This window comes from Dipodomys merriami, unplaced genomic scaffold (genome assembly GCF_024711535.1).
Source record: "Dipodomys merriami isolate MVZ:Mamm:240054 unplaced genomic scaffold, mDipMer1.0.p SCAF_158, whole genome shotgun sequence".
Taxonomy (NCBI): Eukaryota; Metazoa; Chordata; class Mammalia; order Rodentia; family Heteromyidae; genus Dipodomys; species Dipodomys merriami.
This window is the reverse complement of record NW_027202915.1, coordinates 219,583-492,183: the sequence shown is the minus strand read 5'-3', so window position 1 is coordinate 492,183 and position 272,601 is coordinate 219,583. Positions and strand designations below refer to the sequence as shown.

Sequence of the window (272,601 nt, the reverse complement as noted above, 5' to 3'; positions counted from 1 at the left end):
GGTAGAGTACTAGCCTTGAGCTGAAGAGCTGAGGGACAGCACCCAGGCCCAGAGTTCAAGCCCTACAACCGACCAAAAAAAAAAAAAAAAAAAGACAATTCTTTATTTTTATTTTTATGTTTAACATTTTTATTATTATTATCTTTAAATAGTTGTACAAAGAAGTTCCCATTCTACAAAACAGTATATTAATACAAGGTAAGAGAGAATTCTTAAAAAAAAAAAAAAAAAGGGAAGAATATCAGGTGACTTAAAGGCAATCTTGTTAAAATGACAGCAGACCTCCTTCTCAACAAACTTCAGGAGCTTAGGAGGCCAGGAGAGAATGGGACAATATGTTCAAAGTCCAGAAAGAAAAAGCCAACTGGGAATGTTTTACCCAGCAAAGCTAAGCTGTCCTTCAGAAATGAAAGGTGTGGGGGGAGGGGTGGGGAGGAGAAATAGTCAAATACATTGTTAGGCACTTTTCAGAAACTATATTCATAATGTGCTGGGCAAACCTGAGTCAACCATGGCCTCTTCTGATTAAATTAAATGATCTGCTGCTCTGGGAGCAACTACCAGACCTGACTCTGCTGAGCAACCAGCATGTGAGGAATACCGAGCTGTGCATAGAGCAGGTGATTGAGCCCTGCACAGCTGCTGGTAGAGATACCTGATTTGCTAACTTCCTTTTTACCTTCCCATAATTTTTATTGGTTAATGATTATCATTTGTCAGAAATGATCTTTTTTTAAGCAAGGGAGGGAAATCAGTCCTCAATATCTACATTAAATGCCTATTACCCTTGTAACTTTTAGAAAATGACAATGGCTAATATTAATAGCATGTAGCTAACACACAGAAAGAACCCAAATACTCACTCCCACTCCATGGAATTTATATGACAAGCATACACTTATTATAGTATTACATCCCATATTAGGAAGTCATATTAAGAACTCATGGACCAGCAGGGCACCAGAGGCTCAAACCTGTAATCCTAGCCACTCAAGAAGCTGGGATCAAGTCCAGTGCCGGTGGCTCACACCTGTAATCCTAGTTACTCAGGAGGCTGAGATCTGAGGATCACAGTTCAAAGCCAGCCCAGGCAAGGAAAGTCCGTGAGACTCTTATCTCCAATAAACCACTAGAAAACCAACAGTGGCACTGTGGCTCAAGTGGTAGAGTGCTCGCCTTGAGCTGAAGAGCTGAGGGATAGTGTCTAAGCCTAGAGTTCAAGCCCCATGACCGACCCCCCCCCCCAAAAAAAAAAAAAAACTGAGATCTGTGGATCACGGTTCAGAGCCAGTCTAGGCAGGAAAAGTCCGTGATAATCTTATCTCAAATTAACCACCAAAAAGCCAGAAGTAGCAGGGTGCAGGTGGCTCGCACCTGTAATCCTAGCTACTCAGGAGGCTGAGATCTGAAGATCACAGTTCAAAGCCAGCCCAGGCAGAAAAAGTGCTTATGAGACTCTTATCTCTAAGTAAGAAGTCAAAAACCAGAAGTGGAGCTATGGCTCAGAGTGTTAGAATATTAGCCTTGAGCAAAAGAGCTCAGGAACAGCACACAGGCTCTGAGTTCAAGCCCTTCAACAACAGCAACAACAACAAAAAGGCAGAAGTGGAGTTACGGCTTAAGTAGAAGAGAGTGCCAACCTTGAGCAAAAAAAGCTGAGCCAGATTTGGCTTTGTTATGGTACCAAACAAATTCACTTCTCAAATGGATCTGCTTTGGTATTTTTCTGCGCAGTTTTGTCTGATATGATGAGTCCACCATTACTTCAAGTCACAATGCATATGAATCTGTTCATTCAACAGCCATGGAAGATTATGTGATTTAAGGACACACATTTCATGGCTTTCTCCCTAAATACCAGTGCCCACAGCTGAAGCACCCTAGCAACAGAGAGAAAAATAATTGTGTGCTCCACACTACATTTTAAAAGGAGACAGAAGGGGAACCTGAGCTCCATCTCTGTTCCTGCAAGCGGCCCGCCTCACAGCAGTCTTTGGCCCAGTGATTAGAGCTCTTCTCTGGCCTCCCTGCTCCCCATGTTTCTAACGACAGGATGACAGTGTTCATTTTCTAAGTCAGCCACTGTGAATTTACTGCACACAGAGGTCATTATTACCTCTGCTTTTCTAGTAGTTTACCACCCTATCCCAATTTGGACTGGATTTGCTTTATGTAAAGATTTTAGGGAAGTGTATATTTCCACAGTGTAGTATCTACTATGCATTTATAAGCTCCAGGTGACTCATACCTGTAATCCTAGCTACTCAGGAGACTGAGATCTGAGGATGGTGGTTCAAAGCCAGCCCAGGCAGGAAAGTCTGTGAGACTCATCTCCAATTAACCACCAGAAAGCCAAAGTGGAGCTGTGGCTCAAGTGGTAGACACCAGCCATGAGTGAAAAAGCTCAGGGACAGTGTCCAGGCCCTGAGTTCAAGCCCCTATACCAGAAAAAAAAAAAAATCTCCAAGCCTCCAAATAGGTTTGTAAATGATGTCACTGCAGATAGGTAGGAATGAGTTATGTTCATCTTTATTTGCATAGATATACATATTCATACATGTGTGCCTACATGTACTTCCTTTCCTGCTGCAGAGGAAAGACAGAGACTGAAATGGAGATGGGTAATTTTATCCAAATGCTTAATTGGTTTTTGTGAGTCCTTCTTTTTCTGCTTCAAGCAACCTCTGTCACAGCTTCCCATGACTTGTTATCTAGATCCAGTTTCTACCCGTTCTATGTTTAGAATCTATTTTTAGCTTGGCCAACTGACTTACTATGGAGCCATGTGTCTATTTTTAAATAAATAATAGTTGTGCCTAGAACATACAGAAAAGTGCCATGTGTCGCGTGCCTGTCTCACTCATTTGCTCATGTTTCAGGGCATAAGATACTTATTTAAACAAATAGACATTTATTTGATTCCTGCTCTATATCAGGCAATAGGCTGTGTAACTTCCATAAGTTTCCTGTTGATGCTCAAAAATAATTCTCTTTTAGCCAGACACTGGTGACTCACACCTTTAATCCTAGCTACTCAGAGATCTGAGATCCAAGGATCATGGCTTGAATCCAGACCTGGAGGGAAAGTCTATGAGACTCTTATCTCTAACCAGCAAACCAGAAGTGGCACTGTGGCTCAAGTGGTAGAGTGGTTGCTTTGAGCTGAAGAGCTCAGGGACAATGCCCAGGCCCCCAGCTCAAGCCCCGTGACCAAAAAAACTACCACCACCACCAACAACAGCAACAAAAACCTGTCTTTTAGAGACTTCTTGTTTTACCAAGCATTTTGCAACTCTGGCTATAATTACGAAGCTGTGTGTGCTGAGCACCAAGACGCTAGGCATTTATGCCAAGCAGCTCTGAGTTCAAATCCCATCTTTGCTCCTTGTTGGCCATCTGCACTCATGCAATTTAGGTAAATTTTTTTTATCCTCGGCTTTGTCGTTGGTAAATGAAAGTAGGCCCAACTTGCAGACTGGCCTGGAGAATGTGAACTTAGTTGCGAAGTGTGTCAGGCACTTTCCTGGTATCTGCGCTAGCCACAGTACAGTGAAAAGCAGTGACACTTGTTTTTCTGAACTGCTTTATGTTCTAAGAAAAGGGGGTGGGGGTGGGGATGAAGGACCTTCAAAGAGTATGGAAGATGCGGACTCTTCCAGAAGGATGCCTGCTGCCTCCAGGAGCTGTTTGGCCTGAGCAGTTTCAGCTTGAGTGGCAGGCGGTGGCTGCGAGTGCAGACCCTTGAACACCTGCCAGGCCTTCTTTCTGGTGGTGTTCCCCCAAGAGTGCTCAGTGTGCTGCATGCTCAGGAGGGACCCCTGGAGTTCTTCAGCACACAGTAGCTAAGAGCAGGTGTTTCTCACCTGCTTCGTCTGCTCTGCATCCCTGCAGAGAAAGCCCTTGGCTTGTCTGGGTCGTTCGAGCCCAGGGCTGTCCTCCACCAGTCTGACCAGGTTTTTGGACCAAGGTGGCAGGGCGTTTCTGGGGGAAGCCGAGGCGAGGCCTGGTGGCTGTTTCCCGTGGGCGCCAACAGAGACAACAGATTCAGGTGAGCCCAGGCGCGGGCGGCCCCCATGGAGTCTCCTCTCAGGGCTGCGCTGGGAGACATTGGCACAGTTCCCTCAGGTCCAGGACAGGAGTTAAGAAATCCTGGCTGGAGCCGGGCGCTGGTGGCTCACGCCTGTAATCCTAGCTACTCAGGAGGCTGAGATCTGAGGATCGCGGTTCAAAGCCAGCCCGGGCAGGAGAGACCTTGAGACTCCTATCTCCAATAAACCACCAGAAAACCGGAAGTGGCGCTGTAGCTCAAGTGGTAGAGTGCTCGCCTTGAGCTGAAGAGCTGAGGGACAGCGCCCAGGCCCAGAGTTCAAGCCCCACGACCGACCAAAAAAAAAAAAAAAAGAAATTCTGGCTGGGGGTGGGGTGGTCGTGGTAGAGGATTGGGTGGAAGGGCGGGGGGGGGGGGGGGAGGATGGGAAGGGATGGGAAGGGGAAACAAAGCAGGAGGCTACAATGCTTGATAAGAAATGTACTCATTATCTTGTCCATGTAATTGTAACCCCTCTGTACAGCATTTTCACAATAAAAAAATAATAAAATTAACAAAAAGAAATCCTGGCTGCTAAGGCTGGAGCAGAAGGAGGCAGGAGGTCTCACACTTACTGAGTAGCAATCATGGTGTCAGAACCTGCACCATCGCACCGGCTCAAGTTCTAACGCTCTTTCTCTCTCTCTTCCCCCCCCCCCTTTTCTCTTTTCTCTCTCTCGCTCTCACTGTGTTAGTTCAACAGTATGTCTCACACACACTTTTAGTGCTGGTTTTACTGTGGCTTGAACTCAGGGCCTTAGGCTCTTGCTTAACTTTTTGGCTCGTGTCTGGTGCTCTACCACTTGAGCCGCAGCTCCGCTTCCAGCTTTTTGCTGGTTAATTGGACATATAAGTGTCATGGTTTTCCTGCGTAGGCTGGCTTTGATCTGCCATTCTCAGATCTCCTAAGATTACAGGCATGTGTCACCAGTGCCATTTTCACAGGTGCTTTCAAAGATGGCTTTTAGATAACCATTACAAGAAATAAATCCTCTTCTGGCGTTCTGAGCACTCTGGTGGGGGTCTCTCGAGGGTGGGGGTCCCCTGAGCACAGTGATCACCCAGGTCTTCTTCCATAGTGGGTACTTCATGAGAATAGTTGCAGAATGTAACTCACATTTCTGCTTTGGGTGTTTTGCAAATGTTTATGGACTTCCTTAAATATCTATTATTCCTCAAGTATTTGTTTTCCCTCCTCCAGGGGCAGATTGTGGCTCCCATTCTCCTCTTTTTGTTTTGCTGAGGCTGGTACCCAGCCACCCCTGCTCAGCACACCCTTCACTGCTGACAACCCCCTGGCTTCAGCTGCCCTTGCCCACATCACACGTGACCCCCATCATCCGGTCGGCTTCAGGGGGGCTGCGGGAGCAGTGGAAACACCAGGAGTTTGTGGCAGTTGTTTGTGCCAGTCCTGCAGCTTTTCAACTCAAGGCCTCATGGTCTGGCTTAGCTTTTTTGTTCAAGGCTGGTCTCTACCACTTGAGCCACAGCTTCATGTCCAGCTTTTGGCTGGTTCATTGGAGATCAGAGTCTCACGGACTTTCCTGCCTGGGCTGGCTTTGAACTGCAATCATCAGGTCTCAGTCTCCTGAGTAGCTAGAATTACAGGTGAGAGCACTATGCCTGGCTGCTCCCTATTTTAAAACCATATGGATGTGTGTAAATTCGTTGTTAGCACCTTGTTGCCTTCCTTTTAGAATAATCAGGAAAAATGGCACAAAATATAACTTTCAAAGTCTGATACAAAGTTCTTTAAATGAGAAGTGTGCAGAAAATAAAATCTATGAACTTGCGCTAGCTTTCAGCAGGTCTTCTCCTGCATGGCTCTGATGTAATTATTGTAAACTCTGCTACAGATGACCACTGTGGCCAGGTGGTATTTTTTAACTGAGGAGAAAACTCTTCCACTACAGCTAAAGATCATCAGCACAGTAATTATGTATTTGGGGGCTGGGAACGTGGCTTAGTGGTAGAGTGCTCACCTAGCATGCATAAAGCCCCAAGTTCGGTTCCTTAGTACCACACAAACAGAAAAGGCCAGAAGTGGCACTGTGGCTCAAGTGGTAGAGTGCTATCCTTGAGCAAAAGAAGCTCAGGGACAGTGCCCCAAGACTGGCAAAAAAAAAAAATTGGACAGGCATTACTGGGACTTGAACTCAGGACCTCATACTTGCTAGACAGGTGCCTTACCACAAGCCACGCCTCCACTCTGATCATCATTGTTATATACATGATTTCTGGGATTTGCAAATTTGTCATGAATTTTTGTTGGACTTGGGGGTGGCAGGGAGTGTAATTTCTCCCGATTGGAAATGCTCCTCTTTTTGTTCTCACATCTAAGTTTAAAGAGTAATGTGGGAGTCACAATTTGTACAATCAATATATGCTAATAAACAATTGAAAAGAGGGCTGGGAAGGTGGCTCAGTGTTAGAGCGCTTGCCTTGCATGCCTGAGGCCCTGGGTTCGATTCCTCAGCACCACATAAGCAAAAAGAAAAAAGCCGGAAGTGGCGCTGTGGCCCAAGTGGTAGAGCACTAGCCTTGAGCTGAAGAGCTGAGGGACAGTGCCCAGACCCAGAGTTCAGGCCCCACAACCGGACCCAAAAAAAAAAATTGAAAAGATCTGGGGGCTCAGCTGTAGCCTAACATGCACGAGACCCCAGGTTGACACAAGACCCCACGTCGACCCAGCTGGATCCACAGTGGCAGCAGTAGCACAAGCAGTGTGTGCTGACACGGTCAGCCACTTCTGTCTACTCCTCCTGAGGACCTTGCACGGTCAGGTTTGTGGTCTGTCTGGGGTGGGGAAACTGAGGCTCTGAGAATGGGAGGGATGCCACACACAGGGTCCCAGCAGTGCATATGAGTGCTGGGTGTACCCACAACATGGCTCCCAGTGATGCTGGAAACACAGAATCTTCTAGTCTAGAAAAAGGTGAGGTGCTGGACAAACCATGCTCACAGTTCAAGGTGGTAGCCTAGCAAGAAACCTGACACTCAGCCAGATGCGAAATGGAGTTGGGGAAGTCGGTTTGAAGAGAGGTGGATGAATTAATAATGGAGAAAGTCGCCATATTCTCCAAGGTGTTGATTAGCTGCCAGAGGAGGCCGGAGAGCAGCGTGGTGGGTGCTGTCTGTGGCTCTGTGTTCGCCAGCATTTTATTGGGACCAGAGCAGTGACTGTAACTCAGCAGGGCCCTGATACCTACACATGGATGAATAGATGAACTAATGAATGAATGGATGCAGATATATGTATTGGACTGGTTGTATCTTTCACTGTCACAAAGTTTTACGTGAAATAATTGCACCAAACAACAAATTTAAGGTATAAAAACTCCTAACATGGGCTGAAGGTATAGCTCAGGAGAGGAGTTCATGCTTACAACACATGTGACCAAACAAAGCAAAATGTCCTAACAGGCAAATGTGAGATCAACACCTGAAACCATGGAAGTGAACAAGAGTAAATATTAAACATAACTAAGGGGGAGGGCATGGAAGGAAGAAATAGAAACCTAGCTTTGTACTTTGTGCATAAGAACCTTGAAATATGGGCTGGGAAGGTGGCTCAGTGGTAGAGTGCTTGCCTTGCATGCCTGAGGCCCTGGGTTCAATTCCTCAGCACCACATACACAGAAAAAGCCGGGAGTGGAGCTGTGGCTCAAGTGGTAGAGCGCTAGCCTTGAGCTGAAGAGCTGAGGGACAGCGTCCAGGCCCAGAGTTCAGGCCCCACAACTGACAAAAAAAAAAAAAAAAAAGAACCTTGAAATAAAGCCAACAACATAGATACTGAATGAAAATAATAGACAATCAGGGAACAAAATAAACGAAGGCATTCCTTAGGTTTGCTACCATTGTCAGACTGGAATGGTTCACTTTGGGTCCCACATGCTAGCAGAAAAAAAAAAAAAAAACCAAAAAAACAGCCCTCTGTAGAGAAAGCACAGACCAGCAACAGGGTGGTAAGTACAACGAAATCTGTGACACACAAAGAACAGCTGGAACATGGGGTGTCAGCCTCCGAAGCCGAGGCTGAAAGCCTCCGAGAAGCCAACAGCACGTGGAGGGACGTGGGCTGCACCACGACTTCGGGGAACCCCAGAGCTGTCTCACCCCTGTTCACCTGCAGCTTGAATCCCAGTGTTCACACGTAGCTGGCTGCACACATGACCGTGGTTAGTCGGAAGTCTAGGTTAGTGGTCCTCAGAGGGTGAACCCAAAACCAGCCTCTCTGGGAATCAGCAGCAGAGAGAAAACTCCCCTGCAAGATCTACCCACACCTACACAATCAGCACCTGCTGGCTTCTGTGAGGCCAGCAGCGCCCCAAGCCCTCCAGCTGATTCTCAGGGCTGCTAAAAAAATCCCAGCACCCTGAGAGATCGCAGATAGCAGCAGGAGCCCTGAAATCTTGATTGTGTGATATCGGCAACACCTTCTCCTCCTCCAGTCCTAATTGCTTTTCAGCTGCTCCAACCAATAGTGAGACCAGCTCAGCACAGCTGATGCCTGTCCAGGTTTTTGGCTACCCGGCATTCAAGCTCCTTGAGGGGGGGTGTGCGCGCGTGCTATAGTTTGGGTGTTGGCCTGTGCAGCTCACGGTTGGTTCCCGTGGTGACGGTATTGGGAGGTAGCAGGACCTCTTCCTCTTTCTTTGGCTTCCTCCCATTGCCATCTAGCATGCCTGATTCTAAAACCAATGAGCCCACCTCGTCATGGAACTTCTAAGAATGTAAGCCGCCACGAAGGCTGCCCGGTGTCCTCCAGCTGACACGTGCCTGAGCCATGCACTTGTCCCTTAACTGCTAGACAGGTGTGTAATCTGTGTGTCAGACGCCAGCGGACAAGGAGGCAGCTCACACAGAGGCCATGCCATTCTGCTACTCCCAGCAAGACCTCTGCTTCCCAGGCCTCTAGAATCCAGATCTTCACCACCCCTCCCCCGCCCCTCTCCCCCATGCCTTCTTCCAAAAGACCACTGAGAAAAACAACCAGGTCAAATCTGGTGCTGTGCTTCATGCTTGTCATCACAGCTACTCAGAAGGCTGTCTGGTGAGGAAAGGTTAAGAATCAGAGCCAGACTCCCAGGTTTGACCACTTATTTGTTGCATAGCCTCAGACAATTCAACCTCTCCAAGTTCCTTATCTTTAAAATGGGGATAAAAATAGCTTCTTGTCTGGCAATTGTTTGGAGACCTACTACTTTTGGAATATTGCCAGTACAGCTGGGCACCAGTAGCTCATGCTTGTAATCCTAGGTGCTCAGGAGGCTGAGATCTGAGGATCGTGGTTCAGAGCCAGCTGGGACAGGAAAGTCCATGAGACTCATCTCCAATGAACCACCTGAAAACTGGAAGTGGTGCTGTGGCTCAAGTGGAGCGCTGGCCTTGAGCCGAAGAGCTGAGGGACAGCGCCCAGACCTAGAAAAGAAAATTGCCCGTACATGGGACTGGGAAGGTGGCTCAGTGGTAGAGTGCTTGCCAAGCATGCATGAAACCCTGGGTTCCATTCCTCAGCACCACGTACACAGAAAAAGCTGAAAGTGGTGCTATGTCTCAAGTGGTAGAGTGCTAACTTAATACTCAGGGACAATGCCCAGACCCTGAGTTCAAGCCCCAGGACTGGCAAGAAGAAGAAGAAGAAGAAGAAGAGGAGGAGGAGGAGGAGGAGGAGGAGGAGGAGGAGGAGGAGGAGGAGGAGGAGGAGGAGGAGGAGGAGAAGAAGAGGAGGAGGAAGAAGAGGAGGAGGAGGAGGAGGAGGAGGGGGAGGAGGAGGAGGGGGAGGAAGAGGAGGAAGAGGAGGAGGAGAAGGGGGAGGAGGAGGGGGAGGAAGAGGAGGAGAAGAAAAAGAAGAAGGAGAAGGAAGAGGAGGAGGGGGAGGAAGAGGGGGAGGGGGGGGAGGAGGCAGCCACCAGTATCTCATCTCAGAGACTGCTTTTTTTTTTGTCAGTCGTGGGGCCTGAACTCTGGGCCTGGGCGCTGTCCCTCAGCTCTTCAGCTCAAGGCTAGCACTCTGCCACTTGAGCTACAGCTACTTCCGGTTTTCTGGTGGTTTATTGGAGATAAGAGTCTCACCACCTTTCCTGCCAGGGCTGGTTTTGAACCGTGATCTGCAGATCTCAGCTTCCTGAGTAGCTAGGATTATAGGCATGGGCCACCGGCACCCAGCGACCGCTGTCTTTTGTCCTCAGAAGATGCCAACACTCGGCATAGACCTAAGCGTCTACAGCGGTGACAGATCTGACAACTCCCATCTGAGATTCCACTAGAACACTTTGTTTTTCTACCCAGAGAAAACCGTACTCTGCACTCAAAACCCTTCCTCTCCTGACATGCCTATAATTCTAGCTACTAAGGAATCTGAGATCTGAGAATCACATTTCAAAAAAGGCTGAAAACAGAGTTATGGCTCAAGGGTAGAGCACCAGATTTAAGAGGAAGAACTAAGCAAGAGTGCAAGGTCATGTCCAAATTCCAGCACTGGCATAGATCAGATAGATAGGTAGGTAAGTAGGTAGATAGATAGATAGATAGATAGGACATTACCATGACAGCAGCAATTTCATAAAGTTACTGTAAGATCGAATGTATTAACTATGCACAGGGCATTTACCCCAGGCCCAGGAGTGTGTGGGTAATGTACAATCATACAATTGTCATACGTACACCCTCTGCTTAGTCACAGACCCTTCCTCTAACTTTCCTGCAGTTGGCAGGTGGCTGCACATTTCTCAATTAGGAAAGACTTTATTTATGGACCTGGTGGAGCTCAACCACAATCAGTTCCTCTCCAGCTTCCTCCTAGGGCACTCTGCATTTTCAAATAAATTTTAAACATTTTTTGGCAATTTCTAACCGTACATAGAATCAGAGAGATGAGCAAGGCACCACGGCCAGCGGACCGCTCATCCTCAGTATTACCAGCACACAGGCAATGTCATCCCACCATCTCTCCCCCCACTCTAGATTATTCTGGAAAAAAAAACAACAACCAGCAGTAGGTATGTGTGTGTTTGTGTGTGTGTGTGAGTGTGAGAGAGAGATACAGACAGACAGACAGACAGACAGACAGACAGGCAGACTGGGGTCTAGCTCAGGAACTCATACTGTACCACTGAATTACATGCCTGGCTCTACAAGAAGCTCTTTATTGGATTTTGGGGGGTAGTTAACCAGAGATGAGTCTCACTGAGCGCTGTTGGCTCATGTCTGTAATCCTAGCTACTCAGGAGGCTGAGATTTGAGGATCATAGTTCAAAGCCAGCCCGGACAAGAAAATCCATGAAACTCTTATCTCTAATTAATCAACTGAAAACCAGAAGTGGAGCTGTGGCTCAAGTGGTAGAACACTCGCCTTGAGTTGAAGAGCTCAGGGACAGCACCCAGGCCCAGAGTTCAAGTCCCACAACAGACAAAAAAAAAAAAAAAACCACAAAAAATACAAGAGAGACCCCAAGATTTTCCTTCCCAGGCAGCTTTGAATTGTGATCCTCAGATCTGAAGCTCATGAGTTGCTAGGATTACAGGTGTGAGCCACCAACATCCAGATTAAAAAAATTTAATATAAGCACAATCCTATTGCCACATCTCAAAACTTTTAAGATAATTCATTAAAAAGACAACCAGTGTCAAATTTCTTTGATTTTTATTCTCATAAGTTACTATTTTCTCATTTATCATTTTTTATTATGTCAAAATAAATGTAACAAAATTGATCATCATAAGCAATTTTAGCATATGATTCAGGAGTTCTAAAGACTATCACTACCTTCCATCTCATTTTGTGCATATGCCTGTCTGGTGCCTGAACTCAGTCCCTGGGCACTGTCCCTTAGCTGTTTTGCTCAAGGCTAGTGTTCTACCTCTTGAACCACAGCTCCACTTTTGGACTTTTGGTGATTAATTGGAGCTAAGAGTCTCACAGACTTTCCTGCCTGGGCTGGCTTTGAGCCAGATGTTCAGATCTCAGCCTCCTGAGTAGCGAGGATTATAGACAAAGGCCATTGACACCCAGCTCTATTTAGTTTTTTTTTTTTCCAACAACTCTAAAACTTAGGATTCAAGCAGCTGGGAGGCACAGCTCAGAGGTAGAGAGCTCTTGCCTAATATATGTTACATCCAGGTGTCCAGTGAACAAATGAACAAATACACCAGGATCCAGCCAGGTGCCAAGGACTCATGCCTGCCCCTGGGAAGCCTAGCTAGAGGTCAGGACTGAGATTGAAGCCAGCCTGGACAAAGTCTTATCTCCAACTAACCAGCAAAAAGCCAGCAATCACTCTGTGGCTCAAGTGGTAGTGCACCAGCTTTGAGTGAAAAAGGGAAGCAAGATCCCAAGGCCATGAGTTCAAAAGAAGATCAGGAGCCGGGTGCTGCTGCTCACACGTCATCTCAGCTACTCAGGAGGTGAGATCTGAGGATCGCAGTTCAAAGCCAGCCCTGGCAGGAAAACCCGTGAGACTCTTATCTCCAATAAACCGGTCAGAAAACTGGAAGTGGCGCTGTGGCTCAAGCGGTAGAGCGCTAGCCTTGAGCTGAAGAGCTGAGGGACAGCGCCCAGGCCCACAGTTCAAGCCCCACCACCTACCAATCAAAAGAAAAAGGAAAGATCAGGATCCAAACAAGGTCCAGATGTTGCAATTGTCTGTGGGGTTTCTTCTAATCTATCAGCTAGGCGCCACTTCTCATTTCCTCCTGGCAACTGACCTGTTCAGATGATTGGATACTTTGTTCTGTGGAGTTTCTAGCATTCTAAGTTTTGCTAGTTGCTTCTGGGCAGTGTGTTCTCCTCCTCTTCCCCCAACATTACATTTTGGCCAAGATTTTCCGGGCGCAGTCACCAGGACACAGGAGCACTGAGGAAAGCAGGGAATTCCGAGCCTTATATAAATGAGTAGAGAGCTGCCTTCAGTGATAGCTGTGGCTTGTCAGAAGGCTCCAAAAATAGCCTGACTGGTCACCTTTAGAAGATGCCTGGGAAAAACTCTTCATTCTAAAAATAAAGAACCCGGCGTCCATTTGTCCTTCCCATATGTGCTGTATCTTGGGGTAACCAAGTAATTGACAAGATCCTGCTCACAACTGGAGATGGAACGTGGCATTCCAATGCTGCCCTTAGGAAGCCCCTAGTGTAGCTGAGCAACGACTACCAAGGGCGGGTGACCCCTCAGGACAAAAGCCATGGACAGCTTCCTACTCCACAGGCCTGGCCGAGCCCTCCAGACAGCATACCAAAGGAGTCATTATGTGTACATCATATGCATAACTTACAGCCCAGCAGCAGTGGAGATAAAACCTGCTTCTGAAGGTCAGGGCTTCTACAGGCAAGCACCACCTCAGAGACTGGTTGCACTTTGCCACAGGATTAGCAAATAACCAATTAAAGATCACTCCACAGTAACTGTGGGAGGTGTGCTAAAAGCAGACCTAAAAAAATAATGGTTATGGGCTGGGAAGGTGGCTCAGTGGTAGAGCGCTTGCTTTGTATACATGAGGCCCTGGGTTCGATTCCCTAGCACCACATAAGCAAAAAGAAAAAAAAGCCAGAAGTGGTACTGTGGCTCAAGTGGTAGAGTGCTAGCTTTGAGCTGAAGAGCTGAAGGACAGTGCCCAGGCCCAGAGTTCAGGCCCAATGACTGGACCCCCCCCCCAAAAAAAAAATGGTTATGGAACATCACAGGCCTTGGAGCTCACACTTGTGAGCTCACGAGGCTGAGATCTGAGGATCATGGTTCAAAGCCAGCCCAGACAGGAAAGTCTATGAGACTCTTATCTCCAATTAACCACCAAAAAGTCAGAAAGTAGAGCTGTGGCTCAAGTGGTAGAGTGCAAACCTTGAGGAAAAAACCAAGATAAAGAAACAGCTCAGGACTGTGATAGACAATTTGCTCCAGGAAAGTTAGAATGAACTTGTGACTTTAAATGAGCATCATTATTCCACAATACTGTGAATTTCCGGAAATTAAGTAATCACTTAATCACAATAAAAAAAAAAAAAAAAAAAGAACCTTGGGGAAGGGAGGGAGGGAGGGGATGGTAGGGGGAAAACCATGGAGGGGGTAACAATGTTCAAGAGGAAGTGGAAGTGTACTCATTGCCTCACTCATGTAACTGTAACCCTCTGTATAGTATCTTTACAATAAAAAAAATTAAAAAAAAAAAAAAAAAAAAAAGAAACAGCTCAGGGACAGTACCTAGGCCGAGTTCAAGCCCAGGACCAGCACAAAAAAAAAAAATAAATAAATTACAGGATCCCACAATTATAAATAATCACATTCCAGAGTGAGACCAACTCTGACTGTAGCAAGCACCAGTGTAGGATGTGTGTGGGGGGGGGCGGGAACAGAGGGGGAAGGACTTAGGGTGTAAACAAGTGCCCCAGCCGACCCCCACAGCTCGCCTCTGTCCCCACTGTGGTCTCACCCACCCAGTCCCCACCCGCACAACCCCAAGCCTGTGTTTACTCTTGGTTGGCCCCACTCACAGATCCTGACAATTTCATTTCCTTGTTTCTTTGTTAATTTTGAGATGCTGGGGGGTCAGGCTTCTCTAAGGAGAGCCTGGCTGACCCCCCAAGACCTCCAGGTGTTCAGGAAGTCCTGGTGGGTCCAGGGTGCATATACAGGCAAGGAGCCTCACTGTTCCCCTGAGCACCCCCTGGGGCCCGCGGGCTGGCCTGGTGTCCCGGGATGTGCCTGCCTCTGCCTGTCCCCTGAGCTCACCAGCCTGAGGCAGGCGTGTGTTTATAACCCGATCTCTGAACACCGGGCCTCCCAGGCTTCTCCCTGTCCCCAGATGGCCACCGCAGGCTCACCGCGGAGCAGGCCTTACACCTGTTTGAAAAATGACCAGCAGGCCTCCGGCCGGGCATACTGCGCAGTCTGAAGTCCTTTAGTATTGCTGAACTTTCTACTTACAAAGACTTTTTTTTCTCATTTCAGAAATCACATAAAAAGAACATGAATTATGACGAAGTTAAGACCCTAGTAACCTTTAACATACAGAAGATTTTGAAGTCCACTAGATTCTTTCATTTTTTTTCACTTTTCAATGCATGAATAAATTCATAATTTTTCAATAATTTTGAAAAAATAGTATTTGATCCCAAAAAATATAATTGGTGCCTTTTTTTTTTCTGCTCTTCCAAGTCTATCCAAAACTTGGAAAAGATCTAAATTACTCAGGCCTTTTTCTTGGTTGGCTGGTATTCGGTGGAAGTATGGGGGGGGGAGGAAGCAAAGGATTTAGTTTTGGCCCAGTGGATTCTGCCCTCCCTCCATTCTCAGGAGGTAGAGTAGAGTAAGCAGAGAAGATGAAAGTGATACTTCCTTCCTGTGTGTGTGTGTGTGTGTGTGTGTGTGTGTGTGTGTGTGTGTGTGTGTGTGTGTGTGTGTGTGTGTGTGTGTGTGTGTGTGTGTGTGTGTGTGTTGGTGCTAGAACTTGAATGTGAGGTCTTGTACTCTCTTCCTTAGCTTTTTCACTCAAGACTTGTGCTCTACCACTTGAACTATACCTCCACTTTCAGGGGCTGGGAAGGTGGCTCAGTGGTAGAATGCTTGCCTTGCATGCATGAGGCCCTGGGTTCAATTCCTCAGCACCACATAAGAAAAAAGCCAGAAGTGGCGCTGTGGCTCAAGTGATAGAGCTCTATCCTTGAGCGGAAGAGCTGAGGGACAGCGCCCAGGCCCAGAGTTCAGGCCCCATGACTGGACTCAAAAAAACAAACAAACAAAACCTCCACCATCAGGTTTTTGGTGATTAATTGGAGATGAGAGTCTCACAGACTTTTCTGCCTGAGCTGGCTTCAAACTGTGATCCTCAGATCTCAGCCTCCTGAGGTAGGATCATAGGTGTGGGCAACAGGCTTTGACCCACGTACCCTCATGTTGGATGAATAGAAGCACATTAGTCCCCCAGTTTTCTAATCAGCTTGGAGCAGAACAATCATCCCAGGTATACCTGTCATCTAAGACACCTCTGATCACAGACATTGCCACTGAACGCTTTCCCAATGAAGCAGAAGCCAACCTACGTGGTGGTTCCCACCTATAATCCTATCCTAGCCACTCAGAAGGCTGAGATGTGAGGATCAAGGTTCCAAGCCAACTGGGGCAGGAAAGTCCATGAGACTCTTACTTTCAACTAATCACCAAAGAGCCAGAAGTGGCACTGTGGTTGAAGTGGTAGAATGCTAGCCCTGAGCAAAAAGCTGAAAGACAATATCCAGGTGTTGAGTTCAAGCCCAAGGACTGGTACAAAAGCAAAAACAAAACCTACATCAGTGCCTATATTTTAATTCACAAAAGTGAAGAAAGAAGCATGAGAGGAGGCTAAGGAAGCAAAGATCTCTTTTTTTTTTTTTTTTTTGTCAGTCATGGGCTTGGCCTGGGCGCTGTCCCTCAGCTCTTCAGCTCAAGGTGAGCGCTCTACCGCTTGAGCTACAGCACCACTTCCGGTTTTCTGGTGGTTTATTGGAGACAAGAGTCTCACGGTCTTTTCTGCCTGGGCTGGCTTTGAACCATGATCCTCAGATCTCAGCCTCCTGAGTAGCTAGGATTACAAGCGTGAGCCACCTGTGCCCGGCTCAAAGATCTCTTGAACAGGAGGGAAAGAAGAGCAGAGCCAAGCAAATGGAGCATTTGCAGAGTGTGAGCTAACAGGGTGCACAGAGCACTCAAAGGCAATAGAAGAGTCTAGATGCCAAGGATGGTTTCAAGCTGTTACTGTACCCAGCCCTGCGGGAGAGCACTTGTCTCCTGGGAATTGCGTCTATGCTGCCATCTCCACGGAGGAAACAGAGTGGGATGGGAGGAAAAATAAGACTACATTCCTTTTGTATTTGTATTTTAAGAGAGCAGAGAAAACATTACAGCTGTATATGACATCTGTAATGTTTTCTCTGCTCTCTGTAGCTCTCTCTTATATGAAGAGGACCTGGAGGAAGAAGGGAGGGCAATCAGACTTCGTAGGTATAGCAACTATTACTGCAAGCACTTGTCCTTACTGCATTTTTTGTTTTGTCTGTGTGTGTGTGTGTGTGTGTGTGTGTGTGTGTGTGTGTGTGTGTGTGTGTATGCGCACGCGCCAATCCTGGGGCTTGAAATCAGGGCGTAGGCACTGGCCCTGAGTTTTTTCATTCAACGTTAAGTTCTTTCTACCACTTGAGCCACAGCTCCACTTCCTACTTTTTGGTGACTAATTGAAGACAAGAGTCTCATGGAACACAAATCCTTAGATCTCAGTCTCCTGAGAGGTGTGAGCCATTGGCACTGGGTTTGTTGGTATTCTTACATCAAAATACTAATTACTTGGACACACTGGTTATCTTGTTTTGAGGGCTCAGTTTAACCAATGGAGTGATTCTGAAACTTTCAAGTGTACAGTTACTAAGGAATTCTGTTTAAAACGGAAGCCTAGTTGGTTAGCTATTGGCGGGATCGTGACCGTGGACATCACTGTGTTTAATATCCTTTCCGCTCCCTGCAGGCCAGCTGAAGGCTCCAGCTGGCTCAAGGCCACCGGCGCCCTCTGCACCCCATGTCCTGGTGACACAGCTCGAAGAACACCCAAGTGCTCGCCTTATTTGCTGAGTAGATGAAAAGCTCAAGCTAGAAATTATGGAGCAGAACTGAAAGGAAAGCATGTAAAATTTCAGCTCTGCTACAGAGTCTGGGAGGTAAAGTATCTCACCTAGGAAAAAAAGCTTGTTAAAATCATCCCTAAGGAGATCTAAAGCCCAAGGTAGAGAAATGAGGTAGTGGCCTTGTAAAGTGAAATGGATTGTCGTTATCCACTGTCAACCAACTGGGAATAGATTCCTTCCTTTCTTCCTTCCTTCCTTCTTTCTCCCAGTCCTAGTACCCCTTACTGGAGATTGAGTATTTCCTTTCTTTTTTCCCCCTATGGTATTAAGACTTGGAACTCAGAGCCTCATACATCACGTTAACTTATCATGTGATATTTTAAAAACGAAGAAGCCAGCACCACCACTGGCTCATGCCTTGCAATCCTAACTACTCAAAAGACTGAGATCTGAGGATTGAAGTTCAAAGCCAGCTTGGGCAGATTGAGACTCTTATCTCCAATTAACTACTAAAAAGCCAGAAGTGGAGCTATGGCTCAAGTGGTAAAATGCCAGCCATCTCTCTCTCTCTCTCTCTCTCTCTCTGTCACACACACACACACACACACACACACACACACACACACTAAAAAAAAAAAAGGGCTGGGAAGGTGGCTCAGTGGTAGAGTACCCGCCTCACATGCATGAGGCCTGGGTTCGATTCCTCAGCACTGCATAAACAGAAAAAGCCAGAAGTGGCACTGTTGTAAAGTGCTTGCTTTGAGCTAAAGAGCTGAGGGACAGCTCCCAAGCCCAGAGTTCAAGCTCCACGGCCAAAAAAGAAAAAAGAAAAATGAGACATTTACACAATCTTCAACAAGGACAAAACAACCAAACAAGGACTCTTTTTATATTAAAACATGGTTAGTTCTCCTCACACTAACTGACACTGAAACTCAAATTTCAACAAAGTCTAAAAGACTTTCCTTAAAGGGCTGGGAATGTGGCTCAGTGGTAGAGTGCTGGCCTAGCATGCATGAAGCCCTGGATTCCATTCCTCAGTACCACATACACAGAAAAAGCCAGAAGTGGTGCTGTGGTTCAAGTGGTAGAGTGCTATCCTTGAGCAAAAGGAGCTCAGGTACAGTGCCCCAGGACTGGCCAAAAAGAAAGAAAGAGGGAGGGAGGGAAGAAGGAAGGAAAGAATTCCTTAGAAATTAGAGACTCCAAAGTTAATTTGGAAGCATAGACAAATGATAGAATCCAAGTATGGTAATAAAATTAGCATAGGCATGTGCAGTGGATTATGCCTGAACTCCTAGCTCCTCAGGAACCTGAGATCTGAGGATCATAGCTGGAAGTCATCCCAAGCAGAAAAATTTGTGAAACTCTTATATACAAATAACCAGCAAAATGTTGGAAATGCAAGTGTGGTTCAAGTGGTGAAGTGCTAGCTTTGAGAGAAAAGCTAAGAGACAGAGCCCAAACCCTGCCTGAGTTCAAGCACCAGAACAAGTACCAAAAGAAAAAAAGCCTACCTGGCCAGGCTGTAGAGGTGCATGCCTGTAATCCTAGTTACTCAGGAGGCTGAGATCTGAGGATTGTGGTTCAAAGCCAGCCTGGGCAGGAAAGTCCGTGAGATAATTATCTCTAATTCACCACCAGAAAACTGGAAGTGACCCTGCAGCTCAAAGTGGTAAAATGCTACCCTTGAGCGAAAGCGCTCAGGGACAGTGCCCAGGCCCTGAGTTCAAGCCCCACAACTGAACAATAAAAAAGTCTACTTGGTCCTCTTTGGGATGTCTTTTGCTGTACTGGGGTTCGGAAGCAGGGCCTCATGCTTGCAAGGAAGATGCTCTTAGAGCTAAACTACCCTTACCCCAGATTCTGCTGGTTTTTTTTTTTTTTGCCAGTTTTGGGGCTTGAACTCTGGGCCTGGGCACTGTCCCTGAGCTTCTTTTGCTTAAGGCTAGCACTCTACCACTTGAGCCACAGCACCACTTCTGGCTTTTTCTGTGTATGTGGTAGTGAGCTTCATGCATACTAGGCAAGCGCTCCACCACTGAGCGACATTCCCAGCCCTCTGTGGTATTTTTGAGATAGGGTCTCCTTTCCTGCCGGGTACAAAACACCTATGTTAAGTTTCTTGTCTAGGCATCCTGGTTGGGATTATCAGGCTAAGCCACCAGCCCGGCTCTCAGTTTAGAAGGGGTCTCTTGAAACATCCTGCCATGGCTGGTTTCCAGCAACACTTCCAATTCCAGCCTCCTAAGAATTTAGGATTATAAGCACCAGTTTCCTTGGGGATGTTTTCTGTAGCTTTTCTGTTTTGTTTCTTTTTTTTGGTTGGGGGGGGGTGGTCAGTACTGGGGCTTGAACTCAGTATCTAGCATTCTTGCTTGGCTATTTTTGCTTAAGGCTGGCACTCTATGACTTGAGCCACAACTCCACTTCTGGCTTTTTTGGAAGTTCATCGGAGATAAGAGGCTTTCCTTCCCTGGGCTGGCTTTAAACCATGATCCTCAGATCACAGGCTCCTGAGTAGTGAAGATTACAGGTATGAGCTACCAGTGCCTAGCTGACCAAATGCTGCTCAGTAACAAATGGCTATAGAGTTGGGACATGGCTGAAATGGTAGAGCACCTGGTAGAGCAAGCATGAGACCCTGAGTTCAAACCCCAGTACCACAAAAGGTCAAAAAGAAGGAACTGATTCCATGGAAACACGTCTGATTTCCTGGTGAAGTGTGATGTTTACTTAAGATAGATGCCTGTCTCAGTGAGGAGGAGTTTGTTTCTAGGGAAAAACTGGTAATTCTGAGATCTTTTCTTTTGGTCACATATTTTTTTGGGTGGACTTCCTTAGATAGTGGCCAGCATACCAAGCACCCTATGATACATAGCACACAGAAAGAGCTGGTCCAAAAGGTGAAAGTAGAGCTGGGAAGGTGGCTCAGTGCTGGAGCGCTTGCCTTACACGCATGAGGCCCTGGGTTTGATTCCCAGCACCACATAAGCAGAAAAAGCTGGAAGTGGCGCTGTGGCTCAAGTGGTAGAGTGCTCATCTTTAGCTGAAGAGCTGAGGGACAGAACCCAGGCCCAGAGTTCAGGCCCCACGATGGCGGGGGGGGGGGGGGAGGGAGAAAGGTTAATGTAGTGGGATAGTGCAGTTGGGAAACTCTATAAGGTAAAGAATGAGCCAAAGATCTGACATCTATGGAAGTAGAAGTGAAAGATTCCCCCCCTCCCTCTCTCTCTTTCTCTCCCCCTCCCTTTATTAAGGAATACTTAAGAAACTTGGGCACTGATGGGTGAGGCCTGTAATCCTAGCTACTCAGGCTGAAATCTGAGGACCCCAGTTCTATGCCAGCCTGGGCAGAAAAATCTCCAAGACTTTTATCTCCAATTAACCAAGAGGAAAAAACAACACCAACAACAAAAACAAACCAGAAGTGGAGCTGTTGCTCAAGTACCAGCCTTGGGCAAAAAGGCTAAGGGACAGTGCCAAAGCCCCGAGTTCAAGTCCTAGTGCTGGCACAAAAAATTAAAGAGCCTTTAGAACACCAGTGGCCATTTTCTGGAACACTGGCTGTATGGATGTTAGTAGGCTTGGCCTGAAGCAAAGTGTTTGGGAAATGCAGAGGCAGTTATTTATTTGGGTTTGTCTTTTCTTCTGTGGCTCCTCGGGGACTCCCAGAGTCAGGTGCGCAGGGGAATCCTCCAGGGGTCACCTGCACACATCACTTCCCAAGCCTCAGTGCTGGTGATGTCAAAGGTACAGGAGAGTCATTCGGATTGGTCCTCATGGCCCAGACTTCCCCTCCATCCACTTCCTCCTGGTCTCCCTACTTGTAGTCCTCTGCCTGCTTTTGCCTTTGCCCTCGGCAGAGTTTGCCCCATTCATCTGCCGCTGGTGCTAACTGGAGAGCCTCCCTCCGTCCTTGGATGTGTTGTTGGTCCCATTCCAGTCTCTTGCCAGTGTGTTTGGGGTGCAAGCTCTGACTGCTGGGTGCTCTCAAAGGGTGAACTGTCCAAGTCAGCTTCCCTCCTTGCCTACAGTACAGGGGAGCTCCTGTGTTTGTGCAAGTGGGTGAGCCTGTGCTATTCTGGGCTCCTTCCTGGCTGCCAACAGAGCAGGTGTTTTTCATGGAACACCAGAGCTGCCAGGGTCCACGCTGCCTCCTCTTTGTGCTCAACACTTGCGTCTGGGTTGTCTGGTACTGCCAGAGCTGGAGCTTTCCTCTCTCTGTCCTCTTATTGCACGAGAAGAAGCAGCAATCTATCACACACGTATGATTATCTCCTTGAGCTTCCTAGGAAAAAGAGTGTGAAATCTTTGCATACTTATAAGTGGAGAGCCTAATACACTGGTGCCTACTTGTAGTCCCAGATCATCAGGAAACTGAGGCAGGAGAATCACGTGAGAAGCTGGAGCCAATCTGGGCAACTCTGTCTCTAAATAAATAGAAGTGGAATATCAGTATACTATGTGGAAAATGAACTATGCAACTTGTGAGCAGGGATGGGAGAGGGAACCTGGGGGGAAGAGAAGGAAGGGGTAACTGTCCAAAAAGAATTGTACTCATTACCTGACTTTTGAATGGTACCCCTCTTTACAACAATAAAATTACATATATATGTATAGCTATTTAAAAGTGGAATACCAGATCAGCCTCTTTGGAAATATTTCTTCCCAAAGACTAAATAATATTTGAATGTGGTTCTTTGTGGTGTTGACTGCAAACATTGAGGAACTATTACGGTAGGTACACCAGGCCCCATGCTAGGAGTTGACAATAAAGAGATGATTAAGAAAGTCTGCATCCAGAAGAGACAGCAAATAGGAAACGAGCGGGACTGTGGAACTCCAGTCTAGGGAGCGCGGGCAGGAAGGCTCGATTAGAATTAGGTGAAAGTGGCTGAGGCATTCCCACTGTTCCCAGAGGGCTGTCATCCGGGAGTGGGAGGGAACGTTCCTTGGACACTCTGCTGGATGGAACCGAATGGCTGGCCAGGGCCAGGTGGCCCTGTCACCCTTGAGTGAAGTCAACTGTGCCAGATGTCACTGTTTCTTCTCAGCTCTGTCATGAGTCACAGCTTGGGGGAAATGTGAGGAGGGGTGGCTGGACATTTGGATCGAGGCCTTCCTTTTGAAAGACAGGAGCAAATAACTATGGGGGAAAATGGATGGCAACTTTCAAAAATAAATAGAATTGCTATCTTCAGAGATTAGAGAGAATGAGAGCATTTTTTCCTTGCATAAAGAGATATCCCATCATATAGAAAAACGAGCCAAAGAAATAAAGGGTTGAAGAACTAAAAGATTAATCCAAACAGTCTAATAGTCAATGAGCAGATATTCAAGAAATAGAACCAAGGGATGAGAAAATGATCAAAGAAGTAACAGAAAAAAAATTCCCAAGGGGCCAGACTGCTAGATTCAGAGGGGCTGCCCAGAAGATAAATGGGAAGATCTAAGTTATATCCTCAGAATATTTCAGAACACTATAGGTAAAGGGAAATACAATAAATGGTTGTGTGGGGGGGAGGTGCTGGCATCTTTTGGGGTTGGGTGGGTAGGTTTCAGATCCTTGGAGAGCACCCCACTCATGAATGCACAAGTTCCTATTATAGAAAATAGTGAGGGGCTGGGAAGGTGGCTCAGTGGTAGAGCACTTGCCTTATATGCATGAGGCCCTGGGTTTGATTCCTCAGCACCACATAAGCAAAAAGAAAAAAGCCAGGGGGCTGGAAAGATGGCTCAGTGGTAGAGCGCTTGCCTTGCATGCTCAAGGCCCTGGGTTCGATTCCCCAGCACCACATAAGCAAAAAGAAAAAAAGCCGGAAGTGGTGCTGTGGCTCAAGTGGTAGAACACTAGCCTTGAGCTGAAGAGCTGAGGGACAGCACCCAGGCCCAGAGTTCAGGCCCCACGACCGGACCCCCCCCCAAAAAAAAAAAAAAAAAAGAAAAAAGAAAAAAGCCGGAAGCGGCGCTGTGGCTCAAGTGGTAGAGTGCTAGCCTTGAGCTGAAGAGCTGAGGGACAGTGCCCAGGCCCAGAGTTCAGGCCCCACGACTGGACCCCCCCACCAAAAATAAATAAATAAAAGGAAATGGTGTGTTGTGGTATACATCTCCCATTTACTCTAAACCCTATCTAGCTCGCTTAGAATATTGAACACAATGTATATGCTAAGAAAATAATTACTGTACTGTATTAATCAGGAAATAATGATGAGAAAAACTTTGTGTTTAGTTGGGGATATGAGTCTCACAGACTTTTCTGCCTGGTCTGGCTTTTTTTTTTTTTTTGCCAGTCATGGGGCCTGAACTCTGGGCCTGGGCGCTGTCCCTCAGCTCTTCAGCTCAAGGCTAGCGCTCTACCACTTGAGCCACAGCACCACTTCCAGCTTTTTCTGCTTATGTGGTGCTGAGGAATCGAACCCAGGGCCTCATGCATGCAAGGCAAGCATTGTGCCACTGAGCCACCTTCCCAGCCCTGGTCTGGCTTTGAACTGAACCATAATCCTGAGATCGTGGCCTCCTAGGTAGCTGGGATTACAGACGTGAACTACCACTGACTGCCCAGCAACAGCAACAACACTGCCACAGTATTTTTATATGATAGCTCTGGAGGTCAGAAATTTGATATAGGTCACAGACTTGTTTTTTTTGTTGTTGTTATTTTTATAGTATTGGGGATTAAACTTAAGGCTTCATGTCCTAGACAAGTATTCTACTACTGAGCGACACACCTAGCCTGAAGAATATGTCTTTTTCTGGAGGATCTAAGTAAGAATCTGTTCGCTTGCTTGTTCCAGCTTCTACAGGATGCCCACACGCTTTCGCTCATGGCCGTCTTCCTCTATGCTCAAAGCCAGCTATGGTGAATTAGCGTTTCTTACTTTGCATCTTTCTTTTCTTAGACTTCTCCCTCTGATCACATCCAGGAAAGGTTTTTTGCTAGATGTTTTTGTTTCTTTGTTGTGTACTTTTCTGGCTTTTTTTTTGGTCTGTCCTGGCACTTGAACTCTGGGCCTGGGCACTGTCCCTCAGCTCTTCAGTTCAAGGCTAGTGCCATTTCTCCCACAGTGCCACTTCTGGTTTTCTAGTGGTTAGTTGGAGATGAGTCTCATGGACTTTCCTGCCTGGGCTGGCTTTGATCTGTGATCCTCAGATCTCAGCCTCCTGAGTAGCTAGGAATACAGACGTGAGCCACCGGCACCTGGCTGGCTCTCCATTTTTAAAGACTGACCTGATGAGAGTAGACCCACCTGCACAATCCTCTAGAATTGTCACATGTCAAGGTCAATAACTGTATTGCAACCACAACGTTCACATGAGATTCACAGGTCCTGGGGCATCAGAGCAGAATGTTAGGGAGACATAATATTAAATATTGGGGCTGGGCACTGGTGACAGCTAAATCCTAGCTACTCAGGAGGCTGAGATCTGAGGATCATGGTTGGAAGCCAGCCTGGACAGGACAGACCATGAGACTCTTATCTCCAATTAGACTTATTCCAATTAACCATCAAAAGGGGAGGACTGGGGGGAGGCTGGGAAGGGATGTGAAGGGTAAACAAAGGAGGAGGCTGCAATGCTTGGTAAGAAATGTATGCATTACCCTGCCCATGTAATTGTAACCCCTCTGTACAATATGTTCACAAATAAAATAAAATATATTAAAAAAAAAACATCAAAAGGCTGGAAGTGAGGCTGTGACTCAAGGGCTAGAGCATTAGCCTTGAGCAAAAAGTTCCAAGACAGCACCAAGTCCTGAGTTCAAGCCTCAAGACTTATATATCCATAACAACAATGTGTCAGAACACAGAAAGCTCAGAGATGCCTGATACCAGACCCAGCTGGGACAGACAGTGCTCTGCCACTGGCTAAGGGTTACAACCAAAGCTTGAAGATCAATGAGCCAGGTGCAGGTGGCTCACGCCTATAATCCTAGCTACTCAAGAGGCTGAGATCTGAGAATCATGGCTCAAAGCCAGCCTAGGCAGGATATTAACCACCAGAAAACCCAAAATCACACTATGGCTCAAAGTAGTAGAGGGCTAACCTTTAATGTAAAAAGCTCAGGGACAGTACTCAGACCCTGAGTTCAATCAAGCTCCATGACTGACAAGAAAAAAAGTATCATTGATTCCTGGTGCCTGATTCCTTGCTCCATCATGCCTTGGTTATCCTGTGGCCAAGACCCTCCCCAATAGAAAGAGCACTGGCATTGACGTTGTCAAATCTTCCTCTACTTGTACTTGAAAACCAGACCAAAGATCTGAGGGAGGGAAACGTCTGAAAACCCATCCCACTCTGCAGCCAATCAGATCTCCCTTGAAGGATGCCACCATCCCAGCTCAGAGAAAGTCAAGGCCAAAAGACACCCTGGAAGAGGGGCAGGCTCCAACCTCCCTCCCCCTCCACACTTCACCTCAGGCTCTGTTTACAAAGTTGATTAGCTTACTGTATTATCCCTCATGATTTTTTTTTTTTTTTGGTCGGTTGTGGGGCTTGAACTCTGGGCTTGGGCACTGTCCCTCAGCTCTTCAGCTCAAGTTGAGCACTCTACTGCTTAAGCTACAATGCCACTTCCAGTTTTCTAGTGGTTTATTGGACATAAGAGTTTCACGGACTTTCCAGCCCCGGCTGGCTTTGAACTGCAATACTCAGATCTTAGCCTCCTGAGTAGCTAGGATTACAGGCGTGAGCCACCATTGCTCAACTCGTGATTTCTTTTGTGTAAACTGATCCTGGGGCTTGACCTCAAGGACTAGGCTCTGCCCCTTAACTTTTTCACTCTAGGCTGGTGTTCTATCACTTGAGTTAGAGCTTTGCTTCTGGCATTTTTGCTGGTTATTTGGAGAGTCTCAGGGGATTTTTTCTTTTTTCTTTTGGCCAGAGTTGGCTTTTAACTGTGATCATCAGAACCCAGCCTCCTGAGTAACCAGGATTATAGGTGTGAGCCACTGGAGCCTGGCTTTTATTCCACCTTAAAGTATACCGCAGAAGCCCCTCACTTCTTTGTGAGTAGGTATAGTTCTGCCTTCCGCCTGCCTCTTTTTTTTTGCCAGTCTGGGGGCTTGAACTCACGGCCTGGGCACTGTCCATCTCTTTTGCTCAAGGCTAGCTAGCATTCTACTACTGGAGCCACAGCACCACTTCCTGCTTTTTCTGTGTATGTGGTACTGAGGAATGGAACCCAGGGCTTCATGCACGCTGGGCAAGCACTCTACCACTAAGCCACATCCCCAGCCCTACCTCTCTTTTAAAAGAGAGTTCTCCACCCTTCCTCCCCCACCCCATTCACACTCACAAAGCCTGTCTGTGTGCTCACAGGTGCTCCTCCTGTTGTCTAAAATGCCGTTCCCCTTCTGCCGCTCACTCTCAGGCCTTAGCTGCAGAATGTACGCCTCCAGAAATCCCCTTGCTTATTTCCTTTCTACAACATACCTATCCCCTAGGACACTGACTCTTGTAGAACCCTGCAAGCCGCTGGTGGCTCATGCCTGCCATCCTAGCTACTAAGGGAGCTTTTTAAGGATCACAGTTCAAAGTCAGCCTGGCCAGGAGGCTCTTATCTCCAATTAATCAGCAAAAAGCCAGAAGTGGTGCTGTGGCTCAAGTGATAGAGCACTAGCCTTGAGCAACACACACACACACACACACACACACACACACACACACACACACACACACACACACACACACACACACACACACACACACACACACACACACACACACAAGGCAGCAGCCATTGAGCACCTGGGCAGTTGAACAGGGTGAAAGGAATCCTGGGTAATTTCCCAGGTGGCCCCAAGGATGGGGAAATCCCCAGAAATGCTCTCACCTCAGGAAGTCTTTGCTTTGTCATCTCCCCCCACCCCCTCAGACCTTGTGACCTGGGTGTGGCCAACTCCTCAGCCACCCTTTCCTGGTGTCCTGATGCAAATGACTCCTCCTCCTCCCACTAATTAAGTTGACCTTTTTCTGTAGGACTTTTTTTTTTTTTGGGGGGGGGGTCAGGTCGTGGGGCCTGAACTCTGGGCCTGGGCGCTGTCCCTCAGCTCTTCAGCTCAAGGCGAGCCCTCTACCACTTGAGCTACAGCGCCACTTTTGGTTCTCTATTGGTTTATCAGAGATAAGAGTTTCACGGACTTTCCTGCCTGAGCTGGCTTTGAACCGTGATCCTCAGATCTCAGCCTCCTGAGTAGCTAGGATGACAGGCGTGAGCCACCGACGCCCGGCTCTACCTGAGCACAATTTAAGATTCATTTGGTGTCATGTTTTCAGGGTGTTCAACCCAAACTGGGCTCATGTTTATGGACCTATGGCAGCCCAGGAGAGAGGTAGAGAGGGGAGGGGAAGGGAGAAAGTAGAGAGGGAGGGAGAAAGGGAAAGAAGGGAGAGAGGGAGGAACAGCGTGCTTGCTTTATCAGGCCTTTTCCCATTTATTTCATTCTGGCCCCCAGCCCTTTGGATGCTGCCTCCCACAGTCAGGGTGGGTCTCCGCCTTCTCAGTTCCTATCCCAGTCTCTACAGTTTCTGAAGACACCTGTTTAGACACACCCAGAGACATTCTTTAGTTCTAATCTCTTAGGTACTTCTCCATCCAACCAAACTGAGAAACAAGATTAACAATTATATCTTATAAAGCAAAGCTTTGCAATTTATGTTGTTGGTAACAATTCTAGAAGACTCTAGCTTGTACAAATTTTAAGTGCAGAAAATTGTTGTTTTTGTCAGTAGGGAGGCTTGAACTCTGAGCCTGGGCGTTGTCCCTCAGCCTTCAGCTCAAGGTGAGTGTTCTACCACTTGAGCCACAGCGCCACTTCTGGTTTTCTGAGTGATTTATTGGAGATGAGAGTCTCACAGACTTTCCTGTCTGGGCTGGCTTTGACCTGTGATCCCCAGATCTCAGCCTCCTGAGTAGCTCAGATTCCAGGCATGAGCCACAAATGCCTGGTGCAGAAAAGATTCTTTTTTTTGGGGGGGGGGAGTCCGGTCATGGGGCCTGAACTCTGGGCCTGGGTGCTGTCCCTCAGCTCTTCAGCTCAAGGCTAGCACTCTACCACTTGAGCCACAGCACCACTTCCGGCTTTTTTCTTTTTTGCTTATGTGGTGCTGAGGAATCGAACCCAGGGCCTCATGCATGCAAGGCAAGCGCTCTAACACTGAGCCACCTTCCCAGCCCCTAGAAAAGACTCTTGTTAACAGTCAGCACTTGGATTTCTAGCATTGTCTCTTATGCTCTAAAACCATCCTTTTACTCTTTTGTTCTGGTCTGTCATGGGGCTTGAACTCTGGGCTTGAGCACTGTCCCTGCGCTCTTCAGCTCAAGGCAAGCGGCTCTACTGCTTGAACCTCAGCACCACTTCCGGTTTTCTAGTGGTTTATTGGAGATAAAGAGTCACAAACTTTCCTGTCTGGGCTGGCTTTGAACCTCGATCCTCATACCTCAGTCTCCTGAGTAGCTAGGATTACAGGCTTGAGCCACTGGTACTGGGCTTTTTTACTCATTTTTATAACAAGGAAATGTTGACTGGCTTGGAGCCAGAGGCTAATCCTAGTTACTCAGGAGGCTGAGATCTAAGGATAGAGATTGGAAGCCAGCCTGGGCAGTAAAGAAAATGAGACTCTCATCTCCAATTAACCAGCAAAAAGCCAGAAATGGAAGTGTGTCTCAAAGCACCAGACTTGAGAAGAAAAGCTAGAGTGTGAGGCCTGAGTTCAAGCCCCAGTATCTGTACATATAAACAAGAAATGTTGCCTTATTTCTTAAGCTATGTATAACTGGGAAACCTCATACCATTCTTGTCTCTCTCACACTTGTTTTTCCTGTAGTGTTTGTTGTTATATGTAATTTCTTCCTTTTTTTTTTTTTTTGGTATACCAGTACTGGGGCTTGAACTCAAGGCCTAGGCACCATCACTGCATTTAAGTTCTAGGCTAATACTTGAGCCACAGCTTCACTCTCAGCTTTTTTGGTGGTTAACTGGAAATAAGAGTCTCAAGGAGCCGGGCGCCGGTGGCTCACGCCTGTAATCCTAGCTATTCAGGAGGCTGAGATCTGAGGATCGCGGTTCAAAGCCAGCCCAGGCAGGAAACTCTGTGAGACTCCTATCTCCAATAAACCACTAGAAAACTGGAAGTGGCACTGTAGCTCAAGTGGTAGAGCGCTCGCCTTGAGCTGAAGAGCTGAGGGACAAGCGCCCAGGCCCAGAGTTCAAGCCCCACGACCGACAAAAAAAAAAAAGAGTCTCAAGGACTTTCCTACCAAGGCTTGCTTTGAACCATGAACCTTCTGAATAGCTAGGATTATAGGTGTGAGACAAAGGCACCAGACTTGTGTTTTATTTACTAGGTAAGTCTCTCTAAGAGAGAGTACAGTTACTGCCCCAATCCTAGTAGACTCCTAGAGCTTGTGATAAAGATGGTGCTGAAAAAACACTCATGGAGGCCACTGCCTGACTTAGTTTGTTGCTTGGCTTCAACTTCAAATATCACACACACACACACAGAGCTATAGTCCTTTCTGAGCCTTTTTTTTTTGGTCATGGAGCATGAATTCAGAGCCTGGGCATTGTCCCTCAGCTCTTCAGCTCAAGGCTAGCACTCCACCACTTGAGCCACAGTGCCACTTCAGGTTTTTTTCTGCTTATATGGTATTAAGGAATTGAACCCAGGGCCTCATGAATACAAGGCAAGCACTCTACCGCTGAGCCACCTTCCCAGCCCCCTGAGCCTGCTAACTTTATATTTACCTCTTTTTATTGTTATATTTCTTTTAGAGATAAGTTCTCACTATGTAGCTCTAGCTGACCTTGAACTCACAATCCTGCCCAGCCTCCTGAGTCTAGGATTACAGGTGTGCTCACCATGCCTAGCTTGTAATGATCTCTCACAGACATATTATAGATGAGCAATTCATTTCTGGCAATTGAAATTCAGTCATTTATTTCATTCTGTATTCTTGGAAGACTAATTAAAAAAAAGGGGGGGGAATGTAAGTTTCTTATATGGTCCTAAGATTTAAAGACTGTGACCTACTCTTTTACTGGTTTCTGTAAAGTGAGGCTGTCACAGCAACACTAAAAATACAAGAAATGGTGGACTGGAGATATGCCTCAAGTGATGCAGCACCAGCAATGAGCAAGAAAGCCAACTGTAGAATTCAAGGCCGTTATGTTCAAGCCCTGGTACTGGAACACATTACATATATATATGTGTGTATGCTTTGGCTTGTGTGTGTGGTTGCTAGGGTTGAAACCCACAGACACACACATGTATATAAAGCAAAATAACTTCGATCATTAAGTCAACACTGAAGCTTCTAAGTGGTAAATAAAATGTGGAAGGACATTCTTGAAAAAAGGTCAGATAGTGAGATAGAATCTGAGCACTGAGAAAATCCTTTTCTTTTAAATGCAGTGTGGGCAGTCTAGTTGGGTCAGGAAGTGCACTGGTGCCCATGGAGCTTCTTGGCCGTCCCAGGGGCAGTTGGAGATGATTTCTGGTCCCACCAATCCCTAAGAACCTGCAAAGCTCTTGGACATAGAACCATGGAATCTTCCTGTGTGCATCACAAAATTGCATTTTGTATTACAACCGATTTAATATTCAAAGAATGTTTTTTTCCAGTGAAATGGAAATTTTTTCACTAAATATTTGAATTTGCAAACTCTATACGTTTGCAGATACTTAACATACACGAATTGAGCGAGCCATCATGATTACAATAACGGATTCACCGAGGGACTGCGCAGTCTGAGCACGCAAGCTACCAGGTTTCCTCATTTTTGAGCATGAAAAGTGAGTTGAGGCCCCAGTGTGTGACTTGTTTACAAGCTTCAGGGACACCTCTTCGTGGGCACCATTTTGGGAGCTGCCCTAAGCCAGCGGGCACCGAGCAGCACCTACTCGCACCGGCCGGCGCTCCCGTCCGCCCGGCCAGGCTCGCCTCCGCTGTGCCGAGGCGCCGCCGTCCACCTCAGCGCTCCCCGGCAGCTGCTTGAGGAACAAGCTGCAGTTTGTTCTCGGGGTCCACCTCGGCCTCCTTACCCCAGCGTGGGCCCCAGGCCCGGGGCGCCCGGGCCTAGCGCGGCCTGCGGGCGGCCCCGGGCCGCCGTCCTTCCCGAGCGCCTGGGATCCGGCCCCGCGGAGCCCCCGCGCCACGTGCTCGGGGCATCCCTAACCCGGCCGGAGGGCCGTGGTGTGCGGCCGGCTCAGGCCGGAGGCCCTGAGGAGTTCCGGAAGACACGGGAACCAGCGGGGGGCGCGCGGGCCGCCGCAGCCTCCGGGCCTGCTCCGGCGAGGCGGCCGGGGGTTCCCGCGGCCCCGTCCGCGGGGCGGAGCCTGCGCGCGAGGGCGGAGCCTGCGGGCGCGGCGGGGGCGGGGCCGGCGGGGGGAGGGAAGGGCGGGCGGGGCCGGCGCGCTCCGTTCCCTCTGGCGCGGCGCGGGGGGCGGGGCCTACATATTACGTGCGCGGCGCCGCCCTGCGAGAGGACGTTGCGTGCTCGCTCGCGCCGGGCGAGTCTTCGCGTCTCCCTCGCGAACTCGGTGAAAGGAATTGGCGCCGTTCGACACCAGGCGGGTCCGCTCTGCAGCACGCACCCATCTCCAGCCGCAGCCGCCGCCGCCGCCGCCGCCGCCAGGGGCCGAGGGAGCCGAGCCGAGGTCGAGCCAGCAGCCAGCGGCGAAGCCGGGCCTCACCATGAGTTCCTCGCCCGTTAATGTCAAGAAGCTGAAGGTGTCGGAGCTGAAGGAGGAGCTCAAGAAGCGGCGCCTCTCCGACAAGGGCCTCAAGGCCGACCTCATGGACCGGCTCCAGGCCGCGCTGGACGAGGAGGCCGGGGGCCGCCCCTCCACGGAGCCCGGGAACGGCAGCCTCGACCTGGGCGGAGACGCGGCCGGGCGCTCGGGCGCGGGCCTGGAGCAGGAGGCCGCGGCGGGCGGCGACGAGGACGAGGAGGAGGAGGAGGAGGGCATCGCGGCGCTCGACGGCGACCAGATGGAGCTCGGGGAGGAGAACGGGGCGGCGGGGGCGGCCGAGGCCGGCGCCGGGGAGGCGGAGGAGGCGGCCTCGGAGGACGAGAACGGCGACGACCAGGGCTTCCAGGAGGGCGAGGACGAGCTGGGCGACGACGACGACGGCGCGGGCGACGAGAACGGCCACGGGGAGCAGCAGCCCCAACCGCCGGCGGCGGCGGCGGCGCAGCAGCCGGCCCAGCAGCGCGGGGCCGCCAAGGAGGCCGCGGGGAAGAGCAGCGGCCCCACCTCGCTCTTCGCGGTGACGGTGGCGCCGCCCGGGGCGAGGCAGGGCCAGCAGCAGGCGGGAGGTAAGAAGAAGGCGGAAGGCGGCGGAGGCGGCGGTCGCCCCGGGGCTCCGGCGGCGGGTGAGTGCTGCGGCGGTCGTTGCGCGCGGCGGGACCCCGCGTGGGAGGGGACCGTGCCCCAGGCCTGCCGGAGCCCCCGGGGGAGGGCGCGGGGGGGCGCGGGATCCCGGATTAGCCGGGCGGCGGCGGCGCCTCCATTATGTGGCCGGGCCGCGCGGGGGGGGGGAGCGCAGCTGCCGCGGGCGGGGGAGGAGGCGCGGGGGGCGGGCGGGCCGGACGCGGGGGCGCCGCCGCGCGGCGTGCGCGCCCGGCGGACACGCGTCTCGGCGGGCCGGTGGGGGGAGGGGGCGGCCAGGGGCCCGGGGCGGGCGCGCTGGGGCGGCTCGGCGCCGCGGTATTGTGCAAGGCGCCCGGGGGCCCGGCGTGACGTCACTTCCGGCGGGAGGGGCGGGCGCGCGAGTGGGGCGGAAGCCCAGTACAATGCGGGGCGCGCGGGCCCGGTGGGGGAGGGGCGGCGGGCGGCCCGCGCGGCGGCCGCGCCCCTCCCCCACCGCGGGCGCCGGGCCGGCGCACGTGGGCCCCGCGCCGGGCCGCGCTTTCTCCGGGCTCCGCGGGGCGGCGGCGGCGGCGCCGCGATTAGCCGCGACCCGAGACTGCGTCACCGCCTGCGGCCGCGTTCCGAGCGGGTGGTTTGCGTTCTCGTCCCGGCCGTCGGGTGATCGGCACAGCCGGGTGGAAAAATACAGACTTTGGGCGTCTGTCTCCACGCGGAAGCGGCGCTCTCGTGTCGGTGGCTGGGTCTCTTCAAGGGGTGCTGTGTGTTGTAGGAGACGGCAAAACAGAGCAGAAAGGCGGAGATAAAAAGAGAGGTGTTAAGAGACCCCGAGAAGATCATGGCCGAGGATACTTTGAGTACATTGAAGAGAACAAGTACAGCAGGTAGAGGATGCTGCTCTAGTTACGCTTTGCTCCCATGTTCCCTGCCTCGGTGGGAGCGGCTGGATCAGGAGAAATTGTGTCTTTCAGAGCCAAGTCTCCTCAGCCACCTGTGGAAGAAGAAGATGAACACTTCGATGACACAGTGGTTTGTCTTGATACTTGTAAGTGAATTTGACTCCTTTCTCTTCCCCCAGTTGACAAAATCAGTACTTTGGTTCCAAAATTCTTAGCACAGCTTCATGTGTGTGGAGTGCGTTATATGAGCAGTAGGAACCTAGTGGTCTGTGTTCATCTTGAAGTAATATTTAGGTCACCTAACGTACCATTGAAAGATTTCCAGGTTCTAACACTTTGATAATGTTTTCAAGATTTGGAAGTTGTTAATTTGGGGACTGTGCAATTGACCTTATTTTGACAAGCTAACGGCACCTTGTAAAAACTATAATGCTATTGTCCTTACAGTAAGGTTATATTGACTTAGAGGTGTGTGTGTGTGGAATTTAAGTGAGCTATCTGGGCTAAGTATTAATGACTTTTCCCATTAGCACACAAGTATATTCCCTATCCTAAGAGACTGTAATATTACATTTCCAATAACTGCTCTTTTGTTCTCAATTCCAGTTCAGTAGCTGCTGCTTTAACCTAAGTTGATTTCTTCCAAAGACCTGGGGCAGCAGCAGTGGGCCATCACTGGGCCACTAGCTTCCTTCACCAGCGAATGGTATCATTGGCAGCGCAGTAAATACTGCTACTTTACCCAGTTGGGTTGCAATTGAGTATAAGGAAGTATTGCAAACCTCTAAATGGGCTTTAGCTTTCTCATCAGACATGTATTTTTCGTCAAAAATTATGTAGGTTTAGTATTTGACTAGAATATACAATTGCCAGTGGTGGACAGATGAAAAGATAGGAATTCTTGAAAAGTAATAGGCACTTTATCTATTTGTTAGATGTAAATGTTGAAGCTTAGCTTCTCCTGTTTTCCTGTATAAAGTTGTTAATTCAGACTTGTAAGTGTAAAACTTTCTTACAGTTAGTTGGTTGCTAAATCTTCAAAGAATGGAGGAGTAATTGGTTTCTAGCTTCAAGTTCAGTTGCTTGCATATACAGTAATATAATAGGATGTAAGGGTAACTTTGCCTACTGTTCAGTGGATTTGGAATGGAACAACGGAGAATTTGTTAAATTCTGTCAATGGACAGGAATTCTAGATTAACCCAATCAGTGAAAATTAAAGCCAGCTTCCTAACTTGGTTAGCTGTCAAGTTAGATCTCTTGAGATATATGTTAAAATACATATTAATGAACCTAGGTTAGCTAGGGTATAGATGGCTTGGATAATTCAGGAAGTGGTTAATCCCAATTGTAGTAACTGACAGGCTTGGAAAAGGGGGATCTAAAATGCTATAATATTCACAGCTTTAGGTGACTGGGTCCATAGACTTAAATGTCTTAGTAAACAGTTGAGGGCCTAGAATGTAGAACCCCCCCCCCTGGTGTTAGGTAACAAAAGTTCAGCATCAACAGTTCAGACTCCTGTTTTAAAAGTACAGTGGTCATGGCTTCCCTTCAGTTTTATTATGGCACTGGTAAATTCTACCTGGTTCTGGTATGCTCCACTTTGATATCCTGCTATCTACTGCTTGCCTCTAAATCAAGGTAAAGAGCAGAGCAGGTATGTATGAATATCACCTTTGTTGGTTATTTTTCACATTGCCGATTTAACACGTTAAGCCTTGCTACTTTAATAGGCAATTAACTCTTAGTACATAATTGATAAGTGTGATTTCTTGGTGGGAGTGGGGCTTAACTTGAATTGGGACAGCATGATATATATATATATATATATGTATGTATATATAAAGTTTTCTGTGCAGCTAAAATGCATTAAACTTGTTTGTATAGCAGAAATGTTTACATTGGGTGTCAAATGAATAATAACGGTATTTGATGTAATTACAGATAATTGTGACCTACATTTTAAAATTTCAAGAGATCGCCTCAGTGCTTCTTCCCTTACTATGGAAAGTTTTGCTTTTCTTTGGGCTGGAGGAAGGGCATCTTATGGTGTGTCAAAAGGAAAAGTCTGCTTTGAGATGAAGGTAATTAATTGCCTTTTTTGGTTTTTTAAAATTAAATTCATTTCCTCTCTAGGTTAAAGGCACTTACTGTGAGTTTCAAGAGGGCTTTTTTGTTTGGTTGGTTTTTTGTTTTTGGCCATTCCTGGGGCTTTGACTTTTGGGCCTGGGTACTGTCTCTGAGCTGCTTTTGCTGAAGGGCTAGCATTCTACCACTTGAGTCAGAGCACCACTTCTGGCCTTTCCTATGTATGTGGTACTGAGGAATCAAACCCAGGGCTTCATGCATGCAAAGCAAGCCCTCTACCACTAAGCCACATTCCCAGTTCAAGAGGGGTTTTTTAATGCCTGTTTCGGTCAAATAAATTTGTAATATCAATAGACCATGTCGGTATGGCATATATATATAAAACCTATTTTCTATTTAGGATGTGTGTTCTAGACACTAGAGAGGGCCACCAGAGAGTTCTATACTACTAGTGTTGCTGGAAAGAAAAGTTACAGTTCAGTTGGCTTGAATTGAGAACTATTCTAAGTCTGAATTAGCCAGAATTTAAAAAATCTTGGGTTCAACATCAAGTCCAAGCTGGTCACAAGTGACAGGAGCAAAGGAAAGGCCTGGTAGAGGTAGATGCCTTTACATTAATAGCTAGAGAAGAATTACCCTGTGACCCAAATGAAATAAAACAGAGTTCAAGTATTTGAAGTTAATTGTGTAATAATTTGACTTTCAGGTTACAGAGAAGATCCCAGTAAGGCATTTATACACAAAAGATATTGACATACATGAAGTGCGCATTGGCTGGTCACTAACCACAAGTGGAATGTTGCTGGGTAAAGTTTTGAGTACAAATGTTTTAGCGGCTGATTTCAGTATTTTGACTAGGTATTGTGAAATGAGTTAGAGTTTTACAAATGAATAATATTAGCATGTAACAGGCATGCACTGAAATTAGTTTTTTTATCCTTGAGTTGACGGGGTTAAAATAATTATCCAAGAGAAAAAGTCTTATGCAAGGCATGAAATGTGTCAATTAGTAATATAAGTCCCACTTAGCTCATTAATTCTACATTTGGCAGAGGTAGATGAGTTAAAGATTATTAGCTTATTCTCATTGGCACATGCTGCATCTTAAATAGGAAAATAATAGGTGTTCCCTTAAAACTGGCCTCATGAAAATTTTTCCTTAGGTGAAGAAGAGTTTTCTTACGGGTACTCTCTAAAAGGAATAAAGACATGCAACTGTGAGACAGAAGATTATGGGGAGAAGTTTGATGAAAATGATGTCATTACATGTTTTGCTGTGAGTTAACATTCTCTAAATGACAAGTCCTTTACATTCAGGAGTTCTCAGAAAGTTACATCTCTATTGTCAATATAAATAATAAAGACTGTTGCACTGAGAAAGTACAGTACATTTTTCTGAGAAGAATTCAGTAAGGCGTTTACTAAACAAGAAATTCGCCTGGGAACTCTAGTTCCTCATAATAAGAATTTAATATATACACATATATATGTATATATATATAGAGAGAAAGTGCATGCATGTCCATATGCCAGTCCTGGGCTTGAACTCAGGGCCTGGGCACTGTTCTGAGCTTGTTTTGCTCAGGGCTAGCATTCTACCACTTGACAAAGTGCCACTTTTGGCTTTTTCTGTGTATGTGGTACTGAGGAGTTGAACCCAGGGCTTCATGCCTGCTAGGCGAGCACTCTACCACTAAGCCACATTGCCCAGCCCCCCAAAATATTTCTTGATGTTTCCTTATTACTAGCAGCAGATTTTGAGCATTTAACCTAAGTATGTTTTTCACAAGATGCAATGATTTGTTAATTGGATTTTGAAATATTTTAGAAAGCTTTATAGGAAGTAAATTGAAGCTGCTAACCTTTTCTATTTGATAGAACTTTGAAAGTGATGAAGTAGAACTCTCTTACGCTAAGAATGGACAAGATCTTGGCATTGCCTTCAAAATCAGTAAGGAAGTTCTAGCTGGACGGCCACTCTTCCCACATGTTCTCTGCCACAACTGTGCAGTTGAATTTAATTTTGGTCAGAAGGAAAAGCCATATTTCCCAATACCTGAAGACTATACTTTCATCCAGAATGTCCCCTTAGAAGATCGAGTTAGAGGACCAAAGGGGCCCGAAGAGAAGAAAGACTGTGAAGTAAGTGTTACTTTCTCTTGTACTTTATGTGGCATTGGAAATCTGCAAACTTGGATGATTATTAATATTTTGTCTTCACTGTTAGCCTTTCAAACGATACTTTATGTGAAGTGTTACACACTTGTTAGAAACACAAATTCTCTCTTAGTATGAGCACTAAGGAAATTTATTTTTCGGTTCAGCCTAAAAACTGTTCAAAAGAGGTAACCTGAATTAACATTTTTTTCCACTGTAGGTTGTGATGATGATTGGCTTGCCAGGAGCTGGCAAAACTACTTGGGTTACTAAACATGCATCTGAAAATCCTGGCAAGTACAACATTCTTGGGACAAACACCATTATGGATAAGATGATGGTAAGAGAACTGGTCTCAACATTTAAATGGGAAGGGTCTCCAGATTAGAATGTGATCTTGGTAGCTTTCAGTTTCTTAGGTTTGCTAAAGTTAAGTGATATTTGAAGTACTAAGCTCTGTATATAAAATAGGAAGTACCAAGCCCTGTGTATAAAGTACACTGCTTCCCAGTGGCTAGTCTTAATTTACCATAGATTTTTTTTTTTTTTTTTTTTTTTGGAGAAGTGGATGGGTAGGTTTGTGGTGGGGATTGAACTCTGGGCCTTGGCACTGTTCCCTCAGCTCCTTCATCTCAAGGCTAGTGCTCTACCACTTGAACCACAGCGCCCCTTCCATTTTTCTGGGTACTTTATTGGAGAGAAGAGGCTCACACTTTCCTTCCCATGCTAGCTTTGAACTGGGATTCTCAGCCTCCTAAGTAGCTAGGATTATAGGTGTGAACCATTGGACCTGGTACCTGGTTTTAGATTTATTTTTTTTAAACACTCAATATCCAGTAGCCTGTAATCCTAGCTACTCACAAGCTGAAGTAGGTGGATTGTGTAGTTGTATAGTCCATGTCAACAAAAATAAAAACCTGGGCTGGGGAGCTAAGGTTTAAGTGATAGACCACCACCTAATTGTGAGACTTTGAGTTCCAAATGGCTCCCCTGCCCCCTTGTCCTGGGCCTTGAACTCTGGGCCTTGGCGCTGTCCCTAAGCTGCTTTTGCTGCTCAATGCTAGCACTCTTACCACGTGTGAGGCACAGTACCACTTCCAGCTTTTTCTGGGATTATTGGACATATGTCTGACAGACTTTTCCTCCTCAAGCTGAGGAGGAAAAACCGCAATCTCCAGATAGATCTCAACTTCCTGAGTTAACTAGATTACAGACAGTGAGCCACAGGGGGCTAGTGAGTGATGAAGCATAATTTGACTCCACTACTTTTTAAAACAGGTTGCAGGCTTTAAGAAGCAAATGGCGGATACTGGAAAGCTGAACACACTCTTACAGAGAGCCCCACAGTGTCTTGGAAAGTTTATTGAGATTGCTGCTCGCAAGAAGCGCAATTTCATTCTGGATCAGGTAAGCTCTGAATAGCTTTAAGAGTGAAGAATGTTAAATGTTAAGTAAAATTGTATACTTATAGTGAGACTTCAAACTATAAATTTGAATATTATTTTTCAAGAGTGAAGAATGTTAAATGTTAAGTAAAATTGTATAGTTATAGTGAGACTTCAAACTATAAATTTGAATATTATTTTTCCCAAGACAAATGTGTCTGCTGCTGCCCAGAGGAGAAAAATGTGCCTGTTTGCAGGCTTCCAACGGAAAGCTGTTGTAGTTTGCCCAAAAGATGAAGACTATAAGCAGAGAACACAGAAGAAAGCAGAAGTAGAGGGGAAGGACTTGCCAGAGCATGCAGTCCTCAAAATGAAAGGTAGGAGATGGTTTCTTTGCTGTGTTCTGTGATGCCCGGCTCTTTGCAGGAGATTGTTTCTTTGCTGTGTTCTGTGGTGCCCAGCTCTTTGCAGTGGTTTCTAACTTTGACTTTAATGACTGTAGGAAACTTTACCCTGCCGGAGGTGGCTGAGTGCTTTGATGAAATAACCTATGTTGAACTTCAGAAGGAAGAAGCCCAAAAACTTCTGGAACAGTATAAAGAGGAAAGCAAAAAAGCACTTCCACCAGAAAAGAAGCAAAACACTGGCTCAAAGAAGAGCAATAAGAATAAGAGCGGCAAGAACCAGTTCAACAGAGGCGGTGGTCATAGAGGACGTGGAGGATTCAATATGCGTGGGGGCAACTTCAGAGGGGGAGGCAAGTTCATTCAAGATTGAAATGAGTAATAGTGGCTAGAATCTATCTGTCCATTTAGCTAACTTACATAGAACTACGGTCCTCATTCATAAGATTTTATACCATAGTAACTAGTGAAAAGTCTTAAGTGAGCGATTTAAGTAAGCCTTCCCCCAACTAAAGGATTAACCCAAGTTGTATTTGTTTTAGCTCCTGGGAATCGTGGTGGTTACAACAGGAGGGGCAATATGCCACAGCGAGGTGGTGGCGGTGGTGGAAGTGGTGGCATTGGCTATCCCTACCCTCGTGGCCCTGTGTTTCCTGGCCGAGGTGGCTACTCAAACAGAGGGAACTACAATAGAGGTGGAATGCCCAACAGAGGAAACTACAACCAGGTAGAGATTGAAGATCCATATAAGCCATTGGTACTTGCATAATTTAACCTGGAAGCTTTTCTAACTTAGGCTTGTTGAGAGACTCGGGGAATAAAGAATATGGTTTTGGTATGCAGTAACAAAAATAAAACTCAGTAATGGAAAAGTTTTGTTTTGCAGGTAGCCAAGTCAGATTTCTAAAGAATAAAAAAAAAGAACCCACTCTAGTCTGTCTGGGGTTTCTGTAACCCAGGATTGTTTGCCAAGTCGATGACCCCACCCTTCTTAATTCTATAAACATGGTAATACTATTGAGCACTGAACAACAATTTTTCTTCTTACAGAATTTCAGAGGACGAGGAAACAATCGTGGTTACAAAAATCAATCTCAGGGCTACAACCAGTGGCAGCAGGGTGTAAGTAATTTCTTACGTGATCCTGTACATTATATTTTCAATTTACCAAAATCAGTTTCAAAAATATCCAGGAATTAAAAAGTTAAGGTGACATTGTGTTGTAGATGTAGCTTATAAACAGGTTGGAATTCACAGTAACTTAACTATTTTATTTTAATAAAATAATTACTTAATGGTTCTTTTTACTGATAGATTTAATTGTGTAAACTAACCCAAGTCATGATTTTTTTTTTTGGTAATGTGTATTTTGGTAAATAATGGGATATTAAAAGTAAATTTGGTTTGATAGAAATCAGGTATGACAAGTATAAATTTGTTTCCAGCAGTTACTCTGAATTAGATTGTCATTTCCTAAAAGCAATTTGAGTGGCTTATTGATGTTTTTTCTTTAAAAAAACAATTTTCTCTTACAGCAATTCTGGGGTCAGAAGCCATGGAGTCAGCATTATCACCAAGGATATTATTGAATACCCAAATAAAACGAACTGATACATATTTCTCCAAAACCTTCACAAGAAGTCGACTGTTTTCTTTAGTAGGCTAACTTTTTAAACATTCCACAAGAGGAAGTGCCTGCGGGTTCCTTTTTTAGAAGCTTTGTGGGTTGATTTTTTTTTTCTTTTCTTTTTTGTACATTTTTAATTGCAGTTTTAAAGTGAATCGTAAGAGAACCTCAGCATTGTGCACGATAAGAGAATGTGTCAGTATTTCAGGGTTCTACATTTTATCTGTAAAATGTGACTTTTTTTTATCACAACAAAAGTAAAATGTTGCTTTGTACCTGGTGTCTTTTATTAAGAATTTACTCCCCCCATTTCTCACAGAGAATAACAGTCGGGAGTCATTGTCACAATATAATAGAAATGTTAGCAACCAGATTCATGTAAGGACTAGCAGTCCTCATGAATTTCGTAAGACTCTGTAATGCTCATATTACACTCCATCCTCTCTAGTTTTCTGGGTAATAGTGCAAGGGGGTAAGCTAAATAGTAAATTGTGACAAAAACTGGGAAGGCCTTTTCTATTTAAATAACAATGGAATTGGTGTAATTGGGAATGAAGGTGAAAATTGGAACCAAGGTGGAGAAGATGGAGTGTATGTAGAAGGGCTGTTAAACAATGTAAAACTTGGTTGCATTATTTGTGGAGGCTCAAACTTGTGAAGGTTAAATACCATAATTTTTCCATTTGTTCTGCATTTTGATTCTGAAAGAAAGCTGGCTTTGCCCATTTCTTATTAAAAAACTTGTTGTAAATCCAGTTGTCTAATGGGATCTATATGAAGTTAGCTATGTCTGTATGCCCTTCTCCCACAAAATACTGTATAACTAGTGTGCTTGTAGTAGTTAACTCCACCATCTTTGTAAGCTAATGAAATTGTGAGTCACCCATTTATATCTTAATTTCTAATCATGTCAGTTATTGAATGGGTATCTCCTTAGCCTGCTGATTTCTTTTTCCTTCTAAAGAAAGTGGGTGGAGAAATTAATTTAGACGTTTGTTTGCAATAAAAAGAATTCATTTTACTCTCGTTTTGGGATTCTCGCCATCAAGGTTCAAAATCCCTTTATCAACTGCTCCCCAAGAGGAGAGATTCTAAGTGTGTGCTTTCTGGACAGCTTATTCTTTACTCTGTACTTGGAACATTTAGGTTTTAAAAACTTAAATGTACACTGATGATTAATATGAAGTTGAATTCTTCCCTTCCCCTTCCCCCAGACTGCTTTTATTTAACATTTATTGAGGGGAAATAGTACTGGCTGGGAGAAGTTAAAGTTCAATTTACCGTCTTTACAAAATGCTAACGGCTGTCCTGGAGTGATGACTTTATGCATCATACAAGCCAGTCATTGATCTCACTACTACACACCACTGCTAACTTGACTTTAGCTATGCAATAACATTAGATCCCCTAATTGTAATTTTATTGGGTTTGCAAAGAACACTTAAATCTCCTAAAGGACCCTCACTGTGATGTGAGGGATCAGGAGTCAAATTGTAGAACTAAACTTTTAACTACAGCTTAGTATTTAGTATTTTGATGATTTTTTAACTTGCTTCTGGTAAGTTCAGGTTTGCTATATTGCTTACAATATTGTTGTAGTTATAAGTCAGATGTTTAACCAGCTCATTCTCCTAGGGACTTTTTCTACCGGCTGGAGTTGATCAGTCTTAGATGATGGTATAGGAATAAAGACTACCATAAGATACCAACCAGTACAGGGTAGTGTGCTGAAGGTGTTTCTTTTTTTTTTTTTTTAACTAGTTAACTACTAGCCACAACTAGCATGTGTTAACTTTTCAGTATGCATCATTGGGGTTGTATATATACTTAGTGAAAATTCAAACTTGATGCTCATGGGTATTTTAAATGTTTTTATTTGTGCATGTTAAACACTTGGCAATAACTAGTTGAAAGTTGCTGAAAGGATTTGTAGTTGCTGTTGCAACCGTAAGTTATATTAGGTAGCATATCAATGTGCAGCCAAAATACAGGGAGCTGGAATAGATAAACAGTTCTTTAGAAATTTGAGCAATCTTAAGACTAATAGTTTTAATTTTATCAAGGAAAAATCTTAGGGTACATACCAAGTAGGCAAAAAATGAGGTTATTTTAAGAAATGTCAAGATCTGGCAGAATACAATCTTGACATTTTATCAGTTCTTACCCTGCCTGCCATGACCCACCCCCACAGCATGCAAAACAAGTAGAGAACTTAGTTCCGAACAAATCCTGGCTAGAGAAAACATAATTCAAGAAGTGCTTTCATGGGAACCTTGGTTCATAAGACATGCTGACTCAATGTAGATGAGTGGCTTGGGTGTAGCTCAGCGTTCACCCGGCATGTACAATTCCCTTGGTTAAAGCCCCCAGCACTGACAAGATAATTTTTGTGACCAGGAAAGTAAAGACTCCAAGATAGAAATGAATTAATAGTCCCACAGAGAGTTACTTTGTTTCTGGGTTATATAAAGTAGCCCTTAAAGGGGCCCTGTAAGAAGGCAGTGGCCTAACTCACAAGTAGGAAGGTACCCTGAAATTGTCATCAATTTGACATTAAATGACTAAGGGAAGCAGTCTGAAAAGCAATGTTCTATGAAAAGTGGAACCACTATTTTCAAGTGTTTTCACTTGGGGGTTTTATATTGATAGATTGTATTTTGTGAGTTAAAATTTTTTTATAAAGGTGCTCAGTATAGTTTTTTTGAATTCTAGGACCATGTTTTTACTGCGTTCTATTGCATAGAATATTTTAATAACTTTCTGAAAGTAAGCGTGAAAGGAATTTATAATTTCCTTCATATATCTTTAAAAAATTTTTAAGTGAGAATGAATTTTGTAGCAGAGAATGAGTAGCTCTCCACTCATTCCCTCTAGTAATTTCTAAAGCCATTTTTTTCTAAAAGGCCTATTTTGGATATGAACTTTGAACTCTGAGAGGTAGAGTGGAAAACTGGGTTTAACTTTGAACATGTTTACTATTAAAAGCAAGGGTATGTAATGTTAAGATCTGGCACTAGATTGTTATGCCTGTTTGTTGGGACTTATACCTAAGAGTAAATGACAAAGGAAATATTGAGTAGTTTTATTTGAGATAGAAGTCCCAGATCTCTTCATCCCATTAAAGGAGAGCCTTCTCCTTCAATGGTTAGGTTGGGTTTGAGAGGCATCCATTCTACAGCTTATCAAAAGAGGGAAGACAGTGCACTCAGTTAAAGTGCTTTGACAAATAAGCTTTAAAAAAGTACTTTGTCTACTAATTCATGTTGGAGTTTGTCTTATTACCCTGTATTCCTAACCTTAATACTATGGGATTCTTGCTGTATGCAAAGGATTGAAGTGGCACATTCCCCCGAGTGCACTGGGGTGGAAAACATAATTTTGATAAACATGCTAGCTCATTTTGGGTGTTAGCACTGTGGAGCACATCATCATGCAAAACACCAGGACTCTATGAAAGTGAACTCGAGAGAGAAATAGATGGAACTTGCTATTATACTTCACATTCTTGCCTATTAAATAAAAAATAAAGGTGATAAATTAGTTGCCCTAGAGACTTACTCATTTGTAAGGTGTAATAGGCTAAAACATGTAACATGTATTATTGGGGATTCATTGGTGATTGCAAACCCAGTTTGGTAGGAACTACTGATAAGTGATAGGTGATACCAGCTTTTAAAGAGTACATTATTAGGATGTGGAAATTAGGCATGTCTGGTAACTTAAATGTCAAATTTCCTTAAAGCTAGCAGATGGGTCTGAGAATACAAACTTGGTAATTTGTTTATATGCCAAGGTTTAGCCAATCCTTAAGTAACAAGGCTTTGCTTTAAAAACCGCTGAATCTGAGTGTGACAAACTACTTGAAACTGTATAGACTAGGCTAGTCTCTAGAAAAATAATAGACAGGCTTTAGGTTGTTACTCTGACCATGTTTAGCAATGACAAAATACTCATGAGTATATTCAGCCTAACATTTAGAGTGTTAGGAATTCTGGGTTGCAGGCTCGACAGCCAGGTCTGCATCTAATGCCGAACCTAGTATCTAGTTTTTTGTACTTTGACAGTCCCATTCCATGGCAGAAGAAGTGGTCAGTTTTGCCCAGTAAAATATGTGCAAACACTTGAAACATTGGTACAAAGTGATAGCCACCAAGAACAAGTGGGTAGAAATAGACATTTAGTCTGTAAATGTGATATGCTCTAAGAGCATTAAACTGTACAGACAGAAGGTATTTAGTTCATTTGGCAACTTGAGTACCTAGTTAAGGGAGATAGGAAAGTTATGGACAGGTAAAATAATAAAGGTTCCAACGTACTTTTTTTTTGTAAAAATAAAGCAAAAGAAGTGTGCTGATATAAGTTTCATCTCCTTTTCCTTAGTCTGTCCATGTGAATATGCTGTGTGGAAGAGTAAAAGAAAGGGCCCATCTAAATGTGTTCCAGAGATTCCAATAGGTATTCCAAATTCATTGCTGCTTGTGTACTTAACATTATGGTAGGTTCTAGGAGCATCTATAAAATTAAGATTGGCAACCAGATGGACAAATCTTAACAGGTTTTCTCATTTCTCCCTTGCATACATTAAGTGAAATAATGTATGCTAATAATGTAGAATCTAAATACTTAACAGGAGTGCAAAACAGGGAAAATAGGATACCTTTCTGCTTGGGTGATGAGATGTAGTGAGGAAGGAAACTTAGAAGGGGAGTTGGATTATATTAGTACGTACAGATACTTAATCTTTTGTCTGAAATCATGACTTGATCAGCTAAGCTTAGAGAAAATTTACCACCTACACCAGATCGTCTACCAAGTGAGAATTGGTAGCAGTTCTGATAGCATTGTTGCTTAATGGAGAAGAGCTCCAAACTTGTCTTCCAAAGTGGAAGCAACTCATGGTTTCAAAATGATTTCTGTGAACTTGAGAAATAAACTGTGGCAAGGAGTGATTCATTGTTCCTAGCTTGTCTTCATGGCGGTGGAAGAGGCATAGTCTAATTACAGTGTATGCAGATTAGTTGGTCATGAAAGGGTATACCATATAATAGGATTGTAATGTGCTGGACTTGTTTATTACCACTAGTAAAAGGAGATTCTCATTGTCCTGCATTCCTCTAGAGAAGGGAAGAGCATGATAACTGCAGTAAAGGAATCTCCAGCTAGGTGTGATGGCCTGTCCTGTTATCCCAGCAACTCAGGGCAGGAAGATGTCAGCTTGGCCTTACCTCAGTGATATTTACAGCTCACTTAATGTGTAATTTGCAACTAGTTTAGTGCTCACTGAAACCTTTAACTTACAGTGCTTTCAAAATTATGTTCATAATAAAAATTTTCTTGTCCCAACAGTTAACCTTTCCAGGAAAGAACTGTTTTTAAATGGAACTTCACGTACAGAATGAGCTGTGTGATACCAATATTGGGTGTTATAGATACTGGAATATTGACCCAATTTGATAAATATTGGACTTTAAGATGCTCTAAAACATGAGCAGAAAACCATTACAAGTCTGAATTTAAAAAAAATTGTGAACTCATTAAGGTTTGCTTACCCAAAGAATAGTGCCTATTTAACATGACTTTTAAAGGGGTATTTTGGCCCCTGTCACAGATGTTTATCTAGGAATAGAAGGATTCAAACCTTATTTGATCCCTAGCTCTGTGCTGAAAAGTTCATAAACAGGAATCCTGAATTTATTATATAGACCTCCTCGCATTATATAATCGAAGCAAAGGGAAGCCAGCGATGGAGTTAGAGGTACGTAGACTGAAGAGATGCTTGCAAATCAAATCCTGGTTTTAGCATAGTCATGGTTGTTGCCAGGCTCAGTTTATAAAATCACAAGTCCAGAAAACTAATTTTAAGTCCTCTGAGGCCCTTTTACTGAGAAAGAAAAGGAGTAAAAAGAAAACGGGAGGGGTAAGGGGAGGGGGTTGCCTAAAGCACTAGAGAGTTTTTGAAGTAGGAATGATAACACCAGCTACACAAAGGGTCTAAACTAATATTACAATTCTGTTTTGATCAGCTAGTTAGCTGGTGCCACTGCTCCTCTCACCTAGTGTGAACTGTGGAATTACTGGGACAATGAAGGAGGCAGTGCACTGGAGGCCCCTGAATGGGCATGGAAGGTAGGTACTGCAGGCTTACGTTTCCATTGGTGATGGTTTGATGTGGGAAACTCAGGCTTTGTTAGTGACACTCAGTAATGATCTAACATTAACTGGCCACATTATTGGTACTATTTTTTGGAGATGGCTTGCTCTCATTCCATTCTTTTTGCCTAAAGAGGAAAAGAGAAAGGAAAAAAAAAAAAGTGCCAGTCCCGGGGCTTGAACTTAGGACCTGGGTGCTGTCTCCCAGCGTTTTCTACTCAAAGCTGGTTCTCTACCACTTGGGCCACATCTGTACTTCCAGCTTTATTTAGTGTTTGGTTGATTGAAGATAGTCTCCTGGAGACACAAATCTCATAGACTTCTTGCTCAGGCTGACTTCAAATTGAGATCCTCAGCTCAGTCTTCTAAGTAGTTAAGATTACTTGTGTAAATCACCAGCACTCAGCTAAAGGAAAGTGAAAATACTTTAAATCAACCTGTGCCCAGTGTCTGACAGAACTCAATTTCAGATGCAGAGTTGAATGCCAGTAGCAACAGATTAAATGGTAGGGAAGAATCTACCTCAAGACCGTTCTGTAGCGCCTAGAAATAATAATATCTGTAATAACATTCTAAAACCAATGTTTTAAACCAAACTATTTTGCTTTTCATCTAGGTCTGCAGTTTGCTGGTCATTGTACTATGGAAATGAAGTAATCTTGGTGATGATAAAGGCATTGGAAATTTTACCAACCAAGAGGTAGGTTCTCTTAAAGGGTAAGACCAAGGTAAGCTGTTACTGCAGTGTTGATAGAGCTCAGGGCTTGAGTCAGCTGTCAGATTTTGTTTGATACCCCTGTAGCAAACAGAGCTGAGAGCATAGCTGGCCTTTGTACAGCTTGCTAAATGGCAGATTACCATGTAGGGCCTACTAATACTCTTCTCCATCCATGCAATGCTGCTTCTTGAAGCATGGGTGACTCACATAAACACACATGTATCTACGGCGATCCTGGGGCTGTCACTGAGTTTTTTGCTCAAAGCTAGCATTCTGCCACCTTGAGCCACAGCAGCACTTGGTAATAACTCTGATAGACTTTGCTAAGCAGGCTATCTGAATCATGATCCTCAGATCTCAGCCTCCAAGGGTAGCTAGGATTACAAGTGTGAGCCACTTGACACCCAGTTGCAGTGAAGTGGTCATGACCAGTTTGATTGTGTTCTTTGTTAATTGAGGGTGGGCAAACCTTTTAACGTCAGTAATCTCTTACCAGTATTTGACAGCAATCTAAAAGTAGTGTGAAGACATCTGCCTTACTCCGTTGGCTGAGCCTGACTTCACCTATCAAAACAATAGGACTGGCAACAGCCACAATCTCGTCCTAGTGTCTTTTCTCCCCCCACAGTGCACTCAACCAGTTCTAACTGGTGTAAAGCCAGCTAGCCAGCAAAGTTCATGAGACTGTCTAATTAACTACCCAAAATGCTAGAAGTGTACTAGCCTTGAAGCAAAAATCATCTCAGACCCTGATTTTTAAGTCCCAGGACTCCCACAAAAAGCAGTGATACTGTGCTGATAGTTGGTTATGTCATAAGAAAGGGTATGAGGTGCTCATACATTAAAGAGCTTTGCATTGTTAATGTGTAATTCCTGGGTTGTGACATGACTGAAGTAATAGCCTAGTTGCCTATGAGGTCTTAAGCCCTGATTAAAGCCCAGTTAGGGGTGGGGTGGCACTTTAAAATTTGCATACTTCAAAACACAACTTCAGAGCAAGAGCACTGGAAAATATAAGGTGATAAATCTGATTTTTATTTCTTGAAGTCAGTAACTCCTCATACTGCCAGTAACTTCTCTGGCATGACAGGTCCAATATACATAATGCAGGCATAGTATACTGTCAGTGGGAGGTGAAAGGCTACGTCAAACGCATGCTCAAGCAGCTCCTTGCTGTACATACACTGTTTGAAACCTGCTTTGTGCTCAGGGTTGCTTAGCTGTGCTGTTGCTACTGTTGGCTTGTTTCCTTTCAGGATCCAGGGGGGTGCTTTCATATAAAATCTTGTTCTTAATTCCTTCTCGAGCAATTCTCTCCTGGATCCTTTGCTTTGCATAATTATACCTACAATGGAACCTTGAAAGAAAAGAAAGGATAGGTCACACATTGGAATTATGTGAGAAAAAGAATGTTTCTGATATGTAAGGTTGCTAAAGGAATTATGGAGATTCAACAGTTATACTCTATAATCACAGGATTTTAAAGCGCTTACAGATGCTGATCCCAACAGTAGTGTGGTGAATGTTCTAATATGTTATATTTGGGGCAAAATATCGGCGAACACTTTTTCTTAAAGTAATTACACAGTAAGAAAAAGATTTTGCTGTTATAGAAAGAGCCAGAAAGTATGAATGTTTCAGTTTGGCGTATTTTGCTCAAAAATACAGATTTGAGAGTTGTCCATGAGCTGAAGGCATGTTCACCTGGTAAACAGCACTTGTGCAGCAAGGCCTTGGAACACCAACTTCACGGTACTGACTCATCAGCATTGAGTGGACATGAAATTCTAACTTCAGTGTGTTGAATAGGCAGAAATAACCCATGGGACAAGCAGTTGAGGCCTTAAGTACAGAGACTAAATGTGTTATCTGCTGCCATTACTTTGTTCAAGCATTGAATACCTGAACAGCTAAATATCAAGCTGTGGTAAAGACATTCTAGCAATATTCTTTGTAAGATAGATTTTCACTATAAAAAAATACAGAGTGGAACTCGCTGAAAGAGGTTTTGGTTTTCGGTTGAGGTAAACATATTAAATGTGCTTTGTGACAAACTTAAAAACATACCAGCATCCCAAAGTGACCAAGATAAATCCTCCTACTCCAACATCACATGATCTTCTAATTCTGCCTGTCAAAAATAAGTAGTCACTATGTGAATACCTATCTGCACCCATAGTCACTAAAAATGTCAGGAAAATTTTGGAAATTGTTGAATATATTGAAACATACTCACTGGTGAACAAAAAATGTCCAAGCCCAGCCACAACAGATCCTAATGATCCATACAGTATTGAATCCCGAGCACAGGGAATATTCTCAACATCTAAAATTCCTAGGAGCCTGAAGGTCTAGAATAAAACACAGAATTTAGGTTTCACTTCTAGTACTTTTATTTCCCTTGCATTTATAGGATTAAACTACAATGTGCCATTCAGCAACCTTGAAACCGGTTACATGGCCTCTAATCATAGTCTGTGCCTTTAAATGGAAAGATCTAAGTTTTTGCTATGATAATACTTATCAAGGGTTTTGGAAATCTGCTTATTCCATATGTAGGTATATGTAGAAGTGTGATTTGCTCAGATAGCTTGAGTAATTTTGGAAAAGTACTTGGGAAGGTTTGCAAAATAGCATTTGAATAGTGCCACTTACTCCCCCCCTACCCGCCCCCCCCCCCCCGATTTTGTAGGAGGTGACTAGGTTAAGAATGCACAACTCCTGTGTGAACATGGCAGGATAGTTATTCCTGGTTCTTGTGTGTACAGTTAGGTTGCTTGAACTTAGCTCTGCCAGCCAACCCTTTGAGGCCACAAAAAGGATCAGGGCAAGGATAGTTTTAAATGATTTTCTACTCCACTAGAACGGTGGACTTGCTTTCTCCTGCATGTTTACACAGATTGTCATGGAAGAGTTTTATGGCTTCAGGGGCAGGACAAGCCATGAACTCTGGTATTGTGATTGTATGTCTTACTGCACTGCCCAAAAGTCAGAGGAGGAGGGTGGGACATGCACACACGGCCTGGTAGACTATTTGCAGTATAACATGGCTTTTCAAAGGAAGCCAGCTGCTAGAGAGTACACTGTAGGGGAAAAAAAAACTGAATGAAGGACAATAAAAGACAAGGTTTGGGTGGGAAAATAAGGTGAATCACCCACATTTTTATTTGGCCCAGGCACCTCCTGAAGACTGACTTGCTTCATTTATATAAAAAAATAAAAATCAGCTTTTGGATGCTTACTTTGTCTGTTTCTTTGTCCCTACGAGCCAAGCTGGGAGGGGAAGATGATGGGAGCGCTAGACTGCACCAATGAATGAATGCCTTTAGTCAAACTAGCTTTCCCTGGCGGTTCCAGGTCTAGAGCCGGAGCCAGGTGGTGGTACTTAGCAGGTTAGTTCCAAACCATGATCCTAAGATCTCTACCTCCAGAGTAACAGCCAGGACGGCAGGCCTGACCCACCGCCCTGGTATTCTAATTATTAAATAGTCCCACAAGAGGCCCGACACTGGGTCTAGAACTTGCCAATGTGAGCAGGCTCACTCCGGGGGCTGGTGAGCATGAGTGAGGTGCCGTCCAGGACACATCCCCGCGAAGCCCGTGCCGCCGCCGGCGCTGCCCCGGGTGGGGAGCCGCCTGGACAGACGCGCCGCGCCCCGCATCCCCTCCGCGTGGCCCTGGCCGCGTGCAGTGTCGGGCCCCTCCGGACGCCTGGGGAGGAGGCTGGCTTCGAGCCTGCGCCTCTCGGGAAGCGGGGTTCCGCGCTCGAGCCCAGGGCTCTCAGGGAGGCTCCCGCCTCGGCGGCGGAGCTGGGGCCGCACCTGGCGTAGCGGGCCCCGTTCCCGCCCGCCCGCCCGCCGCGGTTACCTTGCCCCTCCCGGCTTCGCCGGGCTCCGGCGCGCCGGCCATGCGGACGAGTCGGCGCCTCCCGCGCTGGGCTGGGGCGGCCCGGGCCGCGGCCGCACAAAAGCGCGCCCGCCCCGCCCCGGCGCGCACGCGCCGCCCGCAGCCCAGCCCGCCCGGCCGCCATCTTAGGCAGCGCCGCCGCCGCTCCGCAGAGGCAGCGCCTCCGCCTTGGTCCGGGCCCCCGGCTGCCCGCCGCCCCCGGGGCGCCGGGAAGCGACCCCGGGACACGGGCCCGGACGCCGCGCGCCGGTCTGCCCGGCGCCTTCGTGCCCTCCCCACCTCCCTCGCCCAACCGCCATTTGTAACCGCCGCGCGCTCGCGCAGCCTCGGGCGCGCGCGCCCCGCAGCCGCAGCCCCGCCCGGCGCGCGCCCGCGCCGCTTTGTCCTCCGGCGGCCGGAAGTCGCTCTCCAGCACGGCCGGCCTCGGGCCTCGGGTCCTTTGTCCTTCCGGCCCGGGCCCGCCCTGCGCGGCCCCGCTACCGCCCTCGCCCTCTCGTTTCCCAGGGACTAGGACAGCATCGCCGTGTCACCCGAAGGAGACGGGGACAAAATGGAGGCGTTGGCGCGGGCGGACGTGCGCCGAGACGCGGAGGCGGGGGTGGGGGGGCGGGAGCGGCGTAGCTCGAGGCCGCCACTGCGCACGCGCACGGCTGTGCCGCGTTCTCCGCTCCCGACACCCCCCCTTCCCATCATGCACTGCGTAGCCCTGGCGCCGTTTTTCTCCCCACCACCCCCTGGGCAGGGAGACTCTTCTCCCCGCCCCCTCCCCGGCCTACTGCGCGTGCGCGCGGGTGCGCGCGGGCCTCCCGCGGCGGCCCCCCTCCCCCGCCCCCACGTTGCTAACAAGGTGACTCGTGTCGTACACGCGTGACAGGCGTTCTGAGCGGCACCCCTGCCGCAGACAGGCGGTTAGGCAGGGCGCGGCGTGCCAGCGTTCCCCAGGGAGTGGGCGAACGCGAGCGCCGTCCAGGTGCCTCTGACGCAGCCGCAGCCGCCACGTTCCGGACCGAGGCGGAGGGCGGGGCGGGGCGGGGCAATCCCGGGGCCGGGGCAATCCCGGGGCGGAGCCCCGCCGCCTCGCCCCGCCCCGCCCTCGGGTCTCCTTCGGCGCATGCGCTCTCACGTCTCGGCCGCGCGCTGGGCCGGGTGGGGCCCGTGGGCTTTTCCTTACCCGAAGCTCGGCCGACCGTCTTCGCTTCCTCCTGTGCGGGGTCACGCGGGGTCACCCCGCGCGCACGAGCCACAGGCCCTGCTTGTACCGTCCGCTGAAGATCCCTTCTATTGGAGATTCCGGCCTCCCAAGGCGGCACGCGTGGGGGCGTGCGTGCGTGGGGGCGTGCGTGCGTGCTCGGCCTTTTCAAGCGACTCCGTCCCGCGGGCGGGCGGGCCCTGGCCCACACGCGTCCCGCCGCCGCCTCCAGCCCACGGCGCAGGGGGCGCGCGGGCCCTGGCCAGGCCGGTGTCAGCTGACCAGCCTTGCAGGGTGTGAGCCATCCCGAACTGCCGGGGGGGGGGGGCGGGGGGGCGGGCTGCCTCGGGACTCCGGGGGGGGGCTGCCTCGGGACTCCCGGGGGGGGGGGCTGCCTCGGGACTCGGGGGGGGGGGCTGCCTCGGGACTCCCGGGGGGGGGCTGCCTCGGGACTCCCGGGGGGGGGGCTGCCTCGGGACTCGGGGGGGGCTGCCTCGGGACTCGGGGGGGGCTGCCTCAGGGAGGGACTGGGGGGGCTGCCTCGGGACTCCGGGGGCGGGCTGCCTCGGGACTCCGGGGGGGGGGCTGCCTCGGGACTCCCGGGGGGGGGCTGCCTCGGGACTCGGGGGGGGGGGCTGCCTCGGGACTCGGGGGGGGGGCTGCCTCAGGGACTCGGGGGGGGGGCTGCCTCGGGACTCCCGGGGGGGGGCTGCCTCGGGACTCGGGGGGGGGGCTGCCTCGGGACTCCGGGGGGGGGCGGGCTGCCTCAGGGAGGGACTGGGGGGGGGCTGCCTCGGGACTCGGGGGGGGGCTGCCTCGGGACTCGGGGGGGGGCTGCCTCGGGACTCGGGGGGGGCTGCCTCGGGACTCCCGGGGGGGGGGGCTGCCTCGGGACTCCCGGGGGGGGGGCTGCCTCGGGACTCGGGGGGGGGGGCTGCCTCGGGACTCGGGGCGGGCTGCCTCAGGGAGGGACTGGGGGGGGGCTGCCTCGGGACTCCCGGGGGGGGGGGCTGCCTCGGGACTCGGGGGGGGGGGCTGCCTCGGGACTCGGGGGGGGGGGCTGCCTCAGGGACTCGGGGGGGGGCTGCCTCGGGACTCCCGGGGGGGGGGGGCTGCCTCAGGGAGGGACTGGGGGCGGGCTGCCTCGGGACTCCCGGGGGGGGGCTGCCTCGGGACTCCCGGGGGGGGGGGGGCGGGCTGCCTCGGGACTCCCGGGGGGGGGGGCGGGCTGCCTCGGGGACCCGGAGTCCAGGCCCCGGCCTGCAATAAACCACCTAGTGCTGTGCTTGCATCGAATCGGCTCCTTGTGGTCTCCGGATCCACACTTTGGGCATGACAGTTGGGGGCTTGTCCGGGATCCCCCGGGCATGACAGTTGGGGGCTTGTCCGGGATTCCCCAGGCCCCACAGCCCAAGCTCAGCCACTGAGCTCATTGCCTGCTTTACCTGTCTGTTTGGCCTGTTTCTGGGGCCCAAAGTCTGTCAAGGTTGAGGTAAAGCTGTCGCCCTACTCTCAGCCCTCCGGGCGACAGGAGGGATTTTTCTGTCTTTCTGTGCAGTCAGTTCTGCTTCCGTGTCTGTCGACTGCTTTTTATTATTGTTTGATGGACGGTATGGGACAGACTCAAACCACTCCCCTCTCCCTCCTGAGAGGGCCATGTTAAGGATGTTAAAGGCAGAGCCTATAATCTGAGTGTTGAAATCAGGAAGGGAAAGCTAATCAGGTTCCATAGCTCAGAACGGCCCAGCTTCTAGGCAGGATGGCCAGCCCAAGGGGCCTTCACCTTCCAACCATCTACAAGGTTAAAAATATAATTTTTCAGGCTGGGAAGGTGGCTCAGTGGTAGAGCGCTTCCCTTGCATGCCTGAGGCCCTGGGTTCGATTTCCCAGCACCACATAAGCAAAAAGAAAAAAGCCGGAAGTGGCGCTGTGGCTCAAGAGGTAGAGTGCTAGCCTTGAGCTGAAGAGCTGAGGGACAGCGCCCAGCCCCACAGTTCAGGCCCCACGACTGGACCCCCCTCCCCCCCCAAAAAAATATATATAATTTTTCTGGATGACACGGTCATCCAGACCAGATACCATATATCCTGGTTTGGCTAGATCTGGTAGAAACCATTCCCCACTTCCTGGTTGAAACCCTCTTTGCCACCACAGAAACCGCTCTCAAAGATTCTTGCAGTACAAGAACAGGCTGCTAAGCAGAAAAATGCTGAGACTAAACCCTCAGTGCCTCCTTACCCAGTTTTGCAGGAAGGGACCGAGGAAGATTTAACTTTTCCTCCTCCCTATCAGCCGCCAGCATCACCAGGGAGCACTACGCCTGAGCTGTCGTCACCGCCAGAGGAAGGTGGAGCGGTGGCAGCCGGGGAGGGACACAGGGGAGGCACACAGGGCGGTTCCCCCTGCGACCCAGGGACCTGCGGATTCGACTGTCCTACTTCCCTTCTGAGCCGCTGGACCTCCCGATGCAACTGGTCACCAACCCCTTCACGACTGGTCTTTCACCACCAGTCACCTGTATAATTGGAGAACCAAATATGCCCGATTTTCTGACAACCCCAAAGATCTAATTAGCCTCTGAGATGCTGCTGCATCACTCACCAGCCTCCCGGGATGACTGCCTGCAGCTCCTCAAGGTCCTTTTCACCAAGGAACGGGAAAGGATTCAGAAAGAAGCCCAGAAACTGGTTCCAGGAGACAACGGACAACCCATTGTGAATCGCGCCACCATCGACACCTTCCCTCTAACTGGTCCTGACTGGGCCCCGGGTCGATCGCCAGACCCTAATGACAGGTCTCAAAGCGGCTGCACGAAGCCCACTCACTTGGCCAAGGTAGAAGACGGGCAGCAGGTCAAGATGAAAGCCCGGCTGCCTTTTTAGAGTGACGGAGGCACCCGGACAGTGCTCCCCACGGACCGAGGCACCCCAGAACACGGCAGCAGCTGTACCAGCATTTGTAGATCAGGCGGCACTGGACATTAGAAGAAAGTTGCAGAAAGTGGAAAGAATTGGAGAAGAGTTTGCAGGACTTGATGGCGGTGCAGAGAGAGTGGATAACAATAGAAGAAGAGGCCGGAGCCGGGGCTGGAGAGAGGAGGCCGAGCCGCGGAGCACCAGGCAGACGCGGACATGGTGAGAATTCTTTCAGGGCCCCCTCCAGATCCCAGAGGACATACAACGCCAAGTACAAGTTGTTCACCAACTGCGAAGGCTGGCAAGAGATGAAGGCAGAGAGGCCCACCCAGGGGACCGGCCCCACTGCAGAGGGACCAAGAGTCAGGGCATTGGGTTACGAACTGCCCTCGTGGGCGGCGGTGGCTCACGCCTGTCATCCTAGCTACTCAGGAGGCTGAGATCTGAGGATCACGGTTCAAAGTCAGCCCAGGCAGGAAAAGTCCATGAGACTCTTACCTCCAATAAACCACTAGAAAACTGGAAGTAGTGTTCTGTGGCTCAAGTGGTAGAGTGCTCGCCTTGAGCTGAAGAGCGCAGGGACAGCGCCCAGGCCCAGAGTTCAAGACCCACAACCGATAGAAAAAAGAAAAAAAAAAGAATTGCCCCAAGAAACTGGCATGGAGAGTCTGTGATTCGGGACAGGAGCCTCGTCATGTGTTGGTCACAGAAGCAGACGAGCTCAGTGGCCAGGTAACCCGAGCCCAGGGTAACCCTCAGAGTGGAGGGGACACTGGGGCTCAGCACTCGGTCCTGCTCATCTGGCAGAACTTCTTGGTGCAGGGAGCCCCGGAGATGAGCGATGCTCAGGGACTACCTGAAGAGCGCGGGCCTGGCCGTGGTCATCCCAGAGTGCCCCTCCCCCCTGCTGGGCAGGACCTGCTCACCAAAATAGGAGCTCAGATTTACTTCCAACCAGACGGAACTTTGGTTCTGGATCACCAAGGGTGCCCCGTCCAGGTTTTAACTCTTAATTTAGATGAAGAATATCGACTGCATCCACGGCTGCCGCCACCTGCGGCCAACCTAGACTATTGGTTACGAACATTTCCTGAGGCTGCGCAGAGACTGGGGAGATGGACCAGCCAGGCACAGACCTGCGGTCTGCGGTCTACACAGAAGGAAGGCCCGGAGTGGATCCGGTTAGGATTCCACAGTACCCTCTGCCACCGGAAGCCCGGGCGGGGCTCACATCCCACACCCAGCGCCTACTAGAGCGGGGGGGCTCTGGCCCGGCCAGCTGCTTGGAACACCCATTGCTGTCAGTTCTAAACCACAGTCTAATGACCACCGGCCAGTCCAAGATCTAGGAGTAAGCAAGTGGGCGATGGATGCATCCCACCATCCCGAGCCTGTAACTCCCCTCAGCTCCCTGCCTCCAGATAGCAGTGGCGTACTGCCTGAGAGTTCAAAGATGCCTTTGTTAGTCTGCCCCTGGCTCCAAAGAGTCAAGAGCTGTTTGCCTTCGAGTGGACTGACCTGAGAAGGGCCTCAATGGGCAGCTGGCCTGCGCTAGATTACCTCGGCGAAGCGCTTCATGAGACGTGTCTGGGTTCCGTTCTAATCATCCTGACCTGACACTCTTGCAGTATGGAGACGATCTCTTGATTGCAGCCGAGAGTCAGGAAACACGCCTGCAGGGGACCAAGGACCTACTCCAGACTCTGGGAGGCTTGGGCGTCGGCCAAGAAGGCCCAGATCTGTCAACCTGAGGCAAACGATTTGGGAGAGCCGCTGAAGGAGGGCCAGAGGCAGCTAACCAAGGCTGGCAAAGGCTGGCAAAGCGGCTGCGCTCCAACCCCCGACCGCAGCGTTTGTCAGGTGCAGGATGTCGTGGGGTCAGCTGGCTTCTGCAAACTGTGGATCCCTGGGTGTGCGGAGCGGGCCAAGCCCCTCTCTGAAGCCACTAAAGAGGGACAGCCGGGGCCGTGGGGCAGCTCTCTGGAGACATCTTTCAAGCAATAGACGGCCCTGCTGTCGGTGCCCACCCTTGTGCTGCCTGATGCGACAAAACCCTTCTATCTGTATGTGGATGAGCATAGGGCATAGCAAAAGGGGTGCTCACCCAATATCTGAGTCCCTGGCGGAGACCAGTAGCCTGCCTCTCCAAGAAGTTGAATCCTGTGGCCGCTGTGTGGCCAGGCTGTCTGCGAATGAGAGCCGCGCTGTCCTGCTAGTCGGGGATGCGGATAAACTCACTCTGGGGCAGGAGCTATACATCACCAGCCCTCACGCTATCGGGGGGGGGGTCCTTAAACAACCCCCTGACCGCTGGCTCAGCCAGGCCCGGCTCACCCATTGTCAAGGCCTATTCCCAAGTCCTCCCAGTTACATTTCAGGTGCCGGCCACATTAAACCTGCTACCCTGCTGCCTGACCCAGACTTAGCCGCTCCGCTCCACGACTGGCTGATATTCTGGCTCATGGACATGGGATCCGAGCTGGCTGAAGGATCAACCTTTGCTGGACGCAGAGCTTATCTGGTACAGGGCAGGCGGCAGTTCTGCCCGGGCTGGCCGGAGGTGTGCACGGCGGCAGCGGCGCCGGCGACGCAGGCAGAAGCCGTTTGGACTGAAGCCCTTCTGGCCGGGACCTCTGCAGAGGTGGAGCCAACCAAAGGGCTGCTCTGGGAGGTGCAAGCTGACTGTATTTACTGACAGCCGTTATGCTTTTGCCATGGCCCATGTTCATGGGTTTCACAGACTTCCCTGCCCTGGCTGGCTTTGAACCTCGATCCTTAGATCTCAGCCTCTGGAGTAGCTAGGATTACAGGCGTGAGTCACTGGTGCCAGGCTCAGTTTCCATTTCTTTCCAAGTATATGGGAAATCAGTGTGGGGTGTCAACCTGTAACCTTAGCACTCAGGAGGCTGAGGAAGAGGACGGAAAGCTCAAGGTTAGAAATTAAAAAAAAAAAAAGTTGGGTTTGTGTTGCTTAAAATCGCCCTGTGTCCACTTCCTGGGCATTTTGAAAGACTGTCAAGTCTCTGTTACAGCAATGAGTCAGGCTTATCAGTGATCATGCATATGATCATCATCTGCACACGCACACACACGAACCAGAACGGCCCTGAGCTGGGGGTGCAGCGGGCCCCGGATTCCATCTCCAGCAGCCAGTCTGGCCACCAACCCTTTGACACAACCTGGCCCTTCCTGATGCTTTTTCTACCCTGAAGCGAGTTGCTCTGGTACACGTTGCCACCAGGAGGAGACATCTTGCTACAGGCTGGAAAGCAGAGGACCAGGGGACTGTGGGAGGAAGATAAAAAGTAGCCTCCTTCAAAACGAAACAAGCCAGGAAGTAAGACAGAAATCTGAGCGGGACGCGGCCCTTACACCTCCTTGTAGATGCTTAATACCAGGGAGAATGGACAGGCCCAGACAGCCGCCTTCGTCTTTTAGACTCCAAAGAGCTGCAGATGAATCTGTACAGATGCAGCAGGGCGCCTGGAGGCCGACGTGCTGCCGTGTGTTTGGGTAGGCCTAGACTATCTATCCGTGGACAGAATGAACACCAAGTGTCTTGCCACGTTTTGGATAATAGGTCCACCAGAACCCATTGTAATGATTAAAGGCTGTGACCGTTTAAACAACCCAGAAAATAGGAAACTCAGGGAAAGCCACTGGTATTATTTATTTGCCTTGGACTCAGGGCCTGGGCACTGTCCCTGAGCTTCTTTTGCTCAAGGCTAGCACTCTACTTCTTGAGCCACAGCGCCATTTCTGGCTTTTTCTGTTTATATGTTACTAAGGAATTGAACCTAGGGCTTCATGCACGCTAGGCAAGCTCTGTACCACTGAACCACCTTCCCAGTCCAAAGCCACTGGGTTTGGAGGTTAACCAGCACCCATGCACAAAGCACAAAGTCTTTTCTCCCCTTCTTTTTAATTTTTCCCTGCTTAATCCTGTTTTACTAAAATCTTTACTCAAACTTCCACTGTGTGTGTGTGTGAGAGAGAGGCAGAGACAGAGACAGAGTGTGTCCTGGAGCTTGAACTCAGTGCCTAGGCACTGGCCTGAACTTCTTTTATTTAAGGCTCACTCTCTACTACTTGAGCCACAGCTCCACTTCCAGCCTTTTTGGTAGTTTAGTGCAGATAAGAGTCTCATGAGTGGCACTGTAGTTCAAGTGGTAGAGCCCTCGTCTTGAGCTGAAGAGCTGAGGGACAGTGCTCAGACCGAGTTCAGGCCCAATACCGACCAAAAAAAAAAAAAAAAAAGAGAAAGAAACTGATGGACTTTGCTGCCAGGCTGGCTTTGAATCCTGCTCCTTAGACCTCAGCCTCCCGAGTAACTCGGGTTACAGGAACTACTGGCACCCGGCAAGGCTGAAGACCTTTTAAAGATAAGGAACAATAGAGAGTGCAGGAAGGGCGACATTTCCAAAATAAATGTACTTTTTACCTGACTTATGTAACCGTAACTGTACATCACTTATGACAACAAAAAGAAAACAGCAGCGGCTGTATGGCCTCATGGTGGAGCCTTTGCCTGAAAGACTCCAGCCCCAGTACTGGAACCAGGAGGTGAGAAGCCGGCCAGCCCGGGGGGCTGGGGCGGTGAGCAGGACTAGCCTTCAAGGTGTTTGGCTTCACCGAGGTGTAACCAGAGCACAGAGCCTCCCGGCCGACCAGGCCTCCTGGCCAGGGTGTTAGTCAAGGAGCTGAGGCGGCAGCCTGGGGGGGGGGGGGGGGGGGATGACGGTGGGACAGCGCCCGGCCTGGGCCTGGGGAGATGACGGTGGGACAGTGCTCGGCCTGGGCCTGGGCCTGGGGAGGGGGACACGGCGTGAGACAGCGCCCGGCCTGGGCCTGGGCCTGGGGGGGACACGACGTGAGACAGTGTCCGGCCTGGGCCTGGGCCTGGGGAGGGGGACACGGCGTGAGACAGCGCCCGGCCTGGGCCTGGGCCTGGGGAGGGGGACACGGCTGTGGCCAGTGACAGCGTCCGGCCTGGGCCTGGGCCTGGGGAGGGGGACACGGCGTGAGACAGCGCCCGGCCTGGGCCTGGGCCTGGGGAGGGGGACACGGCGTGAGACAGCGCCCGGCCTGGGCCTGGGCCTGGGGGGGACACGGCCGTGGCCGGCGGCAGCGCCCGCCCAGGGCGCAGGAAGCTCAAGGGGCGGCACGCACTTTGGGCTGCAGAGCCGAGACAGCGCCCAGGCCCAGAGTTCAAGACCCGGGATCGACAGAATCAAAAGGAAAGATGCTGCCATTTGCAGACTAGGAAGAAAAAGAGCTACCGTGGCCACGAGGAAATCCTGGTAACAGCAGCCGCCCTCCGTGCGCCCCACAGGCCGGGAGGGGGGCCCCCGAGGGCCTTCCGCCCTCCCTCTCCCACCTTGGAGGTTAATCTCAGAAGCAGCTACACCACCGTTAGTGAGATAGCAGAGGGAGTGCTAGAGTGCACGCCTGCGGGCCAGACAGACAGACAGACAGACAGGTAGATTACCCGATGGAGGAAGGCGGCTCTGCTGGCGGGCCAGGCAGGAACAGTGCTGAACCCAGACCCCCAGATGGGGGCCTCTGTAAGCCTCCCCCGGGCCTTCCCTGGCCTCCCCCGGGTCTTCTCTAGCCTCCCCCAGGCCTCCCCTGTCTTCCTGAGCCTTCCCTGGCCTCCCCAGTCTTCCCCTGGCCTCCTCGATCTTCCCCGGACCTCCCCTGGTCTCCCCGGGCTTCTCCTGGCCTCCCCGGACCTCCCCGGGTATCCCTTGGCCTCCCCTGGTCTCCCCTGTCTGGGGAGCTGGGCACGCGGTAGAGCAGCAGCAGCAGCAGGACCCCTCGGTCCTGTGGCGGGTTCTCCATGACTCCCACTGTGATGTCCACTGGCGTGTCAGCAGGTTTCCTAAAAGGCGAGAAGACGGCAGAGGTGACAGACAGCAGTCTCAGGAAGGGAACTTCCTCTCCTGAAATCAGCCTGATTCCAGTGAACCTCACAACACCGGGGTGGCGCCGTGGCTCAAGTGGTAGAGCGCTCACCCCGAGCTGCAGGGCTGAGGGACCGAGTGCAGCTGTGGTTTGGATGTGGCCGCCCCCTGCTGGGCTCTGCGGGGGGGGGGGGTGTCGATGAGGATTTTAGTGTCCTTAGGGGTGTGCAGAGACCCGGTGCAGCGGAGGGTGTGGCCGGCTCTGCTCAACATCCACCTCTCCCCTGCACCTCAGCTTTTGTAGGCACACGCCACACCTTCGCGCCTGCCTGTGCCCCAGGCCCCTCTTCCCACTAGGGAACTAGTCGCACTGGGTGGGGACCCATGCTCATGACCCTGTTTTAGCCCAATTAGGCTTTTTGTGAAGAGCATTGCAGGGGACTTGAACCCGGGGGTCATGCTTTTTGGCAAGCATCTGAGCCACCCCTCTAGCCCCAAAGACACTGGTCCAAATCCAGTCACATCCGGAGGCTCTGGGGTTACTAATGTCAACGTGTGCATCTGGTGGGGGAGAGCACCATCCATCCTATTAAGAGCTGGAGAAGGTTCCAGAAACATGCGGTTTGTGTGCGGTGCTGTTGTGGAGAATCCGTCACTCTGGGAGTGGAAGGCACGAATGCTCGTGAGGGGCTGCGGCTTCCTTCCTCCCTCCCTCCCGTCCACCTGTCCACTCATTGCCTGGCCTTCTGCCTCGCCCGCCCTTCCTTCGGGCTCGCTGCAGATGACAGAAGGCTCCGAGTAGGGGTTTGCTGCTCAGCCCAGGCGTCGCGGAGTCACCTGGCACCATGGCTGTTGTCTGGCCATCTTCGGCTGCTCCTCTTAGACTATTAACAGGTTGATGCGATACACAGGCCGAGGATCCCTCATCTGAGATGCGTGAGCAGAAGGACTTGAGCCCGTAGGGGTCTTTTTAGAATAGTTCTCTAAGGCTTTACTAGTGGAGCAGCCCTGTCCTGAAAACCTGAAATGCACAATGCTCCACAATCAGATTCGCAATTTATATTGAGAATTGAAAGATAAAATGGATGCATTCCTATAAAAATATATTCGAGAAACAACTGGACATACAAATAGCATTGTAATTGCTAATGAAACTGAATCAATATTTAGAAATACTCCCATTAAGAAATCATTAGGTACAGCTGGGGCTGGGGCTCACGCCTGTCATCCTAGCTAGTCAGGAGGCTGAGATCTGAGGATCACGGTTCAAAGTCAGCCTGGTTAGGAAAGGCCGTGAGACTCTTATTTCCAGTTAACCACCAGAAAACTGGAAGTAGCACTGTGGCTCAAGTGGTAGAGCACTGGCCTTGAACTAAAGAGCTAAGGGACAGTGCCCAGGCCCAGAGTTCAAGCCCCATGACTGACTGACAAAAAAAAAAAATAATCATGAGGTCCAGTAAACTAACTTTGTAGCTCAGGATGGTGTGTGACCCTGAGTTGACCTCCCAAGTGCTGGGATTTACAGATGTGTCACTATCCTCATCACTAGAAACTCAATGTAAGGAACATGATTCCAATCATACTCTTCTAGAGTACAGAAGAAACTCACCTTCAGGAGTCAGTCAGCATCACGTAACCAGGTAACTGGGATGAGCATCTTCTGCTGCAGAACCGCTAGCGCCATGTTGGAAGTCATTGTGAATTCCCTTGGGTGGAGGACTCTCAGAGGGTGCTCTTCTGAGCTGTCAGAGAACTCTCCAACTCCATGTGACTTAGGAATCCCAAGATGGCATTCACAACAGCAAACTCTCAAGGAAGACAAGCTGTCAGAGAGGTTTCTTTTGGAGGTTACCTTCTAGTTATTTTCACAAAGATTTTTATTTCCTAAAGGTATAGAAGTCTAACCAGACCCTATTGCTAAATGTTCGTGTATTCATCTACATAGAACAAGCCGTGCGCTAGATTTGTTTGGAAATGACAGTTGATGTTGAGTTAGCTTTCCCAGGGGCAGTGCAGGAGGCTGGCATGCTTTCCATCCTTAATGCCTTCAGTAAATTCTGAAACATGTTTAAGGCCATGCTCTGGGAAATCCCCTTGTATGATATCATAAGGAAAGAACTAGACTGTGGAGTTCTATTTGATGAGCAGATGGAGAGAGGACCGACCAAACAGGCTTTTATTTAAGAAAAGTACAATAAGAAGAGTTTATCATTATTGCACACCAGTGAAGTTGAACACGCAGTCCCAGAACCTAGCAGTCCAAGAGAACTCCTGGAAGCTCCTAAGGTGGGCGTGGCTGTGTTCACAGGAATATTGCTCGTTATAGCCATAAAACTGGCTCCAGTCCAGATGGCCTTTAAAAGTATGATGTATAAACAAAATCATGGTGTTCCTACCACAGAACACGCCAAAAACAGCAGCAAAAATGAATTATGATACATTTAATCCACATGAATTGATAAAAATATAGTTTAGAAATCACAGTATACAATATGAATCTATTTATATAAAGTTTTAAAATAGGCAAAATCAAAATCACAGAGCAAGCATGCAAAAGTAGGTGATGAATGGTAAAGAAACGCACAGAATGACTCATACAATTTCCGGCTGGTGTTAGCCTATCGGTAGAGAGGAGGTGACCGGGAAAAGCCTACATAGGCTAGGATACCCTTTGTCTGGTGCTGGGATTGGAACCCAGGGCTCTGTGCATGCTAGGCAAGCACTCTGTTACCAAACTACTTCTAACGCACCAATTTGTACAAGTAATTCACAAGGTAGTTTTGTTTTTGTTGGTTGTGGGGCCTGAACTCTGGGCCTGGGCACTGTCCCTCAGCTCTTCTGCTCAAGGCTAGTGCTCTACCACTTGAACCACAGCGCCACTTCCAGCTTTTTCTGCTTATGTGGTGCTAAGGAATTGAACCCAGAGCCTCATGCATGCCAGGGAAACACTCTGCCACTGAGCCACCTTCCCAGCCCCTCACAAGGTGCTTTTAGGATTAGTGAGTGGTTCAGGAGGCAGTAAGGACTTTTGCTGTGGAGAGTAAAACATCACTTGCTTGCTGTAGAGGCGGCTGTCAAAGGAGAGTAGTTTCTGTGTGTGTGCAGATAGGTGGCAATCCTGGGGTTTGAATTTAGGGCCTGCTTGCTAGGTAGGTGCTTTACCACTTGAGTTATGCCTCCAGTGCTTTCTGTGTTAGTTATTTTTCAGGAAAGGTCTCAGATTCTTACCTTGGCCCAGTCTCATACCATGGTCATCTGATTAGCATGAAGCCCTGGGTTCGATTCTTCAGTACCACATAAACAGACAAAGCTGGAAGTGGCCCTGTGGCTCAAGTGGTAGAGTGCTAACCTTGGGCACAGAGAGGCTTAGGGACAGTGCCCAGGCCCAGAGTTCAAGCTCCAGGACTGGCCTCACCAAAAAAAAAAAAAGAAAAAGAAAAAGCTCCCGCGGAGAGAGTGGTAGTCTGATGTTTGAGCAGCTAGAGAAAGTAACCTGAAGCCTGGGCATGGGGAGTGGTGAATGTAGAGAAGGGAGGCGTGCCTGGCAGCAGGAGGAAATGTGTCCCCAGATAACACGGACAGTCACTCAGATTGGGAAACTAGAGGCCAGTTGTATTTTTGTCAAGACATTAAAAGGTGTGAGGAACTTGGAGCCGGAGCAGAGCAGATGGAGTTCCTTTAAGGGGGTGGGCAGGCAGGTTCCACGGGGATGGGGAAGCACCCATTTGGGGGTGGGCAGGCGTGCATGCGTGCACGTGCACACACACGCGTGCGCACACACACACACACACATGCGTGCGTGCACAGCAAGTGTGGCTATGACTTCTCTCCAAGGGCTGGATAACGGATGTGGGATCTTGCTAAGGCCAAAGGCTTGCTGCGGTGTGTGTGTGTGTAAAGTGAGCCAGAAGCGAGTGGTTAGCGCATTAAAACTAGGGTTTTACAAATGGTGGTGACGTCCCGTGAAGGTTCCCATGATGGTCAAGGTAAGGAGCTGGACAGACAGACACTGAGTATTTCTGCCCTGCTGGAGCCTCGGCTCCACACTCTGGGCTGGAGGACAAGATGGCCCCCTGCGTGGATGGGGCCACTGGATCGAGGGCAGGAAAAGGCCGGGAAGAGAGGACGAATAGAGGCAACGAGGAGAGGGGAGCGGGCCAACCTGGTGGCACAAGGCTCAGTGGGGCGGAGGGCCGGAGAGCTGAGGAGGAGGCAGCGGGTCGGAGAGCCGGCCGTCAAGAGGCAGCAGCGCTGCAGGTAAAGCAGCTGGACGTGGACTGGGGCCTCCGGGGGCCCTGCAGACAGCACGGACCGGGTGCAGGCGGATGGGGCCAGGCCCTGCGGGGAGGCGGGGGAAGCCTGGGCCTGGGCCTAGGTGAAGACCGAGGTAAGCTGGGCTGCCAGCACAGAGGATGGGCCTGACGGTCCCACGCGGAGGCGGCCACCACACCGAGCCCAGGCCTCAGTGCTGGAACAAGGGCTGCCAGGTGACCAACCCGGACAACTCCACAGGGCGCCAGCGCAAGCTACTTCAATAACCCAGGCAAACCCAGAAAATGGAGACAGCCCCACATCTACTACCTTTGGTCCAGGCTACACAACGGGGAGCTCATCTAGGAAGCTCTCATTTGTCAGCGCAGACAGCCCTGCACAGAATTTAAGTGTGGTCCTACTGGGGCCGGAGACACGGGGGCCTGGGAACATGCTAACTTCCATCTCACACCAGCAGGGTGCCTGAATGGAAAGCTTGAGCACTGGCCAGGCTTACGGGTGGGCTTTTCCTCTGGCGTCTGTGCTCTTGGACTGTCATTGGGTGAAGCAGGAGTTAGTCAAGCTGTGGAGACAATCGTGTGTGGTGCCCACTGCTGCCCGCACAGCGAGGGAGAAGAGGGCTTCCCTCTGGGCTTGCTCTTCCTACTCCACCTGAGGCCGTTACTCTACCCTCGAGGAGCGCTGGCCTCTCGTGGATGACCAACTGCCTGACGGAGGGCCATGCCGGGGAGAGTTCCATGGCCCTGCCGCACTCCCTGATGCTGGCGGAGGGGAAGCATTTCTTCGCTGAGGGCCAAGTGTGGCGCCCCTGCTCCTGGGCCTTTCTACCTCTGCACTCTGCACTCCAGTCTGAGTGGCTAAGTATGCCCGGGCTGCCGAGTGCTGTGGAAGGAATCACTTTTCCTGATTCGTGCTTCCTATCAAATGTGTCTTCAGTGCAGAGCAGAGCTTGCCTCGCTCATGCTACTCTGAAGGTTGAGCTTAGAGATGAGGTTGACTTTGCTCGTTTTCAGGCTCTATGGAGAGCTGAGCTATGTCTGGGCCTTTGGAACAATCTGAATGTTGCCCAAGGAGGAAGGCCCGTGGACCACGTGGGATGAGGGACAGTGGAAGGGCAGCAGCCCACCCAGCGGCCAAGAGGGAGCGCTGAACCAGGCAGCTGTTGGTGTGTGAGTGGGGGTGTGGTGTGAGGGTATCAGGATGGCCTCCGGGTGGTGGCGCTCGGCAGCACTGCAGTGGCCCAGCGTCACTTGGAACCACAGCCCTTCCTGGACTGGGCGGGACCATGAAGCCCTGGCATGATCACCTATGATCATCTGGTCTTTGGAAAATGAATGCCTTCCTGACCTGGGTGAGGAGGCTCTTGTTCCTTTACTGGTCCCTTGGGCCTTGACAGGAGGGAAGCAGATGGAAGGGACAGGTCTGAGAGGCGGAGCAGGCCTCAGGCTGTAAATCTAAAAGAAAACAGGTAGATGTTGACCACCAATTTATTTTTCAAAACTTTAGCAAGTACAGACCCATCTTTATAGTGTAGACCCATGTGCATGTGTGTGTGCATGTGCGTGTGCGCGCACGCACGCACGCACACACACACACACACACACACACACACACACACGCCAGTCCTGGGGCTTGAAGTTAGGGGCTGGGTCCTGTTCCTGAGCTTGCCCAAGGCTGGTACGCTACCTCTTGAGCCACAGTTCCATGTCTGGCTTTATTGGAGACAGGAGTTTCATGGATTTCCTGCCTAGGCTGGCTTCGAACTATGATCCTCAGATCTCAGGCTACTGAGTAGTAGGATTACAGGTATGAGCCACTAGCGTATGGCTCAGCAGACTTCAGTGAGTTAGAAAGAACGAGGCTGATACCTAGGGGACAGGAGAGTTTCAAGTCTGACTCTGGAGGAGCAACACACCTCCTGTGCCCCAGGGTCCTTGCTTGGCTGTTTTCTCAAGGTAAGAGCCTAGCGCAGCAGTAGCAGATCTGAGTCGGTAACCTCCTGCTCAGTCTACCAGGAATCCTGGCATCCTAAGGGATTGCTCCCCTTTGGTTCCTGTCCTGAGAAGAAGGTAAAGAGTGGACAAACATGGACAGCCCAGATACACGGCAGTGCATCTTTCATAGAACTTCATTCAAGAGAAGATTTTAAATTAGTGGAGGGGAGTATCAGCTAGATACAAAAGGGCCAATGGAAGGAAAGGGAGAAGGACTGGGCTGGAGACAACCAGCAGGCAGATAAGGAACCCAGGCGTCCAGTGCCTCCTACTCGACTGCTGCCTAGAGAAGGATGTGTGTGTATGCATGTGTGCGCATGTGTGGAAGGCTGGGGGCTTCTGCAGCCTCTCTCCCCATTCTCCAGGAAGGCCCTCCGCCGCCCACCCATGTGCTGTGGTCTGTGTTCTCTCACAGCGGTCATGCTGGCGCGTGGCCTTGAGCACAAGAGCAGCACACTGGACTACAGCACCAGCGAGTGCAGAGGACGACGGCCGGAGAGCAGGCCACGCTCTGCAGAGCAGAGGGGACTGACACAGATCCACGACAGTGTAGGCTCCTGGGGGTCAGAAAGCACTATAAAACATTTCTTATGAAAGTATTTTTTAATAAATTGATGTATTTCAATGTTATAACATGATAGCCCAATGCTATTATCAAGGTAGCAAAAGTGACGACGCCCGGCACTGTTCTAGACACTCTGAAGGACGGACAGCGGCGTCGCTGGAGAGTCTTGACAGCTGAGCACTTCCCACACGAAGACGTGCGCACTTCGGTGTAAGAACTGAGCGGACTGCCAAAGTCTAACAAATTAAGCTGCACCCTCAAACCACACTAAAGAGAAGGGAATACAAGACGGTATGGCTAATCTGCTATAGGAAACAAGCCTTTCAAACTTAAGTCACTTAAGGAAAAATAGTATGCGTTAAAATGACAGGGTATCTTACTGAAATGGAGCCATAAGACAGATTAGAACCCTGAAGCAGTGAGTGCTGCTTCTACTGTGTGATGGAAGCGGCCATGGAAGACAATGCAGCTGTCCGTGTGCTAAAACCAGCAGTCCCTGCTCTGCACCGGTGCTGGTGATGGTCATCGACACTATTGCTGTGGCTGGAGTTCAGGCATCAAGTGGAGGCTCTCTCAGACTGTACCACCACACTTCCCAAAGCTGATGTCCCTCGCTTAGGGTAAAACAAACAACCAAAAAACCCAAGGGTCTTGAAAACAAATAGGAGAAACCAGAAGCATCTGACTTGTAACACTATTCTTACTGTTCAAGCCACCAGGAGAAATCTGTTTCACTTGGTTGCAACTACAAAAAGTTCACCTGACCCCACTGATCACATGAACATTAATGACCAGATTTTTATTTATTTTTGTCAGTCGTGGGGCTTGAACTCTGGGCCTGAGCGCTGTCCCTCAGCTCTTCAGCTCAAAGCAAGCGCTCTATCACTAGAGCTACAGCGCCACTTCTGGTTTTCTGAGTGTTTGTTTATTGGAGAAAAGAGTCTCACGGAGTTTCCTGCCCGGGCTGGCTTTGAACCGTGATCCTTAGATCTCAGCCTCCTGAGTAGCTAGGATTACAGGCGTGAGCCACCAGCTATAACCAGATTTTTAACATGAATTTTTCTTAAGAATGAGTCCAGGTAGAAAGAACAAGATTCTTTCTGAAGCCTTCAGGGGCAACATAAAAGCAGGCTGGATGCTTTTAGTTCTTAATTTGAGCTGTAGAGAAGGACCAAACTTAAGAGATTTTATCTTCAGCTACAATTAGATTGTGAATAGTCACACGTCTAGAAGTTTATCTGCTGTAAGTAAGATAACTGGCCTTATGCCACTGATTTTTTCTTAGGGCCCTTCACATTATTTCTAAGCTGCAAAAGCTGCCGATGAAAACAGCTACAATGCAATAACCATACAGTCATCTGTGTGCTGAGGTGTTCTGTTCTAGATACGCAGGCACAAAATGAGATGTTCATGGCTCCATACACAGGAATGTCTAACCAAGGCAGGCTACTCCTCTGGGGCAGTAGCCCAGGTTTAAAACATGCGTATTTCAAAAGCTGTGATCCAGACTATTTTAAAATCCCAATCCAGTGGCATCAAACACTTCTTTTACTGACCTGGGTTTTGGTGCTAGCACTCTTTGCATAGTGAACAACTTACTGCTAGAGTCATGTTTATCCCCATTCTCCATCTAGAACTGAACCAAGTCAGTGTTTCACAAAGGTCATATGTTCCTCCTTTCTTAACACAGCTCTCTGTCTCTGTCTCTCTCGGCCAGTCCTTGGGTCTAAACTCAGGGACTGGGCGCTGTCCCTGAGCTTCTTTTGCTCAAGGCTAGCACTCTACCACAGCACTTCTACCTTTTTCTGCTTATGTGGTACTGAGGAATTAAACCCAGGGCCTCATGCATGCTAGGCAAGCACTCTACTATGTGAGCCACATTCCCAGCCTTTATCACATCTCTTAAAACAAGTGCTCAGCCTGTAATAGAACTGACACTGATCTGTAAAGGCTTTCCTTGCTGGATGCAGATATAAAACAGTCAGAAAGTATAAAGTGGCTTCATTTTCCTCAGGTTTATGCTTAGAACCCAAGGCTTATTTTCCCCATGAACAGGGTGTGCTTAAGTTGATAAAAAATCAGCTTATGGAAAAGTTAAAAATGTAGTTAACTAAAAGACATGTATGTTCACATAGAGATGGCACATAATCCAATCCAAAAGTTTAAATAAATGTAAAAAATTTCAAACCCAACAGCATATATAATGCTGAAGTCATTGCCTTGGATCATTTTTCTTCTTGCCAATATTTTGTATAGAACAGTCATCAATGAACATTCATTCATGGAACGGGACATGAAATGAGTTGGTTCTTACATGTAAGAGTTTCACTGGGAGCAGACACAAGCAGACAGATTCCTTGCTAATGAGGACTTTCCTGTGGTGACAACTTCCATCTCAAGAGTATGTTAGGTAAGAGACATACATTTGAGGGGATATAAAAAGATGAATTTAAAGACACATAAATATGACTTTTTTTTTCAACAAGAAGTCAGTAAGAATAAGCTTTCTATTACAAGGGGAGCCTACCCCCCATCACTAACAATTCTGACATATTGTTTCTGGCATGGAACCTAAAAAGTATGAAGTACCAAAGAATTACCTATCTGGTGGTGTTTCATTAGCTATAGTTTCTGAGGACTAGTATAAAAGGTAGTCTGAAGAGTTAAAAGCAGTTGATGTCAATTCATACTGCTACTCAGAAGGCTACTACTTAGGTCATTCCTACCCCATCAATGAAATCTTGTGTGAGGAAGAAATTATTTGCTATTAAGAATGGCGCTCCTTCCCTAGCACGTGTGCAAGAACGCTCGTCAGTTACAAGGGTGTCTCAATGGAGATCTTGATCTTTGAATCGAGTACCACCAGCCTAGGTGGACAGATATGTGGGATGAAAGCAACTGTCCCATGGGCACCTGGGAGATGTGCTACTCAGAAACGGAAGGGCCCAGCTGGAGTCCTAAGACCTTGGGGCCGTGTGTTCCTACCTATCAGGCCAGTTTGGTTCTCTGCATCTGATTGCCAACAATGCTAATACAAATCTAAAAGACAATTCTTAAGCAGATGATAGAACTCTGTGTAGAACTTTTTGTGTGCCTATTATTTATGCTGTTGCTCTGGCAATTGTCAGGAAGTGTATGAAATTACCTGCCTCATTTTTGAAGATGAGTATTTTCTTCTTTTACAATGGCAGAAGTCCATGCAAGATTTGTAAACAGCGATACAAAATACTGTAAACATAACTTAACAGAGCTTGTATAAAACAGAAGTAAATCCAAATTTACAAGTGGGTAAAAAACCAGAGGGTAGCTTGCTTCATAGAAAGTTCTCCCTCCTACACAAGGGATAGATAGATTATATATATATAATATATTATATATATATACTTTTTTTTTAAAGATTACAAATATAATCCTGAGCTGAAAAACTGGGATTGGGGGAGAGCCATCTTTGCATACAAAGTACCCAAAGGATGCTTACTCTGTTTTCTTTTCTCTAACGATGTTCAACTGCCAGAGACAGTTTTGAAGGTGACTTTGGAGACACTTATAGCTTAGTGTGGCGCCCGGGTCTGGAGCCTGCAGCAGCGCTCGCCACAGCGGCGGATGCAGCGGCATCCTCTGCTTCTTCCAGCTCATCCTGGAGCTCCTGGCTGACACTGGACTGCAGGGCTGCAGGAGTGAGCCACTCCTTTGGGAGGCAACTCTGGAGAAAGGGTATACAGGAGCTGAAGTAGGCAAGTCGATTGATCCAGCGAGGAATCTCTTTCCCACAAAGAATCTATGGGGAAGAGAGTTTTCTATTAGGAACGGGGTTAAGGTGGTCTGGCTGCTGCCACGCAGGAGGGAGAGGCAGTACAGAGGCCACTGCTCACCAGCCTTCCCTAACTCAGGACTTCGCTAGCTTGTCAAGCTGCTTGCTTAATCACTTCAGCAGAGTCTAGCCAACTCCACTCGGCTTCTGTCCACCTTGAAGGGCTTCAGGGCAAATGGAAGAGGAGGGCAGAGCACAGAAGATGCTGCCTCCCACAACGTTATCCTCAGCGTACTAGAAGCCCTAGCAGCTGAGTCCGTCTTGAGTATTTTTCAGTTCTCACTTTTCACAGGTCCTTTCCTAGTTTTCTCCAGGCTATTCAGTTTTTCCTAGTCCACACGCTACCCATTTGCCTTGACCCTAACCCACTTGTTTCAAGGGAAGCTCCAGAGAAAGGTACCCCCTGCCCCCACCCCCCCATGAAGACTTGGCTCTAGGATACCTCTGCAGAAGCAGAGCCACGGTCAGACAAGACCTGGAAGTTTGGCCAAACTTCAGCCCAGACTCTAGTAGGGGAGAGACGGGTGCTGGGCGGAAGCCTTTCTGGAGGGTGACTCACACTTCTGGCTCTCCTAGTGACCCAGGACTCCAGAGTCCTTTTCTCTCTCCATCTCCAATAGAAGAACTAATAGCAGTCATTGCTGACTGTGCAGCTTCTGTCACAGAACCTGAGAGTGCAGAGCTAGAAAAGTACTTCAAATGTTTCAGAATTGGGCGCTGATATCTCACGCCTATAATCCTAGCTACTCAACTCAGGAGGCTCAGATCTGAAGATCATAGAAAATCCTGAAACTCTTATCTCCAGTTAATCACCAAAAAGCCAGAAGTAGAGCTGTGGCACATGTGGTACAGCACAAGAATTAAGCACAAAAGCTGAAGGACAGAGCCCAGGCCCTGAGTTTAAACCCTAGGACTGGCAAAACAAAAATGAAATGTTTGAGGAATGTGGATATGGGAAGATCTAGGAGGAAGCTGAGCAATGACCTTATACAATACCATTCATACCTGCCCAGCCCTAAAAGCAGAGGCAAACAAATACTGCCTCTTACACCTGAGAAACAGAGCTCTCTGTGTATTTGGAAATTTATCACATAAGTGGTAGCTAATAGCTATGGCTATCACATTCAACCGCCACTTCTCTCATTCTCCTGTTTGAGTTCTTATTTGTTGTTGTTGTTTTTGTCAGTCCTGGGGCTTAAACTCTAGGGCCTGGGTGCTGTCCCTCAGATCTTCAGCTCAAGGCGAGCACTCTACTACTTGAGCCACAGCGCCACTTCTGGCTTTCTGAATCGTTTAATGGAGATAAGAGTCTCACGAACTTTCCTGCCTAGGCTGGCTTTGAACCGAGATCCTCAGATCTCAGCCTCCTGAGTAGTTAGGATTACAGGCCTGAGCCACTAGTACCCGGCTGAGTTCTTTTTTTATATTCTCCTCCATATTTCATTGTGATAAAAGTGAAACTGAGGTCTATGCTATCCTAATTGTAGCTTGTCTGTGATCAATAGCCAGCTTTTTTTTTTAGAGATAGTTTTATTGGAACACCTGTGTTTTACCTATTCATTTAGATATTGCCCTATGATGCTTTACTACAATGGGGAAAAGCAGAATTGAGATCATGAATACTTCACAAACCAAAAATATTCACCATCTGTCTCTTTCCAAAGTTTGCCAACTTTTGGGTCAATGTTTTATAAGTTTAAAATCAAGGCCATGGTCATTTAGCATTGCAATCTAAATTTTGATTTAAAATGTAGACTGCTGATACATGTTATGTGTATAAATTGGGCCATAATTTTAAATCTTCTTTCTGTGGTCAATAATCAAATAGTATTCTGTTCAGGCAGCAGAATCAGCTTTGCCTTTAAACTTTGGTCCAGTAATCCTTTTGCCAAGACTCTATCTCAATAGATACACTGAGATATAAAGAGGTATGTGGGGAATTCATTATATTATTTTCTATTTTTTGCAATAGCAGAAAGCCAATAATCCAAGTGTATTAACAAAAACTTGGTTAAGCTGAGTGCTGATGGCTCATGCCTGTAATCCTAGCTACTCAGGAGACTGAGATCTGAGGATCGCGGTTCAAAGCCAGCCTGGGCAGGACAGTCTGTGATCAAAGCTGAGGCCCAGACAGTGACTATGCAGAAAGAAGCTAAGTCTATAGCTGGGGAGGAAGACACAGGCAAAACCACATTTTCAAGGCAGGAAAGATAGGAATGGTGCCACAGGTCCCTAAAACAACCATCACTCGTGATCATTTGCTGAGAGGACTCAAGGACTCGGTATGCAGAGTACTCATAGCCACGAGTGATTGGTAAAGGAAGAGGTGAAGTCTGGAGGCACCTCTGGGCTATCTTACTGAACGCAATTTCAATGGTTTGTTCTGGATGCATGCTCAGTGAGCACTGACGGCTGTGAGCTTAGGGTCAGCAGTGGGTAGCACTGAAAGTACATGCAGCAGTTTAAAAAGGAGCATGGAGAGTGGAAGGGAGAAAAGGCAGTGTTGAAAAGCAGAGAATCTGGAGCTGGGGCTCAAGTGGTAGGTAGAGCGCCTGCTTAGTAAGGGTAAGGCCATGAAAACAACTTCCCCCTCCAAAAAAACAAGACCACCTCAGAAATTCAGTATGGAAAGAAAAAAAAGTCTTTCCTCTGAGCTTCCCTAGGTGCCAGGGGTTTATTTTTCTCACTGCAAAATCAGTACGTCTCATATTGTAATCATAACTTCACATTTTAAAAATGATCCACCACTCTCGGGAAGGTATGTATCAAAGAGGAAATCTGTCTATCTGTCTACCTACCTTCTCTCCTTCTCTCCTCTCCCCCTCTCTCTCACCAGTACTGAGTACTCAGGGCCTTATATTCTCGCTTAGCTTCTTTCATTCAAGGCTGGCACCACTTGAACCACACAGCCAGTTCCAGCTTTTTGCTTGTTAATGGGGTAAGAGTTCCCTGGATATGTCTCAGAACCCTGATATTCAATTTCAGCCTTCTGAGTAGCTAGGATTAGAGGCATGAGCCATTGGTACTCAGCAGGAACCAAAGTTTTATAGAGAAATATTTTTGTATAAGCAGAAAAAAAAAAGTTAGAAAACTCAAATCCTGAGTTTTCAGAAAAATTCAAAATGGGTTTATAGTCATTTGCCCCTTTCATCTTCACCGTCTCTCTTTTTCTGTGAGCTGCATTTGCTATGATGTGTACACCAGAATGGGCCATCAGTCCACTGCTGCAAACTTGGCTCCCATTCCTGGCGCTGTGGCTTCTGACAATAACCAAGAGTCAGGAATGTAATTATCTCCTGTATGGTAACACAAGACTTCATTTTAGATGGCCTAGCCAGAGAAGAGGCCTTTTCTTTTTTTCTGGTGCTACTGAGGTTTGGATTTGGGACTTGCACTTGCTTAGGTTGGCACCTATGGCTTCTCATATAGCTAGGTTGAACAATTAGCAATAAAGCCATCATACCTGATTTACTGAGATGGGTTCTTGCTAACATTTTGCCCAGGCTAGCCGTGAACAATGATCCTTCTGATCACTACCTTCCTGAGTAATGAGATTAGACTGAGCCTCTGTGCCCAGCCAGAAGCAGTTCCTTCTTGGGGCCACTTGCAAGTACCCCAGACAGTTCTGTCAACAGCCATGTTTTATAGCTTAGGCTTCATTGAAGGGTGTCCTGTGTGCCACAATTCCCAAGTGGAAATCTTGTCTTCCAAGTGACTGATTGAGCTGCACTGAGGTAAAAACCATGAGCAGCAGATGTCAGGTTTTAACTCATGTGTCAAGTTCAGACAATTAGAATCTCAACTTGGGACTCTAAAATGAGCCATAGACTTTCCTTTGGCAGCAGTAAAGTACTGGAGACCAGTTACCCATGTTTCAAAGCTCAAACAAGCAAACAAGGCTTGTCCTAAGCCCTTTCTAGGATCCACTCACAAATAAGCACAGCAGGGGCACTCACCAGCCTCGAAGGGTTAAACATCTGATTTGTGACAGTTCATTAGCCACTGAAAAGTACTTTAACAACATTAATAGTATAATAGCATATTTCTATCTAGAGATTGCTTCTTTTTATGTGGATGTCCTTTTTTCAGAGGTTCCAACAGACAAAAATCATCAGTCATGGGGACATTGTTTGCTTTTAATACACAAAGGGATTAAACTTCTATTCACCTAGAGCAGCAAAAAACAAAAAGTTGTATTCCACTGATACTTTTTTTTTTTTTTTTTGGGGGGGGTCAGTTGTGGGGCTTGAACTCTGGGCCTGGGCGCTCTCCCTCAGCTCTTCAGCTCAAGGCTAGTGCTCTACCACTTGAGCCACAGCGCCACTTCTGGCTTTTTTCTTTTTGCTTATGTGGTGCTGAGGAATCGAACCCAGGGCCTCAGGCATGCAAGGCAATCCCTCTACCCCTGAGCCACATTCCCAGCCCCACTTCCAGCTTTTTCTGTTTCTGTGATGTGAAAAATTGAACCCAGGGCCTCATGCAAGGCAAGCGCTCTACTCAATGAGCCACCCTCCCAGCCCCTCCACTGACACTTTTTTGCCTACTTTCCTTGATTGAGATGATCCCTTTAGCACTTGTGAAATTACAAGCTATATCTCCATTTCTATCATCTACCCATCCACAGATGCAATAAGTACAATATATAAAACCATTAAACCTCCTGTCCTCATGTTTCCCTCACTGTAGAGTTACTAAATGCCTAAATACTTAATATTATAGGTGCCTTTGGAGATCATAGATGGGGGGGTGTGATTGTGCATGTACACACACATGCATTATATATGTGTGGGAGGTATGTGACATGTACACATTTGATTGGTGATAAAGAGTCTCATGGACTTTTTCTGCTCAGGCAGGCTTAGAACCATGATCTTCAGACCTCAGCCTCTTAAGTAGCTAGGATTATAGGTAAGCCACCAACTCAAGACTAGCTTCTCACATCCTTCATTATCTAGAGTTCTAGTTTTGGTGCCACCACTAACAAGTTGGGTGGTCTTGGCTAAATCACTTTTATCAGTTTAAAACATAAAAACTGTATCCTAAAAAGGTGACTGACAGACATGTACAAATATTCTTTAGGTATCAACTAATATAGTTTCAGGGTTAAAGCAGTAGTACTGGTGCTAAGTTGTTAAGTTGGAGAGAGAAAATAAACTGGAATAAGAAAAAGTAATGATGAAGTAAGTGTAACTACTTTATTAAGAAGTCACAGTCTAATTTGAATTCTCATAACAAATGTTTCCTTGTTGAAATGGAGATAATAGACTAGATACTGTCTATTATCTCTGCCAAATTTCCTATCTTATGAACTTCTGAACACATCCTGTACAAATATCCTATCTGGGGTCAAGGATGCTCAGTTCCCACCCCTCCTTCCCTAAAACTGACTAGGGCATCTTATGGTACTGACGCATTCACTGAACTTTACTACTGTACAAATCACCTGGGCATCCTATTAAAAATGAAGTTTCTGATCTGGAACAGATGTAGTGGAGCAGAGATCAGATGTATTTCACAAATTTCTATGTGACACTGCTCGCTCATGAACTATAACCCGCTATCATGGTATTTGAAAGCTATCATGGTGAAGCCAAGGAGGCGAAGTGCAAAAGGCCATCTAGCTTAGCCTCTCTGCAGAGGAAGTCACTGTGCAGCAACTCATCCATACCTTTCAGTTCGTTGTACCTTGATATTGCAACCACAATGATGTGCTGAGAGTCAAAGCCATCTCCATTTAATTCTCCATACCTTATTTATATCATCATTCATTTCTTCTCTCCGTCTTCTTTTTTAGAGTCCTTTAAATCCTAATCTAGTTTTATTTATCTATTTATGTTTGTGGTGAAGTTTGAACTCAGGGCTTTGTATTTGCTGGGCAAGCACTATGCCACTTGAGCTATTATCCCAGGCCTTGCTCTAGTTTTAGTCTTCTGTTTGTGTTTCAAGAATTGGTAAGGCGGGCTGGGAAGGTGGCTCAGTGGTAGAGCGCTTGCCTTGCATGCCTGAGGCCCTGGGTTCGATTCCTCAGCACCACATAAGCAAAAAGAAAAAAGCCGGAAGTGGCGCTGTGGCTCAAGTGGTAGAGTGCTAGCCTTGAGCTGAAGAGCTTAGGGACAGCGCCCAGGCCCAGAGTTCAGGCCCCACAACTGGACTCCCCCCCCCAAAAAAAAAATAATTAGGGAAAAAATTAAGGTTGGCAACTAAAATTCCGCAAAAGAAAATCTCAATAGCTAAGAAGCACAAGTCCTTTTAGGCTTGTTTTCTTTTTAAGACAGTCTGACTAGGTGGCCCAGGCTGGCCTGGAACTTAAGAGGCCCTGCTGGCCTCTAATTTGCAATCTTGCTGCTTCTGCTTCACAAGTGCTAGGACCACTGGTATAAGCCACCACACCTAGCTTGGCATTTACTATGTGAAAGTGCAAGTTTTAAGTTTGTTTTTTGTGTTAAAAGGCTTGGTAAAGGCCAGCCTGTGGTGTGCTACTGAAAGGTGGGCCTAGTGGAACTAAGTTAGGATTTGGGGGACAGGCCCTTGAAGGGAACATTAGAATCTTAGGCCCTTCCTGTGTCTCTGCTTTTCAGCACCATGAGACGCACAGCTCTGGCTATCATACATTTCCTGCTATGATATACTGTGTTCCCAAATCAACAGCAGTCTACTATGAACAGATTTTCAGGGAGGTGAAATCCATTTAAGATGTCTTTCTCAAGGTATTTGTCATAACCACAGAACGTGACTAACATGATGAACAAAATTACTACTTAATACTATGCTAACTCTAAAATTATAAGCTCTGGAAAGGTAACAATGGAAGAAATATAATACTGTATCTTACACAACATGGCTAATTAGGAAAAAAAGAATCAAGATTGAATGTAGTGGGACAGCACTTATAACAACGTAAAAAGTTATCAGAAGAACTTTTAGGATAAAATGGAACTTACCTCTGATAAAGCTGAAGAAAAGTGATTGCAGTTTTTATGCATTAAATGATAGGCATTGCCTTTATATTCTTTTCCCAGTTCTTCTACTATTTTTTCTATATCATCTTCTAGGAAATCAGTGCTCCCTAAAACAACAGCTTCTCTTAAAAAAAAAAAAAAAGAAAAAAGAAAAAAGAAAAAGAACAAAGCTGTGTGAGTTTCAGATATATTTAAATACATGCTTATTTCCAGGAACATTATGATGGATGTAACAGATCAGAGTTAATGCAATTCGACTAAAGGTAAATGAGACTTAGAGAACATGATCCATATTCAAAATATTTCTGCCAGCAAAGGGCTTGCCATATTGTTACTGAGAAACAACTTTTAAAGTCATATCCTACTGTGCTATAGTAAGATGAACTACGGAACTTGACAATATTTAAAAGTATTAAAAAAAAAAAAGCAAACAAACACCACAAAACTACACCACTTAAAACTACAACCCAGAAAGTGCAAGACATTATTGAATAAAAAGCATATAGTTTCAGTCAGATACAATTTCCACATTCAAGACAGCTGAAAATAACAGAAAGACCGTGTTGTCAAGTAGCCGGGCACAGAGGGAAGCCTGAGGAATAGACTCAGGATAAGTCACTGCACTGGAATGTATACATGGCTCAATTCAAACTAAGATGTTTGAATGTGGTGTGAGCCCTAGGCCAAATTTCTGTATTATAATTTCATTTCATTAGCTAGCTTTCATTTGGCAAGTTTACTATTACAGAACTAGACATTGCTTCTTGAAACTAAGATTCTAAATATCACTTTAAATATAACACTTAACTATGGAATGGAAATTTGATTACTACTATTTACATTTTTCCACTTCTGTTTATAACGCCTCGGGCTTCAGAGAACACTCAGAGCCACATATTTTAGGTATATTATTGCATGTAATACCTTTATCTTAACAGTTTCAGGCTAAACAAGTGTAGTCATTTCAAATTTATGAAGTATTCTGAATTAAGTGGGAGAAACGAGAAGGTGAGTCACACCAAACTTTCTTTCCTTTCCTCCCAAATAGGAGAGTATTTGAAAAAACAGAATAACTATGTAGGTTCTGAATGAAAACAATATACTTAAGACACTTTATTTGACTGATCTGCTTTTTTATATACAAATAAATTTAATTTACAAATAAAGTGTCAGCAACTAAAAAAAGAACCATTTTAACTTTTAAAGATTTTGACCTACAGAATGAATTCTGTATGCCTGCAAACAAGCTTTGGCACCTAAGACAATGTAATAAAAATTATCCTCCCTACTTACTTAAATTTAAATGTTTCTCCTAGTTCAGAAGCATTTCCTGGGGAAATTTCAAATATTCCAGAAAAAGAGTAAGGATGGCCACCATAAGCAAATTCTGAAAAGAGAAAACTCATGATTTTTAGTATTTATCACATAAAATTTAACCAGAATATGCTGAATCAGCTTTAATAAATGATGAAGATAATGATAAATATTTTTTAGTTTATAAAGTCTTTCACAAACATCTCATTTAGCTCTAATAGTAGAGAACAGTTGTCAAAAAAGATCTGAAACTCTTAATAATGAAAGACACTTCACAGTAATGAGTGCTATGTGTACTCTGGGTATGCTGACAAGAAGCGAGTAACTAACTCAAAAGGGGAGGTTTTGCACAGCTGTTATGCCAATCTAGGTCGGCAGCCCAGGGGTTTGCACTTTACTGAAGAATCCAAATTGCCTAATGGTATTCAGTTTTCCTGTTTAAGGGTGAAGACTTTTCTCTTTGCAGCGCTGGGGATGGAATGTAGGGCTTTTTTTTTTTTTTTTTTTTTGCCAGTTGTGGGACCTGAACTCTGGGCCTGGGCGCTGTCCCTCAGCTCTTCAGCTCAAGGCTAGCGCTCTACCGCTTGAGCTACAGCTCCACTTCCAGCTTTTTCTGCTTATGTGGTACTGAGGAATCGAACCCAGGGCCTCATGCATGCAAGGCAAGCGCTCCACCACTGAGCCACCTTCCCAACCCAGAATGTAGGGCTTTTGACATGAAAGGTAAGCACTTAGCCACCAAGCTACATCCTTAGGACTAAAAACTCCTGATTTATGTTGGAATATGAATACAACACCTGGGGCTGGGAAGGTGGCTCAGTGGTAGAGTGCTTGCCTCACATGCATGAGGCCCACCATATAAACAAAAAAGCCAGAAGTGGTGCTGTGGCTCAAGTGGTACAGTGCTAGCCTTGAGCTGAAGAGCTCAGATAGCACCAGGCCCAGAGTTCAAGTCCCATGACTGACAAAAAAAAAAAAAAAAAAAGTGTAACATCATACTAAACATTATGTTCATGCCTGTAATCCTGGCACTTGGGAGTTGGAGGCAATAAGGACTGTGAGCTTGAGGCCAGCCTGGGCTACATAGTGGATGGAGCTCTGTCTGAAACAAAAACAAAAGATTAAACTGAAACATTGAATTCAGTTTCCCTCATGGGAGCAATAAGCTATCAAAATCAACATAAGCCAATCCCAACACTGCGTAGCAAATCCCTTAGCTAACAGAGTACGGCATGCAGTACAGTACATATATTCTAGCTCAGACACAAACTTGCATCTAGAACAAAATGGAAAATGGTTTCACATCAGGAAAGATGAACATGCCTGGCTACAATTCCTAGGTACTGCTTACTTATTAAAATGATTGTTGGGGGGGGGGGGTGTGTGTGTTGGGAGGGCAAGTGGGAGAAAAATGAGGGAGAGAGTAACAAGTTTGACAAGAAATACACTCACTACCTTATGTAACACCTTGACAATAAAAATTTTTAAACTCAATTTTTATCAAGTGGAACCTCAAAAGGTCTTAGAACACAGCATAGAAAAGAACACGGCTGGTATAAGGTTACTTTTGATTCAGACTTTCAAGATGCAAATGAGAATGTTTACTATCCCATTTAGAAACAGAAACCATAGGGGGTTTTCCCCCCATTTTTTTGAGACAGGCCTCGCTATGTAGCTCAGGTAGGGCTTGAACTCACAATCCTCTTGCCTTGCCTCCTGGGTGCTGGGATTACAGGTATGTATCACTGTACCAACCCTAATTTTTTTTGAGGGGGGGGGGATAGTTCTGGGGTCTGTTTGTTTTGTTTTTGTCGGTCATGGGGCTTGAACTCTGGGCTTGGGTGCTGTCCCTGCGCTCTTCAGCTCAAGGTCAGAACTCTACCGCTTGAGCCACAGCGCTACTTCCTGGGGTCTAAATTCAAGAGTCTCAACCACAGCTACACCTTCAGCCTCAACTCTTTCTGGTGGTATAGTTTGAATTCAGGGCCTTGAATTTGCTAGGTAAGTACTCTATCATTTGAGTCTTACCTCTATTTCTGCTGCCCCTTTAAATATTTTATTGACAGAATCTTATTAAAAAATATTGTAGATAATCAGATTGGACATTAGAAGCTGAGATCTGAGTATCACAGTTCAAAGCCAGCCAAGGCTTTGTCTAATCCTTGAGACTTATTTCTCATTAACCAGCAAGAAGCTGGAAGTAGAAGCATGGATCAAGTGATAAAGAATGCCAACTATGAGTGAAAAGGCTGAGCAAAGCATGAGCACCCTGATACCAGCACAACAAACAAACAAACAAACACAAAATGCACAAGTCATTTGTTTTCTGCTACGTTTAGATGGATATATATATGTATATTGGATGATGCTTCTAATTATTCCTAAATCATTTTAAGAAAGGGATCAGTGAGTAGGCAGGAAGACTGGTATTTAAGAGCATGTGCGTTCAAGCTCTGGTTCTATTAGACATTAGCAGTGTGTGGCTGTGGAGGAGAGCCCAGCTTACCATGCATGAGGCCTTGGATTCTGTCCCTAGCAACCCCTCTCCTAAGACAGCAATAATTACTATACTGACACACTTAAGTGATATATAGAGTACTTGGCCAGCAAACATGAGGCCCTGGGTTCAATCCCTAGTACCACAAAAAAACCAAGCCAAACCAAACAAAAACACAAAAAACAAAACACATGAGCTAGCCCTGAGTCAACTATAATAATAATACATTCTTAGCAATTATAACGACTTCCCAGTCATGCAAGCAATAAAGACATTTCTGAGCTCAGTGAAGTGTCTCAAGCCTATAATCAAGGAATTGGGGCTCAAGAACAGCTCAAGAAAAAAGAATTTTGCAAGACTCCATCTCAATTAACAGATAGGCATGGTGGTGGGTGTCCATCTGTTATCCCAGCCACAGGAAAAGCACAATACCTGGGCACAGGGGCATGTGCCTGTTATTCCCAGCAATACAGGAAGTACAAGTAGGAGGATCACAGCCTAGAACAGCCCAGCATAAAGCAGGACTCAAAGCAGGACCTCAAGTTAAACAAAAGGGAGGAGGCATGCCTCAAGTGTTTGAATGTCTGTCTAGCAAGCTCAAGGCCCTAAATTCAATCCCCAGTATTAAAAAAAAAAGACATTTCTGCTATGGGTAAGTTTTTTTATTCCAACTGATGTGTTAGTATAACCTCAGTGAACTCGGCAATGTGATCTGCAGAGGCAGACTGTTGCAACCTGATCAAGAGCAGATCACTTTGCACGGAGAGGGGGAACAGACAAAGGAAAAGCTAGTGAAAACACAGCTGCTCCTTTCACGGTTACCATAATAAAAGGTGACACAGAAGAAGAAGCTATCATTTTTGAGCAAAATGCTAGATGAAACCAAAGATGTGTTTAGTGATATTTTAAAGTATGTGTATATCTACACACAGGTCTAAAAGCCTAATTATTTCTGAAATTCCCTCAGGAAATTGGTGTTTCAAGTTTCACATTCTCTAGCATCAGCTCTTTTCCAACCAAGAATGATTGTTTTTGTCATGCCACTGCCATTTTTCAAAGTGGGAAGTTTCTTAGAAACTGTATTAGAACTAATGAATCATGGCATAACAATCTCAAAAGATGAAAATGTTGTATAAGACATAGTATTTAGGATAAAAGATAATGAAATGAATATATACTCTGTATTTGAGTACCTTCTCAAACTCATTCTATGTTGGTCATTTTTTCCAAACACAGTATAAACAAACAAGGACAGAGAGAGTTTATGTTCCTTTTTAAAATAATACATGGAAATAGTTACAAAAAATAAAAAAGACCTATAATTATGATCTACATTTCCTTAAAAAAAACCAAAATCTTCAGAATGAATATATTTAAGCTGTGTGTATGGAGACATACCTCTGCCATACACTTCGATTCCTGAATGAAAAACTCCAATCCCAATGGATGAGGTGTATTCGTTCATCCAGTACTAAAGAAAAAGAGAATAAGAGAAAGACTCAGAACAGTCATTAATTTACAAGTCAACTTCACCAAACACAAGAAGTCTCTATACCCATTCTTGCTATTTTCCCTTAAAACTCTGAAACTCCAATAACGATGACTCACCGATGAACTGTATGTTCACCTGTTAATGATACACACACATACACACACAAACACACAATAGCTTCTTTCTTACTATCTTAAGCTTTTTCTTTCTGGTATATGAAGGCAGGGATATTTTACTTTCCAACAAAGATTTATGGCATGTGTTAAGATAATCTCATCATTCAGCCTGTAGTTTGAAAATTATAATGTAAAGGAATAAATAACATGGAGAACAGGGACAGAGAGGAAGGAAGGAACTATGTTCCTACCATCTGCATGAGGAATAACTTTCCAGAAAACATTATTATCTAAACAGGGTCTTCAGGAACAAATGTCATTTTCCCAGTCAGAAGACTGGGTTGGGGGAGAGTTTTGTTAGGAAGGTACAAAGCAGGAACAGGACATGCATAGGTGAGAAGGAGTCAAAAGGGTGGAGTAGGGTTCACCTAGAAGTAAACAAGTTATAGAAGTTTATTAAATAAGAACTTAAGTCACAACATTTCTACAGTGCTACAAATCTGTTAGATTTCTTCTGTGTAAGAGGGTTACCTGTAATTAACCATCATTTTGTAGGCCTAAATTCAGTCAGGCAATGATCATGGATGAAAACCTCTTGTAAGGATGGGTGGAGAATGATATCCATCCTTGTAGTCACAAGGTAATTAAGCACCTTCTCCCATTTTCCCTAAAGGCTAAAAGATACACTTGCAATGGAAAAATTGGTGAATATCACCTTACCCAAATGAAACTATTACCAATCTTTGGAAAAGATGATGCTATGTGACTCTAGACTTTATCAAACATAAAGGGTATAACATTTCCTTTGTCAGTTTTCTTGTCAAATGTATTAAACAGAACATAATCACAAGGGAAAATCAGTGAAGTCTAGACATATTGGGACATTCACAAGAAAAGTAGCTTGATTCTTTAAGCTGGCATGGTGGCACACATCTGTCACCCCAGCTATAGTGAGAAGCGTAAGTAGGGGGAAGGCTTGAGAACAGAGAGATCCTATTTCAAAAATAATCAGAACAAAGAAAGGGGTTGGTGCAAGACTCAAGTGGTAGGGCACTTGCCTAGCAAGTGTGAAGCCTCGAGTACAAAACCCCAGAACCATCAATAAAAACAGCAGTAGGAACAACAAAACCAACAACCCAGTTGGGCGCTGGTGGCTCACGCCTGTAATCCTAACCTACCCAGGAGGCTGAGATCTGAGAATCTCTGTTCAAAGCCAGCCCTGAGAGTCCCTGAGACTCTTTTCTCCAATAAACCACTAGAAAACCGGAAGTGGTGCTGTGGCTCAAGGGGTAGAGCGCTCGCTTTGAGCCGAAGAGCACAAGGACAGTGCCCCAGCCCAGAGTTCAAGCCCCACGACTGACAAAAACAAAAACAAACAAAAAATATATATATCAACAATCCCTCCCAAACAAAAATGAAACTGAAGAACAAACAGAAAATCCAAATGAACCTCTAAAGATAAAAATTACACACAAAGAACTGCCCAGGACCAGGGAGAATTGCACCAAATTAAGACTCAAAACAGATTCTTCAAACTCTTCTATAATGTAGAAAAGCAAACAGAAAGGATTTTAATTGTTATTATAAAGATGATGTATAGAGGGGTTACAGTTATACATGTCACTCTGTCCCTTGCTCCCTCCCAGTTTCCCCTCCTGTCCCTGCGCACAAGTTGTATAGTTCATTATCAACACGGTCTCGTGATCCCAGAAAGGACTCACACCTTCTGAGAAACACATAAAACAATCGCTTATAAAATAACTTACAAAACCACAGCTCTGAAGGGAGCACTTGCTTCAACCAAGCAGTAATTTTAAATGGCAGATTGCTTCTCCTTGAGTAAGGAAAGCCAGAGCCAGAACCACTGAAGAAGCATCAGAGGGAATCCAGAGGCAAGAATGATGATGGTGTTTTGATGAGACGAAACATCACACTGAAGTCCTGTTCAAATCCAAAACCACTTCAAACCTTTTGAACAGGTTACCCTCCAATCATACACTCTAAGAAGAAAAGGCTGCCAGGTGTGGTGGCTCAAGCCTGTAATCCTTGCTACTCAGGAGGCTGAGGTATGAGGATCAAAGCCAGCCCAGGCAGGAAAGGCTGAGAAACTCTTATTTCCAATAAACCACTCAGAAAAACCTAAGTGGGGCTGTGGCTCAAGTGGTAGAGCACTCGCCTTGAGCTGAAGAGCTGAGGGACAGTGCCCAGGCCCCAGGGTTCAAGGCCCACGACCGACAAAAACAAAAACAAAACAAAAAAAGGAAAGGCTACCTAAGTCAAGATCCTGCTCAGGTGTTGCAGCCTGCAATTCCTATGACATTTGTCACCATCATAGCCAAACAGATGACCTTTGCCATTGCTCCAGTTTCTCAGCCTGAGTGGAGATAAACAGTCCTATCACTGCTAAGTCTTCATCCAAACCTTACGAAACTAGCTCAGCAGGTTGTTCCACCCAATTCCCAAAGTCTCTCCTGCCAAGGTCTCATTGTCTAAAGGGAAATGTACTTTCTGTAGGAGGTAGAGATGAGACACCTCAGCAACTTTCCACTTCAGATATTAAGTAGCAGAAATCCTAAACAGTCTGTACTCAGGTAGAATTGCAAGTGCTCATTCTTCAGCTGTGGCCTTCAGCTGTCTCTCATACCCCCAAAGGGTGACTGCTTCTGGTCAACCCAGGCTCAGAATGGCAATCATTTCCATAAACTTAAAAGGTACCTTTTGCCAAGCACCAGTGTATCAGGCCTGTAATCCTAGATACTCAGGAGGCTGAGATCTGAGGATCCTGGTTCAAAGCCAGCCTGGGCAGGAAAGTCCCAGAGACTCTTATCTCCAATAAACCACTCAGAAAATGAAGTGGCGCTGTGGCTCCAGTGGTAGAGCGCTAGCCTTGAGTTGAAGAGCTGAGGGAAAGCGCCCAGGCCCAGGATTCAAGTCCCATGACCGACCAAAAAAAAAAAAAAAAAAAAAGGTACCTTTTGCTCCTAAGAATTGAGACCCAGCAAACAGTTTTGAAGGGCTGGTAAAAACACATTTTTAAAGTTGGTAAGTCGAAATATGCCTTCTGGTCCTGAACTTATGGCTTTTACTATGGACAGAATAGAGGAGACAAGCACCCAGGGCACACAGAGTTTAACTGCGTCTGGTACTTGAAGTTCTTTTTTTGTTTTATTTAATTTTATTTATTTTTTATTGTGAAAATACTGTACAGAGGGGTTACAATTACATGGGCAAGATAATGAGTACATTTTTTCCCATCCCTTTTATTTTTTATTTTTTTTATTTTTTATTTTTTGGGTCCAGTCGTGGGGCCTGAACTCTGGGCCTGGGCACTGTCCTTCAGCTCTTCAGCTCAAGGCTAGCGCTCTTCCACTTGAGCCACAGTGCCACTTCCGGCTTTTTTTCTTTTTTGCTTATGTGGTGCTGAGGAATCGAACCCAGGGCCTCAGGCATGCAAGGCAAGCACTCTACTACTGAGCCACCTTCCCAGCCCCATGAGTACATTTTTATCAAGCATTGTAGCCTCCTCCTTTGTTTCCCCTTCCCATCCCTTTCCATCCTCCCCCCACCTCTCCCCCTTTCTATGAGACTCTGGGTTGTTTTGTTTGTTTTGTTTTGTTTTTTGTTGGTCGTGGGACTTGAACTCTTGGCCTGGGTACTGTCCCTCAGCTCTTCAGCTCAAGGCTAGCGCTCTACCACTTGAACCACAGTGCTACTTCGGGCTTTTTCTACTTATGTAGTGCTGAGGAATCGAACCCGGGGCCTCATGCATGCGAGGCAAGCACTCTACCACTGAGCCACCTTCCCAGCCCTTTTTTTTTTTTTTTGGTCAGTTGTGGGTCTTGAACCCTGGGCCTGGGCACTGTCCCTCAACTCTTCAGCTCAAGGCTGGCACTCTACCGTGAGCCACAACACCACTTCTGGCTTTTTCTGTCTATGTGGTGCAGAGGAATCGAACCCAGGGCCTCATGCATGTGAGGCAAGCATTGTACCACTGAGCCACCTTCAAGTTCTTTAAAAAATTTTACTCGTGAATTATGTGAAGCACCACGTGGAACTTGAGAAGCAGAGGAGTAACTAACAATCCCACCCGTCCACATTGACAGCGCTTACTGCCCGGGAGCCCTCTGTCTGTAAAACCTGTGATTTTATTTGAAACAGATCAGGCTCTCTCACAAACACGAGGGACAGTCATAAGCCTGGAAAAAGGCCTGTGTATGTCAAGGTTTGCAATGACAGATCATTGGCCTTTGCTGAAGTGGAAACATATCTTAGAATGTGCCATAAAAATACTAATCATTTGCTTTGTCTGGTTGGTCTCCAAATTTTCAAAACTGTAAGCGTATCCCTACATAACGGCACAAGGAGAATCTTTGCAGGTTCCAAGTTTTTTGTTTTTTGTTTTTCTGGTTCTAGGGCTCTCGCCCAGGGGACTGTCCCTGAGCTCTTTTTGCTCAAGGCTAGCACTCTAACACTTGAGCCACAACACACTTCAAGCTTTTACTGTGATTAATTAGAGATAAGAGTCTAATAGATTTCCTGAACAAGCTGGCTTAGAACCTCATCCTCAGATCTCAGCTTCCTGAGTACCTAGGATTACGTGAGTCACTGGCACCCAGCTTTTTTTTTGGGGGGGGGCAGGAATTATAAATACATACATACATACATACACATACATAGAGGGGTGGGGGGAGAGAGAGAGAAGAGGGGAGAGAGAGAGGGGGGAGAGAGAGAGAGAGAGAGAGAGAGAGAGAGAGAGAGAGAGAGAGAGAGAGAGAGAGAGAGAGAGAGAGAGAGTTTAAAGGAGGAAACAGAACAAAAAAAATCAAGAATCTTTTTTTTTGGGGGGTCTGGTCGTGGGGCCTGAACTCTAGGCCTGGGTGCTGTCCCTCAGCTCTTCAGCTCAAGGCTAGCACTCTACCACTTGAGTCACACTGCCACTTCCGACTTTTTTCTTTTTGCTTATGTGGTGCTGAGGAATCGAACCCAGGGCCTCAGGCATGCAAGGCAAGCGCTCTACCACTGAGCCACCTTCCCAGCCCCAAATCAAGAATCTTTAAGAATATAAAAAGCCAGAGCCATTGGATTCAGGATTGCTCCTGAATTAAAAGGTATGGCATGCACTACTGTGTGCAACACTGAACCTTGCCTGTTACCTGTGAAAACTGAAGAGAGGAAGAATGTGAAAATGAGGTATTGTGGATTCCCTTGATATCTAAAACTATGTTCTACCCACCTCCAGGAATTCTAACAAGGCCAGCGGCACATCCAGGCTAATACTATCGAGCACCATCAGGTGTTACAGTGACATCGCTAGCTCTCTATTGTCAAGAAGTAGCTCAGAAACATTTTTCATCACCTTTCTCACAGAAACTTCTTCATATATACAACAGCTATTATGATCTTAGCTAGCTTTATAGGTTAGTTTGTCTGATTTTCAAACCTGTTGTGGTGCTGGGATTAAATCTACGGCCTTATACAAGCAGGAAGGAAGGAAGGAAGGAAGGAAGGAAGGAAGGGAGGGAGGGAGGGAGGGAGGGAGGGAGGGAGGGAGGGAGGGAGGGAGGGAGGGAGGGAGGGAGGGAGGGAGGGAGGGAGGGAGGGAGGGAGGGAGGGAGGGAGGGAGGGAGGGAGGGAGGGAGGGAGGGAGGGTGGGGAAAGGAGGGTAGGTTGCTCATCTTATTCTATAAGGAACAAAGCTAAACCAAACAATGATAGTGTAAGAAAACACAGACCAACAAATCTTACAATTTTTTCTTTCCTTTTTTTTTTTTTTTTTGCCAGTCATGGTGTCTGAACTCTGGGCCTGGGCGCTGTCCCTCAGCTCTCCAGCTCAAGGCTAGTGCTCTACCACTTGAGCCACAGCACCACTTCCGGCTTTTTCTGCTTATGTGGTGCTGAGGAATTGAACCCAGGGCCTCATGCATGCATGGCAAGCACTCTACCACTGAGCCACCTTCCCAGCCCCCAAATCTTACAATTTTTTAAAAAAAGTTCAATAACTCTTATCAATAGATGTAGAGTAGCATTTAACAAAAATCTCTATCTTTCATGATAAAACTCAACGAAGCAGGAATATGAAATATCTACACCCTTTAAGTGGTAGAGCAGTAGCCTTGAGCAAAAACTTTGAACTGCGCCAGGCTGAGAGTTCAAGCCCCAGGAATGGCAAAACAAACAAAACCAATGAAGAAATACCCACAACCAGATAAAGAGCATCTATGAAAACCTCTACAGGCCAGGCACTGGTGGCTCACGTCTGTAATCCTAGTTACTCAGGAGGCTGATCACAGTTCAAAGTCAGCCTGGGGAGAAAGTCCATGAGACATTTTTTTTTTGACTGTGAAAATACCATATAGAGGGGTTACAATTACATGGGCAAGATAATGAGTACATTTCTTATCAAGCATTGTTGCCTCCTCCTTTGTTTCCCCTTCCCATCCCTTCCCATCTCCCTCCCCCCCCCCCCCCCCCCGCCAAAAAAAAAAGTTTTCTAGATTTTTTTTTTTGGTCGGTCGTGGGGCTTGAACTCTGGGCTTGGGCGCTGTCCCTCAGCTCAAGGCGAGCTTTTTACAGCTTGAGCCAGTGCTACTCCCCATTAGCCTCTTATCTCCAATTAAAAAACCAGAAAAACTGGAAGTGGCGCTGTGGCTCAAGTGATAGCCTTGAGCTGAAGAGCTGAGGGACAGCACCCAGGCCCAGAGTTCAGACCCCACGACCGGACCCAAAAAAAATAAATAAAAAGACTGAATGCTTTTCCTTTCAAATGGGAATAAGACATGATGTCTGCTCACATTACTTCTATTTAATATGTGCTGGAGGGCTGTGAATGTGGCTTAGTGTAGGGTGCTTGTTTTGCATGCATGAAGCCCTGAGTTCGAGTCCTCAGTACCCATAAACAGAAAAAGCTGGAAGTGGCACTGTGGCTCAGGACTAGCCAAAAAAAGAAAAGTATGTATATGTGCTGGAAGTTCTAACCAGGATACAGTAAAAAGCATCTAGGATGGGAAAAAAAAAAAGGAAACAAAATCATCTAGCTCTATTTGCAGACAATATGGTTTTACATAAAGAGAATCACAAGAAATATTCAAAAACAATGTACAAAAATCAAGTGCTTTATATACTAATCATAAACAAGATATTAACCAAATAATTCCATTTACAGCTACATCAAAAAATAAACAGGCATATATGACTTATACATGAAAAGAATTGCATAGAAAAACACTCCATGTTCATGAGCCACAAGGCTTAATATTAAGTTGGTAATACTCCCTTGTCCCTCAAATGAGGTAGAAATTCACTGCAATCCTCATCAACTATATTTTTGCAGAAATTAACAAATCCTAAAATTTGTGTGGGAATTCAAGAGTCAGAACATCCAAAGTAATCAAGAAGAAGTTGGAAACGTCACACTACCTTATTTCAAAACTTAGCACAGAATTCTGCAATTAATATAGCATGTTACCAGTACAACAATTTCGTTAGAGGAAAGAACAGTCTTTTCAACAAATGGAACTGGGACAACTGGACACCTGAAAACAAATGAATGCAGCAGGCTACCTCACAGAATACAAAATATTTATTCAAAATGGATAAAAAGAAAGACAGCCAACCAAGTGAAAAGATCTTTACCAGCAATACAGCAAATAAAGGCCTAATATCCAATACAGACAAGGAGCTCAAGAAACTAACCCCTCCCAAACTTAATACACCAATCACTAAATAGGCAAGGGAGCTAAGGAGAGACTTTTCAGGAGACAAGAATGGCAAAGAAACATGAAGAAATGCTCATCATCCCTAGCAGTAAAGGAAATGCAAATCAAAACAACCCTGAGATACCATCTTACCCCAGTTAGACTGGCCAACATCTTGAATTCTAACAATAAATGCTGGTGAGGATGCGGGGGAAAAGGAACACTACTGGCACTGCTGGTGTGAATGTCAACTAATACAAGCACTCTGGAAAGTAGTCTGGAGGTTCATAAAATTCCATACCACTCCTGGGCATCTACCCTGAGCACTACAAGCCAGGATAGGATAAGGAAACCTGCATATCCATGTTCATTGACACACCATTCACAATAGCCAAAATATGGAAACAACCTAGATGCCCCACAATAGATGAGTGGATCCAAAAAAATGTGGTACCTATATACAATGGAATTTTACACAGTTATTAGAAAGAATAAAATGTTATTTGCAGGGAAATGGACAGAACTAGAATAAATCATGTTGAGGTAAGCCAAGATCAGAGACAAACAGCAGATGTTCTCCCTGACATGCAGAAGTAAGATCTAAAACACACTGGGATAAGACATATTACACAGAATTCTTTTTTTTTTTTTTTTGGTCGGTCGTGGGGCTTGAACTCTGGGCCTGGGTGCTGTCCCTCAGCTCTTCAGCTCAAGGCGAGCGCTCTACCACTTGAGCTACAGCGCCACTTCCAGTTTTCTGGTGGTTTATTGGAGATAGGAGTCTCACGGTCTCTCCTGCCCGGGCTGGCTTTGAACTGTGATCCTCAGATCTCAGCCTCCTGAGTAGCTAGGATTACAGGCGTGAGCCACCAGCGCCCGGCTGATAAGACACATTACACAGAATTCTAGATACTCACATACAGTTGAGACCAAAAGAGGACAGTCTCTTCATATGTATATAAAGTAAGAAACATACTGAAACAAACTCCAAAGTCATGGAAACAAAGAACTTTTTTCTTAATTTTTTTCATTTTCTGATGACTTTGTATGCTTTACCTTATATGGTATTCACGTGCACATCTGTGGGAAGGTGGGGGAGGACACAGAATCAGAGAGAAAAGGGTGAAAAAGTACAATGGAGCACACTGGCTACACTGGACACAGATGAAAGTGAACTATGCAACTCGTGTGTGGAGATGGGAGGGAGGGAATAAGAATGAATGAGGGAACAGATGACATGATGCAAAAGGAAATATACTTAATACCTGATGTATGTAAAGGTAACCCCACTGTATATCACAACAATAAAGTAAAAAAAGAAAAAAACATCAAAGACCTAAATGTAAAAGTTTAAACTCTGTTTTTTTTTTTTTGGTTGGTTGTGGAGCTTGAACTCTAGGCCTGGGTGCTGTCCCTCAGCTCTTTAGGTCATGGCTAGTACTCTACCACTTGAACCACAGTATCACTTCCAGTTTTCTGGTGGTTTACTGGATGTAAGAGTCTAACAGACTTTCCTGTCCAGGCTGGCTTTCAACTACGATCCTCAGATCTCAGCCTCCTGAGTAGCTAGGATTATAGGTGTAAGCCATCAGCACCCGGCTCAAATACCTTTTAAATAAGTTACTTCATAAATTAAAAAATGCAGCCCTAATTCTAAACGTGAGTAATTTTAGTCACAAGGAAAACATTTATATCTTGTACTACACATCTCAACCATAGGAGGAAAAACAATTCTACATATGCTCTCTGATCAGCCACCTCTTCATACGAATAGCAGCACTTTTCTGAAAAAATGTTCAGCATTTACATTGTAAAGTATGATTTTTCCCCTCCTGAACTGATTCAGAAGAAAAGAGGGTAAGCCCTTCCAGGCAGAGTTGGCCAGATAAAGAGATGTCCTCCAAATGTTTCTGCTCCTCTTAGGGCTTATTTCCTCGATCTATTATTAGAGAACACGCCTGGGAGGCTCAATCTTTAAACACTGGGCAGGCTGCCTGCTGAAGACAGAAGTTTAATTCAAGGTCAGCAACACTTATCAGGTCCTTCTGCCTCAAAGTCCTGCCAGGGCTAGGCAGGCAATATGGATGATGCCTATTTTAAGTGGAGATCTAATGAGGTAACTGTAAATAAATGAAAGCCACAGGAGGGATGAACCTTTTACTGAATGATTCCAATTGTGCAATTCCTCTAAGGATAATGACTTTTTGCTGCTAGCTATTCATGCTACGTTTTAATAGTAAAATTCATAAAATTAGTAGTAGTGCTTTTCAGTGCTTCTCTAATTTGGTTTCATTCTTTGTCATTCCTTAAAAAAAATTATCTTACTACCATCCAAACTTATTTTATTTAGTACCTCTTGAGCAAAAACTCCCTTCAAGGGTCAATGAGCCTGTGTAGCACCCACTATGTAGAAACCCATGCTCTTAGACATCATGTGATACTGAGCTGTTTAACTCCATCTTACAAACTAGAAGCAATGTTTATAACCAAAAATATTATAAATATGCAAAATGAAATCCCAGCCAAGAATATGAATCCATGAAAAACAAACCAAACAAGCTGCTGAACAAGATATGACTGGATGTCAGTAAGATTTCCACTAATTTGTTTTGTATGTGTTTTTATTGATTTGTTGTCTCAATAGTAGCAGATGCCAGAAGTCTAGAAACACGTATTTGGGAAAAATGGATAATCTAGCATGTTTTATCTGAACAATCCTAGATAGAAGCTGGCTTATTTGAATTGGGGCAGGACTACTGTGTAAGGGCACTTACTAGCATAAGGGCACAATTAGTGCTGCTTAGCTATTGCTCTGAGGGCACTATGGAAGCTGAAGCGCTACATAAACTGACACTGTGGGCGACTCTTGTCAAGAAAACCTGCGCTCAAAGGCTATGCTGTTCTGATCCAGAGAGGGATCTGTTCTGATCCAAAGGGGTGGATGCACTGAAGGAGGTACCTATGAAGCTCTGCCAGTGTGGACATCTGTGTCGCCCCTAGTTTCATCTAAACCTTAGCTTGCGGCTTTCTTCCCAAATACTTCAATATACTAAAGAAAAAGTGAGCCAGCCAGAGGCTGGTACAAAATCATCTCCCTCAGACCACAGAGCAACAGAGCAGTCACTACAACATCCCCACCAACCACACAGCTCATGATTGGGTTGCAGTGGAAAGCTCTCCAAGCTCCTCAGCTCTGATTTATATCAAAGGACACTTTCTATTACATTCAAATTAATCACAGATAAAATTACAATGAATACAAATTAAAATCTCTGAGCTGCAGTAGAAAAGACATTGGACTGAGAGGACTTAGCTGTTTAGCCTTGGTTTCTTCATGTAAATTTGATTTTTTTTTTTTTTTTGCAGGGGGTCCGGTCATGGAGCCTGAACTCTGGGCCTGGGCGCTGTCCCCTCAGCTCTTCAGCTCAAGGCTAAGCTCTACCACTTGAGCCACCGTGCCACTTCTGGCTTTTTGCTTATGTGGTGCTGAGGAATCAAACCCAGGGCCTCATGCATGCAAGACAAGCGCTCTACCACTGAGTCACCTTCCCAGCCCCTGATTTTTTTATTTTTTATTTTTTTTTCAGTTCTGGGGCCTGAACTCTGGGCCTGAGAGCTATCCCTCAGCTCTTCAGCTCAAGGCTAGCACTCTACCACTTGAGCCACAGCACCACTTCTGGTTTTTTTGTTTTTGCTTATGTGGTACTGAGGAATCGAACCCAGGGCCTCAGGCATGCAAGGCAAGCGCTCTACCACTGAGCCAACTTCCCAGCCCCTAAGAGGGCTGTTGTAAGGGTTAAGAGAATGAATGTGTGCCAGGAGCCAGTGGCTTAAGCCTGTAACCTAGCTACTCAGAAGGCTGAGATCTGAGGATCCTGGTTCAAAGCCAGCCTGGGCAGGAAAGTCCGTGAGACTCTTATCTCTAATAAACCACCAGAAAACCGGAAGTGGCGCTGTGGCTCAAGCTAGCCTTCAGCTGAAGAGCACAGAGACAGAGCCCAGCTCCTGAGTTCAAGCCACACGACCAACAAAGAGAGGGAGAGGGAGAGGGAGAGGGAGAGGGATAGGGAAGGGGGAGGAAGAGAGAGAGAATATATGGAGAGTGCTTGACTCATAGTAAACATCAAGTGTTAGAATGAGCAAGTACATACAGGCCCAGAACAAACATTTAATCCCAGTACTGGGGAGGTAGAAGCAGGAAGCCCAAGAGTTCAGGGTTACCTTTAGCTACATGGCAAGACCCTGCCTCAAAAAACAAAAAGAAACAAAAATCCCAAATAAGCAACAACAACAAAAACCACCACACAATAAGGACAACAAAAGACGCTCAAGGCCAATGGTACTGGGCTTGCCTGGGATGCAAAGGCCCTGGGTTGACTTGGGAGTTGGGTAGGGGAGGTGAGTTGCAAATGCATGTATTTACTGATAAAATATTCTTTTTTTTTTGGGGGGGGGGGGTGTCTGGTCGTGGGGCCTGAACTCTGGGCCTGGGCGCTGTCCCTAAGCTCTTCAGCTCAAGGCTAGCGCTCTACCACTTGAGCCACAGCGTCACTTCTGGTTTTTTTCTTTTTGCTTATGTGGTGCTGAGAATTGAACCCAGGGCCTCAGGCATGCAAGGCAAGCGCTCTACCACTGAACCACCTTCCCAGCCCTGATAAAATATTCTTTCCTAATATTTTTGTTTTACATATTGGGGAAAGATTATATGCATGCTAAACACACACACTAGTTCTGATTATCTGCATTTTCCAAATTTTCAAAAGTCTTCGGGAGCTGGTTTCAGATTGCTTAAGTATAGTGGGGCTCACTGAACTAAACAAAAAAAAAAAAATGACAGAGTCTGCCACAATAATTACCTATATTCCTGAGGTGTATAATCACAAGGCCCCTCTCTGGAGGTCTGTCACCTTGGTGCTAAAGTCCTTGCAGCCCTCTACTTCCTAACTCAGGGAAAGGTAAGCATACTGAAAAGGAGAAAGGATAGGTCTACTCTGATAATGAGCCTGTCACTGGACCAAGTCTAAGGCTCTTAAAATAAGCATACTAGCCAGGAACTGGTGGCTTACGCCTGTAATCCTAGCTACTCAGGAGACTGAGATATGAGGATCGAGGTTCAAAGCCAGGTGGGGTAGGAAAGTCCATGAGACTCTTATCTCAAGTGGAAGAGCACTCACCTTAAGCTGAAGAACTGAGAGAGAGTGCCCAGCTGAGTTCAAGCCCCCATAACCAACAACAACAACAACAAAAGCATCCTAAAGTACTGACATGAAACAATGGAAAAAAATGTTTAAAGGCAATAAATAAAACAAAGAGGAATTACTTTGGGGCTCAGTTTTGCCTAAATGTAAAATTCTGTCTTAAATATTTCTGTGTGATATTTTCTACCACCAGGTACACAAGTGAGCTGATAGTGCTATTTTGCTGCTATGTTATTCTGACAGAGAACTCTTGTTAAGCTTCATTTTTGTCCATGATTTCCTTTATCAATTTAAGAAAATGGCCGGGTGCTGGTGGCTCACGCCTGTAATCCTAGCTACTCAGGAGGCTGAGATCTGAGGATCGCGGTTCAAAGCCAGCCCGGGCAGGAGAGACTGTGAGACTCCTATCTCCAATAAACCACCAGAAAACCGGAAGTGGCGCTATAGCTCAAGTGGTAGAGCGCTCGCCTTGAGCTGAAGAGATGAGGGACAGCGCCCAGGCCCAGAGTTCAAGCCCCACGACCGACAAAAAAAAAAAAAAAAAAAGAAAGAAAGAAAATGTTATGCTGACAGCTGGGAAAGCAACAATGACAAATGCTAGATCTCTAGTCTGCAACTTAAAACATTTAATATAACCACTTAAGTCTTGGGCCCAACTTCTTTAGTTAAAATACTCAGAGTAAGTATAAAAGTATGACTGTTCCCTTCCAAGGTCAAGAGTCAGTGTTTACATTAGACATGGAGTGGATTGAAATGCTTCCTCCTCCACTATACCCAAAAACAAAGTGCTTTTCAACAGTTCAATTAAAAAGCTTCAAACTGGGTGCTGGTGACTCATGCCTGTAATCCTAGCTACTTACTTCTGAGGCTCAAGGTTCAAAGCCAGCCCAAGCAGGAAAGTCTGTGAGACTCTTATCTGCAATAAACCACCAGAAAACCGGAAGTGGCCCAGTGGTTCAAGTAATACAGTGCTCGCCTTGAGCATAAGAGCTGAGGGAAAGCGGCCAGGCCCAGCCCCACGACTGCCCCCCCCCCCAAAAAAAGCTTCAAGTAAAATTGAAAATAATGGAGACGGCATTTAATTAATAGCATACTTCTGTCTCTTGCAAAACCATTCTTTATGCTCATACTGCTAAACTACATCATAAAGTCTTTCTGGTACCACTGGATTGAATTCAGATAATCTTATAAGCAAAAGCTATTTTATGATACTAGTACAAAAAAAAATCAAACACACAGACACACAGACACATAGGCACACAGACATACACACACACACACACACAGACCAATGGAATATAACAGAAGACTCAGAAATAAATCTCCACAGCTACAGCCATCTGATTTTTGACAAGGCATCAAAAATGGGTTACAGAAAAGACAGCCTCTCGAATAAATAAATGGTGTCAGAAAACCTGGTTATCTTTAAACTAGATCTTTATTTCTTACTCCCTCAAAAAAAAATCAACTCAAAATGGATCAAAGATCCTGATAATATAAGTCCAGAAACTCTGAAAGAACTACACTACAGTAGATGTAAGCACAGGCAACTATTTTCTAACTAAGACTCCCATGGCCCAGGAAATAACACTAAGAACTGACAAACAGGACTTCAAAAAATTAGAGGTTTGGGCTGGGATGTAGCTCAGTGGCAAAGCGCTTGCCTAGCAAGTGCAATGTCCTGGGTTCGATCCCCAGTACCAAAAAAGAAAAGATAAAAAAAAAATACAGTTAAAAAAACCCAAACAAAAAAAATTAGAGGTTTTTACAAATCAAAGGAAACAACTATTTATTTATTTATTTATTTTGTGCCAGTCCTGGGTGGGTCTTGAACTCAGGGCTTGGCTCAAGGCTAACTACCATTCTACCACTCTGGGCCACAGTGCCACTTCTAGTGAAACAACTAATTTGTGATTGTTTACATTCTTTCTCAGCTCATTATGGTCCAAGACTGAATCGTGCTTCTGTTTCTATCCCTGATACAGTAGAAGGTATGCCTATATTGAATAAAAGGTTACTTTGTTTATAACTTTGCTGATGACATTAAAACAAGGTTTAACCTGGACTGCAATTAGGGGATTCTAGAACTATATTTCTTAATTTTTTCCAGAATCAATGGAGCATACATTTACTACATACATGTAACTAAAACCACATGCTTAAGAAACACCTAATTAGGTGTCCTGTGCTAAATTCTGTTCTGTTGTTTCATTCATGTAAAATAATGATTTCAGATTCATTAATGAGCTGCAGCCTGCTGTTTGAAAGACATCTCTCAGAGGTGCCTGAGAACAGGGACTTTGCCATGTTCATGTCTATACTGCTAGGGCTCAGCAGTGTTGAACAAACATTTGTTGAATTAATGAAAGAATGAAGACTTTCTTTTCAATGAGAGGTCACATTTAAGAACAAGACTGAGTGTTTAGCTCAGCATTACAGCACATGCTTGGCAGGCAAGCAGCCCAATGTTGAATGCCCCATACCCTGAGTCCATGAGTAGAATCGTGAAAAGTGACAGTGTACTTATGTGGTAGACTAAAATTAAGGATTATGGTACTAAGTATTTTGGACAGAACTGAGGCCTCTTTATACATTAGGCAAACTAAATTTTGGAAATAATTGCACTTGTCATAGGATTTAATTTTTAGGACCCACAAAAAGCTCAACCCACAATCATTGAATTGTTAAGGTTGTTTAAAGGAGGTTTTAAAAAGTTTAATTAACAATGAGTCAAATATTCCTTGAATAGTTTTAGGACCAAAGCCAGAGCTGGGCACTGGTGGCTCACGCCTATAATCCTAGCTACTCAGGAGGCTGAGATCTGAGGATGGCAGTCTAAAGCCAGCCAGGGCAACAATGTCCGTGAGACTCTTATCTCCAATAAACCACTCAGAAAAGCGCAAGTGGCTCAAATGGCAGAGTGCTAGCCTTGAGCTGAAGAGCTGAGGGACTGCACTCAGGCCCAGAGTTCAAGCCCTACAACCGACAAAAAAAAAAAAAAAAGAAAAAAAAAGAGTAGAGGTTAAGATCTGAGGATTATAGTTCAAAGCTAACTCAGGCAGGAAAGTCCATGAGTCTTATCTTGAGCAAAAAAAGCTCAAGGATAACACCTTGGCCCTGAGTTCAAGCCCCAGGACCAGAGCAACAACAACAACAAAAACCAACCTCAAAACTCTGGACTGGAGGAGTAGCTCAACTTCTAAAGCATCAGCAGTGAATGAAAAAGTCTAGAAAGAGTGTAATGTCTTGAGTTGGACCACTAATTTAGTAATGTAGAAACTTGCATTTTAGGACTGAACCTAAACTCCAAATTGGAAGGAGAGGGGAAACCAAGAGGATAGTGTTCTTTTTGGAAACTAGAATTGTGGCTGTACTTAGCCACACAGCTCTTGCATTATTTGGTGAGCTAGGTGCACACAAGAGATTTTGCTGCTGGAGGCATTCTCATCTAGTGGGTTGTTGGACTTGCAGGTAGATAACAGGCCAGAAATTAGAATTATATTACAGTATATATGGGCTGATCTCAGGCAACTTCCACAAATGTTAAAGGAATTATAAAAACCAAATAACCCTTATACACACATGTATATACACACAAACACACACACATATGCACATACATACATACATACATACAGGATTTTGGAGCTAATATCAAATGGAACCCAACTCTAGCTTTACTGCTCCAATTTGGGTATCACTGTTTTCTACAGTGGAACACTTCTTTAAATAAAAAGTGAGGCAATTTAACCATCAGGAGCCATAAAGGAAGGACAGATCTTTGGTCAAGGATATACCAGTAGCTGCGCTCCAAACAAGAACCTCCAAATCAACTCTCAAGGAAACATACAAATGGCAGCTTGCTTAGCTAATATAGTTCTGCAAATAATAACAATAACAATAGCTTATGTATTCTCATGTATACTGTTATTCCATGCATTTTAATTTAAATTCACTCAACCAACAACTCCCAAGAATGCTATGAACAAGACACCATTATTAACCTCATCTTAGAGAGGAACTGAGGTACAGAAGTAACTTTCCCAAGGTCACAAAGCTAAAAAGGAGAAGATAAAATATATTTATATCTTGCCATGTATGTTGGTTACAAAATATGCCACGGAGAGTTGTATCCCATCATATCTTATGTCAGATCCAGAAAGCAGACCTGACCAAGAACTGCTGAGGATAGCATCTTGCTGGTTCCTCTCTACCCCCTTGCCCTGCTTACTCCGAAGCAGTACAGATGGTTTAGTGTTAGAAATGGCTTGGGATGCTGTGGTGTCACCTAAAGGAAATCATCTTGGAAGGAGCTTGGCAAGGCAAAGTTTACTTCTGCAGAAGGGTGCACCATTAGCCAAAACTGTCAACAAGCACACAGAGTCGGCAGGCTGCTGTTCTTTTATCCCTATCACAGCAGGCCCCACCCCTCTGCTAGGATTGGCCAAGCTCAGGTTCACAATCTGCTCCTAATTGGCTAGTTTGAAGAGGGTAAGATGTATTTCCATAAAGTGACCATTACGACTTTAGGATCTGAGGATGGAGGTTTGAAACCAGGTCTGGCAGGAAATTCCCCTGAGAGCTCCAATTATCTAACAAAAAGCTGGAAGAGGAGCTGTAGCTCAGGTGGTAGAGCGCTTGCCTTGCATGCCTGAGGCCCTGGGTTCAATTCCTCAGCACCACATAAGCAAAAAGAAAAAAGTCGGAAGTGGCGCTGTGCTCAAGTGGTAGAGCACTAGCCTTGAGCTGAAGAGCTGAGGGACAGCGCCCAGGCCCAGAGTTCAGGCTCCACGACCGGACCAAAAAAAAAAAAAAAAGAACAGTGCTCAGGGCCTGAGTTCAAGCCTTAGGACTGGCACCAAAACACAAAACAAACAAATAAAAAAAATCCACAAAAGACTTTGAGATATGATTAACAGCACACAAGCAATTTTAAAACACCCACAACCCAGCTATTTCTTGAACAATCTGAGGCAGGACAAAACCTTATATTTCAAAAATCCTTCCTTAGCCCAAAACAGTCAAACAGTTCCACTTTTCCATTTTTTATTTTCTGATATTACTTTAGCAGAATTATCAATAAGAGCCAAGCTGCCAGGCCAAAGCAGGAAGTTTTAAATAACCCACTTTGATAGAAAAGTCTGCTCTTCTTACACCAGTTACTTGCCAGGCTGGGAAAAATCTGCTAGAGAACAACAAAGGGGCCAGAAGAGATGTGGGCTTGGAGGCTGAGGAGTTTGAGACCAATCTGGGTGACACAGTAGTAATCCTTGCCTCTCAAAAACAAGGACAAAAAGCTTAACTGAGCAGCAGGCCTCTGGAAGCAAGCAGCAACCTGGAATAAAGACAAGCCATTTACTGGCCCCACCAGCAAGCTTCTACTACCCTCATGCAAGCAGCAACCATGAATAAGAGACACGGTAAGGAAGGGATTATTACAAGATGATGAGTCGTGGGTGAACTTAGGGCAAGCCCTGCTAGCCTTCTTGAAACAATTACTACACAACAACCTTGGGGAGAGAGCAAGGAGGAGAAATCATCTCTGCCCTGGAGGTCATAGCAGAGTGAAAAACTAGGCTGCTACAGTATGTATCCAGAGGTGAATCAGTTCAAAGGGAATGGGAATGAAAGATCTTTGCTATCTGTTAGTCTCATATGCAATACATTTCTGCAGGACACTGTGGCTCTGTAATCCCAACTATGTGCAAGAAGCGTTATTGAAGGCCAGACCAGGTAAGAAGCTAGTGAAACCCTGTCTCAAAAACAAGCCAAGCAGCTAGCTATCAGGAGGCTGGATGTGATGATGGAGGTTTAAAGCCAGCCTGGGTAAATAAAACTCTTTATCTTCAACTAGCCAAGAGCCAGAGTGGAGGTTTGGCTCAAGTAGTGATAGACTGCCTGCAGAGAAGCAAAAAGCCAAGCAAGCAAGACAGACGGGGGAGGTAGGTAGTGCACACGCTGGAGGTCCCAGTGTGAGCAAAAGGGGGGAGAAAGACCAGGGGCTTAGAGCATGACTCAAGTGGTAAACACGGCCCTGAATTCTAACCCTAGTACCTGAAAACAAGGGCAGCAAAAAACTCAAACAAAATGAAGCCAAGTATGGGGGTTCACACAGTAAATTCCAGGTCTAGGAGGTGGGTTATGGTATAAGGCTAGTCTAGACCTAAAGCACAAGATCTTATCTGAAAAATAAATAAAACAAAAAGTTAGGGGCTAAGTGGTAAAACACTTGTCTAGCAAGTGCAAACCCCCAGTAATACTAATAAGACCATAAAGCAACAACAAAAATACATTTCTGCTATGCATGGTGATATAAGTCTGTGATCCTAGCACTAGGGAGGCCGAGACAGGAGGATCTTGAGTTTGAGGCTACCCAGAAAAATCCTGTTTCAAAAACACATATACACACACAAAAAAATCTATTTCTGATTTCCAGAGCATGGTACAACTGTGGTGGATGGTAAATAAAAGTAGTGTTAAAAGTACATGAAGAACATGAGGGGACAGCAGAGGAACAAAATGGCGTTAAGTGTGAGGGAGAAGCAGGCAGACAGGCAAGGCTGCACAGCGGGTCAAGGACAATTCACTCCATGGAATGGGAAGGCAGATGCAATGGACCAGTGCTGGGGGAGAGATGAGAAAATTCTCTTCAACTGCCTTTCTCCCCTTTTTCAGTGAAGTCAGCTATAAGGTCAGTTATCTCTAAGTCTGAGTTGAGAACAGAGTAGTGGAGTGAGAATCAAGCATTATAGTTGGAGAGCGGGTAAGTCCACTGACCAGAGGAATCAGGTAACACTGCTGGATGGCATTTAGGGTGCTCTTGGGATTTGTGGTCACCTTTAAGTGAGATCAGTCCGTGTGCAGGTGTTTTCCCTAGCTGCACTCTCAGCTGCTAAGGTATAGACTGAGAAACTCTGAACAAGAGTAGCTAGCAAGTAGGACAGAGGGAATGAGTACAATGGCAGACTACAAAATCTAACCCAGGTAAAGAGGGTGGTTTGGGAGTGAGGAACTGGCCCACATGATGGGCAGTTGTAGAGCGGCCTGCAGGTCCAGACAAGCAATGACACAGGGACTTCTGCCTAGGGGACCCTCAGTCCTCTCCCTTGACGCTTTAACAGATTGAAGCCAGCTTGTATTATGGAGGAAAACAATACTTCACTCAAGGTCTAGTGATTTAAATGCTACTAACAAATATCTAAAAACGTACTTCTACAGCAACATTTGGACTTGTTTTTGGCTACAAACAAAGTACACTGGCCAAGCAGGCATTTAAAATTAGCCATTACAAAAATGGTTTGGAAGCAGTGTTTTTGCTGACATGCTGGTCTCTGCTCAGCCATGAGTTTCAAACAGTGCTCACTGTAGAAAGTACTTTAAAGAAAGGTTTGAGAATTAGACTAGGGAAACACAGTCCTTCTTCCCCCTGTGTTGGAAATGAAACCCAGGGCCGGTAATACGGTAGTAAGTGTTCTACCACTGAGTCACATGCTGCCCCACCTCCCAGCCCTCAAATATAATATGTGCTTAGGCATAGATTTTCATGTCAAGACCTCTAGGTTATGATTACTCTCTACCACTTGTGGCATGATTTTGAGCAGATCTTCCTTCGATGTGATGATTTTCTTTGCTCTTGCCACTCTAAATCTGATTTTCAGCCCAACAGTATGGCTGGCCTGCTTGCTCTGGTCTGAAGCATTTGCCCTCCATATTAAATGGGGGGGGGGGGGGGGGAAGGGAGCTCCATCTTTCAGGAATGCTTTTTTTTTCCATCCATGCTATTACAGCTACCCAGCTAATAATCTATTCTGTCCCTCTCTTCCTTGCTTTGTTTTCCTCTAGCACTCACTGTCATTGCATATACCATACACCTTATTTATTAAGTTTTATTCCATTCATGGATGGTTTAGATAGAAGAGCATGCTCTAAAGTAACTTATTTAACTATCTGTATGTATGTTCTGGGTAAAAATTTCAAGGAAGTGGCACTGTGGCTCAAGCGGTAGAGTGCTCGCCTTGAGCTGAAGAGCTCAGGGATAGCGCCCAGGCCCAGAGTTCAAGCCCCATGACTGACCAAAAAAAAAAAAAAAAATCAAGAGCAAAAAAAGAATTCCATTTTGACCAATGGGGATTGGAGAAGAGAAGAAAAAGAATGATAAAAGAGGTACTAGTTTTTCTCCATTTACAGGCTGAGTCCAAGTCCAGCTTTTGAAACATTGAAAAACAAAACCAAAAAAACCTCTGGATGCCGGGCACCAGTGGCTCACAACTGTAATCCTAGCTACTCAGGAGGCTGAGATCTGAGGATCATGGTTCAAGCCAGCCTGGGCAGGAAAGTCTGTGAGACTCTTATCTCCAATAAACCACCAGAAAACCACAAGTGGTGCTGTGGCTCAAGCCATAGAGTGCTAGCCTTGACCTGAAGAGCTGAGGGATAGCACCCAAGCCGAGTTCAAGCCCCACAACAGACAAACAACTTCTAGACTTCTGGGCATATATATATGCTGAAGAACTGAAAACAAAGCTGAGGGCCAGTGGCTCAGGCCTGTAATCTTAGCTACTCATGAGGCTGAGATCTGAGGATCTCAGTGCAAAGCCAGCCCAGGCAGGAAATCCCATGAGACTCTTATCTCCAATAAACCACCAGAAAACCAGAAGTGATGCTGTGGCTCAAGTGGTAGAGCGCCAGCCTTGAGCTGAAGAGCTAAAGGACAGTACCCAGGCCCAGAGTTCAAGCCCCACGGACCAACCGAAAAAGCTTCAAACAGGTATTTATCTCTCTGGATCACAGAAGAATTAACCATAGCCACAGGTGGAAGGCAGTAACTGCCCAAGAATGTTTGGATATGCAAAATGCATAGAGTGCAATACATTCAGCCTTAAAAGGAAAAAGTCTCTGCTACCACAGAGATGCACCTTGAAGACTACATGTCAGTGAAACCACGCAGTCACATAAGGGGAAAGCTGCGATCACTTAGATGGGCACCTCGTCAAATTTAAAGACAGAAAAATGGCAGGTGCCAGTGAAGAGGAATGAGAGTTTCAGAAAGAGATTAAACAAGCCAAGAAAACTCTGAAGTAATTAATGAAGAAAACTGGCCCAGTCAGATAATAAATATACAATATGAATTATTTTTATTATTAATTCATCAAAATAATGTGGTTATAAGGCTGAATCACTAATTTGGTATGGGCAAGAATACAGTGTTGTAAGGACAATGTCATAATATCAGGAAAGACCTTAAGTTTTATATTGTTAAATGTAGGAGCCACATGCCATAATACACAGTAAATACGTACCAAAAGACATAGTAGCTGAAGCAAAACAAAATTATTTTCATGGATTCCATTTCCTCACTGCCCTTTATGCTTTGGCATTTGTATAGTCTAAGATTATTTTGGAAGTCTTCCCTTTACAGTCTATTAACCAACTAGCCTACACTTGAATAGTAATGGTGCTTTGGGATTCAAATAGTCTTGTGGAGAATCTTGACTGTCAAATGGAAAGTGTAACTTAAGAAAAATCCATTAAGGAAAAGTCTTTATCTAAATAATAGACTGCCCTTGGTATTTTGTAAATTTTTAATTTACAAGTTTCAGAAGTTGAAACTTTTGGCCAGACACTTGTGGCTCATGACTGCAATCCTAGCTACTCAGGAGGCTGAGAATGAGGATCTTGGTTCAAAATTAGCCTAGGAAGGAAAGTCCATGACATTTTTACCTCCAATTAATTACCAAAAAACAGAAGTAGAGCTGTGACTCAAGCGGTAAAGTGGCTGGCCTTGAGCAAAAATGCTAAGGGAGAGTGTAGTTCAAGCCCCAGTATTAGCACAAAAGAAGAAAAGAAGTTTTATTTTGCTAACTTCATCCACCATAAATGTGGCCACCAGGATTCTGAGCTGACATACCACATCCCTGCAACTTTACTCACCTATGTGCCTGGACTCTTTAACTAATAAATGATTATTTCCTGACCAAGGAACTGTTCAAAGGGAACACTGAACTCTGAACTCTGGGTTTACAATGTACCTCTTATAGATGATATGGCATGTGGAATGACCTGAAGATATATCCACACCCCAACCTCTACAACCTGTGAGCTTGTTACATGGAAAAATGACTTTTAGATATAGTTTCTTTTTTTTTTTTTTTTGCCGGCCATGAGGCCTGAACTCTGGGCCTGGGCGCTGTCCCTCAGCTCTTCAGCTCAAGGCTAGCACTCTACCACTGGAGCCACAGCGCCACTTCCGGCTTTTTCTGTTTATGTGGTGCTGAGGAATCGAACCCAGGGCCTCATGCTTGCAAGGCATGCACTCTACCGCTGAGCTACCTTCCCAGCCCCATAGATATAGTTTCTTAGAATAATTTTTAATGGTTATGCTTCCTTTTGTATTTTACTAATTTTTTGTTTATGTGATATCAAGGAATTGAACCCAGGGCCTCATGCATGCTAGGAAAGCACCCTATCACTAAGTTACATTCCCTGCCCCTAGATATCTTTTTTTTTTTGGTTGTGGGACCTGAACTCTGGGCCTGGCTGCTGTCCCTCAGCTCTTCAGCTCAAGGCTAGCGCTCTACCGCTTGAGCTACAGCACCACTTCCAGCTTTTTCTACTTATGTGGTACTGAGGAATCAAACCCAGGGCCTCATGCATGCAAGGCAAGCACTCACTCTACCACTGAGCCACCTTCCCAGCCTCTAGATATCATGAAAAAAAAAAGTTTAAAATTGGAAAATGACACTAGAGTACTGGGTAGACCATTTAATTACACAAGTCCTTAGACATAGTTTGGGTTTCTTGGGCTGGAGACAGAATAACTGTAGCAGAAGACAGAAATTTCAAAAGTGTGGGGGTTCAACAGGCCACTGTTGGTTTGAAGATGCTTTAAGTAGCTGAGTTTCCCAGTTGATACCCAGCAAGGAACTGGACCTGAAGCCTAAATCCCTAAGCAACTGAATTCTGCCAACTACCTGAATGAGTTGGGATGTAGATCTGTCCTGGGAGCCTGGCACCAGGACTTACCCTTGTGGTGTGGAACCACACTTGATATACACTACTGAAACTACTGTTTCAAACAACAGTGCAGCAATAGAGAGCAAAAGCAGAGACTGAATTCTTTTATTTTCTTCATATATTAAACTGTTAGGAAAGAGGGGGAGAAGCAGAGAAGCAGAGAAGGGGGGGAGAGGGAGGGAGGGGAGAGAGGGAGGGAGAGGAGGGGGAGAAGAGAGAGAGGCATAATTAAGTAGTAGAGCACTTGCATAACACATGTAAGCCCCTGGGTTTGACCGTCAGCATAGGGAGGAGGGTTGAGAAAAGAAAATGCCATGGATAACATGAGGCAGAGCAGTTTTTGTGGTTCTTCTGTACGTTAGCTAGACTCATAGGTCACTGGTCAAGTGGTAAAAAGTGGCAGTGATCTCGGTGTAAGAAAAGTAAGGACTGGGGCTGGGAAGGTGGCTCAGTAGTAGAGTGCTGCCCAGCATGCGTGAAGCCCTGGGTTCAACTCTTCAGTACCACATATATAGAAAAAGCCGAAAGTAGCGCTGTGCCACTGGCAGAGTGCCAGTGCAAAAGCAGCTCAGGGACAGTGCCCAGGCCGAGTTCAAGCCCCCAGAACTGGGAGGGAAAAAAAGAGTAAGAGATTAGAGAAGGGTTTTCATCTTCTCATTTGAAATGGCAAAAAAAAAAAAGTTGGCAAGATTGGCATAAGGAAGTCCAGAAGGTTCCCAGTGTGGGTGGGTCCCATCTATCTTATCTAGGAGAGCTCTGGACCAGATATATTCATCTAGCTTGAAGTTTAACAATCACAGATAGATACAGAGGAATTACTTCTCATTTTCTATCTCTCACTACTTTAGCCATGTTATATTAACATAAACCTTTGCTAAAAGATTTTTTTTTTAATCCCATTGCTGGTCCCTGGTATCTCAAGCTTGTAATCCTAACCAATCAGGAGGCTGAGATCCTAGAACAGACATCTGTGAGACTCTTAGAATTAACCACCAAAAAAAAAAAAAAAAAAAAGCTAAAAGAGGAGTTATGGCTCAAGTGGTAAAGTATCAGCAAAAAAGCCAAGGGAGAAATTGAGGCCCTGACTTCAAGCTCCAGTACTAGCACACACACAAGGGCACACTCGGGCATGCACCCTGCATGTACATATGCACACACACTCAAGAAATCCCATTAATTTGGTGCGTTAGACTATTCTGCAGGTGAATTTGAAGCACAGAAACAGCACAATCACTGATGTTTCAGCAATATTAACTTTGGTAACAGAATGGGAAATGGATTAGATTTTTTGTTTTTTGTTTTCTGGTCGGTTGTGGGGCTTGGTCTTGAACTCTGAGCTTGGGAGCTTTCCCTACGCTCTTCAGCTCAAGGTGAGCGCTCTACCGCTTGAGCCACAGCGCCCAAGCGCCGCCACTTCTGGTTTTCAAGAGGTTTATTGGAGATATGAGTCTCATGGACTTTCCTGCCCGGGCTGGTTTTGAACCATGATCCTCAGATCTCAGCCTCCTGAGTAGCTAGGATTACAGGTATGAGCAACCAGCGCTCAGCTGGGAAGTGGATTAGGAAATAGTAATCCTACAGACTGAAACTAAGGAGGCCATTATATTATGCAAAAATAGATAACCAGCATATGAACTTGATAAGTAACAGTGAAAATGCAGAAGGTGGCTCAGTAGTAGAGTGCTTGCCTTGCATACATGAGGCCCTGGGTTTGATTCCTCAGAAAAAGCTGGAAATGGTACTGTGACTCAAGTGGTAGGAGGGCTAGCCTTGAGCTGAAGAGCTGAGGGACAGCGCCCAGGCCCAGAGTTCAGGACCCATGACTAACAAAAAACAAACAGAAAAACAAAAAACCAATTTAGAGAATATTCAGAAAGTACTTAACTCCTGCCATTTCCAACGATCTCTCTTGTTAGTGTAACCCACCTAAGAGGCTAGAAAAGACTGTCACTTGCTCAGCTTCAGCAGTGAGTGATGTGTGAACCAATTCTGAACAATCCCTGGAGGGAAGGGGAAGGAATTAGGCATCTGGCAAAGTTCTTCCTCTCTGTTGAAAGGAGAAACATCCCACCCCTGCTCCTGTGTTCCTGAACAGCCTGTTGAATGAGGATACCAACTTAGTGCTAGATTATTTTGTAATCAGGAAGGGATAAACCAAGACAAAAGCCAGCAAATAATCCTCAAACAGTAGGGTGGAAAATTTTGGTTCTTGAAGACTTGGATGACTGAACTGCTGTTTATCTTTGGCCCAAATAACAAGTATCAATTTAAGCTCTTGCAGGTCAAGTTTTGATACTTTCAGATAGATCAAATAAAATAAAGGAAACCAAGCTGGGTGACTGACTGTAGTTATAATAAAAAGGACTGCCGATGTAGCTCAGTTGTAGGGCACTTGACCAACACAAATGTGGTTCTGGGTTCCAACCTCAACACTGAAACTAGCAAATAAAAATTTAGGTTCAAGCCGGGTGCCTGTGGCTCACGCCTGTAATCCTAGCTACTCAGGAGGCTGAGATCTGAGGATCACTGTTCAAAGCCAGCCCGGGCAGGAAAGTCCATGAGACTCATCTCCAATAAGCCACTAGAAAACCAGAAGTGGTGCTGTGGCTCAAGCAGTAGAGCATTCGCCTTGAACTGAAGAGCGCAAGGACAGCGCTCAAGCCTAGGGTTCAAACCCCAAGACCGACAAAAATAAATAAATAAATAAATAAATAAAATTTAGGTTCACTCCCAAGTTTTGGTTTGGGATATCAATTTCAGAAAAAAGTACAAGCTCCCAAGATAAAATTACAACCAAGGTGGTAGTGTTTGAAGGGTGACATACGGTGAAGGGGAACAGTGTAAAGAACAGAAAGATGGATGGGACCATGTAAATAGAACTTGTCAAGAAGTCTGAAATGGTTATAGATGTATGAGAAGTCAGAGCTATCACACCAAATAACCTCACACCTTCCTGGAGTTGAATGGAAACAGGCAGCCATAAGAATGGCAGAAGATCAGACAAAAATGTTCCTATCAGACAAGTGCTTAAAGAGTTTCTTGTTTAAGACTTCAAAGATGTACAGATACTATTGTAAAATAGAAAGAAACTGCTTTATAGGCTGAATTTACAAATATTTTCAAATGCCTCAAATTTTTACTTTTAAGAAATTCACTGGCCGGGCGCTGGTGGCTCACGCCTGTAATCCTAGCTACTCAGGAGGCTGAGATCTGAGGATCGCGGTTCAAAGCCAGCCCGGGCAGGAGAGACCGTGAGACTCCTATCTCAAATAAACCACCAGAAAACCGGAAGTGGCGCTGTAGCTCAAGTGGTAGAGCGCTGGCCTTGAGCTGAAGAGCTGAGGGACAGCGCCCAGGCCCAGAGTTCACGCCCCACGACCGACAAAAAAAGAAAAAAAAAAAAAAAGAAATTCACTGGCTGGGCAGATGGCTCAGTGGAAGAGTACTTGCCTTGCATGCATGAGGCCCTGTGTTCGATTCCTCAGCACCACATAAGCAGAAAAAAGCCGGAAGTGGTGCTTTGGCTCAAGTGATAAGAGTGTTAGCCTTGAGCTGAAGAGCTGAGGGACAGCGCCCAGGCCCAGAGTTCAGGCCCCACCACAGGGCAGAGGGGAAGGGGGACAGTGGCTGATGGCGGCATGCTCTGATCCTACAACCATCTAGTCCCCTTTGCCTCTTCTGCTCTGGTCAAAACAATGCCATTGTCATGAACTGTCACTCCTCTTGCATCTTGCTTGTGATACTCTAAAATCCATGAAGAACAGGGAATAATTAGTTCATCCTGTGGCTTCTAAAGTACTCCAATGAAATAAGTAGTAGTTAACTGAGGTCCTGAATTAGAGATTTAAAACACTCATAGACCAAAACAACACATACAAAATCAAGTTTCTTATCTAATTCAACTACCTACTACTCTGATTCATATGCTTCTGCTGACAGGAAAAAGCAGTATGTAAGAAATAATAACAGAAAAATTTCAGTGGAAAATATAATAAATCAAGGTATGTTCTACAAATTGTAGATTACATTTTAGTTACCTGGGCAGCCTACTTACCCCTTTTTTTGCCTGCTTGCTCTGTTAACTACTAAAGTGGTATGAGGAATAGGGTCTCTATTAAATTAGTTTATATTTTAGAATCCTTCAGAACAATCTTCCCCTAAAAAATATTGGCTTATTGCCATTTCTAGTGGTTACCAGTTTGCCACAATTACTGATAATTTTCTTGATTCACAGAACAACTGCAACTCACTATATGCCAAGTAATGTATTTTCAGCTTAATTTTAAAAGCAAAACTGTACTCTCAGCAATTTCTTTTAGGCTCTGAAACTATGGCCTCTGGGCATTGCATAATCTTAATTTTATTATTTTTTAAAGGATAAATCTCAACATATGCTTTCAAGAAGAAATATCCTAAAGAATGGTTTGCAATAGTCCTCCTCAACAAAAACAAGAAATAAATTCAAGTGAGGGGGCAGAATCAACCCCTAAGAAAGAAAAGTATCTAAGGGAACACAAAAAGTTAATCTGTCCTTCTATACCAATATTGGTGCTTGAATTCTGGGCTCTGGGCCTGGGTGCTGTCCTTTACCTTTATTTTTTTTTTTTCTTTAATGGATCCCTTAGCTTTGCTTAAGGCTGGTAGCATTCTATCATAGGAGCCACAATTTTACTTCCAGCTTTTTAATGGTTAATTGGGAAAAAATCACATACCTTCCTACCCAGGATGGCTTCAAACTTAAATTCTTAGATCTTAGCCTCCTGAGATAGCTAGGATTACAGGCATTAGCTACTGATGGCCAGCTACATCTGCAGAATTATGTGACATGGGCCATGAAGTGCCGGACTCTTGTGGGATCTCTCGTTCAGATTAGTCTTTTCTAATTTTTGCTAACAGGCTCCGCGAGGCTTACATCAGACGCAGAAGGGAAGAGTTGCAGACAGATGCCGTGCCCCATGCCACCTTCCCAGACATGCAAGCCCAGCTCCTTTCTACTTACATTAGGCTCTCCACTTACAAACAATGCGAGGGAATAAGAAGTAAGTGACAATCAAGACTCAGACTTTAGCCTTTCTGCTCTTCAGCACAGTAAGCCAACAGAAACGAAGGGAAATTTTTCTTTGATCAGTCCGCTTACAATCATTTTTGATCATTTTTGGAAGAGGTCATTACAAAACAAGCTGGCCAAAGGCTAGCCAACAAACCCAAGCAAGCACCCACCTACAACTCTGGTGGGTGCTTTTATCGGGGAGGTCTTTCAATTACAAAGATCAGGGCAAGCCAGTCCTCGAACTCGCAGTTGTTCAAAGTTAAGACGACAGGACACACAAGTTCTCCCCGCTCCTCCGGGGTGGGCGCGCCGGCCACCTGTTGCACCGCCCGCAAAGCGGTCTTCAGTTCAGGACGGGCATCGTTTACAAACGCAGCGGGGCTCCGTTCCCCCCAATCCCGCCCTCGTCCACGTGCACGAGGTCGCTCGGGAGGCGAGGGGGTGCCGGCTCCGGTTCACCCTGGGAGGCCGTAGCCCCCACACCAACGGCCGCCGCCCGGGGCACTCGGGGACGCCTGGCAGAGACCGGGAAGCGCCGAGGGGGCGGCCGGGCCCGGGGCCGAAGGGCCCCACGACGCCAGCCTGGCGGGAAGGACACGCCGGCCCCGCCAGGGTCGGAGCCGGGGAGCCGGGGGGGGGGGGGGGGGGGGGGGGGGGGCGGGCCCGAGGGCACGGAGGCCGGGCCCCGGGCTGCACCGGCGGGCGCCGGCGAGAGCCTGCAAGGCCCGGCCCGCCTCCCCTGCCCTCCCCGCCGCCGAGGCTCCGGGCCGGGGCCGGGGGCCGGGCCGCGCCGCACTCACCATGTCGTACACGTTGAGCACCACTAACTGGTTGGCCCCCATTCTCCTCGCCGCCGCCGCCGCCGCCGCCGCCGCCTCGCCTCACGCCGCTCCGCGTCCGCAGGGCGGGGGCCGCTCCCACCCGGCGGGCGTCTCCGGGGCCTGAGGCGGGCACTAACCGTCCAGCCCGGCCCGCCGCAACCGAGGCGGGAGCATCGGGCAGCCGGGCCGCGCCGGGGCCGCCGACAGGCGCCTGAGGAAGGACGGGGCCGGGCCGGTGGCTGCCCGCTCCGGCTCAGGCGCCTCCCCTCGGCCGCAGACACGTGGGGAAAGGCGGAGCCTGAGCGAGGGCGGGCCCCGGGCCGGCCCCGCCTCGGTGCCGGGGCTCAGCCCGCCTGCGCTCTGGTTCTCGGACGCCGCACCTCGGGACCTAAAATGGCGGCAGCCTCGGCTTCCAGCCGCTCTTGGAGGTTCGAGGTCTTGGAAAGACTACAATTCCCAGCATGCAGAGCGGGATTCCCCGATTCCCCCACCCCCACCCCTGCTCGCTACTGGACATTCAGAGGCGGGTCTCGGCGCCTTGGACTACAATTCCCAGCATGTTCTGGGGCTCTGGGGCATGTGGGGGGAGAAAGACTACATTTCCCGGCATGCACAGTGCCGTGGGTCTGTCACGCATCTTTCGCTGTTTGTCCTTGGCAGGTGGAGAAGTCTTTGAGCCTCCAGCGCCGGTTCTGCTGCTTTTTATGTAAGTTGTGTTCAGCCTGATGGAGCCAACGAAATGTGACCAAAAACCAATGGTGACTCAGTTTCCCCAACCCCCCCCCCCCGCCACCCTCTAGCTCCTCGCCCCCTTTTTGGGGTTGTGATAAGGGGGAAGCAATAGAGGACGGCAGGTCCTCGGCGTGAGATGGGGAGAGCGCCCGACGCCCCCGGAGGAGCCCAGCTCGGGACGGGGGGGGGGGGGGGGTCCACTCAGCAGACCTGCCGGGCAGGTCCGTCATTGGTGCCTTGCAGAAAACCAAAGGTGAAGCCACCGAGAGTCACCTTCGCCCGGCCGGACGGGGAGGGACTTCGTGAATTTTAGGCTGAGATCTGAAGGACAGAGTCAGCCTTGCAAATACCAGAGGTTCCGGCCTTTCCAGTCGAAGGGCACAGAAGGGCCCGACCTGGGGTATGAACCACCTTTCTGCAGGAGCGGAGGCCTTGGTAGTAAAATGAGGCAGGCAGGTAGAAGCCACACCCTGGAAGGGATTTTACACTTGTGCTAAGGCTTACGTGCTGGGCGTTTTGTTTGTTTTTGTTTTATGTTCCGGGGGCTTGAAATTCTGCTGGCACTGTCCCTAATCTTTTTTTTTTTTTTTTCTTGATTCAAAGCTAGTGCTCTACTCCTTGAGCCACAGTCCCATTTCCAGCTTCTTTGGTGCTTAATTGGAGATAAGACTTTCCTGCCTAGGCTGGCTTCGAACCTCCATAGATCTCAGCCTCTTGAGTAGCTTGGATTACAAGTGTGAGCATCAGCACTGGGTCAGGGCTTAGGTTTTAAAGAAAATTTGAGTGAGGCAACCACATAAATATGTACTGTGTTATTTATTTTATTTTGGGGGATTGATCGAATCTTGGAGTCTTTATTACACAGCAGGCTGCAGGCCGCCCATTGTAACAAAGGCTGGCAACCTGCAAATACACATAACATAGCTAGGAAACAGACGGGAGAGGAAAGAAAGAACAAAAACAATACCAACAAACCAACTCAGCTTCAATAAAGAGGCGAATTGGGACCACAGGACGACTGGAGACAAGCCAGGACACAGGACACGATCACGGAAATACGTGGCATGGTGTTGTACTGTGTGTTTTAAAAAGATTACTTCTGAGCCAGATGCTGGTGGCTCATGCCTGTAATCCTAGCTACTCTGGAGGCTGAGATCTGAGGATCATGGTTCAAAGCCAGCCTGGGCAGGAAAGTCTATGAGACTTATCTCCAATAAACCACTAGAAACTGGAAGTGGCACTGTGGTTCAAGGGGTAGAGTGCTCACCTTGAGCTGAAGAGCTCAGGGACAGCGCCCAGACCCAGAGTTCAGGCCCCATGAGCAACCAAAAAAAAAAAAAAAAAGATTACTTCTGTGTAAAGAAAAATGGACTTCAGAGAAGCAAAGGAGGTGGGAACAGGAAGGTCAGTGTGGTCGTTTGCGAAAGTGGCCAGTGTCTCCAGTTACCCCTCACCACTGCGAAGCATCTGGACTGCGACTTCCTCTGGCTGTGGGAGATTAACAAATGTGGTGAGACAGAGCCCCACTCTGGAGTTGAGACCTGCTGGCCTTTGAAGCCTGGCGACCACCACTGTGTGAATGAGTTTGGGGTCACCTCATGTATGACAAGGGACACAGGTGACGTCATTACCCACATCCAGCTGACATCTGACCCTGATGCGCATGAAACTTTCCTAAACTATCTCCTCCAGTCCAGTCACCTTCCCCCTCACCAAATGCACCACCACCCAAAGAACAGGGAAAGTGGTTTTTTTCGTGGGGGGGGCCCAGTCGTGGGGTCTGAACTCTGGGCCTGGGCGCTGTCCCTCAGCTCTTCAGCTCAAGGCTAGTGCTCTACCTCTTACCATTTCCAGCTTTTTCTGAGGAATCAAACCCAGGGCCTCATGCATGCAAGGCAAGCGCTCTACCACTGAGCCACCTTCCCAGCCCCTGATATTTTAAGTTGCAAAGTTGGGTTTGTTGGTTTTTTGCCGGGGGAGCGGGGGGGGGGAAGGGGGGGAGGCCATGTGGAAGAATCTGTTTAAGAATGACATGCACAAAGGTGGCGTAGATATTGATACCGGGGAAGAATGAGAAAATCACAACTGAAATATTTTGGAGGTAGAATCTGTGAAACTGGATTAATTGGTTGAATTTTGAATTCATCAGGAAGAGAGGGTACAATAATAACTTAAGAGACTTTTGGGGTGGGGTCAATGGTGATACCATTTGTAAGATCTGAAGCAACCAGGAGAGGTGGCTCACGTCTGTACTGTGAACTATTTGAAAGGTGTGGATCAGGAGGTTTGCAGTTCAATCCAGCCCTGGCTTAAATGATTAGCAGCCCTTGGGCTGGGAAAGTGGCTTAGTGGTAGAGTGCTAGCCTTGAGCAAAAGAAGCTCAGAGGTAGTGCCCAGGCCCTGAGTTCAAGCCCCAGGTCTGGCAAAAATTAATAGCCCTGGCTTTCAAAAAAAATTTTGTTTTTTTTTGTTCCTGTTGTGTGGGGCCTGAACTCTGGGCCTGGGTGCTGTCTCTCAGCTCTTCAGCTCAAGGCTAGCCCTCTACCACTTGAGCCACAGCACCACTTCCGGCTTTTTTTTTTTTTTTTTTTGCTGCTTATGTGGTGCTGAGGAATGGAACCCAGGGCCTCATGCATACAAGGCAAGCGCTCTACCACTGAGCCACCTTCCCAGCCCCTCAAAAAATTTTTAAAAGTCACCTAACAGCTGGACATGCCTGTCATTCCAACTATGTTGGGATGTAGGAAGATTGTGGTCCAAGTTAGCCAAAACATAAATGCTAGACCCAATCCCCAAAATAATTCAAGCAAAAATGGTTGTCAGCATGGCTCAAGTGATAGAGTACCTGCATAGCAAGCACAATGCCTTGAGTTCAAATCTCAGCACCACAAAAAAAGCTGTGAAGCCAGGTTCTGGGGGCTCTCGCCTGTAATCCTAGCTACTCAAGAGGCGGAGATCTGAGGACCTTAGCACAGCTCAGAGCAAACATCCTATCACAGTGCAGGAAGCCTGGGACGGCCCAGTGTCATTCCTGAGCTATTTGCCTGAGGCTAGTACTCTACCACTTGAGCCACAGCTCCATTTCTGGCTTTTAGCTGGTTAGAGATAAGCAGCTCTCAGATTTATCTTCTGGTTGGCTTGAACCTGGACCTTCACATCTTACCTCTTTAGTAGCTATGATTACAAGCATAGCCACCAGCACCTGGTGAGTTCTGGATCTGAATACTTAATCTGTTTTGGGAACTTCGTAAGGGACTCTGACTTTTTTTTTTTTTTCCAGTCATGAAGCTTGAACTCAGGGCCTGGGCACTGTCCCTGAGCTTCTTTTGCTCAAGGCTAGCATTCTACCACTTGAGCCACAGCACTGCTTTTGGCTTTTTCTGTGTATGTGGTACTGAGGAATTGAACCCAGGGCCTCATGCATGCAAGGCAAGCACTCTGCCACTAAGCCACATTCCCAGCTCAGACCATGACTTTTTATTGAGACAATTGCTCCAAGGACCCTCCCCTCCATTGTGTGTGTGTGTGTGTGTGTGTGTGTGTGTGTGTGTGTGTGTGTGTGTGTGTGTGTGTGTGTGTGTGTGTGTGTGTGTGTGTGTGTGTGTGTGTGTGTGTGTGTGTGTGTGTGTGTGTGTGTGCCTCACAGACTCAGTTGTTGTAGATTGAGTACTGGCAGCCCCGGTCTGTCATGATGGCAGAGTCGGCTCTTTTTTTTTTTTTTGGTCGGTCGTGGGGCTTGAACTCTGGGCCTGGGCACTGTCCCTCAGCTCTTCAGCTCAAGGCGAGCGCTCTACCACATGAGCTACAGCGCCACTTCCGGTTTTCTGGTGGTTTATTTGAGATAGGAGTCTCACGGTCTCTCCTGCCCGGGCTGGCTTTGAACCGTGATCCTCAGATCTCAGCCTCCTGAGTAGCTAGGATTACAGGCGTGAGCCACCAGCGCCCGGCTAGCAGAGTCGGCTCTTGACTGCACAAGCCGTGGTCGCTGCTGTGCTCTGCAGCTCTGATTTACCTCATGGATTTTGGCTTTGTGTAATTCTATTAGTTAAGGAGAGAATTTTATCTTTTTCTCAAAGTGTACAGTAGTTATTGCTGGGATTTCCATGTATAAAATCGTAGGTATCCCCATCTGATTCTGTGCGTGTGTGTATGTGTGTGTGCATATGCTGCCAGCACTGGAGCTTGAACTCAGGACTTACATGTTGTCCTTTCAGGTTATTGCTCAAGGCTGCTGCTCTACCACTTAAACCACAGCCCCAACTCCAGCTTTTTAGTGCTCAATTGGAGATAAGAAACTTATTCTGAGGTTAAGAAACTTATTCTGAGCACCAGAGTGGAATGTGGAAAGTTAGGATTGGAGCCTAGCACCAGCTAGGCCTGAATCCACCGCTAGAAACCCTCTGAAATCTGTTTAAGACCTTCTTTAATTCTGCACACTTTTGATAGATATTAACTACAACCATATGAAAATTTTTTATGCAAAGTACCATTTGGCACATCTGTACAGTTTTTACAATGTACTTTCATTGTTGGGAAGGATTATAATAACCAAAAGTAGTTTGTCTTAAAAATTCAGTATGACAATATCGAATATCTTAAAATGAGAATAAATGCCTTAATAACACAATCTATAGAAAGTATTGGGGAGTAATTTAAGAACATTTCTCAGATCTTGAATTTGATTCAAGTATTTCTTAGTCAAACACACTCAATGTGACTACATATGTACATACGCACACACACATATATTATATCCATATTTCCAGAACAAACTTTCCCTACCCCTAATTTTTCTTTTGTTTATTCTGCGACTTGTGAAGTGGATCATAGATGAACTGTCTGTAAACTTGCAGGTAGTAAAAGTAGCTGAAGACCAGGATGGACAGGAACACGAGTACCAGGACAAAGAGTAAGGAAACCACCAGGTAGATGTTTGGCCTGGAATAAGAACAATGACAGAACTCACTGGAAGTCTTTCTTCACACTTGCCTGTTAGTTCACTTAGACATACTAGAGCCTTGCCAGAGAGTACAGACTGCTAAGGCTTACGGCTGTGCTCCAGGGCTTAGGCACAGTGCGAGAGGAGGAGGAGGAGGGGGTAGGGGGAGAGGAGCGGGTAGATCCAGTGGCATTCAGGACTCTGAGTGGCAGGAGGGAACCTCCGGTGTCAGGCAGGAAAGCCCATTCTGAGGTATTACAATAGCTAGGTGAGTGAGGATGTGGGCTTTTTACTAAGTGAGTGGCTGAGGAGATGGAAAGAGATGGCTGGGGAAATGCACAGGGAACAGTGTTTTGTTTTGTTTTTCCTTAAGGGATGGGGACATGAGGTATCTTTAAGTTGCCAGGTTGGCCTTCAAAACAAACAAGCAAAACAAACAAACAAAAATAAACTCCTGGGCCCAAGAGGTTCTAGGTGGTCTACTTTGGGGTGTGTTGGCTTTAAGGGTCAGTCAGGTGCGCATGTGTGTGCATGTGCGCGTGTGCGCATGTGTGTGTGTTATTCGGCGGCACAGCCGTTGGGTGCCAGGCCTCTGCTCTGTGCTCAGGACTGAGTGGAGCTCTCGTGAGAGTAGCTTCACTTCTTAGGTCAAACACTTCCGTGCTGTTTTCCATTTTCTGTCCTAGTACTGTGTTGGTTTTTGGTTTCCTTTTATGCCATGATTCTTTTTGTGGGTGCTATAGCTCTCTGATTTTCTTTCTCAGCTGCGCACACATAAGCTGGTTCCAGAGTATGGTTTATTTTGGACCTTAATTAAGTGCCATAACCACTGGACAGCTTGCCAGGTGCCGTGCAAGGTGGCGCCGTGGACACTGAGTAAAGGTGGATGTGAGCCCATCCTTGGGGAGTTAACATGGTGAGGAACTGCTCACTAACCAAGTAACGAGCAGAGAGATCTGGAATCGCAAACTGTTAAAAGAGTCAAGAAGCAGAGAGAGGCTGTGTGGTGGGTGCAAGCCACAGTAGCACGGTTTAGTCTTTAGAGGTGAAGTTGATCGTGTGCTTCCATACCTACAGATGTGGTAAAGCAGGAAAGGAAGCCATTCCATATAGAGGAAGCGCCTGTGCAAAGGCCCTGTGGTGCAGGGAGTGCTGTGGACTGAATGAAGGCTGGAAGGTCCGAAGCTGAGGGGGGTGAATGGGAACAGAGCCAGAGAGAGTAAGCAATGTGAATCCAGGGTTTTGACTGCTTGGCATCGGGCTTGCCGCAGGGTGTGCCATTTCCCGGGAGAGGGAACTTTGGAAAACAGAGTCACCAGGAGCCACGATTCATACCACCATCGCCTTCCACTATAGTGGAACCAGGATGGATGCAGTTAGCCCCTTGGAGGACAGACGAAGGAGTGCAGGATTGGGAGGGGAAACACGTCCAGTTGGATGAGCCTCTGAGCAGTGCAGGAGGAGAGGTTAAGCGGGTTAAGACCAGGGGTCTGGAGTCAGGTGTGCACGGGTGGAGATCGTTGCTGGAGATGACAGAAGACAGGGCGAGGCTCCAAGGTCGGGGGGGGGGGGGGGGGAGGGAGGAGGGAGGAGGGGAGGGGGGGGAGGTTTAATGGCTGCTGGGGAGAAGGCCGGGCCGGGGAGAGAAAGAGGAAACGCCATAGTTATACAATAACCAAAAGAAGACCCAATGGTAGAGACAGAGCGCCCGGGAGGGCTGCCAGGGGACACGGGGCGGGCCTTGCGTGGACAGGGCTGTGGTCAGCAGCGAACCGGGTTGTAGGCAAGGCCGCAGTGAGGCCCAGATGAGCTCAGGCCGGAGCCTGTGCCCAGCCCAGCACCAGGCCACGCTGGCATTTTGAGTCTCTGCTTTTTTAGAGTAGAACCCAGCGTCAGGAATGATCTGGAAGAGGGAAAGGGCCCCGAGGCACATGGCACACACCTGAACACCGAGCGCAGGTGGAGCGGCGTCCTCGGGAGAGCCTCGTGCTCCCTCAGGAAGCAGTGGGAGGTGAGTTTGTGGGTTGGGGGGGGGGCAACCCCAGAGAACAGAATGGAGAAGCTGGAGAAGAGGGGGAAGGGTTGAACGCTGAAGCCAGAAGAACCAGGCTCTCTGCCCCTTCAGAGCGGTGCGCAGCCCCGGCTCCCGCACACGGCCCCGCACACCAGCCCCGGCCGGGGCACCTTTGGAGCCCTGGTGTTGAGGGGAGCTCAGCCTCAGCCATACCACAGGGGCGCAGGTACAAGCGGACAGGCCACACCTGCCTGATGGTGGCTATGTGTGCAGACAACTGCTTCCTATGCTCAGTGACCAAACATGCCAGCCCCAGGAGGAAGAGAAGGCGCTATAAAACAGTTCGGTCCATTTCCCACAGTTGTTCAGGACTAACTCCTCCCACCTGTGATCTAGCTGTTCAGGAGGCTGCGCCCTGAGCGTGGCAGGTAGAAGCCAGTAGGGGCAGGAAAGTCTGTGAGGGTCTTATCTCCCATGAACTACCAAAAGGGAAAAAAAAAAAAAAAGCCAGAAGTGGAGCTGCAGCTCAAGTAGTAGAGTGCCAGCCTCAGAGACAGTGTCTAATCCCTGAGTTCAAGCCTCTGAACCCATTCCAGAAGAAAAAAAAAGCTTGGCTTGTGCCTTTTCCCACAGGTGGGTCATTCAGACCTCCACCCTTGTATTCGCACAGGCATAAAACAAATATAAAGTCAGTAATATTTTTTGTGGTTTTTTTTTGCCGGTTGTGGGGCCTGAACTCTGGGCCTGGGCGCTGTCCCTCAGCTCTTCAGCTCAAGGCAAGCGCTCTACCACTTGAGCCACAGTGCCATTTGCGGCTTTTTCTGCATATGTGGTGTTGAGGAATCGAACCCAGGGCCTCATGCATGCAAGGCAAGCGCTCTACCACTGAGCCACCTTCCCAGCCCAAAGTCAGTAATGTTTTAAATACAGCACAAGAAACAACTGTTTGGGTGCAAGGGGTAGATCCTGGAGTGTTGTGCACTCCTGTATCCAGCTTGCCTCCAATCCCTGTCTTCCACTTATACTGCACCTTGTACACAAAAACCAAGAGAGAGAAGCCAAGTCGCGCGAGGCTCTCCCTTAAGTGCTCTGCCAAGGACTGGTGCTGAACCAGAGACAGAAATGAAGGCCTTCGTGGCTTGCGCTCCGAATGCTTTGGCAGGAGGGGCAGTGGCTCAGGGTGGAGTGACAAGGCCCAGCCGGTCCCTACCTCGGCTTTCTGCCAGCCTGCCAGGGAGGCGTGCTGGGGGCAGAATGGGCCGGGTGGCTGAGTGGGTTTAGAACCAGCGGGATGCGTGGTGGATGAGCGGGAGTCCCTGGTCCGTACCACACAGACGCTGTGTGCAAGCCGTCCTACGTGGACATGGAAATAGGAGGACTTCAGGAAAGTCACACGTTTCTATCATCTGGGAGACGCTTCCTAGAGAGCCAGATCACAACAAAGCCAAGGCAGTGGGAAACACAGCCACCGGCTCTGCAGTGAACACGTTGTGAATGTCGTGGCATCCACGTATTTGTGTAACAGGGTTGTGGCCGCCCTGCGCTTTGCTGCCCTTCCTTCCCGCCTCTCCAGCCCTCCCCACCCCCAGCCCGCGCTCAGGTCTTTACCTGGGAATCACTCCATAGGTCTCCACCGCAAATATGGTCGACAGTTTACAGAAACTGCAAATCAGAAAAGTCATATTGAAGATTAAATTAGATCACCTAGAACCTCCCTGCCTGTCTCTACGGCAACAATCAAATCAGCGTGGTTAAGGCGTCATTTTCCTGACTAGGTTCAGAAGAGGAGGCTCCTCGGTGGGGGCTCCATCTCTGTGAGGTGCCAGGCCCCCCAGACCCTCCTTCCACATGACAGCATCTTCGTAGTGGTTCCCAAGACAACGGAATCATGGTCACTGCGCTCCTGGGCACTCAGGAAGCCACAGAAATGGCAAACAGCGAAGGCCCAGCGCGTTACTGCTCGCTGGAGGTGAGTGCGAGTGGAGCACGCGCTGGCTCTGGGAGTGCTGGGGCTATGTGCTCTGTGTCCTCGTGGAAAACCCTTCCTTCTGCAGGCAGCTTGGATAGGCTAAGAAACTTGCAAATGTCTGCACCGTTGTTTGACAGAGCCTGGGTTTGAGTTCGACTTTTTTTTTTTAGTCCTGGAGCTTGAACTCAGGACCTGGGTTCTGTCCTTCAGCTTTTTGCTTCAATGCTAGTGCTCCACCACTTGAGCCGCAGCTTCATTTCCAACCCTTGGATAGCTTATTGAAGATAAGAGTGTCATGGGCTTTCCTGCCTGGGCTGGCTTTGAACTACAGTTCTCAGATCTCAGCTTCCTGAGTAGCTAGGCTGACAGGTGTGAGCCACGGGCCCTGCCCTGGAGCCCTGATGAGGGCTGTCGCCTGTTGGCTGCAAGTGTCAGGAGCTCCAAGGAGGGGCTGGCAGAGTCCATGCGCATGACAGCGTGATGCTGGCACAGAGGCAGGATGTGAGTGAAGAACCATGTGGGAGAGGACAGAAGAGCTGACGTCTATTGAGTTGTTTGCTAAATATTCAGCAATGTTAGTCACTTCTCAGAACACCCTAAGATGACTGGATGGGGGGGGGGTCTACGCTTGGGAGGCTGAGGCAGCAGATCACAAGTTTGGGGCCAGACTGGGTTATTTAGCAAGTTTTAAGCCAGTCTGGGCTATTATAGTAAGACTATGTCTCAAGAAAAAAATTATAAAATAGGGCTTACCAACCCATTTAGCAAATAAAGAAGTGGATGATTTGCATAAGCCTGAATTGTTCTTGGTCAGAACAAGGAAGGAACAGGAAGAGGACACCAGCGAACCATGAAGATGGCATAATAATCTCCAGTGTGTATCCCTTTAAACAAAGCTTCGGAATATGGGAACCCAAAATAGAGCTAGTTGGGCTGGAGGCTCACACCTGCCATCCAGCGTCTCAGGAGGCTGAGATCTGAGCATCACAGTTTGAAATGAGTGGAGAAAGTCCATTGAGACTCTTACTTCCAGTAAACTACCCAAAAAATGAAGCTGGAAGTGGAGCTGTGGCTCAAGTGGTAGAGCGCTAGCCTTGAGCAAAAAGCAGCTCAGGAACAGTACCTAGGCCCTGAGTTCAAGCCCCAGGACTGGCAAAACTATGAATCTGACAGAATGAAAACGTAAAACAGGCAAGTCCCTAAGGATACTTGAGAGTTCAGTATGCCCCTTTCTAAATGGATAGGACCAGAAGACAGAAAAGCGCTCTCCTCAGTCAAATAAAAATCCACATGCTGGAATCTCTACTGCACGGTTTAGAAATGAATCTAAAGACAGGGAAAGAGGGCTGTTAAGGAGGATGGCTCAGATGTAAGTTACTGGGCTCAGAAGCAGTGTTTTGTGGTGGTTTTCTAGGCTGAGGTATCAGAAAGGAGACAGTTGCATTGGAGTAGGCTCTTCCATTTCAGTAAGGATGAAGTGGAGGCCAAATAGCTCAACGGAGATGAAGGAGGCTGTGTTCCTCCAATGAACTATATTTTCCATGTGAGTAGACTTGGATGCATCCTGGTGGATTATGGGGACTCTAGGATTGGAATACACAAGCAGCTCTCCAAGCCCCCACTCAATCCTAACAACCAAAAGAAACCTAATGTACAACAGCTGACATAAGCCATTATAATAGAGGACCATGGAGCTTACCTTATTCCTACACCTGCCCGCTGGTATATTCAAAACCCCTTGATTTTATGAGAATCCTTAAGGAAGAAACCCAGGAAAACCTTTGCCTGAAACCTTCCCCATAGCTTTCTGCAGGGTAAATGTGCACTGGGAAAGCAGAAATGCCCAGCACTTACGGCTTTTATTTTCCCAGTGGAACCAGTCTACAGGTGGTCACTGGGTGGAATGGGAGCACAGGGAAGGTGGGTGCAGATGGAGTTCTGACTATTCCCTTCACAGCGGCTCCCATGTCACCTTCTATAATTATCCCTCTAATCCTGAATGCGTAATTGGGGAAGATGTGCGAAGTGTCTTAATAGATGGTGTAATTCCCCACGCTGAATTCTGCAAATAGCCCCGTGGAAAAGAGCTATTAGGAGTGGAAGAGGAAGACCATGGAAAGCACACATGGTACTCACTGCCACCAGGGCTGGGCTGTAGGTAGCTCACGCTAGAACACCTGCCTCGCATGCGCTAGCCCAGGGATGGAGCCTTGCACTAGAAGTAGTAGAGAAACAAAATCAAGTAAGATCACACTCCATTCCTGGGAGGATTGCTGAGGCTTGATCTTGTCGGCCAGAGCGCCACACTTCCTAGCGTCATGGATGGCTCTCTATTCTCTTTTCAGGGCCGGAGTACTCATTTTCTTATTTGGGGAGCAGCTGGGGGAGTCCATCCTAGAACTTGCCCTCCACCCAGGCCCCACCCTTCCCCATCGTTTGCCCCAGTGACTGTAGGTTTCCTGGCCTCCAGTTCAGAACAACTCTGCAAGGCCGCTGCAGGCCCTGTGCTCCCTGGGAGACCCGCCCAGGGCTTTGCCAAACCACACTGCAGCCCTGAGCACCTCTGTTCCCCAAGTTTACTTTCTTTACTGCCTCCAAAGCTGGTGATCACAGAAGACTTCTCAATATACTTCCGACAGGCCGGTCTTCAGCTCAAAGTCCACTTCCTAGGGAATCTGAGTCACAAACTGAGACCCAACTTTTGTCTCTCCCTTTTGAGCTGACAAGACTGGTGGATCTGGAGAATGGCTAGGAGACGGTCGTGAGATCATCAATGGCTTTCCTCAGGGCAAGTTGCATCACTGAAGCAAATCAATGCAAACTGAAGCAGCCATGAATGAGGTAAATCATTCCCTCCGCCTTCTTCCAGTCAGCAGAGAGGGCGGAGAAGACTGGAGCCAGGCTGCTTTCGTGCTCCCTGCGTTAGTTCCACCACATCCACTTCAGGACGCCACTGCCAGGGAGCTTGCTGCGTTCATGGTTTCACAGGACATTCGGCAGGAAGCATTGCAGCCTGCAGATACACGTGCCATGCCCTGCGGAGCACACGGCGCACCTTCCAGAGTGTAGACACGCTGCTGCTCGGGCTCCCGCCAAGAGAACAGGAGGCTTATTTTAAGTTTTTGCTCCAATTTGGATCTGAGGATAACCTGCCACACTTAGACATGCTTCTTTCCATAAATATGCATGACAGGTAGGTCCTGAGATCTAGGACTAGGACTAGGCTGCCCTTTCGGACAGCCCAGGCTGTGATGACCCCCACCAAAAATCAAGGTCTCTGAGTTACTCTTCACTGGCAGAAAGTTCCTTCTATTGTCAAGCCTCAGTTCCTCCTGCTGCAGGAAACTTCCTTTCTCTGCTGAGCCCTCTTCCCTTGGAAAAGAAGGATATCCACAGGAAGGAAAATGTAAAACCAGTGCTTGCTTCGGCAGCACATATACTATAATTGGAATGATACAGAGAAGATTAGCATGGCCCCTGCGCAAGGATAACACGCAAGTTCATGAAGCGTTCCATATTTTTATGGAACCAACCCAGATGCCCTTCAGTAGATGAAGAAAATGTGATATATATGTGTGTGTATATACATGTATATATTTGCAATGGAATTCTGTGCCTCCATCAGAAAGAATGACATCACCCCATTTGTTAGGAAATGGAAAGACTTGGAAAAAATTATATTAAGTGAAGTAAGCCAGACCCCAAGAAACAGGTCTCATGGTTTCCCTTATTTGCAATATCTAGTATATGTCTGGGACAAGCAGAAAAGGTCAAAAGCTATGTACATATGACCAGATAAGATGGTGTTAAGCGAAATGAACCCCAAGATAGGGACACAGTGGCTTTTTCTTTCTTGCTATTGTTCCTAACCTATTTATAATATACCATGTGATTTTTTTTGTTTCTTTGTATGTTCCTTCCCCATGGTAGGTAGAAGCCCTCTTTTCACTGTATTTGATGTCAGTGCCCTGCATCTTGTATAAACACTTCCATAGCTTGGGGAGGGGAAGAAAAAACCCAAATGCTTAAATAGGGATACAGGTTGGTCCATGTAACAATGAGATGCACAAGACACTATGTTGAGGGCTGGGAAGGTGGCTCAGTGGTAGAGCGCTTGCCTTGCATGCCTGAGGCCCTTGGTTCGATTCCTCAGCACCACATAAGCAAAATGAAAAAAGCCGGAAGTGGCGCTATGGCTCAAGTGGTAGAACGCTAGCCTTGAGCTGAAGAGCTGAGGGACAGCGCCCAGGCCCAGAGTTCAGGCCCCACGACCGGACCCAAAAAAAAAAAGACACTATGTTGAAAAACAAACCAAACGTTACAATTTAGGTAGGGAGGGGGGGAGGAGGGAAGGGGGAGTGTAGTTGTGGAGGTGGGAGGGAAGGGAGGGGAGGGGAAAAACAAAGGAAATGTACTCATGACCTTGCTCACTATAACCCCTCTGTACAGTATTTTTTTCAATAAAAAAATTTTTTTAAAAATGTAAAACTAGAAAATAGAACAAAATTATTGATTAAGGGCAAAACCTCCGGGTAGAGAGAGACTCCAGATAGAATGGACAGTAGTCAGCCTTAGCTTTTTCCATCCTTGCGAAAAAGCAAAAGAGCATCTCTCCCTCTCTCCAGCTTCCCAGATTGACAGCTTTGCAGTTCATCACGAACGTTGCTGACAACTGCAGACAGCCTGGAGAGTTATCACGAGTTAAACTGAACTATGGTGTCAGTCAGAAGCTTGCTCCCACCCAAGGTTGTATTTTGACATCTGTAATCCAGGGATATGTTTTGACTTTTTGTAATCAAGTATCAATAATCTCAATAGCATCCATAGTATCAGTTATACTGACCAAGTCAAGATTATGTTTTGCTTATGCTCTTGTGACTCAAGGCTGTTCAGTTTATGTAACTGCTTGCATGCCTTGACAAACTTGACCTACATGTAACCCCTTCCTATAAAAAGTCCCCAAGAAAAGGAAAACAGGGCTGCTCTCCCAAGCTCTGCCAGCTGGAGACAGTCGCCACGTGGCTGCTAATAAAAGGCTTCCAGCCAGGCCAGACTGACTGAGTGCTGTCCTATCTTAGAGGGAAATCGGAGTACTACGCCGGTGATGGGAACACCACTGTGGTTTAGCAGATCTAAAGGTGCTCAGTGAGGCCCTGGTAGATTAGGGAGATGAGGCATGCCTGTCAGATGTACGTAAGGTCAGAAGACGGCTCTATGGTTTTAAAGCAAATGCAAGCACCATTTGTCAAAAATGGTCCTGAGAAACAGCTCGTGGCTAAGGCCTTGGTAGAACCTGCACTGACAGCGTGGTCCCCTAGACGACCCTGAAGCCTGGGCTGCCTGTTGTCCAGGGAGGCTTATCTCCAGCGCAGGGGAGGCAGCTGACCGCTGTTGTTAAGTGCAGAGTGATTCCGCGCGGAGCTGGTCTTGGGGGGCATGCGTGAAGAGCTGAGTCACCGCTCAAGCTGGCTGGACACGTGGGGCCCCTCAGGACTCCGTTGACTGCAAAGAAAAAAAGAAGGATGTGCGGCTGCCCTCAATGCAGACGAGGGCTGTAGCTCCACCCAGGAGCGGCCCAGACGACTGAAGGAGGAAAGAAGGCCTCCCAGGAGGAGGGGCTTTCCGCGGGGTCTGTTTTCGAGGAGACGGCCTGTGGCATCATCACGGACATGAGCTCGATGTCTGGATGATGTGGCCAGGTCAGGACGTGGAAGAAGAACGGATGAGCAGTTTTAGGGGAAAGGCTTGCCAATGAAATTCTTGAAGCAAGACTAAAGAATTAGAATATCTGAGTCTCACGGGAATGTTTCTCAGAAGAGAAACCACCGGATGCTTGTTCAGTGGGCCCATAAACCCCGTGGCCGAAGTGCCCGCATCTCCCCTCTCCAGAGCTGATGTCCAGACACTGGCCAGCTCGCCTCCCATGGAGAGCCTCCTTAATCCTTGCAAAGGATGTGTATCCGGAGGCCTCAGACTGCCGCCTGGTGGCCGGTTAACTCACGTGGAAGGCATGGCGATTCTTCCTGTGACGTAACCTTAACTTTTCTGCCTTTTCTGCCTAGCGTCTGCCTGCAACACCAGCTAGAGATGCTCCACCACGTCCTGTTGTTTCTGACCAAGGACCTCACTTTAGAACCAAGGCAGGCAGAGCTGGAGCTCACTGGCCTCAAGCGGCGGCGTGGACTTTGAAGGCTGCCTTTTATTATTAGGTAATCATACGTTGCTGGTGACCTACCATGCTATCTGAAGTTTGGGTGATAAATTATACAGTGATGGAAGTCATAAAGCAGGCGTGAGAGGTCGCGGGGGAGACTGTAAAGTCCTACAATGAGGTCAGTTCTCTGAGCCTGTGACCGAGATAGACCGATCCTTCCCCACCAGCCAACCCAAGTTTAGGAACTGCAGGAGAGGACTGGGAGTGGGGTGTCTCCCTTTTCACTGAGGAGGACTCGTACACGAGAAGGAAGACCATACTTGTTCTGCAGGGCTGGGTAAAGACGCGGAGAAGTACAAACCACTAACTACTGTCATAGGGAATGGCCGTCGCTCGCTCGCTTTCTTATGCTTGGACTTCTTTGCCAGGTGTGAGACGGCATGTGGTATAACGAGCATGGCTCTGGTTAAGTAGGCAGAATTCCATTTTGACAGGTGGACTTGGTTTTGGAGTTGTTCTCTGGGAGTTGCAGAGCTTCCAATGAACCAATGATACTGCAGTCTGGGATGGTCATTTGTTTCCTTTCAGTTCACTGATTTTCTCTTCAGCTGGGTCTTGTCTCTTGCTTAATCTTGTGAGACAACATTACATTGATTATCGTTTTCATTTCCAGGAGTTTTGTGTTCCTTCTCTAAATTTTTGATAGTGTCTGACTCTTCCATTACATTTTCAAAGTCTTCTTTAAGAATAATAGACACATATTCATACATATTTTATAATCCATATGTACTAAAGCCAGGTTGTTGCAGGATGTTTTTGTTGTTTCTGTTGGCCCTTATTCATGGCTTTTTTTCCCTCTCATGTTTTGTTTATTGAAATGTTTCCTTTGGGAATTCTGTGAGGTTGCATTTCAAGCGCATTCTTGCGGAGGGGAGAAGCCTTTGTTTCTGTTGAGCACACATAAACTGGCACTACTTTAAATTCTGCGGTTGATCACTATTATCATGAGCCCATATAACTTTAAGTCCAGCCTCAAATCTAACTGAGTGCAGATTTCTAGTTTTTCCCCCTCAGGGAGCCAGGATTGATCGGGAACAGAGTCCTGCATGTGTGACACTGTACGTGGGAACTGGACGGTGGGAAGGAAGCCTGATCTTCTGATCATCTCTGACCCTTTGTGAGGGCTCCTGCTTGCTTTCCTATAGCAGATAATCCAGGTCAGTGACCCCTGGGGCTAAACGATATCTTCAAACTCCACCAATGCCATCCAATGGATTTTCACGTCCACCCTCCTCCCCACCCCGCCCCAGTGCTGCGACTTAAAGTCAGGGCCTGGGCTTTCTCCCTTTGGCATTTCACACAAGGTTGGTGCTCTACCACTTGAGCGATACCTGTATTTCTGGCTTTTTGGTGGTTAACTGGAGATAGATTTTCCTGCCCAGGCTGGCTTTGAGCCACGATCTTCAGATCTTGTCCTCCTGAGTAGCTAGGATGACAGGCATGAGCCAATGGTGTCCAGCAAAGGAGATAAATTTAGGGGAGTTGGTGATGTTTAAGTAAGTTTCAACCTACAGTCTGAGAGCCTTTTGTGCTCTCTAGGGGTGAACGCAAAGTCCCAGGAGGTTCCCTGAAGTAACAGAAAAAGCAGAATACAGGAAAGAAATTCTCCCTAAGGCCTGGAGGCAGTAGCACTAGAAGGAAAGGGGAGAGTCTAACAAGTGTGTGAGGAAATAAAGATTCATTTGACCTAATGTGGCAAATGCAGGGAAAGAGGGAATCAACATGATTTCAAGTTTTCCAGACTACATGATTAAAATAATGGGATTTTGGGTTGTGAAGGTGGCTCAGTGGAAGAGTGCTTGCTTTGAATGCATGAGGCCCTGGGTTTGATTCCTCAGCACCAAATAAACAGAAAAAGCCAAAAGTGGCTCTGTGGCTCAAGTGGTAGAGTGCTTGCCTTGAGCTGAAGAGCTGAGGGACAGCGCCCAGGTCCAGAGTTCAGGCCCCACAACTGACAACATAAAAAATAAATGAGATTTTATTTGCCCACCTCAACGAACAGGGTAGTTTTTCTTTGGGGGTTGGTATGGAGGTTGTTGTTTTGCCTTTGAATTTGTTAGGACAATGGAATTCTAAAGTGCGGATTTCCCATGAACGGTTCAAAATCCTACTTGGAGCCTAGAGGTGGAGGGGACAAGGTGCTGAGCATACAGAGGCAGCCAGTTTTCTGTAGACCTTCCACGTTCTCCACCCATCTTCCCATCTCTGAATCGCCCTGGCGCCTCTGGACTTGTGGACAACCCCAGCAGCGTGAGAAAGCCCTGGCCTCCCTGCTGCGCCTCCGCCCCTCCTGGCTGCTGGGGCAGCTGCACACGGCTCCCCACCTGCTTGACCCGAGCACCGCAAAGACGCCAGCGCATGGTGCCCTGCTAATGTAATTTCAAATCGCAATGTCCTGTCTCCCCAAAGAATTGCTGATGTGCTTACTAGAAAGTGCAAGGGAAACAGAGATAATAACAATTGGATGCTTAGTTGGTGTCAAAATAAACCAACAAAACAACGCTTTTGTTTTGAGGAATTAATGGTAAAATTATTGTAATAAAACACGTCTATTTACCTAAAGTTCGGATCCAAGACCTTCACACGGAACACATACATCCCGGTGTGGTCCGTCGGCCACAATATATGGTTATTGTTAGAAATGTTGATGATCTCGTACGGCTGATTTAAGTCTCCAGGTTTTCCAACGGCATAGGAAAAACAGGGCCTGTAATTCTGAAAGAGAGGCCAAGGCCACACTGTCAGATCACTGTCGGACTTCAGTGGTACACAAAGCTAGATCCCAGCTATCTATCCTGGAAAACTACTCGGGGCTGTCAGAGCTGTTCCTCTCTGCTCCCCGCTGAGCAGCGACCCTGGGTTAAAACTGGGCCGAAAGCAAGGGCTGCCATGTTTTCCGTGTGAACACAGGGCCGCCGTGTTTTCCACGTGAACACAGGACTGCCGTGTTTTGCGCGTGAACACAGGGCTGCTGTGTTTTCCGTGTGAACACAAGGGCCGCCGTGTTTTGCGCGTGAACACAGGGCTGCTGTGTTTTCCGTGTGAACACAAGGGCTGCCATGTTTTGCGCGTGAACACAGGGCTGCTGTGTTTTGCGCGTGAACACAGGGCTGCCGTGTTTTGCGCGTGAACACAGGGCTGCCGTGTTTTGCGCGTGAACACAGGGCTGCCGTGTTTTGCGCGTGAACACAGGGCTGCCGTGTTTTGCGCGTGAACACAGGGCTGCCGTGTTTTGCGCGTGAACACCCCGAGGTCCGCGGAGAGGAGGGCGCGTCTTCCCTGAACAAGACACGGGGTCAGGGCAGGCCCCAGCCCTCCTGGGCCCCTCCGCGGCTCTCCGTGGGGCTGACGGCGCCGTCCCCTCCCTTCACGTGTCCGTCCGTCTGTCAGTCCGTCCGTCAGGTCTCGGTTTCTCTCCCGGCATTGTTACTGGGTGGCCTGGGCCCGGCCGGCCTTCTGCCCCTCGGGAGCAGGTCATCGCGCCGGTCCTCCGTGGAGAGCACGGCAGTTGTGGCGCCAGGACTGCAGGCGGGGCCGCGTGCCCGCCCGGCCCTCAGAGGCTGTCCACGCGCGCAGCGAGGGGCGCACGGCCTGAGCTCCGGGCCTGGGCGCCGCCCGGCACCGCCTGAGCCACCGCGCACGTCCGGCTTTTCTGCTTCTGTGGCGCTGGGGAGTCGAACCCCGGGCCTCACGCGTGCGCACAGGCCAGCGCTGCGCGCCGAGCCGCCTCCCAGCCCCGCGCCTTTCCAGTCGCGTGGGTAAGGCTGCCCCGTGGACGGCCGCGCCCACCGCCCATGGCCACGGCCCAGCCCGGGAGAACCCGGGGGTAGGGAACCCACTCCCCGCGGAGTGGCAAGGACGGCGCCGGGCAGGTTTTCGGGCTCCCGGGGGTCCGGGCGAGGTGCGGACGGAGGGGAAGAGTCCAGGGGCGCTGTCTGCAGCAGCCTCAGGGCCCGTGGGCTCTGGGCCGCTCTGCTCTCAGCGTGCCCGCAGCCCGGGGCCGCTCTGAGCCCCGCAGCCAGGGCCAGCTCCCCCTCCACCCCGGCCCCCCTGCCTCGCCAGCCCGGCAGGCCCGCAGCCTGGGCCCCCCCCCAGCCCCCTGCCTCCGCCAGCCCGGCATGCCTGCAGCCCGGCCGCTGTGAGCCCCGCAGCCAGGGCCCGCTTTCTCTACCCCCCCCCCCCACTCCCGGGCCCCTGCCTCCGCCAGCACCACACGCCCGCAGCCCAGGGCCCGCTCTGAGCCCCGCAGGTCCGCTCTGAGCCCCGCAGCCAGGGATGGCTCCCCCTCCACCCCGGCCCCCCTGCCTCCGCCAGCCTGGCAGGCCCGCAGCCTGGGGCCTGCAGCCCAGGGCCCGCTCTGAGCCCGGCCACTGTGAGCCCCGCAGCCCAGGACCCGCTCTGAGCCCGGCCGCTCCGAGCCCAGCACGCCCGCAGCCCAGGGCCCGCGCTCTGAGCCGGGCCGCTCTGAGCCCTGCAGCCCCGCAGCCCCCTAGGGCCTGCTCTGAGCCCGCAGCCCTGCAGCCCAGGGCCCGCAGCCCGGCTGCTGTGAGCCCCGCAGCCAGGGCCGCTCAAGCCCAGCACGCCCGCAGCCCCGGTCGGTTGAGGCGGGAAGTTTGAGAGAGCGCTCGCCTTGCATGCTTGAGGCCCTGGGTTCGATTCCTCAGCACCACATAAGCAGAAAAAAAAAGCCGGAAGTGGCGCTGTGGCTCGAGTGGTAGAGCACTAGCCTTGAGCTGAAGAGCTGAGGGACAGCGCCCAGGCCCAGAGTTCAGGCCCCACGACCGGACCAAAAAAAAAAAAAAAAAACAATGGGGCCGGGCGTGGCTTAAGGGGCGGGGCCTCCCTAGCAGTAACTGCAAGGCCGGAGGCCCCAACAGGGCGGAGGCTGGGCCGGGAGCGGTGGTCAAGGCCTGGCCTCGCAAGCACCAGGTCCTGGGTTCGATTCCTCAGCGCCACATACAAAGACCACATAGTTCCACACATTTACGGGACATCCATAGTCCACAACCGCAGATCTCAGCGGTGACACACTGGTAGCAACACGCCTGGAAAAACCCCAAAGACAAAACCCTTTGAGATAACAGAATTCAACAGGAAAAAAAGATGTCACCTCCGACTTTGCAAACGTGAACCCCGCGTGCTTCCATGAGGCCCGGGCCGCGGGGCCGCGGGGCAGCGGGGCAGCGGGGCAGCGGGGCTGCGGGGGGCCGCGGGGCAGCGGTGGGCCACGGGGCTGCGGGGACAGCGGGGCCGCGGGGCAGCGGGGCAGCGGGGCTGCGGGGGGCCGCGGGGCAGCGGTGGGCCACGGGGCTGCGGGGACAGCGGGGCAGCGGGGCTGCGGGGACAGCGGGGCAGCGGGGCTGCGGGGGGCCGCGGGGCAGCGGTGGGCCACGGGGCTGCGGGGACAGCGGGGCAGCGGGGCTGCGGGGGGCCGCGGGGCAGCGGTGGGCCACGGGGCTGCGGGGACAGCGGGGCCGCGGGGACAGCGGGGCAGCGGGGCCGCGGGGCTGCGGGGCAGCGGGGCAGCGGGGCAGCGGGGCTGCGGGGACAGCGGGGACAGCGGGGCTGCGGGGACAGCGGGGACAGCGGGGACAGCGGGGCTGCGGGGACAGCGGGGACAGCGGGGCAGCGGGGACAGCGGGGACAGCGGGGCAGCGGGGACAGCGGGGCAGCGGGGCTGCGGGGACAGCGGGGCTGCGGGGACAGCGGGGCAGCGGGGCAGCGGGGCTGCGGGGACAGCGGGGCCGCGGCCCGCACGGCCTCTTACCGTGGGGTGTCCCTCGCGGCCTTCTTACCTCGGGGCCCCACACCTCGTCCAGCGGCAGGCTCTGGTTCTGTGCCACCATCGACTCCCACGTCTGCGCTTCATTTAAACACCCGCTCTGTCAAAACACCACCAAGTTCAGAAGGAAGAGGTGAGGCTGACCAAAAAGAGAACTCAGGACCTGACTTCCAGATCGACGAGCCTCAGGCGCCAGCTTTGTAACTCAAAACGAGAATGAAAAGAAACCACACAGGGCACACTCGCAGTAACACTCACATCAACAAACGCCCTGAAAGTTGGTATGTTTTCACAACTCCCGCGTGTGGGATGTTGGGAGAATGTCCCAAACTTACACTCTAGTGATGTCATGTGAACACTTGTCACCTGTGGATGGATATGACAGGGTATTTTTTTCTGTCAGTCCTGGGCTTGAACTCAGGGTTTGGGCACTGTCACTGAGCTCTTTTTGCTTAAGGCAAAGTGCTCTACCACATTGTGGAGCCACAGCTCCACTTCTGTTTTTCTGGTGGAGTCCATGAGACTCTCCAGCCTAGGCTGGCTTTGAACTGGGCTTCTCTGATCTGTAGCTAGAATTACAGGAGTAAGCCACAGGGCCCAGCTATGGATATGATGGTTTTAATTCACCCTTCCCAGTTTCTATGCCTTTATTTATTTTGATTGCTCTTCTTTGCCACACTGTAAAGATCTCCAGGAACAATTCTGTGTAGGAACGGTGATAGACAGCCACCCCTGTTTTCTTCATTTCAGAGGAAAGGTTTAAAAAATTTTAACCAGGGCTGGGAAGGTGGCTCAGTGGTAGAGCACTTGCCTTGCATGCCTGAGGCCCTGAGTTCGATTCCTCAGCACCACATAAGCAAAAAGAAAAAAGCCGGAAGTGGCGCTGTGGCTCAAGTGGTAGAGCGCTAGCCTTGAGCTGAAAGGCTGAGGGACAGTGCCCAGGCCCAGAGTTCAGGCCCCACGACCGGACCCAAAAAAATAAAAAAAAATAAAAAATAAAAAATTTTAACCATTATTGGGTGCTGGCAGCTCAAGCCTATAATCCTAGCTGTTCCCATCTGAGATCTGAGGGTTGTAGTTGGAAGACAGCCTGGACAGACAAATCCTAGAAACTCTTATCTCCAGCAAAAAGCCGGAAGTGGAGGTGTGGCTCAACTAGTAGAGTGGCAGCCTTGAGCACGAAAGCTAAGCAAGAGGCCAAGGCTTTGTTCAAGCCTCAATACAGACACCAGAAGGAAAAAAAAACCACTTTTTCACTAATAACTGTAAGGTTTGCTATAGTTTCTTGTATCTGTGTTTTATTAGGTTTTATTACGTTTTATTATAATTTTCTAGGATTTAAAAGTTAATGCTATGTATAGATGATAAATTCTTTTATTTTGATTTTTATTATTAAATACAAAGAGGCTTCAATTCCATTAGTCAGCTTATGAGTACATTGCACCTTGATCAATGTCACCATTTCCAGATGATAAATTATTAATTATTCTTCATCAGCTATAATACTCTTAAGCCTTCCCCCCTCCGTTCTGCTAATGTATTGAATATTTGATTTTTCAAATTATACACCAACTCTTCAGAAGACAAATAAAACTAGGATTGCATATATTATTCTTGAAGACATTACCCAATTTGGTTTGCTAATGTTTTTTGTTTTTGTTTTGTGTTGGTCATGGGGCTTGAACTCAGGGCCTGGTACTGTCTCTGAGCTTTATTGCTCAAGGCTAGTACTCTATCATTTTGAGCCACAGCACCCTTCCAGTTTTCTGGAAGGAAATCAGAGCCTCATGGACTTTCTTGCCTGGGCTGGCTTTGAACATGATCCTCAGATCTCAGCCTCCTGAGTCGCTAGGATTACAGGTATGAGCCACTGTACCCATTTGTTTACATGTTAATATCTATATTTATGAGTGAGAATGGTCTGAAATTCTCTTCTCCTTTAAGATTATTAGTATATCACCCTGGATTCACAGAATGCATTGGAAAGTCATTCCACTCTCTGGAAATGTTTTATAAACCTGAAGAAAAAAATTTCTGCTCAGGTATGGTGATGTACACCTGTAGCCCTGCTATGTAGGAGACCTCAATAGGAGAATTACAGTGAAGGATGGCCTGGGTGAGAAACTCAGCCTCTAAAATAACTAAAAGAGAAAGAAAGAGCTGGGGTATGGCCCAAATAGTAGGGCAAAGGAAGGAAGAAAGGGAGAAAGGAAGGAAGGAAGGAAGGAAGGGAGGGAGGAAGGGAGGGAGGGAGGGAGGGAGGGAGGATGGATTTGGTTTTTCTTTAGTGTTTGGTAGACTTGGAGTTTCCATGTTTTTCCTTGTATCCTGACACCTCAGTGAGTTGTGTTTTTCTTTCCATTCACCCAGTGTGTAAGGTGCTGACACAGTTGCCAAGTGTGTAAGGTGCTGACACAGCTGTTGAGTGTGTGGCAGGCATCCTTCTGTTCTTCACATTTATGGGCTCTTTCACTGCTGAGCCCGGTGGCTCCTGAGATTAGCTCCTTAGGCCACATTCTCTGTTTTTTTTTTTTCTCTCTCTCTCTCTTCATCAAATGATTTTTCAACTGTTCCAAGAGACAATTTGTGATTTGTAGACCTGCTGTATCCTAAGGTTTCATCTATTTATGTATATCTTTAACTTTACTTCTTTCTTTCCTGTTACTTTTTTCCCTCTAGTCCTGGGGGGTTTAAACTCAGGGCCTGGGCACTGTCCCTGAGCCTCTTTGTGCTCAAGGCTAGCACTCTACCACTTGAGCTGCAGTGCCACTTCTGGCCTTTTCTGAGGAGTTTATGGGAGATAAGAGTCTCACAGACTTTCCTGCTTAGGCTGGCCTTGAACCCCTTATCTCATCCTCCAGAGTAGCCAGGATTACAGGCGTGAACCACCCATCAAGGTGCTGTTTTATATGAACCTGGAGGCCAGGTTTATCAACCATGCTGTCCAACCCTTCTCTACCTTACTTCTTGTCTGTGGTGATCGATAGTTACTAAGAGAGTAAAGGTAAAATCTCCTGCCACGTGCATCTTCCTTTTCCAGTTCTTTTTTCTGCCAAGGCCATTTGGCTATCTATGAACACCCTTAGGGCCATACAACATTACCAGTCACTATCAGTACAGGCAGGACAGACCGAAGGCCACTGGGAAGCAGCCTGCGGAGCTGGAAATACGGCTCAGGTGGAAGAACACCAGCCTGTGAGTGAAAGCGCCAGACCCGGAGTTCACATCCCAGTCCTGGAAAGGGGGGGAGGAGGAAGAGGAGGAGGAGGAGGAAGAGGAGGAGGAGCAGCAGCAGGAGTGGGAGGAGGAAGAGGAGGAAGAGGAGGAAGAGGAGGAGGAGGAGGAAGAAGAGGAGGAGGAAGAGGAGGAGGAGCAGGAGCAGGAGTGGGAGGAGGAAGAGGAGGAAGAGGAGGAAGAGGAGGAGGAGGAAGAGGAGGAGGAGGAAGAGGAGGAGGAAGAGGAGGAGGAGGAAGAGGAGGAGGAGGAGGAGGAGGAGGAGCAGCAGCAGGAGCAGGAGCAGCAGCAGGAGCAGGAGCAGCAGCAGCAGCAGATGAGAAACACACCTGGGCATAGGTATGTGATTACTTTACTGGCCTTATATTATGGCGTGGAGGCTGAATGTTCCACATAAGTGAAACTCAATGAAGTGAAAGTGGCGCATCTCAGAAGTGTTGCGAGCTCCCGGTGAAGGGACTCACCTTTTCGGTATGTCCAGTTTCTTGTAGCTCTGAAGGGGCCTGGGGATGCAGCCTCGTGGATGGGGCCCCTGGGTCCAGGCAGCGGGAACCGGGGGCCATGAGGAGCTCCAGAGAGCGAGAGCGAGAGCGAGGCCCGGGAGCTGGCGTCCGGGAGGCAGGGCCTCCACCTGGAGCCGTGAGGTGAGCCGGGATGACTGCAAGTCAGTGCTGGAGAGGGACTTGTGGTGTGTGGACAGGAAGACACAGTGGTTTGGGGTGAGACTGTGGGGCAGGGAGGGGTGGAGCAGAGGCTCCCATCCTGGGTGGGGCTCGGTGTCGTGTCACTCCCCGGCGATGGCCAGGGGAACGGGGACACCTGGCAGGTTGGACGTGGATGGCAGCTCTGGCACAGAAGAATGCCACTTCGGAAGCCGTGGGGTTATGTCTGAGCTGCTGGGGAATCAGGAATTAATGTGGGTAACTTCTAGGGTGCCATTGTGGGGGGTAAGGGGTGCCCTGCGCCTTTGTGTTGCGTGGGGGGGGTCACTGAGGAGTGACACACCCTCCAACAATCGCACACCGACTGCAGTGCGGAGAGGGTAGACCACAGAACCACAGCACCCCACTCTACACACAGTGTACTTTTTTTTCTGACCCCTTTATGTCTGTTTTACATGGCAATGGCTTGTTTTGTGACAAATGAATTTTGGTAGCTATTGAAGTTAAAACAGAAGTAATATGGACTTTAAAAAACTTCTATGGAAGTCGGGCACTGGTGGCTCACGCCTACGATCCTAGCTTACTCAGGAGGCTGAGAACTGAGGATCTTGGTTCAAAGCCAGCCCAGACAACAAAGTCCGTGAGACTCCTCTCTCCAATGAAGCACCAAAAAACTGGAAGTGGCGCTGTGGCTCAAAGTGGTAGAGTACTAACCCTGAGCCAAAAGGGCTCAGGGACAGTGCCCAGGCCCTGAATTAAAGTCCCGTGACAGACAAAAAAAAATCCATGGAACACAGTTTGCCTTGTTTCCTGATAGGCATGTGGAATGTGGCTCAGGTTCAAAGCTCCCACCTGGGTCATAGTGGTGTTGAAGCTGTAGTCGTCCCGGCCATGTATCTCCCACACTATGAAGTTTACTTCAATGTCTTTCACGTAGCCATTTTCATCATATCTGAAAGGAGCAACGAACAGAAACACCAGTTCAGTCTAAGCCAGCGGGGGGTGTGTGTCTGTGTGTGTGTGTGTGTGTGTGTGGTTCTGCTTCTAAGTCAGATGGGCTTCTGCATCCATCCTGTCTTTATCAGCTGTGGCTCTGGGATTTAATCCAGGGGAAATTAAAGTCTCTAGCCCTCACCGCTTCTGTGTAAAATGAGCATCTGCTGGAAGGGTTTCTTCTGTCAAGACTGAAATAACGGCCAGGTGTCGGTGGCTCATGCCTGTAGTCCAACAACACAGGAGGCCGAGACCTGAGGATCGTGGTTTGACGTCAGCCCAGGCTGGGCAGACAAATCCAAGAGACTCTTATTTCCAGTTCACCAACCAGCAGCCAGAAGTGGGGTGTGACTCAGGTGGCAGAGTGTCAACTTTGAAGAAGACAGGAACAGTGTGAGCTGAGAAGAGGGACCAGCAGAAGGAGGTGCCTGTGTGATGAAGGAGGCGTCTGTGTGATGGAGGAGGAGGTGCCTGTGTGATGGAGGAGGAGGCGTCTGTGTGATGGAGGAGGCGTCTGTGTGATGGAGGAGGCGTCTGTGTGATGGAGGAGGCATCTGTGTGATGGAGGAGGAGGCGCCTGTGTGATGGAGGAGGAGGCGTCTGTGTGATGGAGGAGGCGTCTGTGTGATGGAGGAGGCGCCTGTGTGATGAAGGAGGCGTCTGTGTGATGGAGGAGGCGTCTGTGTGATGGAGGCGTCTGTGTGATGGAGGAGGCGTCTGTGTGATGGAGGAGGCGTCTGTGTGATGGAGGAGGCGCCTGTGTGATGGAGGAGGAGGCGTCTGTGTGATGGAGGCGTCTGTGTGATGGAGGAGGAGGCGTCTGTGTGATGGAGGAGGCGTCTGTGTGATGGAGGAGGCGTCTGTGTGATGAAGGAGGCGTCTGTGTGATGGAGGAGGAGGCGTCTGTGTGATGGAGGAGGAAGCGTCTGTGTGATGGAGGAGGCGTCTGTGTGATGGAGGAGGCGTCTGTGTGATGGAGGAGGAGGCGTCTGTGTGATGGAGGAGGAGGCGTCTGTGTGATGGAGGAGGCGTCTGTGTGATGGAGGAGGAGGCGTCTGTGTGATGGAGGAGGCGTCTGTGTGATGGAGGAGGAGGCGTCTGTGTGATGGAGGAGGAGGCCTGTGTGATGGAGGAGGCGTCTGTGTGATGGAGGAGGCGTCTGTGTGATGGAGGAGGCGTCTGTGTGATGGAGGAGGCGCCTGTGTGATGGAGGAGGCTCCTGTGTGATGGAGGAGGCGTCTGTGTGATGGAGGAGGCGCCTGTGTGATGGAGGAGGCGCCTGTGTGATGGAGGAAGCTCCTGTGTGATGGAGGAGGCGCCTGTGTGATGGAGGAGGCGCCTGTGTGATGGAGGAGGCGCCTGTGTGATGGAGGAGGCGCCTGTGTGATGGAGGAGGCGTCTGTGTGATGGAGGAGGCGTCTGTGTGATGGAGGAGGAGGCGTCTGTGTGATGGAGGAGGCATCTGTGTGATTAGGAGGAGGTGTCTGTGTGATGGAGGAGGCGTCTGTGTGATGGAGGAGGCTCCTGTGTGATGGAGGAGGCTCCTGTGTGATGGAGGAGGCGCCTGTGTGATAGAGGAGGAGGCGCCTGTGTGATGGAGGAGGCGCCTGTGTGATGGAGGAGGAGGCGTCTGTGTGATGGAGGAGGCGTCTGTGTGATGGTGGAGGAGGCGTCTGTGTGATGGAGGAGGCGTCTGTGTGATGGAGGAGGCGTCTGTGTGATGGAGGAGGCGTCTGTGTGATGGAGGAGGAGGCGTCTGTGTGATGGAGGAGGCGTCTGTGTGATGGAGGAGGCGTGTGTGATGGAGGAGGCGTCTGTGTGATGGAGGAGGCGTCTGTGTGATGGAGGAGGAGGCGTCTGTGTGATGGAGGAGGAGGCGTCTGTGTGATGGAGGAGGCGTCTGTGTGATGGAGGAGGCATCTGTGTGATGGAGGAGGCGTCTGTGTGATGGAGGAGGCGTCTGTGTGATGGAGGAGGCATCTGTGTGATGGAGGAGGCGTCTGTGTGATGGAGGAGGCATCTGTGTGATGGAGGAGGTGTCTGTGTGATGGAGGAGGCTCCTGTGTGATGGAGGAGGCGCCTGTGTGATGGAGGAGGAGGCGCCTGTGTGATGGAGGAGGCGCCTGTGTGATGGAGGAGGAGGCGTCTGTGTGATGGAGGAGGCGTCTGTGTGATGGAGGAGGAGGCGTCTGTGTGATGGAGGAGGCGTCTGTGTGATGGAGGAGGCGTCTGTGTGATGGAGGAGGCGTCTGTGTGATGGAGGAGGAGGCGTCTGTGTGATGGAGGAGGCGTCTGTGTGATGGAGGAGGCGTGTGTGATGGAGGAGGCGTCTGTGTGATGGAGGAGGCGTCTGTGTGATGGAGGAGGAGGCGTCTGTGTGATGGAGGAGGAGGCGTCTGTGTGATGGAGGAGGAGGCGTCTGTGTGATGGAGGAGGCGTCTGTGTGATGGAGGAGGCGTCTGTGTGATGGAGGAGGCGTCTGTGTGATGGAGGAGGCGTCTGTGTGATGGAGGAGGCGTCTGTGTGATGGAGGAGGCGTCTGTGTGATGGAGGAGGAGGCGTCTGTGTGATGGAGGAGGCGTCTGTGTGATGGAGGAGGAGGCGTCTGTGTGATGGAGGAGGAGGCGTCTGTGTGATGGAGGAGGCGTCTGTGTGATGGAGGAGGAGGCGTCTGTGTGATGGAGGAGGCGTCTGTGTGATGGAGGAGGCGTCTGTGTGATGGAGGAGGCGTCTGTGTGATGGAGGAGGAGGCGTCTGTGTGATGGAGGAGGCGTCTGTGTGATGGAGGAGGCATCTGTGTGATGGAGGAGGCGTCTGTGTGATGGAGGAGGCGTCTGTGTGATGGAGGAGGCGTCTGTGTGATGGAGGCATCTGTGTGATGGAGGAGGCGTCTGTGTGATGGAGGAGGCGTCTGTGTGATGGAGGAGGCGTCTGTGTGATGGAGGAGGAGGCGTCTGTGTGGTGGAGGAGGCGTCTGTGTGATGGAGGAGGCGTCTGTGTGATGGAGGAGGCGTCTGTGTGATGGAGGAGGCGTCTGTGTGGTGGAGGAGGAGGCGTCTGTGTGGTGGAGGAGGAGGCGTCTGTGTGATGGAGGAGGAGGCGTCTGTGTGATGGAGGAGGAGGCGTCTGTGTGGTGGAGGAGGAGGCGTCTGTGTGGTGGAGGAGGAGGCGTCTGTGTGATGGAGGAGGCGTCTGTGTGATGGAGGAGGAGGCGTCTGTGTGATGGAGGAGGAGGCGTCTGTGTGATGGAGGAGGAGGCGTCTGTGTGATGGAGGAGGAGGCGTCTGTGTGATGGAGGAGGAGGCGTCTGTGTGGTGGAGGAGGAGGCGTCTGTGTGATGGAGGAGGCGTCTGTGTGATGGAGGAGGCATCTGTGTGATGGAGGAGGCGTCTGTGTGATGGAGGAGGCGTCTGTGTGATGGAGGAGGCGTCTGTGTGATGGAGGCGTCTGTGTGATGGAGGAGGCGTCTGTGTGATGGAGGAGGCGTCTGTGTGATGGAGGAGGCGTCTGTGTGATGGAGGAGGAGGCGTCTGTGTGGTGGAGGAGGCGTCTGTGTGATGGAGGAGGCGTCTGTGTGATGGAGGAGGCGTCTGTGTGATGGAGGAGGCGTCTGTGTGGTGGAGGAGGAGGCGTCTGTGTGGTGGAGGAGGAGGCGTCTGTGTGATGGAGGAGGAGGCGTCTGTGTGATGGAGGAGGAGGCGTCTGTGTGGTGGAGGAGGAGGCGTCTGTGTGGTGGAGGAGGAGGCGTCTGTGTGATGGAGGAGGCGTCTGTGTGATGGAGGAGGAGGCGTCTGTGTGATGGAGGAGGAGGCGTCTGTGTGATGGAGGAGGAGGCGTCTGTGTGATGGAGGAGGAGGCGTCTGTGTGATGGAGGAGGAGGCGTCTGTGTGATGGAGGAGGAGGCGTCTGTGTGATGGAGGAGGCGTCTGTGTGATGGAGGAGGCGTCTGTGTGATGGAGGAGGCGTCTGTGTGATGGAGGAGGCGTCTGTGTGATGGAGGAGGCGTCTGTGTGATGGAGGAGGCGTCTGTGTGATGGAGGAGGAGGCGTCTGTGTGATGGAGGAGGCGTCTGTGTGATGGAGGAGGAGGCGTCTGTGTGATGGAGGAGGAGGCGTCTGTGTGATGGAGGAGGCGTCTGTGTGATGGAGGAGGAGGCGTCTGTGTGATGGAGGAGGCGTCTGTGTGATGGAGGAGGCGTCTGTGTGATGGAGGAGGCGTCTGTGTGATGGAGGAGGCGTCTGTGTGATGGAGGAGGAGGCGTCTGTGTGATGGAGGAGGCGTCTGTGTGATGGAGGAGGCGTCTGTGTGGTGGAGGAGGAGGCGTCTGTGTGATGGAGGAGGAGGCGTCTGTGTGGTGGAGGAGGAGGCGTCTGTGTGATGGAGGAGGCGTCTGTGTGATGGAGGAGGCGTCTGTGTGATGGAGGAGGCGTCTGTGTGATGGAGGAGGCGTCTGTGTGATGGAGGCGTCTGTGTGATGGAGGAGGCGTCTGTGTGATGGAGGAGGCGTCTGTGTGATGGAGGAGGCGTCTGTGTGATGGAGGAGGAGGCCTCTGTGTGGTGGAGGAGGCGTCTGTGTGATGGAGGAGGCGTCTGTGTGATGGAGGAGGCGTCTGTGTGATGGAGGAGGCGTCTGTGTGATGGAGGAGGAGGCGTCTGTGTGATGGAGGAGGAGGCGTCTGTGTGGTGGAGGAGGAGGCGTCTGTGTGGTGGAGGAGGAGGCGTCTGTGTGATGGAGGAGGCGTCTGTGTGATGGAGGAGGAGGCGTCTGTGTGATGGAGGAGGAGGCGTCTGTGTGATGGAGGAGGAGGCGTCTGTGTGATGGAGGAGGAGGCGTCTGTGTGATGGAGGAGGAGGCGTCTGTGTGATGGAGGAGGCGTCTGTGTGATGGAGGAGGCGTCTGTGTGATGGAGGAGGCGTCTGTGTGATGGAGGAGGCGTCTGTGTGATGGAGGAGGCGTCTGTGTGATGGAGGAGGCGTCTGTGTGATGGAGGAGGAGGCGTCTGTGTGATGGAGGAGGCGTCTGTGTGATGGAGGAGGAGGCGTCTGTGTGATGGAGGAGGAGGCGTCTGTGTGATGGAGGAGGCGTCTGTGTGATGGAGGAGGAGGCGTCTGTGTGGTGGAGGAGGCGTCTGTGTGATGGAGGAGGCGTCTGTGTGATGGAGGAGGCGTCTGTGTGATGGAGGAGGCGTCTGTGTGGTGGAGGAGGAGGCGTCTGTGTGGTGGAGGAGGAGGCGTCTGTGTGATGGAGGAGGAGGCGTCTGTGTGATGGAGGAGGAGGCGTCTGTGTGGTGGAGGAGGAGGCGTCTGTGTGGTGGAGGAGGAGGCGTCTGTGTGATGGAGGAGGCGTCTGTGTGATGGAGGAGGAGGCGTCTGTGTGATGGAGGAGGAGGCGTCTGTGTGATGGAGGAGGAGGCGTCTGTGTGATGGAGGAGGAGGCGTCTGTGTGATGGAGGAGGAGGCGTCTGTGTGATGGAGGAGGAGGCGTCTGTGTGATGGAGGAGGCGTCTGTGTGATGGAGGAGGCGTCTGTGTGATGGAGGAGGCGTCTGTGTGATGGAGGAGGCGTCTGTGTGATGGAGGAGGCGTCTGTGTGATGGAGGAGGCGTCTGTGTGATGGAGGAGGAGGCGTCTGTGTGATGGAGGAGGCGTCTGTGTGATGGAGGAGGAGGCGTCTGTGTGATGGAGGAGGAGGCGTCTGTGTGATGGAGGAGGCGTCTGTGTGATGGAGGAGGAGGCGTCTGTGTGATGGAGGAGGCGTCTGTGTGATGGAGGAGGCGTCTGTGTGATGGAGGAGGCGTCTGTGTGATGGAGGAGGCGTCTGTGTGATGGAGGAGGAGGCGTCTGTGTGATGGAGGAGGCGTCTGTGTGATGGAGGAGGCGTCTGTGTGGTGGAGGAGGAGGCGTCTGTGTGATGGAGGAGGAGGCGTCTGTGTGGTGGAGGAGGAGGCGTCTGTGTGATGGAGGAGGCGTCTGTGTGATGGAGGAGGCGTCTGTGTGATGGAGGAGGCGTCTGTGTGATGGAGGAGGCGTCTGTGTGATGGAGGCGTCTGTGTGATGGAGGAGGCGTCTGTGTGATGGAGGAGGCGTCTGTGTGATGGAGGAGGCGTCTGTGTGATGGAGGAGGAGGCCTCTGTGTGGTGGAGGAGGCGTCTGTGTGATGGAGGAGGCGTCTGTGTGATGGAGGAGGCGTCTGTGTGATGGAGGAGGCGTCTGTGTGATGGAGGAGGAGGCGTCTGTGTGATGGAGGAGGAGGCGTCTGTGTGGTGGAGGAGGAGGCGTCTGTGTGGTGGAGGAGGAGGCGTCTGTGTGATGGAGGAGGCGTCTGTGTGATGGAGGAGGAGGCGTCTGTGTGATGGAGGAGGAGGCGTCTGTGTGATGGAGGAGGAGGCGTCTGTGTGATGGAGGAGGAGGCGTCTGTGTGATGGAGGAGGAGGCGTCTGTGTGATGGAGGAGGAGGCGTCTGTGTGATGGAGGAGGCGTCTGTGTGATGGAGGAGGCGTCTGTGTGATGGAGGAGGCGTCTGTGTGATGGAGGAGGCGTCTGTGTGATGGAGGAGGCGTCTGTGTGATGGAGGAGGCGTCTGTGTGATGGAGGAGGAGGCGTCTGTGTGATGGAGGAGGCGTCTGTGTGATGGAGGAGGAGGCGTCTGTGTGATGGAGGAGGAGGCGTCTGTGTGATGGAGGAGGCGTCTGTGTGATGGAGGAGGAGGCGTCTGTGTGATGGAGGAGGCGTCTGTGTGATGGAGGAGGCGTCTGTGTGATGGAGGAGGCGTCTGTGTGATGGAGGAGGAGGCGTCTGTGTGATGGAGGAGGAGGCGTCTGTGTGATGGAGGAGGAGGCGTCTGTGTGATGGAGGAGGCGTCTGTGTGATGGAGGAGGCATCTGTGTGATGGAGGAGGCGTCTGTGTGATGGAGGAGGCGTCTGTGTGATGGAGGAGGCGTCTGTGTGATGGAGGAGCGTCTGTGTGGTGGAGGAGGAAGGGCTAGGCGAGGCTCCTCATCACTCATCAGCTGCCTGCTCTCAACTAGCATGAAACTGAAACCACACCACCACAGTGAGAGCCAAGCTTCTGCAGAGTTCCCCAGAGGAAAATTCTGGAAGGTGTGCTGGGTCTCGGAGGGTCAGCAGCTGAGAGGGGGGTGAGCAACCCCAGCTTAGAGAATGGATGAGGATGCCTATGCACTAGTGGGCCTGGGCCGTGCCCTGGGGTGGGTGGGGGGCAGGGCGCTGGGCTGAGTGCTGGGAGCACCCCCCCCTGCCCCTCACCCCCGCCAGCCCCCTTGCCCCCCCTCCTCCCGAGCCCGGGGGTCAGAGACGTGCTGCTTCCCGCTAACTCTGCTTTTCCTGCCACATCAGAATACAGCCTGGAGACTCACGCTCAAGCGCAGTTGTGCAGAACACACAGCTTTGCATTCGAGGGCCCACAAGAGCCAAAGCAGGGCTGGCTTCCTTCTCCAGGTTACTGCTCATGTTTCCGAGTGAAGCTGTCTCCCCAGCCCTCGGGGCACCCGGGTCTCAGGCACCGGCCCTCCCCTGTGATGTTAATATCTCACGGTCCCAGACCGTGCCTCATTCCCCGGCTCTCAGCTGTACACTGTGCTCTATCTGGCTTTCTGGTGCTTGGCCTGGTGGTGGGAGAGACGGCTGAGGAGCGCCCTAAAATTCCAGCCTGAGCACTTACCCCTCTCATCACAGGAAAATGAATGAGGTACACGCCATTGTCTAGTTAAGTAAGGATTTGCAAAGTCTAACTGTAGCAGCTTTGTTAAAGGAGTGGAGTGTTTACCCTATCTTCCAGAAGTCATGAAGCTCCCGGATTATTAAGAACTAGTTGCAAAGTGCTATGTTTTTCAAAAACAGAAAAACAACCAAAAACTAAAACTAAAACTAAAAAAAAACCTTTATTGACCCAGCTGAACTGCCAGCTTTTGACTTTCACATGCGCAAAGAGCCACAGTGCCATCTTGCGGCCATAGCTATGCATTGCATGACCTGTGACTTCTGGTTATAATTACCTTTGATAATGTTTTTATTCACTTCATTAAGAATATGTGATAAATATATATGCCTTGACAAGAAGTGTTCATTTTCACTAATATCTCTTAGTATAGATGAGAATACTAATGAAACCTGAAAGATTCAGAAATGTCACCAACCGGCTACTATGTAGCTAGGATTATAGGCGTAAGCCACTGGCACCTGGCTGCTGCTTTTTTTTGGGGGGGGGGGGGGTCCGGTCGTGGGGCCTGAACTCTGTGCCTGGGCGCTGTCCCTCAGCTCTTCAGCTCAAGGCTAGCGCTCTACCACTTGAGCCACAGCGCCACTTCCGGCTTTTTTCTTTTTGCTTATGTGGTGCTGAGGAACCGAACCCAGGGCCTCAGGCATGCAAGGCAAGCACTCTACCACTGAGCCACCTTCCCAGCCCAGCTGCTGCTTATTTTTGACATGGGATCTAGCACACTTTTCTGCCTCAAACTTGGATTCCCCAGATCTCAGCCTCCTGAGTAGCCAGGATTACAGGTATGAGCCACCAGTACCCAGCTTATTAGACTTTTAGTTGTACAATTCTGTACAATTCTGCCTGACCTTGCTCCAGTCATTCCCTGCGAAGGCAGCGACTTTGTTAGAATCCAGAGACTTACACAGTGGGCCGCTGCTGCCACATTCCAAGCCTAATCAGCCACAGCCAGACTGGTTTTCAAAACTGCAGAGTCCTCCCTCCCTCCCTCCCTCCCTCCCTCCCTTCATTCCTTTCCTTCCTTCCTTCTTTCCTCCCTTCCTTCCTTCCCTTTTATACCACCCCTCCCCTTCCCTTCTCTTTTTAAGATAGAACCTCAGTATGCTGCCCAGGCTGGCCTGAAGTCATGATTCTCCTGCTTCAGCTTCCTAGGTGCTGGGATTACAGACATGCACCACCAAGCTTAGTTCCAGAGTTTTCTAGTTTCCTTCTAGTTCACAAAAAGACTCTTCATATATCCCAGGTTGATAAAAGAGCCTTTGGACCCCACAGAGGCTGTAAAGCCCAGCTTCCAATCCTGAAATCCAATATCCTGGATGAAGAGAGGCCTTGCTGGTTACTGAGTGTCTGAGTTCTTGATTTACTTCTTGCCCCTGACTGCTGTTCCTTCCTCTTGTAAGCTTTGCTTGAATAGCAATGCATCTTTGCTCTGATTTATCCATAACCATGCACATCTATTATGGGTGGAGATGACTCATTAGCTCAGTCTGCCATATCACTATAGTTACAATCACTTGTTTTTAACCTTTATCCTCCAACTGTAAATATACTTATCTATCTTTTCTCTTTAAAAAGTGAGCTCTATTCTGGCCTTTTTTCTGCTTAATTAGACTTAAGAGTCTCATGGAATTTTCCTGTCTGAACTGGCTTTGAACTTCCATCCTCAGATCTTAGCCTCCTGAGCAGCAAGGATAGGTATGAGCTACCAGCACTTTGCTTATGTTTTTCTCTTCCTTCCTTCCTTCCTTCCTTCCCTCCTTCCTTCCTTCCTTCCTTCCTTCCTTCCTTCCTTCCTTCCTTCCTTCCTTCCCCTTCCCTTCCTCCTTTCCTTCCTTTCTCTTTTGCCAGTACCTGGGCTTTAACTTAGGGCATATGACTGTCCCTGAGCTTCTTTTGCTCAAGGCTAACACTCTACCACTTGAGCCACAGCACTGTACTGAGGAATGGAATCCAGGGCTTCATGCACGCTAGGCAAGCACTCTACCACTAGATCAAATTCCCAGCCTCTTGTTTTTCTTTATAGGTAAATTCCTCTCCTTCCTCTCTTTTCCAAAGAGTTGAGAAATCGTAGATAGCATTTGCCTCCATTTTCCTCGAGCTCACGCGCAGCTGTCCTGCAGTCTGCCTGTGCCCTCAGTCCGGCAGAGAAGTTACTCTCAGAGAGATCACAAGTGGCAGGCAGTGTCAAATGCGGTGGGTACGCGCTAGGATCAGTTCACTACGCCTGTGAATCTGAGTCTTTCTTTTAAATCTTCATTGTCTTTTTCCAGGAAAGAAAAGTTTGCGCCTTTGAAAATTCTCACTGCCTTGGTTTCTGAAATTCTGCCTTCTCTAAGTTGTTCTTACATTTTTCCTTACGTTCTTCCTGGAATTTATTCTGGATGCTTTACTCGGTCTAGAGCGCTGTATGGTCTTGGGAGGGATCAAATGCTTCTCATTTGAATATTATTAAGGGGGTACCTCCCACTTGGGGGAATCTCATTAGAATATTATTAAGTGCTTCCGGTGTTCCCTTTCATGTGGAGGGAGATCAGTGAACAGAACACCGCGGTCTCTGGAGGACAGAAGCTGGGCGTGTGGCCCTGCTTCAGTGCCTTCATCTTGGGAATGACTTGCTTTTAGGGTCCCACATCCTTCTGAGTACCTTTACGTTCTACGCTTTACACCTTCCCTGTGGTCTTTGTGGTGTGGCAGAGTTTTGTTTCTTCACATGGAAGCCACATCTGTCAATGCATTTTTGTCAGTAGTGAGTGGCTCTGAGCTGTCTTATCCAGATTCCTTTGTCATCCTCAGTCACCGGGGACTTGGGTAGGGAGGAGGGTGACAGTCGGACCTCCCAGACACCCCAGCGACCTTCTGATCACTAGCAACCATTCTCGACCTCGTGCCACTGCCGCTGGTTCCCTGCGTCTCTCCAGCTCCGCCAGTTCACCTGAGCTTTCACACTTCCTGGGGCGACAGCTCCCGGGTGCCAACGGACTGCCCGACCCAGGGTGTGACCTCCGACCCGGCCCCCTCCCCGGAGCCACAGTTTTCGTATCCTTCCAGACAGACAGAGCGGTAACCCTGAGCCTGGCTCCACTGGCGAGGCGGGGTTCCGAGCACCAGAGCACACAGCCAGGAGGGCGACGCAGATCTCCCCTCCTCTGCAGAACTTCCACGGCAGTTGATGAGGAACGACAGTGAGGAACTAGGTACGCAGTGTAAAAGAAGAGCCAAGAAGGACATATTTCAAGCAGGACTGAGTGGCCTATTGCATCAGTTTTTGTAAATGAGAGTTGACCACTGACTTAACAAAATGAGATCACCGACCAGACTGGCCAGCGAGGCCGGGGGAGAACAGGGACGCGTTGGCCACGGCCAGCCCAGGAGCTGCAGGTGGAGATCAAGAGAGGGCTTTGCCGTTGTTTGACTGGTTAAGAGAAAGGCCTGGTCCAGTAGAGGCATGCGGCACGGGAAGGGGTTCGGACGCAGCGCTCTCACTGAGGAAGGGGGGTTGGGGCAGAAGTGGAGGGACAGCGCCCCTGTGGGTGCTGACAGGTGTGAAGATGGCCTAGGGCTGGTAGTTCTCGTCTGGCCCACACGGCTCGCCTGTCTTTCCCTTCTCTTTATACCATGTACCACCATCGAGTGGTGCCTGTTACAGTCATCTACGCGTCTCAGAGAGGACTCCGTTTCTTTGCACTTGTTACTTTTTCAGTCATTTTTCTCCTCCTGGACCCAGTTTTACTGACTAGTCTCCCTGCTAAGCGTCATCCATACCACAGCTGTACAATTGGCTTCAGCAGATACTCCATCGTCCCTCTCCACAGGAAGAGTGCAAGAGTGGCCAGAACGCGCCCCCCCCCCCCCCCCCCGCCCATAGCCTGACTCTGCGCACCAGCTTCCCAGCTCGCTACGGGCGCGCCCCACTCCCCTTGTGCTGGAACCTCAGACCTTTCCTCTTAAACTCCTTCCTTAAACTTTTGCTTGAAAGGCTTACCCAGTGATATCCACAGATCCCTTCTGCATGTCTCTCCTTTTCTCTCTGACTCAGCTAAGTACATATTCATCATCGTTTAAGGCTCAGTGACTCAGTGCAGGTTTTCTGAAACAGCTTCTGGAACCATCTCTCTTCATGGCTTGGCTGGATTCTGTCCTTCTGAGCCTCAGTGCTAGCCACCTACTCACTCTAAACCTGTTTCCTAGTTCATCAGACTCTTGAGCTTCTGAATATAGAAATTCTGTTATTCATCTGTGAATTCCCAGTGCCTGGCACCGGAAATAATAAACTGAGCAGGACTGAAGAATGTAGCTCTTATCTATCTATCTATCCATCTCACATATATAACATATACATAACTTATAACATGTCATAACATATATATGTATATAACACATATCTCAGGATAAAGCATTATATAAACAAGGAAATAAGTGAAAACACAAAATCCCCAAGCCCCAGGCCTCACTTGAGCCCCACTCATCTCCCAGCTGCGAACTATGTAATCTCCCTCAATACACAGGGACTACTTTTGCCTAACTTTGTAACACTAGGACTCAAAGCTAAATGTTACATGTATTTTGTGCCCAAAAGTATGTCATTCAAAGCCTGTTATACTTTACAACTTCTAAATAATTTAAATTTTAAAATGAGAATTATACTTACAGTTGAATCAAAGGTTGAAACGTCTCTCTGAAGTCAATTTTCAATGGGCAGCCATATTTTCCCCAGTCATACCTTACCTTCTAGAAAAAGAAAAGCACTTGTGTTATGGTACATATTTGGCCCATTGACAGAATTAGTTTTCTTACCAAGTCTTTAGGTGGTCGCTGTCGCAGATATGACCTGTAAAAAAAGACATTTTTCATTATTTCCCTTTCCTCTTTTCAAACTTAAAAACATAATGACTTTGTTTAGGTAAGAAGGTTTCATAAAAGTAGCTAAACATGGTTAAAAACTACTGAGCACGTTGCACACATATTTCCACATCCATGAACATAATCACAACCACCTCTACGGTGTGTGTGTGTGTGTGTGTGTGTGTGTGTGTGTGTGTGTGCATGTGGTGTGCGTGACACCGTTCTCCACCTGTGCATGCCACACCATTCTCAGATAAGGTGTGCAGGTGTTCAAGCCCACAACCTTGCTCTCCTTCCTGCTCGTCACATGCATGATTATGAGGCCCATGTTCATTGTTGTTTTCATGTGGTTTGTCCCAGAATAGTAAAAGATGAAAGAAAAAAAGCACTTCAGAATCAGTAACAATAGATGTGTCTTTTATAGCTCAGTTACCTCCTAACTGAGATGTCTTACTGTCATGAAATCTTTCTCACAAAGTCAAAGGAATTCTACAAATTGTGATGAGCTTGACTCTTACAGTCATGTAGGCTTAGGGAGAGAAGATGTAGGAAGAAAATCCTCTTGTGTGTTTCCTTACCCCAGAAGGAATAGTATAGCTCAGAGCCTGAGACGTGCTCTGTCTATGCCAATCACATGGAGACCCAGGGGTGGGGCGTGGTCGAGTGTGCTTCAGAGGAGGTTCATTTCCACGTCTACATGTTTGATGTGACTGGCTAAAGCGTCACACCAGACCCACAGATGCCGACAGGAACTCAGTGCTTACAAATGACTAGTAGTACATGGACACCAAATGCAATTCTCGTATTCGAAAATATTTCTTACTTGTCAATCACGTAAGAAAAATCACGGTGTTGACACCCAGTTTTATTGAACCTGCAAAATGGAACAGAGAGAGGTGGGAAGTCAGCGCCTGTGAGGCTGCGCTCGGCGCTCTGACGGGAGCCGGCCGCGCGGCGTGCTCACTGAAGCGCGCTCTGCGTTGGTTTGTATTATTAGTCCTCCTCCTCCTTTCTTCCCCTCTCTCTTCTTTTCTAGGGTTTGAACTTAGGGCCCTGTACCTGCTAGGCAGGTGCTCTACCACTTGAGTCATGCTGCCAGCACTTTCTTTTTCTTTTTGCGTTAAATGTTATCTGAAGACAATGGAATTTGAAATCTACCGGTTCACTAATTCTACCTTGTGAATGTTTATTGACAAATTATGGAAAATGAGTGGTGGTTGGGACAGGTTGGTCAAAAGACCCAACCATTCCTCAAGACGGGGTGTTGCGGTCAGTGAGCGCAGTGACTGCTGCAGCCGTCTGCGCGCTGCTTGCCATGCGCAGGAGCAGCTCGCCTTCTCACCCCAGGACCTCGACGTGAGGCGGTGCCCAGACGTGCCGCTCCACAATGATGCCAAAACAGCGCGTCATCACAGGTGACAAAACACATAGAATTTTCTCTAATTGAAAAACAAACCAAAACCCCCAACTAGAAAGCCAGCAGCCTTGGGGGGTGCAGGGCCTGGACGCTCACAGGGCGGCACGGCGTGGCCTCACGGGGACAGATAGCGTGGTAGTTTCTCAGGGAGTTAAACACAGGACTTCATCGGGCCCAGTGATTCCAGCATACCTCAAATTAAAACAGGTGTTCAGACAAAACTTGGATCCAAGTACTCATCACAGTACGAAACATGAAAACGGGCCAAGATCTGCAAACCAGTGGATCCCCAAATGTGGAATTCCACACCGTGCAGCGCTGCTCTGCCATCAAAATCATGTCAGGAACGCTAACACGAGGCTGGCTGCGTCCGCATGCGCTGGGCGTGCGCTGGGTGTGGGCCGGCCTCTGTGTGCTGCTCACACCAGGAGCTGGTACAGAAGTCCAGCCTCCCTTGCCGTGCAGGCTGCCCTGGGGAAATGGAATTCTAACTGCGGTGCAAAGCAGAGATAACGGCTTCTCTTTCTATGTTGTCTCTGGGAAACGGCACTGCAGAGCCCAGAGAAGTATCAGCAGAGGCTGAGACAGGCTCTTACAAAGGGAATTCACATGGAATATTTGACTTGAGAACAAGTTCAAATGAATGGAAACCGTATACCCCTGCTGGTTCAATTTTGGATTTCACGCTGGGTGTTGTCAGTCAGTAGGCTAATGGTACCCCCAGTGATTCCCGCTAACCACACTGTGCATCTTAAATCTTAAAGGAGAACAGGTCACGTGGAAGTATACTTGCCCACGAACTCCGATGTATTTATGAGCGTCACAGCCCACGGCTATTTGGAACACCTGAAAATGGAGAAATGTCCAGCGTCACTCACAGGAGCTAAGGCTGCCAACACAGCTAAAGGCAAGCACCGTGGACTTGACCTACAGACTGCGCATGGGTGGCGTCGGAAGTTTCAGGTTTTCCTCATCTGGGAGCATCTGCATATGCGTAATGAGATGTTTTTTTGGGGGGGAACCCAAGCCTAACGAGGAAACCCATTGGTGCTTCATGTCCACACAGCCCCAGGGTGGTGTGGGGCAATTCTATGCTCCATGTCCCTTCATTCTGACTGCCACCTGTCACCTGAGGTCCGGTGTGGATTCCCATGGGTGACGGTCGGGTTGGAAAATGTGCAGATTTTGGAGCACATTGGGATTTCAAAGGCTGCAGCGCTCACGAGGCCCCGCGGAGGCAACCTGCCATGCTCCTCCTCTGTCCCCTGCTTTCTCCTTGCTTCCTTCTGCCTTTCCTGCCCCGATGGCTTGCAGGGTGTTTCTCAGCCTCCTGAGCGGCCGCCATCTCCCATCCATCCCACCACAGCGATGGGCTCTGCAGTGCCTACCACAGGCCCAGCTACTTAGGCTCTGATGTTTTTCTTTTTCTTTTTTCTTTTTGGTCGGTGGTGGGGCTTGAACTCTGGGCCTGGGTGCTGTCTGTCCCTCAGCTCTTCAGCTCAAGGCTAGTGCTCTACTGCTTGAGCCACAGCGCCACTTCCAGTTTTCCAGTGGTTTATTGGAGATAAGAGTCTCAAGGATTTTCCTGCCTAGGCTGGCTTTGAATCATGATCCTCAGATCTCAGCCTCCTAAGTAGCTAGGATTACAGGCGTGAGCCTCAGGCGCCCAGCATGATGCTTTTCTTTCTTAGAGACCAGGTGTTTACCTGAGCACGTGTGCGTGTTCTAAGTGTGGGCCTCCTGCTTTGAGCTCTCCTCTGTTCAGAGGAACACCTGCCACAGCGGCGATGAGGAGGCCTTGCTCGCTTGTTCACTTGTGGGGCGGGGGAAACGCTCAACACCACAACTGCTTGTTAAAAAGTAGTAACAGGGCTGGGAAGGAGGCTCAGTGGTAGAGCGCTTGCCTTGCACGCATGAGGCCCTGGGTTTGATTCCTCAGTCCCACATAAGCAAAAAGCCAGAAGTGGCGCTGTGGCTCAAGAGGTAGAGCTCTAGGCTTGAGCTGAAGAGCTGAGGGACAGCGCCCAGGCCCAGAGTTCAAGTCCCACAGCAGATAAAAAAAAAAAGTAATAACATCTACACACAGCTGTGGGACTTTTTGTGTGTGCCGGTTTGGCTTTTTGAGATAGGCTTTTACTATGTTGCCTAGGGTAGCCTCAAACTCCCCAGCCTCCTGCCTCAGCCTCTTGAATTATAAAATTAGTATTTCTTTTTTTTTTTTTTTTAGTGGTGCTGTGGCTCAAGCGGTAAAGCGCTTGCCTTGAGCTGAAGAGCGCAAGGACAGTGCCTATGTCCAGAGTTCAAGCCCCATGATCGTCTGTGGAGACTTGGGACTTGGCAATCACTGAGCAGTTACTGGCATCTCTGGGGCATTGCGTTCTGTGCAGCTGCAGCTGCCAGGTGCTGAGCGCATCTCAGATTGTGCCTTCATCATTCTCCCTCGTCCGCTGAGGGCAGGAACATGGGCAGGGGGCCCCCATGCCACCTGGTTGATGGCATTGGACAGTGTTTGTGTAGTGACTAGATACAAACATTCGGGACTACTGATATCTAAAAGAAAATGTTTTCTTGCAGTAAAATAATTCCTGTATTCATGGTAAAGAACGGGGGTAAAGGGATCCAAACAAGAAATGTACGTGACAACCTTGGAAAGATAAAATTACAGAAATGAGCCAGCACGCTGGACATTTATGCTTTTTGAAAAAAACAATAAACTCCCTGTGAATACTATGCCACTGAGCCTGGGCCTCCAGTGTCCGCCCCAGGGCCGCAAGGCACCCTGCTAGCGCAGCACAGGTGCCTTGAAATTTGGGGATCCAGTGGCAAAAGGCAAGTATAGAGTCCAGCAATGGACCTGTGCACACATGCGGCGCCACGGAGCCTTGTTTCACACGGGGGAAATGTCCATGAAAGCCATTTCAGTGTGGAAAATGGGTGACACTGGGAGAACCAAATAAAACCTCACTCCCATACACACACGCACATCTATACACACACACATATGTACATTTATACACACAGACATATCTATCTGTATTTGAGATAGCACCTCGTGGTGGTGCTCAGGCTGGTCCCGAAGTCACAGGCTCAGCAATCATCCTGCCTCAGCTACCAAATGTCTGGGGCTGCAGATGAGCAGCACACTGCTGGCTCTGCTGTGCTAAGCTACTTCCCCTATTAGAGGTGATCACCCCAGGAAGCCCAGAGTGAAGTGAATACCGTAGATCAAAGTTTAAATTAAAAGAGATGTTTTGTTTTGCGGCGCTCCACTAAGATGATAGGTTATACTTAGCAGCTGGACTGGGTTATATTTAAGATGGAAAGATGATTAACTTCATTAATCCTCTTCCATTAAGAAAACGGAGTGGTACCAAAACCCTACCCTAACTATGAATGCTTAAAAATAACATTCAGATTACATCCTTGAGCCCCTGTTTGTCTGCTCAAGGCCCATGCCCTGCCATTGAGCCATAGCTCCACTTCTGGCTGTTTGGTAGTGGACTGGAGATGAGGGTCTGATCTCCCTGCCCGGGCTGGCTTTAGACCGGGATCCTCAGGCCTCAGCCTCCTGAGTAGGGAGGGTTCCGGTGTGAGCCTCTCCTCTCCTCGCTTCCTCGGCTGTGCGGGCCTTGCCGGTGGGCGCTCTATCCGCGGGCCGGCGCGGGGGGTGGCCCGCTTCCCGGCCGGCCGGGCCTCCCCAAGCCCAGGCCTCAAGGCCCATTTCAAAGGCACCGTCCGCTCTCCCGGGCCGTTAGCTCCACCACGCTGTCCGTGTCAACGCCAGGGTGCCCGGGGGCCCCCGATCGCTGTGGCCACCCCCCCTGGGGGGCCGGGGCGGCGGGGCACCTGTCCTCCGCCCAGCCGGGCACAGCGCGGGCAGTCCGTGAAGGCCGCCACGAACCGGCAGGCTGTGGCCTCCGGGCCGAGCCCGGGCCGGGGCGCCGGGGCGCCGAGGCCGTGGTCGAGCTGGAGCTGTGACCGGGCCTGCGCGGTCGGGGCTGGCGGGGGACCGGCTCCCCAGGCCGGCGCCCGCCCAGGGCCGGTCACGTGGGGCCACGCCCTGGACGGGCCCTGCGGAGGGGGACGCAGAGCCCGGATGTGAACTCAGGTCACGCCTGGGCCGAGCGAGTCACCCACCGAGGACGGCGGCGGCAGGGGGCGCGGAGCCGGCCGGGGCAGGCCGGGCTGTGGAGGGGAGGCCCCGCCCCGCCCCGCCCCGCCCCGCGGCCACGCAGCCGCCGTGAGGAGGTGAGGCCTCGGTCTGTGGGAAGCCAGCCCAGGCAGGAAAGTCCGCGGGACTCTCATCTCGGGTCAGCTGGGGAAAGTCAGCAGCGGAGGCGTGGCTCGGTGGCTCTGGGGTCGAGCCGCGCACGCGCAAGCGCATGCGCACACAGAGACGGGAGCGCCAACGTCAGCGCAGTGCCGGCCGGCCGCGGGCCGACAGCCCCCACCGGACACTCACCTTTTGGGCTATGGGGCATGTCTTTGAGTATTCACTCGGTCGGAGCTGGATGAGCGCCAGTCCCGAGTTCTTCTCTCTAGGAAAAGCAACGCACAGGTCACAGAGAGCCCCGAGGGGCCACCGGCCCCGCCTCGCTCCCCCTCCCGGGCCGTGGCCTCAGCGTGCCGCGTCCTGCGCTGCCCCCTCCTGGACGGAGGCGGGAGCGCGCTGGGAGCCGCTGCGTGTTCAGCCCGCCCCCCTCCGTCTCCTAACCACAGGCGCATGCGTGATGTCAGCCGCCTGCAGTCCAAAAGGAGGTCAGACAGGATGGATGTGTGTGTGTGTGTGTGTGTGTGCGTGTGTGTGTGCGTGCGTGTGTGCACGCACGCGCGCCAATCCTGGGGCTTGAACTCTGAACCTAGGTGCTATCTGAGCTCTTTACAAGGCTAGCACTCTACCACTTGAGCCACGGCTCTAACTTGGCTGTGTGTGTGTGTGTGTGTGTGTGTGTGTGTGTGTGTGTGTGTGTGTGTGTGCGCGCGCGCGCGCGCTTAATTAAGAGATGAGTCTCATGGACTTTCCTGCATGGGCTGGCTTTGAACTCAGGTCTCAGCCTCCTGAGTAGCTAGGATGACAGGTGTGAGCCATCGACGCCTATCTTTCCTGTCAAATGTGCATGAATCATTTTGTGTTCAGACAAAATGTGAAGGCTCCAAAATAACAGGAGAAAAAATTCAAAAGCCTGATTCACACATTGTACCCTTTTGGGGAAAAAAAAGCTAGGAGGAAACAAAAACACGTGGGCAATTTAATGTGTGTTCTTCTGCAACGTAATTCTCAGCAAATATCCCCAGCCAAAGCCACATGAAGGGACTCAGGCCATTAGAGGGCAGAGGGAGAAGCCAGGGGGGGGGGGGTAAGGCTATTTGGAAGTATACATGAAGCCATTTTAATAAAAGAATACCTACAAATCAATAACCAGGGTTGCAAAGTTAAAAGCCACACTTACTGCTCATTGAAGTAATCCTGTACTGACTCATAATTTGCATCCTGAGAAAATGTAATTGTCTGAAAAAGAAAATTAAATGTATGTAAAGCAGGAAAGTGGGGGTGAGGCTGCATGGAGCGTCATAGCATTCTACATGCAGGTGCTCACACCTGTAATCCTAGCTACTCAGGAGGCTGAGACCTGAGGATCACGGTTCAAAGCCAGCCCAGGCAGGAAAGTGTGTAAGACTCTTAGCTCCACTAAACAACCAGTAAAGCTGGGAGTGGAGCTGTGACTCAGTGGTAGAGTGTTCGCCTTGAGCAAAAGAAGCTCCGGGATAGCATCCAGGCCTTGCGTTCAAGCCTCAGGACTAGCATGGGGGCACGCATGCTCATGTGCACGTGCGCGTGCACACACACACACACACACACACACAAACAACCCCCAAGAAACAAAAATATTAATATTATACTTTTTATATTTATTAAAAATCAAATGGAGTTTAAAATATGAACTTACTGTAGTCTTCGTGCAGTATCCCAGGGCGATTTCATAGTTAGTTACTTTTTGCATTGTTAATATTTTGGGGCCATATGATTCCACAACAATATATACACCAACATTTTCTGGATAAACTATCTGAGACCAAACGGTGAGGCTTTCTCCTTTGTCCAAAAAATAAAAAAGCTGAAAAATATTATTATGAAATGCCATGTATGGGCATTTGTCGTCTGTTCTCAAAGTCACACTCTGGACTTCCAGATTTAAGGGGTATTCCTGCAGTTTTACTGTGCCATTGTCGAAGATGTTCACCATATACACCAGGGAGGAGGCACTGAGGCAGAACGCGGACTTCACACTCTCGCTTGTCCACACATGCATTTTTATTGCATCTCTAATATTAATCTTGAAATAAAACATTATATTGTTTTCCATTTGTACTATAATATTTCCAAAATAATCTGGGAAAAAAGAGAAAAGTATTATTTTTAAATAACCAGGAATCATGTTGTTTTACTGAAGCATATTTTCTTTTTTGTGTCAATATTGGGGCGTGAACTCAGGGCCTTATACTCTTGCTTGGTTATTCCTCTCAAGGCTGGCACTCTACCTCAGGAGCCACAGCCCCACTTCCAGCTCTTTGCTGGGTAACTGGAGATAATAGTCTCATAGACTTTTCTGCCTGGCCTGGCACTGAATCTCAGTTCTCAGCTCTCAGCCTCCTGAGTAGCTAGGATGACAGGCGTGCATCACTGGTACCCAGAGCATACTTTTAATCCAAATCATTTCTTTCACAATCACTATATGCTTTTAGTATGAACTCTGAACTCTACCTGCACTGGAGAACTCTTCTACTTTCCCAAACACATTTCTCTTCTGGTCACTGGATCTCTTTCAATTACATAGGAAGAGCTTCTGAGCATGACATGACTACAATAGTATTGTTGAGGTGGGCTTGTTCTCCACCCCCCCCTCCCCTGCCTAATTCCTGTGGGAAGTCCTGACCCCACTGTGAGAAAGGGCCTGTAGAGCCTGAGATTATAGGACCTAGGGTGGGGTGCAAATCTGATGGTGTCCTTGTTAGGAGAGGAACAAAGCCTTTTCCCTTCCCCCCTGGGACCTCTGGGACACGTGGCTGTCTATAAACCAGGAGTAGAGGCCTTGCCAGCATTCTATCCTGATAGTTCTGTAACCTCAGAATAACAGGAAGATAAAGTCCACTAGTGAAGCTAATATTCACAATTGATGATGAAATGAAAAGCTTTCATGACAAACAAACAGTAATGGAATTCATGAGTCAGAACTACAAAACAACCGAAGTCAAGAAAAGGCAGCATTGAATAAAAATCACTAAAAGACTAGTAAACACGACAAGAGGAAAGAAGCACACTACAGGAAAACAAACAAATGGCAGGAAACATGACATATTTCTCCATCATAACATTAAACATCAACGGCTCAACTCCCCAACCAAAAGATGTAGAACAGCAGATTGGATCAAAACACAAAATCCAATCATTTGTCGTGTCAGAGAAACTTGTCTCAGTCAAAGATAAACCCCAAGTTCCAAGTGAAGGGATGGAAAAAGATCTTTCATGCAAGAAAGTCCATGAGATTTATCTCCAATTAACCACCAAATGTCAAAGTAGAGCTGTAGCCCAAGTGGTAGAATGCTAGCCTTGAATACAAAAGCTCAGGGACAGTGACTAGGCCCTGAGTTCAAGCCCTAGGATGGGCAAAAAAAAAAGAAATAGTATGTATATAGATAACTCTGTATAAAAGTGTCTAAAATGGGGCTGGGATGGTGGCTCAGTGGTAGAGTGCTTGCCTTGCATGCATGAGGCCCTGGGTTTGATTCCTCAGCACCACATAAGCAGAAAAAAGCCGGAAGTGGTACTGTGGCACAATTGGTAGAGCGCTAGCCTTGAGCTGAAGAGCTGAGGGATAGCACCTAGGCCCAGAGTTCAAGCCCCATGACCGACAAAATAAAAGTGTCTAAAATATATGAATAGAAGCAAAAGAGTATAACTGATACATGACACTAAAGGCCTGATTACAAGATGTGTAATCAAATGAGAATCACTTTTTTTTCCCTACATAATGGTAAGAAAGAGAGATTACATGCAGACACTTTCATGTATTATCTGAGGAGTTTGGTTTGCAGTAAACCTTACAGGAGGGTGATTGGAGGACTCATCCACTTTTAACTTGCCTTTCATTCAGGCATCCTATTATTTGTACAGAAATTCTTGTGTACATATCTGCATGTTCTCTGAACATCACTTGTAAGAGCAAAGGAACATATCTCTAGCTTCATTAAACAACAACGGAACATTATGCAATGGCTAAAATGGTGCTCATTTTCGATGTATTGAGTTGCTTTGAAAGCATGCTCGTATCTGCATTTGCTGTCTGAAAAGTGTAGGAAGGAGTGAGCTGATGGGACAGAACGGCGAGAAAAAGGCGCCTTGGGCTCTGGAGTTCAGGCAAGCCGGGCAGCCGAAGCGTCTCATTGCAGGTTTCTGTGGGGCACCATTCACAGCTGGTGTTAGAAGTCCTCTGAAATGTCCCCCAGCGTGTCCTCCGGATCAATCTCTTTATCATGGTGGCCCATGGGCTTTTAAAAAACACGACATAAAGCCAGGCACCAGAGACTCATGCCTGTAATCCCAGCTACTCAGGAGGCTGAGATATGAGGATGGGTTTTTGAAGCTAGCCCAGGTCAAAAAAAAAAAAAAAGCCCGAGACTCATCTCCAATTAAGCACCAAAAAAAGCTGGAAGTGGAGCAATGGCTCATGTGGTAGGGTGCTAGTCTTAGGTTAGGGACAGTGCCCAGGACTGGCACAAAAAGATAAAAACAAAAACACTAACATAATCCTGGTTCTCTCTTGCTTAAAACACATCTCAGCTTCTCTAGGGCCTTGAGAGAGGGAACATTTAAGACTTGTCTGGCTTTTCATCACCTGACTATTTTTGCTATTTTTCTCCAGGAGAAATGTGTGTCTAGCTTGCTGACTCTCTCTCTCATACTGTCTGTGCCTCTGGGCCATCACTGTCTTCCTGTTCAACAATCTCTGTTTATTTCCCAGATCGCAGTTTAAACACCATTTCTTCTAGGAATCTTTCCTCAGTCCCCACTCAGCCCCCCAAATTTGGGCAAGGATTCCTTTGTACATTTGTCTATAGCGCCATACACCAGCTCTGCCACAGAAACAAATAATCCTGACCTGCATGTTCATCCCCTGCTAAAAACTTTGTGAACCCTAAGAGGGTGGAACTGTGTCTGATTTAGTTGATGTTTAGTGAATATTTTTTTTCATTAACTTATTCCAAAGTGCATGGGTTATACACTTTTCTAGACATGGAGGACTAGAAGCAGCAAATAGAACAAAGTCCCAGATTAGCTTCTTGTGGAAGATCTGATTAGTAAACAAGTATACATCTAATTTGTTAAGGTAAGAACTAGTAAGGGGTTCTCTGATGACGATGACAAATGACAAGCATTTTTTTCTAAGCATTTTAGGCACAATTCCTTATCTAATTGAAACAGGAGCCTTATAGTATAGATTAGGAAACTGAGGCCTAGAGACCTCATGACTTCAGTGGCTTATTTGTGAATTTGAAGACAAATATATCTAAAATCTATGATGGTTTTTGTTTTGTTTTGCCCATCCAGAGACTTGAACTCAGGGCCTGGGCAACATCCCTGAGCTTTTCTGATAGGCTAGTATTCTAGCATTTGAGCCACAGCTCTACTCTGGCTTTTGGGTGATTAACTGGAGATAAGAGTCTCACGGGGGGTGGGGGTGTGTGTGGGGGGGAGAGGGCTGGGAAGGTGGCTCAGTGGTAGAGCACTTGCCTTGCATGCATGAGGCCCTGGGTTCGATTCCTCAGCACCACATAAGCAAAAAGCTGGAAGTGGTACTGGGCTCTAGTGGTAGAGCACTAGCCTTGAGCTGAAGAGCTGAGGGACAGCGCCCAGGCCCAGAGTTCAGGCCCCACAACTGGACCCCCCAAAAACAAACAAACAAACAAAAAGAATCTCATAGAGGGACTTTCTTGCCCAGAGTTGCTGTGATCCTCAGAGCTCAGTCTCCTGAGTGGCTAGGATTACAGGCGTGAGCCACTGAGCCAGGCTCTACAACACTTTTTAAGAATAGTTTTTAAAAGACACATTGAAGTTCTGACCACAGGACCACTTTAGAGTTGGGACACTTTTAGAAATAGGATTGTTGAACTTTGTTAAGACAATGTCTTTCTTCCTGGATTGGGAGTGGTCCTGCACTCAGTCTGACTGGGCCATGTGGAGACAGAGACTCACATGGAGAAGCCATATGATGACAAGGTTGAGCTGAAAGACCAGGCAAGGCAGGGATTTCCAGGGGAGGCATGGATTTCTAGCAGCCACCAGAAGGGTCCTCTCCAGGATTCGGAGAGCAGGCCCCCTGCCCCAGCAATGCCTATGTATATAAATTGCTTCCTTAGCATCATTGACCAGTAGGAAGCTGGAAAGAAGAATTTGGATGTACCAGGCTGCTCTATGAGATCATAGTTGACAGTAGTTGAATTTCAGATCTATTCACGGCTAGGTGGTGAGAGGCGTGCCGCCAACCATCAAAAGCCCCACAAATGGAGCATCTGAGATGACCACACCTCCGGGGAAGTTACCATGAAAGCTACAATACTTTTAGCAGGAAGGATGTTGGCATCTCACCTACAAAAACGTCATGAATATTGCTGTCACCGGATAACAGTGACAGATTTTCCTCTCCGGTAGTTGTGCGTATAGTTCCAGTCACAGTGAAATTTTGGTAACAATAGTACACTCTGTGTCTGTCCCACAGTATCATATCTGGCGTGGCTGAGTACAAGAAATGTGGAATGAGTGAAGAATCCATGGGGATCTCGAGGGCGAAGTCCTGGCAGACCCAGTGTGTTGAGTACTCGTTATAGATCATGACGTAAACCTTTTTGGTGGTGGCGCAGGAGCTACAGTGCTGGACTAGCACGGCAAACTCCTCGGGGTGCAGTGTGTACTCCAGGCTCAGGACGGTCAGGGTGTCATCTGATGGAAGACCCAGAATACGTTTCAGTTCCGTCGTGGTTATTAATTTGACAAACTTGAAGGAAGAATATTGAAGGTAAATTTCATTTTCTGTCCAGGCCAATATGACACTTTGGCTTCTTTTTATCTGTAAGAAAAACGGAAACACAGAAAAATGAGGTTTAGAGAAACACCTAACAATGTCTGATGTCTAGCGTACTCCATTTATAAAGAAAAGGCAGGGGCGGGGCTGTGGTTTGGAGTGATCAGGCGATGAAGCCCCTGGTCCCTCTAGTGCCAGGAAAATACATTATTACATCAAATTGCACTAGTGGTAGATTCTGTAGTAGTATGTTTGAGAATGGTACTTCAGACTTCTAAGTGTATTAAATAAAAATACATCACATTATAAAGGATGAGTGACTGGCATACAATGTAAATGTGTGGAGATGTAACAATGACCTTCCCTCCATAACTGATATAAATGAATCAAAATGGAAAAAAATATACCACATCATATAAAAATCATAAAAAATAAACTTTTATGCCAACTTTATTCTCTCACATACTGTTTCTGTTTCCTTTTTTTTTTTTTTGCCGGTCCTGGGGCTTGAACTCTGGGCCTGGGCGCTGTCCCTCAGCTCTTCAGCTCAAGGCTATCGCTCTACGACTTGAGCCACAGCACCACTCCCAATTTTCTGGTGGTTCATTGGAGATAAGAGTGTCATGGACTTTCCTGCCTGGGCTGGCTTTGAACTGTGATCCTTAGATCTCAGCCTCCTGAGTAGGTAGGATTACAGGCGTTAGCCACCAGTGACTGGCTACATATTATTTCTATTAGCAGAATAACAAATCTGAATTCCCTTTTAAAATCTTGCTGGGTGCCAGTTGCTCATGCTTGTAATCCTAGCTACTCAGAAGGCTGAGATCTGTGGATCAAGGTTTGAAACCAGTCTGGGCAGAAAAGTCCGTGAGACTTATTTCTTTTTCTTTTTTTGGTCGGTCGTGGGGCTTGAACTCTGGGCCTGGGCGCTGTCCCTCAGCTCTTCAGCTCAAGGCTAGTGCTCTACCACTTGAGCTACAGCGCCACTTCCGGTTTTCTGGTGGTTTATTGGAGATAAGAGTCTCACGGTCTCTCCTGCCCGGGCTGGCTTTGAACCGAGATCCTCAGATCTCAGCCTCCTGAGTAGCTAGGATTACAGGCGTGAGCCACCAGCGCCTGGCGAGACTCTTATTTCTAATTAACCACCAGAAAACCAGAAGTGGCACTGTGAATTAAAAGTGGTAGTGTGCTAGTCTTGAGCAAAAAAACAGAGACAGAGAACAGTGCCCAGGCTCTGAGTTCAAGCCCTAAGACCAACAACAACAAAAAAGAAGAAGCAATGAACTTCGAGACAGGTTCACAGCACTTATACAAACCAAAATACAAAGAAAGAAAGCCAGAGTGAAAAAATAATGAAGGACTCCTCCGAGAGCTGGAGCTCTGGCTCAGTATCAAGCATCCTGTCCACATGTTTCCAAGATCCTAAAAGGAAGAAAGCAGGAAACGGGGGATAAGACAGATTTGAAGATGTTATAGCCAACAACCTTCTGGAATTATTATCAGACAAGGCCCAAGAAGCCCCAAAGGCCCTCAAGCAGATAATTAGAGATAATCAGAACAAAATAGGTTCAAACCAAAGGTAAGAATAAATCTTAGAGCAACTGTGGCAACTGTGGAACTGCAGACCAATTATAGGAATGAAGGCCAACTCCTTGCCAAATGCATCAGACGCCCTAAGAGAATGGATTGATATCTTTATAAATGGCTTTTTTTCTCTTTTGGTCCTGGGGCTTGAATTCAGCCTGGGCGCTGTCTGTCCCTGAGCCTCTTTGTGCCCAAGGCTAGTGCTCTGCCACTTAAGCCACAGTGCCTGCCACTTCCAGCTTTTTCTGAGTAGTTTATTGGAGATAAGTCTCATGAACTTTTTTGCTTGGGCTGGCTTTGAACCGTGATCCTCAGATCTCAGCCTGCTGAGTACCTAGTTCATAGGCATGAGCCACTGGCACCTGGCTTATAAAATGCTTTTGAAACAAAACAATAATAGAATCCAAAACAATAATAGGACATCCCATAGTTCTTTACTCAGTGAAAACAGCTTTTAAAGTGGAGATGATAAACACTTTTATATAGACAAATGCAAGTCCCATGCAGAAGCACGAGGCTGTGGCCTCCTAGAGCTCAGAAGGCTGAAGCAGAAGGATCTACCGAGCCTCGGACTTCAAGAGCAGACCCTGCCATAAATAAAAACAACACAAAGCCACCTCCACATGCCACCACAAACCTAGGCTGAGCATTTGATATAAGAAAATATGAGAAGTTCTTTAGGTTGAAGAGAAGTGAAAGCACACTCTTTATCAGTAGTAGATCCAACAAAGGCCTAAGATTTAAAATACGCAAAGAAGGAACTAAAACAATTATTTATCACAAAAATAATCAATCAACAAGTGGACAAAGGAGCTAGAGACTTCTCAGAGGAAGAAGTAAGAATGGCACACAGACGCATGAGGAAATGCTTATCACCCCTGCCCAAGCAAATCAAACCCTGCAATTTCATCTCACCCCAGTTAGATTGGTCAACATCAAGAATTCGAACAACAAATGTTAGTGGGTTGATAGGGAAAAAAGAACCCTACTATACTGCTGGTGGGAATATAAACTGATACAACCACTCTGGGCAACAGTGTGGAGGTTCCTCAGAAAACTAAACAGAACTTCCCTATGGTCCAGCCATTCCACTCTTGGGCATCTACAGATCATTGCAGGTCAGGAGATGGTGAAGACACCTGCCCACCATGTTCATCACTGCACTCTTCACAATAGTCAAGTTATGGAAACAGTCCAGGTGGCCTACAATATAGATGAGTGGATCCCAAAAAATGTGGTACCCATATACAGTGGAATTCTACTCATCCATTCAAAAGAATAACAAAAGAATACGTCATTTGCAAAGAAATGGATGGACCTAGAACAGATCAGGTTAAGGGAGGCAAGCCAAGCTCAGAGAGACAAACAGCGCCTGATTTCTCACACATGTGGAAGCTAGATCTAAAACACAAGCAGACATGATAACACTACACAGGACTCTAGGCGTTCACACACAGATTAGAGGGGCTGCCCTTCAGGCAGGAACCCAAAGCTGTTAACTCCTCTGAAAATGTAAACTATTATTTATTGAAATGAATTCCAGGAAATGGAAACATGGCTTTGTTGTTGTTGCTGTTGTTAGTAATGTTTGTTTCTGCTTCTAAATTTTTTTGCCTTTTTTGGGGGGGCATATGGAGGGTCACAGAAAGGGAAGGAGGAAGAGTGAATAAATGCAATAATGCAAATCAATATATACTATGTGGAAATGAATTATGCAACTTGTGGGTAGTAGAGATGGGAGGGAGAAACTGAGGAAAAGAGAAGGAAGGGGAACACTGCCAAAAAAAGAAATGTACTCATGACCTGACGTATGGAATAGCAACCCCTCGTACAACACCTTAATAATATCAATACAATCACAGTGTATAAAAAAAGAAAGCACTGAGGCTGGGAAGGTGGCTCAGTGGTAGAGCGCTTGCCTTGCATGCCTGAGGCCCTGGGTTTGATTCCTCAGCACCACATAAGCAAAAAGAAAAAAGCCGGAAGTGGCGCTGTGGCTCAAGTGGTAGAGCACTAGCCTTGAGCTGAAGAGCTGAGGGACAGCGCCCAGGCCCAGAGTTCAGGCCCCACAGCCAGACCCCCCCCCCCAAAAAAAAAGAAAGCACGCCTAGAATGGTATGTATAAAAGACTTTGGAGCCAGGTGTGGTAGCCCACCCAGCAACTTGGAGGTCAAGGCAGGAGGACCTTGAGATTGAGGCTAGCCCAAGCTATAGATTATGGGGTTTATGTCATATTTTGAGAATGGTAGAAAAGATTCAAGGGGAATTGAATGGAACTATGCAGTTATACGGTCTTAGACTTAAGTTACACTGACTTACATTACACTATTACATTACAGATTATTATAAAGCTCAGTACAGCCACTAAAACAGTCTGGATAAAAGAGTTTGGATAAATACCAACATAAGAGACAACGTGGATAGAGGTTCTTAAAAAAAGTAGATATAGGGGCTGGGAAGGTGGCTCAGTGGTAGAGCGCTTGCCTTGCATGCCTGAGGCCCTGGGTTCGATTCCTCAGCACCACATAAGCAAAAGAAAAAAGAAAAAAAAGCCAGAAGTGGCACTGTGGCTTAAGTGGTAGAGCACTAGCCTTGAGCTGAAGAGCTGAGGGACAGCGCCCAGGCCCAGAGTTCAGGCCCCATGACTGGACTCCCCCCCCAAAAAAGTAGATATATCCAGAATGAGGTGAGAAAGGAGAAACAAAGGAACAGAGAATAAATGGGGTTAATAGGAAACAGACACCAGAATAGTAAATGTATGCTCAACCCTAACAATATCCACATGGCTCCAAGCCACCCAGGAGTACTGCCAAGCAGATGCTGTCTCTGGAGCCATGGGTTGAGGGGCAGAGTCTCAGTCTGGAGCGAAAAAGCTGAAGGAGAGTGTGGGATCTTCAGTTCAAGCCCCAGTACCCCACCCCCCACACCCATATACGACTAAGCAGCTGAGTAATAACAAACAAAATCAATTTGTTTGTTGTTGGGGATGCATCTTTCCTCTGAGAAGTTGAGTTGGGAAAGACAGAGCTTCAGGTTAAATGACAGTGCAGAATGCTGTTCATCTCTGAGACTATACGGTGAACACCCCTAGAGTTTACAGCGGACACAGACATACGGAAATCTTCCACTAACCTTATACGTGTACATGCCCCCACACCACCTTCTGGTTTCGATGCCACGGATTCCACCCTTAGGAAGGCCATTGTTGCTCTGAAGCCTCTTAAATTCCTGCAAGGTTCTCAGGTAGAGCGAGCCCTTTATTAAAAACACCGTCCCCTGGTTCAGTAGGATGACGTCGGTCACACTGCGCCGTTCCGAGTCACTCAGCGCATTGGGAGGCACTCTCACTCTGGTCCAAGTGTGGAAGGAATCATTGGTTTGAAAGGTCTCCATGTTGGTGACCACCACCACAAATGAAGGGACGCATGCGTTCCAGACAGTTATTAGCGGTGTCCCACTGGGTGACATGAGTGGGAGAGAGCCAGGAGCCTCGGGTATGGTGGGCATGGGCACCGTCAGCAGGAAAGGCAGGTGCGCGATAAAGCAATCTTGGAAAGCCACCTGGTTCCCCTTGATCTCCTTCAGCACATCGTCGCTGGCCATGGGTATCTGCACTGTCCAGGTCCTGAGGGACACAGGAGGGAAGTAAAGTAAGAACAAGACGAGCGGCATGTGGCCCTTCAGGATGGAGGAGAGGTGCTCGGAAAGTCTACAGATTCTAACTGTGGAGAGAGCGTTTTGGGCATGGAGGCCAATCCATACATCAGGAAGGGCACAAACACTTCCCTTTCCATTGTGAAAGGTCCAATGTTTAATCACCCCCTAGCCACTAGGTCCTGGCTGGTCACCCTATGAACGGAGCTCCGAGTTGGCTCCTGCTGCTGGCAGATGGGGCCCTGGGCAGGGGCCTTGGCCAGCATGCCCTTGGTGAATGCGAGCCCCTGTGGCAGGGCCTGCGCCTGACCTCCACCGCCGCCGCTGGGCCCTCGGCCACTTCATTCAGAAGCCCATCGTGCAACAGCCGCAGTGACTGGCAGCCCCCGAGTGGGTCATCCTTTCCACTGCCCTTGGTGGGCATTCACGGGAGACACGAATGACCCAACGATGTTCTTGTCCATATGGAGTTTGCCCAGATACCTCGTCTCCAAATTTGTCACCAGTTTTCTGGTTTCCTCTGAAGTCCTTCACCATCCGTACCTTCAGGCCTATACTGTAACTCAGGGCCTGCTGAGGGCTCTAAGCAGCACCCCAGTCTGCCACTGACAGATCTGTGGGGTTGTACAGCCTGTGAAGTAGAGCAGCCAGCACAGGGGCCAAGGACCCCTGCAGAGCCTTTGCTTGTCCTGGGCCCCTTCAAAACTAGCAGCTCTTTGGGGGCAATCAGTAAAAGGTCTGGAGTAATATACCCAAAGGGTGCCTCCAGAATCACAGAGGTTCACTGGGCATCATGCTTCTGGAAGGGGCCAGATGGAACAGTCAAACCTTTCATTCAGCTCACTCCACAACTGGGCCCCTGGGAATTTCGCTGAGGTTGATGGCCCGAGTTGTCACTCACACTCCAATGCCTTGCCAATAGCAAGAGAGGTGCTACTACTTCTTGCATACTGGGTACAGTGAGCAGCAAGCCACTGAGAAAATGCGGGTTTATCTGAGTGATATACTGGAGAAGCACAAGCTGATCAGGATCTCTGAGAAGTAAGCTATGACAGCCAGGAGCTGATCCTCTGCGGCCGGACAGGGAAGGGGCCTTATGGCAGATGGGCCAATGAGCCCTTCTACGGTACATTATTGTTATTGGGTAATGTCATTGTCATTTTTAGATAATACGAAAGCATTATATATTTTCCAATGTTGGTTTTGTATGTGAAACTTCACTGAATTTGTTCATGAGTTCTAGTACTTTTTGGTAGAGCTTAAGGATTTGGTTGGTTGGTTTTGTTTTTCTGAGTGTGAGATCTTGTCATCAGCAAACAGAGACAAGTTCATGTCTTTTCCCTTTGAGGATGCCTGTTATTTCTCTGGCTTGGGTTTCTAGTACTGTTGAGAAGAGGTGTTGAGAGTGGACATCCTTGTCTTGTTCCTGATCTTGAAGAAAAACCTTCAATTCCCAGTGAGCATGAGTTGGCTGCAGGTTTGTTACACACGCTTTTCATTGTGTTGAGGTGATATCTCTGTATACCTAATTTTTAAATTTATTTTATCATGAAAAGGTACTGAGAAATAAATAACCTCCAGATTGGAAAGGAAGAAGCAAAATTATATTTACAAATAACATGATCTTGTACATAGAAAATCCTAAAGAGGGGCTGGGAAGGTAACTCAGTGGTAGAGTGCATGCCTTGCAAGCATGAGGCCTTGGGTTCGATTCCTCAGCAACACATAAACAGAAAAAGCCGGAAGTGGCGCTGTGTCTCCAGTGGTAGAGCGCTAGCCTTGAGCTGAAGAGCTGAGGGACAGCATCCAGGCCCTGAGTTCAGGCCCCATGACCGGCAAAAAAAAAAAAAAAAAAAAAAAAAATCCTAAAGAATCTACCAAAGTGATTAGGATTAATAAATAAAAGAAATTATACTAGGTACCAGTGGCTCATGTCTGTCATCCTAGCTACTCAGGAAGCTGAGATCTGAGGATTGTGGTTCAAAGCAAGTCCAGGCAGGACAACCCATGAGACTTTTATTTCCTATTAAACACCAAATAGTGGAGCTGTGGCTCAAGTGTAGAGTTCCAGCCTTGAGTGAAAACAGCTCAGGGACAGTGCCCAAGCCCTAAGGCCCAGGACTGGTGTGCATGCACACATGAAATGCACGCATGTGTGTGCATGCACACACACACACACTCAAAAATAAAGACAAAATGGGGGCTGAGAAGGTGGCTCAGTGGTAGAGCGCATGCATAAGGCTCTGGGTTAGATTCCTCAGCACCACATAAGCAGAAGAAAAAAAAAAAGCAGAAGTGGCACTGTGGCTCAAGTGGTAGAGCCTCTCTGGTAGTTAGATCATTTAAAAATGAAATTATAACAAGTGTTGGAGAGAGTGTGGAGGAGACCTGGGACCCCTGGCATACTACCCATAGGAATGTAACATGGTGTGTGGCGGCGCGGAACAGCATGGCAGCTCCTCAAGGCATTAACACATGAGGATAGCTGGCAAGCTCAGTCCTGGGCACATCCCCAAGAGGAAGGAACACACAGCGGCTGGAGACCCAGACCCAGAGCTCTACACAGTGCTATTCACCATAGCCCCAGCGGGGTTATGCCAAATGCGATATAGCCACACACCAGACAGAAAAAGAGTGAGGTACCCATGTGGCAACTCTAACGTGATGTTAGAGTTGGTGATGCTAGCTGAAACCTCCAAACTGGGCAGAGCCACGGACAGGAGATTAGAAGTGCCATGGGCTGGAGAAACAGGGAGTCATTCTCATAATTGTTTTGTTATAAGAAAACAAATCTCTTGGAAATGACATGTAAGTGATATTCCATAAAATCCTAGTAGGGTTTGAAAAAAATTCCTAAGGTCCTTGATTTCTAAAAATATTTGAAATAAGAAGAAGAAAAAAAGTACCTGTGGCTCATGCCTCTAATCTTAGCTACTCAGGTTGGATTTGGGGACCGTGGTTCAAAACCAGCCTGGAGTAGAAAAGTCCATGAATCTCTTATCTCAAAGTAACTACCAAAAAAAAGCTGGAAGTGGAGCTGTGGCTCAAATGGTAGACTGCTAGCTTTAAGCACAAAAGCTCAGGGACAACAACCAGGCTCTGAGTTCAAGCCCTAGGACTGGCATGTGCACATGGGTGTGCATACATGTGCACCCCCCACTCTCCCGCTCCCTCCCCAACACACAGAATACATACCCCTCATTCATGCTGTCATCAGGGGAGTATGTTCTTCTCTTCAAAAGTGTATGTATTATAGGCTTCTGTCCCAAGGTAGACAGCACCTTGGTTAATACCAAGGAATTCTGTTAAAAAACACAAAATTGGCTTTTATTTTCTGAAACAATACCACAATGTATTGGATTTGTTTTAGCTAACACACCGTTTGTGTTTGGGAGTGTGCTACACTGTCAGGAGGCAGCTCCAGTTCTTTGAGCCATCTGGCTTCCTCCCCGGGAGAACAGCAGGAACTGTAAGTTAGCCATAGGCTGGAGATGCAGCCCGGAGCTGCCCTTGCCCCATGTGTGCAGAGCCCTGGCTTCCATCCTAAGCCTGCAAAGTGGCCATCAAAGCAGAGCTCAGCACCCACCCTGCTGCAAACACCGTGAATGAGCAGGGTCTCACTGAGGACCTATAACCCTCAATTCTTGGTTTTTGTCTTTGTGCCAGTCCTGGTACACGAACTCAGGGCGTGGGCCCTGTCCCTGAGCTTCTTTTGCACAAGGCTACATTCTACCTCTTGAACCACAGTGCCACTTCTGTTTGTTTGTTTTTTTTTTTTTTTGTAGTTTATTGGCGATAAGAGTCTTACAGACTTTCCTGCTAGTGCTGGCTTTGAAGCATACCCTCTAATCTTAGCTTCCTGAGTAGTTAGGATTACAGGTGTGAGCCATTGGTACCTGGCTATAACTCTTTTAATCTGAGTTAATGCCATGAATTTCTAAAATTAGCCATAAGTGTGTGACTTTAACTAAGTATCACTATCCCCCAATCCTATGAAATTTATGTAATTAATCTCAATTAAAATTATTTAAAAAAGATAAACTCATGGAAAATGACTTAAACTGAAAGCACTCACCTTCCCCTGCCAGCCGTAGCTTAGAAGTGTCCTTGCTGTGACCCTGCTCAGTCACCTCTCCTCCCCTGGCCCTAAACAGACAGACCCTGCATTCTTTTTATTTTTATTGTGAAAATGCTGTACAGAGGGGTTCCAATTACATGGGTAGGATAATGAGCACATTTCTTATCAAGCATTGTAGCCTCCTGCTTTGTTTCCCCTTCCCATCCCTTCGTATCCTCCCCCCCCCCCAAAGTTATAAAGTTCGTTTTTCAACATAACGACTTGGACATTGTTGCAATGGGTCCTCCTGCATCCCTGTTTTAACAATTTGTTTTTTCCCTTCCCCTCCACATATACCAACATCGTATATAGTGAAAGCAGGGGTTATACCATGGGGGAAGGACATACAAGGCAACAAAGACATAATCTTATGAATATGTTAGAAACAATCGCATGAAAGAAATCTTTTTTTTTTTTTGTCAGTCGTGGGGCTCTAGGCCTGGGAGCTGTCCCTGAACAATTCAGCTCAAGGTTCATGCTCTACCACTTGAGCCATAACGCCACTTCTAGTTTTCTGGTGTTTTTTTTTTTTTTTTAATTGTGATTAAGTGATTACATAATTTCCCAAATTTCACAGTATTGAGGAATAATGATGCTCATTTAAAGTCACAAGCTCATTCTAACTTTCCTGGAGCAAAATCTATCACGGTCTATAACATATAACGGTGTACACAATACACCATACATGTGATCAGCAGCATGGGGTTATTTAGTAGTGGTTCGACCAGATGAGTGGAAGTTCTTAAGTCCTGTTAATTTTGCCGTATCACCTAACATTTTGGATTTAACATCCACTTATCAGGGAGACTATGTACCATTTGTCTCTTTGCTCTTGGCTTACCTCGCTCAACATGATTTCTTCTAGCTCCATCCATTTCCCTGCAAATGCCATTATTTTGTCATTTCTAATGGCTGTATAATATTCCATTGTGTATAGATACCACAATTTTTGGATCCATTCATCTGTGGTGGGGCATCTGGGTTGTTTCCATATCCTGGCTATTGTGAACAGTGCTGCAATAAACATGAGGTGCATGTGTCCTTGTATACTGGTTCCTGTTGTTCAGGATAGCTATCTAGAAGTGGTATGACTGAGCCGGGCACTGGTAGCTCACGCCTGTAATCCTAGCTACTCAGGAGGCTGAGATCTGAGGATTGCGGTTCAAAGCCAGCCTGGGCAGGAGAGACCGCGGGACTCCTATTTCCAATAAACCACCAGAAAACCGGAAGTGGCGCTGTAGCTCAAGTGGTACAGCGCTCGCCTTGAGCTGAAGAGCTGAGGGACAGCGCCCAGGCCCAGAGTTCAAGCCCCATGACCGACCAAAAAAAAAAAAAAGAAGTGGTATGACTGGGTCATAAGGGAGGTCAATATTTAGCTTTCTGAGGATCCTTCAGACTGCTTTCCAAAGAGGTTGTATAAGTGTACATTCCCACCAGCAGTGTAATAGGGTTCCTTTCTCCACATCCCCTCCAGCATTTGTCGTTGGCTGACTTGTGGATGTGGGAAATTCTGACTGGGGTAAGGTGGTATCTCAGGGCTATCTTTATTTGCATTTCCTTCACAACCAGGGATGGTGAACATTTCCTCATGTGTTTCTTTGCCATTTTTATTTCTTCATCTGAGAAGTCTCTCTTTAGTTCCCTTGCCCATTTAGTAATTGTTTTTTTAGGTTTGGGAGGGATTAGTTGCTTGAGTTCCCTGTATATACTGGATGTTAACCCCTTGTCTGATATATTGCTGGTAAATATTTTTTCCCAATTAGTTGGTTGTCTTTCTAGCTTGGTTGAGATAGATTTAGCTGTGCAGAAGCTTTTTATTTTAAGGTAGTCCCATTTGTCGAGTCTCTCTCCAATTTGTTGTGACCCTGGGACTCTGTTCAGGAATTTCCTTCCTGTGCCCATTAGTTCAAGTGTCTCTCCTACTCTGTCCTGCAGTAGTTTCAGAGATTCAGATTTAATGTTAAGGTCTTTAATCCATTTTGAATTGATGTTGGTGCATGGTGATAGGCTGGGGTCTACTTTTAGTTTTCTGCATGTGGCTGCCCAGTTTTCCCAGCACCAGTGGTTGAAGAGGCTGTGTTTCTTCCATTGTATGTCTTAGGCTCTTTTGTCAAATATCAGCTGGCTGTAGGCCTGTGGATTTATTTCTGGATCTTCTATTCTGTTCCATTGGTCTTCGGGTCTGTTTTTGTGCCAGTACCCTGCTGTCTTTGTTATTATGGCTCTATAGTAGAGTTTGAAGTTCGGCATGGATATCCCTCCCATGTTGTCTTTATTCCCTAGAATTGTTTTGGCTATTCTAGGTCTTTTATTGTTCCATATGAATTTTTAGACTGTTTTCTGTATTTCAGTGATGTAGGTCATTGGGATTTTAATAGGAATTGCATTGAATTTGTATATTAATTTTGGCAGTATTAACATTTTCACTATATTAAGTCTGCCTATCCAAGAGCATGGGAGGTCTTTCCATTTCCTAGTGTCTTCTGCAATTTCTTTAACTTTTTATAGTTTTCATTAAATAGTTCTTTTACATCTTTGGTTAGGTTAATTCCTAAATATTTTATTTTTTGGGAGGTTACTGTGAATGGGGTTGCTCCCTTTATTTCCCTCTCTTCTTGTACATTGTCAGTGTACAGGAAGGCAACTGATTTTTGTGGGTTGATTTTGCATCCTGCTACTTTGCTGAAGTGATTTATGATTTCTAAGAGTTTGGGGATGGAGTTTTTGGGATCATGAAGGTATAGTATCATGTCATCTGCAAAAAGGGATAGTTTAACTTCTTCTTTCCCTATGCGGATCCCTTTAATGTCTTTTTCTTGCCTTATTGCCCTGGCTAAGGGTTCCAGGACTATATTGAAGAGGAGTGGAGACAGTGGGCATCCTTGCCTTGTTCCTGATTTTAGGAGAATTGGTTGTAGCTTTTCCCCATTAAGTATAATATTGGCTATTGGTCTGTCATAAATGGCTTTTATTGTTTTAAGAAATTTTCCTTCTATTCCTATTTTCTCCAGAGCTTTCAGCATGAATGAATGTTGAATTTTATCAAAGGCCTTTTCTGCATCTGTGGCGATAATCATGTGATTCTTGACCTTGGCTCTGTTGATGTGTTGGATTACATTTATTGACTTACATATGTTAAACCATCCCTGCATCTCTGGGATGAAGCCTACCTGGTCATAGTGTATGATTTTTTTTAATGTGTTTCTGGATTCTGTTAGCTAGAATCTTGTTAAGGCTCGTTGCATCTGTGTTCATCAAGGAAATTGGCCTGTAATTCTCCTTTTTGGTTGGGTCTTTGCCTTGTTTGGGGATGAGTGTGAGATTGGCTTCGTAGAATGAGTTTGGGATAGCTCCCTCCTCCTCTGTTTCTCTGAAGAGCTTGAGGAGTATTAGTTCTTCTTTAAAGGTCTTATAGAATTCTGCTGTGAATCCATCTAGACCCTGCATTCTTGAAGAGAACCTGAGACCAAGGCCACATCTGGTGCTAACGCTTCTGATGGACACGGATGCTGTTGAACCCTTGGAACGCCTCAGTCACAACCACCTTGCCTCCAGCTCACCCTGCTCCCCACCGCCTGCCTGACTTCACCTTTTTCACTTAATGTTTAGGAGGGAGGGACCTTTTCCTGTTCAGCCCGGCTGAGGCCAACTAGCCCTTCCCAGGCTTTCCTTCTGAATAAAACCTGTTGGACTGCTGAGTTCACCACTCTGCTCTTTTTCTTTTCTTACACAAACAGTCCCGACAGGAATGGTTGGCTTGCTTACTTATCCTATTTTCTCTTTTCTTTTTTTCTCAGGGTCCTGTTCTTATGTGGCAGTCACTCTGTCACTTGAACCACTCTGTCCATCATCCAGTTTTTTGTGCTGGTCCTTGGGCTTGAACTCAGGGCCTGGGCACTGTCCCTGAGCTTTTTTGTGCAAGGCTGTCCTACCAGTTGAGTCACAGCTCTATTTCTGTCTTTTTTTTGGGGGGGGAGGAGCTCAATTGGAGATAAGAGTCTTACAAGCTTTCCTGCCAGGGCTGGCTTTGGACCTTGATCCTTAGATCTCAGCCTCCTGAGTAGCTAAGATTACCAGTGGCATGAGCCACCATGCCTGGCTGTTAGTTGTTTTTGAGGCCAGGGCTGGCCTGGACTGCAGCTTCCAGTTTTGTGCCTCCTCGTGCTGCGATGGGATGGGAGTGTACCACTGTCTCCAGCCATTGGTTGAAATGGAGTCTCATGAACTCTTATGCCAGGGTTAGCCTCAGACTTTAGTCCCATGCTATCCATTTCCCAGCAGCTAGTGGTAAGCCACCATGCCTGGCTTCAGTACATTTCATTTGTAACAGGAGACAGAACTTAAAGCTTGAAGAGGTAAATTTGTAACAAATTAAAGAAAGGACTTCGGGACTGGGAAGGTGGCTCAGTGGTAGAGCGCTTGCCTTGCATGCATGAGGCCCTGGGTTCCATTCCTCAGCATCACATAAGCAAAAAGAAAAAAGCTGGAAATGGCGCTGTGGCTCAAGTGGTAGAGCGCTAGCCTTGAGCTGAAGAGCTGAGGGACAGCGCCCAGGCCCAGAGTTCAGGCCCACGACCAGACCCCCACAAAAAAAGAAAGGACTTCTATTTTCATTGTGTTGACAATTCAGGAAATCCTAAAGATTTTTGAGGGAGGGTTTCAATGTAAGCATGTCATGGCTAGTTTCTTCACCTATTATGAAGCTCACAGAAAATGGTTAGTTTCTTTACCTATCATGAAGCTTATCGAAAATAAGAAAAATGCTCAGTAAGAATACTCCAGAAGCCGGGTGCCAGTGGTTCATGCCTGTAATCCTAAGTACTCAGGAGGCTGAGATCTGAGGATTGTGGTTCAAAGCCAGCCTGGGCTGGAAAGTCCATTAAACTCTTATCTCCAATAAACCATTCAGAAAACTGGAAGTGGCGCTGTAGCTCAAGTGGTAGAGCGCTTGCCTTAAGCTGAAGAGCTGAGGAACAGCGCCTAGGCCCAGAGTTCAAGTCCCACGACCAAAAAAAAAAAAAAAGAGTACACCAGAAAAGTTTCTCATTTTAGTGAAGAAGCACAAATTCAACTTTTCTGTAATGGCTAAAGAGCTGGGTAACAAAAATGTTTTAAGGTAGCTCTGGACAGTTAAACCCTATCATATGCTTATAAATACTCACAGCCCTTCTAGAAGAAAGCAAGTATCTTATCTGACCAGCAAAGCTGCTTCCACTTACTGCTGATGGGATGTTTGTTTTCCACATTATCTCTTCATCGTTTGCGTTTTCAGGATCATACACCCAGATTGTAATAATCTGCAAGAAAATACATGTGTGCATCTTCACATTCGACATATCACACTTTTCCTTTATGGCCACATAACCACAGAATGGTTTCATTTTTTTATGATTTTGCTCCATTTGTTCCATTTAAAAACATCACAAACAATCATATGTATTTTTTTGGTTTTTCTCTTTTTTTTGGGTCAGTCGTGGGGTTTGAATTCTGGGCCTGGGCACTGTTCCTGAGCTCTTCAGCTCAAGGCAAGAGCTGTACCACCTGAGTTACAGTGCCACTTCTGGTTTCCTGCGGACTTTTCTGCCTGGGCTGGTTTTGAACCACAATGCTCAGATCTCAGCCTCCTGAGTAGCTAGGATTTCAGACGTGAATCACCAGTGCCTGGCCTTCATATGTTTTTTTAAGACTGAAACAATCTAAAGACCTAGTGAGGTAAGAAAAGTGGCTGTTAATATATATAAATATATTTCTTAAATTTCCTTCATATCTGTAGCAAAGGAAGACAGCCAGATGACCATCTCTGCTCTGTTGTTTGTGTGCTTTGTTTTCATGGGAAAAAACCCACAACTCATCCTCAGGTGTGCTTGCGGTAGAGCGCATGGGTTCCTTGAAGAGGTCTGTGGAGACCTACAGCTCTAAGAAGATTTTATGAAGCCGAGGTGGCTCATGCCTGTAATCCTAGATACTCAGGAGACAGAGATCTGAGGATCATGGTTTGAAGCCAGCCTAGGCAGGAAAGTCCAAGAGACTCTCATCTCCAATTAAACAAAAAGATCCAAGTGGAACTGTGGCTCAAAGTGGTATAGTGCTAGCCTTGAGCCAAAAAGCTCAGGGCCAGCACCTGGGCCCTGAGTTCAAGTCCCAGGATCACCACCACCACACACATACATACACACAAAGAAATTTTATGGCAAAATTTACTTTGGGAAAATATTCATCTAGAAAACGTGAAAAACACAAGAGAAAAATACAGTAGTGATTTTTTTCTGTTGTTTTTTTGTTTTTTTTGTTTTTGGGTCCCGTCGTGGGGCCTGAACTCTGGCCTGGGCGCTGTCCCTCAGCTCTAGAGCTCAAGGCTAGCGCTCTACCACTTGAGCCACAGTGCCACTTTGGCTTTTTTCTTTTTGCTTATGTGGTGCTGAGGAATCGAACCCAGGGCCTCAGGCATGCAAGGCAAGCGCTCTACCACTGAGCTACCTTCCCAGCCCCAATAGTGATTTTTTTTTAAATAAAGGATATACAAAACTGAAAACGCAATTTACCTGGGTTAAATTCTCCATATCATTTCTGTTGAGAAAAAAATGAGGAAAGATACTTTTTAGCTAACGGCTTAAGGCCTATGACTCTAACTATTCTCTTCATATTCCATTACTTATACATAATTAGAGGCTAAGTGTAAGAGACAAGAACAAAGGCAGAAACCGGGGAATTACTATTTGTTTTTTACCAGTGCACTGACCGCTCTCCTCGGCAGCCACAGCCGTGGGAACAACTGCGTGCTAGCAGGCTTCCCTACCAGGCTGCAAGCACGCACCACCAAGGCCCAGAGCCTCCCCTTCAAACTGATGTCTTCATTTCACATCCGAAGAGCCCAGGGTCTACAGGTGTGATTTACATCCATTCACCAGCCCTGAAAGGAACGATTCTAATTGTAAGTCCAGTTGTATGCCTTTTAGAAAGTGAGGTTTTTTTCCCCCCTCACTTCCTGGCTATCTGTATATGCTTTTGTCATATCACCTCAGGATTATATCTTCCACTTATAGGTTACTAAACAGTGCTTAGACATTATTCTGCTTAAAACAAAATGCTGGTATGTAGATAATCAGCAAACAAGATGCAGTGAGTTTCTGAGGCTCTACCATGAACACCGCATTTCTTGTGTGTTCAGTCGATGACAAAGGACGGGGCTAAAGATTTTGACAGCTAAGTGGGTGACATCTGAGGGTGATCAAAGCAACCTTGCTGGCGGCTCACACCTGTAATCCTGGCTACTCAGGAGGCTGAGATCTGATGATTATGGTTCAAAGCTAGCCTAGGTAGAAAAGTCTATGAGACCCTAATCTCCAATTAACCAGCAAAAACTAGAAGTGGATCTGAGGCTCAAGTGATAAGAGCTCTAGTCTTGAGCAGAAAAAGCTAAAGGACAGCACTGACCCTGAGTTCAAGCTCTAGTACTGACACACATGCACACGTGTGCACACACACACACACACACAAACACAAACATCCCTGACTCCAGGGCTAATAAGATCTGCTTTTGTCTGTATCACGTATCAAATATACAAAAAAGAAGAAAAGAGGTGTACCAGTGAGTTCCCAGTCATCAGGGAAGGCAAATCTGAAAGCAGAAGACATGTGCAGATGGTAAAAGAAGCCGTGGCGTTGATACTGTCACCTTGTAGAGCAGGAGTTAGTCTCTGCTGAGATTAAAATGATGATATTGAAAAAAAAGCTGATTTAGCAGCTCTGATGAATGTTCCTCAGTGTCCTTGGTGTTCTTGAGTTAAGGTGGATTGAAAAGCAGAGCAAGAAGAGGGCAGAGGAGAGAGCCTATATTATAATGATATTTAAAGCTGGGTGCTGGTGCTCACGCTTTTATGCTCAAGGCTAGCACTCTGCCACCTGAACCACAGCTCTGCTTTTGGATGTTTGATGGTTAATTGGTAATAAAAGTTTCACAGACTTTCCTGCGTAGGCTGGCTTTGAACCTTGATCCTCAGATCTCACCTTCCTGAGTAGCTAGGATGACAGGCGTGAGCCTCTGGCACCTACCTAAACATTGAATTTTTGTGCTAATTATTTAACTCACCCAAACTTATACTTCTATTATCTATTAAATTAATAATTTGCACTCATGTAGTTATTCCAAGAATTGAGGACATTTATGTAAAGTATGAACAGGTAGTATAAATTTGTATAATGTTTGAATTATTTGTTGATTAATATTACTTTGAGAATATCTTGGCTGGTGAATGAAAATTTGTGTGAAAACCATAATACAGAGGGTGCATTTGAGAGTAATTAAAAGCTAAGTACTGTCACATCACCTTGTACTTCATGGTGCATGACTTACGTAACTGTGTAATACCACATGAAGCAGATATGAGAGTGTTCAACAACCAAGTGTCGCGCTTCTTCTTCCTAAACGCAAAAGCAAAAACAGACTGTGCTGTACCAAGTTGATTTCAACATGGACACAAATGTGAACGTGGCAAAAAAGTCACAGAACACCCAAGTTACTTGTCTAAGATCAAAGGAAGAGGCACAAGTAGATTTCAGAGTGGACGACTCTAGCTCCATTCTATAGCTACTCTCTGTAACTGATAATGCATTGTCAAGAGGACAAATGTAGAAGGTGTTTCAAGGGCTTCCTGTCTTTATTTTTTCTTTCTATTATATTTTTCTTCCTCACTGATTTGCAGTTTTCTGGTCCCCTGGTTCTCACTGGGATGATTCTTCCCCTCAGGGAACATCTGGTGACGCATGGGAACCCTTTTGGTTGCTACAACTGTTTTTGAATATATGCCAAAAGTCTGGTATGTCTCCTCAGCTGTTTGTAGGATCTGATGACACTCAGACTCATACATGACAAAGGTATTCATTCACATGCATGTATGTGTGCATTATTTTTACACATTACACACTGATAGGGGCTTCGGGTAAAAACAAGGGAAGAGATTCTTGTACGTCTCATGACTTTGCACCTAAAACTTGTAAATGCTCATAGGCTCAAAAAGACCATCAAATTGTCCCAACCTGTGGAGGCTGACAAATGAGTCCTCTCCCAGAGCACTCTGTCCATGGTGTCCTGAAAATCCGGTTCGTTGTTTAAGAGGAGGTGGGGGTGGGGAGGGTGGGGAGGGGGGTGAAGAGTAGGATGGGGGGGGGTGTTGCGTGCGGAGGGAGTGCCGGCAGCTTCTCAAGGAATCTGTCAGATACACCATAGGACAGCAGCTGTCAGCCACATGCCAACATGGCTGGTATCTCCTTGTGAATACTTAAAGTGAGGGCTTCAAATGCTTTATGTCGTCTTTGCTTTTGTTTGGCACACTGAAGAGGATTCAACATCACTCTCATGTGCATGCACACACATTTTCTTTTCTTCTTTGTGTGTATGTGTGTTATCCTTCATCTTTTTTGCTGAAGGCTAGCACTCTACCAACGCTTGAATCACACTTCTGCTTTTAGCTTTTTGGTGGTTAGGTGGGGATTAAAGTCTCATGAACTCTCCTGCCCAGGCTGGCTTTGAACAGTGATCCTCAAATCTCAGCCTCCCAAGTATCGAGGATTACAGGTGTGAGCTACAGGTCCTAGCTTTTTTACATTTTTATTAGCAATAACGAGTTGTACCTGATAAGTAGCTTGATTGATCAGAGTCATCCCCTCCATCACTCTCCGCTGTGTCCCTCCCCAACGCCTTTCACTGTTCCATTTTCACACCTGTTCATGAAGTGTTGTGACCACACTCGCTCTCCCTGTCCACCCTCCCTCTTCCCACCATGGGACCTGTTTTCCATTCCTGTCGCTCACATCTTTTGCTCAAAGGGTTTTCCCCATGCACATAGAGGTGTTTCATCAGACTGCCCACTCCCGTGCGCGTTCCCACACTCAAGACCTATCATTCAACAGCGTTCGGTGCGTTTCAGTTCCCTGTCTCCACTCACAGATGCAACGCACCACATATGTTTTCTTGAATGGAAGAAAATCAAGTAGAGGAAGAAACAAAAAATTGCTTTTAACCCTAGGTATTGCCATCAAGTATAGACATCGACCTGAAAGTATGAATAAATGAGGCACTGGCTGTGGGCGCTCCTGTTGATACCACCTGGGGATTGTGGATCCTTTTCTCTATTAAATAAAGAATTACGACAATGCAGGAAAAGTGGGAGCATCTATATAATCCCAACAATTTAGGAGGTGGAAATAGGGGGATCATGGCTTGAGGCCAATCTATGCAAAACCTAGCAAGACCTATCCCCACAGCAAGCTGGAGGCAGTAGTATACACTTGTGGTCCCAGCTACACAGGGGCAGAGGCAGAAGGATTCTTTGTTTTTTTTTTTTTGGGGGGGGGTCTGGTCGTGGGGCCTGAACTCTGGGTCTGGGCGCTGTCCCTCAGCCCTTCAGCTCAAGGCTAGCGCTCTACCACTTGAGCCACAGCACCACTTCCAGCTTTTTTCTTTTTGCTTATGTGGTGCTGAGGAATCGAACCCAGGGCCTCAGGCACGCAAGGCAAGCGCTCTACCACTGAGCCACCTTCCCAGCCCCGGCAGGAGGATTCTTATTCCAAGATTGGTCTGGGCAAAACGACGATACTGTTTTGAAAAATAAAAGCAATGGGGGTCTAGCTCGAGTGGTAGAATGCTTGTCAGCACCAGGCTTTGAATTCAATCCGTAATACTGCAAACAACAATAACAACAAAGCAAAACCAGATCAGGCGTGCTGACTCATGCCCGCAACCCTAAAATTCAGGAGGTGAAGATCAGGAAGACTGTGGTTCAAGGCCAGCCCAGGGAAGAAATTTACAAGATTCCCATCTCAACCAATACAAAGCTGGGCAGGGTAGTGAACGCCTGTCATTCCCAGATCCATGGGAAGCCTTAATAGGAGTATCATCGTCCAGGTCAACAAAAAATGAGACCCTATTCAAAAATAATAAAGCATCGGGCACTGGTGTACGCCTGTAATCCTATCTCTGACTATCTCTAATCCTATCTCTAACTGACCACAAAAGGCTGGAAGCAGAGGAATGGCCCCAATGATAGAGCACAAGCAACAAGTGAAAAACCCAAGAGAGGGGTGAGGCCCACAGTTCAAACCTCAGAACCGGCAAAAATACAATTATTAATAGTAGTAATAGTGGAAGTAATAAGAGGTTAGTGTCATGGCTCAAGTGGTAGAGTACCTGCTTAGCAAGAACAAACCCCTAGACAACCAAAAAGCAAATTACAAAAAAACCCAAACCACAGAACAGCACACTGACAACTTTCAAATAATTAATTATTATTACTGTTATTGTTATTTTTGGTGCCAGTCCTGGAGCTTGGGCTCAGGACCTGGGTGCTGTTGCTGAGCTTTTGTGCTCAAGGCTAGTGCTGCCACTTGAGTCACAGGACACTTCCAGCTTTTTCTATGACTAATTGGAGATAATTGGCTTTTCTGCCTGGTCTGGCTTTGAATAGCGATCCTCAGAGCTCAGCCTCCTGTGTAGCTAGGATTACAGGCCTGAACCACCAGCAGCCAGCTTAAACAATTATTATTTATAGTTATAGTTAATACTATTTAAGAACATATTAAATTATGTTGAAGAGCTCAAAAGAAAGGCAAAAGGATGATTAAGCAAGAATGAACCAATAAATTATAAATCACTAAAATCAACTTACCGGGCCTGTAACTATTGGTTTTATAATCTGAACACCAGGAATGGGACAACGCAATTCTGTTGTGGGTGCGCTAATGTGGAGAAAGAACAGGAAAGCAGTAACTAGAGATGCATATGAGGTGAATAAACACTCTCCCACGCCGTGTGTGTGTGTGTGTGTGTGTGTGTGTGTGTGTGTGTGTGTGTGTGTGTGTGTGTGTGTGTGTGTGTGTGTGTGTGTGTGTGTGTGTGTGTGTGTGTGTGTGTGTGTGTGTGTGCATGCCTAGCTTTCCCACTATTTTTTTTTTTTTTGGGTCCAGTCATGGGGCCTGAACTCTGGGCCTGGGTGCTGTCCCTCAGCTCTTCAGCTCAAGGCTAGTGCTCTACCACTTGAGCCACAGCGCCACTTCCGGCTTTTTTCTTTTTGCTTATGTGGTGCTGAGGAATGGAACCCAGGGCCTCATGCATGCAAGGCAAGCGTTCTACCACTGAGCCACCTTCCCAGCCCCTCCCACTGTTTTTAAATTTAAAACCTTCAATTGTATTCTAATAGGAGAAAATTTTATAATAATATTTTACTTCTATTTTAAAGTGATTTTTGTCTTTCCTTCCACATCTGTTTAATGGAAGGAAATTTATCCTATGTCACAGCTTTAATTCTGAATGTCTAGACTGTGTGAGTGTTTTTTTACTTGCAGGTGTAGATATAGACGTGTGTAGATCTTTGTGGTGAAAACAGTACCTTTTATCTTGGATAATGCAAGCTGCTGGCACACTCCACTCAGAAAATGCTGTTCCTTCATACTCTAATTTAATCTACAAAAGGAAGGAAAGGAGCCCAGATGGAAAATCTCTTTAAAAGCGGTAGGTGAATGCTCATATGCAACACTCACAGCAGCCTCAAAGCAGAAACAGCTCAAATGCCTGTTACTGATGAAAGGGTAAATACATGGGAAATTCAAATGCTGGAATAGTATTCAGTCATTAAAAAGGAATGAGGAGCAGATTTGTGCTAAACCAGGGTTGAACCTTGCGGACATTATGCTCAGGGAAAGCAGCCAGGCACCCAGGACCACACCCTGCAGGGCTCTTGCTATGAAATATCCCACACAGGCCCATCCATCCGGACAAAAGGGGATCTGTGGTTGGCTGGGGCTGGAGGGGGAATAAGATTGATGAACTTGTTCCCTATAAAAGTGAGGGTGCTGGCTGCGACTGGTGAATAGCATAAAATGACTCAACCGTACGCTTAAAGAAGCAGCTGTGCTTCAAAATGTTCCCCTCAGGGCTGGGATGTAGCTCAGTGGCAAAGCGCTTGCCTAGCAAGTGCAACGTCCTGGGTTCGATCCCCAGTACCAAAAAAGAAAAGACCAAAAAAAAAAAATACAGTTAAAAAAAAAAAAACCCAAACAAAATGTTCCCCTCAGCACTCAGTTCTACAGTTCAGTTTTCTGGTTATTGATTGAAATCCAGTTTTTTTCAAAGCTGTACAAAGTCATATGACAAAGGAATCACAACTTCCGGAGACATTCCTCTCTCCAAAAGTGGTTAAGCTTTTTTTTTTTTTTTTGCCTGTCTTGGGGTTTGAACTTGGGGCCCGTCCCTGAGCTGTTTTTTCTTCTTCTTTTTTTTTTTTTTCCAGCAGGCAGAAAAACTCGTTTATTAACAGAGAGCAGCCCCTTTTAAAGACAAAAAGGGTGGGTGGTATGGTAAGGGAGGAAGAGGAACCAATCACTGTCAAGGTCACACCCTATCATTCACCTGAACCTTCACGGGCTGGTTAGGTACTGATCAGAAGATCAATTGGGGTCTGCCCACTCTACTCTCTCCCAGAGCCATCTTGGCTGGCCATGTGCTCTTCAGTAACCTGAGCTGTTTTTTTTTTTTTTTTATTTAATTTAATTTTATTTGAGAACATACTGTACAGAGGGGCTACAATTACATGGGCAGGATAATGCATACATTTCTTACCAAGCATTGCAGCCTCCTCCTTTGTTTACCCTTCACCTCCCTTCCCAGCCTCCCCCCTCCCCCCACCCTTGAGCTGTTTTTTCATGTGAGCCACAGCGCCACTTCTGGCTTTTTCTGTTTATGTGTTGCTGAAGCATAGAACCCAGGGCCTTATGCATGTGAGGCAAGCACTCTACCACTGAGCCACCTTTCCAGCCCAAAGTTGATAAGCTTTTAAAACTTTTTCTTCAGTTGATGCTAAGGATTGATGCAGGCCTCACACACAAGAAGACCATGCTCTACCACTGCGTCACATCCCAGGCCAAACGCATGTCCCATTCTACTTCCAACAATCATCTACCAGTCTCCTGGAGACTGGTACTCAGGGAGGTCTGGGGACCAGGCGAAAAGCCACTTTAAATTCAGATGCCATTATTTACCTATCACTGTCAATCAGCAGGACTTTATTGCTTTTATTTCTAGAGCTACTTCCTGGTTCCCTTCTTTCCCCCTTCTGACAAGTCCTGGCCCATTTTCTAACATCTCCTGCCCTCTAATCAGCTGGAGTTGGATCCCGCTTTCACTCTCTAACATCTGTAAACGTACATAGATATACTGATTTTCTTTTTAGATTATAAATGATTATAATGCCCGCTGTTTCATAGATTTGCTCATTCAACACTTACAGCACTTCTGGTGCTAAAAATGCGATAGTCTGGGCTGTTACAGGAATACCTGCAGAGAAAAGGGCAAATATGGAAATATTAACAGTGTGCTCTCCTCCAAAGGAAAGGGACTGTGTGGCTGGTACCCCACTTCCTGGGAAGGGGACCCCTCCCTCCCTGTACTGTGTTAGGGTTGGCTCACTACAGTAAGTTACTAAGTGACATAGGAAGTAGACCGTTGAAGATATTGTCTCTGGTTCTTTCATTTATAACCTAAGTTAACATGAAAATTAATAAGATTAGAAAGAACTCGTTTTTATTACTCAGAACCCTGAAGATTTCAGAGTCCATGATCATCTTGAACTATTATCTAAGGAAACCCCCTCCGGAGTCCCCCCAATCTTCATCTCTCTCAGTGCAGGTTCTGGGGCTTGAACTCAGGGCCTGGGCATTGTTCCTAAGCCTTTTTTTGGACTCAAGGCTGGTGTTCTACCACTTGAGCCACAGCTCCACTGCCAGCCCCCCCCTCCACTGCCAGCGGGCTCCCCCCCCCCCCGCCCCCCTTTGGTGATGGTGCTCAATTGGAGCTAGAGGTTTCAAGGCCTTCCCTGCCCGGGCTGGCTGCAGCTGGTGCCGGGTTAAATGCAGCACGCGGCCACGGCGCGGCGCCATTCCCACGCGGGGCGGGCATCCGGCGCGGCCTGGACGCCGGGACCAGCGCGGCCCAGGCTGGCCGGCGCGGGTGCGTCTGGGGTCGCTGGTGCTCACACACACACTGGGGTCGCAGGCCGGCTCCGCCATCGCCCACACCCTCCCCGGCATCTCTGTTTTAGGTCGTTTGACGTCTCCTCCGCGGTCCGGCCGCGGGCGGCCTCCACGCACGCGGGGATCGGGGCGCGGGGCGCCGGGAGCCGGGAGCCGGGGCGCCCTACCTCCACAAGGCCGAGCCGCAGCAGCTCAGCCACCACAGCAGCGCCGCCACGGCCCCGGCAGACATGGCGCCGGCCGCCCAACAGCCCAGCCCGCCGCCCGGGCCCGCGCCCGCGCCGCGCACGCGCCGCCCTCACCAGGCGCGCCTCCCTCGTCGGGCACGCGCGTCCTCTCCGTGCACGTGTGTTCTCCCGCCTCGGACACGTGTCCTCTCCTGGCACGCGTCTTCTCCACGCACGCGCGTCCCTTCCCCTTCTCCATCGGCACGCGTGTCCCCCGTGCGTCCCCCCCACTCTCCGCGGGCGCGCGCCCCGGGGTAGGAGGGAGGGGAGGGGAGGGAGGAAAGTTCGAACCCGGCTGTGGGGACGAGAGAGCAAAACCGCTTCCAAAACCCGGCGCAGCGCGCATCCGCGAGGCCATGCACACACGGGCACGGCGCACGCCCCGCGGGTGTGCACACACGGGCACGGCGCACGCCCCGCGAGTGTGCAAGCACGGGCACAGCGCACGCCCCGCGGGTGTGCACACACGGGCACGGCGCACGCCCCGCGAGGCCGTGAAAATACACGGGCACGGCGCACGCCCCGCGAGTGTGCACACGCGGGCACGGCGCACGCCCCGCGAGTGTGCAAGCACGGGCACGGCGCACGCCCCGCGGGTGTGCACACACGGGCACGGCGCACGCCCCGCGAGGCCGTGAAAATACACGGGCACCGCGTACGCCCCGCGAGTGTGCACACACAGGCACGGTAGATGTAGCTTACATTGTATTGCCAGAAAAAGCCTAAAAAGTGACCTCTGGTGTTCAAACAAAAAGGAAACCTCGAGCTCACGGGCCAGCCCTCATCACGTCAGCTATCGTCACTTTTTACCACTCATTTCTAACTCGAAAATAACTAGGGCAAGCCAGGTCTGGTAGGCCCGCCTGTAGTCCTAGACTCAGGAGGCTGGAAAGTTCATGAGATTATCTGCAATTAACCATGCTCACAAATAATGCTCTCCCAAGTACCTCCGCAGTCACAATGATAGACGCGAAAACGAAGATTTGTCTCGGCCAGGCAAACTTGTCTTCTGTTCCATCAACCCAAAGTCTGGCAAGCCAGCACACAGAGCAGGCCGTCAGCTCAGGTGTTTACCCCTAGCAGCAGGTGCTGCCCCTCTGCTCAGACTGGCTGAGCTCAGGTTCACAATCTGCTCAGAATTGGCTAGTCAGAATAGGGTAAAACAGATACAAAGGTGAAAAGTTCACAGGTAATCTTAAAATATTTCCACACTCTCAGCTATTTCTTGAACAGTTTGGGGTATGCTGTAATTCCATCTTGAAAATAAACTAGTTTAAGACAAAACCTTATGGGCTGGGAAGGTGGCTCAGTGGTAGAGGGCTTGCCTTGCATGCCTGAGGCCCTGGATTCGATTCCTCAGCACCACATAAGCAAAAAGTGGTGCTGTGGCTCAAGTGGTAGAGCGCTAGCCTTGAGCAAAAGCAGCTCAGGGAGAGTGCCCAGGCCCTGCGTTCAAGCCCCAGGACTGGCAGAAAAACAAAACAACAAAAACCACCAAGTGAAGCTGGGTGCTGATGACTAGCTACTCAGGAAGCTGAGGTCTCAAGACGGTGGCTCAAAGCCAGCTGGGTAGGAAAGTCCGCATGGAGCTGCGGCTCATGTGGTAGTAGTGTCAGCCTTGAGCAAGAAGCTCAGGGACAGCGCCCAGGCCCCGAGTGGAAGCCCCACCACCAGCACACGCAATAGGATTAATAACGGCACCAATGAGAGCAAGTGACCCACAGAACCTACACGCCACAGGGAGCGGCCCTGTTCCCCTCCTGCCTGAGCCTCGCTGGGAGTGGGATGACAAGGATTAGCCCCTTATATTCTAGTGTCCTCGTCCTGTGTCGTTTCACCCTTAACTTTGCCCTTCTAATGCCCGTCACCGGCTCTGATCCTAGTTCCAGACCTTTCATTTTCAATTCTAAACTCGGGAGGTTCTGAAGCACTTCTGCTAGTATTCTGTACACGCGGTCGGGCTCCTGAATAAATCAAACACCCAACGCAAGGATTCTTTTCAGGGGCGGAAACCTGCAGACAGCCCGCTTCGAAGCACCGCGGCGCCGCCGCGCGCAGAGCGGTGCACGCCGGGAGTTGTAGTCCCTCACGCCCCCCACATCCGCCCGCGCCTCCCGGGTTTAAAGGCGGGTGGGCGGGGCGTGCCCGGAGGCGGGGTTCGCGCCAGGGGAGGGGGCGTGGCCTCGCCGCGGGCGGCGGCGGCGGCCGTTGAGGCGTCCGGGGCCTGGGCCTGCGGGCGGCGCTGCCGGGAGCGGCCTGCGCGGGGCGGTGTGGATCCCGCCGGGCCCGGGCCGCCCCCGCCGCGCCGCGGGGCGGGGCCGGCCTCGGGTTCTTCCCCTGCATGTGGCTGGCGGGCGCCGCGCAGTCCGGCCCGCGCGCTCTCGGTGGCCGCGCCCGCTTCCGCCTCAGCTCTAGCGCACCGGGGCCATGTCGCTCGCCAGCGCCAACCCCGCGGCGTCCTTCCTGCCGAACGGCGACTGCGGCCGCCCGGCGGCGGCGCGGCGCGCGGGCAACCGGGTGACGGTGGTGCTGGGCGCGCAGTGGGGCGACGAGGGCAAGGGGAAGGTGGTGGACCTGCTGGCGCAGGACGCCGACATCGTGTGCCGCTGCCAGGTGAGGCGCCCAGGCGCCGGGCCGCGCGGGCCGCCGGCCGCCCGGTGTCACCTTGGGCGTCCCGGGCGCGGGCGGCGGCGCCCCGGGAGGCGGCGGGCGGGCGCGGACTCCGGGGCGGGCGCGGGCGGCTCCGCCCGGGCGCGGTGGGGCGCGGTCCGGACCTGGAGCCGAGCGCACCGCCCGGGGCCTGCTCGCCGCCCGGGGCGTGGCCGGAGCACGGGGTGCCGGAGGCCCGGAGGCCCCGCATCCTGCGGGGGGCGGCGGTGGCGGTGGCGGGAGGGAGGGCGGGCGGGAGGGAGGGCGGGCGGGCGGGCGGGCGGGCTCGGGCCACGCCCCGGCGTGCGGGCTCGCCGCCCCTCCACCTGCGGGCCTCCCCCGCCGCCGGGCCTGTTGACATCCGAACCCCCCGCGGGGCTCCGCGATCCCGTGGGCCCGCCGAGTCGTGGGGGACGGGCTCGGTCCCCGAGGAGCCGCACGTCGGTTCCCGGGCACCAAATTGGACATTGAGCGGTGTCGCTGCCGGTTCCATTAGAAAGTTCACTTTCGGGAAATGGAGCGCGGAGGCACTTCCTCCCGCAGACACGTGGTTTTCGGGGTGCGACTTGTGTGTGTGTCGCTTCCTTTGAGGCGGCCTCGCGCGAGGCCTTGGGAAAAGGCTCCCCCCGGCCCAGCGCCCGGGTGGAGGACGCGTGCGTGGGCCACGTGACGAGGCCCCCCGAGGGTGCCCCGCGAGTTCGTGTCCAGGCCCCCGGGACCGGAAGCTTTCTACCTTCAGCTGAATGTCATTTAAGCACTGTGAAACAAATTACAGGCAGCTCTGTGAAAGGGAAATGCAAATGGCCTCCAAATTCACTTGGTTTTTCTTATTTTTCTTTTTCCTTCTTCATTTTCTTGTCTTTTTGTGCCTGAATGCGGAAATTCACATCCCTGAGCCATCAGCTAGAACACCTTACCACACACTTAACGATTGAACCCTTACCACCTGTGTGGCAGCACACACTTAATGACTGAACCCTGATTGAACCCTGCCCCTACTGCTGTAGGAACTGTTCAGACCGGTCTTCACCTGCTTCTTCTTTTCCAGGGAAGACTCAGAAGCATGCCTAACTCTAGTTGGGTAGGAGAGGTTGAGGCTGTTTGTCTCTTTGTCCTTGACATCCCCTGTACTTAGAAACAGTAGCCCTTAAGCAGAGGGTGAGCTATGTGGGTTCTGCGGATTGAGCAGTGTAGCCATTTGTAGCATTCATTCCAAAACACCCTCACTTATAATGTTTCCTTGAAAGTGGATTGATGTTGGTTTGTAGACAAGCCGTGTTACTATGTTACCAAGAATGTCTTTGTGTGTGTGTGTGTGTGTGTGTGTGTGTGTGTGTGTGTCAGTTGTGGGGCCTGAGTTCTTCAGCTGAAGGCTAGCGCTCTGCCACTTGAGCCACAGCGCCACTTCTGGCTTTTTCTGCTTACCTGGCGCTGAGGAATTGAACCCAGGGACTCTTGCATGCAAGGAAAGTGCTCTACCACTGAGCTACCTTCCCAGCCCCTTCCCTGTGAGACTTTTTTTTTTGGTGGTCGTGATGCCTGAACTCTGGGCCTGGGCACTGTCTCTCAGCTCTTCAGCTCAAGGCTAAAACCCTACCACTTGAGCCACAGCGCCACTTCCAGCTTTTTTTTCTGCTTATGTGGTGCTGAGGAATCGAACCCAGGGCCTCATGCATGCGAGGCAAGCACTCTTACACTGAGCCACTTTCCCGGTCCCACCAAGACTGTCTTAAGGGAGGTCTTCCACCCTTCTGATCTGATGCCTTTGGAAAGTCTACAATGTGATTGAGAAGGAGCCAGGTTTGACATTGGAATGTTAGTTGAAGGTAATGGAGAGAGTAAATGATCTGACCTGTTAGCTGACTTCCTCACTTGTAAACTACTTCCTTATCTGGTATATAATCTTCCTTATGTAATCCTTGGGCCTTATATAATTCTTACTAGACTCCTTAGTCATGAGTAGCTGAGGAATAGATAGAAGCTTGTCTTGTGATTCATGTGAATAACTTGGCATCTGCTTACTGAAGTTATCCTTAGTTGTAAAGTTGAAAACTGGAATGTTCAACTGCTATAATGACTCTGTATGGAAAGGAGAAGAAAGTCAGGTCTAAGGAAAGGCATTATTAGCTTGGCTCTCTTGGTACAGATGTTTCAAGTTTATTAAGTGGAAATACGTCCTCTGTTGGAGGACATATACATTGATTTTTTTTTTAAATTATGTTTTTTTTTGTTTGTTTTTTATTTTTCTTGTCGGTCGTGGGGCTTGAACTCTGGGCCTGGGCACTGTCCCTCAGCTCTTCAGCTCAAGGCGAGCGCTCTACCACTTGAGCTACAGCGCCACTTCCATATACATTGATTTTTGTCATATTCAAGCAATGAACTTAAGTTTTATTTCTCCAGAACCTAAGCATCATTTCCCAAAAGTGATATACAATGATGTATCCATATTCTAAAAGTAAAAGGATAAAATATTTTTTTCTCAATATGAGATATTGAAATGTAGTTTTAAAAAGACAAATCTAACATAAACTAGTCATTTTCCACCAGAATGCCTGTCTGGAAGGAATATTTGCAGAGTTTAAGGCATTTTCACCGTAAGGCCTGTGTCTTTCAGATTCTGGACTTACGTGGAGGCATTTATAGCTTCCTATAGATCCTTATGTCAGTATGTAGGCCTTGGAATAAAGGGCAATGACTACCGATGGCATTCAGATTAATGACCTTTAAGACCAGAGACCTACAGGAGCATCAAGTACATACTGGGCCCACAGTCCAGTGGACGTAAACAAGTGCTGACAAGGCAGGGCTGGAGAATGGTGCTAGGACAGGTTTTTCAAGGGTTCCAAAGTGGAAACAAGAGGCCCTTTTCAGGCCACACAAAAGTTGTTTCCTTAGGAAATCTAGCGATATTTCTCCAAATCCTCTCAAAGTAAAAATACCTGTGTTTCTTCTATTTTGTTGACTAGCAACTATAGACATTTTAACTGTGGTTGTTTGTACCAGGCTTTAAGAAAGGGCTTCTTTATTCTTGGAGAAAGAGTTTGGTGGTCTTGGTGACAAGACAGCAAACATTCACTGGCTCAAGAGCTGGAAATCCTAGAGTAGTAATCCCTTTCTTTGTGGTCTGTCCGTATCTCCCCTTCTCCTCCCCCCCCCCCCCCCCCCAGTCCTGGGGTTTAAACTCCAGGCCTAGGTACTGTCCTGAGCTTTTTTTGATCAAGGCTACCACTCTACCACTTGAGCCACAGCCCCCGCTTTTGGCTTATGTGGTACTGAGGGAGGAATCACACCCAGGGCTTCATGCATGCTAGGCAAGCACTCTACAACTAAGCCCCATTCCCAGCCCCATTCCCCCATGGTTTTAAAGTAATACAAAGTATGAATTAAAATTGTAAAGTACATCCTACTGCTTGCTGTATATGAAAACTTACCACAAAAATAAAATGAACCAGGCACCGGTGGCTAATGCCTACAATCCTAGCTATACAAGGAGGCCTGAGATCTGAGTATCATGGTTCAAAGCCAGCCCAAGCGGGAAAGTCTGAGATCCTTCTCTCTAGTTAATTACCAAAATAAAGCTGGAAGTAGAGCTGTGGTTCAAGTGATAGAGCTCTAGCCTTGAGCTAAAAGCGTTCAGATAATGCCATGCCCTGAGTTCAAGCCCCAGGACTGGCAACAAAATAAAAAAGGAAAATGGCTACTAAATATTAACATTCCATCATCCTTTCCCTCCCTGAGACCTCTTCTTGCCTGATAGGAAGATACTTTACCACTAAAGCACACCTCTAGGCTTGCTTTTGCTAGTTACTTTGGAGATGGAGTCTAGGGAACTTTTCTGTCTAGGTTGGCCTTTAACTGTGTATGGTCCTTTTGTCTCTAGTAGCTTGGGTTACTGACCTAAGCCACTGGTGCCTGGCTATCATCACTTCCAGAAGCATGAGTTTTTAAGTGATGCACAACAATCTTAGTGGTGTCTAACGCAATTTTGTTCTGATTCTCAGTTTGGCAGGAATGAGTGGGTTGGGTTGGTTGGATAGATTCAGGTATCTAGAAATAACTGCCTAGAACAGATCTTGAGTGATCCAGTAAATTGGTAGGTACATAATAGGTTACTATAATTGGATACAAATTTAACTATATTATCTCTTGGGAAATGTCAGGTTTTGACATAAAAGATAAGTGATTATTTGAATTCCTTTATTGGAAAAGATATGTTAAAGTCCTTCGTCTTACCTGGAGACAGCAGTGAAAGGAATAGTGAAGGAAAGGGGGTAGCAAGTCTGCTCTGGCGCCATGAGAATGAGGGACGATATTTAATTCAGTATAATCAAATTTCTTAAAAAACATGATGCCCTATGAAGTTTCCGGAAGAGGGTGTGTGTGTGTGTGTGTGTGTGTGTGTGTGTGTGTGTGTGTGTGTGTGTGTGTGTGTGTGTGTGTGTGTGTGTGTGTGTGTGTGTGTGTGTGTGTGTGTGTGTGTGTGTGTGTGTGTGTGTGTGTGTGTGTGTGTGTGTTGCCCTATGAAGTTTCCGGAAGAGGGTGTGGGGGGGGGTTCTGGAAGAGGGGTGTGTGTGTGTGTTCTGGGCCTAGGCCCTGTCCTTCAGCTCAAGGCGAGCGCTCTACTGCTTGAGCCACATGATGCCCTATGAAGTTTCCGAGAGAGAGAGAGAGAGAGAGAGAGAGAGAGAGAGAGAGAGAGAGAGAGAGAGAGAGAGAGAGAGAGAGAGAGAGAGAGAGAGAGAGAGAGAGAGAGAGAGAGAGAGTGTGTGTGTGTGTGTGTGTGTGTGTGTGGTTTCCGGAAGAGGGGTGTGTGTGTTCTGGGCCTAGGCCCTGTCCTTCAGCTCAAGGCGAGCGCTCTACTGCTTGAGCCACAGTGCCACTTCTGGTTTTCTAGTGGTTTATTGGAGATAAGAGTCTCATGGACTTTCCTGCCCAAGTCTGGGCTGGCTTTGAATCACAATCCTCAGATCTCAGACTCTTGAGTAGCTAGGATTGCAGGTGTGAGCCACCAGCACCCGGCCAGAAGTAGGGTTTTTACGTCTAGCTTTTAAAATCCTTTAAATCATAAAACCTTTATCTTTGACTTTTGATCTCCAGTTCAAGTTCATCATGTTTTTAAGAAAATATCTTTATTTTCTAGTTGAAGGAATTCTTTTTGTGTGTACAGTTCTGGGGCCTAGGTGCTGTGCCCAAGCTTTGTTCTCCGCTAGTCCTCTACCACCTGAGCCATAGCTCCTTAGGTAAAGTTTTATAAAGCATTTACAAAGAACTTCATAACATCATTCGTTTTTACTTTCCTCCCCTTACATGTCTCCATTCTCCTATCTGTGACATGGTTTAGTGAGTGTGTATGTGATGTTTAAGTTTGTACCCAAGAGTCTAAAGCATCTTCATTAGAAACCTAAGCTCCTCTAAGGCAAGACCTCTTCACCTGTCAGTGAGTTGTTTCAAAATACTGAGGCTGTCATCATTTGTGATATAATGATATAAGTAAAGGGAACTAGGTATCTTTATACCTTTCAAAGGTAGCTGATCATCCACTTGTCTTTGCTAAAAAGGAGTTTAAATACCTTTATTTTTCTCTACCCTATCTAATGATTTGATCAATGTACTGGTAGTAACCTGGTCTACTTTAGATTCACAAACATTGCAATTATATGAACACTTTCAAAAAAGAGCAGTTAACTTATAAGTACTTTATTGGTGTAATTTGACAAATGTATTAGTTTTGGTGAATAGTGAAATGTTTCATCTTGAAAGGGAAAGATCCAGAAAGCAGCATTGATAATGAGCAATGACTCGGAAGAATGTTAGCTTCTTAAGAGCTTGAACACTCTAGACAAGAAATAACACCCTTTTGTTGCCTCGTAGTTCAGGGCAAGGGGCTGCAGTAATCCACAGTGGTGACTCTGACCTCTGATTGGAGTTCCTTTGAGCTCTATGATTACAGTGGTCATGTATTCAGAACACACAGGACAGAGAAGACCCTCGGTTTTAGTGGCCTACGTAGCCTGAGTGATGGCTCTGGGCCCTGTGCATGAAACCCTCAACCCTTAACACTTGACACTGTGGCTAGATGTGCTTTTGTTTTCTTTGTTATTATTGTTGTTGTCCTTAAGTAGTTGAACAAAGGGGTTGTACTTTCATCAGTCATGTTATGAGTACAGTGCTTCTTGGTCAATGTCACCCCTTCCTTCAGTAAGGGATAATCTTGTATCTCTGGACTGTTCTGCAGGGTTTGAGGTTTGAAGAGGGAGTGGTTTGGGGGAAGGACAAGAAAGGCCTTATAGCAAAGTTGGGAGTTTTGCAGACTGATTTTATTTCCTTACAGACTTTTTCCCATAAACTTCTCCAGTACCCGTGGAACTTCATAATTACTCTAACACATATCAATAATTTTTCTATTTGAGTTTTTTTTTGTGTAGAATTGGTTCTATGGAGTATGGAAATAAAATGCAAAATAACTGCCTTCAATTTAACATTAAATTAGGAGGAAATGAGTATGTAAACTGAACAATTACAAAGTGACTAAGAACTATCATGTCCTGCAAATGCTATTTTAAGGTACTGTCCTTGACAACATAAAATATTACTAAGATTGTAGCATGTAATACTAATGATGTGTTTGTATTCAGTCAGCACTTCAATAAGATGTGAAGTCAGAAAACCAGCTATAGCCACACTGTGTTGCAGTGAATTTATTTTGTGAGTCATGTGTGGGATTTGTTTGGTGGAAGTGAGTGTGGCCAGCAGCAAGGTTGCTCCTGGCATTCAGCGGCCAAACGGGCAGCTTGGTTTTCTGCTGGGCATCTGGCATATTGGAAAGCTTTGCTTTGCTCTCTTCTAGCATATATGACCTCCCCCCTGGCAGTTCAGTGCATCTGAGGGCAAGTGTCTGAGCTCTGAGAATGAATTGCATATTCTACAGAAAACTTTGTTTTGCTATCTCCTAACATACGTGATCTTTCCCTCTGACAGTTTAATGCATTTGATGACAATTGTCCAAATTTGTGGGTGAATTGTGCCTATCCTATACAGACTGTAATATTTTAGGTTAACATCTAACTAGATACTTAAATTTTGTTGTTGTTGTTGTTGTTGGTCGTGGGGCTTGAACTCTGGGCTTGGGCCCTGTCTCTCAGCTCTTCAACTCCGCTCTATTGCTTGAGCCACAGCGCCACTTCCAGTTTTCTAGTGGTTTATTGGAGATAAGAGTGTCATGGAGTTTCCTGCCCTGGCTGGCTTTGAACTGGGATCCTCAGATCTCAGCCTCTTGAGTAGCTAGGATTACAGGCGTGAGCCACCAGCGCCGGGCATATACTTCAAATGTGAATCATCATTTGTTTCATTTTATGAAATACGACTGTACTAAAAGCTTATATGTATGATTACCTTATCAAGAAATTCCATATGTATAGCTGTTCCACCTCAGGACCCTTCTGCAGGGTCCTGTTTCAGGACATACAACTGTGAAAATCAGTGTAGATAAATATTTACTTCTTGAAGTGTTTTTGTTGGGACTTAGTTTCCCAGCATTATTGTGTACTCAGGATTGGTGATGATTTAATGAAAAGTGACAGCAAGAAATATAATTTTGAGTGGTATTTCTTACTTGTGTACTTCTAGTTTATTGTTTACTTGCAATGGCTTGCTAATATGATATATAAGTTTCAGCATCACTTAACTTGTGTTTTCTTCTGTGCTTTTTTAACCTAAAAGGAAAATTATCTGGTCACTTAGTCTTCTCTGAACATAATTTTTATAATTTGGCACTTAAATTTTATTGACTATGTAGACAAAATCTTTGAAGAATGGAAAATTCACCATAGCCTTATGCTGTGATTCTGAACAGTAAAGATTCCCCAATAAGCCAGATGTAGTAGGATATTCCTGAAATTCCAGCAGGAAAGAGAGTCAGGGATGATGCGTTGCAGGTCTACAGAGTAAGCTCAAGGTGGGCCTTAGCTATCTGATAAGATGTTGCTCAGAAGTCTCTAAGAAAAGAAGATCCCCTGACCTTACCCAGATATGAGCAGGTTCTAGGGATCTGTTGGTGGCCAAAGACATAAGGCTAATGTACAAATTAGAGCATTAGGATAACTAATATTTAAGTCCATGTACAAATACAGATTTCAGATCATGAAGTTTCATGACACACTCTAAGGATGGTGAGAATTAAGTGAATATTTAAATCAAGTTAGTGTAACCATAAAGATGACCTTTTTCTATCTTAGAGAAAATTTTAAAAATGTATTATCTTTAAGTAGTTGTATAAAGGAGTTGCCATTCAAGAAAGCAATTTATGAATATAGTTTTGTCTTGAGAGAAATTTTTGTATATGTTAAAATATCATTAGTAATTTGATTACTATATATTCTCTTTACTGCCAAAGGCAGACAAATAAATGAATTTTAAACTTTTTCACTTTTTTTTCCTAAATTGCCTTCCAGAAACTTGAATGCTCCAATTTCTAAGTCCTTGTAGGGTTATCTGGCAAATATAATACAGTGGAGAAAGAACCTAACAAAACCAAGCCTCTTTTTTTTTTTTTTAATAAATCATCAATTAGCTCTATAAGAGGTTTCATTTCCCTGGTTCATATTTGTATACAATGTATCATGCTCACCATAGCCAGCACTCTCCCTCATCCTTCCTCCTTGCTTCCCTAACCTATCTCAGGTTTTGCTTTTCCATGTTAACAAATGGACATAAAGTATTTTCAAGCCAAACCTTTCATGGATCAATTTACAATGCAGAATATTTGGCTTCTGTAAGTTATGTTGACATTCTAGCAGGTATTCCTTAATTTTATTAGTTAATTTGGAAGGAGATACATTACTTACTGTCACACTTAGTTTTCCCTTATATTTCAGGGAGGAAATAATGCTGGCCATACAGTTGTTGTAGATTCTGTGGAATATGATTTCCATCTTTTACCCAGTGGAATAATTAATCCAAATGTTACTGCATTCATTGGTAAGTATTGGAATGGAACTACTTGGAGATTGATGGTGGTATTTATTTTCATGTAAAAGCTGATTTCAATCATCATTAGACTGTGATTCACTGCTACTTTGTTAATTTGACCATAATGCCTTCTAGAATGTGCCTAAGACTGGCCATTTGCAACTCTTCTGATTTTCCAGCAGTGATATGTTCCTTGATGCCTGCTTGGGTACATCTGTGATCAGTGGCAACCTTAATTCTTTTTCTTTTCTTTCGTCTTTTTTTTTTTTTTTTTTTTTGCCAGTCCTGGGGCTTGAACTCAGAGGGCCTAGGCACTGTCCCTGAGTTTCTTTTGCTCAAGGTCAGCACTCCACCGCTTGAGCCACAGTGCCACTTCCAGCCTTTTCTGTTTATGAATCAAACCCAGGGCTTCATGCATACTAGGCAAGTACTCTGCCACTAAGCCACATTCCCAGCTAACACTTTTAAGTCTTTTGTTTATTTATTTTTTTTGTGGGTCCTGGGCCTTGAACTCTGGCCCTGGGCACTGTCCATCAGCTCTTCAGCTCAAGGCGAGTGCTCTACCACTTGAGCCATAGCACCACAATAGGTTTTCTAAGTGGTTTATTGGAGATAAAAGAGTCTCAGGGAGTTTCCTGCCTGGGCTGGCTTTGAACTGTGATTCTCAGATCTCAGCCTCCTGAGTAGCTAGGATTACAGGTGTGAGCCACCAAAGCCTGGCTACAATCTTAATTCTTTTTTTTTTTTTTTTTTTTTTGTCGTGGGGCTTGAACTCTGGGCCATAGTACTGTCCCTCAACTCTTCAGCTCAAGGCAAGCGCTCTACCACTTGAGCTACAGTGCCACTTCGGTTTTCTGAGCAATTTATTGGAGATAAGAGTTTCACGAACTTTCATGCCCAGGCTGGCTTTGAACCACGATCCTCAGATCTCAGCCTCCTGAGTAGCTAGGATTACAGGCATGAGCCACCAGTGCCCGGCTTAATCTTAATTCTTTAAAGAAGTAATGGAACATCAAATCAGTTTTCTAAATATTTTTACTGCAAGAAGATTTGGTTCTGAGCCCTTACAACAAGTGACGCCCTCTGCTATTTTCAATTGTTTCATCTTTAAAAATTTTAATCACGGGGCTGGGAAGGTGGCTCAGTGGTAGAGCGCTTGCCTCGCATGCATGAGGCCCTGGGTTTGATTCCTCAGCACCACATAAGCAGGAAAAAAAAGCCGGAAGTGGTGCTGTGGCTCAAGTGGTAGAGTGCTAGCCTTGAGCTGAAGAGCTGAGGGACAGCGCCCAGGCCCAGAGTTCAGGCCCCACGACCAGACCCCCCCCCAAAAAAAAAAAATTTTAATCACATCAAGTTGATTTTATAATTATTAGTAGAATGTGATTCCCTAATTGATGGACATTGATCTTGTTTCTACTGTGACTAAAACTATAGTTTTTTCAAAATAATATTTCAAACAAACTTCAAGTTCTGTTGAGTATAATTTTAGTGTTTATATTCAGTATATTGTATTGTATTATTTGTTTACATTACACTGTTTAAAACCCCAAATAATTTATTTTTATTTATTTTTTTATTGTGAAAATACTGTACAGAGGGGTTACAATTACATGGGCAAGATAATGAGTACATTTCTTATCAAACATTGTAGCCTCCTCCTTTGTTTCCCCTTCCCATCCCTTCCCATCCTCTACCCCCCCCCCCCCCCCGCCCCGCACCAAAGTTGTAAAGTTTGTAAAACCCCAAATAATTTCTGAGTACGTCCTGGTTACTCAGAATGTTCTAATCATCATTATCCTATGCTTCTGTTCTAGTTAAACGATTATCATCAGTGTCTATGTTTGCATATTCTATATATGTATGCATTGTAAGTACAGATGTTTAAAGTGGAAGGTTGTGTGTTTGCTTTAGGAAATGGTGTGGTAATTCATCTGCCTGGATTGTTTGAAGAAGTAGAGAAAAACGTTCAAAAAGGAAAAGGTATGGAAGAGCCAGTCCAGCGGTTAAGCTGTCGTTTTCTTCTATTAGCAGAGAAGTAACATTTCTGTCTTGTACTTCAATTTTTAGGTTATTATAGAGCAATTTTAGGTCATTTACTAAATTTCATTCATTATAAAATTTTAAACAACATGAGACATCTCATAATAATACCTTTATGTAGGTCTCAGATTTTTGTGCATTGGTTGGTCACTTGCAAACTTGACCTTACGGTGTCTAGAATGTATGAGTGCTTGACAGGACTCTCGGGAATTCCCCAGTTGCCTAGATCATGAGTGCTCCCTCAGGCTGATGACCAGGGTGACAGAGGTTGTTTCTATTCAAGCGAGGGGCATTGCTGCTTCTGTGCAGTGTATCCGTCCATCCCCATCCCCTTTCTGTTAAGCCGCCTCTTTACGATGGGAGGAGAATTTGACACTCATTGTATAGTTTCCCCTTAGAGTTTAAAGTACTCAGCTTGCTGATGTTAAAGTATGTTGTCTGCCCTGAACTGTCTTTAACTATTCTGTCTGGCTGCAGAACCTACTGTCTCTCTTGTCCTCCCTCCATCAGGACCTGTGTCTTGTGCGGCCCCCGTAGGGTTCCCGTGCTTGGCTCTGCTGGCCTTGGTGGCTGACTCACCTGCTGCATCCTCTCCCCTGAGGCTTTGTAATCCTGACCTTAGAACAGGCCCTACCGAGCTCAGCTAGTAGCTTACCTTGTAGTGTACTACCGGGGAGGCTCTCCTTAGTCTATAAAGAATTAACTTCCAAAACAAATCTTGGATATTACTGACAATAATTCTTTACTAATTTTAATTTTTTTTTTAGTTTTTAATTCTTATGATATGTTAATCAAACCCAGATACCTGTGCATGGCAAAAGCTTTTTCTCTACATCTGTCCCTCCATCTATTTTTATTTTTATTTTGGTATTACTGAGGCTTGAACTCAGGGCTTTTGTGCTTGCTAGGTAGGGTTTCAACCACTTGACCCATACCCTGGCCCTGTTGTTTTAGTTATTTTTCTTGTGTGGTCTTAATGTGTTTACTTAGGTCAGCCTTGGACTACTGTCCTTCTACCTGTATGCCTCTACCTTAGCTTGGATTATAGGTGCACACCAGCTTGTTGGTTAGTGGGGGGTTGTTTCTCACTAATATTTTGCATAAGAAAGTTCAGTGAACACTTAATAGGGGTTCAGGATACTGGGAGAATAGAAAGTAATAGAGGATTATTCTGAACAAAACAACACATATGCAGGTCTGAAATACCATAGTGAAACCCCTCAGTGCAGTTAATATACAGTTAATGAATGACAGAAAAGTTAAGCTGGTCCAGGTTGTGGTGGGGGACACAGCAGCAATGTGGAGGGCTAAGGAAGAAGGTGAATTGGGATGAATGAAAGGTGAGTGTAGCCAACTGAAACTGTTTAATTGTTTTAAAGGGAGGAGGATGGGGCGGGGGAGTAACAAGAGGGGAAGTGTACAGAAATACATTTTTATTATGTGTGGAAATGTCACAGGGAACACCCCCTTATTCATCTAATGTATGCTAATTTTTAAAAAAGTTTTAAAAATAACAAAAGCGAAAGTGGTTGGTGTGACCCAATAAAGGACCTTTCTAACAAGTGCGAGGCCCTGAGTTTAAATTCCAGAACTGCTCAAAGAAAGTAAATTTTTATATTGAATAAATGTTAGATGAGAAACTTGTTGAACATATTTCTGTGCAGAAAAAAAGCTAACAGGATTGGTTAGACATTCCATAAAATTTAGAAACTGTTACATAAAATGTTTGAGAAAATGTATCTTTTCTTCTCTTTCTTTAGGTCTAGAAGGCTGGGAAAAAAGACTTGTCATATCTGACCGAGCTCATATTGGTATGGAGGACATTTATTTATTTCAACTATCTATTATAAAATTTTCAAGTGAAATCATTTATAATTAATTTATTTTAGTCTTATTTAACTTTAGAAGGATGGATTATGGTAGAGTTCCAAACATATGAGATCTTTCTGATTTTTTTTTCCTGTTTTGACAAGGGCTAGGCTGAAATAACACCTATTTCTGAAGACAGAATTAAGATTAGCAAAGGAATAACAGGTTTTTAAAAGGCACCTATGTTTCTATTAAAGAACAAGCCATATCAAATTACAAAGCACATATATGCATAGAGTAAAACTCCTGTTAGAGTACCTCTACCCTTTGGCAAATCTTTAGAATGACTCAGTGCCTACAATGTAATAATTACTGCCTTTTATCCAGTTTAATCTCTATTGATTAGAATAAACTAGATTAGAATTAACTGCTACCAGTAAATTTTGGCTTATCTTCCCTGTTACTCTTTCTGAACTGGTGGGATTGTTAATTAGCTGTTGTATAGTTAAGAGACTAGCCAAAAGAGAATAGTAACTGTAAACCATGTAAGAATCTTCTATATGATTGATCTGAACTGAAACTATTTAAATTCATATGTAGCCTCAGGCAATAGCAGCTAAAGATTTAGTATTGACCTTTATTTAAGTGGCAACCTTGTCACAGTTTTCAAAAAATGTCTCAATCAAGTATAAAAATCAGATAGTAGGGCTGGGAAGGTGGCTTAGTGGTAGAGCACTTGCCTTGCATGCTCGAGGCCCTGGGTTCGATTCCTCAGCACCACATAAGCAAAAAGAAAAAAGCCGGAAGTGGCACTGTGGCTCAAGTGGTAGAGTGCTAGCCTTGAGCTGAAGAGCTGAGGGACAGCACCCAGGCCCAGAGTTCAGGCCCCATGACCGGACCCAAAAAAAAAAAAAAATCAGATAGTAGTGTCTTCAGAAATAGCTAGACAGACTTAGAGCCTAGGAATAATATTAGTAACCAATAAAATAACTTATTTGAAGTAAACTACTGATATTAGCATATAGTTAACACTCTATTGGGCTTCTTAATAAGTGAAATTTAAAAACAATTCAGTGTTGTCACTGCAAAATATCTTTACATGAGTGTCATTGCCCTAGGTGTTCTTTGAGTGGGCTGGTTATCTTTGTACTTCACGCAGGACTTTGAGAGCTATTTGTCAGTATGAGCCTGTAAAATCTCCAAAACACCAGGCAGGGCTGTTCACCCTCCTCTGTGCCGATGCTCCTGCCATGGCTTGACGACACGGTACAGCTCGACATGGCTTAGTGTTGTGACAAGTTACTTAGCTGCTTTTACTCTTACCAGGCAGCCAGAGGCAGCGTTCATGCAGAAAGATCCGAGATCCAGGGTAGCAGCAAAGTAGTTGACTTATGCCATGACAAATAGAAATTCTTGTTATTTTATTTATATTTTTATTGTTCCTTTAATAATAGTTTTTCCTTTACCACAAATGTCTTTAAAAACATTTCTGGGTGGCTGGGAAGGTGGCTCAGTGGTAGAGCTCTTGCCTTGCATGTATGAGGCCCTGGGTTCGATTCCTCAGCACCAAATAAGCAGAAAAAAAAAAAAGCTGGAAGTGGCGCTGTGGCTCAAGTGGTAGAGTGCTAGCCTTGAGCTGAAGAGCTGAGGGACAGCACCCAGGCCCAGAGTTCAGGCCCACGACTGGACTAAAAAAAACCCAAAAAACAAAAAACATTTCTGATGCTGGGCACCAGTGGCTCATGCCTGTAATCCTAGCTACTTAGGAGGCTGAGATCTGAGAATCACGGTTCAAAGCCAGCCTGAGCAGGAAAATCCGTGAGACTCTTATCTCCAGTAAGACTCTAGAAAACCAGAAGTGGCGCTGTGGCTCAAGTGGTAGAGCTAGCGCGGGCCTTGAACTGAAGAGCACAGGGACAATGCCCAAGCCCAGAGTTCAAGCCCCACTACCGACCCCCCCCAAAAAAAAAAATTTCTGATGGAGGTGGATTGATCCTAGACACGAACTCAGACTAAAATTTAGATGTTAGTAATAATACGTGTGATATATATTTTTATATTCAAGCCCCATGACCAACAAAAAAGAGTTGAGTCTTCATTGTTTAAGCATTTGTTATATTATCTGTACTGCTAGCTTATTATATATACTTATTTACACATTTAGTAGGTGCTTTAGGATTCACAATATACATCCTTAACAAAATCTACCTTCAAAGAATATTTGACTTGAAAGATTCTTCCAATAGCTTGATTCCATGTCCTTGTCTACTGTTGTGCTATTGTAATTTATTTCATGACTACCTTATGTTGTAAACTCCACAGTACATTATTAATATCTTTGCTTTGAATTGTCTATTTAAAGATTTTAAGAGTAAATTGTTGACCACTTCTCTTTTTTTTTTTTTTGGGTCCTATCTTGGGGCCTGAACTCTGGGCCTGGGTGCTGTCCCTCAACTCTTCAGCTCAAGGCTAGCACTCTACCACTTGGGCCACAGCGCCACTTCCGGCTTTTTTCTTTTTTTTTTTGCTTATGTGGTGCTGAAGAATCAAACCCAGGGCCTCAGGCATGCAAGGCAAGCGCTCTATCACTGAGCCACCTTCCCAGCCCTGTTGACCACTTCTGTACATTGTCGACATATTTAAGCAACTGATGCAAGGATTCCTTTTCTTTTTTCTTTTCTTTTCTTTTTTTTTTTTGTCGGTCGTGGGGCTTGAACTCTGGGGTTGGGCGCTGTTCCTATACTCTTCAGCTCAAGGCGAGCACTCTACCACTTGAGCCACAGTGCCACTTATAGCTTCTTCTGAGTAGTTTATTGGAGATACAAGTCTCACGAACTTTCCTACCTAGCTGGCTTTGAGCAGTGATCCTCAGATATAGGATTACTAGGTGTGAACCACCAGCACCTGGCTATGTAATTTTAAGAATGTTATGTTTACCTAATTATGTGTCACCAGTACAAGTATTTGGTTTATTGTATAATTTTAAATGACATAATGGAAATTTAAAATCCCTGTCAAGCTCTGTTAGTAAGAGCATCAGATCCTTGCTGATTATCCAAAGCTGTGGCTATCATTGTGCCAAACAAGAGAGCTTGTCATAGTATCTGAAAAGCAGGAGACTAGGGGACTGTGCTTCTAGGCCAAGTTTCATGGAATCAGTCAAGTTTCATTGTCCAGAAGTTCACTGTTCTTCCAGTGCTACTTCTATGTATGTTTAGAAGGTCTTTCACAAAAACTACCATTACTTCCAAGATCCTTACATCAGTCCTTCTGTTTAACATCTCTACATCTCAACTTCTTAATTTGGAAACAGTAACTTCATTAGTGAAAAGAAATCATATACTAAGAACCATTGAGTTGTACACTTAAAATGGGCTAGGTGAGTTTTGTTGCTAAATTCTATTTCCAGATAGCTGTTTTTTTTTGTGTGTGTGTGGGTCATGGGGCTTGAATTCTGGGCTTGGGTGCTGTCCCTCAGCTCTTCAGCTCAAGGCGAGCGCTCTACCACTTGAGCTACAGCGCCACTTCCGGTTTTCTAGTGGTTTATTGGAGATAGGAGGTCACGGTCTTTCCTGCCCGGGCTGGCTTTGAACCAAGATTCTCAGATCTCAGCCTCCTGAGTAGCTAAGATTACAGGCGTGAGCCACCGGCGCCCGGCCAGATAGCTGTTTTTTAAAAAAAATCTTAGCTACCTGTTCAGGGACCAGAATTCTAGTGCTGCGTCATCATAACACTAGCCATAAATTCAATGAGTAAATATTTGAGAACTTGTTGGCATAGGAAGTTAGCTAGTAGAATAAACTGATATTGTCTTAATACTTGTGAATCTTGGTGGTGGGAAGAGAATCTGAGTGTAGAAGGTGACATATTCCGCCTGGAGAAGCTTCTACATGCCTGATCCTCTGCAAATGGACCTTTAGAATTTTGGGTTGGGTGGTCCAAGATTGGACTATACTAAAGTCTATAATAGATAGCATAGGCATATTTTCAAGCTAATAGGCCAATTGGCTTTGTAATCTTATTCCTGCCATTACCGCTTGTTCAGATTTACCCATATAATTTGTCATAATGAGTTTTAAAGGATTTTGAACCTCTGTAATTTGAAGCACAATATGTTGTCTTGTGTCTTTATTTCCACAGCAACTTTGATTTTGTTTTATTTCTCCATAGTATTTGATTTTCATCAAGCAGCTGATGGCATCCAGGAACAACAAAGACAAGAGCAAGCAGGAAAAAAGTATGATTAAAAAATACATAATTTTATTGTTATTATTAACTTACTGTTTCAAAAGTCATGTAATGAACACATTTCTTTTTGGACAATGTCACCCCTTTGTTTGCCTTTCCCCAGTATGTTGTTTTTCCCTCCAATATGATTTTTTTTCTAATTTTAAAATTGTTTTGGTTGTAGTTTAAGAATGTCCATATCCTGATCAGGTTATGGATCAGGTTAGAAGTTTAAATAAATTTTTAATTCAGAGAAAACCAGTAGAATTATGAAAATTTATAAGAAATAGTATAAATAGGAAATAGTCATGTGAATTCATTCTTTGATCTTACTATAATACCTGCCATTGTCCTATAATTCAAAGCTTGTTATAATTTGTTTTCAAGTTTGGGTACCACAAAAAAGGGCATTGGCCCAGTTTATTCTTCCAAAGCTGCTCGGAGTGGACTTCGGATGTGTGATCTTGTATCTGACTTCAGTGGCTTCTCTGAGAGGTAATTAACTTGTGTTTCAAATTTGAAAGAACAAATGGATTTTTGTTTAACTTTGGCCAGGCACTGGTGACTCACACCTATAATCCTAGCTACTCAGGAGACTGAGATCTGAGGATCACGGTTCAAAGCCAGCTTGGGTAGGAACATCTGTGAGACTCATCTCCAGTAAACCACCAGAAAACTGGAAGTGGTGCTATGGCTCAAGTGATGGAGTGCTAGCCTGAGCTGAATTGCTGAGGGACAGCACCCAGGCCCAGTTCAAGCCCCATGGCCGACCAAAAAAAAAAAAAAAAGTTTAACCCTGGAGTAAAGAAATAATAAAATCAGTATTCTAGTTAAGTTGTGATAGATTTTTAAAAGACGTCATTTAAATGCTGAAGTTATTTTTACCACCTTCTGACTGGGTCTTAATTTCAGATTTAGCTCATGAAAATCACATGGTAATGAGATAGGAATAATAGCACAAGAAGACAAGGCCAGATTGTGTTGAGGCTTGGTGTGTGAAATGGTTTCCTGAGGGCTGGGAAGGTGGCTCAGTGGTAGAGTGCTTGCCCTGCATGCATGAAGCCCTGGGTTCCTTCCATTCCTTAGCATCACATAAGCAGAAAAAGTCGAAGTGGCGCTGTGGCTCAAGTGGTAGAGTGCTTGCCTTGAGCTGAAGAGCTGAGGGACAGCGCCCAGGCCCAGAGTTCAGCCCCCATGACTGACCCCCCTTCACCCCCCCCCCCCAAAAAAATGGTTTCCTGAGAAACTGTGCCGAGGGCATACGTCCCACACCCCGGGGATTTGCAGATCAAAGACTGTCCTGTCCTCTCTCCAAACCAGTTAGCTCCCTAGCCCCCAGTAAATTATTCAAGTACCCTTTACACCAGAAATGCCGGCGAGATGGTGCTCTCTGTAGGAGCTGTCCAGTGGAAACGTGGTAACTAATCAGTGAGTGTCATCAAGGCCGGAGTGACGAGCTTGTTGCACACCTTTCTCTTAACACTGTGTGTGCACTGCAGGGCAGCTCCACTGACAGTCTTGAGCCAATGTGCAAGCACTTGCCTCTGACTCTCTTACATCATGTTAACCTTGCCCTTTGTTTTTGTTTTTTTTTTTTGTCCGTGGTGGGGCTTGAACTCTGGGCCTGGGCGCTGTCCCTGCACTCTCTAGCTCAAGGCAGGGACTCTACCGCTTGAGCCACAGCACCACTTCTGGTTTTCAAGTGGTTTATTGGAGATAAGAGTCTCATGGACTTTCCTTCCCTGGCTGGCTTTGAACCGCAATCCTCAGATCTCAGCCTCCTGAGTAGCTAGGATTATAGGCGTGAGCCACCGGCGCCCAGCTAGCCCTTTGGTTTTTTTACACAGTAAAAAATTAAAAGTAACTACAGATTTAAGTCTTTTAAGTCTTTTTGTGTTTTTACAGGTTTCAATCATTCTGTGTTTCTTTTCTCCCAGCATACACATTATGCTTAGTTTCAAACTTGAAAATAAGTATCCTGGGAGTATCATTTATTCATACAGCTGATTTCCTGTGTCAAATTTTATTTCTTTTTTTTGTTGTTGTTGTTTTTGGGTCCGGTCGTGGAGCTTGAGCTGTGGGCCTGGGCGCTGTCCCTCAGCTCTTCAGCTCAAGGCTAGTGCTCTACCACTTGAGCCACAGCGCCACTTCCGGCTTTTTTTCTTTTTGCTTATGTGGTGCTGGGGAATCGAACCCAGGGCCTCATGCATGCAAGGCAAGCACTCTACCACTGAGCCACCAGCCCAGCCCTCAAATTTTATTTCTCAAAAAACTATCTGTAGCTGGGCACTGTAGCTGGCTCCACTTGTAATCCTAGGATCTCAGGAGGCTGAGATGTGAGGACTTTGCCAAGGCAAAGTCTGTGAGACTCCTTATCGCCCATTAGTCACCAAAAAAGCTGAGGTGGATTTGTGGCTCAAGTGGAAGAGTGCTGGTCTTGAGCAAAAAAGCTGAGGGACAGTACCTAGGTCCTGGGTTCAAGCCCCAGAACCAGCACAAAGAAGAAAACAAAAACAACTATTTTGAGTTTGAGGAATAATTTGCTAGTAAGCCTACTTAAGCTCTACAGAAATCATTTGAATTGACTGTTCGAAATATTTTTTAAAGAGAGTGTTGTAATTTCTCTGCATTTCTTAGGTTCAAAGTTCTGGCTAACCAGTACAAATCTATATATCCTACTTTGGAAGTAGACATTGAAGGTGAATTACAGAAACTCAAGGTAATGCTTTCTGAGCTCTTTAATATGCTTAAAACATTTGGTTTCCAAATTGATAAGTAGATCTTTTAGTGAATCCAGTTTTATATAAAAACTGCCAAAAGAAATTTACCAGTTATGCCTGGACCTAGCATTTTTTGAGTTCTTGACTCAGTGTGGCTTAGATGGGACATTAGATGGAGCAGGAGTGGGACGTGCATGTAATGACAGGTAATTTAGCTTTTGTTCTGGGGTATGAAGAGCTGTTGGTTCATTCTGAGTAGACGAGAACCTAGACTTGCACTTACTATAGTATAGATCAGCAAAGGGGCAGTGTAGGATGATAAGAAAACTAACCAGCCCACTTAGGAGTGGTGATCCCTAGTCAGTTTCCTTAGCATTGTATTTCTAAAAAAAAAAAAAGAGTAAAATAACTGGGCATAGGTGAGGCTCCCTACTGGCAAATTTTAGGTGTCAGTGGTGCTTAAATTAGATAGCAGTGTGGAGACTACAGTTATTGGTGAACTGTGTGTATGCTAATTAACAGCATCATTTCCAGGAGGCTACAGACTATATGCTGTTCTAGAATAGTCTTCACTGAATAGCCCGTATTTACAAATTAAAAAATATTTCCAAAATATTAGGTATTTGTAATTGTTTAGAAAGTAGACTAGCATCTTCTTTTTGTTCTATTATGCAACAATATTTTAAATTTATTATTCGCAACTTGGAAATAATTTATGTGCCTAAGTATGGGTATGGCTTTTCAGGTCTACTTATACATCTTCCATGTGAATGTGAAGTAGATGAAGAATAGTAAGTGGAATTGGGTAACTTCTTACCCAATTCTAATAGGTGATAGGTGTTCCTGTTTTTTGTTTTGTTCTGTTTTTTTTTTTTTTCTTAATGATGCTGTACAACTTGAGCAATGCTTCTAGTTCCAGCTGTTCTGGTTAATTGGAGATAGGAGTCTCCAAGTTTGTCTACCGGGCTGGCTCCACAGCCCAGTTCTCAGATTGTAGCTTCCTGAGTAACTAGGATTATAGGTGTGAACTATTGGTGCCCAGCTCTACTCTGCATTCATCAGTTTTCACTGTTACAAAGTCAGGTAATTATACTTATACTGGTTATTTTGTGAATACATTGGTGTACATGGAAACTGGTTTTTGTTTTTGTGCATAGGGTTATATGGAAAGGATTAAACCAATGGTGAGAGATGGAGTTTATTTCCTATATGAGGCCCTACATGGACCACCAAAGAAAATCTTGGTAGAAGGTGCAAATGCAGCACTGTTAGATATTGATTTTGGTAAGTGACACTGTGATTCATAGGGAGCCTGACTGAACCTAAAGTACTTAAGATGTAAATAATTCATGTGAGCACCAGGGAGCTCCAAGGTGATGCTTTTAGCTTGTGCTTAGGCACAGTGGAAGTTTGTCATCTTATGCCAAGATTTTTAAAGGAATATTGTAGGAAACACAATATGTGTGTTAGATTTGGTACTTCACTGGGGGGGAGGGGAATGCAGTCATCTTGAATTGGTGGATTTGGAATTCTATAAATGGTAAAGTTATTAGTTGGCTCATTAATTCAAAGTCTCATTTCTCTGTAATAGTAAAATAAGACAAATTCAATGGAAGAATCTTATTCAACCTTTCTTTAAATAAATGTATAGTAGCCAGATGCTGGTGGCTCATGCCTGTAATCCTAGCTGCTGAAGAGGCTGAGATCTGAGGGTCATGGTTCAAAGCCAGCCTGGGCAGGAAAGTCAGTGAGACTCTTATCTCCAGTAAACTACCAGGAAACTGGAATTGGCATTGTGGTTCAAAAAAAAAAAAAAAAGAGAAGTATACACTAACATGCATATTGCTAGACTTATGAGAGCCTGTTTCCACTGAGCATGAGGCTTTATGAGTGGATTCAGAGTATCTTCTTCATCCCCAGAAGGTCAGTGCTTACCTTCTTCAAACCACTATCCCTCTTATTTATTGGTGGTAACTTTATTGGTGATTGCATCCATTCATAATTATCCCAGATTATGCTGATTGTTCTCAGCTATGGCTGACACTTCACTGGCTTTTGACCCCTAATATACTAAAGTGAGTGCGTTTCTCTGTAATGGATATGGGCTTGTGATATTACATATGCATAGCCAGTCTGGAAGGAAAGTTGTGTCTCAGCTAGCAGAGTGAACAGTTAGTGTGAAGGAGGGAAAAAGTACACCATTCTTAACCATTCTTGTAATTTGAGATTATATGTGGCTTGACATCCAGAGCTGGGGATAATGTGGAATTCACATAATTCTTACTACGTTGCTGTCACTCCAGCTTGCTGCTGCACCTTAACTATTTATATGGGGAATTGGATCTGCTTGAAATGTAGGGGTTCTGTTCAAATGTATGAGTGGATTTCTGAGTGAGTGTCCACTGTAGAGCTGAGTCAGCATGCACCCACAGCTCCACTCTAGGGGAAGCTCTTCTTCCCTTAAAGCTCTCAACACAGAAGAAGACACTGAGGCTTGAGGCGGGCAGGGGCGGTTCTGCTCTGTCAGGTCTGTCAGAAGCCTGCAATATACTCAGGTGCAGAGTTGGTGAAGGCAATTCTGTTTGAAAGTGTGCTTATCTTAATGTTTGGTTCTGTTTTAGGGACTTACCCTTTTGTAACCTCGTCAAATTGTACGGTTGGAGGCGTTTGTACGGGTTTGGGTATGCCGCCTCGGAATGTTGGAGAAGTGTATGGTGTGGTGAAGGCTTATACCACTAGAGTTGGTATTGGCGCCTTCCCTACAGAACAGGACAATGTAAGTCTAGTTCTTAGAAAATCCAGTTAAAACTATGGAAAGAAAAAGGCATGCCTGTTGTAGGTTTTCCCCTTAATCAATTCTGGTTTCCTATGCCTTTCATTTAATATCAGACTATGGTCAGAACAATTGACTGGATTTGTCTATTACTTATTAATTACTTAGGCCTTAGCTTTCCACTGTTGTGACAAACTTCCTATGGAAACAAAGACAGGAAAGGTTCATTTTGGCTCATGGTTTTGGAGGTTTCAGTCCAAGGTCTGGCTCTGTTTCTGGGCCTGTAGTTAGACGAGCATTGAGACAAAGGGTGTGGTGGAGGAAAGCTGCCCACTTCAGGGCAGCCAGGAAGGCAGGAGGAGGCAGAGGCCAAGGAATCCGTAATAGTTTTCAGAGGCACACTCTTGGTGTACCTACTTCTTCAGTAACTCCATCTCCTAGCTGTCCATTCAGTTATGAGTTTATCAGTAGATTAATGCATTAATGCATTCATATAGTAATATATCTATTACTATATTAACATAATAAGTATTAATGTATAAATTAGTGCACTTGAACTAGTCATCTCTCAGTAGTACCACCAGCTGGGACCCAAGCCTTCAATACGTAAACCTTGAGGGGGGACACTTCATACACATGTGCAGAGCATAACAACTTATTTTAAATAGGTATAATTTAGCTGCTTTTTAAAAAATCTTGCAGTTTACACTTTACAAAGTTACCTATGTAGCATTAGATTTTGAAGCCAAAGGTGATCTGTTTACTGCCCTCAGATAAAATCTATCATCTCTGTGGAGTTTATCAGAAGAGGCTTTGGCTTATTATATAATGTACTATATTTCTCTAGGTGTATAGCATTGGCATCCTAATTTCTAAGTTCTGTTTTTCATTCTCTAGGAAATTGGAGAATTATTACAAACAAGAGGTATGGAATTTGGTGTCACTACTGGAAGGAAAAGAAGATGTGGTTGGCTGGACCTTGTTTCAATCAAATATGCTCATATGATCAATGGATTTACTGCGTGAGTGTTCTCCACATATTTTAAGGAAATCATAGGAGAGTTGTTGGCCAGGTTTGATTTTTGTGGAGTGCTGACTTAGGGTAAAGCCCTGGTAGAAAAATACCACTCCTAGTCTCCAAATCAAAATTGTAGTTCTAGGTAGAAGTAGAAGAAGAGAGACCCCAAGTTGTATTTCTAGCTCTCCAAAGTTGGCACAAAAGAATCACAATAGTCTGACATGTAAGAAAGTACAGAAGGCAAGCTAAGTAGGTTAGCTAGAAGAAATACAATGTATATCTAATTTTCACAGATTTTCCCTTAGAAACCTTTTTTGGGGGAAATTTCATGTATCATGAAGAGGTCTCTGTGATAGTTTCTTCATTCATTAAATTTTTTTTTTTTTTTTTTTTTTTTTTTTTTTGGTCCGGTCCTGGGGCCTGAACTCTGGGCCTGGGCGCTGTCCCTCAGCTCTTCAGCTCAAGGCTAGCATTCTACCACTTGAGCCACTGCCACTTCCAGCTTTTTTCTTTTTGCTTATATGGTGCTGAGGAATCAAACCCAGGGCCTTATGCATGCAAGGCAAGCGCTCTACCACTGAGCCACCTTCCCAGCCCGTTTCTTCATTCATAATTCTGACCGGAAGGGTTGAAGTGCTGGTAAGATGGTAACCAGAAGGGAGGGCTAAGGGCATGTGTGAGAGTGTACTTGATCTTGTGGTCCCCATGTGGGTTGGTGATCTCTGTGTCCCAGAGCATGGCACAGAGTGCATCCATAACAACGCCTGGTGCCTCCCACAGTCAGTGTTGTCATAAGAAGCCTGAGCAAGAGTGGAGCTACCATTGAGGACTGTTGTCATCACTAGAAAGTAACTCAGTGGAAGAGTGTACATCAATGCATTGCTCTCTAGTGTTTTATGTATGACATGCCTTAAAATACAGTGCTAACCTGTTTTCAGAGTTGCTTTGGAACTTTGAACTTTGCAGTTTTCTCCTCCTGTCACATCAATCAGATAGGTATTAAGAGTGGATGTTTACCATTGCCTTTTCTTCAAAATTAGGTTGGCTCTTACCAAGTTGGACATTTTGGACATGTTTACAGAAATCAAAGTTGGAGTTGCTTACAAGTTAGATGGTGAAATAATACCTCATTTTCCAGGTACTCTTCCCTTAACCCCCCCCCCCCACCTCCCCCAGTCTGTGTTTAAAGATTTATTTATTTTTGCCAGACTCGGGCTTAAACTCTGGGCCAGGGCCTGGGTGCTGTCCCTGAGCTTTTTTTGCTCAAGGCTAGCACTACCACTTGAGCCATAGTGCCACTTCCTGCCTTTTTTTTCTTTTCCTGAGCAATTTATTGGAGATAAGAGTCTCATGGACTTTCCTGCCCAGGTTGTCTTGGAACTGTGATCCTGAGATCTCAGTCTCCTGAGTAGCTAGGATTACAGTTGTGAGCCATTATTTACTGGCCTTAAAGATTTTCAAAGTCTGCTTTTCCATGATAACATTCCAGGGAAACAATATAGAGTTTCTAGCATGTTCCGACATTATGTTTGAAGATTAGAGAATTAAGGAATAGGTAAATCTGTGAAACCGGTGAGATCCTGCAAGCTGAAGTTGGGCCAAGATACCATTTATAATCTGGCCCTGTCACTAACAGGGGTGCTGTGGTTTCAGTGTCACTTTGATCCTTGTGTCTAAGTCTTTAGAATGCCTAGATGTCCTCTTTCCCAGTCATCTGCTGTTGTGTTGAATGGGGCAGAACCTCCATTTAGCTTTAGCCTCTCTGCCACTTGTGTGACGGTTGTGAAAACTAGTTTAGATTCTGAGGTTACTCGGTAGTCTTTTTTTTTTTGGTCAGTCATGGGGCCTGAACTCTGGGCCTGGGTGCTGTCCCCAGCTCTTCAGCTTCAGGTTAGCGCCCTACCACTTGAGCCACAGCACCACTTCCAGCTTTTTCTGCTTATGTGGTGCTGAGGAATCAAACCCAGGGCCTCATGCATGCAAGGCAAGCACTCTACCACTGAGCCAACTTCCCAGCCCTGGTAGTCATTATTTTTTATTGGGACTTTATCCCCAGTCCCTTGATAACCCATCCTTAACTTCATTTTGAAGTGAAAGTTTCTTTTACAGACTGACTGATGGCCTTGTTGACTACTTGTCTGTCTTCCAACTGCTTTCTTCTCTGATGACTACCTTCTCTTAGCTGTCACCTTGATTGCTATACCCAATGCTAATGAAGCTCATCTTGTCTCTGAAGGAGGCATTGTGGCCTGGCTTTAAGTCTTTAGGGATTCTTTCATCAGGTCAGGTTTCTCCTATGTCAGGTTTCTTAGTCCTACAATAGCATCTCCTTCCATCAGCCCTGGAGTTTAGTCAGTCATCTCTGAACCCTTTTACAATACTGCTGCTGTTCTCACTGCTGCAGCTCATTACTGTGAGTTCAAAAGAGTTCCTTCTAGACAGACATTCCTGTGTTATCATCTGGTAAGTTCCTGGCCTCTTAAGTATTCTCTCTTTTCCTTTTGTGACAAGATATATGTACACACTCACACACTTTGATAATCCTCGTCATTATCTGTCCTTATTTTTCTTTGTCCTTCAGACTTGATACTTTCTAATGATTGGCTATATAGTTATTTAATGACTAGATTGTTTTTTAGAATTTCCATTTGTTTCTTTTTGGTTGTTGTTGTTGTTGGTCAGGGGCTTGAACTCTAGGCTTGGGCGCTGTCCTTACGCTCTTCAGACAGCACTCTTATCACTTAAGCCACAGTGCCACTTCCGGTTTTCTAGTGGTTTAATGGAGATAAGAGTCTCACAGACTTTCCTGTTCGGGATGGCTTTGAAACCACAATCCTCAGATCTCAGCCTCCTGAATAGCTAGGATTACAGGCATGAGCCACTAGCGCCCGGCTCTTGGTTCTGTTTTATACTTTGTTCCTTACTGGCATATTTCAGTAGTTCACATATTAACAATTTTTTGTTTTTTTTGGTCACTCGTGGGGCTTAAACTCTGGATGCCGTCCCTCAGTTCTTCAGCTCAAGGCTAGTGCCTAACACTTAAGCCACAGTATCACTTCCAGTTTTCTGATGGTTAATTGGAGATGAGAGTCTCACAGACTTTCCTGCCCAGGTTGTCTTTGAACCTCAATCCTCAGATCTCAGCCTCCTGAGTAGCTAGGATTACTAGCGTGAGCCACCAGCCCCCGGCCTTTTTTTCTCTTTTGAAACATGCCTTTTTACTGATTGAATTTTCTTTTCTTTTTTTTTTGGGTCCGGTCGTGGGGCCTTTACTCTGGGTCTGGGCGCTGTCCCTCAGCTCTTCAGCTCAAGGCTAGCGCTCTACCCCTTGAGCCACAGCGCCACTTCCGGCTTTTTTTTTTTTTTTTTTGCTTATGTAGTGCTAAGGAATCGAACCCAGGGCCTCATGCATGCAAGGCAAGCGCTCTACCACTGAGCCACCTTCCCAGCCTAATGATTGAATTTTCTTAATATTATCTACTTTCCTGTTACTGCAACTTCTGGATCATCTTAAGTTTGGTTTCTCTTCACTAATCTACTCCTTAGTTGTGAAATGCCTAAGGACTGTTTCTGCACCTAGTGACTGGCTGAGTATTGAACACTGTAGATATATAGTGCAGAGACTGAGATTCTGTTATCTTCCTCTCCGTAGTAATGATTCTTATTTTAGGGCACCATCAAATTGAGACTAGTCATCTTTAACTTTATTGTTTTGTGCTTTGCCAGTGTACTTATGGAAAGCCCAAGATGTGCCCTAAACGTGTGTATCAGTCTTCCAATTCTCTCTCCTCTGTGGATCTTAGGGGAAGTGGTATTTGGCTTTATTAGGGGTTGAAGTAGAGAGAGGTGTGGGGAGATTAGGAGTAGGTTTTACTCAAGGGTACCGCTTTAAGAAATAGCCTTTCTGGCATATCAGCTGGAAGCCAGGAGAGTTACTAAAGTGTACTCACGAGCTCTTTCCAAACTTTAGCAATACTGCGCTCTTGTGAGCCTGCTCTTTCACCAGCACTGTTGATCCTCAGCTGCACAGCAGCTACCGGCTGAGATCTGACAGTTCTGCTGTTGCCCCAACAGTCCAGCCGAGCTGAGCCGAGGCTGTGGCATTGGACCATTCTTCAGGGGCCCTTGTCTACAGCTCCCTCTGCTTCCTCCCTTGCCAATCTGTTTTCTGCTTCACTTGAGGTTAGTAGAGCTGCCATTTTCTGCCCATGCCAGTGTCTTCTTTTTTGGGGGGTGGGGTGGGGGGGGTCAGTCATAGGGCCTGAACTCTGGGCCTGGGCGCTGTCCCTCAGCTCTTCAGCTCAAGGCTAGCGCTCTACCACTTGAGCCATAGCGCCACTTCTGGCTTTTTCTGCTAATGTGGTGCTGAGGAATCGAATCCAGGGCCTCATGCATGCAAGGCAAGCGCTCGACCATTGAGCCACCTTCCTAGTCTCCATGCCAGTGTCTTTGAAAGGACTTGCTCTTGTTTCCTTTCTGTCTCTCAGGAAACAGTCTTGTTCTGCTCTTTGTCTCATTTCCTGGGATAACTCTTCAGTTGTCATAGTTTGAGAACTGGTCTGGAACTGTGAGTTTCATCATGGCTGGAAAGGGAGGTCCCTGGCAGTGATCACTGCCACTGGGCAGTGGAGTGGCAATTAAGCAATAAGCTATTAAGTGTTCTTGTCACACTAATGCAAAGCAAAACACTGGCAGAATCTGAGGAATTGAGAACCAAGAACATTGAAGACTCAGCACACTGGGACAGTGGGAATGGATGGCCTTTGATGAATGCATTCCTAAAGACTGAGGCAGTTTAAGGTAAAATGTGTCAGAAGCCTTTCTCAGCAACATCTGGAGAGAATCTCATGTCCTATAGGGAGGGGGATAAGGAAGAAAATTAGTCTCAGGACTTGGCTACCTAGACAGTAGAGCTCTAGAGAATGGTATAATCTCAACTCCAGCAAATCTGCTATGACAGTATTCACGGCCATCTACTGATGTTAGGGCTTTCCTTGCTTGATGCGTAGAGGCCTCTGCCTTGAAGGGGGCACCACGTGACTGTCTTAGATCTACCTCTATTTTCCCTCCTCATCAGCAGAGACTCTAAAGGCCAAATCCCAACCAAGAAAGCACTTAGGCAGAAAGGGACCAGGTTCTACATGGTCTGCAAGGACCTGCTTAGCATGTGACAGCAGGTAGTGAGAGTGAGGGTACATACAAACCAAGGGAGAAGCAGTGGAGGATGACTTGGGATGAGTGTAAGTGTATGCTGATACAGAGCGCCCTCCCGTGAGGTGTGACAGAGATCAACTGAGAACATGCTGGGATGGGCCACACGGAGCAGACGCGTCATAACTGCTGTGGTAGACAGTGGAAGAGGAACCAAGAGACTCAATAGGGCTGATTCATTCAGTTCAGCTCCCATTTTAGATCCTTCTCAAACTATTGGCATCAATTGTCTAAAATTGAGTTCTCTAGAAACAGATTGCTGTGGAGATTTGCAGCGGTTCGTAAGTGTGAGCAGCATGCTGTGAGGGAAATGGGAGCAGGCAGGTGGAGAAAGAAGTTGAGCTGTGGTGCTGCCCTTGGTGATCCTTCGGAGAGCTGTGGGGCTAGAATAGCTCTTCAGAGTTGTTCCACATTAGGCTAAGTGACCCAGTCCTCTGTGTTCCCACACCCACACGCCATCGAATGTGGACAGTGGTTCCTTTGTGTGAAGGACAAGGTCAGGGGAGGCTCTGAAGAAGTAAGTATGTGCAAGCCTTCTGGGAGGTTCTGTCGTTACAGCATCCACAGCTGATAGTATAGAAATCTGAGGTGCTCTGAAAATGGAAAGTTTTAAGTTTGGCATCAAATGTCATTTCCCAGGCAGGACTGATTTGGTGTGAACTGATGTTAGAACTGTGTGGCCTCTCTACTTGCAGTGAATGATCACATACAGCTCCAGAAATGTTTGCTTCAGGAAACTTCCCCACTTGGTGAATGTAGTGTTGTTAACTTTTTGTTGTTACCTTTCTAAAACCTAAGAAATTTCTAAATTACTTTTTTTTTTGGGGGGGGGGTCCGGTTGTGGGGCCTGAACTCTGGGCCTGGGCGCTGTCCCTCAGCTCTTCAGCTCAAGGCTAGCGCTCTACCACTTGAGCCACAGCGCCACTTCCGGCTTCTTTCTTTTTGCTTATGTGGTGCTGAGGAATCAGACCCAGGGTCTCAGGCATGCAAGGCAAGCGCTCTACCACTGAGCCACCTTCCCAGCCCGAAATTTCTAAATTTTAACACATTTCTGATGTGTTTGGTAAGTGTTTGAACTTTGTCCAAAAGATTTTTGATAATAAATAAGATGTACCATGAACGTATCTACTCCTTCACTTTTAGCTAACCATGATGTCTTAAATAAAGTTGAAGTCCAATACAAGACTCTCCCAGGATGGAACACAGACATATCCAGTGCAAGGACGTTTAAGGAACTACCTGTAAATGCACAACAGTATGTTCGGTTTGTTGAAGATGAGCTTCAGATTCCAGGTAAACATTTTATGAACTAGGATCTTCTGTTTAAAGAAAAAAATCATTGTATTTGGGAGCAGGGAAGTGGATATGGATTTCAGGGCTTTGTGTTGCTAGTCAAGCTGTACCTCAGCCCTGCTCTTTCTGCCTTAACTGACCTTCCAAACAGAAGCAAAGATTGGTTTGAAGAGATCTCAGGATTCCCAGCAATGTATTAGAACACATAATTGTAAGGTAAATTGAATAGGTTGGTTTAATTAGGTAGCTGATGAAGAGAACACAAGAGATTTCAGGCAGGAAGGAGAAGTTTATTACTGAACTGCTACCCCGCAGTGCGTGGTGGAGAGCACATGGTGGGAAGGGGCTAGCTGATATCCTGCCTGGGAAACTGAGGGGAAGGTGCAGCCAGGTGTGTGGAAGGGTATGGCCACACTGGATGCAGATGTGACCTCAGGGCCCAGGACCCTCCCACGGTCTGATGGGAGGCATGACCAGGGCCAACCCAAGATGTGACCTTGGAGGAGGGTGAGTTGACTGCTTCCAGGTGTGCCAGTTACCTAGGTGACACAGGTAGAGACTTGGCCAAGAGGAGGGAGGAGTCTGCCTTGCCTTCGCAGCTCAGACCTTACAATAATGTAATACTTTGTTTCTGTTTGGGTTTTTAAACTTTTTTTTTCTTTTTTGTTACTGGGGATCTAACCCAGTTGCACTTACTAGGCAAGAGCTTTGCCACAAGTTTGTAGATTCCCTCTTAGCTTCTCTGACATGTTTTTGCTTTTACCCCTTGACTGTTCATTCTTTTCTTTTGATTTTCACCCTCACTGAAAACTAGTTTATGGGCTCCCCCCCCCCCCCCCGCATTTGAGTGAAAGCACCTTTAAGAGTTGGAGAAGTTTATTTGAATAGGCATTAGGAAATAACTATATACAAGAGGAAATCACATTAGTAGAAAATAAAAAATGGACTGGATAAACTCTATTAATAATGAAAACTTCAAGCTGGCCAGTGAGATAGGCACAATAAAGTTATGTGCAGTCTGTCATTTTTTTTTTTTTTCGGTTGGTCCTGAGGCTTGAACTCTGGGCTTGGGTGCTGTCCCTGTGTTCTTCAGCTCAAGGCGAGCACTCTACTGCTTGAGCCACAGCACCACTTCCAGTTTTCTAGTGGTTTTATTGGAGATAAATCTCATGGACTTTCCTGCCCGGGCTGGCTTTGAACCTCAATCCTCAGATCTCAGCCTCCTGAGCTGCTAGGATTACAGGCGTGAGCCACCAGTGCCCGGCTGTGGAGTCTCTCTTAACAGATGCTTTTGTTTATCTTCTTACATGAATGGGAGTTGAAAGAAAAAGTAGACAGGATATTTTCCATGTAAAATCTAGTATGCATGGACTGATTTTGTATTGTGGTTGTTTTCCTGATGAGCAGTAGCCCTTCCGTGTGGTGTCAAATTGAGTAAGCATATTTGCCTACTGTTACTGGCTACCATTTTCTGAACTAAATAGCAGTGAATCTAACAAAGACTTTGGTGAACACTTATAAAAGTTTATGCTAACAGCGCCATGTGAAACCCAGTAACTTTACAGATCCCCTAAAGCCAGGGGCTGCAAATGATTAGGGGTTCCTCGTGCTGGTGTGGCAGGCCATGCAAGCTGGTCTATAATTCTACTTTTTGAGCTATAGAAGGTGCAGTGACACTTCAGTATCTACTTGGTATAGAAGGTGCAGTGACACTTCTGTATCTACTTGGTATAGAAGGCGCAGTGACACTTCTACTTATTATCTGTTTATCAAAGATGCTTTTCTAGATATCAGATAATCAAAAGTTCTTCCAGTCTCTGCTGGTTTAGACCAGTATTTTAGTATCCTAGTCACTAGGGATTAAGAAGTTATAAATGTTGTACATTTCAAGTAGTATGTTAGCATGGGAGCATGGCTTGGGTGGTATAAGTGCACTTGACTACTAAATATGAGGTCCTGAGCCCAAATCTCAGTACTACCAACCACAAAAAAGCAGAAAAGAAAAGTGACTACCTTGACTGTGTCTATGGCCCATTAGGAACAGGCATTATCTGCTAGCAGAAAGCACAAGCTTCTAGGGAAAATGGTGACCTGAGAAGTTTGGATGGATGATTGATGCTCTTTATGTCCTTTTGTCTTTGTTCTGTTTTCCAGTGAAATGGATTGGTGTGGGTAAATCCAGAGAGTCTATGATTCAACTCTTTTAAGGATGGCCAGGGATGTCAGAAACACTCCTACCAGGGAGGGAAGAGACTTACTCAAATATTCCTTTACGACTTACAAGTTCCAGAATGAAGACATGGAATGTGTGTGGAGCCTGGCACCGGTTTCCAGGCTGTGAGGTGGTGGCTATTGTGGAGATAGACTTGGGCATATTCTGGTGCCAGCTTCCTCACCTGGCATAATGGCCGAATCGCCTGTTGCTCCTGCCGCTCATGGTGCCACGTTTCCTTTCAATGTTTAGTAATAGGTAGAATCCTTTTTGTTTGAACTCGAGTCACCTCCAATGTAGGTTTTCTTCATTGTCATTGTATGTTCCTTAGTTTTGCCCCCTAGTACTGTAGATAGTAAGAACAATGCAGTTTTGCACAAGCATTTCTACATTCTGATCATTCTTTCATTGTAACTTTTGTTGTTAGAAAAAGTGAAGGCAGGATGGGCTTTGTGAACTCCGTAATGCCATGGATTCTGTCTTAACGTATGAACTGGTATTTTTGGCAGAGACCATTGCAAAATTGAGCTTTGGCAGGGAGAAGGGGGCGTGTTATAATGGGTCCCTTTGTACAGAACTTTCTTCTCTCTACAGATTATTTAATGCGTTAAGTGTTTAAAGAGAAAAGATGCTTCCCCAAAACAACTACCATGTTTTTTTTTTAAAAAATAGTCATTAAAAGATCTATTATGATACTCAGTGGATATTTTTGTTTAGTTTTAGATATGAACTGAGATGTGTAGCTTTCCTTTTTTAAAAATCTAAATCTAATGGATTGGTTTTCAACATTGTGCCTGCCAGTATATCTACAAAATCATATGCAAGTGTCTAAAGAACCCAAATTGTTGGCCATAAATTTGATCATGCCTTCATTTCTCCTTTATTTGGAAAAACAAAAAAGGGGTGTGTGTTATTTAGATAGTTAGGCATAACATATTGTGTTGTAGATTATCCTTCCGTGAACTAGTAAATGTTTAAATTAGTTACCACTTAAATTTATTTTATTATGCCATCAACAGCTGATTAAAAAGAACCAAATATTTCTAGTATGCTATGTGTATTGTGTTTTGTTCTGGCAGTAGAGACATGGTGTAAAGGAGCTGCTGCTTCCTTTCAGGGTGTGGGCAAGGTAAGGAGACATTAGAAACAAAATCTTTGTGAAGGTCTAAATATTTCTCCAGTGTATGATTTTTATTAATACTTGGTCCAAGAAGAGTTCTAAAATAGGAGTAGCATCATTAGACTCAATAAATAAACAGTATAGGTGGTATTATAAGTCCATACAGATTAGTGACCTGTATGTTGAAATATGTAAATATGTTAAAATATGTAAATTCTGTTCATATTAGTGGAAATTGAATGGGCTTTATTTTAAAGTCCATATCCTTATCTTGGATATAAGCACTGCATTATTGAAACGTTTTCAGTAATGGCTCAGAAGGAAATATACAGTTAACTCATTTTTCCTTTCCAAATCAGAAGTCAGCAATACCTTAAAAAAACAACAACTAAAAACGGGTTTGGGATGTGGCTTAGTTGTTGAGTGTTTGCATGCATGAAACCCTGGGTTCGCTTCCTCAATACCACACACACAGAAAAAGCCAGAAGTGGCGCTATGGCTTAAGTAGTAGAGTGCTAGCTTTGAGGAAAAGAAGTTCAGGGCCCAGGCCCTGAGTTCAAGCCCCAGGACTCGTGAAATTAAAAAATACACACATTGCTACTATGATACTGATGATTCAACTTTGGCCAAGTGTTTTTTTAGAAGTGAAATATTGTTAATACGAGAGGCAATCTGTTTTGTCTTTAAAATCATTGATAAGTATTCAATTGCATTGGAAGTTATGTATGTAATTATATATGCTATGCATATGAATGTGCTAGGAGGCAAGCACAGTCTTGTTGAAATTCATTGTGTAGGGGATAAGATTCTACACACACTTGTGAATGAGGTTTATGTGCTACCATAGGAAAGTACTGGGGGTGATGAATGAGAACCTAAATGTGAGCCTGCAGTATGGTACCATCCCTTCTCTGGAGTGATTACCAGCTTCCTAGTGACAGCTGACTTGTTTCCATTATGGGCTGAGCAGTATTTTGCTGCTGTTGGAATAGATGCTCTGGATACCAATTTGGCTTTCTTACATGCAATACTTCTGCCCAAACTGCTACGTGGGATCTTCCCGAATGCCTGATCTACCATACCGTATTTCTTTGATGAGGACTCAACATCACAGCAAAAGAATAGCAACAGGCCTACACTCATGGAGTTCAATAGTCTTCCATGTTCCCCCTGCCAAAGCCATAGGCACCAGCTACATGGTAACCTTTCACAGGGCTGAGACTAAGGTCTCTAGCTTCTGCCTGGGCTCTGAGTTGTGTGTGTGTTGCTTTTTTCCCAATGGGTATGGGATGGGGGTGGGGGGTGTCAAGGATTGGGAGTGGAAGTATTATGGGTACTCACCAGTACCCATAATGACCCAGGGCCTAGCTAGGCAAGGGCTCTGCCAGTCAGTTCTCTGAAGGCTGGGTCATGATTCCTGGGTCTAGGCTGAACAACCTCATCTGAAAAGAATTGGCAACATGTAGATATTATAGAATTAAAGAGTTATCCACATACACATCAGAATTAAAAGTACTGCAACCATTGTCACTAAGAATGCCAAAAGTTGTTTTATATGAATCTGTGATTTATTTAGTTAAAAGCATCTCTCCCAAGGCTGCTTCTCTCTTGACAACGATACATCTCTGGTAGTGAATTCAGTGGTGCAGGATTTGATGAAACTGTGGCTAATTTCTGATCCCAGCCTGGAATTTAAAACAATTGAATGATTTATTTTAAGATTACCCACTTCTACTTTTTATTTTCTGATGGGACTAGGGTTTGAACTCGCCCTTGTGACTGCTTATCAGGGGTGATACCTCCTGAGCTATGCTTCGAGTGTCCCCCAATATTTTAACAGATACTCCTCTTAGCATTTGTGCCCTGAAACAAAATAATTTATGAGATTTAAGGCGAAAGAATGTGTTTAATATATGGAAAAAAGACTTATTTATAGTCTCCAAGTGGTAAGGATTATTATTAGGTACGCCAACATGTAAGTAAAATGAAATGACCCTTATAAGTTTGCATTTAATGTCCCAATTCTAGGTTACCATGCCCTGTGGTGCTGCATTGTCGATTGGCCACTCTATCTTCTCTGCACTGCACTGCACTCTCGTTGCTGACTTCCCTCACCAGAGGCCCTGCTAACCTGTAAGGAAATGCCCTGGGAAGGCTTGGGCTGAAAACAGTCTTGGCTCTGTGAGGTGATGGTGTCTCAGTGACAGCGTTCTCACAAAGCTTTGTTACATTGTTGGGTATTTTACTTACATTAGCCTTCACAAACACATCACCACCACCTCAAAGACAGACTCATTTGTCAAGGTGACCCAGCTCAGAGGTGAAGCCTGAGTTTGACCAGGATTCTCAGACTCCAAAGTCCCTAGGTTTTTACTGTTCTATTCCACCATCCTTAGCAAGTCAACTACATGTAAAGAAATTTCTTTTTCTTTTTTGTTTGTTGTGGGGCTTGAACTTGGGTCTTTGGTGTTATCCCTTAGCTTTTCTGCTTAAGGCTAGCATTCACCATTTTGAGCCACAGTTCCACTTCTGGTTTTCTGGTGGTTAATTACAAGTAAGTCTCATGGACTTTCCTGCCCCAGATAGCTTTGCACTTAGATCTCACAGCCTTCTGCATTGCTAGGGTTACAGGAGTGCTCTGGTGCCCAGCTTAAAAGAGGAATCATTGGGTACTGGGGTGAGTAATACAAAGACAAAGTCTTCCCGGGCTGGCCTCCTCCCCCAGGCAGCACGCTGAAGACGAGCCTGCTCTTCCTCTTCCACGGTAGTCAGTGTTTCATAAGCAGTTCTTCAATAAATCAATGAAATAGAATGGGCTGAGAATTTTAATTGAGGAAGAATTCTTTGAAGGGAATAACCACATCTATCATGGTCTATATTTAGTCTGTTGTAACAAGTCCCAGTCAGAAGCCTCAGAGCACTGAGCTTGAAATGCGGATCATTGTTGATCTAGACAAAGCACTGTGCTCAAACACCCAATCATAGGCACAGCTCAGAGCTGGCATACTTGTGCCTGTGAGTATTGGGCACTGGCTTCCATACTGCACAGGAAAGAAAGTGGAGGAGAGGAGATCTAATCCCAGAGACAGGCCAAGTGGCTTAAGGGCCTGTGCTTTGACACACTTTAACCTTACTTCTCTGTGGAAAACCTTTCCCACAGATTCTTGGCATTCTTATCAGGCCTCTTGCAGACCAACTTTTGCCTGTCTGCTCGCTCCTTCCTTCCTTCCTTCCGTTTTTGTGCTTGGTTCTGGGGCTTGAACTTGGCTTAGCAACTGTCCCTGTGACTTGTTTGCTCAAAGCTAGCTCTCTACCACTTGAGCCACAGTTCCACTTTCAGCTTTTTGGTGGTTAATTGGATATAAGAGTCTCACAGACTGTCCTCAGCTCTCAGCCTCCTGAGAAGCTAGGATCATAGGCGTGAGCCCCCTCAGTCTTGTTATCTGCAGGGTCTTATAAAGCAGGTATCACCTGAGTCCATATCCATTTGGCCTCTCATGTCATCTGTCGCCAGGTTCCTGAGTCAGCTGGCCTACCTTTGGGCAGCCTGGACACACCATGCTGTTCTCTTCCTTGTCTAGTTTAACTTTTACCTTGCCCTTCAGCTCTCAGTCAATCTTTTTTGCAAGGAAAACTTCTGGTCTGTTAATAGGCTGCCATAGCAACATAGAGTCTCTACTTCAAACCATTTAACAAGTGGCATTTTATGGGTGCGCCTGTGCTGTTTTCACCCACTGAATCTCGTGTGGAAACTGTCTCTCTTTGTTTCATGTGGCATTGGTCAAAGCTAAGCACACTGACGGCCACATAAATAGGCGCTATTAAGTATTTATTGCAGGACCGAACAAAAATGAGCCCAACATCAAATTGTCAATTGTCATAAATATGCTCTCCAAGAACTAGCAGAGTCATAATCATAGACAAGAACAAAGGCAAAGTTTACTTCTGCAGAAGGGTGTGCTATCACCCAAAAATTTGGCAGGCAGGCTGCTCCTGCTCTCTACCTGGAAGTAACTTACTTTCTAAGACTTTAGTATGTCACATTTCACCTTCCCTGGTAACTTTCTGGGGGACATAGTAGGTGGCAAATAGACCATGGCTTTACTAAGTGTTCATAGATTTGGAATTCATTAGGAACTGTGTAAAATAAGCCAAAGGAGAAGGCCTTTGATGTCGATCTGTCTAATGAGATTTCTGTCCCATAGGGAAAGAAGGCTCTGTTTCCTGTCACTGGAAGCCAGACGTTAGCTGGCTTCCCACCTACTAAAGAGATGCTATCACCCCGTCATCTAGAAAGGAAAGGTGTGCTCCAGCTGTGAAGGCGAGAAGCCCTGCTGGCATCCTGGCCAGCTCTTCTTTTCGGCCCTTCCTGATCCAGTAGCGTCCTCTCCCAGCCTCACAATTCCTTCCTTTTATCCTGAGCCCCCTTGCTCTCCTTTATCACAAAGTCTGCCAGTGAGCTGGGTGCAGTTGGTTCATGCTTGTCATCCTAACGACTTGGGAAGTGAAAATAGAAGAACTGGACTTCAGAACTAGACCAGGCAAAAACATGAGACTTTTACTTAAAAAATTAAAATGTGCCAGGTGCCGGTGGCTCACACCTGTAATCCTAGCTACTCAGGAGGCTGAGATCTGAGGATCATGGTTCAAAGCCAGCCCGGGCAGAAAAGTCCATGAGACTCTGATCTCCAATAAACCACTAGAAAACTGGAAGTGACGCTGTGGCTTGAGAGGTAGAGCACTATCCTTGAGCTGAAGAGCGCAGGGACGGCGCCCAGGCCCATAGTTGAAGCCCCACGACCGACAAAAAATAAACAAAAAAAATTAAAACATTAGGGGCACGGCTTAAGTGGTAGAGACCCTAGCTAGAAAGTTCAAGGTCCTGAGTTCAAACCCAGTATTGCAAAAAAAAAAAAAAAAAGCATAGTCTGCCAAAAAGCAATTCATTCGAGGAACTCAAAGCCCAGCACTGAGGAGGACAGCACTGCCAGCACCGAGGAGGACAGCACTGCCAGCACCGAGGAGGACAGCACTGCCAGCACCGAGGAGGACAGCACTGCCAGCACCGAGGGTGACTGACAGCACTGCCAGCACCGAGGGTGACAGCACTGCCAGCACCGAGGGTGACAGCACTGCCAGCACCGAGGAGGACAGCACTGCCAGCACCGAGGATGACAGCACTGCCAGCACCGAGGAGGACAGCACTGCCAGCACCGAGGATGACAGCACTGCCAGCACTGAGGGTGACAGCACTGCCAGCACCGAGGGTGACAGCACTGCCAGCACTGAGGGTGACAGCACTGCCAGCACCGAGGAGGACAGCACTGCCAGCACCGAGGGTGACAGCACTGCCAGCACTGAGGAGGACAGCACTGCCAGCACTGAGGAGGACAGCACTGCCAGCACCGAGGAGGACAGCACTGCCAGCACTGAGGAGGACAGCACTGCCAGCACCGAGGAGGACAGCACTGCCAGCACCGAGGAGGACAGCACTGCCAGCACCGAGGAGGACAGCACTGCCAGCACTGAGGAGGACAGCACTGCCAGCACCGAGGAGGACAGCACTGCCAGCACCGAGGAGGACAGCACTGCCAGCACCGAGGAGGACAGCACTGCCAGCACTGAGGAGGACAGCACTGCCAGCACCGAGGGTGACAGCACTGCCAGCACCGAGGAGGACAGCACTGCCAGCACTGAGGAGGACAGCACTGCCAGCACTGAGGGTGACAGCACTGCCAGCACCGAGGAGGACAGCACTGCCAGCACCGAGGAGGACAGCACTGCCAGCACCGAGGAGGACAGCACTGCCAGCACTGAGGGTGACAGCACTGCCAGCACCGAGGGTGACAGCACTGCCAGCACCGAGGAGGACAGCACTGCCAGCACCGAGGAGGACAGCACTGCCAGCACCGAGGGTGACAGCACTGCCAGCACTGAGGGTGACAGCACTGCCAGGAATGCTGAAACTGGTATCATGTGCATCTGGGGTCACCTCTGTCCGCCCTCCCTTCCTGCTCACTTGTGTCGCCAGACAGAAACACCACAGGGCAGTTCAGAATTTCTAGACCATGCCCCATGCAAATGAGGGAAAGTTTTTCCAGCTGTATGTTAGGTGTGGTCACTGTTCTATCTTGTGGCTGGGCTCACACTCCAGCTGTGTCCCAAGAAAGACACCTTTTCATTTTTTTTTTTTTTGGCCAGTCCTGGGGCTTGAACTCAGGGGCCTGGGCACTGTCTCTGAGCTTCTTTTGCTCAAGGCTAGCACTTGAACCACAGCACTACCTCTGGCTTTTTCTGTCTCTATGGTACTAAGGAATGGAACCCAGGCAGCCAGCAAAGCAGGTAGAAGCCACTGTGGGTCCTAGTCACTTCTTCCTGCACAGACCCCTGCTCACATCTCTGACCGCAGCATACTGGTGGGTCCTCAGCACACTTCCTGAGATAGCCAGCCCACAGGAGGTGCTGAGCTTGCCTCAGGCATGGCTGATCTCACTGACTTAAGACCACTTTGATTGGACTTACCAATTTTGTAGAATGGCAGAGAAAAGTCTCTTTGGTAAGTGGTTTCCTTATACCATGGTTCAGGAGGCTTTTGGTGTTTTCGAAAGCAGATATATTGAATAAGCGTCTGTTGGTCTAATTCAGACTGATAGGGAGCCTTGGATGGAATGGATAAGTCTATGAGTGGTCTAAATGGAAACAAAAACGATAGATGAGCACCTCAGAGAGGAGCACTTTGTTCTCTCATCAGGCATCTACCCCCAGGAAGCAACCAGAAGACCAAGAACTTCTAGAACCACATCGTCCCGAGGCCGGGCAGAGCAAAGGTGCGAGAGAGTTAGCTCAGGTTCAGTCTAGCATCCCGGGAAGCTGAGTCCATGGCGCCAATGCCTTCTCTGTCAGACCAGCCCTGTAGTACATCTGAGCGTTTTATAGACCTAAAACCTGTCCTCACCTTCCTCTACCCATCTCAGTTACTTGCCAAAGAGCAAACAAGAACAAAATGTAAAGCCAACATACCTCCTGACCCTTGTGAAAGTATCAGATGTTCACTGTTACAGCTTGTTTGTAATATGAATGTAAATACACATTGGTGGTAAGTATTGAGACCTTAAAAATATCCATATATTTTGTTGTAGCTAGTCTAGCAATTGGGGGTGCCCATCAGCAAAGATGTAGTGCTAACAGTGCTTGTCAAAGTGTTTTAATAATCACAGAAAGTAGGAATTCTTCCATGTTAAAAAAAAAATAGGGAACCATCTGAGATGACAGATATACTAGTTACCCTGCTCTGACTCTCTCACACTGTTCATGGATTTCAATCCCAATGTCAGGTGTAAACTGCTATGTGGCAATCAGAAAAAGAATATTTTTAAAGAATAGGGAAATATTAAGTTGGTAATATAGACATGCAAATTAAAAACAATGCTGTAGAATTAAACCTCTGTGCCTTTTTTCTTTTTTTGGTGCCTATTCTAGATCTTGAACTCGGGGCCTGGGCACTGTCCATAACTTCTTTTACTCAAGGCTAGTGCTTTACCACCTTGAGTCACAGAGCCCTTTCCAGCTTTTTGATGGTTAATTGTAGGTAAGAGTCTCACAGACTTTCCTGCCCTGGCTAGGTTTGGGCTTCAATCTCAGATCTCAGCCTCCTGAATAGCTAGAACTACAGTATGAACCACTGGTGCCTGGCTTAGATTTTTAATTCTGAGATGGATAAAGGCCTACAACATATTAAATATGAACACAATTTAAGTGGATTATTTGAATGGTATTTGATTTGTCCCAATAGAAATGTTACCAAAAATAGTAAATAGATAAAATGAAAATGAAGTATCACAATACCATTCTATACTATTTTAGAATAGATTTTTGCATAATAGGTTCTGAAGAATTACTTTGGGACAGTGACTTGGGTAATCTTCAATTTAGAATTTTTTGACTACCCATCTTTTCTAAATGTTCTAAAGAGTGATTTTCATTTGTTTTTGTTTTGCTTTGTGCTGGTACCACAGCTTGAGCTCAAGATCTCTTAGTCCCTTGGCTTTATAACTTAAGGCTGGTGCTCTACTACTTGTGACACAGCTCTACTTCCTGCTTTTTTTTTTTTTTTTTAATGAGACTTGAACTCTGGGCCTGGGCCCTGTCTCTGAGCTTTTTCACTCAAGGCTAGTGTTCTACCACTTTGAGCCACAGTGCTGCTTCTGGTTTTCTGATGGTTAATTGGAGATAAGAGTCTCATGGACACTTTTCTGCCCAGGCTGGTTTTGAACTGCAATCCTCAGATCTCAGCCTCCCAAGAAGCTGGGACTATAGGCTTGAGCCACCAGTGTTTGGCTACTTCCTGCTTTTTGATGGTAAACTGAAGAGACTTGCAGACTTTTCTGTCCAGAGTGGCTTTGAACCAGAATCCTCAGATCTCAGACTCCTGAGTACCTACGATTATAGGTGTGAGCCTTAAAATTTAAACTATTAAGGCTTTCTATTAAGTGGACAGACCATTATTACCGTCACCATTATTTCTGAGATCATGTGGTTCCTTTATATCACCTCATGCTATCATTCTACCTTTGATGGCCTTGGAAATGAAGATAAGGAATGGGCCTTACTTGTGTATCTTTGCACTGGAATCACGATGCAGTCTTGCTAGTTGCCCAGGGTAGTAACCTTGGAGGTCCTTTCCTTGGTGACTAATGAATATGCTAGTAGAGAAAGTAGGAAGAAAACAGCAATCATTACCATCATTTTTTTTTACAGGATACTAGCTTTGAACTTTGTCTCTGGCTCCTAGCAGCTAAAAGCCCGGAGATTTCTTGCAGCATCTGATAAACAAGCTTCTCTGTGCCAGACCTGTATATATGGGCTAACCTGCCCACCCCCACATCCAGCCTCCATAGCTGTAATCAAATGTTACTTGTTTTCAGGATTCATCAGAACCTATTTGACACATCAGGTTCAGTATCAAGGGGAAAAAAAGCTGGGTGCAGTTGGCTCACTCCTGTAATCCTACTCAGGAGGATGCGATTTGAGATTCAAGCATTGCGGTTTGAAGCCATCTCAGGCAGGAAAGTCTGTGATATTCATCACCAATTAACCAGCCAGAAATGCAGGTGTGGCTCAAGTGGCAGAGCACCAGCCTTGAGCAAAAAAGCCAAGCAAGAGCATGAGGCCCTAGTACTAGCATATGAGTGTATGAGTGTGTGTGTGTGTGAGAGAGAGAGAGAGAGACAGAGACAGACAGAATATACAAAGCTAATGGGATAGATACTGATCATTGCTGAAACATGCTTTATTTATGATATGGCTACAAGATTTCATAGCCGTTTTTTGTGAGGCACTGCGGAGTGTGGAAGCGGTCTCCGGCCGGCCTTGGCCCTGTGGGGCTGTTTTGAGTCATAAACGTGAGCCTGTAAAGCCAGGATGTCCCGCTCGGCACTCTTGGGAAGCCACTGGTTCAGATGTGGAGGGGTGGAGAAGTGTCTGGGAAAAGGCACAGGCCTCAGACACTGGGAAGAAAGTTGCTAGTCCTTGGGAAGGACCTCAGGAAGATGAGCATTGCTGGGAAGATGTCTGTATGTTGGGTCTCTGTTAATCGTCCTCAGATTCTGAGCCCTTGGTACTAGGGGGGACCCAGTGGGAAGGAACGCAGTGTGCATGAAGTAGATGCACTATGTCTACAGTGAATCTATGTGATGAGCAGAAATTAAAACTGTGCCTTCCAGTCAGCCCACATTGCGGCATGCAGACAGGTAGGGTACCCTGCACTCCGCTGGGTCTATGGACACAGAGCTAAGCAGCAGCTCTGGTCCTTCCAAGGCCTGTGAAGAGGGAGCAAATGGGATGGGGAAGGGGTTCTGAGAAGAGTGTGGACGAGGTTTCCAGCCTATAACCAGCTGGCCTTGTTGCTTTGTGCTGACTGTGGCTTCAAAATGCATCATGCCAAGAGTCCTTGGTGAAGCAGGCCCGGCTCAGGGGTACAGGTTCAACAAGGGTGAGGCTGAGTCCAGCCACCATTACTGCCAAAAATAAAGGGAGTGCCTAGTGGAGCAAGCTGTTCACCTCCTGGCAGCTGGAAAACAGAGAAGGAAGAGGAAGGGCTGAGTCCCAGAATTCCTGCCAAGAGCTCACCCCCAATAACCTCATTTCCTCCCACCAGGCCCCACCTAAAAGTGAGACCACCTCCCCAAAGGGCCACCAGCTGAAGCTCAAGCATCCAACACATGGACCTTTGGAGAGTGTTCAAAATCTGAGCTCCAGCAAGGGTCTGGGGGCTGCCTTTCTTGTATAAAAGGAAGTCCAGAGCAGGGCAGGCTGTGCTTCTGTCTGTGCAAACAGGACACTGGGAGTTCAGATTTTCCACAAACCACAGACTGTCTAGACTTGCTCAGTGGCTGGAATAATATGACTGAGCCCTGAATTACAGCAGGAGATTACAGCAGGGGGGAGAGAAGTTGGCTTCAAAGGAGGAACAAATGACAGGTCTGAATGCAGGGCTGCAACGTGGTCGTCTAGGCACCTGTCCTGTCCCTCCCAAGGCTCCCCTGGAGCTGCCTGACAGTGGTGAAGAGCCCACGGGTGCTGGGTGGACATCCACGGTCTGCAGGAGTGGTGCTGCCACCCGGGGTTCCTGGTGAAAGTGAGCCCAGCACGGCCCCAGATGGGGTCTGCACCAGCTGCTCCCAGTGCAGCACCTAGCTTCCTCCCCAGCACCCAGTGACATATCTGGGAGCACCCTAGGCAGGCTTGGCAGGAGTGTGGAGAGGGCAGGAAAACATGCCAGGATCTTGGCGTTGGAAGGAGGGCAGCATGGAGAGAGAAGGAGAGAGAGTGGAGGAGGAAAAGATGACACACGCTGCCTGGAACTCTGTGGATAAAGATCCCAAGCTCCGCCATGTGGCCTTCTCAAACACGAAAAAGCTTGCAATTTGGAGATAAAAAAACCTCCACTCTTCAGAAGAGACCTTTTCCCTCCTAGGGGGAAATGCCTCGGTGAGCCCGCCACTGTGCAATGCCGACGGCTCCCATGCACAGAAGCGAACGCCCGGGACCCAGCCTGGGCGTCGAAGCCCTCCAGGGCTCTGCTCAATCTCTCAATCAGCCCTGCATTCTTTCTCCTCGGTGGGAGCAGGTGGTCACGCCGGTATGCTTCCCCTGGGCATTATTTAAAGGTTGTGACAGCTGGGCTCTCCCGCGAGGTGTTCAAGAGCAAACTTGTCCCCCAGGAGAGTAGTATAACTGAAGTAGGGTCTCGGCTTAGCCACAGACAAGATTCAAGATGCCCAGGTGAAGGCCTGGGCAGCGGCCCAAGGGAGCTGTGCCACTCATGGGGACTGCACTCCTCCACGCCACACGTGTGTGATGCTTCATGCCTCATGCAGAGAAGAAGGCTCCTAATTCCAAAGCCACCTGTGAGAAGTAAGAACGCCTTGCTCCATCACAGCAAAAAGAGGCTCAGACAGGTTAAATGAACTAAGCCAGAGCCACGAATCATTTGTGTGTGTATGATGACTTTCTTTTCAGAAGAGCATTATTTCTAATAAACTACATGATTCCTCCACTTAAGGGCAGACAGCAAGTACATATCACATGACATTTAAAACAGGAGAGGGATCCACACCTGTAAGAGCATAACAAGCGAGCCTGAGACAGGCGGAGAGCAAGACTGAGGCCAGCCAGGCCTGCAGTGAGTTCCAGACCAGCTGGGCTACACGATGAGACCTTGTCATGAAAAGGAGGGAAAGAAGGAGGGAGGGAGGGAGGGGAGAGAAGGAGGAAGGGAGGGGAGAGGGGAGAGGGAGGAGAGAATGAGATCAGGCGCTGGTGGCTCTCACCTGTAATTGTAGCTATGTAGGAAGCTAAGATCTGAGGATAATGGTTCAAAGCCAGCCCAGGCAGGAAAGTCCTTGAGACTCTTATCTCCACAGCAGAACTACGGCTCAAATGGTAGAATTGTTAGCCTAGAGAGAAAGAGTTAAGGGACAGTGCCCTGGCTCTGAGTTCAAGCCTGAGGATCAGCACACACACAAAAAGGACCATGAAGACTACCAGGAAAGAAAAACCTCCTAGGTCTGATAAACACCTTCTGCAATAGCAGGGCATAAAATCAGAACAGAGGAATTGCAGATGTGGCTCAAGTGGTAGAGTTCTAATCTTAAGCAAAAACCCAAGCAATTACAAGAGGCTCCAGTCTCAGTACCAAAAATAAAAATACAAAAGTCAGTAGCTTTTCTGTATACCAATAATGAACATACTGAGAAAAACATGGATTACATCTCATTCATTGCAGTTTCCCCCAACTACCAAATCAAAAATGAAACCGCAACAACGACAATAACAAAACTTCCCCACCAAAAACTGGGGGAGGGGAGGGGGGCCATTTTTAAACTAGGAATACATTTAACTAAGGAAATCAAAGACCCCTACCATGAAAAGTATAAAACACTGAAGTGTATCTATTAAAGAAAGTACTAGGAGATGGAAAGACCTTCCATATTCATGATTGACAGAACACTGTGAAAATGGTCATATTACTGAAAGCAATTTATAGATTCAATGTAATCCCTATCAAAATTCCAATGTCATGCTTCACTGAAATAGAACAAGAAATCCTAAAATGTACATTAAAGTGCAAAAAAATCCTGAGTAGCTAGAGTAGTCCTGAGCAAAAACAGCAATGCTGGAGATATCACAGTACACCTGTTTACATCATACTATAGAATAATAATATAAAAAACTTGCATGGTACTGGAACAAAAACATACACACATAGACCAGTGCAATAGAATAGAGAACACAGGCATAAAGTATCATAGCTACAACCATTTGATTCTTGACAAATGTACCAAAAACATACACTGGAGAAAAGACAGCTTTTTTTTTTTTTTTTTTTTTTTTTTTAACTCTGGGCTTGGGCGCTGTCTCTGTGCTCTTCAGCTCAAGGCAAGCGCTCTATCCCTTGAGCCACAGCTCCATTTTTGGTTTTCTAGTGATTTATTGGAGATAAGAGTCTCACAGACTTTCCTGCCCGGGCTGGCTTTGAACCTCTATCTCAGCTTCCTGAGTAGCTAGGATTATAGGCGTGAGCCTCCAGCGCCCAGCTAAAAGACAGCCTCTTTAACAAATGGTATTGGGAAATCTGGATATTCACATGCAGAAGACTGAAACTAGATCCTTACCTCTTGTTCTGTACAAAGAGCAAACTGAAATGCATCAATGACCTTAATGGAAGGCCTTATTTGGGCCCACAGATGAGCTGGGAGCAGTATAAAGGCTGTCTGCTCTCCGATTCCTCCACGTTGTGCCCGTGTGCTTTGTCCTGAGCTATCCCATCCTGCAGCCATTTGTGGCCATCTTGGAATTCAGGAAGGGCCTGGATCAGCCATCAGACCACCTGATTGCTACCTCTGAGACTTGGGACTGCTTTAATTATGGGTATCTTCTCAGCCCTTCCCCCCAGTTTTCCCTATTTAACCCCCAAAGACGGCTGTGGAAGTGCTGAAGCGCTGTCTTTCCGTGCCTACCACACAATACAACTCCTTTCTCTGTTTTTCACCATGTGTCTTTATTTGTCCCAACTGGACATGTGGAACTCCTGGAGTTTGGGGATGAGGTCTAAAAACTCCAGCTTTAAGAACTTTACCTGGGTGGAATCACTGGACGACGCTCATGAAATTCTCGTAGTCGGATGGCAGCCATGATAGGTGGAAATCTAAAACAAAATAATTTATGGAGTGAATTGTCTTGTTGCTAGGTTGCACACATTTCAAGATAAAAGCTTTTGCTACAGTCTGGACCTGGAGGATCCCCAGAGGACCATATATGGAAGGTGTGGTGTTCTTGGGAAGCCATGAAACAGTTCGTAGGTGGGGCGTAGTGGGAAGAAGATAGGTCATTGGGGAATCCTGGGACACCTAACACCCAGCTGACTATTGTTTTTGAGACAGGGTCTTGCTTCCTGCCCAGCATGCACCTGTTTTAGGTGCATGATCTATTTTAGGCTTCCTGTTGTAGCTGGAATGACTGATGTGCACAACCATGCCTTCTTCTAGTGAGATGGAATTTGCAGAGCTTTCTACCTAGGCTGTCCTGGATCTGTGATCCTCCTGATTTTGGCCTCTCAACTCACGAGGATTGAACAGATGTGAACCACTGGTACTTTGCTTTAGTCAGCCTTAAAAGTATAGCCAAATAGAAAATCTGAAAATAATAAACTTACGTATGAACATAGCCAATACAGTGGCTATGCTCAGAATCAATAATAATACAACTTTCATCTTTCAAATATATTTTTTTAGTTGACTTAATAGAAGATTTTTACTTTGATGCATCTTAAGTAAACTTTTCCTGGGGCAGAAATGAGTTCCAATCATACAATCAGTCACTTTGGGTGGACTGTTCTCAAAGACATGTTAAGGACTTGGTCTGCATCCTGGCAGTCTGGAGACTTCACTCCAGTGACTCCAGGAGGTAAAGAAAGTAGGACTGAGTTCAAGGTTCACCTGGGCAAAAAGTTAATACAATCTTATCTCAACCAATAAGCTGGGTATAGTGGTGTGCTCCTGTCAGCTACGTGGGAAGCATAAATAGGAGGGTCAAGGTTCAGTTTAGCCCTAGGATAAAACACAAGGAGATGTTGTTAGAAAAACAAAACAAAACAAAGGGCTTGGAGTGCCAGGTGCGGTGGCTCAAGCCTGTAATCGTACTGGCTCAAGCCTGTAATCCTACTCACTCGGGAGGCTGAGATCTGAGGATTGTGGTTCAAAGCCAGCCCGGGCAGTACAATCCATGAGACTCTTATCTCCAATAAACCACCAGAAAAGTGGAAGTGGTGCTGTGGCTCAAAGTGGTAGAGCACTAGCCTTGAGCTGAATAGCTCAGTGACAGTGCCCAGACCCAGAGTTCAAGCCCCATGACTGACAAAACATGCTCCCATGTGGGAGTATGGGTTCACTAGAGTGCCTTTTTAGCAAGCTCAGGATCCTAAGTTCAATCCCAGTACTACCAAAAACTTAAAAAACAACCAAATATGTTGAGTTCAAACCCCTAAAACCACTCAAAGTTGAGAAAGGTTAACTCCTCACTGTCTCAAACAATTCTTGGCACAAAGTTTGCCATAGGATTTGCCCTAAAGTTGTGAGTTCCCGTCTCTAAGATATTCAAAATATGACTGGCTGTTAACAAGGTAGCTAGTGAGTGGAGAGAGGCACAAGCAGCCCTGCCATGCTGATGATACCTACAGGCCGCCATGAGCCGGGACCTCCTCGCTCTTACATGCAGTCCTTTGGGGCAGCAAATTTTCAGCTACCCTCTGGTGTTGGTGATAGTGCAAGGGTACACTGCACAATGGAGGGAGCGGAATGCTTGACATCACTCATAGATTATGATGCAGGCTGGTTAGGCTTTGCTAGTAGTACCTTTCAGGAATGAATATAAAGGTTCCTATAGTTTCCATGGAAGCCTGGCTAGAACTTTCTCCCCTGTAAAGACTGTTCCAAGGGTGACAGAAGGTTAAGCATCTGGGTGGTGCTGGTCCTTTACAAGCAGGAATTGAAGAAGCTGGGTTGGCACCAGAGCAGAGGAGTCCAGACTTTCTGGCCTAGAACTAGATTAGGCTCCATCCAGCTGCTACTAAAGAGATCTAAGGCTTCTTCTTCTTTTTTTTTTGGTCAGTCGCAGGGCTTGAACTCTGTGCCTGGGCGCTATCCCTCAGCTCTTCAGCTCAAGGCTAGCACTCTACCGCTTTAGCTACTTCCCCACTTCCGGTTTTCTGGTGATTTATTGGAGATAAGATTCTTACAGACTTTCCTGTCCTGGCTGGCTTTGAACCGATCCTCAGATCTCAGCTTCCTGAGTAGTTAGGATTACAGGCATGAGCCACCAGCGCTCGGCTTCTAAGGCTTTTTTTTTTTTTTTTTTGGGTCCGGTCGTGGGGCCTGAACTCTGGGCCTGGGCACAGTCCCTCAGCTCTTCAGCTGAAGGCTAGCGCTCTACCACTTGAGCCACAGCGCCACTTCTGGCTTTTTTTTCTTTTTGTTTATGTGGTGCTGAGGAATCGAACCCAGGGCCTCATGCATGCAAGGCAAGCGCTCTACCACTGAGCCACCTTCCCAGCCCTCTAAGGCTTCTTAATTGTCCTACAATTCAATTCAAAGCCAGCACTGGTGGTACACACCTGTAATCCTAGCTACTCTTAAGACTGAGATCTGAGGACCACATTTCAAACCAGCAAAGTCCATGAGATTCTTATCTCCTATTAGCCACTAAAAAACCAGAAATAAAGCTATTGATAAGAGTGCCAGTCTATGCCTGATGCTTTTTTTTTTTTTTTTTTTTTATCTGTTGTGGGGCCTGAACTCTGGGCTTGGGCCTTGTCCCTCAGCTTTTCAGCTCAAGACTAGTGCTCTACCACTTGAGCCACAGCGCCACTTCTGGCTTTTTCTGCTTATGTGGTTTTGAGGAATCCAACCCAGGGCCTCATGTATGCAAGGCAAGCACTGTGCCACTGAGCCACCTTCCCAGCCCTATGCCTGATTCTTTTTAAAGCTTGCAGCATGTATTTTTTTTAAGCTTAAAAAAAAATCTTAATTTATTACATCTTTTTTATTTCTTCTCTTTAAAATTATTATTCTTTTTAAAATCATTATTAGGAGTTGTACAAAGGGGTCACGGTTTCATAAGTCAGGAAAGGAATACAATGCTTCCTGGACAAATGTTACCCCTTCCTTCACTTTCTCCCAGTTTCTTGTTTCCATCTCTGCCCACAAATTGCATAGTTCATTTTTTACATATTATATACTAAATACATGCATTTGTTTACCCTTCTTCCATTTTTATGCCCTGCTTTGCCCCCTCCCATAAAAAACCAACAAAAAAACCCCCAAAACACCACATTTCATCTCATTTTGTGTGTGTGGCATTACTGGGGCTTGTACTCAGGGCCAGGTCCCTGTCCTTTAGCTTTCTTGCTCAACATTGGTGCTCTACCACTTGAGCCACAGTTCCACTTCAGGATTTTTGGTGGTTAATTTGACTAAGAGTCTCATGGTATTTTCTGCCTGGGCTGACAATCTTTTTTCTTGGTCATGGGCCTGAACTCTGGGCCTACGTGTTGTCCCCTCAGCTTTTCAGCTCAAGGCTAACAACACTCTACCGCTTGAGCCACAGTATCACTTCTGGCTTTTTCTGCCGGGCCTCACGTAATGCAAGGCAAGCATTCTACCACTGAGACACCTTCCCAGTCCTGACTCTGAATCTTGATTCTCAAATCTCAGCCTCCTGAGTAGCTAGGAGTTCAGGTGTGAGCCACAGCACCTGGCTAAAGCTGCTTCTTTTTACTAGAAACACTGACTCCTTTCCTGGGAGCAGGACAAAGTCTGGGCATCCCAGTCCCCTCTATTTTGTACCTGTGTCTTTTGTCCGCAGCCATTCCATCCAGAAGCCAGTTTGTAAGCCAGGGAAGGTCAGACCACCTGCCAGGTTATCAATGACTTTTCTTTTGAAAGTTTTAGCCAGGATTTTCCTTATAACAGGGTTTCAGTAGGGAGAAATAAATAGGAAACATTTCCTGTTCCCCAAGCAGGAAATGGGAGTTAAAGCTGTAGTTTTCTACTTTGAGCTGGGCAAATCCATGTGGTTTAACAGACCCTTGGCTGAGTGGTTAAGGCAGGTGAGCGAGGCTCACCCATGACACAGGAAACTGTGAGGACTACCTTTTGCCAGACATGCCTGCCATTCTTTGTCTCTACCCACTCAAAAAAGTTGCCAGATTTTTACCATTTCAAAAAGGCAGATTTAGACAGCTCCTTTTATATTTGAAATACAGATGCAAGGCGGATTTAGATAGCATTTGCCACATCTAGACTTGTAATTTAACAGAAAGGGAGGTATCCGTGGTTTTTTTGTTTGTTTACTTCCTAGTTTTAACTTGAGTCTGGTCCTTTTGATATTTGTTGAAAAGAATACAACCTGGCGGTCTCCTGTCTTTTCTACCCAGCTTCTCAGTGCCTCTTTAAAGGCCCCACCTGACTAAACCACCTCTGAACACACCATGACTTGGGGCTCTCTATTATGGCTTTCTCATTCCCAGCCCCCAAACCTAAGGCAGATGACGTTACCGCTGGAAGGTAGCTGAAGAAGTGCTGGAGCGCTGGCCTCCTGTGGCGGCTTCTGTCCCTCACCGCTCCTCTGTATTTCGCCTGTTGGGGTGAGTGGCCGAACCTGACATGTCTACCTCCTGGGCCTGGGGTCCAAAAAACAACAAAAAACCAGCTTCAACACTGCGTCCTCTTTGTAGCTTTCGAGCCCGGTATGCTCTTTGGGACCCCAGAAGTGACTAATGAAGCTATTACTCAACATAGGATTTCCAGGACACAGGCAGAGCTGGCAGCCATGGACGCGGCCCAACAGGAGTGTGTACCGTCTTGTCGTGCAAATGGCTTTTCTCTTCTTCCTAGTACTCTTACAGCACCGTGGGCAGTGCAAATGTTCTCCTGGTCTAGGAGGACTCGACAGTTAGGTCCCCAGAAGCGCCCCGGGCCGAGGCGCCATGATGCGAGACCCCGCCCTGGCCGGCCGGAAATGGGAACTGGAATGCAGACGGCCCTAAAAATTAGGTTTATGGAAAACTGGAATACGAAACAAAAGCGTGCGAGCGCTCGCGAACCGCAGTCCTCCTTGCTCCGACAGGGAGCCGGGGCGGACGGGGCGGACGGCGCGGACGGCGGCGGCCCTCCCACGTGGCGGGTCACAGGCCTTCCATTATGGCGCTCCTGGTTCCCATAGTGCCTCGGGCTCCGGTCCCAGGGCCTCCTTCAACTCCCCCTCCTCCCATGATGCCGTGGGTGCACGCTCAGCCAATGAAAAGCGCCCAGGGTAGCGCATGCTCAGACTGGGGGGGCGGGGCCGGGGGAAGCGGTAGCACGTGCAGCCCTGCGCCCTCCGACGCCTCGCCGGAAGCCCCACCGGAAGCCCCACCGGAAGCCCCACCGGAAGCTCCGCCTCCTGCTCCCCACCCCGAGGCAGGTTTGTTGTTGTTTTTGCGATTTTCGCAGCTGTTCTCTTGCGTTCAATGGATCCCTTCCTTCCTTCCCGGCCTTTCGCTGTTCCTGGCTTCATGTCTACACGCTTGCACGTCGTCGACATCACCTGCATCCCCTCCCTGTACCGAGCCCTGACCACCAGGCCGACCTCCTGCGTGAGCCTTCCTACTGCCGGGAGCTGGAGGCCTGCGGGAGGAGGAGCGGCCTCGCCAGCCCGAGTGCTGGGGAGCTGGGGAGCTGGAGGCCTGAGAGAGGAGGATCCGGCCTCGCCCAGCCGGAGTGCTGGGGAGCTGGGGAGCTGGAGGCCGGAGGCCTGAGAGAGGAGGATCCGGCCTCGCCCAGCCCGAGTGCTGGGGAACTGGGGAGCTGGAGGCCTGCGGGAGGAGGAGCGGCCTCGCCCAGCCCGAGTGCTGGGGAGCTGGAGGCCTGCGGGAGGAGGAGCGGCCTTGCCCAGCCGGAGTGCTGGGGAGCTGGAGGCCTGGAGGCCTGCGGGAGGAGGATCCGGCCTCGCCCAGCCCGAGTGCTGGGGAGCTGGAGAGCTGGAGGCCGGAGGCCTGAGAGAGGAGGATCCGGCCTCGCCCAGCCCGAGTGCTGGGGAGCTGGAGGCCTGCGGGAGGAGGAGCGGCCTTGCCCAGCCCTAGTGCTGGGGAGCTGGAGGCCGGAGGCCTGAGAGAGGAGGATCCGGCCTCGCCCAGCCCGAGTGCTGGGGAACTGGGGAGCTGGAGGCCTGCGGGAGGAGGAGCGGCCTCGCCCAGCCCTAGTGCTGGGGAGCTGGAGGCCGGAGGCCTGAGAGGAGGATCCGGCCTCGCCCAGCCCGAGTGCTGGGGAGCTGGAGGCCTGCGAGAGGCCTGCGGGCCCGGCCCCAGGGCTCTCCTTCCACCGCTGCCCGTGCCCCCGGCCACTGAGTACGGACTGCACCCCGAAAACGGAACTAGCCCACCGCCTAGGAAACCACTTCCAGGGTCTTCCTGTGATGCAGCTTCAGGCGGTGGTTGAGTAACTTGGGAGGAAACTTCTAGAAGGACTTCACCGGGCAGTAGGGTGGGCAGTGGGTAGATCCCAGGAGGGGCCCTTTGCGCACCCTGTCCCCGGGACCACGGCCCTTTGTCCCAGCACTGGGTGACTCAGCACTTGTCAGGAGAGCTGCTGAGACTGAAGTTGCGGGAGGAAACCAAACAATTCTTATTTACCAAACTGTCAAAATCCTATCATTGCAATTAAGGAGATAGGCAATTAACTGTGTCTTAATTACAGCAGCTGCCACTTCTTCTGAATGCTGTAATTTACAGAGAGAATGGGAGGAGACTTTAAATTAATGTGTCTTTAAACAACGAAAAACATTGATGGGGCCTGAAGAAAATTGTCGGCATGGTCCTCGGGTCCTCTCCTCAGGAAGCATTGTGTTTTGAGATGTGCAGCGTCTTTGTTGTTTAATGGCTGCGTTTGGAATACATGCCAGAGTGACATTGTTATACCCTATTTTGTGTACATGCAAATTTGCAGATTTCAATAGGAACTTCATCTGTGAAAGCCTGTGCAAGTGGCACCACAGTTTCGTTGGTTTACAACTTGGCTTTAAAACAAAGAGATTTAAACAATGAGTCCAGACTCATGGGCAGAGAAAGCAGCTTTGCAGTGGCAGGTTGAGAGGGTAGTCAGGTTTGCATCTTGTAGTTCGCTACAGTGACGCAGCTTTGTGTGTGTGTGACTGCAATGCTGCCTGGGTGCTGTCCTTTGGCTTTTTTGCTTACGCCTGGCGCTCTACCGCTTGAATCACATCTTCATTTCTGGTTTGTTGGTGGTTAATTGGACAGAAGTCTCACAGGCTTCCCTGCCTGGACTGGCTTAGAAATGTCATTCTTAGCTATTAGCATCCCGAGTGGCAAGGATTACAGGCATGAGCCACCTCCCTTGCTCAGTGAGGCAGCTTTTATCACCATACTTTGCAGAGGAGAAAAGCAGGCTTCGAGAAGAGCAAGCAGTTATTGAGGGTCACAGAACAAGCTACTTAGTGGCCAAATCAGTCTTAAGCCCATGGTTGACCCCAGAGAGTTGGCTTTCCTCTCAAAAGCTGGTTGGTAACATAGAGGGGCAAGTGAGGGGCCCTCAGAGGGGAGAGGGCCGAGCCTTGGGCTGCAGGGCAGATGATCACCTTGGTAAAGCCCTGCTTCCATCTTCAGTGCCAAAGGAGGAAAAAGGCCCTGAGTGGCGGGTAGCGATTGGCAAGTAAGGACCCAGACTCAGTTGCAGTGAGGTGTGGAGCTGAGCTCCAGCTCCTGGGAGCCTGGGGTGAATGGTAAGGGCAAAGTTTCCCACTGTACCTCAAATCCTTGCTCCTCCGCCTCCCTGCCAGGTGACCTTGGGGAATGTCCTTGTCTCAGAGCTGCAGTAGCATCTTTGTGTGTAGATTGGGGGACTGCATCTGCCTTGCACACGGCAGGCAGCCAGCCATGAAGGGACATGCAAGTCTCAGGGATAATGGTGAGGATGGTAAAAGTATTTGGCCTGTGTTAGTCCATCCTCCCTCTCTCCCCACCCCCTGTCCTGAAAGGTATCTGTGCTGGGCCTTACTTCCAGGAGACATGGCAAGTACTGGTGGTTCCCAGAGGGAGAGAAAGCCAGGGGTTTCTGATAGCACACAACCAAACCAGAGGCTGAGGAAATCCCAGGACTCTGTGGAAGACTGAATGGCTGAGTTCAGGGAGAGGGAGGGAGGCAGAGCTGTGGAGCTGGGCGGGGTGCTGGTCATGTGGCCGGTGGGCCAGAGTGGGTTTATTGTGATGTACATGCTGTCTTCTCAGTCTTGGGGCTGACATTCAGTGAATCCACACCTGGAAAAGCCACACTCGGCTCGGGCTTAACAGACTCAGGAGACTGACAAGGATCTCGGTCTAAAGCCTGGAAAGTCTGTGAGTCTCATCTCCAATTAACTAGTAAAGAGACACAGTGGAGCTGTGGCTCAAGTGGTAGAGTACCAGTTTTGAGCAAAAAAGCGAAGGGACAGTGCCCAGGCCCTGAGTTCAAGCCCAGTACTGGTACCCCCCCCCAAAAAAAAAAAAAAGAAAAAGAAAGAATCCTACTACTTAATTCCTAAGTTGCCAGCCAAACATCTTATCAGATGTTTAGGGCGGTTGAGTTGACTTTGGTCTTTATGTCTGGCAAGAGACGAATGCAGGCAAGACTTGAACATAAGTAAAGGTGAGAGGAAAGTTAATTAGAAAAAAAATATGACAGATAAAGAGAGTCTGGGACACAGAGATGCCACAGGAAAGCCACACTTCAACTGGGGCTCTGCCATCTTGACCCGGGTCAACCTATCTGGTTGGCGAGCCTTCTGTTTCCTAAAAGGAACTGGTACTGAAGACTTACTGACCTGTCCTCATTCCCTCAATGCCTTGTCATTCTTCCTTGGTCTTTTGTAGCCCCTCCACCTCCATTTGATCGTCAGGCAAGTTTGGGTTATTAGCATATCCTACCATCTGCAAGCTGTCCAGGCCGTTGCTCCCCGATTGTATTTCTGACCACTCCCAGCTTGCAGTGTGCCCACAGCTGTCTTGACAAGTTCACCCAGTGAGGGTTCCAGGCCTATAGTGCATGCCTAAGGCTGGTTCACCGTGTGGCGTGACTTCCATCTCCCTTCCAAAGACACCACAGCTTTCAATACAGTCCTTTCACGGAGAGTCAAATAACATGAAACTGAAGCAGATGCCTATAAATATCTTCATATGAGATTGAACCTGAGCAGAGAGTTTCCTGGTAGCTGTGAGATAAAGACCGGTCCAGCTCAAGAAGTGGATTATTTTGTGTGGAGTCCCTGAGACTGGGTAATTTATAGAGAACAGAAATTGACTTCTGCCAGTTCTCGAGGCTGGGGAACTAAGATCAAGGGCACAGGCATCTCAGGTGGGGGCTGCTGTCTTCTTCCAAGATGGTGGCCTCTGGAGAGAACGAAGCACTGTCCCCAGGGGCGAGGAGGAGGAGGAGGAAGGCCAAAAAGGAAACACTATCTCTGTCAAGGCATTTTTTAAAAGTAGAATTTTATTGTTATTAAGGTGTACAGAGGAGTTGCCATTCAGAAGTCAGGTGATGAGTACATTTCTCTTTTGGATGATTTCACTCCTTCCCTTGTCTTCCCCGTTTCCTCCTGCCTACAAGTTATGTAGTTCATTTATCACATTATGTACTCTGAATACCATGATGCATCTGTTCACCTTTCCTCCCTCCATTTCTATGCCCTCCTTTTGCTTCCCCTAAAAATACAAAAACAACAACAAAAGACCTAAAAACAAACACAATACCACCACTAACCAATCTGTCAAGCCATTTTATAGAACCCCTAACCCATGAGGCCACAGGTCGTGTGCTTGGGTAAAGTTTCCAGTTGAGTTGTGAGTCCTAGCAGGCCTTGATCTGAAATGGAGATCCTTTTAAGTTGTGTATCTCAGGCGATTTGTTATACAGTGACTAACAAAAAGAGCATGGAGTTCATCAGATCTTGAGAAGAGGAGTGATAGAACTAAGGCAGTTCTTTAAGACTCGGTTCCTGAGCGTTAGGTGTTCTCGCCTGACTCCATCTTGACCACACTGTAGTTACACCAGTGTGTGCTGAGCCAAAACCTTTAGCTCAGCGATCTGAATTTCAAACCCAGCAGGGATTTTGTGTATATCAAAATGAGTTAGGATTCTGGAAAACAGATTGATAGGTCCCTTTGCAAAGGAGTCTTAAATAAATAAAAGGGAAAGTATAATGAAAGCCACTTTGAAAGAGCTTTTCAAAATGGCGTTGGGCGTCCATTTGGGGTTCCTGTTGCTCTTCCGGAATGTGAACAGGGGTCACCTTCTTCCCTGTGACCTCAGGCCGGGGAAAGCTGGGGAATGATGGTGCCAGAGCTTCGGTACACATTGAGGCGCTGTCAGACCCCTGGCTGATAGAAGTTTCCGTCCTATGTCTACAGTGTTTCCTTCACCTTCTCTTGGTCATTCAGCCTCTGCTCCTCCTCACCACCCTAGAACCCACATGGGTTCCTGCTTTTCCTGCTTTGGTCGGGACACAGATTCAGAGCTGTGTCTAGGGAGATGAGTAAAGTCCTTGACATTTACAGCGTCTGAGTTTGGTTGGTTGATGCCTTATGCTTCTGATAAGTCCGCTTTCGATTAGGCTCTCCAACAAGCCCCGCCCCCTGCCCCTTTCAGGCATCCTGAATTTCCCAGGACAGCTCACAGAACTTGGAGAGATCCTCATGTGCATTTACTGGATTGTTTTTAGGGTGATTACTATAACCCTAATAATACTAACACTGATGTGGAGGGGAGACATGGCCAGGGCAAGGGGGGTGCCCAGCTTGCTGCTGCCTCCGTGGTCAGCGGCTTGAATGTCTGTGGAGGCTTTCCTGTGTAGGCACGGTGGATCGCATCGCATCGCTGGCTGCGGCGATCCCCTCTCCCTGCCTGGAGCTTGGAGTGGGAGAGGTGGGTGTGGAGTGGGAACTCTGGTCTCAAGGGAACCAGGGCTGGTTCCCCTGGCAACCAGCCCCATCCTGTTGTCACCTGAGAGCCCCAAGCCATCATTAGCACACAGCTCATTAGCATGCACAACACTTGTTCTTTGGCGATTCCAAGTGTTTTAGACATCGTCTGCCGAGGAACAGAGAAGAGACCAGGGATCTGTTTCACAGTGTCACAAGGGCCATGGGGCTCCAGTGTGTACCGCTCCAGGACACTCCCTTTAAAAGCCTGGGCCGGGAAGAAAGCAAAATCATGTAACAAGATACACCATTCCAGCAGTTAGCATGAGAAGGCTAAAGTAGCTACAGTAATAACAGATAAAATAGATGAAAAAACTCCCACAAACTGTATTAACAGTTGGAGACTTTTATGGTGATTGAGGGGTTAATGACTCAGGAAAGACATCCTTATGCTTTAAGTAAGAGTTTCAAATACAGGAAGCAATAAAATGGATAGAATGAAAGAGGCAAGTAAACAACTACAAAATCACCATTATGATGATGTTAACACCTCTGTGTCTTTACCATTGATAGAAAAACTAGAGAAAATGACTGGGTGTGTGGTGGCTCACACCTGTAATCCCAGCTACTCAAGAGACTGAGATCAGGATATTGGTTCAAGCCCAGCTGAGGTAGAACGTTAGCAAGATCCCATCTCAACTAATATGCAGGCCTGAAGAGGAGGAGCAGCTCAAGTGGTAGAGCTTCAGCCTTGAGCAAAAGAACAAGATCCTGAGCTCAAGCCTTAGGAAATCTGATCCACGCTGATGTATCTACTTTGTATTTCTCTTTGTGACTTCCAAAACTACAAACCCAGGAACTAGATTTAAAAACACCCCTCTAAACGAGGAGAGGAATCAACTTAACACTAGGTGGAAACTACCAGCGTGGTCAGGTGTAGCTGTGCAAGGTATGATGTCAGCTGCCCTGTGGCTGGCTCTGGTTTAGGAATCACCCTTATAAATGTCTAAAGCGAATGCTAATTATAATTGTATCTTGTGTTCATTTAGCTAAGTTTACTGACACATTTACATTCCTACAGTTACTGATTGCCTTGTTAATCATTTGCAGGTCATTCCTTCACATACAGCCATGTGATGGGTCTTGTACTATGTTGATTTACTGATATCTAAGATTAGCTTTAAAAAGCTTTGTCCTTGCTGGGCATTGGTGGCTCACCCCTGTAATCCTAGTTACTCGGGACTAAGATCTGAGGATCTTGGTTTGAAGACAGCCTAGGGAAAAAAGTCTGTGAGACTCTTAACTTCAATCAACCACCAAGAAGCTCGATGTGGAGTTGTGGCTCAAGTAGCAGGGCATCAGCCTTGAGCAAAAAGCTACCGGATGGAGTCCAGGTCCCAAGTTCAAGCCCTAGGACTAGCACAAACGAAAAGAAAAGAAATCCAGAAAATAAAAAAGTTCTTGAAAACTGGGTTGTGACTTGTGATCTATACTCTGTGTGTGTGTGTGTGTGTGTGTGTGTGTGTGTGTGTGTGTGTGAGTGAGTGTGCGTGCATGTGCGCATGCATAGAAATGCATGTAACTTGTCCTGTAGGTAGACTGACACAGTCCCAGTTAGCTCATAATTCACATGCATTGTGGTAAGAGCTCTGAACAGCCATATACAACAAGGAGATTTTTTCCCTCTTCATTTATATTTTAGTTTTTATTTACTGGTGCTGGAGGTTGAACCTGAGGCCTCGGGCTTGAGAAGGCCTCCTGGGCCCTGTGTCCTGTCTTCAAAGGGTTAATGCTGATTTTAGGTACAATACGGTATTGAACTGTGGCCTGGAGGAAAGCATTTCTGGTTCAAGGTTCTGGCACTGGTGGAAAGTCCACGTCCATGTCCACACAGCCTGTTTGTGTCTGGGGCATCCAGAATGGTGTATCCATGGATCCAACCCAATAAGACGGGAGCCTCAGTGTCTCATGGCTCTGCAGGCTGGAATCTCCAGGCTTGGGCAGGGAGGACCGCCACTCACCCGTCCCCGAGGGTGGACGTCTCCTGGCACTCCTGGGGCTCTGTGGCTTGTAGGATGACCTCCCCTCCCCCGCCACATCTCTGCCTTTCTTGTGGTGGCAGCATCTCCCTTCCAACACAAGACACATTGTGTCTCGGGCATGCTGCTGATGGATGAGTTCGTCTTTAGTCTACTACAACCCCACTTCCAAAGAAGCCCATAGTTTGAGGTATTGAAGGTTAGGGCTTTTTTTTTTGGAAGGAAATACTTTAACCCTTGCCCTATATGTGTGGTACTCAGTGTGGGTGGTGAATGGGCTTGGCATGGGACAGGAGGAAATGAGACCAGAATATTGTTATCATCAGTAGTAGTAGTAGTAGTAGTAGTAATGGCAGACATTGGTTGAATAAAAGCGTTTTATTGCAAGCTCTAATCACATGTATGTTGTCTGTATCAGAATATCCTCTTTTTGTGTGTGTGATGCTGGGGTTGAACCCCAGGTCTGGGGCCTGCGAGGCAAGTGCTCTGCTGCCTGAGCACCGCCCCACTGTGGCCCTCAGCCTTCGTATGTATGCACGTGAAGAAAGCTGTTTGAAATGCTCCTGACATCTCTCCAAAAGGAGTTCTTTTAAGAAGTCAGGTCAGATTTTCTTGGGGACAGGAGGCCAGCTCCATGTGACACCTCCAGCCTAGATTGGTGTGTGTGTGTGTGTGTGTGTCCTACAAATCACGGGTCAGGGAGCTGAGTCAGGATTGAGTCATAGCTGGAGTTATGTTCTTAAAGCCCAAACAAACTCTGTTTTTAGCTCTGAGTAAGTGCGAGGTGCTGACCTCAGGCTCGTGACTTTTTCAAGGGTTCACTGGCAGAGGCACGGAAGCTTCCGGTTCCAGCCATGCCTGGGGCTTGCAAAACTGGGTGAGCCAGTTCAGCAGCTCTCCAGGTCTCCGTGAGGAGAAAGGAGAGAATCTAGTGTCAAGTGGGAGATGATTTTTTTTTTCGTGTGTGTGTGTGTGTGTGTGTGTGTGTGTGTGTGTGTGTGTGTGTGTGTGTGTGTGTGTGTGTGTGTGTGTGTGTGTGTGTGTGTGTGTGTGTGTGTGTGTACTGGGGCTTGAGCCATAGTTCCACATCCGGCTTTTTGCTGATTAACTGGAGATAAGTGTCTCATTTACTTTTCTGCGTGGACTGGCCTCTAACCCTGATCCTGGGCTCTCAGCCTCCTGAGTAGCTAGGATTACAGGTGTGGGCTGCTGGCACCTGGCTCACTGTAGTCCCGTGTTGAGATGGAACTGGGTCTTTTGCCTGGGCTGGCCTGGAGCTTGAGCCCCTGATTTACGTTTTCATGATAGGTGAGAAGACAGGCATTTATCCCCGCACCTTGCTGCGGGTTGAGACCAGGAGTGGCGCGTTTTGTCCAGGCTGGCCTGGCACTCCTCCCCACCCCTGCGCCCTGGTAGCTCACACGGCTGTGCCCACCATCGCCACAGCTTCCTTTTACGTCTCACAGAGCGCTGCGGCCTCCCGGCATTCTTGTACTCAGCCAGGAGGGAGGGTCAGGGGCTGCAGAACCCCGGGTGTCCCCAGAACTCACTCTTCTGAGGAAGGTGGCTGCTCCGGTGGTCTAGAAGACCAGGGAAGCGCTGGCAGCCGTGCATAGATCCCAGCGAGGTGCGAAAGGCCGAGGCGCCCTGAGATGCCGCAGCGAATCTCCTGTCCAGGGACTAAAGAACAGGAAAGGCTGAGGACGGCTCCAGGAGCAACTGTGAGGACAGAATTGTGGAAAGGGTGAAACTCACAACCTAGGCCTCTGCTCTGCCTGGTCAGGGCTCTGATAGTAAAGAGTGGAATAAGGAGATACTGAAAGTCCTGATTAGCAGCGCCCTTGGGGACCCCCCCCCCAAGACATCAGGCCCTGTCCCTGCAGGACCCAGGCCGCCCCAGCCATGCCTGCCCTCCCCACCTCGGTGACATCAGGCCAGAGGAAGTGTGGCCTGCAGAGCAAGGGGAGGGACTGTGCCCTGGAGGCCGGTGTCCACGGGTCTGGGCAAGCCCTCTGGTACAGGCCTGGGCGAGCAGGCTGGTGTAGACAGGCCTGGGCAAGCAGGCCGGTGTAGACACACAGGGCTGGGTGAGCAGGTGGTTATAAACAAGCCTGGGTAAGCTGGCCAGTGTAGATGGCCTGGGTGAGCAGGCTGGTGTAGACAGGGCTGGGTGAGCAGGCCGGTGTAGATGGCCTGGGTGAGCAGGCCGGTGTAGATGGCCTGGGTGTGCAGGCTGGTGTAGACAGGACTGGGTGAGCAGGCCGGTATAGACAGGGCTGGGTGCGCAGGCCAGTGTAGACAGGGCTGGGTGAGCAGGCCGGTGTAGACAGGGCTGGGTGAGGAGGCCGGTGTAGACAGGGCTGGGTGAGCAGGCCGGTGTAGACAGGGCTGGGTGAGCAGGCCGGTGTAGACAGGGCTGGGGCTGGGCCTGTAGAACCGAGAGGCTGGGGTTTAATGGCCCAGTTTTGTTTCTTCCTTATATTCTGTTTTTCTTTCTTTTTAATGAAGTTAATTTGTGTGGGGTGCTGGCCGTCAAGCTCAGGGCCATTGTGCACGCGAAGTAACCTCTCCGCTGTACTCTCAGGCTGTTCTCTGTGACTTTTTTTGAGTGTGGTGCTGGGGTTTGAACTCATGGCAGGCACAGGGCTCATGGGCCGGGCACTCTACCATGTGAGCCACGCACCTACCCCTTTGTTGCTTCAGTTAGTTTTCAGATAGTCTTCTGTTTTCCTTGGCCAGCCTCGGTCCATGATCCTCCCGCCCTACCTCCTGTGTACGGGGACTGTAGCTGTGACTCGTCACGTCTGGCTGGCTGGTGGAGATGGACCCCGGATTCTCTCCATCTCTGCCTTCTGGGTGGCTGGGATTCTAGGGGTAAGCCACCGTGCCTGGCTTGGTGCGCTGCCGTTGGGAGCATCCTCCCGGGGAGACTCCACAGTGACCCAGTTCCTTGAAGCTGTCAGCTCACCTGGGAGAGCAGCTGGGGTGTCCCCACCAATCAAGCAGACCTCAGCCCCAGAGCTCTCTCCTTCACCCAACTCCTGAACCCAGCTGGTGTGTTCCCCGCCCTAAACCACCCACGTCCAGGAACCCGACTGGGAGTCACTCTTTGCAGCCTAGAGCTTGGTGAAATCATTCACAGCATCCCACCCCAAGCTTACGTGTGTCCCCACCCCTGCCCGCTCCTTCCTGTGATGGTGCTGGGACAGGCTGTGGGCTCTGCACCCTCCCCCTCGCCGCTGCCCCCTTCCTCGGTCTCACACCCACCATGTGGCGCTTCCTGTTTGCTGAAACTTCCTTCCTGACCTTCACTTCCAAGGCCTCTGTCTTGCCCCGAGTGAGGTAAACAAGTCCTGGGCAAAGGGAATTCTCTAGATTTGGGAACACTCTTGGGACCGGACAGATAGGGAAAAAGAGGTGTGATAAACAGCAGCCGGGAATTCAGAAACCAACACTGTATTTAGTGAATGGGTCTGTTAGAAACCCAGAGGCACGGTCTTCGCTGTATGCCTGAGCTGCGGAGCTCATACAAGGAAAGAGAAAAGAATGAGAGCAGCTTCTGTCTGACCTCGCCCGCTGGCCCCCAAATAATCAGTGTGCTGTGTCAACGGAGCAAGGACGTCCCAGAATGCTGTTTATCCTGGCACAAGACACGCCTGGAAAAGCACAGGCGCCTTCGGCACAAAGCATTTATCTCAAGGACGGACAATGTCTGGGAAAAAAAGTGTATGGCAGAATGCACCTGTCCTTTATGTCATTATGTCATAATGTCCTGCCATTAGTGACCAAAGTTTAATGAGCAGGTCGGTCTTAGAGAGCCTGAGCCCAAGTGATAAGGCCGGGTGTGGGAACAAAGAAAAACCACTCATCCTGGAACAACTTTAAGTCAAACCCTGCCTTTTACCAGGGACGCCCCTGATGTCAGGAGAGCTCACCCCCAGTCTCTGTTAGCGTGCCTCTGACTTCCACTTGTTAGCTGACTCAATCAAGCCCGGCCACATTTTCTTACCATTGTGACTTGTCCTGGAATTCTTACTCTGTGATCGAAGTCAAGCACCTGGGACAAAAACTCCAAGTGGAGGGAAACATCACAGCCCTCAGCAGAAACTAGTGATGCTCTCACTGGATCCAAGATGGAGTAGTGCGAGGCAAAGCCTGGGAGGAAGAGCAGACGCTGCCTGCAGACGTCCTGAGCGGCTGGCTTAGCAATGCGCGGTCTTGTACTGTGCTCGACTGCTGGCACAGGTCCACTGGAGGGGAGAGTACAGCCACGGCCCAACTTGCCCCCTTCACCTCTCAGCCGACTGGCTGGGTCCTGCCACATGTCTGCGCTCTTCCAGCCTCCCCAGGACCGTGGCTGTACTCTGTAGCCCAGCGCGGATTGTAGGAGGTGCTTATGATGGCGAGTGTCAGCATCAACTTGACTGGATTGAAAGACAGCCAGAGAGCTGATGAAGCACTTTCAGGTGTGTCTGTGAAGGTGCTTCCAGAGAGGGCTGGAGTGGGGGCCAGCGAAATGAGGGGAGCGCCTGCCCTGGACACGCTTGGGCCGGAAAGGTAGAGGAGGCTGCGTGGTGCGCGGTCAGCCTTCTTGAGAGGGCATAGTTGTTATTTTTCTTTTGCAGCTGATGTGTATGTCACACCCCTGGCTTCCACCTTGCTCTGGGATACATCATGATTGCTCTCTTGTTTTGAGGCTTCCTGCTTCTTAGACTGAGCAGCTGCTGTTTTCTCTGCCTCTATGCCCTGGCTGGCTGAGATGGCCATTGTTTGGATTAATCTCCTGTGACAGTTCTACATTCTATTGTTCTGTTCCCTCCTGATGGTACCAATGCCATTGTAGAGCTGGACTCCTGGAGGGCAAGGATGGTTCCGTTCCAACGTCAGAGACACTCAACTGTCAGAGACAGGCTCTGGGATTTTGATGAGTGGCAAGAAATGGGGGTGAACTCCACCTGGCCTGGGCAGAACTCCAGAGGTGTGGAACAAACACAGTGTTCCTACAGCACTGTGGATTGGTAGACACCAAATCCAGGCATTGCCCAGTTCATACAACCTAAAGCTGCCGTGATAAAAAGTGACAACTCCATGTCCAAGTTTTGGATCTGAGATATTTTTCAGACCCAGAATCCAGCGACTGAAGAGTCTAAGTCCTCGTGGGGAATAAAAGCCAACAACATCTCTGCTGTGTTTAATGATGTTTCCCCACTCCTTCTCAAATGATCCCGTGGATATTTTCTTAGGTAAAATGCCGATTGTCCTCAGTGGCGAAGGCATTCAGTTAGAAGGAAGGCATGTGGAATCTCTTGACTGCAGGTGTTGATTTCCTCTGGAGCCTCACCCCGCCCCGCCATGTGGGCACGGGTCACTAATCTACAGCAACCCGGGGGACCTTGGCTCACCGAAGGGGCAGAGCCGGGGGAGGGGGGCTGGTTTTCTGCTGATGGAGTCATCTGTCCCCTCTCTCCGTGTTGATGGACAGGCTGTGTTGTCACCATCGCACTGCCACTTGTACCCGGAAAGAGCTGTGCCTCCAGACTGCAGGAAGTCTGGATAAGCCCAAGAACGACAGGAGGCGGAACACTGTCACTCTGTGAGGAGTGGGAAGATTGTCATCTGAATGTGCTTGGACACCCGAGTGGCTGACCCAGGGCCATGGAGAAAACTAGTTGTTGGAAGAGAAGAGGGAAGAATTTTGTGAGACTACATCCCCATGTCTCAGCTCTTGCTAGAAGTATTCTTTGTATCGTTCCAATTTTAGCTCTTGTACTGTTGAAGCAAGCACCCTCTGTCCACTCTTGTAGCAAAGAAAGTTGCCTTTTTTTTTTTTTTGCCAGTTCTGGGGCTTGAACTCGGGGCCTGGACACTGTCCCTGAGCTTCTTTTGCTCAAGGCTAGTGCTCCACCACTTGAGCCACAGTTCCACTTACAGCATTTTCTGTGTATGTGGTGCTGAGGAATTGAACTCAGGGCTTCATGCGTGCTACCACTGAGCCACCTTCCCAGCCAGAAAGTTGCTTTTAAGAAGCCTGTATAGTGGTTCTCATTCAGTGACACTGATCTATTAGCCTTTTATTCCCCCATACAATTGTTGGGTGGGGAAACAAACGTGGAGTAAGGGTGTAATACGGGAATTCAATCACCAGATACTGAGAAGCCGCATTTTGAGAGGTGGAATTGGGAGTCTTTATTAGAAAGCCAGCAGCTGCAAGCGGATGTGTCTCCCCAAAGCTTACAACCTTAAATGCACTTAATACTGTTAGGAAACTGAGCCACGAGGCTAGTAAAGAAAGAGCAGAAAAAGCATCTCAACACACCAGATCAGCTGTAGTGGAGAGTTGAGGAGGGGCACCATGGCGGCCTGAGGAACGTCGGAGACACGAGGCATGGCGCAAATGGCAGCTGTGGGGGCCAGGGGCCTAAATAGGGTCATGGCCAGGGGGCAAGGTCACAGGGACCTGCAGAGTTCAGAGTCTCTCGAGTTCACGGTACAGGTCTGGCAGGTCCAGTAACTTACTGTCCAAGTCCCTGCCTCTAGGAATTCAGTTGGGCCTATCACCTGGGGGTGGGAGGGTGGATTTCACCTCTAAGAGTTTCCAGAAAGTCCCCATCTGCCACCAAGATGCCAAGTTGGTGCCAGTTAGACCCAGTGTCCATACTTCAAGAGTTCCATGTGTGGACGAATGATAGTTTCATTGCCTTTCCTTGGTCATCTTCTTCATGTCTTCACCTGGACTTTTCTGCCTCAAATCTGACATTTAAGGAGCCACGTTCCTTCTAGGACCCATCCAGTCCTTTTCTCCTGCCTTCTTCCCTCAGGTCTCCCGTCCTCAGCCTCCACTGCCTTTCCTAACCCTCCTCTCACCTGCCTGGAGAACCCCGCTTGGAGCCCAGGACTCAGGTGTTTCTGGTCTCAGACAAGAGGGGTTAAGTAGGCCATTTTTTTCTTGTGTTAATCAAGAGGCTGCTTTTGAGCTGTGGGAATTCCCATTCTTCCAGAAGTAAAAATCTAGAGCAGCTGCTGGGGGAAAAAAACCTTGTTTGTCTGCACTGAAAAAGCAATTAAGAAAATATGAGATGTCAGGACGGAGGTAAAGGCAAGGGAAAACTGAGCCATTAGAAACTTCCATGACTCAGTGACCTGGACAAAACTGGTAGGTTTACTCTACTTTTTCTTTTTTTTCTTTTTCTTTTTCTTTTTCTTTTTTGTGAACACACTGTACAGAGGGGTTACAATTACATGGGCAGGTTAATGTACTCCACTTTTTCAAGAAGACAGACACAAACTGCAATAGTACAAGAATGATGTATGCAAATTAGGTCATTAAGCGAGTACAGAAAGCTTCTGGGATTCTGACTTCTGAGTCCAGTCCTGCTTCCCAACTCTGGCTTCACTTTAGTTTCTAACTTTCCCTGTTTGTCCAATCTTTCTTTGTGCCGTGGAAGTCCCAGAGCCATCAGAGAAAAAAATAAGTTCCTTGGAAAACCTGCCACAGGCTGCAGGGTAGGCTGGGTCTGTGGCTAAACACCCCCCCGGCCCCCCCCCCCCCCCCCCTGTCAAGTGTCACCTGAAGCAGTTGCTAATCCTCTCTCTTCCTGGAAGAGGTAGTTTACAAAGCTGAGTTGTAAATCTGTTGTAGGACCAGCTTCTAAGGCTGGGGCTGAGGAGCGCGCAGACTCCTCCCTCCCCCGCCAGTGCCAGCCTCCCTGGAGGGAGGATTTAGGGCCCTGGGCCAGTCCTAACTCCCTCCCTTAGCTTGTTTTTCCACCTAGTGCAAGCCTGGTTCAAACCCGCTAACCTGTCTGAATTTGCGCACAAAGGTCTCTAGGTGGCAGCAGGGTACCGTTTTCCCAGATGCAACCTGCTCTGGTGGAACAGAAAGGTTTCCCAGTGCACCTGAGGACGGGGGGTGGGGGTGGGGGTGGGGGTGGGGTGGTCCTGGCCCAGGCTTCCTTGGCATGAGCTTTCTTCTCTGCATGCGGAAGGGCAGGGAGACAGCCCAGTCCATGACAAAAGCAAACACTTCAACCAGGAAAGCAAAAAGCAGAGAGGGGACTTAAATGGTAGAAGGAACATCTGCCTAGCAAGTCAAGACCCTGAGTGCCAACCCCACATTGCCGAGGGGAGAGGGAGAAGGAGAGAGAGGGAAGGGCTGTCTTACTGTGCTGCTTTCGGCTCGTTAGCCCCAAACTCAAGCTAAACTACAGTGATCCTCCTGCTTCAGCTCCCTGAGGAGCCAGGACTATGGGAGACTACCACGTGTCTGCTTTGTATTTTTACTTATTTTTTTTGCCGCCATTGCTTGCACCGATAGTTTGCCAGGCACAATTCCTCTACTCCAGAAAAATCTCGTGCCAGGCTTACGCCTTCGGGAGTCACCAAAGCTGCTCTTTGAATACTGTGTGGGATGGCCTGTGCTGGGCGGGCCTGGGCGGTCTGTCCCCCTCCGCCTCCTGCAGGCCGTTGGTTGGACTGGGAGCTGGGCTCGCAGCCGTGCTGGCTGGGGTTCTGGAGCATGCTCACAGACGTGTGGGCAGAGAGGCTATCTGCAGCCTTCCCCAGCCACAGCTTCCTGGTTTCCTTGGGAAACATGGGTGAACTAGGAGGACACAGGACGCAGCGATCGGGGGGTTCGCGCGGGCTGTGTCTTACCTGCTGCGTGACTGTGGCTCACGCTGCGGCCTCCCCATCTCCGTTGTCCTCCAGGGCATGCTGGGGTTTTGTGGGGCCGGGCCCCTGCAAGGCCCATGCTTGTTTGGTTCCCAGTGTTTCTGTGTTGAGGAGGTGGGAAGCTGGTGAGGGCGTGAGGTCAGCAGCGGGGAGCAAGTGCAGTTCTCACGGGAATGGATTAGGAGCCGCAGGTCTGAGGGCTCAGGTTCTCCTCGTGTTAGGTTTCCTCTGGCTGTGTCTCTTGCTCGCCCTGCCTGTCGCCTGCGTCGCGACACAGCACGGGGCTGGCAGGTGCAGCTGCCTGACTTTCAGAATCACGCAGCAAAGAAACTTTTCTGAGACTGAGGTGTAGCCCGGTGGCTGGGCACTTGCCTTCAATCCCCAGCAAAGCAAAAGCAGCCTTTTAGTTTTGTATTTTTTAATAAATCACTTTCTCTGCTGCTATTTAGTTATAGCAACTGTTCAGAGGCTTCCCCTCACCATTGGTTCACACGTTCAGGAATCCCATGGAGCAGGAACTGAGAAGGAGGCCGCAGCAGCATGAGAAAAATAGGGCAAACTGTCCAGCGTGGTGACTCACACCTGTAATCCCATCTGATCTGAGGATCACAGTTCAAAGCCAGCCTGGGCAGGAAAGTCCATGAGACCTTTGTCTCCAAAAGCCAGAAGTGGAGGTTATGGAGCTCCAGTGGTAGAATACTAGCCTGGAGTGAAAAAGCTAAGCAAGAGTGTGAGCCTTTTGCTTTTCAGGTCCCAGTACTGCCCCCCACCCAAAGGGGGGCAAATATCTATATTTCCCCTGGGTCTGGGGGGGGAGAGGGGAGAGGGAGAGAGAGTGCACCTGTGTACTCTTTGGTAATGTCAGTAATGATCTAATTACCTGCTGTATCATACCACTGGGGATTCCAGTTTCCATATATGAATTTTGGGGGAGCCTCTCTATGTACCCCTTAACAGGGAGCAGCCTGGTCTTCCAGAGTTAAAAAAAAAGTTCTTTAATGATCTAACCTGGAGTTTATGTGAAAGCCATTGGCCAGGCAGTTTCAGCAGGACAGCCAGTGTTTGTGCACGGGCGTTTCCCACCACATGAAAACATCTTGGAGGGTGGAGGGCTCCCAGCCCCTCCCGCCCCGGAAAGCGTGTTTGTGAGCCGCCCTCTGGGGCAGGTGTGTGCCCGGATAGCCAGGGGGCTTGAGGGGCAACAGCTGCGTTCCCAAATCACAGACCACCCTCTCCCGTCAGAGAGGCCGGCTCTCCAGCCCCGGCTCTGCCACATACTGGCTGTGGGACCCGAGCTGTTTGCTTCAGATTTTAAGCCTCAGATGTACCCTGCATACTTCCTCGTAGGATTAATTGTGGGGATTGAATGAGGTCGTTAGTGCGTGAGAATCTCCAGCCCTGTGCCCAGAGGGGATAAGTGTTCGGTTCATGTGAGCTGTGGGGTTATGTAAGAAAAGCTGAGTGATTTCTGGGAGGTTAGTGTCACCAATAGGGGTGTGTGTGTGAGTGCGTATTGGTGTATGTGCACACATACAGCATGCGTATGCATGCACATGTGTGCATGCGTGTACAAGTGTTTGCACATGCTGTGTGTGTGTATGCACACTTGCACAGTATGTGTGTGTGTGCCTGCATGTGTGTGTGTGTCGGGAGAATGGTGGCTTGAGAAGGAGAGCATGCTGGCAGCTCTGTCTTGACAAGCTAAAATCCTCAGCCTCTGAGAATAACGCTACCACATACTACATGCCACATGCTACATGCCACATACCACGTGCCATGTGTCCTCCCTCCCTCCCGCAGCCTCGCCCACGTCAAGAGGTGTCCGTGAGGGCCGGGGCCCTCTTCTGCGTCCCTCTCACAGTGGCCATTGTGCGACACTCCTGCTCTCTGGAGCAGTGTGTTCCTGGAAGAAGGGGGGAGGGGGTGAGGACAGAGGGGGTGCAGGGGCAGAAAGAGCCCCCTCCCAGCAGGCCTGGCCCGTTCCCCTGTGAGGGTTTGCGGCGGGGAGGCTGGGGCCGTGGTGACGCGGTGACCTTGGCTGGCCTGCGGAGGGCTGCGGAGAGCAGTTGTTTGAAGGGGAAAGGAGGTTAATTGTTCTAACTTGAGCAGAGTAAACTTGGAAAGTGCGCGCTCCTCCCATTCCAACAGGCCTCTGGTCCAAGCCCACACCTGGCCCGCCCGCTTCTAATGATGGTCCCCACAGAGCTCCAGGTGTTCAGCCGGGTGACTGATTGCCAGCCCCGCCGAGTTCGGAGGGACAGGATGGAGGCGCGGGAGAAATCCAACCAAGTTGCCAAAGGTAAAAAGACGCGTGACCGATTAGAGCGCTTCGGTGCTTCCCAGGGAGGCAGCGGCTCGGGCTCGAGCCCCTGCGGCCTCCTTGGGTCCCAGGATCCCAGGGCGCAGTGCCATCCGCTGTGGGTGCCAGGATCCCCTGTGGCCGAGGTGCCTGGGCCAGCTGACACTTCAGGCGGCGTCTGGGGAGAGGAAGGGCTGTGTCAGTTGCACTTGTGAGTGGCTGGTGAGGGCTGGCGCCTTGGCAGCTGGGGTGGAGGGGTGAGCAGGCAGTCCTGTGGCTGGGAGAGGCGCTCCCTGAACTGCACACTGACAGCCAGCTGGCGGCCAGCACCTGCTACCGCCCGGGGGAAGGTCGGCCAAGGTCGGCCATACCCACTCTGGGATGCGGGCGGAGGCAGCGGGTGGAGGCAGCTGGCGGAGGCCTCGCTGGTGAGGCTGCCTCCCCTGGTCCGTCCTTCTGTGGAGGTGGGCGCGGGTGGCCCACCCAGCATCCCGTAGCTCCGTAAGAAGGCCGGGTGTTTCAAAGCTGCAGGCAGCATGGGCATACGCAGAACAAGGGGCGGCGTCTTGGCATCCTCTGCTCCAGGGCCAGCAGCAGGTCTTAGGCTCTGGGCGTGCCAGCGGGGGCTGCTGGGAGGGGCGGCCCGGGCCGTCAGCCTGGCGGCCCATGGGCTCCTCAGCTAGCCTTCCGCAGGCGCTTGTCTGCGGCAGGCTGTTGCACCTGGGAGTGGCTGGTAAGGGCTGGCGCCACGGCAGCTCAAGCGAGTGAGACGAGGCTAGCTTTGGGGTGCTGTGGGGCTGACTCAGCCCTCCTCAGACCCGGTGCCCCCATGTTGGCCACTGCCAGGAGATCAGCCACAAGCCTGGGGGCGCAGTGGTCAGGGCTTGTCCGTGCTGCCCACCCCCCCCTGGATGACCTCGACACCGGGTCCCGGGTGCTAACCCCACCCCCAGAAGGGCAGGGGTCCCCACACCACTGCCCCTGAGCCCTGCGCTGCAGTGAGGCTGGGGACTCTTCACCCAGGGAGGCTGCGGCCGGCCCCGCCCATCTGAGCAGAACACGGCCAGGAGCTGTCCCTCCGGAAGCTGTCAGCCAGGGGGACGTCCTGTCATCTCCCCCGGGGTCAAGGGGCATTGAAACTGCTGGGCAGCCCAGCTAGCTTTCTATTGGGCAAATAAACCACACGCACACACACACACACACACATGTGCACACACACACGTGCACACACAGATCACAGTCTGATAGTGTCCCAAGGCTCCTGGGCACCCTGTGTGCAGCGCTGGGGGTGGAGGGGTGACCGGCCTGTCAGGACCTCAGCCCTTCTACTAGATTCTGTGTCGAGGCCTCTGGCCGTGGTTGTGGGAGGCTCTGGGCATGTGATCTTGTGTGTGTGTGTGTGTGTGGGGAGGCTGTGTCTCGGTGACCCCTGAACCAGATGCACGTGGCCATGCCTGGTGTCCCTGGAACACCCCGCATGACTGCGTCCAGAGCACCTTTGCGCTGTGAGCATTTGGTATCAGAGGTTTGGAAACCACTGAGTCGCGATGTGCTGTCTCGTGGGCAGGGCACCTTTGTGGGATTGCGGGGAGAAAGGACGGGGTCGAGGACCCCAGTCTACTGGTCCTACTTGTACCTGCTGGCGGGGTCTGCGGGAGGCAGCTGCTGGCTGAATGTTTGCACCCCGAGGTCTCCCGGCAGGACCCTCAGACACTCACTGGCCAGGCTCCACACGTGTGAAGAAAGGCAGGAGCCTGCAGACACGGCCGGACATGGCTGGACACGGCCAGGGCACCTTCCTTGTTTGCTCATTGGGTGCTATACCACTTGAGCAATGCAGCTTTTTGCTGATTATTGTGGAGATGATGTTTCATGGACTTGGCTGCCCAGGTTGGCTTTGAACCTCTGGATTTTGACCTCCTGAGCAGTTGGGATGACAGGCATGAGCCACAGTGCCTGGCTTAGGAGAAGCTTTTCACTCCCGCCCCAACCCCGGCTAGGGGACAGCCCAGGAGTCATAACTGTTTTGTTTTGTCGGTCGTGGGGCTTGAACTCTGGGCCTGGGCGCTGTCCCTCAGCTCTTCAGCTCAAGGCGGAGCACTCTACCACTGGAACCACAGTGCCACTTCTGGTTTTCTGAGTGGTTAATTGGAGATAAGAGTCTCATGGACTTTTCCTGCCCAGGCTGGCTTTGAACCATGATCCTTAGGACTCAGCCTCCTGAGTAGCTAGGATGACAGGCGTGTGCCACCATGCCCGGCTCTGGAGTCATAACTTTTGTCCTTTGCATCAGGCAGCTGCTGGAGTGGACGGGGTGGGTGGTGACTCACTCTGAGCAAAGGCCGACGAGAGCCGAATTTGGAAACACAAGGTGAGGTGCTGGCAGCAGGACGTTCGGAAGCCTGAGTCATCTTCACCACTCCCCGGGATCTGCAGCAGTGATCCGTCCCTACGCCTCACGCCCGTGAGAGCCGGCCAGTGGAGGACAGGAGAGGCCCCGGGCGGCCTGGCGTCCCGGGGACGTGGGCAGCAGGCCTGGCCCGGACCAGCTGGCCCTAAGTGGAACTGGAGTTGAGCGAGAGACGAGGGCACCAAGCTTGGCACCCGAAGTTCTTGGCTTCCGGAAACAACTCCCAGAAGCAGAGGCCAGAGCCAGGCTGCTTGGAGTCAGCTCGGGGACAGCGCGGCCGGCGGTCCTGCAGGGCTGTCTGGGTCCAGAGATGAAGTGGAGAGGCGGCCACAGGAACTCACGGCTGTGATCCTAGCTACTCAGGAGGCTGAGGTCTGAGGATCACGGTTCGAAGCCAGCTGGGTAGGAATGTGTGTGAGAGTCTCACGTGCAGAGAACCATCAAAAAGCTGGAAATGTGGCTCGAGTGGTAGAGTGCCACCCTTGAGCACAAAAGCCAAGTGAGAGTGAAAGGCTCTGACTTTGAGCTCCAGGCTGGGCACACATAGGGAAGCAGAGCTGGGAGTGGTCAGCGGTGGGCGGGTTCCCAGGGCTCACATGGCCAGTGGGTTTTAAAAAACTATTAACTATTGTTATTGTTATTGCAAAGGCGACGCACAGAGGGGCCACAGTGATAGAAGTCAGGCAGAGTCTATTTCTTTTTGGACAATGTCATCCTATCCCTGTCTCCCTCCCAGGTTCTCCCTCCCTCCCCACCCACAAGCTGTATAGTTCATTTTCCACAGTTTCTACCAAGGACCATTGCTGCAATTGTTCACCCTTGGTCCCTCCATTTTGGGGCCCCCATTACTCTCCCAAAGACAGATAAGTGAACAAAGGAGACAAAAAAGAAAACCAAAGCAACAAGAAAGCTCTTGTATCCATTTCCGGGAGTTTATTTCGCTAAATGTTATTTTGAATGATCTGACCCACAGAGGCCTTGAGCCTTCGTTCCTCCTCTAAGAAGATCCTTGGGTCTTACCCTGCGTGGATGTCTAGAGACCTGTACAATTAACCATGTCCCAGTGTATTTTAGATGTGGCTTCCATATGAGAGAAAACGTGCTGTTTGTCTCTGAGCCTGGCTTCCCTCATTTACCATGATTTGTTCTAGTTCCACCCATTTCTCTGCAAATGACGTAATCTTATTCTTTCTAATGGCTGTGTAAAATTCCATTGTGTATAGGTAGCACAAGTTTTGGGTCCACTCATCTATTTAGGGCATCTGGGCTGTTTCCCTACCTTGGCCGTTGTGAATAGTGCAGCAGCAATGAACATGGATGTGCAGATGTCTTTTCAGTATCCCGGACTTGTGATATTCTGGGCAGATGCCCAGGGATGGTATGGCTGGGTCCTAGGGAAGGCCTGTGTTTAGTTTTTTGAGGAACCTCCAGACTGCTTTGCAGAGTGGTTGTACTAGTTTACAACCCCCCTCCCCCCAGCAGCAGAGTTCCTTCCCCCACACCCCACCAGTATTTGTTCATATTCATGTTGGCCAGTCTTAACTGGGGTGAGATGAATCTCAGAGTCCTTTTGATTAGCGTTTCCTTTACGGCCAGAGGCCATTTCTTCAGGCATTCCTTTGCCATTCTTACCTCTTCTTTGGAGAAGTCTCTCCTTAGCTCTTCTGCCCATTTAGCGGTGTTTTTTTTTTTTTTTTTTTAAGCTATGGGAGGGGTTAGTTTCTAGAGCTATTGTATATTTTGGATATTAGAGGGCCAGTGTTCTAGCCAGCATCCCCACCCCAGAATTAGGCAAAGGAGTCACATTTCCAAGCCAATGAACTTTTTTTTTCTTTTGAGAATTTGCATAAGCAAACTTATTAACCCCCCAAAGGTTGTTGATTTATTTGCTAGGCCTAAGTAGAATGATCAGAATGCAGAAAGGCCAGAAACAGGCTCTACTTACATCAGAACAAAGAAAGCTATGAGATGAGAGTTTGGGAGGCACCTGCTAGTGTGAGGCTGTTCTTTTGATCAGGGTTCATGCTCTGTCAGGGTAAGGTATCAGAGCATACTTCCAAAGAGGTTTAACCGAGTATGATGATTGAATCTACTCCTTTAGGGAATCTTACTTTTATTTTATTGTAAAGGTGATGCACAGAAGGGCTACAATTACAGGAAGGCAATGAATACAATTCTTGTCAATGCTACCCCTCCCGCGTTTCTCCTGCTTTCCCTCCCCCAGTCCCCTCTTTCCCAAGTTATAGAGTTCATGTCCAGCACAGTGTCTACTGAGTACTGATGAGTTGGTTCACTCTTTGTCCCACTATTTCTGTGATTCCCCTTCCCTTCCCCAATTCAGATCCGCTTAGATACAAGACAAAGGGTACTGAAATGAGAAACAGTGACCACAGGGAATAAACCAGAGGAAAAAAACAAAAGAAAAAGAAATAACTGCAACATCACACACACACACACACACACACACACACACACACACACACACACACACACACACACACACACACGAGCTGGTGCCAGTGGCTCACGCCTGTAATCCTAGCTACTCAGGAGGCTGAGATCTGAGGATCAAAGTTCAAAGCCAGCCAGACAGGGAAATCTGCTTGTCTCCAATTAACCATCAGAACAACTGGAAGTGGTGCTGTGGCTCAAGTGGTAGAGCACTCGCCTGAAGCTGAAGAGCTGGTAGATAGCACCCAAGCCCAGAGTTCAAGCCCCACAACTGATAAAAAACCCCAAACAAACAAACAAATACAAGAAAGAAAACTTGCTTCTATATCATAGAGTTCATTTCAATTAGCATCATTTTATATGGTCGTATGCGCTATTGTGATCCTGTGCTAGGATTATCCTAGGCATATACTAATTATTACAAATGAGGGAAACCATGGAGCCTACGTTTGTTTGGCTCTGGCTTACTTTTAATATGATTTTTTCCCAAGTCTTTCCATTTCCTTACGAATGGGGCAATGTCATTCTTTCTGATGGAAGCACAAAATTTTTTTTTTAGGGATTTTTAATATGTGTGTGTGTGCGCACGCGTGTGTGCGCATGCTGGGATTGAACCCAAGATGTTACATACTAAAGAAGCGGTGTAACAGTGGGCTACATTCTCACCATGAATGTCTCTTTTTGCTTGCCTTATCTTGTATAAACTCCACAAAACTCTAATGGAAGCATGATCTTATGGCGACCCCCATATTACAGATGGGAAAAAAGGTCCATAAATAGGATTTGCTCAAGGGTGATGTCACCAATAGTTGTCAGGTGCTTGAATTTAGAATCAGCTTTTGGACTTCAAGTCCATGTTTGTTCCAACCATTGTGGTGCAGCTTTCTGCAATGTCGTAAACAAAGCAACGTGTAACTGTTTTTGAGGAACTCTAGGCAGCCCCCTGTCCTGTGATGTGGAGTTGGAGATTTGTTCCACCTTGTGTGTCTCCAGCATGGCCACAGGATGGCAGGGCAGCCTTGATGATGGCAAAGCTGGCCTCTCTCCTGCCTCCAGTAGAGGGCTGTAGTTCCTTTTTTTCCCCCAAAAGTGAGAAATGGAACCTGGGGGGGGGGCGGGTAGGAAGAGGGGAGGGGGGAGGGAGTGGGGAAGGAAGAAAGAAAAAACAACACAAAATCCATCAGTGCCTCCATTGATGAACAGGATGGTGGGAGGTTTGTTTTTCTTTTTTTAAAATCCAGGCAAGGAGAGTTCAAACAAACAAGTCTCCATGTTCACCTCTGTGTTTGTTTTGGGCGGCCGGGGGTCAGGCCTTGGGCCAGCTGCCCAGCCCACGCCGTCCCTCTGCCCAGCGCCACTTCTGGGACACATGGGAAGAAATGAAGTCGCTTCAGTTGGGGGGAAACTGTTGTCATTGTTGCTGGGGATGCTTCTGTTTGCCAACAAACATTAAAAAAAACATACTTTGGAACCTGAGCAGGCAGGCCGTCAGAGGGAACTTTTGTTCCATGTTTGGGCTGGGACGCTTCCAGAGGGAGATCAAGCTGGCATTTGAACCTGAGGAGGGAGGCGAGGGCGGCGCACAGCAGCTACTGACCAGAGAGCCCGGGCTCTCAGCTGGGGCTCGCATCTGGGCGGTAGCCGACCGAAGCCGCGGGGCTCCGGGTTGCCAAGCGGGGTCACTGCCCTGGATGGGAATCACGGGATGCGCAGTCCAGCATGGCCGCCTGGCCACAAAAGGGGATAAACAGGCTTTGGCTCTGGAGCCTCTGGAAGGTGGCCGTGGCTGTGGGGTTGGGGGAGAGTAAAAGTGATCCTGATTCCGGGGCATTTATTTGCTGTCGGCTGTCAATTACACTAAGACGGCTGGCAGTCCCGTCTGGACTGCTTTGCTGCAAGGCCCGGATGACTCAGGTGGAGAGCCGGCCCCGGCTGTGTCTGCTGAGGAAAGTTTCGGGTATGTAAATGCGTGTTCATGCCGGTCTGAGGAAGCACAATTCAGAAAGCCGAGCTGCCCGTCCCTGCCATGGTTACATAATTCAAGTTGAAGGCCCCAGCCACAGCTGTCTGGGGGCTGCCGCTCCCTCTGCAGATGGGCGAAGCCCGCTGGATGGATGGCCGGACTTCCACTAATCTATCTATTTGGAAAGAGAGGTGGTGATAAATGACTACCGTGGCGAATATCATTACAATGCGAGAGAATCAAAGGCACTTTGCATGTTAATTCTGGCGCCTGCACCGCGCGCTGCAGAGGCTGTGGAGGCGACTTTTACATTGAGCTCTGGAGTTGGAGCCACAGCTCAGAGATGACCATGACCCAAATGTCCAGGTCCCAAATGGCAGGTCCTCTAGGGGAGGAGCTCGAGCCGTGATTGGAGCAGAGCTTTATTATGTAAATGGAGTACCAGCTCCAGGAAAGAGGTGATTGCCCCAATCACACCCCTAATCGGTGGCTAGAGCAGAGCCAAAGCCCTCCTCAGAGCTGATTGCATCCCATGCTGCCCCCTCAAGTTCAAAGCGCCTGGCTTTCTCTTATGTATGTATTTCAACACTGGAAATTGAACCCAGAGCCGCACCCATGGCTAGAACACTGAGCTACATCTCCGGTTCACTTCTGGTTTTCTGGTGGTTAATTGGAGATAAGAATCTCACGTACTTTCGAGTCCAGGCTGGCTTTAAACTGTGATTCTCAGACCTCAACTTCCTGAGTAGCTAGGATTAAGGTGCCTAGCCACCTGTGCCGGGCTTCAGTCCTGTTTTTATTGACATTACAAAAATAAACCAGCCTTAC

The 272,601-nt window shown here is 47.6% G+C and overlaps 6 protein-coding genes, 1 long non-coding RNA gene and 1 other non-coding gene across 23 annotated transcripts; 4 read left to right on the top strand and 4 right to left on the bottom strand.

The window, feature by feature from the left end:
- Positions 1-32,159: 32,159 nt before the first annotated feature.
- Positions 32,160-42,362, top strand: Hnrnpu (heterogeneous nuclear ribonucleoprotein U). Of its 2 annotated transcripts, none has more exons than XM_070023177.1 (14): positions 32,160-32,992; positions 33,817-33,928; positions 34,016-34,089; positions 35,891-36,030; positions 36,741-36,840; positions 37,198-37,310; positions 37,913-38,176; positions 38,412-38,531; positions 39,470-39,598; positions 39,785-39,953; positions 40,079-40,333; positions 40,523-40,707; positions 41,031-41,102; positions 41,516-42,362. In XM_070023177.1, the coding sequence occupies exons 1-14, from the start codon at positions 32,368-32,370 to the stop codon at positions 41,567-41,569; spliced, it is 2,412 nt and encodes an 803-aa protein (XP_069879278.1). In that variant the 5' UTR covers positions 32,160-32,367; the 3' UTR covers positions 41,570-42,362. The 2 variants fall into 2 exon arrangements, with proteins under 2 accessions (XP_069879278.1, XP_069879277.1); XM_070023176.1 differs by having other exon boundaries at positions 32,177-33,049.
- A 7,127-nt stretch (positions 42,363-49,489) lies between these two features.
- On the bottom strand, positions 49,490-52,449 carry Cox20 (cytochrome c oxidase assembly factor COX20). The gene is made up of 4 exons (XM_070023178.1): positions 52,343-52,449; positions 50,712-50,826; positions 50,543-50,606; positions 49,490-49,832 (listed from the first exon to the last, which is right to left on the bottom strand). Exons 1-4 carry the CDS (start codon positions 52,382-52,384, stop codon positions 49,682-49,684), a joined length of 372 nt encoding a protein of 123 aa, XP_069879279.1. The 5' UTR covers positions 52,385-52,449; the 3' UTR covers positions 49,490-49,681.
- A 14,140-nt stretch (positions 52,450-66,589) lies between these two features.
- On the bottom strand, positions 66,590-115,580 carry Desi2 (desumoylating isopeptidase 2). 4 transcript variants are annotated; one of them, XR_011372133.1, is made up of 6 exons: positions 115,164-115,484; positions 85,199-85,271; positions 81,283-81,376; positions 79,972-80,113; positions 72,698-72,997; positions 66,590-68,114 (listed from the first exon to the last, which is right to left on the bottom strand). XR_011372133.1 is itself a non-coding variant. In XM_070023174.1 (5 exons), exons 1-5 carry the CDS (start codon positions 115,203-115,205, stop codon positions 72,764-72,766), a joined length of 585 nt encoding a protein of 194 aa, XP_069879275.1. In that variant the 5' UTR covers positions 115,206-115,483; the 3' UTR covers positions 72,616-72,763. The 4 variants fall into 4 exon arrangements, 2 of the variants coding, with proteins under 2 accessions (XP_069879275.1, XP_069879276.1); XR_011372132.1 differs by lacking the exon at positions 66,590-68,114 and adding an exon at positions 68,147-69,486; XM_070023174.1 differs by lacking the exon at positions 66,590-68,114 and having other exon boundaries at positions 72,616-72,997; positions 115,164-115,483.
- Positions 115,581-115,807: 227 nt separating this feature from the next.
- LOC138827579 (uncharacterized) lies at positions 115,808-128,735 on the top strand. The gene is made up of 3 exons (XR_011372131.1): positions 115,808-115,890; positions 124,645-124,838; positions 127,184-128,735. It is a non-coding gene; the product is annotated as an uncharacterized lncRNA (long non-coding RNA).
- Positions 116,732-191,537, bottom strand: Catspere (catsper channel auxiliary subunit epsilon). Of its 7 annotated transcripts, none has more exons than XM_070023173.1 (22): positions 191,476-191,537; positions 190,430-190,478; positions 188,536-188,609; positions 187,816-187,885; positions 184,506-184,573; positions 182,695-182,719; positions 181,372-181,449; positions 175,231-175,337; positions 171,514-172,006; positions 166,365-166,842; positions 161,668-162,110; positions 161,170-161,228; positions 160,182-160,257; positions 156,513-156,565; positions 155,126-155,176; positions 154,255-154,288; positions 154,109-154,188; positions 141,583-141,682; positions 136,848-136,934; positions 133,610-133,767; positions 124,478-124,531; positions 116,732-120,854 (listed from the first exon to the last, which is right to left on the bottom strand). In XM_070023173.1, exons 5-22 carry the CDS (start codon positions 184,523-184,525, stop codon positions 120,701-120,703), a joined length of 2,550 nt encoding a protein of 849 aa, XP_069879274.1. In that variant the 5' UTR covers positions 184,526-184,573; positions 187,816-187,885; positions 188,536-188,609; positions 190,430-190,478; positions 191,476-191,537; the 3' UTR covers positions 116,732-120,700. The 7 variants fall into 7 exon arrangements, with proteins under 7 accessions (XP_069879274.1, XP_069879267.1, XP_069879273.1 ...); XM_070023166.1 differs by lacking the exon at positions 191,476-191,537 and adding an exon at positions 191,341-191,407; XM_070023172.1 differs by lacking the exon at positions 191,476-191,537 and adding an exon at positions 191,177-191,334.
- On the top strand, positions 128,254-128,360 carry LOC138827614 (U6 spliceosomal RNA). The gene has a single exon (XR_011372137.1). It is a non-coding gene; the product is annotated as a U6 spliceosomal RNA (small nuclear RNA).
- Positions 191,538-193,751: 2,214 nt separating the features above from the next.
- On the top strand, positions 193,752-231,721 carry LOC138827576 (adenylosuccinate synthetase isozyme 2). Of its 3 annotated transcripts, none has more exons than XM_070023160.1 (13): positions 193,752-194,013; positions 202,923-203,025; positions 204,928-204,996; positions 206,817-206,867; positions 211,036-211,102; positions 211,480-211,587; positions 213,730-213,811; positions 214,970-215,096; positions 216,434-216,588; positions 217,483-217,607; positions 218,644-218,741; positions 223,958-224,107; positions 231,645-231,721. In XM_070023160.1, exons 1-13 carry the CDS (start codon positions 193,828-193,830, stop codon positions 231,704-231,706), a joined length of 1,383 nt encoding a protein of 460 aa, XP_069879261.1. In that variant the 5' UTR covers positions 193,752-193,827; the 3' UTR covers positions 231,707-231,721. The 3 variants fall into 3 exon arrangements, with proteins under 3 accessions (XP_069879261.1, XP_069879260.1, XP_069879262.1); XM_070023159.1 differs by lacking the exon at positions 231,645-231,721 and adding an exon at positions 229,468-229,559; XM_070023161.1 differs by lacking the exon at positions 231,645-231,721 and adding an exon at positions 226,262-227,382 and having other exon boundaries at positions 193,753-194,013.
- Positions 228,984-246,195, bottom strand: LOC138827577 (protein SPMIP3-like). 4 transcript variants are annotated; one of them, XM_070023164.1, is made up of 6 exons: positions 245,787-246,195; positions 245,553-245,677; positions 241,079-241,147; positions 236,049-236,141; positions 233,962-234,128; positions 228,984-229,124 (listed from the first exon to the last, which is right to left on the bottom strand). In XM_070023164.1, the coding sequence occupies exons 3-6, from the start codon at positions 241,132-241,134 to the stop codon at positions 229,012-229,014; spliced, it is 429 nt and encodes a 142-aa protein (XP_069879265.1). In that variant the 5' UTR covers positions 241,135-241,147; positions 245,553-245,677; positions 245,787-246,195; the 3' UTR covers positions 228,984-229,011. The 4 variants fall into 4 exon arrangements, with proteins under 4 accessions (XP_069879265.1, XP_069879266.1, XP_069879264.1 ...); XM_070023165.1 differs by having other exon boundaries at positions 245,792-246,195; XM_070023163.1 differs by having other exon boundaries at positions 245,553-246,195.
- Between the last annotated feature and the right edge of the window lie 26,406 nt (positions 246,196-272,601).

Bases quoted from the DNA above. Each gene is read 5' to 3' on its own strand.
- Cox20 (XM_070023178.1), bottom strand. From the start codon at position 52,384: ATGGCCGGCGCGCCGGAGCCCGGCGAAGCCGGGAGGGGCAAG. The intron at 50,607-50,711 runs GTGAGTATGTTT...TATTTTTGACAG, and splicing joins TGGACATTTTTTGTTCACCA to GCAGAATTAGAAGATCATGT. The intron at 49,833-50,542 runs GTATGTTTTTAA...TTTTCTTTCAAG, and splicing joins TTGGTCACTTTGGGATGCTG to GTTCCATTGTAGGTATAATT.
- Desi2 (XM_070023174.1), bottom strand. From the start codon at position 115,205: ATGGGGGCCAACCAGTTAGTGGTGCTCAACGTGTACGACATG. The intron at 85,272-115,163 runs GTGAGTGCGGCG...CTTTTTCTTTAG, and splicing joins TGCTCAACGTGTACGACATG to TACTGGATGAACGAATACAC. The intron at 72,998-79,971 runs GTAAGTTCCATT...TCTTCCCCATAG, and splicing joins TTTCTTCAGCTTTATCAGAG to ATTCTTTGTGGGAAAGAGAT.
- Hnrnpu (XM_070023176.1), top strand. From the start codon at position 32,368: ATGAGTTCCTCGCCCGTTAATGTCAAGAAGCTGAAGGTGTCGGAGCTG. The intron at 36,841-37,197 runs GTAAAGTTTTGA...ATTTTTCCTTAG, and splicing joins CACAAGTGGAATGTTGCTGG to GTGAAGAAGAGTTTTCTTAC. The intron at 41,103-41,515 runs GTAAGTAATTTC...TTTCTCTTACAG, and splicing joins ACAACCAGTGGCAGCAGGGT to CAATTCTGGGGTCAGAAGCC.
- Catspere (XM_070023166.1), bottom strand. From the start codon at position 191,405: ATGTCTGCCGGGGCCGTGGCGGCGCTGCTGTGGTGGCTGAGCTGCTGC. The intron at 188,610-190,429 runs GTAAGTGTTGAA...TTCCTTTTGTAG, and splicing joins TTTTTAGCACCAGAAGTGCT to ATTAAATTAGAGTATGAAGG. The intron at 187,886-188,535 runs GTACTGTTTTCA...TCTCCACATTAG, and splicing joins TGCATTATCCAAGATAAAAG to CGCACCCACAACAGAATTGC.
- LOC138827576 (XM_070023159.1), top strand. From the start codon at position 193,828: ATGTCGCTCGCCAGCGCCAACCCCGCGGCGTCCTTCCTGCCGAACGGC. The intron at 203,026-204,927 runs GTAAGTATTGGA...TGTTTGCTTTAG, and splicing joins AAATGTTACTGCATTCATTG to GAAATGGTGTGGTAATTCAT. The intron at 217,608-218,643 runs GTGAGTGTTCTC...CTTCAAAATTAG, and splicing joins ATGATCAATGGATTTACTGC to GTTGGCTCTTACCAAGTTGG.
- LOC138827577 (XM_070023163.1), bottom strand. From the start codon at position 241,134: ATGGCTGCCATCCGACTACGAGAATTTCATGAGCGTCGTCCAGTGATT. The intron at 236,142-241,078 runs GTAAAGTTCTTA...TTTCTCTACTAG, and splicing joins CGTCCAGTGATTCCACCCAG to CATATTCATTAGTCACCAAG. The intron at 234,129-236,048 runs GTAAGGCCCATT...GTTTCCATTTAG, and splicing joins TCCAGTGCAAAGATACACAA to ACCACTCATAGACTTATCCA.